This window comes from Platichthys flesus, chromosome 17, assembly GCF_949316205.1.
Source record: "Platichthys flesus chromosome 17, fPlaFle2.1, whole genome shotgun sequence".
NCBI classification, from domain to species: domain Eukaryota; kingdom Metazoa; phylum Chordata; class Actinopteri; order Pleuronectiformes; family Pleuronectidae; genus Platichthys; species Platichthys flesus.
Genome location: NC_084961.1, coordinates 7,894,887 through 8,173,504, shown reverse-complemented (window position 1 = coordinate 8,173,504; position 278,618 = coordinate 7,894,887). Strand labels below are relative to the sequence as shown.

Genomic DNA, 278,618 nt, shown 5'->3' with positions numbered 1-278,618 from the left:
AGCTTGAAACCATTACTGATGTACACTGATGAAGTCCCATTTGTTTGAAGTGCAAGCACTCTGTCTAAGCTCTCATGCATGTTTGAGTGTGTGTGTGTGTGTGTATGTGTATGTGTATGTGTGTGTTTGTGTGTGTGTGTGTGTGTGTGTGTGTGTGTGTGTGTGAGCGTACATCTGTCCATCCTTGTGTGCGAGATCTCCCTCTCCTTCCCTTTCTCCCTCAGCCAAGCCCACGCTACTAAAAGACTCATTGCACAGAGGAACTGGAAATAAACTTGTGAGGAAACCCGATCGCTTTGAAGTGTCAGGCTCATAGTTCAAACCGTTTCCGGTCATCAAATATGTGTCATCGACCCCCAATTTGCGTATAGAACGTTTCCCTTTGGCAGCGGACACGTTTTCGCCATTGTTGCGCGGCCCCTGTGCTTTGACAAGATAACATAACAGCTTTTTCCTGTCCCTGACACTATTTTAGCCACAGAACGTCAATCTGGGTCGGCCGGGGGGGGGGGGGTAGCGCAGTGCAGGAGATACACGTGCATGTAGGCTTTTAAACAAATGATTATAATCTGGAGTATATTGTCCGAGCATTGATGTGATCCACTTCAAACAAAGAAACAGACTCTGGTCTTTTTCATTTCGGCTTTGAGGACATCTGGGTTCTCTCTGGTGATTTAAAACATTTGCCCCTGAACTGAAAACATCCTGGACGAGTGACAATAAAAAACATAAAAATAAATAACAAGAACAGGGTCCAAACACTCGGAGCATTTAGACTACAACGAAAGGAAAACATCTGCCGTTAAACTCAATGCTTTATTGCACTACCTCATTATGTATATTTAAAGTTATAATCATTCCAGTTTACACGAGTTGCAGTTTTTTTTTTATCAGCAATAGCCATTAAATGTGCTTAAATTCTGTGATTATTTCTCTCTGGTAAAGCTTTCATACTTGGTTTAGTGGCGGAGTCCTCACCAACTGTGAAATGGATTCAATTTAATTATCTGTGCACTGGGGATTCAGAGCCAATGATCCATGCAATATAATCCTGTGTTTTTTTTGTAATATTATTTTATGAATATCAGCCTCTCTCTCCCCCTTTTAAGGGAATGGATTGCCTCTAGTCTGCCGCTCTGTGCAAAAAGTACGAACCCAGTAGGGAAGGACATTGTTATTCCAGCTCCGGTTGTCACAGACCCAGATTCATCTATAGTATGTAAACTGCAGGACAGATGCTGATGTGTCACACGTCTTTAATCCCAAAGCCTGCACGCTATCGACAGTAACACACGGGGGCCGGCTTTGTTTGGCTCAGTGTAAACAAGTGAAGGCGGCGTAATGAGGGGGCCGCCTCAATGCAGAAGAGCAGGACCTTATTTTCAAAGTGGTTACTGTTCAACTCCAACTTTAAACAGTGTGTACGGAACATATAAGTGTCAACACGGACACGTCAACTGGACCTCCGTCTTCCATTATGTAGACGGGTTATCCTTTGAGGGTCGGGTGGGCCGGGGAGAAAGCGGGACACGCCCCTCGACAGGTTGCCAGGTTTGACACACAGAGACACACAACCATTGCCCTCTCGTTTACACCGACGCTCGATTTACCTAACCCCAGTCTGCACGTCCTTGGACTGTGGGAGCCAGAGTGGCCAAAGTGGTCGACCCACAGGAAGGCCCCGACCAGCAGGGGAATCGAACCAGAAGCCTTTTTGCTGTGAGGCACCAGCGCACCGCCCGTCATCGTTATTTGATCAATAAACATGCAATTAAGGTTGTGAGACAAGGGTTAGGGTTAGTCACAGTCTGCATAGGTTTAGAAATGATAGAACACTCTCCAAAAGATGGTCTTATGGTTTATTGCTTTAATTGATTATTTCCTAACCCTAACCATAACCCTTACTCTTCCCTCTGTGCTGCCATTTGCTTCCACTAAGGGGAAACTGGCTTGACTGTGAAGAAATGTTCACCTGAGTTCTTCTCAGTTATGTTGTCATTGGGTGGTTAAGCATGTTGTGCATCCTGTCTGCTCCAATAATGCACCGGGTTACAGAGATAAAGAACAACTCTTATACTGCAGGAATAAGCTAAAATCTCCATGTTTGCTTTTTGCTTGTATTCTAAGTGTGATTCTCTGATATTGTCATTGAAGTATTGAATAATTTTACTGCTTTTCACGAATCTTTAGGGCCGGGCCAAGTCATGTTTCGAGTCAGTGATAATGTAAATCATATGTGACGCCTGGTGAGGTAGATCAAGTAAAAGCACTCAAATCAACGCCTGGGCCTCGTGTTCAAAGCCCCAGTTGGTTTCCAAAGAGACCATTGTTTAATTCTACCATCCCAGGTTAATTATTTTAATACAATCTAATATTAAGCGAGCGGAGTGTAGAGAGAGAGAGAGAGAGAGAGAGAGAGAGAGAGAGAGAGAGAAAAGACCCCTGAATAAGGCTTGTGATAATTTTCTCATTGTTGTCCTGCCATCTCTTAACAAAGCCGGAGTGGGAGAGAGCGCAGGCGAGGCAGAGCAAAGGGTTATTTAAAGGAGACCTAAGGATGTCCTCGCTAATGGATGATGCACTTTACTCACCAGTGCACAATACTGTACACGTCTATTTAAATTCAAATTATGCCTTTTGAGGAGCAGAGTGTGTGGGAGAGAGAGAGAGGGAGGGAGGGAGGGAGGGATGGAGGGAGGGAGGGAGGCCATGGTGAGTCTCTCTTTTAGTGTTTATTGTCGACGATGAGCTTGAACCCTCTAAAAACGCAAGACAAAGGCAGAGAGGTGCTAAAGGGCAGGAAAAAGCTCTTCCATGTCCTTTAGCGCGCACAGACACACATCACACACACACAAACACACACAATGTGCTGCTTCCATGCATATAGATACAATGCTCTGATTGTAATCAACACGCGGCTCTGTCTATGATACTGTAGATGAAACGACGACAACTAATTAACTGCTTTTCATTCAATCTTATTTGTTTCTTCCTTAAAAAGTGAAGTGTATTTTAACATTTAAAATACATGTTAGGATTAGTATTGTAATATTTTTAATGGCGGGAAGGTTAACACCCCCCCACACACTGAGGCACATGTCGAAGGAAGAGAGATCAAGTGGAGAGCAGCACATACCTGATTCACTTCTCTCTGTTCGAAAGTATGAATTATTTAACACAACTTTCTTTGAACTTCTTTTAAACAACTGAATGACATACGATGAAACAAATGTAAATCAACAATTCATGTGAGCGTTGTATCATTCTTAATTGACTCATAAACAAATTTGCTTGTCAAACCTGTAAAAGAAGTACGCTTTGAAAATATAGATAATGAGCGAATATTGGGGGAAAATCACCAGTTTTTGCTGTTGGAGGATAAATATGGGAAAAAATGAAAAGATGTGAAAATAGAAAATTCTATAAACATCACAAAGATTATTAAAAAAAACTCCAGCAGAGAAACCACCGATGATTTAGTGACCTTTTCTTCTCCTGTGTAAAAACAGACTCTAATGTAAACCTCTGTGGCGATGGAGCACACTCGCTCTGAGCGGCTCTTCTCCCGCTGCTGGTGTATTATCAGTGTGTAGTGGCGGTGAGCCTGGTGAGTTCCTAATGATAGCTTTGTCCTTTGCCACAGACTAAATCAAGGCTCGCCGGGTAAACCAACACGGCGCGACCACTTAACCCTCATCCCCCCCCCCCCCCACCCGCCACCGACACAACATTTTCTCTGTATTTTTATGCTAATGTGAGGGGACCACCTGACCTCCATGTAGTCAGCCCCTCTTTACTTCAGCCATGGAAGTAAAAATAACACTCAGACAGTCTGTTTCCTGTACCAACAAAACCTCAGTCTTACATTAATACATCAAACTAAAAGATTTGTGTTTTTCACTGCCGCTCATCATTCTCACTCCACTGTTTTTTTGTCATCCCCCTCTCTGTGCTTCTTCTCTTTTTTTCTGCCCACTTCTATTTGTACGCTCCACATCACTTTCGGGATTTTCCGTTGTACTGAGAAAATCATTTGGATGTTTTGGTATCAATGTCATCATTCGTCATTGTGGCGTTCTGCGAGCAAAGAGAGATTCCTCCGAAGATGTCTGAGGCTCCATCTAGATTCTCCTCGGCCGTGTTTTGAAACATCCGTCTAAGACGTCTGGAGACGCACCAAACTCGGGGCCTCAATTTGTCTCCATAATGTGCAACTGTCAACACTTCACAACCCTGTAAAAGAGACACCAAAGAGACCGGCCCTTTAACTCCAGGCCTTTAAGAGAGGCTTTAGAGCTGGCTTGGGAATAGGGATTGTGTGTGTGTGTGTGTGTGTGTGAGTGTGTGTGTGTGTGTGCGTGTGTACATGACGTGCCGCAGGGCTCCAGGTGTGTTCACCTGTCTGCCATTCAAATCCCCTCAAGGAAAACAAAACCGAGGCCAGGCACTCAAGATGTCCGGAGATCACGTTACACACTCTCTCCCTCTGTTTCTCATCATTCATGCAAATACACGTACACACGCACAACAGTGCATGCAAGTATGCAGGAGGTCCATGATCCATGAAATGGGGAGTAAGGGCTTTGGGCCAATGTGAAAGCTGTGGAGAGGAAGGGAGCGGCATGATTGATGGCAGGCATCAGGAAGTGGTGCAGGTAGTGTTACAGGTAGCCAGCGGGATGTGGGCGGAGATACAGGCAACAATCTGGATTAAAGAATGAAAACAGGTAATTAAATATAGGAAGAGTAAAATATCGCACGTTAATGGCGATTGTGGAAAGACTTTGGTGAGAACTGAAGTGTAGAGTGAATCACAGGCTTCACACCCAAATATCCAAATACATACGTGTGCTGGTGTAAACAGGAAGCAGATTATCTAGACATGAAGTCCAGAAAAATGTCCACAAAATCAGTTTGTCCAGAGTTTGCCTTGCACATAAAAAGAAGGCACCAGGAGATTCTCCCTGTCAGATGTGTTCACAACAACAGCTACATCTCCAGAGTGATTTGCATTCAGTGCCAGGTGAGTGGTGACTGATAACAACCAATCAGGAAGTGAATGCAATGGTTCAACCCAGGCCTTCAGCGCTTCTTGTTTCAGGAGTTTCGGGATCCCAGATGTAAAATATCGATCTGTTTTAAAAACAAAAAAATGAATTTGTGTGGAAGTAGCCAGAGAAACAGTCCAAGCTCGTGACTGGCTGAGCGCCAACACTGGCCATGGGAGCTGGAGCCTCTCGTGGAAATATAAAACCTGAGAGGATGAAAAACCATGATGGCAAAGCGGAGCAACAGGTTTGAATCATGCTCCGCTGACGGATGATACGTTTGCATGAAAGGTTGAGCCTCTCGCACCTCAGCGAAGCGTCATGTCTGAAGTCTAAGGTTTCCGTTTGCGAGTTTTTAATTTGTTTAGAAGCAGAGCTAGAGGGGATTACTTGATTTCCTGTGCAAAGCCACTGCCGTAGTTAGATGCATCTGCTGCAATCAGAGTTATCTCCTCTCATCGCCTTTTAAATCTGGATTCCAACGACTTTTGTAGGGTCGTTAAATAAAAAATATTTCAAAATCACCTTAAATGCATATGAAAAAAGAGAAAATGAGAAGATCAAGAACAAGAAGATGAAGAAATATAACAAAAGGAGGCTCTGGGTGGAGGTGGGGTGGGGTGGGGGGTGGGGGGGAGGGGGGGTCTCTAGTATAGATGTGACCCAAGTATAAACATTACATTTTCCAAGACCGCAATTTCCTGTTTTCCCAGGCGATTAGAGCGAAGTGTAAGCCTGGAGGAGTCACTGCACGGTCATGTTTCCTCCTGCGCTTTAAAGGAGAGAGAGAGAGAGAGAGAGAGAGAGAGAGAGCGAGAGAGAGCAAGAGAAGGAGAGAGAGAGAGAGAGAGAGAGAGGGGGAGAAGAGAAGGGACGGACTGCACTGAGCCAAGCTGACCTGAGTCAGAAATCTACATGTGAGTAGCTGCCGAGCACATTGTTTCATTTAACTCCCCCCATGCGTTGCTGAGTGCGTGTGTGTTACGTCGTTGATTAGGCCTCGGTGTGTAGCGGCACCGAGGCCGTTCGACAAAGTGTGAGGCAAAAAGAAGTCACGTTAGGACCCGTGTGCTCGTAACTTGACGATTCTCTGTTTGTCTTTCGGTGCCTGGACGAACACCGGCCTTTACGAGCGGAGCCACGCTGTCCTGCACGGCTGGTTCTCATGGGTCTGTGTTCAGGGGAAATCTGCACCTCCTCTCCAACTCCTCCTCCTCCTCCTCCTCCTCAAGTTGTCATGGTGATGCAACCTTTACCTGACTCCACCAAGGAAGTCAGATCGTTATCGAAACGGATTCATTTGTTATTCAAATGAATCCATGATTTTTTTTTTCTTCCTCTACTGTGTCAGACTCTGTGTTACACCAGCTGATGGTCGTCCAGACATTACATTGAGGACCTCATCTCTTTCATTGACAGCGACTCAGTCATCGTGTTGTTCCCACGGTTTGTTGTTCCTGTTTCGCAGCCGTCTGTTTTTGCCGATTTTTGCAAAAAACATGTTAAAGATTGCGTAAATTAGAATTTCCACTTGACAAAGGGGCACCGGCTGGGTTGTGTGTTTCTAGAACTGAAGTCTGGGCAATTTCCTGAAATGTGTTAGGAGGGGTCAGTGGCTCTGGACTTTTTTTTAGAGTTTTTCCCGCCAGCCCCCTCGTAAAAAGGGTCTGAATGGGGAATGTGAAAATGTGGTGAAAGTTCAGGGTCCGTCTTCATGACATGTGATGGACACGAAACTGGAAGAAGTAGAACAATTGGTCGAAGATTTCATGTGAGCTTTCTTGCAATCTCCATTTCCTTAAATCTATTCTTTAAATTCACAAATATATAATGGAAAATATACAAAAGTACAATAAAGCATCTGAAAACTACACACATTAAAATGATCTCAAAGATGTGACACACTTTACAAAAAAGATTCACTGGTGCATAGACGGACCATTCAAATATTCCTGGGTCATCGTGCACCAAATCAACCATTACTCATCTATTACACCATAAACTAACAATAGAGCCAACAGATTGGGCTCTGAATCATTCATAATCTCCTGTGATATAACACATTTCCCCCTGATGCTCTCTAACAACAGATCTAAACGTGACTCTCACATTCGTAGGCGACATCTGGCATCCAACAGAGAAAACACCTGATACAGTGGGATAACCCGCCTGGCAGAGCAGCCCACAGGGTGAGTCAGCACGCCCTGACTAAAGTTTGTGGTTTTCAACCAGCTAATGTGTCAGGCCCTCTTTCCTCCGGAGCTACAACACGATGAGACGTGGGAAGAGGAAGCTTTAGTCAGGTCACGTGTTGCAGACGAGGCCCGGCGAGTGTTTCCCTGATCCGATTCACAGTAATAACTCAGTACTTGGTAAAGGCAGTAAATGACGGAGTGCTATCTTCCTCTGGTTTTTAATATCAGTATTTTCTTGCCGAGATAAAGGGACATTTGGAAGTCCTCAGAGACGCCGTTATCTGATCCGGGCCTTTATTGGAGTTTCTCTGCTGCCTCCCTGTCTTTTTTTGCCCTCTTTATCTCTCTCATTTCATCTGTCCCCCCCCCCCCGTCCCCCGTCCCCCCTCTATCTCTTGTCTTTTCTACCGCAGCGTTCCTGTCTCTGAGAAACTGCCTCTTTCATTCGTCCTCTCACTTTATTTCCTCCTCCGATCCGGTCGGTTGTGGATTTTGTCTTGAGCTGCGTTCAGTGATTCACTCAACTCTGGACATGTTCCTGAAATGGAGTTGGAGGAGTGATGGGTGAGAAAGCAAATGAACATTTTCCGGAACTTGGCCTGCCAGCCCCTGAGTAAAGAGGAAAATCAATGGTTCACAGTTGGGCGTTGAATGAAAGCTGGGCCAAATGTGGAATCATTTACAACAGCAAATTGTGGCCTTAGAATCTTTAACCAGCCCTATTTAAGAAATGACCAATTTACTGTGTAAATGGGAACTGTCAAGAAAAGGTATTAGTGTATTACTGAAGGGCCAAAGGCTAAACTATGTGTGGTGCAAACAAATGTAAAAAGTTAGTCTGGTTCGAGATACGTGTTGATAATAAACAATAATTTGGTATTGTCCTCGAAGGATATTATATAAATTAAAGTGGACCTTCATGGAGAAAGGTTCCCCACCCTTATCTTAGGTGTAAGGAGGGTCATAGGTTTCCAAGTAAGACAGGATCACTGACTCGTTTATTCATAGCTGCTTTTCTGTACAGGCTGCATGTGAGTAATTTGATCCACACATCTTCTGGAACTTTTCCTGCTAGCCACCGATTAAAAAAATTGGTATATGAGAATCCAACAGGAGGAGTCTTCAGAATCCAGGAGTGGACGTGTTGATGGTGCTTCTAACACGATGGATGCAACATTTAAAAAACCATGAGGATCAGAGTATCTCAGGTCGTCAACAAAAATGTGAACTTAGAAAGACAACAAGATTGGAGAGCTTTTGGCGAGGAGGCCCAAAGGAGCTGACGATCTACGACTAACGTAGCTGAATTTCTACGTCATGTCCTGCCTGCTGCACGCTCCGCCCAGGCTCCACCCCCTCGCCCAAATGATCCTGTAAATCTGCTCCTGGCTTCTTCAGATATCCAGACTCTTATTTCTGGGGTTTATTTCGGACTTAATCAGAGTTTTAGATTCTTCCACTCTAGGTTTTTATGTTTCCCACTGTTTGATTCAACTTCTCTAAAAATAAGGGGAAGTGAGGAAGCAACGAAAGAGAGAAAGCGAGAAAGTGAGGAAAGTGAAAGCAGAGCTGCCGTCTCAAAGAGAGTGTGCCATGTTGCCCCCTTCACCTCCTTCTTCCCCCCTTCTGTCTCTCTCCACAGCCCGTGTCCCTCCTCCCCATCTTGCCTCCCCGGTGTTTATTGCCACTGGTCTTGTGTGTATATGTGTGTGTGTGTGTGTGTGTGTGTGTGTGTGTGCATATGCATGAGTGTGTGTGTGTTTGTCCGTCCGTGCACAGGGGATGGAAACCCCGAAAGTTGGCCCCATGACAAGTGACCCCCTTCTTCTCCCCGACTCGCTGTAGCAGAAACCATCGCGGAAAGCAGACACACACAAAGAGAAAAAGGGGGAAAAAAAGAAAGGGAGACAAAAAACAGAGGGGGAGAAAGACGGAGAGAGAGAGAGAGAGAGAGAGAGAGAGTGAGGGGACGGAGGGCAAGCCCAGCTGTAAGCAGCACAATGCGAACGAGAGCTTGGCTGAGGCTCAAAGCTGCTCTGAACGAGTGCCTCTAACTAGACCCCCCCCCGGCTCCTCCATCCCTCCCTGACAAATTAAAAGCTTTTGGTGCTGTAAAGCACAGGCGAGAGAGGGAGGGAAGAAAGAGGAGGAGAAAGGAGAGAAGGAGGGAACAAGGGACAGGATGGGGTATAGGGAGAGGGGACACGGGAGGGATTAGGAATTAATGCGTTTCTGCACCGGCTTAATCCGAATGATTACACCAAAATAAATACAACTCGCTCGCATTTTGCTTGAGTTTCTCATTTGATCTTGGAAACAGATGCCAGGTCGGAAGGTTGTAAGTTCAGGTCTCCAATCCAGAGGAAACTCCTGTTTGTTTGTTTGATTGTTTGTTGTTGTTTACTCTTCCTAACACGTGTTAAAAAGTGTTACTAATCATTTAATTGCATATCTTATCTCTAACTTTATCTAAAAGTAATCATGCAGAGTTAAAAGAGCACGATGAAAGGAGAGAGGCGTGTGTTTGTGCGTGTGTGTGTGTGTGTGTGTGTTGTTGTGTATGTGTGTGTACTGTGATGTGAACCTTTTCCAGTTTATACACAGATCTTGGACCAGTGGACCTAACTGGGACCAAAGCCTGGTCCTAATGAGACAAAACTAAATGTTGGAGGTCCTGCTTATAGTTAGGGGTAAGATGTGAGGTGTGGTTAGGTTAAGGTTAAGGTGTGACATGAACCGGTCAGGTTATGGTTAGGTTAGCATTAGGGGTTAGGGTTAGGGAGTGTTAAGGTTTCTTCATGACTCCCCCCCTAACCCTAACCCCCCCGGATCAAGAACATGGAGCCATCTACGTTGAGCAGCCTGGTTATAGGACAATCGGCTGGTCAAGGCATTGACCAACAATGAATGGGAGTCAATGCAAAGTCCTAATAAGGACAGTGTGTGTGTGTGTGTGTGTGTGTGTGTGTGTGTGTGTGTGTGTGTGCGTTACGCAGGGTACAAAGAGAGAGTGGGCATATCGAGATACAGAGGCTCAACAGATAACAGTGAATCACGGTTGGAACACTTCACACACCCACAGCCAAACACACACACACACACGCACACACACACACACACACACACACACCTACGAGAGTCACGCCGAGCCGCTGGCGCAGGAGGAAGCCTCAAATGGAGTGAACCACAGATGAACCCGCGCCACAGCCTGGCACTCAACCTGACATCGCCACTTCCATCTTCAAACCCGTAACCGTAAAACATGGAAACATGCCATATTCACAGAGGAAGGCATTGATCTTGTTAATGGCATTCCACATTGGGAGCCGATCCCGAGCTGTTGACGCTTACACATCCTTCACAGAACACATGTGGGCACACATCTGCGGGACATCTTCTGTGAAAACCCCGAGCTGCACTTTCACTGTGCCGTAGCAGCTGAGGCCGAGTGTGTTTCAGTGATTCTGAAGCAACGACCGAGGAATCGGAGCTGGTGTCTTCCAGAGAGCACACACAGTAGCTCTTCATTCTCTCTCCCTAGCAAACCCGTCACCAGTGTGGGAGCAGCAGTCTGTCTGCAATGGTTTTAAAATATTTAGATGTTATTCCAGGGTTGCCCCATATTATATAAATGCAAAAATAATGTAGGTGCCTGCCTGTTTCAAACTTACTCTTTTAAGTTCGCTTTGCTGTGGATGAATTGCACGAATGTTGCTTTTAATACACTTGACCACATTGTGTGAAGTCTGTATTTGACTGATCTGATTGTAAATGATTAATCAGGTTTGACTTAACTTGATTAGACTTGAATAAACCCCAAAGGTTCTAATTTACCAAATCTGCGGTCACAGATTTAAGTGAATGTGTAGTGGGGGCTCAGATTGCATTAGTCAGGAGTTCAGCAGCGTATCCTTGAGCGGGCGCAGCTCGTCTGCAGCGAGTTTCTAGGAAGTGAAAATAGGCCACTGGAACACGACGTCCACCCCCCCCACTGTCTGAGCGAAGAGGCCCAGCTCCACCCAGCCCTTCCCTCTCCTACTGCCCGTTGCTTTTTCTCTCAAGCCCGAGTGTGAAAGGGAATACCCTGCCCCAGCGAGACGGACCCACATTCCTCCATTACAGATGACAAGTTCTACCACCCCCCCCCCTCCACCCCACCTCGGCGAGCACCGAGACCCTAAAACCTCCAGGCCTGCCGACTCGGCAGCCCGCTGTTTCAAATGAATCAGGTTTCACCCGGGGAAAATCCTGCTTTGGCGAGGCGTCAGATTCGTTGCCCACCGGGCCGCACATTCTGCACACGCACACACTAAACACGCACACCTGACTGCCCGAGCTGCGCCCACACGTCTCGCTCGTCCCTCGTTGAAATCCTGCCAAGAACCCTGTCCGACGCGTGGTGATTGATGGCGGAGAGTGTCCATTTCCAATAGCTCCAATTAGGCCGGGCGCTCCCCTGAGGCGCAGCAGCTCCACCAATAGTCCAGGCCGGCTTTTTGTTTATATATTTATTTCTGTCTTTCTGCTCAGATCAGGTGGTGACGGTGTTGTTTTTGCAATCGCCCTGTATTTTGCATCATGGTCCATTGTGTCAACACGTTGGGGTCGGGCAGACGAAGCGCTGGCAGGGAGCTGAGGATCCATCGTCCAATCAATCGACATCGTTCTGTTTGGTCTGAGCTTGTCTTCCACTTCCACTGCGACTATCTGCTACTGTTCTGGAGAGGGACACACACACTCACATCAGCAGAGACTCCTGGAGACGTTATTCTTGTGAAGATTAAAGCCTGACATTACAGACAGAGAAAAAAAAAAGAGAAGTTGTCTTGTGTGTCCAGATTTAATACCCCCGTGCACGAAAGGAATTATTTACACATGTGCAGCACGACTGCAGCCGTAAATAACTGTGGATCTAATGGGGCATTTAATATTTGTTTCGTCTGCACACTCACAATAACAAATCAGCAAAATTGATGTAGCTTGAGGCTGCGGAGTCACTTTTTAAACAAAGAGTGCAGACGATTAATAGAAGAACAGGAGAGAACGAATCGGCTCGTGTGGGTTTATCGGTTTTTCCTGTGACTCTTTTATGATGACATGTAAGAACCATTAGTACAAAGCTCACAAGAAAAAAACATCAAGACAGAGCGTCTAGTGGGACGTCTGTGTGAAGTAACACAATAAATGCTGTGCACACAGTATCGTGACAGTCATGGCTGGGGTAATCCACTTGAGCCGCTTTTAGCCGTGCCCTGACCTCTGGACAGTCTCCTGAAATTATCTGGAGGGGCTGATCGCTCAGGCAGACCCGGTGCTGCAGACATTCTCCAGAGTTTGTTCTGCTGCCCCCCCCCCCCCCCCCCCCCAGTGAAATGTCCCGGAGAATTGACTGCGAGCGAGTGGAAGACATTTCGAGAACTGGACAGATGCAAAACAGAAGAAAACAAATATCATACAAATATTTCATGAGAAATTATACCTTAAGAAGACGCCTACGAACTTGAGAAGACGAGGAGACCTGAGAGCTTTTGGCAACAAGGTCAGACAAAGGTGCCAACCTTATCGGCGAGGCTGTATTAAGATGTCTTGTCCTATTTCTTGCGAGTTCTACCCTATAGGCCCTCGTTTTAGTGCTCTGGAGATTCTCCTGTCGTTGTGAACACGTCTGACCCGTAGCATCTCCTGCTGCACTGTTCTTATGTGAAAGGCAAAGTCAAGAAACTGTCCAGAGTTCATGTCAGATGATGGCTTTAGTCTCAGCAGGTTGAATCCTCGACCGTCTGTGATCATTGTCTCAGTGAAACTGAACACACGTTTCCAGACAACTTGTTCTGCTTTGTTGTCAGACGGCAGCAGGAGTTTAGAATGTCACCACACCTGAGAGCATGTGGAGGTTGAACGCGTTGCTTTTTCCAACAACAGAAAATTTCAAAAGATTAGATAATGTTCACTGAAGCGTTCAAGATCCCTTCCCCTATCAGGTCGGGGCCTGCTGATGAGAGACGACAGTTATTTCCCCTTCAGTCCATTGGATTCAGACCAGAAACACGACCTTGACCACATGTCATCCTCCTTATCTCCCATCATCCTCCTCTGTGTACAATGCAATAAGTAAAGAACCCCCCCAAAACAAACAATGTCATAAAATTCCTCATCCATCTCTCAGGGTGGGAGGACTGGGACTCGCAGGTTGCCCGAGGACACATCCATTCATTAGGCCCCTCGGCCCCCGGAGGAGGAATTGGACCACGGGCTCCCGAGTGCGTCGCCCATGTCACCTTGAACAAATCCAGATGATTAAGTGACAGGCACTCCCACGTGAGGATGCGTTATTTCCCAGGAAACCTCGGCGCTTACCCGCCATCCAATTTCCAAGATGCACGTCTTTAAATGTTTTTTGCTGAGGCTGAAGAAAACACATGCCTCTCCCCCCCCCCCCCCCCCCCCGCACCTCCCCCCTGCCATGTAAGCAGTACTAATTGCCTTTCATAATTAGCCCGGTGACAATAATTGTTGAAGTGATAGTGTGCTTGAGCGTGTGTGTGTCTCTGTGTGTGTGTGTGTGTGTGTGTGTGTGTGTGTGTGTGTGTGTTCTCCACATTCGTTCTCATGCCTCCTGATAAAGTGGGTCATCAATGCGATGCCCCATATTTAGATCACACAGGGACGATTCCTCTGCACATCTTCCTGGCCAGTTTTCACATCGCATTGTTTCTCCTTTTCCTTTTTTTTTTATGTCTGCATGAGAGCGAGGAAAGGAAAGGAAAGGAAAGGAAAGGAAAGGAGGAGAGGGGGCGGGGGGGGGCTCACTTCATGAGATGCATCCCAGCAATGGAGCCTCTCCGCAACCTCACCGGCAGAAGCTGGCATGTAAATTTGAGGGAGAGCAAGACGGGGAAGAGTTTTAATTAGCCTGGTTAAGTAGGCGCGCACGGAGCCGCCGGGGCTCACCGAGGGGATTACGACAGATTTATTTAGCCGAGGCTGCAGGAGACGCAGCGATATGATATATTCCAACAACAACAACAATAGCTGTGTAATCACGCTCCAACCCCGCAACCCCGGCTAATCTATTCCTGTGTCTCGGCAAAAAAAAAAAAAAAACGCGCTCTCGTTTTATTCCCTCTCATCCAGAAGTCAAGAGTTGTGTTGTTTTTTCTGTGCTTTCTTTCTGCGCTCCCTCCCGTACCTACTCGCTCTCCTGCGCTCGAACCCTTGTGGGCAATTTAGCGAGGCACTCAGACATGCTAACACAATCAACAATCAGGTCGTTTGCTCTCTCTAATAGGCACTCTGGTTTTCAGTAAAAGAAGCCGCATTGTTTATTTGATTGTGTTCACCGAGGGAGAGTCCGCCGGGGGAAGGATTTGTTTCACGTGGAAGGCGGAGGTGGGCTTGCACCGGCACTAGCATTGCTGGCTTTGTTTTGGAGAGACTACTACAGGAAGTGTGCGTATGGAAACACACAATGCCAGGCCATAAAAAAAGTTACACTCGACACTGAGCGCTGCGTTCAGGGCCCGGTGTCATTTTGGGATGCTTGTGGTTCCACTTGTTGAGCGAGTGTCGTCACAGTTCAGCTGCCTGGCCTGACGTTGGTTACCTCATTGTGTGATCTCACAACCAGCTGCCAGCTGAAACAAGTTATTAAAGGATTTAGTTGATGCATTTTGTGTATTGTACTGCACTGTAAAAAGAGGATTAAGGCATTAAGGCTGTGAGTTCATAGCTTCTTTTCATGTTCTTACAATCCAGAGATGCACGACATAATCAAACACACACACCCACACACTTGAAATGATAACCAACAACAATGTGTAACAAAACAAACAACTTTGACTGAGGGATAAATTCGCTCTTTCCAAAAACAGCCGACGAGGGAATCATCAGGCCTGATGTTCCCTTTAAAGTTTTTTGGCATGTTGTTACTCGTCCAAATACCCATCAAAACCATATTGGACCCCACACACACACCCACACACAAAGACACACACACAGTCATGAGAGGAAGCGTTGTACACAGTAATTATTGACAACAGTCAACACCTGTTAGTCCTCAGAAAACCCCTGATAAGATATGTTGTTTATCCTGCAAGGACCCACAACTAATAACCACCTGTACATCCTGTTGTGTGTGAATGTTACATTGATTTATAGTTCTGCTCTGTTCTGAAGAAATAACAGACAGGGAAATTATACAGCAACCCAGCAAGAATAAACAGTAAGAATAAGCAGCAACATTCTACATGAATGTTGCTTGACAGGCTTGTGTGACGCGTTGTGTCGTATAATGGCATTTCACACACACACACACACACACACACACACACACACACAGTGCTGCCAGCACCTGGCTGGAGATTCTTCAAAATCTATAAATCTATCTTCTCCCTTAAAGTTTGAATGATTTGATCCGACAGATATTTAGAAAAAGATGTTAAAGAGCTGTGTGTCTGTCACGAGCAGCTGGTCAGGAAAAAGACACAAATCTGTGCGTGTTTTGTAACCGAAAAAAAAAGCAAATCTTTTTATTGGGTGTATGAAGCGTGAGCCGGCTTTCACTGGGATGATTGGCCACCATGCCTGTGTTTGTCCTCTGTTGTTGAACACAACAGAAATATACACGAGGATTAAATGACACATCGACTGCGTGCTCTCCAAAGTTGACAGAAAACAGAGCACGGCAGAGTTAACACACTCCAAAGGGGCGGAGGAATAAAATCATTTGAGGTGATGTTTATCACCTCCATTAAAAGCCACCATATTGTACCAGGACATGTACATGGATGACAGGCCACATCACACGCCTGCTCCTGGGGGTACAGTGCGGCTCCGCTGGGAGACCTCCCCCCCTTCAAACAAGCCACAGAGGAAAACATGAGCTTAAAGTAAACAGGAGGCAGACAGCGGGGGGAGGGGGGGGGGGCGGGGGGGGGTGCACGACGACCACAATTTAACTACGCTATAACACTCATTATGTCTGTGTGTGTGTGTGTGTGTGTGTGTGTGTGAGAGTGTGTGTGTGTACCTGCCTCCATGTGAGCATGAGTGACTCAGCTCACCACAACCCCACTCACACACACGCACACACAAGCCTCCCACATCGCTGATGATGGAACTCCTTTAGCGGAGGACTTAGGTCTGTGTGTGTGTGTGTGTGTGTGTGTGTGTGTTCTGATCCGAGTACTCAAGTGAATGAAATGCAGAGTCCGGCTGCTGAGTAACGTGGTTACCTCTCTGTGGCCCTGATGATGTCACCCTCCTATCCCTCCAACGCACACACACAAACACACACACACACACACTATGCATCATCTACTCACAGGGTTCATTTCATCACAGCTGCCCCCCCCCCCCCCCCCCCGCCCCCCAAAAAAAACTTCTTTCTCATTTCTTTTCTGGGCACTTTTTCCTTTTTCTTTTTCCAGATTCCACCATGTAAACATTTTGAGCGATCACCTGACAGCCGGACATGGCTCCACCATACGAAGCTCTTTCTCCATCTAAGCAGGTTGTCTCCTCGGTTGCACTTGCCCACGCTGCAGTTTTCGGGGCTTGAAAGCGATGCACTGTGGTGATTTATCAAAAGCCCCTCTCCAGAGGTGCAGTGCTATTTGTTGAAGCACTGGAGCGCACCCATGTCGTGCACGTTGTGAATCTGCAGGTTGTGTAACCACTGATGGCACAGTGGTAAGTTTAGGCAACTATTAGTGAATTAAATCAAATGAGAGACTGAGTTAGTTTGACAGCACATCTCTGTTGTTATCTTAACACGCCTGGTGTCACTACTCCAGAGTTTGGAGACCTTTGGAAAAGGTGAGACAGAAACCCACCACTGCCTCCTGACTGGGTCTTATCTGTCATGACTCAACTACTCAACAACGGTGAATGCCGAGCTTTGCCGATATTTTCGGTACCAGTATTACATTTCGATTAAGTGCGAGAAAAGAAATCCTCGGGATCTTCTGCAATGCCTTTGCAACCAACTGCTTCCTAATCCCAGTGGCTGCTGATACTGCCAGATACATGAATGTGATATTGTGAATGTGATAAGACCATTTTACAAACCTCCATTCTGAGGATAGGATGGCGAGCAGGTCTAGATCAAGCTCAGCCGACAGGATAGGCCATGAAAATGTAGATATTAACCACTATACCTCTATTATGCATTGATCACAGGCTGGCTTATAGTTTAGAATGGTGCTCAGTAGAGTGCACAGTTCTACGAAGGCCCAAAAGCCCTTTAAGAAAAATCCAATTCAATGAAGCCGCACTGAAATGTACAGACTCGTAGATACCAGTCCTCTAAACATTGATTTGTTTATATTAAGATCTCAGCGTGATGTCTTGAGAAATCCATCAAAATGTTCAAAATGTCCTTATCTCACAACATTGAAGAAAAAAAATCCTGGATCCGACTCTTTATCAAATTGTCTCCAAAAGTTCTCTCATGGAAAGAAGGAAGAGGAAACTGTCAGATGAAGAAAAAGATGATGTTTCGCTGACTTTTCATCTTCAGCAGTTAGTTAGAAATCATGATGTCATCCACTGTTCCCCATCAGCCAGCAGCAGATTAAACATCTTTGTTCAGGAGGCGCTTTCCCTTCATTCCATCAAACCTGAGTCTGAAGAGACGGAAGAGAAATACAACTGCATTGTCAGTCATTATTCTCCATGTTGCTTTCTACTGTTTACAAACCCGGTTTTCTGGCAAATATGAGAAAAAAACACAGGAAGGCCAATCTCATCTTTCGGCAACGATAATAAAAGTCATTGCCTCTTTACCCAGTTTAAAAAAAAACTTCATAAACGAGTTAATGTTGGTGCAAAAAGAGTAAAAGCGAGGAAGCTTGAGAAAAGAGAAATCCAGGAGGTTTCAATTTTTGCATCTTATCCGAATTTCCCATGTATTCACAACAGATCAGAGCTCTCTTTGGGCTATTTGTGAAAATCGAGAAAGGCAGGGGGAAAAAAAGTGACATGACATAAAACAGGAGCGACTGAATGTTCTCAGAGGGAAAGTTACAAATTAGCCTCCACTGAGGATTCTGACGTGCCTCCACCCCCCCCCGAAATATGAAAGGCCGCGACAATTAGCATGAACCTCCCGTCCCGGCTCAGCCGTCTGCCAAGCCAAGCTGAACTTGAAGAGGGGAAGCAGCCGTTTTTTTTTTCCTACTGTTTTAACAGTCTCCCTTTTCTATTTAATTAACACCTCAGTTACTCGGGGTGTTTGGGTTTTTTCCTCGGAGGAAACGCGCAGGAGCTTGTTTTACTTATTTATTTATTTTCCTGAAAGATCTACACACCTGTTCAGTCAGCAGGTGTTCCCGTGCATCTCCGCCGAGCGGGAAAAAAACGCAGGGAGGAATTCCAGAAATAGTAAGCGTGTAAATCTGAGACTGGAGAAATCTGATCAGAAATGACAGGAGTGCATTAAATGTAAATACACTGTACAAATCTGGTTTTCATTTGCTGATTATTCCTCCGTACATTCATTCTCTTCCCAGCCGCAGTTTCCAGATTCTTTTTTCTTCTCTGTGTCTAAAGCAAGCGACAAAACAAGTCAACACCATTGTCAGGTGCATTAGCTATTCAGTTATTCCCTTTTTTCTCCCTTTTCGTAGAATGCTTGAGCGTCTGCATTTGAATATGGACCAGGACTGTCACACAGCTTTCAGGTGAGCGCACAAGCAGAAATATACAAGCCAATAACGGCTCCTTGGCAGCTGCTGTATATATTTTTTCCTTTGTTTTCCAAAGTAGATATGAACACATCTTTTTTCCGGCATTAACTCTCGCGCCGCATCGCTTCACGTCAAAGGGCTCGTATTGCGTTCATTAATCTGCGTCTCCTGACAGTTATTTGGCCCAAATCGGATTTGCGGCTGTTGGTTTTGATCACGGGAGTATCGGGAATGATTTGAAAGCATTACAGCCTCTCTTGAATACATAATGAATTTATCGCACCTTTACGGAATATTGCGGGTGACAGGGTTGGTTTTCTTCAATGTTCTGTCTGGAGACATATCCTAAAGGAAGGAGAGGGGTCTTTCTTTCTTTCATCTATCTATCCATCCATCTCTCCTTTTCTCTTTTATTTCTTGGAAGTCTCTCCCCCTCCGTCTCCTTCATCCTGTAAAATGTCTCACTGCCGGGGAGCGTCCTCCTCCCTCGCCCCAATTAGACGTATGAAATCACCCTCGCCGTATCAATCGGTGACTTTTACACCCATTAATTTGCCATAATTATTTCATTTCAGATTGATCTGACTGCGCGATTGCAGATGGTGTGCGCGGCGGAGCCTCTCCCCGTGCCGATCAAAGGGAGTCATTTTAATTGGAGCCTTTTCAACACTAATTGTTCTCTCTGTTGCGAATCAGTGTCTGTTGGTCTCCCCGGGTCTTTGTTAGCAAATTGTCTTGGCAGTTTCCTTGTTTCATCTTGGATTGAGTTTTTCGTGCGTTGCGTAGCCGTGTGATCGACTGTGATGATTGCGATGTGCAATCAGAGAAGTTTTGGATTAGCTCCCACTGCTTCAGTCATTTAAGATCCATTTTAACAACACGTAGTGATATTTATAGCCATGTTGATCACTCGCCACATGTCACCTCTCCAGACTAAACCTAAAATAAAATATGTAACTTCGGCCACTAGGGGTCTCTCAATCGAATCAATGGCTAATTCAGTGGCAGCCGGTCTACGCAGACAAGACGTCTGTTCTTCCTATTGCATCACCAGCTTGTCCCGCTCTTACAGCCATCACCTAAGTTCGAAGCTACGGACTAAAACGTTCATTGGTTGATCAAAATCGCTGAAAAGACGGCAATAAAGTAAGGACAAAAGAGGTAACAACAAAAACCTGGAGGGATAGAAAAACAGGAAAAACGGCTAACTTACTAACAAGCTAATTGGCTAGTTTGTTTTTTGGATCGAAGCAGATATGACCTAAAGAAAAAAAAGGCGGCAAAAATGAAACGTCACATTCCCTGGAACTAAATTTGTGAATTCTCCGGCTTTGAACATAGTTGGAAACATCTTGGATAAATGTAAGTACAAAACAGTCATTTTTACACTTTCTCTCTAAATGCTTGATCTCCTCCTCATTGCACCGTTCTTTGCGAGCGCTGCAGCTTTAAGTCTGGAAGCGGCCCTTTGGCTTTGTGTCCGAAGCCCCAGCCAACAAAAACAACACCTGCTTTTCAGTGTCCATCAGTGGCCCATTAACTCATGTCTGCTGGAGCCGACTCTTTAAACTGGCCAGAATGTGGCCGACTGAAAGCCTCTCTTCTACCAGCCCTGTTGACGTATGGAGATAAATGGACTGGGGTGGGCATTGTCCCGCTGACACGCCCCCATTCAGTTTCATTGGTCTTTGTGACAGCCCGATGGGGGAGAGATGCAAATGGGACAGAGCATTCAGAGGAGGTGGAACCCTAAATATTTTACATTTTTATAATTCATCAAGCACACTCTACTGACATCAAGTTCAATTTGTCTCTTCTGCTAAAATTAACGCGTCCAAAAAGGAAAGAAACTTCCTCTGGCCTGGAGGACGTGGTGGTTAAGGGGAAACGAACTGTTCATGTTTGTGTCTTGCATGAGTGATTTCTGGCCTGTGACCTTCCCTGAAGGGAGCGGCTGAGGCTTTTGGGGTTTCGGGATTAGGTTGGTGGTTGGATGACCACTGCGCTGAAGCCAGGAAGTGTAAGCTGATACACAGCAGACCCTCATTTAGATCTGAAGCGACGGCTTTTCATGCATGACTGCAATGAGAGCTCTGCACTTCATATACACTTGGTAAGGCCACGGTGCACAGATCATTAAAGCAGAAATAATCCTTCACACTGAGTTTTGAGCCTGTAAAACACGAGCAGGAATCCGTCACTTGGGTCCAGCTGTTCAGCCGTAACACGCCGCACACATGCATGTATGGGTATGAACAAGAGAAGGTGCAATGGGCATGTGTCTGGGAATGTAAAAAGACTTCTCGGGCTCTAACGTGTTAGCAGGAGAGAGAGTTCTTTGGAAATCCCAGTCGGCCCATTGGTATTTCTGTTACTGCGAGAGATCAGATCAGTGAAATCTAATAGGCTCTCTCTCCCACAGGAATACTGAGCAGGACTCAACAGATTAAGACCCGGTGACTGATGGCAGCTTAAATCACAGTGCCACTACACTTCCAACTTCTTTGTGTAATTGTTCCAAAATGATCGGAGAGAGAGAGGGGGGGGGAGCAGAAGTTGGGTTGTTCTCTTAACTTGACAGGAAGACAAGGCGGCAACGAGTCGACAACTAGAAAGTCAGACTCCTGAGCTTCAGACTTCTCTTGCTGGAAGATGAAAGCTTGTGTCTCTGTCTCAACCTACACTGTTTACAGGAGGTAAATGTTTCTCCACACAGAACTCAAACAGTGACACTTTGCGTAGGTGTTTTAGGTCCAGACGACATTTTTGACTCATTTCTATAATCTCAGTGTGAAAGCAGATGTATTAAAAAGATGAACAATGAACAATGAACCTTTCTAGATATAACCTGGCAGAGCTGTTTGAACATTAATGTCTAAATCATATGAAACAGACAATAAAGGTACTTATCAAGCCGGCTCCTTTGTACAAAGTCAGACTAAGTTGCTTTAAACTTTATGCTTAAAATAATATGTCCTCCAGACCAGCCTGAAAGATGTTCAAATATTTATTCCCCTGTCCCATTGTCCTGTCCCATGTTCTCCAATCCCATTATCAAAATGAGACATGTATTGTTTAGGTTTTATTTAGGCCAATAAATATTAGGAAATCTTTTGGGATATTTTTCAGCAGAATTTGCTTTGCTTTTTTTCAGGGGGAAACGGAAATTCTTGTCCTGGTCACTTACTTTGTGTGTTCATGCTTCACAGACTCACAGAGAGTAGAGAGAAGCCTCGGAGCGGAGCAGCAGCAGATTCCTGTCCGGCCCCCTGCTGTGGCCGGACGTTCCCCCCAGGGCTCGGAGCTCGACGTGGCCGCAGCTCTCTCCCACTTTACCCAGCATGCATCAATCCAGGCCTGCTCATGTTGCTATAGAATGTGTAAGCACTTGGATATCGACTGTCTGAAATGTAGAAGCACCGTGTCCTGCCGGTAGAGTGACAGAGAAGATGAAGTAGATGTGAATGTGTGTGTTTGTGTGTGTGTGTGTGTGTGTGTGTGTGCGTATCGGCAGGCACTTGTGTGTAAATAGGCCAGATCTACCCCAGCCCACAGCCATTATCCTGCCACTGTGCAGACTGTGTTTTTACCAATCTGTTCATTCTGCATGTTTTATGAGAATCTTTGAGACATGAACTCTGGAATTTGTCCACAAACATTAAACGAAATCGTCCGAGTCAGATGCAATTAACAAAAAAAATCGTCTTCGGCCCTTGAACCTTGTTATCTCTTCGTCTTGTCATCTTCATCAACGTCTCCTTACTGTATGATGCCTGTTTTCATAGATATTCTGTTTTTCCAGTGTAAAGTCAATTCAATATAAGAAAGGTCTTTAACACACCAACTCACCTGCTGTACATTTATCTAAACATCTTCCTGCTGTACTCCCACATGGGGTCAATAATCACAGCATACATGGAAACCATTTGTCTGTACCTCCTTGACTCTACATCTAAGGCCACATGGGCCCTTGTAAATTATTCCACATCTGCCCAGGCATTCCTTTTAACACCCGTATGTAAAGCCATTGATTTCAAACAGTCGGTGGTGGATTAAAAAGAAGATGGGGTAGGTTTTTATTTGTATTTACCGGTCATGAAGTCTCTCACTCTGTTTGACTCTTAAGAAGAATAAGTTGTGAAAGCAGGGTGTGTATTGAGGAAAGAAAATGACACAGCATTTAAAAAAAATACTATACATGAAGCTCAATTTTATTGGAGATAGACGGGTGAAGGGATAAGAGCGATACAGACGATTCGAGGGTTCAGTAGGAAAAGTGTAAGGACAGGACAGATCCTCTTTTTTTTTTTGTGGATGAAAGCTCTGAATAAATCTCTCCTTAAATGGATTGGAGCAGAAACACCATCCTGAAGGAGCCGGCTTCTGTGTTTTGGCTTCATCGAGTGGCAGCGGGCGCCAAGACGTATGGATGAGAGGCCTTGCACAGGTGCCATACCAATGCCCTAAATGGTTAAGTGCCCCAAGTGCCAATCTGCCTGGCACTCAGACAACTGGCACGGCGAGGTGGTCCCCTGAATCCCATTAGTGTCAGCGAGGGAGAGTACAGGCGCGTGACACACGGAGCGTTTCCATTCAAGTGAATGAGTTCATTTTGACGGAGTGGACGGGAGAGCTTGTGTTTGAATGGTCTCTATGGATCTGGCTTTTGGGCTGTTTGGCCAAAACTAGGGCTGTTGAGAAATTTATAAAAAAGGGAGACAACAGTGTTAATAACTGACAATAATAAGTGATGAGTGTGAACAGGCGGCCAACAATAGGAGTTACAATGTCAAGAGCTGCAGTTCATTCTGGAAAGGGGTTTCAGTTGACGATGATGGTGATGGTGAAAATCAGGTGTTTAAAATGTGATTTTTTTTTGCAGTGTGTTTGAGTGTTATTCCATTCAACCCTACTATTGTATTTATAATGACTTGCATTGCATTTAGTAGAGTCAAGGCCCAACAGTCCCCTTAAAAATGTTTTGCCCATGTAGTAGTTTTTGCATAAACCTGCTAACAGGCAAACAAATACAGAAGGAAACATAGGGAACTTAGCTGCTGTAACAGAGACACAGTGTAAAGTCCAATGTGATTGTATCAGAGAGACTTAAATTGAAATAAGGTGGAAGACCAGTTGCTCTCCTCCATCTCTTCCCTATCACACAGGGCAGAGGATCACAGATGGCCCGTCGTGAATCATTAGGCCCGGACTACTATCCTAGCTGAACCTAGCGGTGCACTACAGCCCACAGCTGGACCCTGGAGAGCGTGTGTGTGTGTACGTGTGTGTGTGTGTGTGTGCGTGTGTGTGTGTGTGTGTGCGTGTGTGTGTGTGCGTGTGCGTGTGTGTGTGTGCGTGTGCGTGATCCACAGGTGCACACAGGCCGGCTCTGGACAGAAAAGAGAGCATTAGCCCAGGGCCATGGAGGCAGGGTGAGAGGCAGAAAAAAGGGGGCAGGGCAAAGCCGTTTCAAATGCAAATGAGCGGCCCCCGCTCCTCACAAAAAGAAAAAGTTTCTCCAGTGGCCCAGCTTGTAAAATACAGCACCCTATGGCTTCATTCAAAAGATACACCCACAAACCGGCGGCTGCAGAACCACGTGGCCTCCTGAAATCACTCAAGCGCATCATGAGGAAGATTGAGCTCTTTTTCAATAGTGCTAGTCCATGAATACACCGAGGAGCATTAGATCAGCAGTTAAGGTTTACTTCATGTTTTAGCCTTTGGGCAGCAGGTTTTATTTAAGGCATTATTAGTGCATTATGATTATATTCGTCTTTAGTTCAAAGGAAATGCACTGGTATGATCATGATGAATTGGGTATTCTGTGTCTGAGTGGTAAAAATATTTCTAAAACACGTCTTATATATTTGTAGAACATTACTCTTCTGTTGTTCTTTGACATAACTAAGTAAATGTGTAAAAAAATATTACGCTGACAACAACTTAATAGCTGGAATTAACATTATTAAAAAAAATAACAGCCTACAGTATCACAAACGAGCAGGAGTGAAAGTAGATGGACTTTCTCACCTTGTTTAGAAAAGTGGGGGACAAAATCATGGATTCTCTCGTTCATCCCGATCTACTCCAAAATTGAAATATCTTAAATATATTATTACACTGATTAAAATAAAAGAATAAAGAGTTCAACATAAGCAGACGACAAAATATCACAGAATAAATACTAATTCAGGAGGATATATAAAGTCACACAGCTGCTGTGACCTCTTCATTCGCTCACAAGTTATTATTCACTATGTGGATAAAGACATTCTGTTCAAATCTGTTTGTGTTGATTCGATTTAAATCAGAAATATATTTATATTACACTCCTCTAAGAAAAAATACCCTTTTCCCCATGATCCTCTCATCTATAACCCATCATTTTCAAACCACACTATGTTAAGTCTGTGTCATTACTCACACTAGTGAGACGTCGCAGCGTTTAACCCGCAGTAGGAAGTCAGGAGTGTTTACACATCTGCTGTGGTTCTGACAGCAGCCCGGCGGCCAACAGGCTTTTAGAAAACTGCCACTCATCGACACATAAACTGAAGGGAAATGAAATGCAAGGCACGACTACCTGCACCGCACACACACACACACACACACACATTTAGCTTGATGCGTCCTGACTGTTTCATGACATTATATGATGCCATTAAATATTATTGTTCTTAGGAATTAAGTTTGACGGGTTTGAATTCCTATGACTCACCGACATAAATATATGCGTGTGAGTGGACTATGAATTATAGCCCAGGCTCACAAATACACACACCTCATACAAAGTCACTCTCACTCACACACAGACACACATACTGGAGCGTTTGACAGCAGCATTATGACTTCAATGAAACAGAGAATCCTGAAAGTTGGTGGGTTTTTCTCAGTGTGAACTTAGGACAGAAACAAACCTATCAATCTGGTTGTTATCTCCTTTTGCCGGAGTATTGACCTGCAGGTCAAACCTCTGGATCACAACTCATCATGACGGCTGTAGAAACACTCAGAGGTGACGGACAGGTCAGAAAGTTCCTTTACCAGCAGACATGAATGAGTAATTCTAGAAGACATTTAAGGTTATTTTAATCTGCTATATAAAGGGAATTGACACCTTTCCCAGTGTGAGTAGTGAAGTCTGCCTTTCAGTTTTACACACCAGTCAAGTTCATGTGCATCAGAAACAAACCTCCTGGAAACCAACCCATCAGAAACCAACTCCATCTTGTCAGCATTGCATAAAGAGAAAATAGCTGTTACATGTTCCAAAATGTCAAATAACAACAACCAGACAAATGTTCATCGATATGTTTACGTGCAAACACGGAAGTTCAACATGCATCATAATATTGTGACAGAATAAGGTGCAGAGGGAGTCCAGACCGCCAGAGTAACGAAGAGGAAATTAGCACTTTCATCCCAGTCACACATTTCACTGATCACTGTCGATCAGAGCTGGAGCTGTTTACAGAAGAGTCATTGGATCCATTCCCATCGCAAACTTCAATTTAACAGGTGTTAAAAAGCTTGAGGATGGTGGAAGCGACTGGGACCATCTGTTCCTGTGGGAGACCTCTGCAATGCTACGTCTCTGCGTTGGCTATTGATGAACATCACAGAACTTCATACTTGACATTAGAAGCATTTATCATCAAGGCAGGAGCTTCGACACGGCCCGGAGGATAATTATGTGCAAAGCATACTGAGTGCTTTTGTTGCAGGAGTGGAGGGAACTTAAGAGCATGGGGCGGGGGGGGGATGTATGCAGCAGGAGTCGGAAGGCTGGAGGTCGGTGACCGTGATTTATAGACTGAGGAGATGGCATTTTTAGAGTCGGGCAGAGGAAGAGGAGTCTGACTGCAGAGCGGAGGGGCATCGCTGTGTTAAGAGAGGTTTTAATATTGCATGCAGATAGGTCGCAACACGCCTCGAGTTCAGAGAGCTACGGGTTGTTCTTGAAGTGTGTGTCTGCATTTGATATGAAGGCACTGCTCATTTTCTACCTGATTGCATTTGTGGACTTAAGAAGCTTTACTAAAATCTACCCTTTTGCAACTGGTTCACACTGAATATTGCACATAGAATGTGCATTTTTGTAAATACCTAAACTGTGTGAGGAAGAAAACACATTTTTTTAATTGAAATATCAATCCACAGCAAATACACCATATATTTGTCTTACCATCTAAATGACCAGTGACCTTTCCACTGCGCCTGTCTTCAACGAGCCTCTAGTTAAAGGTCCCATTAGGATTAGAGAGCTTGTAATTAAATACAAAGGTTCCGGTCTCTGTCGGAGCCGTAAAGACACTGAGAGCTCATCACGGGAGGCAAAATGTCAGCTTGTAATAACAGATTAAAAGATGTGTCAGTGTCTTTGAGCAATTGACATTTTGACTTGTAATAGAAAGAGATCAGATGTGACTAATTCCAGAAGTGCTCAGTAAGCCATGACAGGGGAGACTGCGGCCGCATTGCACAACAACAGGAAACCAAATGTGAAGCTGCATGTTAGAACGCAGGAGTCCGAGTCAGCTGCTTCGGGACATTTTTCCAGATCTTTTCCTGACCGTCCTCAACTTAAATGTCCCAATTAAGTGAGATAACAAATGTAGAGAAAAATCCACAACAAGCAAGTGGGCGTGCTGATGACATCTCTGGATTTAAAACTCTAGAAAAACTGAACGAAGAGAAGACGACTCAGATGTGACGTCTTATACGTCATGTCCTTCCTCTATTATTCACACCTGAGCTTTTTCTTCTGTCGAGTCGAAGACACCTCGAAGTCTTAAACATAGGCTGAAATTATAATTTAGAGCAATAACAGTGTAAGTATTGGGCCTTATGATCAAGATTTAGGACTTTAATATTAATTTCGGTCTAAGTAAGTTATGATTTATTCATTTAAAAAAGGTTTGACTGGCAGTAAGACCTCTAAATTCAAACTGAGATTAGGATATAGGGAGACAGGTCCATGTTTAAGTCTCAACTCTGTCTTATTTAATAAAGGCCTTAGAGTTAAAAAATACATTTATTTAAAAAAAATCTAGCATAGGACGATTCATTTGTAAAATATAAATTAATAAAGTGTCATTTGGTGTCTTGATGGGAGCCTTGTGTTGCCAGGCTGTTCTGTCTGGACTGGAAACACCCTGAGAAAACGTGAACATCATTAGAGGTGTAAACATTATGCATCTGTTTACGTATTTGAAAAGGGAAAACCGAGGGGGGGGGGGTGCAGACAGAATCTGACTGTGCACTCGGAGGGGTCTGTGTGTGTGTGTGTGTGTGTGTGTGTGTGTGTGTGTGTGTGTGTGTGTCTGTGTGTGTCTCCGCCAGCGTGTTTCCTTAAGCCTGAATGCCTGCACACATCTCCGTATCTCATATTGACGTTCCTCCGGCTCGAGCGCTGACCTCTGCGCGGTTAAGCCACGATATCCTTCCACCGCAAAACATCGGGTCAATCATTGACATTTATTTTTCTTTCTCCTTATGCACGACTAGAAAGGAAAAGAAAAAAAAAAGAAAAGATCTGCACAGTAAAAGTCCTCCTGAAGCCAAACCAATCGAAAACAGAATAAGTTTTGTTCTCCCCCCGATCATTAGCAGATAAAGCCTCTCTTTCTTGCCCTTTAATCAAACAGGCGATGGCTTGACATGGCTGGTTAGCTCCTCGATAGAGTGCTCATTGTGTCTGCATTGAAAAGAGCTATAGAGGGCTTGTCTGTGAGCAAATCATGGGATCACTGGATGTGCATTCCTCCCTCCCTCCCCCATCCCTGCCTCTCTCACTCTCTCCTCATCTCTCAACCCCTTTTTTTTTAGAAAGATCATCACATTGAACAGTTGCATGTTTATTACTGATTCGGGGGTCAGGCCCGTGAGAGGGAGAGCAAACGATGGTGGGAGACGAGGCGCTGTGGACGTTGCACCTTCTCACGGGTCAAACATGTCTGATTTCCTTCCTTTTAAGGTAATGTGCTCCCTTAAATCAGTTTGTCTTTCAGCTTCTGCCTAAGGTGCGCACACACACACACACACACACACACACACACACACACACACACACACACACGCTTCCCCCCCCAAACAGGCCAGAGAACAGTAGGTTTCCAGGCATAGGCCCGTCTGTGCTTTCTGTCTAGTGTGTGATGAACCCTCAGGGGCCACGACCCTCGAGTATTGTACCGTGTCTTTTTTTTTTTCTTCTTATTCTCTCCTGTTTTTTTTTTAAGGTTTCTCCGGAGGCAGATGTGCTCAGCTCATTTCAGACGCAGCTGCGGATGAAGAGGAAGAAGATGGGATGACAAAGCCCGGTGAGATGCAAGGAGAGCGGGGGGGGACCTGAGGGGGAAAGAGAAGTCGGCCCCTGCGAGGGAAACGAGAGAGAAACGGTGAGCGGGCGAGAGGCAGAGATGTGAAGGCGCCGGGCGCGAGGAGTCCGCGAAGGTGAGAGAACAAAAAGAGGTGGAACGTGTGAGAAGGAAACAGACAAACAGAGAGGGAACGAGGGAGGGAGGGAGGCAGACGGAGGGAGATAAAGAGCGATGTATTGAAGGGCACATTTCTTTCCACGGTGCATGTGAGAGAAGAAGAGACGGTTGAGAAACAAGACAGTGTGGTTTCCCTGATCTAAATATAAGTTTGTGGTCGGACCCACTAACTGCTCTCTGTGTGTGTGTTTTTTTTTTCTCTCTCTCTGTGCCTGACGCTCACAAGAAGCCAAACATAAAAACTATGAATACGTATGGGGGGGGTGGGGGGGGGGGACACCTTTTTAAACCTGCAGCTATCTCTTCTCAAATTCATTGCACATTAAGCTCGGCTGAGGCAAATGTTAAGATAACGACTTGTTGTCACAGGGCAAATGATCACAATCTAAATATAACAGTGCAACAAATTAGATTTCTTAATTAAGAGAAAAGAAAGGATTCCTCTGAGAGGAGAAAACATTTACATATTCTCCTCCTCGGGACTTCCTCTGTTTCCTATAATTATCGTATGTTTTATTAAGTGAATGATCGCTCTTCACTCTTCTCTATTAACAACGCAGTTATAATGTAGTAAAGCAAAACAATGTTTTATTTATTTTTGACTAATGTTCTGTGATTGGGTAAAATGTCCCTGAAGTCATGGGCAATGTTTCTTGTGAAATTGTGTTAATTTTCCCGTAAACATGACAATACGAAGCACATTGTGACACAAACTTAATGAGTGAGCATGTGGGCCTGTGTGTGTGTGTCTGTCAATCCAGAAATAGAACTTCCTCACTGGCTTTTTACCAATTTGTAGTGGGCCTATCATTTAAACAGTAAAACCAGTGTTTTTGCCCACATCTGCTGACCCAGTCTTCCGCTCTATTTCCAGTTTGGTTTTCATGGGCGTCTTTTTTTTTGTGACTGATAACACCAGGGCTGATGCCCGGGCAGACAACGCGGCTGAACCTTTTCAGAATAAACATCTCAACCGTCTCATACCAACCCTCTCCTGCGTCTTTTGAAGTTGTGAGTGAACAGTTTCAGATCTCTATCGCTCTCTCAGGCATGTTGAAAACAAACAAGAAGACGTTTTGAAGTCAGAGAAGGCTTGATGACTGTAACAGTCACGACCCACATGCTCGGCCCGATCGTTTCAGAGTATGTGCTGGTTTTTATCACACTGGCATAAACATAGACTTTACCGTCATATCTCTAAACCTTCATCTTTCTGCACGGCCCCTGCTCTCTCTTCTGAACCTTCTACAGCTGTTTTCAGACGTGAACTCTGGAAAATTGAGTCTGGATATGTTTGTCTTTCACATCTGAGGCAGGCAGCAGGTGATTGTGCGGATCAGATTCGTTTCCTTTCAGTTTTTGTATCTTAAACAAGCCCACTTGCTTGCTGTGAATTTTCCAGATACACGACAGGGGGCTGGTAGGAAAAGTTCCAGAAAATGTCTGGAGCAACTGACTCGGACGTTTCTGTTCTCACACACAGCTCCTTCGGAAAGTTTCTGGAAAATGTTCGGGCTTGAGTGCATGTGTGTTAGCAGCTTTTGGGCCAAATAAAGGAAACAGTTCAATGCAGTGAGTGTGTGTGTGTGTGTCTGTCCGTGTGTGTGTGTGTGTGTGTGTGTGTGTGTGTGTGTGTAACAGGTGACGGGGTAATTGCTGCCTTATCAAAATGCCATTGCGGTGCATTCGTTGATATCAACATCTCCAGGCGGCTCCGCTCTGGTCCTAGATAGACAGATTTGATCGGCACCACCATTTGTCCCGAGACTCTGTTTTAAGCGAGTCATCATCCAACGTTCCTCACATGTTCTTTTAATAGAACGTAAAGCTGAGGCAGGGACGGAGTGGAAGTGGCAAACCCGAGCTTATTTTAGGTTAACCCGGCTAAACAGAAAACATCTGCCTCTGTTTCTGCGAGTGCAGCTTTTAGTCATCGAGTTCAAGAGGAACTACACCGTCTCCAACAGCAGGACGATTTCCTGTCGAGGGACAATCCAAAGACTTCCTCCTCCATGATTTATTTTTGTATTGGGGAAGCTTATTTCTTGTTTTTTCCAGTTATTTGTCAGTAGATTTGTTCAAGTATGTAAGCAAAACCAAATTCTGTATATGAATACATGTCACGGTTTAACCCTCATTCTACAGCCTCTGGTGCACTCCTCTCAGTCGAGCTGATCGACAGCTTCTACTATTCCAACTTCACTCCCGTTACTTTATTTTTTAAATGGAAACAAAATGGCAAAGTTCATCCCATAAAAATGTAGGAGATTTATGAATATGCGAGTCCATGTGATGTGTACAGAACAGCTGCTGCCGTCAAGCCGCGTTGATTATTTAATTGTTATGTACACTGCGGCAAAGATAACGCGCAGACAAGGTAATTGAAATGTTATCCCAATCTTATCTGAGATGATTACTTAAACACTACATTTCTAATGCATGTTGAATTAGGCAATTACATGCGTTTAACGAGAGCCGGTGAGGGAGAGAGAGAGAGAGCGATGGGGGGAGCGGAATTAACAGACAATGGAACGGGAATATTAAGTGTTTCAGCCAGTAAGAGTGGGGTCAGAGATCACCGAGTGCTTATGGGCATATTAGCCACTTGGTTATGATAAATTATGACTGGGTTGCCATGGTGACCAGTCCAGTCGTAGCCAGCATCCAGCAGAAAAAAAAAAAAAAAAGAAAAAGAATCAATGAGACCGAGGCGGTGGTACAGTGTCTCGAAGAGTTTATTTTTTTGAACAGCTTACACATCATGTCTCAGTTATTGAGAAGCCTCTTAGAAGTGTGAAGACAGTTTTCTTCACTGTGATTCAATCGGTAAAAAAAAAGGAATGAGCTGTAGTCGTAACTCGCACCACATGTAAATTGTTATTTTTTTATAAAAATTGATGGCAAATAAGCAGCATCTGATGTGGAAACGTGTGAATAAATTTAAAACAATCAAGGAAATAAGGTTTATTTTTTGCTTTCTTCTTATAACGTGTAAGCGTGTGTTTGTGTGTGTGTGTGTGTGTGTGTGTGTGTGTGTGTCTGTGTGTGTGTGTGTACCTGTAAAGTCCCGGGTTCCCCACTGTCTGCCACATTACAATGATTTGCCACTTACTTGACAATTAGACGCGAGCAGCTGGAAGCTGATTTCTCGGGCAGCAGTGGCCGCCTGTCGCCATAGTCACGTCACGTCCCCTGTGAGCTCATTAAGGATGTGTGGAGCGCCCGGCTGACTGGCTTCAAGTACTGGAGATGGACGGCCAGGCCCGCGCTGAGGAGGAGAGGAAGGGGGGGGGGGGGAGAGGTAGAAGAAGTGGAGGGAAGAAAAAGATGAGCGGACAGATACACAGTGACGGCGGCGGGCGAGAGGAGCGTGAGAGCGGACGTGACTTTGAGCCTCCTCCTCTGCTCCCGATGGAATCTCTTTTAGCCGCCACCATGTTGCCCTTTTTTAATGTTTACATACATGCAGGCGTGTGCCGTGTGCACGTCCGAGCACACATGTGAACACCAACGTGTCTGCGCATGTAATGTTTGCCAATATCCACACATCTGTCTGCATCCATGCAAACACACACACACACACACATATGTCACATGCTGCATAATTAGCTGATGGAGCTCTAACTTCATTACCATGGGGGGAGTCTTCTGCACACTAATCAATTTCCACCATCTAGTAATGGCTTAGCACGCCGCGCTGGCTGTCAATGGCGGAATTAGCCACAATGCTGTGGGGAGGGAGCACGTGGCCGGCCGGCTGGAGAGGGGAGGGGGTGCAGAGCCGGCCCATTTGCATGCCCTCCACGTCCTCAGTGTGTGTGTCGGCACATGAGTGCGTGCCGCTTTGCATGTGTGTACCTGGCTGTTCTCCTTTAACAGCCACACGTCGTCCTTTTTAGACGACCCCCCCCCCCCCCCCCTGTCTTGCTCCTGTCCCGTTTGGAGACAGCTTTTCTTTTAGTGCATTTTCAAAGCCACTGCAGCGGTCTGGCTTTGGGAGGGTCAGGTCCAACACGTAGCTTCAGACTGAAATGACTCACAGACTACTTGATACAGGCGTTCATGGTCCCCAGAGGATGACGGCTCTTTGGCAGCACCTTCAGATTGATAAAGACTTTGACACAACCTCTCATTCAACTTCAAAGTTTTTACTTTTACTGTGAGTTACAAGATCTCCCTGCCCAGAATTTGATCCAGACATTCGTGGTCCCCAGATGCTGCATCTTACTGACTTTGTTGAGCCCCAAATACACATATTTCAAAATAAAAGACATTTCCTTACGCAACAGCTAATTTTGTGATAACTGATAAATAGTATTAACCCTAACCAATAATTTAAACATATTTTGCATCATCATCCTATTACTATCACATGTCAGGACATTTTCACCCTTATGAAAAGATATTTCCAGTTTAAAAGGGAAATGAGTCACATAAGGGCAAATGTAAAAATTTGAATTTAGATAAGGAAGTTTACTTCACTGGAATATGTGGGAGCAGCAGCCATAAAGAAAAGTTGTAACAGCTTTATCCGCCTCTAGTGGAAGATCCTCCTGTGACATCATCTCACCAGACACTGGTCTCCAGGACTCAGGTTGTCTAACCCTGGGAGATAACGCCCCAGGAGATCTGGTGAGTTGATGGTCAGCCTTGTAGCCCTGAGGCTATCACGTTACACATGCACATTCACACACGTGCACGCTCCCACACGAGCACGCACACCAGGGAATCTGTCCAAGGACTGCAGATGGTGGATGGAACAGACGTGGAGCAACCATTCTGCATCCATTTAATTCGGGAATTAGGATCAGTCGATAAGAAGGTCTTTTTCTGTGTGTAACACGGTCAATGTAGAGAGGAGGGTACCCCTGAGGGAAAAAGAGAGAGGGATGAGTTGGAAGACGGGTAGAAGGTAGAGCATGAGGGGGCGAGGGAAACGCGGGGGGGGGGGGGGGGGGGGGGTTTGCCGACAGATGTTGTGATTTCTGGGCCTCAAAATGAAACGTGTATGTTTGCGTTGATTGCACGTGTGAAGGTGGTGTGAGCAGGGAAGCCCCCCCCCCCCCCCCACCTCCTCCACCATCCAGCTAGTGGGCCCCAGCACCACCTCCATCCTCGTTCCCCCCCTCAGCGAGGAGCCCCTCTGCCACTGGACAAAAGCTGCTGCAAGTCAAGCATGAAAGCAGGGGTGGGGGAGCCGAGGAGAAATTAGGGGTGTGTTGGGGAGGAAATGGCAGGGGGCATGAACCGCCAGCTGTTGTGCCCTGCGCTGCCCTTCTCCCGAAGAATCAAGAATGCCCCAAAAAAAAAATCCATCTTGGACGGGATCACATGCCAAAACATTTACCTCAGGTGCCGTCAACGTCGATGCATCATTTACGAACCACTTGCCGGGTTCTCATTTGCGCTTGTCAGTCAAAATCCACCCCCCCCCCCCCCCCCCAAAAAAAAATTAACAACATGTTTTCATTTAGGCTTCTGTATTAATGAGCTTCCCTCGATTGACGCCGTGAAGAGGATTTTCTTTTCTCCTTTCAGCTCTCGCTCAGGAAGACGAGAGCACGGAGCAGTGACCCTGGAGCCGGCTGCGAGTGATTGTCATTTCTCAAAGACGTGTCAGCGGGGTGGATGCATTTTTTGTTGCCGTTATTTTCCGAGCTGGGCCTTGAGAGAAAGTAAAGTGTTCTTGAGGAACAGCCCCGACCGAAAAATAATCAGCCGTTTCGGTTTTGTTTTGGCACAAGTGTTGTGTTTACTTGACGGGCGAAGCTTTGTTAAGTCAACACAAAGTCCTTGGCGTCGTAAAGATGTTGCTGTGCAGTGTAGCGTCAAGCAGGGGCAGGTCCCTAAAAGCTCATCTGCCCTGTTGTTTGGGCCTGTCCTCCTTTTTTCACTTTCACTCCCCCGACTTTTTTGATTCATGCACTTGGCCTCCCCCCCTCCACACTCACACACACACATGAAAATTACCCCCAATGTGCAAAGCTATCTGTCAATTTGGTCTCTCTCAACATCGTCGTCTAAAAACAGTTTGAGCGTTTTATTGGCTCATTAGGAGGCTTTTTGGAATCCAGCTTCTCTCAACCTCCTTCCTCTCAAAACTTCTCACTCTACTTATTGTGTTTGTGTATAATTATGAATCATTTGGGGGGAGCTATTTTTTTTTTGTTCTCCTCCACAACGACAGCACGTCTGATTAGCACACGAGCAGGAGTGAAAAAGCAACAACTCAAATCAGCCCCCTGACGTGATGTGTATCGGCTGGGGAGATGCATTCTTCCAGCGCGCTCTCTTGTGCTGTAATCAAAGGCTCCGACTGTGACTTCCATCACCAGAGGCTAATGGCCAATCAAACACGAGCGGTCTCCAGAGCGGCTTGCAGACATGCACGGATGCGGAGATCCGTGTTTTCTCCGGAGAACCTGCATGTGCAAACACGAAGGTCTGAGTGAGACGCTCCGCAGGTTCTGCAGACTTTCTCCGTCTGGCCTCCGAGTGTAATTTCCAGAGAAATCCAAGGTTGTGCTTGCGTCCGTGCAGAGAACCCCCCCCCCCCTGTGTTTTGCATGTGTGTAAATCAGATTCTGTGTAAACTCCGTTGCCAATTCCTCCGGATCTTATCCACAGGTCATGTCTGAAAACGGCTTCTCAATCTCTTCTTTATTTTTTCACGAGAACTAACGATCAACATGCAGACTATTTACCTCATAGAATATGTTTTTATCATTTCAATTAGTAGTTTAATCCCCTCAAAGCCTGAGCGTCAAAATCATAACATTGCATCTGATGCTGCAGCACTTTCAACTTCTCGGCGCTCTACCTTCCTCAGCTCTTATTTCCTCGCGCACCAAATGTCGGATTTCTTGTTGTTGCAGCAGGATCCTGCTGTGCAAGCGCAGGAGGTGAAACTCCCCCCCCCCCTTTGTCCCCCCCGGGCCTTTGTGAAGAGCCACAGTGCCAGGGGTCAGAGTTCAAAGGCTCTCTGACCCGCGGGATCTTTTGAAACGCCACCTCTCATCAGTGCTCTGGAGCATTCGGAGGAGGATTTGTATGATTAATCAAAGAGGCTTTTCCCCTCTCGCCGCGGTGTCCCCGGAGCGAGGCCCCGTCTCACCGCGAGTCAACCCGACGCGACAAATTAACTTCATGCCTCCACAACACTTGTGGGCTATTAAATAATGTAAGGTACTGACACGGAGGAAAGCAAGTGGGAAACCTCATAAACCTTCACATAGACAGCACCACCTACATGTGCTGGTGCTGTTAAGGGCCTGTGGTGCTTCGGAAACAATCCCATTATTCTTCGGCGACACAGTTGGTGGGGATTTCGGTGTCGTAAACCAAAAATAATACAATAAAAGCAGAGCAGGGTTTTCTGGAATTACTGCTGCTGATAAAGAAAACAGCATCATAATGACTTATACCGCCATTAAAGGCATATCCTGCGCGTTAGAATCGAAATATAACGGATTCTCCGACCTGAACTAATCATATTAACCAAACTCCTGCAAGAAATGTTTAAATCTCTCAAGATACCTCGTTCAATATATGTGCCTCTCGGATGGCATTCGTCAAAAATCCAACCCAAGTGTTCCCAGTCTGGATAATCTCAGAATAACCAGCGGGAGTCATAGGTTAACAATTAGGGAGAGATCCGCCGCTGGAGCGCAGGTTTGTGGGCCAGTAGCAAGGCAGACTGGATTTCAAGATAAATTGGCTCTTTTACTGTCAGGTTGTTTGTGTTTAATGCCTTCCACCCAACAGATGCTTCTGTGGCAATATATTTTAATGGTCTAGCCTCGCTCCGGGCCAGGGAGGTGGGATGGAGGTGGAGGGAGACCAGGGTATCCATTTCTCGAGGGGAAACAGTTATTATTTAGTGATAGAAAGGAATTGTTTTATCTTTGACAGAACTAAAGAAGGGTTAATGGAGTGCCACTATATCAAATTTAACACCAATAAAGAACACTGGTCCATATAATGTGACACTTGTTTTTTTATTCTCTCAGATTGAGGTTTGGTTCTTTGGCACCATGTTTTTTTTCTTTGGCATGATTGGGATGTTTGACAGAATAGCAGTCTATCTCTGTCCTACACACACACACAAACACACACACACACACACACACACACACACACACTCATCGGCCCAGGCATGGCATGTGGGGGCACAGTAATGTGGTGAACAAGTTTCAGGACACTCCCCGCTGGTCTCAGTCTGCGGTGCCGACCGCCTGTCGGCCAAAACTCTGGCCACCATCTGCATCCCATTAGAGCCACGAGAGGGCCGTGCTGCAGAACGCATGAAGAGGAGAAGCAAAAAAAAAAAATCCACTGTGCTCCCCTCAAACTCATCCTGCATTATTTAATTACAGAGCACACTCCATAAACTTTGTGTTATTAACACAGCGGGGGCATATAAAGATATATTGGATAAAGCAACTCTGAAGCTCAATCAGTCATTGGCCGGTGCAAACGGGGGAATTCAGGCCGACTCTGGTCAGTCGGGTTTGTTTGGGTAATTAGTGCATCTCCAAAATAAATCAATTATTAATGTGCGACCCTTTGTGATGGAGACTGATCTCAGGACAGAAGAGGAATCCACAGGACCATAAGTCCGCTCACTTTGAGTCTTGCGAGGACGAAACGCTCTCTGCCACAGCTTCTTATTTCAAAGTGCTTTCGCTAAATGATCACGTGACAAAGGAATACATCATTCCATTTCACAAAGGAAATTCAATATTCCCGTGCAGTTTCTCCTTTTGGAGATCTTTCCTTTGGCGTGGGACAGCGAAAGCATAAATGCCACGGTACATCTTTATCCAATAAAGAATACAAAAAATAAAAAATAAATGTAATTCTCCCAGATTTCACTCGTGAGCTTCTCGGTTGTTTGCGTTGTCAGAAAGTCTTTTCGTCTGTGCACGGAAACTCCATGCCAGCAGCCAGATGACCGCGGAGGGGATTAGGGGTCACAGGTTTGGAGGCCGCGCGGTTTGACCTCAATCAGCGCTAAAGGGGACGTACCCGAAAAGCTAAAACTATCCAGATGATGACCTTCGAACTCGGCTCTGCACCCGGCAACCCGCGAGTGAAGTGGACGCTGCCTCCGGCTCTGGGGGAACCAAACGCCCCCATTATGGTCTGAGATTGGAGGGGGATTAGACTCAGGGACCGACCGTGCGCACACACACGCACACACACACACACACACACACACACACATGAACGGCGTCTACGCTCAGCTCCCACTTTCCTCCTTGTTTTCTCTCGCTCCCTCCCTCCGCCCGCCCTCCGCACCCCTCCCTCTCATTCTCTCTTTCTCTCTTTTTCCTCCCTCACAAACAATAAAGCTTTTGTGCTTCACTGACTCCTGCAGGCTGCTCAATTGGGGAAGTTGTCCGTCTCCGACACCTAATGCTGTTTAGATTTGCAGAAAAATAAAACATAACCTGCCACCTGCCTGCTCGTACTCGGAGAAGTGGGCCGAACACAACAATTAGCCAGCGCACAACTGCTAGACAATGCCATTATGATGTGTTGATGCACGTGTGTGTGAGTGCGTTGAGGGAGAAGCGTCAACAATAAAAACACACCACACACTTGAGATATATAAGCGCGTATCCACTCTAAATGAATTCATAACATGTGGGAAAACACCAGGCCTGACCTGAATAGAGATTGGACGGGCTGTGTACCCGTCCCAAAATGTAAATCAGCCGATTGATTCCAGGAGAGCCCTGTGCATATATTCTGAGAGGGGCTTTTTATCACTGCCACTGAAAGTCACATAAGGAAATCTAATGTCTCTGTAATGTAGATATAATGCCACTAATCCGCCGGTGCCAGGCAGCTTGAAATCTCCTCGAGCAGACGTGCGGAGGCTCCTAAATATGCAATACCGTTAAATTAAATTAGAATACCACTGTCCGACCAGAACGGGAGCCGGCATGCACCTCGGCCCGGGAGGATAATTCCACGACCCCAGTCAGTGAGAGGGGAGCCCATTCATTTGCACCTACAAAATGATCCAGTAGATTGTCTCTGTGAGCATTTCCATTTTTTTTCCCTGTGAATTATTCTCGGCAGCAGAGCGGCGCAGGGTGTATCTTTCCTCTTCTGTCAAACCGAACACATTTCTGTCATTTCCTCTGGCAGCCGAGGCCTCGCGCGTGACATTTCCTCCTCGGTGCCAAACCCCTGCAGCCGGCGGTGCAGCGGCGTCCCAGCAGCGGGGGCAGGCCACGGCGGCTGTGTGGTTCTGAGTGGCACAGTTGCCGCGGACGGGTTTGATACCCAGAATGAGCGTGAACGTGTTTCTGTGATTGTGTCACAAAAGGATTTACACACGGATGCTCGTTGTGTTCTTAAGTCTTTTTTTATATGTGCACAGGCTTCCGTAGATGAGCATATATACAGACATGTTACGGTCAATGTGGCAATATGCTCAAAAGTCGGTGGACAAAGACATAAGAAATGAAGGAAAGTAGGCTGACTATGAACTATAGACAAGAACGTTGTTAACAAATCCTCAGATGAAGTTCTTTCTCTACCGTGCCAGCGTTTTCAAAATTCGTACTATCTACATTATCTGTACACAGCCACTACAGTGTGGTTCAGGCTAGTGGAGGATTGTGGTTAAAGAAAATGAACAAAAGTCTGGTTTACGGTTAATCAACTAAAAGTCACAGTTGAAGATGGGGAAAGATAACTGCTGTGGTTCAAAGTCAGCTCTTCAGTGCAATTCTGTGCTGGCCTATCCAGAGCGATTTGTAGGTCAGTGTGCTGATGAAATTACGATAAACAACAAAACAAACAAAGCGAATATGAAGAAACAATAGTTTATTTTTGGACGAATCTGTAGTTGGTTTGTTGGTGAAAAGAACAGACAGGTTTTTATATGAAAAGGAAACAAAAATGGACAGATGTTCTCTGACACTCTGACAGACCTCCCCTGGGGCTTCAAACGCTCCGGCTCTGTGTGTCGACTGAATCCAGAACATAGCTGCAGATGTAAAAGCTGATTTTAGGTCTAATCTTGGAAATAAGAAAATAACGGATTTATTAAAGCTGCTCCGAGCTGCTTAAAGACGATTTCCACTCCACGGGGAACATGTGTCATGTTTGGTCTATTCTCACTTAGTCACTTTTTAGGAAGAAGTTGTTTTTCAGTGTGTCAATCTGTGTATCAGTTGTCAAATCCTTCTTGCTCTCTCATCTACGGGTTCTTCTTTTGACGAACGCATCACCCTCCCCGCCCACACACACTCCCCCATGCACACACATACACACACACAGACACACACAACTCAAGTTCACACATATCCTACTCATACACACTAATACTTTGTCATGGCTGCCTGTCTTATGCATACTTTGGGTGAGGAACAGATGGAAGTTAACGGCGCTGCCGAGTTGAATAAAGAGAAATTTGTCGTATGATAATATCGATTCAGAGCAGCGTTCAGAAACCAGCGACGTGCAGCTGTGACGAGTGCTGCTCTCACACTGAGCAGATGTGAGTTAAGAAACAGCATTTTGAATTATCTATCTATCTATCTATCTATCTATCTATCTATCTATCTATCTATCTATCTATCTATCTATCTATCTGTATATCTATCTATCTATATATCTATCTATCTATCTATCTATCTATCTATCTATCTATCTATCTATCTATCTATCTATCTGTCTATCTATCTATCTATCTATCTATCCGTCTGTCTGTCTGTCTGTCTGTCTGTCTGTCTGTCTGTCTGTCTGTCTGTCTGTCTGTCTGTCTGTCTGTCTGTCTGTCTGTCTGTCTGTCTATCTATCTATCTATCTATCTATCTATCTATTTGAATGTAGATAGATAGATATATAGCTATCTATCTATCTATCTATCTATCTATCTATCCATCTGTCTGTCTGTCTGTCTGTCTGTCTGTCTGTCTGTCTGTCTATCTATCTATCTATCTATCTATCTATCTATCTATCTATCTATCTATCTATCTATCTGTCTGTCTGTCTGTCTGTCTGTCTGTCTGTCTGTCTATCTATCTATCTATCTATCTATCTATCTATCTATCTATCTATCTATCTATCTATCTATCTGTCTATCTGTCTGTATGTCTGTCTGTCTGTCTCTTTGTCTGTCTGTCTGTCTGTCTGTCTGTCTGTCTATCTATCTATCTATCTATCTATCTATTTGAATGTCTATCTATCTATCTATCTGTCTATCTGTCTGTATGTCTACATACAGACAGATGTTACACCCTAGACAGATCACCGGCGTATCACAGGGCCAACATAGAGAGGCAGAAATTCAACCACTCACTCACATTTACACCTAAAGTCAATGTAGAGCCTCCACTTACCCAAACCCTAGTCTGTATGTGTCTGGACTGCAGAGACGGGGGGGGGGGGGGGCATGCAAACTCCACACAGACATGGAGTTGTTCCCAGAATCTGGAGTTTTTAGATGCTCGTAGCACACATGCAGAATGGGTTCAAAGCCAGATGCATTTACTATTGTTTGAGATTCTATGGTCCACATCTGGCGACTCTTTTATCTGTGCTGGGTGGTCACACTCTCACACACACACACACACACACACACATACACACACACACTCACACACACAGTCACACACACATACACACACACACACTCACACACACACACGCGCTCACACACACACTCACACACACACAGCCGGCAGTCAGCTGAGATGTCACCACACTGTCCTCATGTGCTCTCCAAGATAAAAATACAGTACGAGAGAGTCTCAGAGAGGAACTTGTACTTGCCAGAGATCCTGCGAATACTTCTTCATCAATTCCTATAAATATTTCCCTAATTCTATTTTTAATATTTGTACCAAACTGAAGTTTCTGACTTGATCAGATGCATGAACAGCCTTCGACTGGACAACAGATCTTTCTCCGAATTTGTGTGACCAATCTGAATCTCACAGTTTTGAACTTTTCACACAACTGACATCAAAATTCCTTCCCTCAGTCTCTTGGCTGGAGGCAGGATCCAGCTTCTCTCCCATTTTTACATCACAAGCACTGGAGTGTTTCCAGGGGGTGGGCATGGTGAGGCCTAGGCGGGTTACTCCGGGGGGCGGACTCGGTCATTTCTTGTTTTTCAAAGTGTTAAACCGCAGGAATTCTCAGGCAGATTCTCGGCAGCAGCAATCAGCTGTGTGTGTGTATGAGTGTGTGTGTGTGTGTGTGTGTGTGTGTGTGTGTACAAATTCTCAGAAAATTGGGGGAAATGAAAGTTTAGGGCGATGTCCTAAAACCTCATATTTTTTGCTGACTTTTTTTTACTTTAAATTATATAAAATTGAGAGACATAACTCACCCTGACTTGTTGAGAAGCCAAAACAGTGAATGTCATAACTTGATTTACATCTTGATAACTTGACAAGCTAAAACATAAAATGGATTATTCAAATATTATCCAAATAGTTTGAGGTCTGATTTAAAAAATTGTCTGTTTTTAATTCTCTTTTTATCTAATGCTGCAGGTTAATCCTATCCACAAATCCACTGCACAGTCCATACTTTGATTCCTCCACATCCCATCAGTCATTCAACATAACATATATTAATCGCTCCTGCGAGTAAAGATATATAGTGCAGGAAATATTATCGGCAGTTAGTCCACATACACATCTGCTTCATACCAGCTCTGACTTTCACTTCCTGATGAAATCCTTGTAACGGGTTATTAATAATGATTCCAGTCGACATCAACACTCATAATTACATGCCAACGTGGTTTTACAGGCTCCCACCTGTGTCAATAGAACGTCAGTGTATTTAGCCGCCGCTCTGGGCGAAGGGTTAGTTGTTTCCACGTTTGCAACAAAGCCGCGCGCCTCCAGGGTCCAAGTTGAAGAAAGATTACATGTGTCACTGTACTAAGAAGTGGACGCGTTATTACAGGGTGACATACATTTTACATGAGTTGCACGGAGCGGCTACTGCTCCAAGGTTGTTCGCTTCATTTAAAGCACGGACAGAATTAATTAGGTAAATGTCTCAGAGGTTAATCATCCCCCCCCCCCCCCCCCCCCTCGCCCTTTCCATGAAAGTGTGGGTTTTCTGTGCTCGCAGGCTTTTCATGTATGTGCAGTTTTCTTTTTCTCCTCGAAATTCTTGTCTCGCCAAAGTCTCTTAAATTGCAAATTACATCTGTTTGTATTTAAAAGGTAAAGTGGTGACTGATTTCTTTAAATACTCCACACTCTCTCTCTTTCTCTCTCTCTCTCTCCCTCTCTCTCTCTCCCCCTCCCTCTCTCTCTCTCTCTCTCCCTCTCTCTCTGTCTCTCTCTCTCTCCCCCCCCCTCCCTTTACACACTGATTAGGGGTGGCCTGTAAAGCCTGAGGTTAAGTTGATTAATCAACATTGATATAGATTAATTAGCTGTAGCGACACTTTGATCTAAGTCACCCCCACATGCGTCGCACACTTTGTCTTCAGCACTGAGGTAGTGTGTTGACGTAGGGAGGAGACGACAAGTCGGGTGTGGGCTCCTCAAACTCTTCTGACTCAGCAGGAAACAAAGGAAGTCGAGATAAACAAATAAACGTTTGTCTGCCGATGATAGAAATGAGCAGAAGGTGTTTTACAGACGCTGATGTGACATCACATCGATGTAATGTCATTTATATGAGTATTTATTAAGTTTAAAGTGACATGCAGCACTGCCTCTGTCAGCCATCACTCAGCCACTGCCTGCGCTGCTGTCAGGGACCATCTGGGGCTCGGTGTCTTGCTCAAGGACACTTCAGCACACATGAGGGAGACCGGGATCGAACCGCTGAACTTCTGGATCTCCTGATCCACCGCCGCCCACCTGAGCCTTGTGTGTATGATATTCTTTGTGGAAGTTGTGTGTTGTCGATCCATGAACATCCCAACCTCCTCCTCCTAAAATGGCCTTTGTCGCTGTTTACACAACCCCAAAAAGAAGTCATGAATCATTTCTCTGGTTGTTGAGCAGCGACCCGGCTCCAGCATCCTCACTCCACCTCCTTCCCTCATCCCATCGCAGCAGAACAGGGTCTTCCCACTGGCTGGCATCATTAAAAATCAATATGGCTGCTTATTTAGAGTTTGAACTGTGTGTGTGTGTGCGTCGGTGTGTGTGTGTGGGTGTGTGTGAGTGTGTGTGCATTGAAGATGGGGGCGGGGGTGGAGGGGTCTCTGACAATTCCCCAGTGCTAAGCCCTCCAAGTCACATGCGGTTTGTCAAGCTTTGTCAGAGGACAAAAAGGGAGAGGGAGGCAGGGGAGACGGAGAAAGGGAGCGAAGGTGTGTACGTGTGTGTGTTTGCATGTGTGTGTGTGTGTGTGTGTGTGTGCATGTGTGCGTGCTAAGGGTGAAAGTGTCGAGGATGAGTGGGGAGGCATAGCTGCTGGGGTCTCCATGGCAATGATGCTAGTTAGCTAGCTGGCGCTCGGGGGCCCTGGAGAAAAGTGACAATACAAGGGACTTAGCAGCAGCCGCAGCTCAGCAGCCGCACTGCATTAATGAGATTTTTCACACTTATTATACACACACTCCCTGCTAGTGCCATGGCAGGAGCGGTCGAGTGGTGTGTGTGCACGTGTGTGTGTATGTGTGTGTGCTCATTGTGCGCACATGCAACCTCCCTTTTTTTTACGCGAGCATGTGTGACAACGGAATTAAGGAGCGGCCCCGTGATTGTTTACGAGCGGGCGAAACGAATAAACACGCAAAACAAACACATGAACAATATTTTCCCTCTAAATCAATTTATCTTCCCAAATCTGCCACCCCTCGACACACACATAAACTAGGATGTGGAAACAAATAGACAAACAAACAAAGACTAAATTAGCCAGTGTAATAGCATCCAGACTCCAGGCTGCTATTACAAACCATTATGCTCCCTGTATTATATCGCCTGTGTAAAACACTCCTGTCGCCCGCCTCCTACTCCTGCTCATAATTTTTCTTTTTATTGCCAGAAATGTCGACGTGTATTAACCGTGCTACAGCTGCTGTTATCACTTCTCATGTGGTCTAATACTGAGCATTGTTTTATAAATATGTATCAGAGACGGACATATTCTAAGTGTAAAGGCAGAAGAAGATAATAGAAACAAGATTATTTGTCTTTGGTTATTAATTCATCTTGGAATACTTTTAATCCCTATAATACCAATACCAAGTTATATGTCAAAATTTAGCAAAACCTTAAAATAATGGTCAAATAATGTACTGTTTGAAAGGGTACTTTTAACTTTTCTTTTGAATTCAATTTCATCTCTTTGTCTTCTGTGCATCAACTTTAAAATATTCTTTCTTATCCATTCGATTTTCTTTGAAAAGTGCAAAGTAAAGTTACAGAAGGAGTTGTTGTTAGAATAGAAAGTTAGATTCTTAGAATTTAAAAATCAAATTTGCTTAATATTCAATATTGCATAAATTGTTAATTAAAATGTCCACATTTTTCTAGCTATGTTTGTTTATGTACATCCTCCTGAATGTTTCCACAATGTTCAAACCAATCACTGATTTTATTCAATTGCCATTTCATGTGTCATATCCGCTTCACTCGTGGCTTAGCCCGTGTCTGCCCTGTCACTGGTCACTCGTAATGGATCACCATCATTATGTCCATTTACTGCGTGTTCTGTCCCCAAAGCTCTCCCAGTAATGTGCAGACACAGAAACACGGGGGAATAATTGACTCGAGGTGATTATGGGGCAAGAAACAGTGGAGATCAACTCCCAGTATCCCACACCTGATTCACAACGTCACCAAACTGGGCCTTTTTGTTCATTGCATTGATTGAGCTGCCAATGTTACATAATTTAAATGATCCCAGGAATCGGCCTTGTGTTGTCATTCATTTGTGAGCAGTTTGCTGAGGACAAATCTCACTCAATACTTTTTATTATTTTATTATATTTAATTATTTAAAAAAAGGTATTTTAATGTTATTATCCTGTGACACCTCAATCTGGTTGAACTGCACGTTACAGTCATTTTTCCAGTTTGAGTGTATCACACCATTTAACAGAGGGAGAGACGTTCTGCAGTATGTGGGCCGGACAAAAGAATATACATTATAATATTCCAGAACGACTCTGATTGATCAGCTTGGTCCTGCGATGTGCGCTGACAGGATCCTCGTCGACAAACGAGGAGGGAACAATATCCCTGCATTAAAGAAAGTGTCAATTATACCTTTCCTGTGATTTATGCTCACGTTACCTTCAGTGTGTGTGCTGTGAGTGGAGCAGCGGAGTGGATGTGACGCGTGGTTCTGCCTGACGGAGGGAAAACAATCGTGTGCAGAGGAAATAAGAATCTCATTTTACAAAGGAAGTGCTCCTGCGCTGCCTGGCTGCCGGCTCACAGATTAAAGCAGCTGTCAATTGATCAAATATTTGCATTCTCCTTCCCTTTCTTATTGTGTGCATGTGCGAAACACACACACACACATGCGCACACACACACACACACACACACACACACACACATACACACACACACACACACACACACACTTATTGAATAAAATGTGTATATGGTGTGCACACACAATCAAAAATGAATGCAGAAAAGAGCACACATACACTTTCTCTTTCTCTCTCTCTCTCTCTCTCTCTCCGTCTCTCTCTCTTACTCTCTCTCTCACTCACTCACACAAACACACACAATCTCTCTCAACACCATCCATTTTCATCAGGGGCTCTCTCTCGACACCGTGAGCGAGGGGTCCTTTTGCACATGCCCCCCCCCAAGGCAGCAGAGGGCAGGGGCCAGAGTGCAAAGGGCATGGCCTTATCGCCGTAGTAACATCGCTCTCGGGGGGGATTCCCACCAGCGTGAGGTTACTAAATCCAACTAGTGATGCAAACATTCATGTTTCTTCTCTTGACTTATCTTTAAGTGATGAAAGAAAATGTCCTAATTTCAAGAAATTGACATATACAGTTTAACTCCAAGTTGAAGGTTCTGAGCTCGAATGAGATGAGAACTTTCAGAACTTGATATATTCTTTGAAGTCAAAGCAAACTTCACAGATCCTCCGGCTTTCAGTCGAGTTCATTTCAAATATTTAGTCAAATCACTTGATGGTCGGTTACTGTTGCATCTCTCACGTTGGCCTCATGTTTGATGATTTAAACTAAATTTAAGATGTTTGATTTTGCCAGTGGCTTCCAACACATGTTTCCTCTGGTGTGAGAAGATGCTGCAGAAGTATTTCATCCTCGTTAATTATTAACTCACCGTCCAAGTCATGTTTAACTTGTGTGTAAATAAAAAAGATGCTGATGTTAAAATGAAGTTTCACACAGTCCGCGCTCCATGAACTGAAATTAGATTTTTCACCCCTTTACGCTTCTTTATTGGTTTGTTATGTTTGTATTTGTAAGCAAGCCAACACAAAAACAACCAATCAGATTTCCACGAAACTTGGGGTGAGGGATGTGATATGGGTAAAGTAAGAACTTATTAAATTTGTTATTATTCATAATAACAAGTAACTATTGTAGATGTTTTTACTGTAGCCTCCCGTGTGTGTGTGTGTGTGTGTGTGTGTGTGCACATGCCAGCAGAGCAGACATGTTTACAGCCCATGTAAGTATTTGTGTGCTTGTGTATGCATGTCTCACCTCCTCCTCACCCTGCTCCACTGAGAGATGAACAGATGGACACAGTGGGGAGGTGGTGGTGGTGGTGGTGGAGGTGGTGGGGTGGAGGACCGAGTCTAGCGAGGCGCTGGGAGACAAAAGGAAGACGACAGAAGAAGGACTTCTCTCTATCTCGCCGCCTTCCTCTCCGGCGGTAACACGAGACGCCAAGCTGTGCCGCAGACGTGTCAGACTAACAGGTGACACAAAGGTGTCTCCGAGGGACAGGGGGACAATGGCGGATAGCGGCCCGGGTGACAAAGGTGACATTGTGCTGGGGAAATGACACTGAGAAGGTTTACAGGTGGCACGAATGAGATTTGCATGTCGCTCGCCGGTGACACGACAAGGAGGGAAACAAACACGTATAAATTAGGACAGGGCTGTTTATCAGAAACCAGATTCTCCTTGTTGTGTGTGCCCCCTGGTGTCGTTCGGCTTTTTGCGGAATGTGATATTGACTTTCAAGAAAAGATTGACTGATTGAAGACTGTAAATTAGGATGGTGAAAAAGAAAAGTCCTTAAACACCAGGTCATGCAAAAGGACTCATATCATAGACGTGAAAGGTCGGCACAGCAATGATAAGCCCTGCAACCTTTTACTTGGACATTTTAGGAAACACATTAAATCTCGACTGAGTGAAAATGTCACTGTTTTGTTTGAAGTGAGACCTTTTTATATTTGATCATGTGTCTTTTTTGCATTTGCTTCTATTTACCATGATCCTAGTTGGAATTAAAATGATTAAAAGTGTCATATTAGGCTTTGATGCCGTAGCTGGTCCCGATGAGAAATGAAGCCCAGGGTTTCATGAAAGGCTCCCGATCGCAGGGTTGGATAAAAGATGACCAGGCACCCGGAGTCGAGGCGGTGCCAGGGTGGAGGAGGGTCACCACCCAGTGATCCTGATGAAAACTGAAAGGGATCGAGAGAAAGAGAGGACAAGAGAAGGTTTCTAACGTTTGACAGCTGTCAAGTGATGAGAAAGAAACTGGGCTCGTCCCTTAGAGGGAAGGCAACAGAAGACGGCCTTTACTGACTTTCACTAAACTTCACTTCGATATATATGTTGAAAGGATCCAGTATCTCCATAAACCATAAGAGATGAGAGAAAAGGTGAAAACAGATTGTGTGTCAGAATTTCGTTTTTCCACCAAATTACAGGGAAATCAGTTTTATAGTTTTTGAGTAATCCAGCAGGAGGTCTTACAAATGCAGATGAATGAATGAAGTGTTTCTCTCTTTTGGATGTAATGGATCAACGGGCTATTGCAAAAACCTCATGAAAATATCCACCAAGGTCTTTCTCAGTAGAAGAGATTGAATCTTTTATGCATTTTGCTGCATTAAGTTGATGTTATTTATTAACGTGTATTATGTTGCAGAGTCAGGTCCCCCTCTCGCTCTCTCTCTCTCTCTCTCTCTCTCTCTCTCTCTCTCTTTGAACAGCAGAGGAGTCGAGCAGTGTCAGTTTCACACTTCAGTTCCTCTGTGCATCACAGATCTGCCGACCAAGCAGATTGAATAACATCCCGAAGCCTGTGCTTTCAGGTGAGGTGATATCTTCATGTAATTGAGGAACTGTAAGAAACGATGCTGTTGTACGTGTCTGTGTTTTGATCGCGTTCACGTCCGCCTCCCTCCGTCCGCCTGGAAGTGGACGTGATGGGCCTCTTCCTGTGACTGTGTGTCAGCTCCACTTTGCTCTGACAGTCTCCTCAATTTAAGCAGGAATTAGATTTACTTCCCGCTGCCAGCGTCGGCCTTTCATCAACAAATGCAGGGCGGCGAGATCACGTTTGACAAGTGGAGCGTCGGTGATACACTGCCGTATCCATCACTTCAAACTTTTTTTCATGTCGGCCTGAGGAGACCAGTGCATGTTGGGAGAACGTCAGTGAACTGGTGAATGTCTGTGGGACACTGACGGATGAGAAGCAGCGACAGGAAACTGTTCCTCCCTCAGCCTCCTCACTTTAATGAGTTAGTTTAAATAAAGTTAGTTCATCTTTTAAGAATGTGCAGTTATAAATTATATGATTTATAAGTCAATCTTAGGGGGCAGAATATAATGTTTTCTTTTACCGGTAAAGTAAAAGAGCAAGTTGTTGGTGCAACTTCTTCATAAATATATGCAATAATGTGAATTTACATTTATTAAATGATTTTATTTTGGTTATTTATATAAAAGTTTCTACATAATAAAAGTAATCAGTATAGCTAAAGTATATTGAAAAGGAGCCGCCATCTTGTGCTTATCATGACGTTAAATTCAAACTTATCGGATATGAACACTTGAACATACATCAGTGTGATAAGAATTAGCTAAAATAACAGTAAACATTTTCGAGGAATATACATTTAATGTGTTTACTTTAACTTTTTAATTTGGTGTCCCATCCACTAACATGGAGTAGGCCCGTTGTATGATCTATAGTGCAGCCGGCCACTAGGGGGTGACTGTTATGATTGAACGTCACTTTTGAGAAGCTGTCATGTGCCTCTTCATACAGTTAATGGATTTAGCGCTTCAGACTCTATTATCTCAAAACAGTTTATTTTAGATTAGATTAGAATTTGCAGATGTGTTCAACCGTTATTGAAACAAGCTCAAGGCACTTGATTTAGGTCTTTCATAGGAACAAAGATTTGAGAGTGATACAATTTGTCATATCTACAGCAACCCGAGCTGAAAACAAACATTATTTCTGTTATTGTTTAAATATTTTATGTCAGATAAACAGCTCAGAGCAAAACGGGTGTCATGTGGAGGTGAGGACGATGTCATGAGTCGTAAACTGCTCCTCGGGGACTTTGCAGCTGACCCACAATTCTTTCTCTGCTTGAAACTCACGACAGGTTAGGAATCGAGTTCCCCCCCCCGACACCATCCTCATGTCTCCATGCATCCCCTCCGGTGTCCTCTTACCAGATTACATCACACACAATCCGCACCGCTCGCTGCAGCAGCCTCCACGAGGCCTCGCTCTCATGTCGGTGTCCTCTCTCCACGGGGGACGTGCGAGTGCTGGATTGTCGAGCTCGTCCTCTGCAGATAGCGATCGGGTCCGACGCTGTTCGCTCGCAGCGCCGCGCCGGAGAAGATGGATGCATTAGCGGCCCCTTTTCATTTGTGAGCGAAAATAAAGCGTTATGCTTGACGGTCTGTGCCAAAATGGATTCCTCTCGCTACCTGCAGGTATGTCTGAGGTGCGCTCGTCATCCATCTAGTGCCGTTCACGCATGGGACAGCGTGGCAGGTTGGCCTCTGGGGCTCAATTCCCTCTGTGCTGGTATAAATGTGTGGGTATAGTCTGTGTGCATGTTAACATCTGTATGAAAAGTGGGGGCAATGAAAACGAGATCCTCAGATTAGCAACATCTGTCCTGGGTTCATTCAAAACCTTTCAGAGCATCAGCAAACTGTCTTTCTTTGTTTCAGAGCGGATTGGATTTGCATGAGATATCGGTTAACTCCGAATAAGATCAAGAACTACAATATCTCATGTGCTGTCTGAGGCAAATGAAATCGAAATTAATATACGGTGGGAGGTGATAACAGCATAATCGTGTGGAAGCGGTGGGAGTGACGGGATTGATTAGACAGCGTGATCTTTCCGGCAGCAGAAACTAAATGTGTCGGAAATCGACTAATTCAGGTTAAACTGAAAAAGAAAAAAGAAAGAAATAAAACGCCCGAGCTGATTTACAGACTGTGATTATGGTGCGAGATGGTCAAATAATCAGACTGTTTTTCCCACACACACTTTCACACTCTCCCCCGTGTGTGTGTGTGTGTGTGTGTGCGCTCGAGAATATGTGCAGAAATATTTGCACAAAGATGGAGATGTTAATATATATATCCCGCAGGCAATCATCAATTGATCACAGTTTGTTTCCCGCTGTTCAGTCTAGTGTGCCATATGAACTGCACACACACAGACACACAAACATAACTACACACAGATATACATAAAGCCTTGTAGGTGCATGCAAAATCACCAGAGACGTAAACAAACACAACCTCCAGCATCTACACACACCAGCAATGGAAAATGAGTTGACACTGATCATCATTTAGTGCCGCACATTCTTTTTGTGCAGGACATTGTTCTCATTTGTTCGGCTTGTGAGATCCACACACCGGAGAAACCACTCAGTGTCTTTGGCACAAGCCCGTGTCTTTATAGCTGCTTAATTTCCGCTTGGCATTTGAAAGTCGTGTTTGTGTCTTGTTCCACACCGAGGCCTCGTCGTGCTGCTGCTGGCGGCAGAGCTCGTTTTGCATGCTGCTTACACGGCTGCACGATCGATGTGTGTCTGTGTGTGTGTGAGTGTGTGTGCGTCTGTGCACGAGCGTGTGTTCTTGTGCATCTGCAAAGAAGCATATGTGTTGAAGGTGTGGGTGAGACACTGCAGTGGTTTGACATATATTCGTCTGCATGATCAAACGCACACACGCACACACACACACACACACACACACACACAGGATGTAAGGTGCAGCCTGTGTGAGATAAAGGTGTTTACATGCATTTTACAAGTTGACTTTAAGACACATCTTAAAGTAGAGAAGGTTAATAAACCAGTATATGAAGCAGCATGGGTTCTTATTAGCCAGAAAAAAAGAAGAAAAGAATATCCTGCCCTAAAGCAGTGGATTAAGTCACCGCCTTATCTGATTTATAGTTTGGGTGTGTAGTCAGGACACCAAACAGGTTCATCAGAGAGAGGCTGGCAGTTTTTCCAGTACATTGCACAACAATGCATCATGTTTTTTAACAGTAAACAATAGATGAATCTAGGATAAGAGGGACAAGGCGTCTCCGCTGCCTTCGACCTGTCCGCTAGAGAACGAGGCCAAAATATCCAGGAAGCAAACATCGCATTCTTGTGCCGATAACGTCTTTTACAGCTCAGAATCTGCACAGCATGGGGATGGAGCCGCGGTGGTGGGATCCTGTTAATGCACGTGATCAGTCTCAGGCGTCCATCACAGCGTCTCATCCGGATTTCAATGCATCAAATATCTAAAACAAACTAATCCGAAAAATGTACATACATCGGTGTGATAAGAACTACCTTAAAAGACAGAAACCATCCAAGAGAAAAACTTATTCACTGTGATCTTTGACCTTTTTTAATTCGGTCCATGTCCCATCCACTAACTTGGAGGAGGCATACTGCCGCCATCCACCAGGGAGCGATAAAGATGCTCCGGCTTCACCTTTTGGGGAGCTGTCATGGCGTTCATCTTGATACACAGTCCATGCAGTGTATGTCCGATGTGGGGTTTGTGTAAATCTTGAGTGAAAAATAGGAAATGGAAAATCACTGTGATTGGTGACTCATTTCATCATTACAGTACTTTAAAATTGGGTTAAATACATATATTGAGTAAGTGTAAGTAGCTACATGTACAACTACACACAATCAGTTTTAGGTTACATGAACTCAAGAGCCAACAACTGAGTGTTTCATCTTGTTCCCCTTCACACTCCTCTTTAAAAAATCAAGATGTCGCTTTAACAAATAACGTTTCATAAATTGGTGACTCAGGTTCACCAGCACTTTGTCGGATCGGGTTAGAACCCATGACTCTCCATTAGCGTGGCCTCCCCTCCAAGCCGCGCCGTCGCCGCTCAATTTCACCACGTTTAGCCCCGGCCACCTAAGCCCCCCCGATATCATATAGATTTACTGAGGCTAGCCCATAAACCCCTATATGACTTTTCAAACTGTTATCATACACCCGTTGAAATAGAAGTCGTTTAATGGGACGTATTAAACGGCTAATTGAAGTGTAATGTGCTCAGGTTTTATTTCCATTGTAAGCGATGGTGACACGTGAGAGCATAAAGCCCACAGACCATTAAATGAGCTCCATGAATTAATTTTATGCAAGTGCATGACTGTATGTGTGTGTGAGTGTGTATGAGTGTGTGTGGCGTCTAAGTGGTTAAATCTTTGGAGGACATACACTTGTCTGCGCATATTTAAATGGTGTGAGAGAGAGTGTGTGTGTGTGTGTGTGTCTGTGTGTGTGTGTGTGTGTGTGTGAGTGTGTGTGCAGTGGGTAGAGGTTCTTGTGTGCCGTTCGTCTCCCAGCTTTTGTTCACTTGTGTGCCCGTGTTTGAAAGCAGCGCCGTCCCAGAGCCAGTCACCGCCGCCCCCTCATCAACCCGCTAATCACTGTGATTAGTGACTCATTTCATCATTACAGGTTTCACACCACACACTGCTTACCTCCGTACACAGCCGTTCCTGGAGAGAACTTCCTAACACACACACACACACACACACACACACACACACACACACAAACACACACAAGGAGAGGCCTGGCTGTTGATCACACACTCCTCCACCTTCACCCCTGCAGTCTGCCATCCATCACTGTGCCACTGGGGAGAGAGATGGAGAAAGAAGAAAAAAGATTTGGAAGTGGAGAGAGAGAAAGAACAGAGGAGAGAGACAAAGGAGGGAGTGACCGCGTCTGTCTTTTTACCTTGAGCTGGGCCTCTCTTAATCTCTGCCATGCACGCACACGCGCACGCACACACACACACACACACACAGAGACACACACACTGAAAAAGATATTTGAAACCAGAAAGCCTTAAACCACTTCCTCAAGGGGCACCTCGAGTGTATGTGTGTGCGCCTGTGACGAGGTGCACCAGAAGCTGTATGGAGTGCGGTCGGCTACGCGAGTGAAGGCGCAGCTGACAGACTCACGCAAACATGCAACACAAACAGAAAAAACAATGCACAAATCACACATAGAAACAGTTGTTACAAGTTCCTAAATCATAGTTTGGCGACTCGTTTCATTTCTCTATAAAAAAATTGTTTAGAATATTTAAGTTGTACCTTTAAGAGTACATTAGTAAATGACGATTTATAAATGGCCCTATATTGTATAATTTACATTTTCCTGTATTGTATATTTAAGAAACAAAAAGTTCTGTATTACAACTTTCTCCATATAACTGGCCAATTTTATGTGAAGAGTGAACTTAGTATTTGTGCATTATCAGCATTTACTAAAGCTTAACTTTTAATCATATAAACAGAGCTTCATACAGTTCACATTTAAAGGAGCAGTAGAAAACTATCTGGTAGAAAACTATCTGGAAATTGTTTTTATATAACTTAGCACATTGGGAAAATCCACTTGTCTGTATTTGTGCGTGTGTGTGCGTGTGTTGTAAAAACTGCCTGAATAGTTTGCCACTGTGTGAAAGCATAACTTGGAAAAAACACCATCATGGACACAAAGCAGATCCTTGACCAGTGGATTACTCCAACAATTTGATCCTTTTACACTGATTTGTAAAGTGTGCAGGGAAATGTCTCTGCAGAACTAATTACATTCTGAACTGAAGTTTAGGTCGTGTGTGGGTCAAAAAGTGTTATTTACACATCCAGCAGTGGAAATAAGCAGCTCATTCATCCATTCATTTGGAATCGTGCTCCAACATTCACTCTCCTTTAGCTTTGTGTTGGTCTCTAACACCTCCTGACAGAGTTGCCTCGCTCTTTAGCTGCCACTCGCTCCGTTTGTGCTCAACATGCGAGTTGCAACTTTTGTCCGTCTACCATTTGATGCTGAGCAGGAGGCGAGCAGTGTTTGGGTGTTTTGTGCTTTTACACTAAAAACAGATGTCTGCTGCATGCGAGATCAGGACTATGGAAGTGGTTAGAGTGAAATGAGAAAACTGAAAACTCATTATGAAGCTGAGAGGAGTGATTTCATTACTATTATCAAACATGTTCATGTTGTTCTTACATTGTCCTCTCAAAAAGAAAAGTTACTTTTTTCTTTAAGTATACCTACATAGTTTTTTTGATATCCAAATTAGCAAAAACAATGCATGTATTGTTTTCGTTTTATAATCACTGGTTTTTACACCATGCTGCACTGAACTGTATCACCACTAATGCAAACTTCTATAAGTGTCTGGTGCACAGACACCATAAAGCCACAATGTCCTCTGACCTGCCAGAGAACTTCTTCCAGGAAACACCATAAAGAAAGTAGAGTAAGAGGCAGACGGAAGAAAAACTGTCTGTGTCTCGTTCCGTACGTGTGCGTGTGCAGAACCCTCCGATTTGCCTCGGAACATATTTCCTTTGTTTCATTTCCATCGCTCCACCGCTCACGTGCTCTGTCACAAGCTGAGCCAATCCACCTAGTTAGCTTTCTTTGATAGCTTCATCGCACATCTGCGGTTCGATGGCACGTCGTCCAAACCGGCTGGGAGTGATCCAGCCGGGCGGGACGCACTCCGAGCTGAAAACCTCCCCTGTGCCGAGAGACTGTGGATATAATAATCCCACCCCGGGTCAGAGTACATTAACAGTCTCTTTTATGAGGTAGCGTACCCCCAGAGTCCTTAAGGAGCCTTCAGAACAATAGAGGTTGTTTCCTGGAGGCTCTGAAGCAAATAAATTCAGCCTGCAGGGACCGAGCTGCTGTAACTTCTCAGCAGCAGATAAGTGTTAAACTCCAATGCTCCGGATCCCTGCTGTGTATCCGCAGCCGCAAAATATCCACACATGAAATCAAGACTGGGGCTTCAAAGGAAATGTAATAGCCAAGTGTTGAGAAAGCTACCGTACAAATCAGCGCTGGAACAGGTGTGGAACAAAGATAGTGAGACAAGGAGGCCGAGTCCAGACTGCTGGGACAGGGTGGCAGGGTAGTGGGGAACTAATCCTAACCAGACCTCCCTCGTCTGTCTTCAACCAGCAACACCTCATAACACTGAAGAGAGAGTGTGTGTGGGTGTGTGTGTGTGTGTGCGTGTGTGTGTGTGTGTGTAGGAGGAGGTGGGGACTGGTCTGCATCATGTTCCATTTTAAAAAAAATAGAAGGCATTTTCTGTTCTGCCGCAGCTGCAGCCTCTCTCGTTGCATGAGTGTGTGTGTGTGTGACAGTGTGAGTGAGTGAGTGAGTGTGCGTGTGTGCATGCGTGTGTGTGTGTGTGTGTTGCAAAAACCTCCCACCATATGGGCTGTTTTACCAGGTAACCCAGCGGACTGCATTACTGTGTGACAGAGAGGCAGCATGAAGTCTCATACATCTCCACATCTGCGGTGAAGGTGTGTGTGTCTGTGTGTGTGTGAGTGTGTGTGTGTGTGTGTAGGGGGGGGTCACAGGAGACGGATAAGATGCAAATTTGTGAGGAGCTCTCGCATGCAGCCTTGTTTCTCTCCTCTGAGAAGAAGATAAGCTTGTGACTTCAAAACGGCTTTTTTTCCCCACATGTGGCACTTTGCTGAACAGATGTGGACGAGGTTTTAGAATAAAATCACGATTTGATGTCATTGTAATTAGCATTGTGTTTTTTTTTTATTTTGCTTGTGTTGTAGAAGTGGTACAACTCATTTTTTTTTCTATTTCTAGGTGTGAGCATTAATTGCACTTCAGGGAAGAAAACAACACACACACACACACATAGACACACACACACACACACACACACATCTCCCCGACAGCAGTTCTCCTTCCTCCTCGCTTGTCTCTCCCACGCTCACTTCTCTCTCCCACACAGCCTCTACTCCTCACCATGTCGTGAACATACAGTAAACATGTCAGCTATATTTAAAAGAATAGGACTTGGTAGTCACAGTGATTCCAGTCAACCTAACTTGAGTAAGTGCTGAAAATGTTCTTAAATAAATCAAATAATGCAAGTTACGGCTTTAAAGGTTTAATCTCCGCTCCTTTGTTTGGAGCCTGAAAATGACTGAGAGCTGGATTCACACCTCGGCTCCTATCAAATGACTTTAAGTTGTCAGGTTCATACAAATTGATCTGGCCCTTTTTGCTACAGCAGCATCAAAGTGTGCCCCGAGTCGACGCCGAACAAAAAGTCCAGAGAGCAGCCCGACGGCAAACAGACAGAAGAGAGGAGGAGGAGGAGGAGGAGGAGGAGGAGTGCTATGGGAGCTGGATGGGGGTGAAGGGAACAGGGGCATGTTTACCTCTGTTCTCTAGGGGGCTCTGCTTTAGGGCTGGGGGAGGAGGGGGTCTTCACCAGGGTTAAGGGGGAAAGGGGAGGACTTTGAGGTGGGGGGATAAAATTAGATATTTAGGGGGGAAGTGGAGGCTGTGTTGTCCTGTTTCTTTAAGCAAGGCCCCTTTTTGGATTTGTCAGAAGGTTCAATGAAACCGTGACGGTAACAACAAGCCATCCTGTAATGTGGTATCACACTTACATAGCGCCAGCGTATTTAGTGCAGTATACCGGCCCCGAATAAACTGTTTCTGGAGATGTGCGATATGAAAGCTCCAGAGAAGAGAATCCAAAGCGTCTCACTCACCACCTGGTGGCCGCCTGCAGTAGAGGTACACCAAAGGTTTTCTCCCTCATGTTAGTGGATGGGACATGGGCCAAGTTTTAAAAAGTCAAAACATACTTAAAATCAAAAAATATTCTGGTGAATTGTTTCTGTTATTTCATTTTGTGTCTAGTTTTGTGTAGTTTGGTTTTATAGTTTCCGTATCTGGGATATCTAGCTTCATTTCTGGATCGTGGGAGGAAGGGGAGACGTGTGGTCCATGTGATGGAGGAAGAACAAGTTCAACCTCATATGCATCCTTTCTTCCCCTCCTCTGCTTCTCTCCTAAAAATGGGAGATAACGAATGTCCAGAGTGCTGCATTAATCTATTTGGAGAAATAGCACTTGTAACAGTAAAACAAATCCAGTGTGAGGTGGCACTCTGATTGGTTAATCGCCTATTAGACAAAAGTACAACTCCACTTAACCATGTTCCGGGCATAGCAGCATTTTTCTCTGCTGTTACAAAAGAAAAAATGGATTTGGACACGTTCTAAATATACACCATGAGTTTAGATCATTAAAGTAGAATCCTACTGCTCAATTACTCTCTAAAATAAGTGGCAAAGCAAGTAAACTACAAACAAACACCCAAGAGTAAATGAGCCGATCGCTCAGGGAGGGAGTTGTTCAGTTTACTCTGTTCAGATCATGCATGTAAACATCAGAGTAGTTATAAAGCTCCCAAATCGAGATGAACTCCAGCCCACACCTACACCTCTGATCACACCCCCACCCCTCACTCACACACACACACACACACACACACACACACACACACGCACACACAGAGAGCGAGAGAGGGTTTGGGACCCACCGACTTTGAATACAAGAATTACTCAAGCGTGCTTATTCCTTCTTTTCCCTTTCTTTGCCTCTCTCACTCCTCTGCTGCCCCCTCTCTTTGTTGGCAGGTGTGTGTGTGTGTGCGTGTGTGCGTGAGAGAGAAAGAAAGAGAGAGAGAGGGAGAGAACTGGCACACTCTAACCTTGACACTTGAGCATCATGGGGGTGATGAATGGAAGTGGCCACAATGCATTCTGTTGGGGGGGGGGGGGCATTGGAGGAGATGATGATAGGCGCAATCGAGAATTTGAATTGTGGGTACACACAACACTGTGGACTAAAACACACACGGGGCATTGATCTATAGCTATTCCTGGATAATAAACATATACTTATATCATACAGATGATAGGCTTCAAACAACATGAGTGTGTGTTTGTGTACAGAACCTTGTGATTCACTGTGTGTGTCCAGTTCGCAGGGAGGGGGGGGGGGGGATCTCTGGTCTAAAGCCTGCCGGTTATTTCAAGGCCTTCGGGGGGGGGGGGGGGGGGTTGATGTTGTTTTCTTTCAATCAGGCAGCCGTGTGGGACGCGCTCGCACTGCAGACTCCTCACATTAACCCTCTTTAGTGCAGAGGAGGAGGAGGACGGAGACAGACACTGTGTCTCCGTCTCCCTGTTTGGATCCTCTCCCCAAGTCACAGGAACCTTCGTGCAGTAAACACCTCCTCCCGGTGTATTAAGAAGCTGACGTGGTACAGACAGGTTTTCAATTAAGATGCATCTATGCATGGCAGATTTCATTTTCTCTCACATTTACTGAATACATTTACATTTCTGATATCTCGTTTTGTTTTATACTCGATTCTTCTCTCATTCTTACGACTGCTTTGCTGACAGCCTGCACTGTTGATTTGTGATTCTTTTCTCCGATAGGCAGTTTGCAATGTGAACTTTCCAAAACTGCTCCACCTGTTGTTTCTCTCATCAGTTATTTCTTTGACTTATATTTGCTTTATTCGCTAAAATAGACACAGGACATCCAGTTAAGTAAAAATGTCTTTGTTCAAACAAAATACCCAAAGTTTATAATTCTTTGTTAGTTTGGGACTTTGAGGTTAAATCATCCCAAAATTTTGTAGCTCAGTTATTAAGTTTTAAAAGAGAGATTTAGTTTCTACGGCCCAGAGCCAAATAGAAGAGAATGGAGCAGATCTGTCTGCCTCAGTGTAACGTTTCAAGTCGCTCAAGGTTCCCTCAATACATGCAAAAAAAAAACTAAGCTACACTTCACAGGAGCCTTTTCTGTCTTTGGTACAGCAGATATTCACATCCCAGCATCAGCCCAGCATACTGGTGACGTTCAGCTCCCCCTTGAGTCTGCAAAGCACTAAGGGATTCTGTTGATGCTGCAACAATGTCGTCCCTGCTTGAAATCTAAAGGGGACAAGAAAGTGAGTTTAGACGAGGCTGCAAGAGAAAAACACGATTTCAACTCTTGCATAAAAACTGTCCAGACCAAGCACCGGAATTTGATCGAGTGCCCTTAAATCTTTAAATATAAATAAACCCTTGAACATAAAAAGTTTTTGGGTATTCATCTATCCAGATTTATATTTTGTGACTTCCGTAACTCACAGCAAACGTAGGGATGAGCCAAACTTAACAACCACAAGTCAAAATCGACATATTTACATTCATTTATCAATTTAAACTGAACTATACATTTTTCTTTAATAGGTTAATAAAGATGACAAAAGCTTTAAGTTAAATAAATACTTTTAAGATCAAAAGCATTATTCCAAATATGCATATAAGCAGAAATTTATATTTTGAAGTGGGACGGTTCATTCTATTCTGTGCAGATTCATTTAAATGCGTGAATCTGTGTGATATTGCTGCAAAACACTTGTAATACTTGTACATTAGCTTCAACTACTATATTCTACTACTTCTATTGAAGTAACCTGTTGCCCCAGTGTATAGATGCAGTAGAATGAGCCGTGCAGTATCAATGTGCTGAATTTCTAGTTGTTCTGTGCAGTATTTGATTCTTCCTATTTGATTTTCTATAACACACACAGATGTGGCCAGAGATGAGCACGAGGACCCCCCCCCCCTCGTCGCCTCCCAATCGTTTCCCATGAGGCCGTCTGTCCTCACACCAGACGTATCACTATTTGCACTAACACCTGTAATGTATGTAGGGACCCTCTGCTGTACATATATTATGATTAAGCTGCTCTGCGGTCGGGGACGGAGTCGGAAACATCACACCCAAAGGTTACTGGTAGAGAGGGTTTGCATCTCCATGGCAACTACACACACATAGACACACAAACACACACACACACACACACACACACACACACACACACACACAGGAATAGTCTCGACAGAGCGTAAGAGGAAGTAGAAGCATAACTCCGTTTGCTCGTGAGCTCACTGTGCATGAAGCCGCCGCCGACTTTCACTTTCGGGGCCCTTCGTGATTTCCGACCAATTAGGCCGCCGTGGTGCAGAGGCCAAAGGAGACCAGTTACTACACCATCTCCCAGTTTGTCCTCCTGCAGACCTGCCTGTTCTCCTCTCTGGCAGCAGAGAGATGCGGGGGAAATGAACACAGTCATGGTGGAAAATAACTGGAACAAATGATGGGAGACATTGGATGAAGAGGGCTGGTGAACACGTAGACACCCACACACACACACACACACACACACACACACACACACAAACACACACCTCATACCTCCTAGCAGTAGCCTCTGTGCCTTTTCCCTCCCTCATCGACCAGAGCTATTGATGAACTGAACGTTAGAAGGCTGAGTCAATAAACAAGAGGAAAAGCTTTTTGAGGAGCGAGCGAAAGGAAGGAGTGTATCTACAAGCACTCCATCTCTTTTTGTGTATCGTACACATGTGTGTGTCTGTTAGTGTGCTGGGTGCATGCATACATTTACACCCTGCCTCGCTCTCCTCCTCCCTCCGAAGTGACTCTGTCCGTGCGCTGTCTCTTCCCGTCTCCTCACGTCGTCTCTCGTCCCCGCTGCAGACTCACAGAGCTGGCTCGTTAATGTTTAATGCTCACTCAGGAAGCAGACACACACACACACACACACACAGGGACACACATACACATACACAGACACACACAGGGACACACACAAACACCCCTCCTACATCCCCCTAGCGACGCCATCCTCATTACCAGCCTGAGATTTAACCTTTCACCCCTGGACCAGATGGCTGATGTTTTCATACTGGAGGGAGAAGAAATGAAGCACATTGCACAGCATCACAGGAGGAGGAGGAGGAGGAGGAGGAGGAGGAGGAGGAGGAGGAGGAGGAGGGCGAGTGTGTTGAGGGATGATGGAGGTGTTTGTCTATCAACAGGGGATCAGATGGAGCTATTGCTGAATCAGGCCCGGCTGCTGTGCATTTGTATTCCGCGTCAAGACATGAGGTTCCCAGGAAAGCCATGGGACATAACATTACCTGAAAATATGGATTCCTGCTAATGAGAGAAACTGCTGCTTGATGAAGGTCTGGTCGATTCTCTGAGCACCTTCTCTGATTCTCGCGTCAGAAGTGAAGTCAATTAAACAAAAAGTGCGTAGCTGGGTTTGAACTTTGTTTCAAGTGTGAACGTGACCTCACACACTTGTTTTCTTGGTGTCAGACTTTGCTGACCTCAGAGGACTGTGACAGAATCCAGATCCAGCTGCAGGTCGGCGCCACTCAGCAAATCAGAAGACTCCTGAAATCACAGTGTGGACGAGAGGAGACGTCCAAACAGGACTGAGACTAAGCAGGAGGCGACGTGTGAGAGGTGGCATGCTGTGTGTCTGTGTGTGTGTCTGTGTGTGTGTCTGTGTGAGAAAGATTGAGAGAGAGAGAGAGAGAGAGAGAGAGAGAGAGAGAGAGAGAGAGAGAGAGAGAGAGAGAGTGTAAAAGTATAGGGCAGTCCACACCACGGTGTAAGTGCCTGAGCACGTGTTCATGAGGAGCTACTGGAATGACAATGGCACACTCAGGTGGTTTAGTCTGTGATGAGGGAATGTGCATTCTGGTGGTCTGTGTGTTTTTAAATATATGATGGTGTGTGTGTGTGTGTGTGTGTGTGTGTGTGTGTGTGTGTGTGTGTGTGTGTGTGTGTGTGTGTTTATCTGGTTAATCTGTGTGGGGTTTTGTTATTTAAATGTCTTCATTCTAACAGAGGGAGAACTGTAAGAGACAGAAAGAGATTCTTGCTGACCTAATTCTCACTCTCCTGGAGAATTAAAAAAACACTCAGGTCCACTTGTACCAGAATGTAGCCGTCAGATTTGTCTTTTTCTTTTTAATGCAATGGCAGCAGATGTGTGGCCGGCAGTACTTATCAAGTCGCCCCCGTACCAGAGGTGACAGCCCTCCAGACAGCTTCTGCCAACAACGCTCCATGTGTGCATTTCCCTGCCTCTCACTCTCTCTCCCTCCCTCTCTCTCTCTCTCTCTCTCTCTCTGCCTCCTTCACACACTCACACCATCCTCTTTTTCCTCCTCCACCTCTTCTCCACCCTCCGACACACAGGCATATACACGTTGAGTGCTGCACAGCGGGAGAGAACAGCAGAGTGATGGAAACACTGGGGGGAAAAAAAAGAAGAAGATTACTTTTCCATTTTGCCACTTGCCCCGTGCCTGCGTTTCATTGTGTGCAGCCTGTCGCGGAGTGAGAGGGCAGAGGGAGAGTCTGATGGTGTGTGTCATGACTCAGTGTGGTCCCCAGCTCTGCTTACGTTATGAAGACACAACCGCAATATCTGTTCAGTATGACTTTGGATGAGGGGCTCGCCCGGGAGATGCATGTGGAGGCAGTGTGTGTTTGTGTGTGTGTTTTTTGTGTGTGTGCCCTCCTTTCTCTTTAATCACAGAGCGAGTGGAGCGGAACCGGGCGGAGGGTTGAATCCGGGGCCTTTCTGCAGCTCTGGCTGACTCCAGGCTGGCACTGCTGCCCGTAACCAGCTCCTGATGTTCCTCAACGCAGACGATGGATCACTGTGAGTATCTCTTCATCTCGCTGTAATCGTCTCCTCTCACATTACCACTAGGGGCCCACCTGAATTCAGACATATGGAGCTGGATTAAAACCACACAGGGCTGCGAATATAAAGTGACTTGTCTGCCGGGCTCCTCATGCACACAATGAATGCAGTGACTCACTCAGCCTCATTTTCTTTAAAACCTTCTTTCCCATCCTTATTCTCCTCTTTCTTCATTTATCCTTCCTGCCACTTGTTTATTTTTCTCTCACACTCCTGATTCCATTGTTTGCATTAACCCGGTCCTCCCTCTGTTCTTTCCCCTCTTTTTCCTCCTCCTCAGCTATTTGGTTTGTCTTCACCGTCTGTCTTTCATTACAGCGTTAATGATCTCAGGTCATCTGGTTCACATATCCACTGATATAGGATCAGGACCTATACAAAACAGGTATATAGAGAGGGAAGTACATATGAAATCGTTTATATAGGAAAAACCACTCTCCTACACAGTTTTATTAGAAGCTTCACTTTTGAAGAAAATACCTTCTATTGGTCCAGATTCTCATTAATTTCTTCTTTGGTTTGACTCTACCATCTTTTCTTTCTCTCCAACAGCAAGGAGCATTTTCTCCGATTGAACTTTAATTCACTGTTCCTTTTTTTTTCATTGTGAATCAATCTCACACGAGCTGAGTTGGAAAGTGAAGAATCACTCTTTGAAATAGTTGCGTCATCGCCCTCTGAACCTGACAAAGCCCTTTTTTATCAGAAGGAAGAATAACAGGCCTGTAATCTTAAATGGGTGTGTGCTGACCTCTGCTGGTCACACGTGGGACTGCTCCATCAGGGGAAAAAGTGAGAACTAGAGATTCATCCTATAAAAATGAATCAGGGACAAATTAACTGCATCTCACATAGTTCCATACTCTCTGATACATATATTAGTAAATAGATTTAGACTTTGTTATGTGTCACAGCAGCTTCAGACAGAATTAATCTTGATTCCTATGACAGACGCCTGTTTGTGATGTGCTGAGCTCACTGCAAAGGGAACCCTGAAGCAACTTCAGCATTTTGTGTCATGTTTTAAAACAACTATAAGACATTTACAGTCATACTTCGAATTAGGCCCCGCCCCCGGCTACTTCCTGATCTAATTTACGACTAATCCTGTGCAGAGTTTCCTACTCACAGTTTTAATGTGATTTAGTCATGGACGTTGTATTTTATCTGATGGTATGACTGAAACTGTCCTTAAGAGGAAGGTTGTTTGAACTGAAACTAAAGCTGATACTTCTGAGACTCAAATTATTTTTTCCCCACTGATATCTGTCATCAGTTTTTGGTAAACTAGTAAAGTTATTGATGTTTACAATATATATATATATTTTCACTTTTTTTATATTTTCACTATATATATATATATATACATATATATATATATATATATATATCAAGTACAGTGGTTTAAACTAGCAGCTACAGCTTCTGAATTTTTTATGAAATATTTTTGCACTAACAATGGTATTTGTGCACAGAATGTGTCAATATATCATACAAATTTACTAAATCAGGCTTTCCACCTTTCACGTTTTGCAATAATGTTCATTGTTGATAGAAATTGTTGATGGAAAACATTGCAAAAAAAGAATGAACATAACAAAATGTAATTTTATACCCAGTTAATTTTGCAGCACATAAAATTGTGCAGGCTTATTGATACCACAGTTATAGTGGAACCTGTAGTAGATATTTGCAGTTGGGAATATAAGCCTGAGGTAGGCGCTATAAGCTTGCGTACCCAATTTCAAAACAATATAAAAGTTACATACATTGAATTAGCATTAATAGATATATTTCACACAATTAACTACACTAGTATCTTTATGCATCAATTGTTATCTGCTCGAGGATTACACCAATTAGTGTCTGTTTAGAGCGGCTGATTTGATAAATTAAAGAAAAATAACTTTAACAGATGAACACAAAACTTATTAAAAGTCACAATAATCATGCTGCGGTGGCTGAGGAGGCTCGGAAACCTATTCTCCAAATATCACAGCTTTCAGAATCATTTCATCATGCCTGAGTTTCACATTATTTCTAGACTGTACAAGATTTGAATTAAAACACAACAATATGACCTTCAGTCTTCGTAATAATGATAATAATAATATGAAGAAATATCATTTTCCTGACATTACTGGATCAAAAACACGGGCAAGAAACCATAACCACTAATACATCAAATCACACAGGCCACACTCGTCCAGCCACAATGACTGATCTGTAGGTTTGTAACTGGTCAACACATTCCTGTAGTGAGTAAACAAGCGGTAGCGGACGCATGTAGGGGGGGGGGGGGGGGGGCACCGAAACCTGCAGCTGTCGTACAGGCAGCTCCAGGGAGCCTGGAATGTAGTTAAGCAGGACAGCAAGTCTGAGACATGCATCACCCTGGTTCACAGAAGTTCTTACGCTGTTGGAGTGGGTGACTGGTTTGGAGGAGAAATATCAGGAGGCCTAAATGGGAATCATGCTGCAACGTCCACATTCAAAATGTTATGACAACTGGACAGCTGCAACGAGGACCACCCACAGGAAAAGGACGTTTAAAAATAAGATCTCTGCATCCTCTTGACTTATTCTCCAGGACATAAACTGAGTTCAATTTAAGATCAATGTGAGATTTAGACTATTTTCTCATAATTCTTAAATTTAGCTGCTGAGAAATAGCCTCTTGCCTGGAGTCTTAACAATACTCCTATTTCTGTCCCCTTCAAATAGTCTATATTTGTCTCAAGTAATAAGATTGCTGAGGTAAAATTAAGATCCACAAGAAAAGACAAGATTTGATTTGATCTAGTCTGTTGCTCCTCATTTCTCTAAAAAGAGGTTTAGGAAAAATCTGATCAGAATTGTTTAATCTTCCCATTAACAGATGATTATTATTTATCTCTCGTGAGACAAAGAAAAGACATGTGTCCTGTTCTATTTCATCAATAGGGGAAAACTATCTCCATTAATTTAACTGTAAATAAATAAATAAGCAACATAATAGGTTTTCCATTCTGATTATAGATCCAGTAATTCAAATTTAGGTAAAAGGGATCTATTGGCAGAAATTAAATATAAAAAAATCCTATTTATGTTTTCACTAGTGTGTTTCATCTGAATTGTACGAACAGTTGTTTTCTTTACCCTTGAATGGACCCTTTATATTTAAATACTTTATATTTATATTTTAGAGAGGCGCTGGTCCTCTCTAGGGAGGCCGCCATGTTTTTTACAGTAGCCCAGACTGTACAAACGTTTTTATGACAACTGAAGGCTTCCACAGGTTCTCCATCATGTTTGGCGGAGGGGGTGTGAGGTGAGGTGTACTCACCTGCAACATTCAACTTCACCACTAGATGTCACTACATTCTGAACACTGAACACTTTAAGCATTTTGCTCTTTCAACAAGAGGCTAATAAAATACACTGAACAGCCCAAACAGGAAAGAGCACCTACCACATATTCTATAGGTGACGGGTGTTCATCTTCTGTGGACATGGCCTTGGTGAGCCTGAGGTGTTCACTGACTCCTCACCTTTATTCCAAACCGCCCCCTCCCCACACAGGAGGACCAGTTCAGGAGCCCATGACCTCTGACCCAGATCCTTTTGACCCTGGTCTTGTCACAGTCTCTCAGTTCATCATTTTCCACACATGCTCGTGCAGGACTGAGCGAGCTTCCTGGTGTAGAAGCAGCAGATCACAGGCGTCATGAGAACGACTCATGTTATTCACCTCAACAGTCAGGGGTTTGTGGCTGGTCTGTGTAACTGGGAGATGGGATGAGAAGTGCGACCTCTGGCGCACCGGAGTACCAGTGAGGTGGTGCTGCCTTCAAGTACTGTCGGGAAAATGGTACAACTCTTTACAGAGTATCATAAACGAGCAAAATGTAAAGTATAGATCTTAGTGGGGAAATGTAGGTTTTATTAATTAATATCTTTGCATTTTAAAACGAATCTGAGCCCTTTTATATCTTCATATGAAAGCAGAGACTGTATATAACGATGGACGACATGACAGCGACACAGAAGTGAAGCCAAAGTATCTCCTAAAGGACGAAGTATAGGTCATAAACCCAGCCCCCTCCATGTTAATTTATGGGACACAGGCCAAAAGATTAGACAAAAACAACTGAATGAATATCCATGAACTAGGTGGAGTGATGCATCAGAGTAGAATTTCTCTAGCTTTGTTGCTGATGCTGTAGAAATTGGATGAGATGTCATAAGAGTCAAGTGTCAACTGGATGTTGTTACCGCTTCTCCGTCTCCTGATCACCACTGCGGAGATTGTGTCATTAATAAACGTGTTAATGTACTCACTTTACTTAAGAAAAAGTGCAAAAATGTACTTGAGTAAAAATATGATATGAACTTTTGTACTTGAACAAAAGTAAGTACATACTCGCTTTTAGATTGAATTAAAGTATTAAAAGTAAAAGTACATTAAGTGATTCCCCTGTGTTTATTGATTACTTTTAAAGATATGACTGTAATATGAATTTTAAACATAAAAAGAATAGAAAAAAAAATCTAACAGTGGAGTAGAAAGTACAGATATTTGCTGATATATGTAGTGGAGTAAGAATGAAACTAAAAGTTGATAAATCTACATAGAAAAAATAAAGATACGTGGAAATATAAACACTGAGTACCACCACTGACCTATACTATGAGGTGCAACGCTGACAGAGTGAGTATTTACGTGAGGCACGTGAAGGCACCGTGAGCTCTCATATTTTAGGAGGGCTGATGTCACTTGAAAACTTCTCCCTCACTCCAGAGTCTCTGCGGCGGCTTCCCTCCTCTCCTCCTCCCGGTCGATCCCCCGTGTCTGTGTCGGAGCCCGGTACCGAACTCCCGGAGCCGAATCCCCGAACCAAACGCCAGCAACAACTTCTCCTCCAGAGGCCGGAGCAGGAGGACATTTTCCCCGCAGAAAGCCCGGGACCAGAGCCGCTCTGACTGAGGGCTCCGGCGGCTGAATCCTTTTTACTTTTTCAAAAACTACAACCAGAATCAAAAGACTCAAAATGAACCGGAGCTTTAACAAGTCGCAGCCGCTGCGGAGCGCGGACTGCAACGCGGTGGAAGTGAAGAGCAAGGTGAGTGTGGAGCGAGGACGTGTGTAAACCTGACCATACAGAAAGAGTTCACATGGTCCCGTTAGTGAGCAGGAGCTGCGGGAACCAGTCCGCAGCCACGCTCACGTTTTAGTGGGAAAAACGGCCCTTTTTAGAACCGTATGAACCGGAACCTGAACGCACCACGATGTGGATCATTAGCACAGATTGTTTCCTTCAGACTCCCGAAGAAAAGATTCCACTGATTTGTCCTGGTGAGCCAAACTGGTTGGACATAGATCATGAATAAACCAGTTTGATCCACTATATGTTGCTAAAGGAAGGTTTTTATCTACCATTTGTTATAATAATAAGGTATTTACCTAGTATATGTTACTATAAGAAGGTTATCTACTATATGTTACTATAAGAAGGTTTTATCTACTAGATGTCACTATAAGAAGGTTTTATCTACTCTGTTACTATAGGAATGTTTTTCTACTCAATGTTACTATAAGATATAAGAAGTTTGTATCTACTATATGTTGCTATAATTAGATGTATCCATATGTTCGATTAAGAAGGTTCAATCTAAGTTCAATGAGACGCTTTTATCTCAATTGTGTGTTTGTATCAATAGCTCACACACTCTGGTGTTTCAGTGCCACATAGTTTCAGCCCTACACGTTGTTGTGTGTTATTTGTGACACACTGTGTAACAGCTGTACAAATCCACTTAACCAGCCACTAACTCACTGCTTATTTACCAATTTCCGCCTGGTGCAACGCAGACCACAAACATACAAGATGTACGGAATGTGACACATCACATGATTATTATCAGACCTGATTGAAATATAACACACGTTAGAATCCCAGTAAGGTTCTTAAGGTGTTTAGTCTGCAGGCTAAGACCAGGGATTTTGAATAGTTTGTTGTGTTGTTGGTGTATGTGGGTACAGGGGAAATACACACATCACACCGTCAACTCCTGACCCAGAAGTTTTTATACCAACTTTTATTACTCTACAGTGTTCAAATTATATTTTCATAGTTAGTACTATTGCTTTATCATCCAGCCTGAATATCTTTCATACGTGTGTCTGCACATACGTGAATGTATGATCCCATGAGTCACAGGTTAAATGCCAAATTGAGTGTTGCAAGATGGTGATTCATTCCGTCCACAGGTATTTTTCCCTTTGAGTTTGGGCTGCCTGGTTTCAGTGGAGTGGTGGGTCAGTGACCTGGAGGATACACAGATATACACACTGGTGTTTGGTGAGAGGGCATCTGCTCCAGGATGACCGTAAATCCACAGAATCATCTGTTTTAGTTCTTTGGGTGTTTTGAGGCAGGGTCGGTTTCATTTTGTGTTGCACAGAAACAGGAGTGGTCACTTTTACAGCTACCAGAGGTTGTTTGTGGGTGGGTCCCTCACACCGGGAGTTGCGTGGTGACAACGGGCAGGTTTAACAGCATCATCACCGCTGCTGAGCTGACTCACTTGTCCTAGAACGTCACAAGTTTCCCTTTTTTGGATCAGATACTGTATAACTTATCACCCATAATAACATTTTGTTCTGTTTTTTTCTGGTTCTGCTTGTTTGTGTTGTGAACTAGAGCCAGTTTCATCCTTGCTTCCTTCACAGGGAGAAATCTGGTTAGAGAAATCAAGTTGAGAAGAATTGAAAAGCAGCGAAAAACCATTTAGTTATATGGGCGCTCAAGAATATTAGAATAAAATCTTATCTAGAAAGTAGCTCTACCAGTGTTGCGTCTCTGTAAAACAACATTTTATCAGTTTTTTGACTCAGCTTGTTGTACTGATAAAAACAACTGTTTCAAATCTCTTGTATTATGATAGTTCAACCATCTCCATGAACTTCAGTTGTCTCAGATGATGTGATGATGGTCGATTTAAAGTAGTAACTTCGATTAATCCCTTGAGTCATTTTAAAGCAAAAAATATCTGGTTACAGCTTTTGAAGTGTAAATATTTGTCATCTATGATTCTTGATTGAACTTTGGGACTAGGATTGAGATATTAAAAGACATATTGTTGACTCTAGACCACATCATTTATAAATTAAGAAAATAATAGGTTAGATGATAGGGAAATTAAACATTTGTTGCAGTTGTAGTGAGAGTTTAGTCCTCAGTGCATAGCTGTCAAAATGTATCTTTCATGGTCTATCAAGACTCCAGCTATCAACCTCAGTTATTAGCATTTGTTGATTCAGATTATTTTCCGACCTGTTTGTCTGGAGCATGCTACGTGTCTGGTTCTCACCGGTTCACGTTTGGTTTTCTCAGGGGAAACCGCTCCAGTGATAAGCTTATCAGGGTTCACACTGGAGGTGTGTGGCTGTCTGTCCCGGAGCCTCGGCCAGGAGCTGGTTTCACTCACTCAAAGCTCTTATCAGAGACAGGGCGAGGGTGCAGGGATGCTGAGGGGGTTGGGATTTCTTTTTCCTTCACTCCCTTTTTCCTGATTTTTTTTTTTTTTTTTTTTTTTTGCCAGATTTTCAAATACTTCACTTCTCAGATCTTGTGTTTTTCTTACATTTTCATCATCAAAAAGCCCAGGAATGAGTTAGTGATGTCTTTCAGCCGCGTTGTCCCTGATATGCAAGGACAAAGCCAATACTGAAGTCAGTTATCTTCCATTTTTCTCCAGTGTGTCAGAGTGTAGCGTGTCCCGGCATGTTTCAACCTGTTGACATCACTAGGCTCTGATTGGCCAGGACGCCCGGTCACGTTTTGTGATGATGTGGTTTTAGGTTTGGGTTGAGTTTTGGAGCCCATGATTTATCCATCCCCTGTTCAGACTTGCTTGTACCCCGGGGCCATGTTCTGCCCATGAAGACAGATTGTACCGACTGATCACCGCGTACAGTGGCAAGAAAAGAGAACGTTCAGATTCACAGCAACAGCCAAGTGTAGTGATAAAGCTGATTTTTAATTGGTTAATCAGTTCTAAACCTGATCAAATGTACCGTAAACTGTTAACGGTGGTTGAGTCATGCCAATTTTTCACTTTCTGAAACGTTAAGTACACTTGTCAAACAAATACAAACCAGTTTGTCTGCCTCTTCCTGTGCTGTCTTCGAATGTAGAGTTTTATGAGGTGGAATCTAGGTTGGTGCCACCCTTGCATACATAAGCCTCCATTGGCCACAGTAACTCTGCCTGGCTTCCCCCTGGTCTCCCGACATGCCCCCCCCCCCTCTTAAAATGATGTGTCATCTTCTAATTACGGAGCTGCCGAATGTATCCCCTGCTCATATTCTCACCACAGAGGAAGGACTTTGGCATTGACGTTCACACTGCTGCATTATTGTTTGAGGACAAGTCATTGCTCCTATGGATACGCCTGGCTTCCACACCGCCATGGAGTTTTAGACCCAGAGAGATGTTTAGAGATGTTTAGAAAAGATGACGTAGACACTCACGAGCACTTGCTGATTGGGTCTTTTCGCTGCGGCTCCGATCACATGACCCACTTCCAGAAGAAAACTACCGGCCTTACCCTTGGCGACCAGTGTAGAACACAACATGGATGTATAACATTAAATTACATTTCATTTAGCTGACGCTTTTATCCAAAGTGACTTACCATAAGTGCATTCAACCCCAAGGGTACAGGCCCAGGACGACAAGAATCAATGTATCAGTTACAAGCATTGCTGACCCTGATGTCTTTGAGAAATGCTGAATTTAACTTGCACAACAACTGTAAGCAAAGGTACGACTGCATAGATGTAGGAGACGAGCTATTACTTGAGCAATCTACGACAATTCCTGTGTCCAGCGGGACGCGCTTGCCTTCCTGTTTACACTGGCATGCGCATGCCCAGGGTACATGAGAGGTCAGGTGCTTTTCAGGCCTGTTGGCTTGTGTTGACAGATTGTTTGAAATGAAAACAAATATGGATACATCCTAGGTCTGGCTTCCCCCTGGTCTCCTAACACGCCTCCCTCTTAAATTTTTGTGCCATCTTCTAATTACCGAGCCGCTGAATGTATCCCCCGCTCTTCTTCTCGCCAACACAGGAAGTAAACTCTCCCTTCTGCTACTCTGTCAGCGTTTTTCACTCCCTCTCTTTTCCCCTCCCTCACATCCTCTCTTCTCCTCTGACGTCAGCGTCCCCCCCCTGCTCTGAGCCCATGATTACAGTAACAAGCAGCACCTCAGTCTACAAATTACCACTGTGATTCTGACTCCGGTGCCACAGCAATTGTGTGTTTGTGCGGTTTCATCGAGCTGCACTTTTTGTGCCTCGGCCGTATATCTCTCTCTCTCTCCTTCCCTCCCTCTCTGTCACGTCCACGCTTGTCTATGACTCACACCATGACCCCGCCGTGACCCTCAGCCGCGCTCTCATTGGTGGTTCTGTGACCTAGCCGGGAAAAGCTGTGGCTCAATTGTTAAGTCTGGGCTCTTGTGTGCGTAAATGACGGGTGGGAGGAAGAGCTGCCCAGCCACTGTCATTTGTATGTGCTGAGACAGCTTACTCATCTACCTGTATTGTTCCATTGTACAGCAACATAATTGTCCCGCTGCTCCAAGTGACGTGCGGCTGTAATTTGTTTTCGCACTAATATGATCTTGATGTGCAGTCAGTGTAAGACACAGCTCGGGGGTTGGATCCACCCAGATCCTGATGCAGCTCGTCTCCTGATCAGTTTGTGGATGATGGGCAGACATATTGGGAAATACTATTTTGTGATTGACCCAGTGGTAGATGAACCTGTGATGGGACAGATATAAAATCATTGAAACTACTGCATTGGTATACAAAGTAGTGCATTGCTATTTTTACACTGACTCATTCACTGAGTGCTGTTCAGCAACATTGTTAAGAATTTGTAATGTCGTGCAATCTCATAAGCGATAATATCTCAGCAACAATCCAAAAAACAAAGACCAAATTTTTCTGGCGGTCAATTTTTTCAACTTAAACTGTTATAGTCACTAATATAATGCTGTTATTTTTTAACATGACCAAATCAGCATTGAAAATTAGATCTGTGATGGTGCGGCCCAAAAGTGTGATGATTTTTTCATGGAAAACCACACTTATCCACTTTCTTGGATAAGATTGATACAACTCATGTCTGTAAACTAAATACGCAAACAAATGCTGCATCCATTCACACAATGTTTGCAGAATGAGTGGAAGAAGAAGAAGAAAACACCCCTTATTCTGACTTGGGAGTGTTCACATATTGTTTGAAGGTGGTTAGCCCCATGCTAACCTTGTATTCGCCCCAGATAAACAACCTAAAATAGCTGCTTTTGTTGTGTTGCATATTTTTAGCAGTTTGTTGCGAGTGAAACCAGATACAAACAGTGTGTAATGTAGCTCTTTCTGACCCTGACATCTTTAAGCTATGTCTAGGCGTGTAATGCATCTTGCTTTGTTGCTCACCAACTACTTCCCCTCTGCCATTTTCTACATAAGGTCACAGCCACAATAGTGACAGAGCTCAGAGGATTTCCACCCTATTCTTTTTATGTATGCCAGTCAGATGGTTCAGATAAATGCATGCTGGACATCCTCGCTTCCTTTTCCTGTTTGGCTGTCGCACTGACTGTCCCTTTTTTTTTTCATGTGCTTTGTCTTTTGATCTTTTTTCCCCACTCAGTACGGGGCAGAGTTCCGGCGCTTCGCGGTGGACCGGGTCAAGCCCGGCAAGTTTGAGGAGTTCTACAAACTCATTCTGCACATTCACCGCATCGCCAACATGGAGGTGATGATCGGCTACGCGGACATCCACGGAGACCTGCTGCCGATCAACAACGACGACAACTTCTGCAAGGCGGTGTCCACGGCTCACCCGCTGCTCAGGATCTTTATACAGAGACAAGGTAGGTCGTTTGAAAATGGCTTCCTTTGGCTTTTTTCATTGCCTAGCATAAATCAAGCTTACTGAGTAAAAGATATGCTTTTCCTCCACCATCAGAATTCTCTTAAAACTCATTGTGAACTTAAATAAACACTGGAGGGATTCTTGTTTTCAAATATCCTGCGACTGGTAAACCTTTGATACAATCCTCTAGTGAATTTACTGCGTCTTGGGCTGCAGTTATTATGCTGACTCGAATTAAGTTTCCCTGCAGAATATTTCCTCATCCAATTATGTCTGCCTTCCCGCTATGGGAATTTGAGGCCTTTTTGTTTACTTCATGCATGTGTGTGTGTATCTGTGTGTTGTGTGTTTTGTGTTTCCTGCCCTCTTATTGGCTGAATCCGTCTCAGTCTGTGTCTGCCTGGCCTAAGTCCTCTGTCTTATCCAGAGGAAGGGCTCGCTGCAGGCAAATGAACACACACCCCCTCACACACACACACCCACACAAAAATATACACACGCAAGCGCACACACAAGTCGGTGCCACGGCAGACCAATAGAAATCAGGTCATTGAGCAAAGCCTGTATCCCGGCATACCAGACATTACAGCGAGACAAAAGATCTGTATGAAAGGAGAGACTCCTCACTGAGCTCCCTCCGTTTGTGTGTGTTTGTGTGTGTGTATTTGTTCAGAGACGACACCGCGGTACGCTGAATGGCAATCGAGTCCCCAGACCCTCTCTGTCTCTCCGTCTCTCCCGCATTGATCCCAGCTCTGGAGTGGGCCTTGACTGCCTGCCAGCGAGCATGCAAATTAATCTATCGCCATTCACTTCTATTCATACCCTCAATCCTTCGTGGAATGTCCTTGCTCGGTCCTGTAATGAACATGTACACTCAAGGGTATTGTTTAAATTGTCGTGCGGCAGGTTCGGACACAAAAGCGAACCACCGAGGGTTGAATTATCTTGTCGCAGATTTCTTTCAAGCGATAAGATTTGAATATTCAAGAACGAATATTCAGACGCCTAATGTGCGATTTGTTGTCCTCAGAGAGTTCTTATGGCTGGTGATGAAGTAACTCATTGTTTGTTGCTGATAAGGTTTGATTAATTAACACGATTTTTCAGATAGTGTAGCTGTTTTTACACAAATGAACGTAAATGGTCTATAAGTGCAAAACAGGCCTGTCCGATGTTCTGTGCATTAAAGACTACTTGTTTACTGCTTTTCAAGATCTTTACCCCCTAGTCTTAGCTATTTTTAAGCAGGGTAGCTTTGACATTTTAGTCTTTACTTACGGTTCTTTGCATAGCATCCCCTCGTAAAATGTTGAGCATGGGACTAAGCCTCCAACAACAACTCTTGTTATGATCTTACTTTGCAGACGACGCCGCACTAATGGAATTGCCGCTTGAAATAGAATTTCTATTATACCTCCCCAGTTGTACAACTGTCACTAATGTTTTTAACTAGCATGACTTGTAGATAATGTCCTAGCAGCTCCAACAACCCATTACGTCACCCGTCTCTTTTCTGTCTAGTCATGTTAGACATCATTAACATCCACATAGGGAATCTCTGTTTGACATGTGGTGTATAGCAAGCGTATGTTTGTCATGTTCTCTTAAATCCCATTCTCGCTTTCTGCCTTGCTTCAAAATCCCATTAAACACTGGAGAGGGATGGAGTGATCCTTGTTGGAGGACAGATTAGGTTGGACTAAGGGACTTATTTTGTGCTGTTGTGGTCTAAACACAGCGCTGACATGGTGATGTGGTTCAGGGGAATGTGCACTGTTGTGACTGATGCTGCAGCAGTATGAGCATCTTAAGCCTCACTGCTGTCTATTGTTAACAGCTAGACAAAGAGATGTGTGTGTGTGTGTGTGTGTCTGCGTGTGTGGATGACAGTGGGAGTACCTCACGTCTCAGAAGAGCTCTCCCTGCACCGCGTGGTACATGTAGGAGAAAGTGCTTGTGTGTGTGATAATGTCTGTATCAGTCAGTACCAGCCTGTTAGCACAGGTCATCAGTGAGCGAGCAGACCACCCCGGATAAAAAGAAAAGGCTTCACACACACATTTAAAGACACTGTGACTCACCCCTCACTCATAGCAGGGACTCTGTGGAGCTCAAACTGGACTGGACTGGCCTTTCATATGGATATGTGTGCAAGAAGGGGGAAAAAAATCACATTTAATTGAACGGCTCCCATTACAACTCTGCCAACAAAGTTTATGCGTCTCCTATCTGTGGTTGGAGGCAAGGAAATCAAAAGATCTTGAATGGACAAAGAAGTTTCAGTATCCACTACATTTTGTGCCACTACATGGAACAAAATGTTCAAAACTCCCAAGTTTCTGGATACATTGTTGAAGATAGATCTTTTTAAAGGCCCTCGGTAGAGTGAAAGATCAAAAACAAAGAGAGGGTAAAGGAGGGGTCTCAAGGTCGAACAGGAGTGGGACAAAGTTCAAAAGGGCGGCAGAAAAAGTAATGAGGCCTAAAAGGTGCGCTCCCTTATCTCTACTGGGTCCGCTGACTTATACCTTTTTAAGTTTTTGCAGTTCATTTCTCAGTAAGATAGCATCTCCTCTCTATCCCAACAAGTGTCTGGCTTTGTGTGTCTGTGTATGTGTGTGCTCAAAGAGTATCATGACATGTGTGTCTCTTTTATCTACCCGACACCCACCTTCCGGGTTTTTGTGTCCATTGTTGGTTAGATCCCTTGCGCACGTGCAGCATTTGTGTGGTGACACAATGATGACACCTGATGTCACCCCCTGAGGGCAAAGATGGCAGGTTGTTAAATGGTGACCTTCACCTGCAGAACAGAGGTTTTAAACGCTGTGGTTTATTCCCATACACAACAGCCTCACAGCACTTATGATCACACACACGACTCTTTGGTCAGAGCAAAGGGAAGTTGAAGTAGAGCAGCTGTGTTGTTTTTTATGTTGAACCAGGAAGTTCACTCACATTTTTGAAACTGTTGCTTTTGATCTTACCGCAACAATGTCTGTGTCCTTTTGGAATATGTTGCTCCTTGTCTTTTTGTTATTCCTGGTTGTGTCACAATCATATTCGGGGGTAATTTTACTACTTGATAACGAATAGTTTGCTATCATTAAACTTATAACATTAAATTTAAGAATGCATTTTGCACACAGACATGAAAGAAGCTAGATCTAGATAACTGTATTAGAGGCAGTGGTTTAATTGACAGGATAAATCTCCTTTTAAAGTTGATAATTTAATAGAGCTGGGGTATTTAACTCCATTAGTGGTACTCTCCATTAGATTGGAAACTGTCGGTTAGATGTGCCAACAGCTGAAGGAATCCTTTCTCGCTTAAATAAATTACATAACTTGAGCTATAAACATTTGTGTCTCTAAACAGAGAGAAAACATATTTCACTGAGTCACTGAGCTGTGCAGGAATCAACATGTACAAAGTGTGACAATAACAGTGTTGTTTAACAAGAGCCTGATGCCTGAATAACATTATGGAACGACACGTGCAGCATGTGTCTTTTGTATGCATGTCAGTACTTGTCTGTACTTTTTATATTACAGGGCAGGTTAAGAAGCTGAAAGTCGGATTTTTGTTGCATTACTTCCACTGTTTCAAACCCTTCCACCTCTCGGTCTGGAGCGGCAATCCCAAAACTGAGAAATTGATCATCACTGCCGGTGAACTGTGGATTGCTCTCTTCACTGTCCCAATGGAGGAACTTTAAGTAACTCAGGGCCTTGCTGGTGGAGCGGGAGATGGGCATGTGTGTTGGTGCAGCATTAAGCAGTTGTTGATTTCCCAGTCAATCTACCTATCAACCCTGGTCATGAACTTTGGGTACTGACCAAAACAATGAGATTGCCAAGAGGCCGAAATGAGGTTGGTTGGACCAGGCCTTGGGGATAGGATGAGGGGTTCGCACAGCCAGAGGGAGCTCAGAGTAGAACCGCTGCTCCTTCAAGTCGAATGGGGCCACTTATCAAGATGCCAGCTGGGCACCTTACATAAGAGCTTTACTGGGCTCACCCAAGTGGGAGAAGGCACAGGGGTACTCCCAGAACTCACAGGAGGGACTACATGTCCCGTCCGGGCCTGGGAACACTGTGGGATCCAGGAAGAGCTTGAAAGCTTGGCCGGGGAAATGGATGTCATGGAACACCGTGCTCAGACGGCTGCATCTGCAACCCAATTTTTGATAAGCCGAAGCTGGTGGGATGGTTGGACCATAGCTAGTGGGTTAGGGTTTTGCATGAATGAAAATAACAGAGAAAGACTATCTAGATCTTTACAATACCTCTTCGAGGCATTCTGTATTCATATGTCAAAAACTGGTTACATCGTTAAGGGGGAGGGTAGTCACTGAACAGAGGGACGTTTGGTCCTGGGACACTTCAACATTTCTCACACAATCAGGTGGGGGAGGGGTGAGCAAGAACTGTGGCGCATCAAAAGATTTGTGGTGAAAGAGGAGTTGGTGGAGCAGCTCTATGTGCGGAGGTGGACTCCTGGTCTGCTCGAATGTGGGATTGTAGATTGTTTACTCATGTATGGTCGGCTGACGATAGATGGTAATATCTTTACCTCCATTGAGACGTCAGTTGGCGATAAGAGCTGCTGTGACCGACTGAAAATACTACACTGAAATTGTGTCAAAGGTTTATGGTGCGATTATCTAGGAAAGCTACTGTGAGAACAGAGGCTCTTGTGCAAACTGATGCAAATTCCTTTCTAATGGCCCCTGATAGCAGTAAAAACATTAGAATTTATCTTATCTGCTTCCTTGAATCTATTGTTTTGGACGAACATGGCCTGTGAATGAAGGCTGTTAAAATGCTGGAAGGTTTCTGCAGCTGGCAAACTCTGCATATCCAAGCATGTCTTCTAAAATCCCACACTACAGCAACGATGTTGATGATAATGTTTAATGATCGTCTGTGTACACTTAAAGACAATCGGGGGGTTCAAATAAGGACATGTCTGTTTGAATTTCATTAAAACTTTACCTGTAATTACATAAATGGTCGAGACGAACAGGTCTTCATCCAAGTGAAACACTGGCCTGTTTTCGCAACGCATTTTTTTGAGGGAAAAGTTGAGTTATTTTTGTAGACAGTGCCAGTGGCCTGCTCGCAGACTAAACTTTCAACAAAAAGAAGAGACCCCTGTTTGGCAAAGGGCTAAAAGTTTAAATAAATAGTGGAGGGCTAAGGTCGAGTCTTCATATCTAGCTTGCTGAGTGCTGGGTTTTTTTTGCAGCTCAGGCACAACCAGACTGCCCTCCACACCTGTGAAAACTCCACGACCAGATATCAGCAGCAGCCAAACTAAAGAGAGATGTGGCACAGCAGAGAAAATACAAAATTAAAAAAAACTGCATGTTACAGCAGCAACACCAGTGAAAACTTAAAAGTGCAGACGTCCAGACCAGCGCTGTTTCTCAACAGCTTGGATCACACAGTTGCTTGGAGATCAAAGAAATGTTATTATTCTATTTCCATGGCTGCCTTCACTGTCTGCACTGAGCTACTTTCCACACTTGGCTCTCCGGCTTTTTTTCTTCTTGCCTCAGTTAAATTGTAAGTGTGTTGTTAACAGAGCGAAGCTTTTCGGACTGTGAACAGAGACTGGTTATTTATCCTGAAAACTATTTAGGGAGTACAGCAGTAAAATAAATGCTGCGTGGTGGAATCATTTGCGCGAAAAAGCTCATTAATGGTTTTAGGAAATTTTTACACCTGAACGTTTTCATGCCAAGGTTCAAGTCTTTGTTTCTCTGTTTACATTTGATCCTGAGAGTTTAGACCAAAATTGACTTACACTCTAGAAGAGCCTTCTATCTTTGTAGAAGAAGCTGTGGTGTGGATAGAGATGTCGGGGAACATGGTTTGACCTTACCCAGACCTGACCTGACCTGACATCTATGGAGTCACTACGGCTAGAAGAAGCAGCTCTGGTCCACCATCAGCCCCCCACTCAACCTACTTACAAGTTTTCTCTGGAGTTCTGCATGGAATGTGGTTCTTAATGATTCCGTCTGTTGTTTAATGTTAAAATTAGAAACAGCCAGACAGTTGTAAAAGAGATAAAATAGGGCGGAGGGGAGAAATGGTTTGCCATCTGTGAAGCAGAAATCTCCTGCCACGGCCAAATGCCTGAAATGTTACAGTCCAAATTGTAACTTAGGAAAGTTAGTGAGCTTTGTTAGTCTGGTTTTATGGTTTTGCCGAACTTCATTCACCTTAATATTCATAAAATCGTATTTTCCTCTCTTAAAAGAATAAAATTAAAAGCAGACCTCTGATTCTTTTAGCTGCTCTCTGCTCTTGATTATAAACGTTTGTTTTTCTTCTTAATCCATATTAACTCTGGAACATTGAGTTTACTTTTATTTTTACATTTCTTATCATATCCAGAATCGAGAGGGGACAAATTGTTGTTATTGTGTCACAACTACAAAGACGGAAAGTGTTTCCATATAGAAGCATAAAGCAGCCATTGTGCATTTTAGACCCGCAGGTCTCTGATGTGTTCTTCTCTCTGGATGAATCCTGTCAGCACATCTGGCCACTCTCACACCACAGGGCTTCTGAGAACACGTGGAGGTGTGTGTGTGTGTGTGTGTGTGTCCACATGCCTCGTTCACTGGATGGGAGGATGGTGCAGCAGATGTGTCAACATGCCAGTGCTCAGTCATGTTAGCTGTAGGTGAAAGCTGTGACCCCAGTTATCCATGTAGAAATTTAAAAGTGCCACTTAATTAGCATTGGCTCTTTATCCCAACCAAATTAATGACTTAGCCATTAGATTTGTGAGTCGGGTGAAAAGATGTCACACCAACATTTAACATTACAAGGTTGATTACATCCAGTCAAACATTATTCTGTTAATAACAGTGTTTGAGATGGGACGTCAGAGGAATGGAGTCGCCATGTTCAAATGGTGAATCTTGGCCAGAAACTAAGCTTTTCCTCACAGCAGATCCTATTGCTTTGCTGTAGTGTGCTTGCGTAAGTCTCTTCACAGACCATCAGTTATTTAGACTGCGTTTGAGTGTAGCCTGTTATTCCGAGGCCTCCTTTATCTACCTTTTGTGCTTGGTTGCAAAGAGCCGCCTGAGGCCGTGCAACGATGGAGCTGGTTTAGTGAAATGACTCGCTGTGATACAACTGGGCTGACACGCTACCTGCTGCTCCTCGAAGGAGACGGCAGCTGTTTTTTAAAAACCCCATCTCCTTCCCCCCACTTTTCTTTTTTGTGGTGTGGTTTTGTTGTCTTTATTTCATCTCAACCCGTCTCCGCTCTCCCTTTCCCTGTAAACTGTGTTGAAAGTGCACAATTCCCTACAACCTCTACATCCGATCAGGTCGGTCTGCATTCAGGAATGCTGTTTTAGGTAGCTGCTCACTCTTTTGGCTTCAGACCTCATGCATTGCTCAGTCATCAGGGGGCGAGGAAGAGAAAACCACGGCAGACAGTGGGGAGTCAGCCTGACGGTAAGGAAGACAGACAGGCACTGAGAAGGACGAAAAGAAAGGAGGGGGGGGGTGTGAGTGGGCAGGTTGAGTCCACCTCATCCAGTGGTCTTGCGGTTATCCTCCTGTTGCAATCTGAGCCCACGGCAATCAGGAAGCAAGAGGGGAAGCCTGTGCAAGCAGAGGTGCCACAAGCCAAATGTCATGTACAGTGAGAGACAAAAAGCCCTTTACTGGAGCTTCCACGACGCATCTGGGTTACATTCAGGGGGCAGCACCATGGGAAAATGCGCCGCCTTTGAAAATGCCTCATCTCAGGCCAGTGAGGTGTTTAAGGGCCAGTGAGCGTAGGAAATCTGTCCCTGTTTCTATCAGGAAAGGTTTCTGTGCCATAAAACCCTTTTTTTTTTTTTTTTTTTAAAGGTGCTGTGTGTGGGCTTCTCAATAAAACCTGCGTGTGGCCCCTTTAGTCTGCTTGTCTTCAGACAATGCCAGCCTTAGTTAAAGTGTGATGAGATGCCAGGAGCAGGACAGAGCAGCAGCAGCCCTGTCCGGCAGGGAGCCGCCTCTGCCTGCGAAGACACACTGCAGACCAACTTGGTTGATGCCATTTATCATGTCAGCCGGCACAAAAAGGGGCGAAACTTGTGCATGAGTGCTCACGAGTCTACACCCAAGCAGCCAGATACAAGCGCACGCACTCTTTTCCCTTGCATCCACTTTGTACTTGTGTGTTTGTGCACTGCAGTCTTCTGCTTTAACCGTAACAAAGCGCATCAATGCAGAGGATGCACATACAACACACATTTTCAGTCCTCTGTGTTCTTGAGGCCTAGGAGAGGAGGTCCTGTGTTTTAATTAAACCTTTGAGGGCTGTTGTGTTTGGCAAAACTACATTGGTGTTTGTGTTTCCTAAGTCCCTGCCTTCATTTTGGTTTACGACCCCACTTTGAACTGAGCAGCCGCTCCCCCACAAAGAAGTTTCCAGACATGGCGGGACAGGAGTGTCTGTGTCGCGGGACTCCTCCGCTCTGTTTGTCACTGTTGTAGAGCATTTTATAGATATCTATTTTTGTATTTTTAAAATCCTACTTCAACAATGTCTCCTTGGTGGGTTTAGATGATCACATATTGTCAAAAAAAAGTGTTCGGTTCGTGGAAAATACATCTCTCTAACAAAACTGCCAAAAAGATTTCTCCGGTGTTTGATGTGCACATTTCCTGAGGGTAGATTTTCAGGTCTCCATATTGGTAAAAAAACAACAACAAACAAATCTGCTCTCAATTCAGAAATGCCTCAGAATCTTGACATAACTTGTTGTTATGACAACTCAAAAAAAGCTTGGTGGCTGAAACTGACCTCACGCTGCATCTAAATGGGCCCGGGCTGTGGAAATTGTATGCTGATTGTGATGAATATAGCAAGTCCTTAAGGGACAAACAAACAACTTCCTCAGCCTCCAGCAGCAGCTCTGCAGCCACTCCTCAGCAGCGTGAACCTTCAAAGACAGAACAACTAGTTTGAAATACTTTAGGGTCTTTATTTCTTTCTGCTGCTTTATGGCTGGAAATTGGAACGAGATCCTGTGACATGTGCGACCCAGACTTTCCAACTGTGAGTGTAGGTTTTGGTCCTTGTGTGTTTGTTTGGACGCTGTCACAAAAATAAGTAGCAGGGCTCGTTGGACTCCTGTTTTAACTTCGAAGGACAGCTGTTTATCAACACACTAGAATTGCATCTTATTACAAACCTTTCTGTTGCATTTCACATTTAATCTCTATAGGAAATGAACATTGACATTACATTTAGAATTATTATTAAAAAAAAATATTTAAAAAATTGAATTATTTGTCTTATCTCGCTGGGATATAGATACAAATTGATACCTCACTTATAATACATGGCTATAGCATGAAAAACTAGCTTCTCTTGTTTTTTGTGCACAATGAAATGAGAGCCGTAGCGAGGCTGTTAGGTGGATTTCTGTGTTCCTCTTGTTTCCAATCTTGATGCTAAGCTAAAGTTAAGCCTTGTCTACTAGCTTCTCATTTGGCCCAAAGGTGACTTTCCCAAACTTTGAGTTATTCCTTTCAAAAGTAATCATAGAGCAACGGCATGAGTTTTGATTCTCCATTTTCTTGCGCTAGAAATATCTAATATCACCGGTTTATGGTTAATTACATTTGAGGGATGGTTTTCCTTTAGCCAAGACTATAGTCCAGACAATGCTGAGACTGGTCGAATAAGGGAATGCAGTGGAAAATTCCCAGGCCAAGTTTAGAACCGAGCCATGAGCCCAGTGAGGGGAAGAGGGTGTAGATTTGGGGTTAGAGGGAGCGCAGAGAATGGACGCTGGGTGGGTGTTAGTGGGTTTCTGAGGGAGGAGTCGCTGGTTTGTGCAGAGAAGGAATCGCCGTGAGACCGCTCTCTGCAGTTCCTATTTAATTACAGCTGTACTTGAAGGACAAGGCCAGGCATGCTCTGCCCAAGCATCTGAAAACACACTAATTCATATATGCTAATGTGGTGAACAAGTTTGAGCAAGGGATTTGTGTCCACTGACGAAATCCAAGTTTTCCGCACTTCCACATAGCATACAGGTTTTTGAGAATGAGAGTAACATCAGATAAAAATACCGGATGTTGTTTCAATCTGGTTTTAAAAATGTTTGGTGTTTATTGTCCAACTCAACCAGAGATGAGCTACAGTTTAATGTTTGTTTTTATTGATTTTAAGATCTCTTTCTCTCCTAATTACATTTTAAAACTTTGGAAAGCTCCAGTTGAATTGTTATCTGCCAAACAACTGGCACCACTTCTGCCTCCTGCTTCTCTGACCTCAGAAACAACATGTAGCTTTCTGGCGTAAGCAAGTCGAACCATGAGAGCGAGCTAGCACACCATCAACCTCTGCACAGGGTTATTTTTGGAGTCCATAATTACAAAGGAGGGACTGACTTTGCTTCTCTGCAGCTCATCTGCAGCAAACACACTCCTCACTGGCACGGTTGGCTCTAGAGCCACCCAGCTCACTTTGTGTTAGCTGTGTGTCGGCTACAAAAACAAGCTCATGCAAACAGTTGTTGGCTCACCTGAAGATAAGTTAGTGCATTTTTAAATTTATCATCCCTGCTTATTTTGTTGGATTACTAAATTAAAGTAAAGCACTGAATTTCCCAGGGTTCCTTGGAAATGAGTCGGATGTGCATTGTTCTGCTGCTGCTGCACTTGGCTCATATGCTATAAATCTGTACATAGCACACAAACACGCCCTGTGTCCCCTGAAACCAATCAGATGTGTTCGACCCCATGTGAAGTCATTTATTTCCCCCCATTTGAAGTTCACTCTCCCTGAGGCAGGAACCATCCAGAACTAAATCCACTTAACATAAAAGCCTGTGCAAACATGGCTGATGTCGGCTGTGTACAAGTTCACTATTAACTCTTGACTGTCTCCTTCGGTCTGTATGAATTGTCAATACGAGTCCATTAACCATATTTAATTGTGTGTTTCTTGGATTTTGGTCATTGGAGCCTCCGGATCCCTACACTGATGAAGTAAACTTGTTTACCAAAATTGGTAAACACAAATAAATAAAATTTGTTCAAGTTACTTCCTTTAGTTTACTACGAAACTTGGCGGAAGGATGTGATATAGATCGGCAAATAACACATTCAATTGGGCTTGGGTAGTCTTCTTTTTTTTCAGTGCAAGATGGGGACGGAACGTACATGTGTGCATTTGCTGAGAGGGAGTTGGCCGTTCCTTTAGGGTTGTTTACTCTTCTAATATCTCCCTGGTGCCACACTGACAAGATCTGGGGCCATTCTGTTTGTTTGTAAGGGAGAAAAGGGACTGCATTTTAGAGTTATCACATTTTCTGATGGCGATATCCAGAGAAAATGACAAATTCGAGCTATTAATCTCCAGACGATGGGGGTGAAGTGGATTATGCAACAATATCCCGTGTGTGTGTGAGCGCGAGGAATTAAAAGAACAATTGCAGCCAGCTAGAAGTACGGCCATATATAGGTCACGAGGCTAAAACAATGAGACAAGCTGTCAGGCCCTGCACCAGTCTGGCAGTTCTTCAGCCTCAACGTGCCCTTCACTGCTTTGATTGGCTAGAAGGAAGCCAGAGGTTTTCATGATTGGACGTGACAAATCACCAGACCTGGCAATGAGCATGACCATAACCACGGGAAAATTAGTTTAACATCAAAGTGAATCACACAGAGGATCTATAGCACGTGTCTAAATCCGGGGTTTGTCCACGTTGTGTTATTGATTGCTGCTGGAAGGAGTTCTCATTTGGCCTTTGTTTATTTGGTTTTGATCATTTACTCTGGTTTCCTGTGGAGCCAGATTATCTTTATTGAGCAGTTTAGTGATTTAGAACAGCACTTTGTCCTCGGCTGCATTTTGTTAATGACCTTTGATTAATAGATTAATAGGTCTAGGATTCAGCATCAGCTCACTATTGATGCTTAAAGAAATTGGGCAAAATAGTTATAGTGTGTATTGTAGTATGTCTCTTTTTTTTGTATAAAGAGGACTCAGAGTGAGTCACTAGACTTTTATTATAAAAACACCCCCTACTGCATACCTTTTAGTCATGGTCACATAAAGGTGGACTTGTCTGGATTACTGTCTGCCACTGAGCCTCACTTTTAATGAATGCCGCTCTGGTATATTCATCTTACCCTTAATAAAAGTTCACAAATGAATTTTTTTTGTTTTTTTTTACCCAAAGCCCCCTTACGAGCAGTCTTGCGAGTTCTTGAAGTGACTCACAAATGTCTGGCAGGGATAGACAAGACATCGTGAGAAGACGCTGCCCCTTCTCCCACACAGCCCTCCCCTTGTACCACCCTCCCCCGAGTTGGTGCTCGAATCAGGCCAGCTCAGCAGTTCAGGACGGGAGGAGAGGAAGGAAAGAGAATGGAGGAGGGGAGGAATGAGCCCCAACTCTTGTGTGCTGATATGAACTGTGTCCCATAGACCCAACGTAACAATGGACACTGACAGCTCATGTGGAAAGTCTCTGATAGACAGTTTTGACTATCTGTGTGTGTGTGTGTGAGAGAGAGTGAGTGAGTGTGGGTGCGTGTGTGTACTGGTTTTTGGAACCTCTTTAGGGCCATTTCCAGTTGAAACAAAAAAACCTGTAAACCTCATGGGGGCCGAAGCATGTTCGTCATCAGGCAAATCTAAATTTTTTGAGGATAGGGTCAGGGCTAACATGTTGACTGTGGCAAGGTTAGGGTCAGGAAAGCGAGGACGTTATTTGTTTTTGATTTAAGGCATGAATTGGTTAGTGTTAAGGTTAGGGATAAGGTTTTTGGTTTGTCTGTCCACAATGAAAGGAAGTCGATGCAAAATCATAAGGATTGCTGCATAAAACCCTTGTGTGTGTACTTGAACAGATATCTTTGTTAGGACCAGTTTTAGCCTAAAACTTTAGTTGTGATTGTTAAGGGGTTTAGGGGTTTAGGGAAAGCATCATGCCAATCAGTGTCTTTACCAAGATAGTAGTACAATATTGTGTGTGTGCGGTGGGTGGGGGGGGGGGGGCACAGACATGATAAGGACACAGAGACTTGATGGAGCAAACCACAAATGGAGTCAGTGGAGCAACGCAGGAGCAGGAAGAACTAAGGATATGTGTCACCATGCACAGGAAGTGTTCTGTTATGCTGTGTGGTTGTGCAAGAGCGGCTGTTGGTGTTTTCAGGTGCAGGGGAGGATGGGAACGGGGCCTGTCCAGGCTCGCAAAAGGACTTACCCGATTGCATCTCCGGGGAACGGGGGGCCCTCACCTGGAGGCCAGAAAGGGGGCTTTTCACTGACCCTTGTTCGTGCCGGAAAAGAGGTCAATGAGGGAGCTTGCACTGATGGCAGTGTTCAACACATAGCCAGGCAAAACTCATGCTGCATCCCTTTCAGAGGATTAAGAATAGTCATGTCAATGTGGATCAACTACAAAAGTGGGCAAGAGGCTGAAATTCAGCCAAGACTGTCCTGGTTAGTCCTGGGGTTAGACATTGGGTTGTGATGGTTAACGTTAGGGTAAGGCCCAAGGGAATAAGAGGCATGTGTGTGTTTGTGACTGTATCTGTCTGCTTGGGTATGGATAAAAACAAAAAGTGATCTCATTTGCCTTCGGAGATAACATTTTCTCTGGCCTCTCATAAGTCGAGTTGCAACGGGATGGATTATTATTCTTGCCCGTGGTGTGAATGAGCTGAGTGTCTCCAGAGGCAGCTTAATAACAAAGGATCACTTTTCCTGTGGGTTGATGTAAGACCCTCTCAGCAAGACACCTTCTGTGAAGACAGACACGGTCTCGCCCTTTCCCTGTCTTTCTCTTTCTGTTTCAATGAAAGCCAGCACTTCAGTATAAATAAGAATGAAACTGGCTTGGCGGCATCTTGATGAGTTGTTTGGTATAATATTGTCATATAACTATGGTATTTAGATGTGTCAGTTCATATATTTGACTTCCAGATGTAGTTTAGACTGTTTGACAGCTAAATGCAGCAGATGATACAGTGGTTTAGTTCAAATCAGTTGGATTATACAGTATTGTAACGTTTGAGTTCACCCACCCCTCCACAGAGGCCACTGCGTCCTACTTACATGTGGGTTTTATTATTTTTAGCTCTTTCAGTTTACCCTGTTTTTAGATGCAATGCTATTTAAATAACACAAATAATTTCTACACTCTTAGCTAAAACGATGGATTGGTTCTATTAATTTTCTCAACACTTAAACTGTCTCAAAATGAGCAGTGTGGGCAAACGTACATGAATAATATCCACACAGGACTCGTTAGACATTGTTCTCTTCATTAACCAACGTGAAGAAAATCCAATGGAGGGCAAATCCGTTCAGTCTGGGGCTCATTAAACATTATTTGATGAAGGCTGCTAAGCTTCTGTTGAGGTTTGTGACTGTTGGAGAGGAACTGAGACTTTACACAGGGATTGTGAATTTTATGTTGTTTCATATTGGCTGTGAATGAGAATATAGGAATATTGAAGAAAGAGGCTGTGAGGAAACGTGTCATTTTTAGGGGCATTACGACCTGACATTGCATCTTGAGTGATCCGATCAGAAGTTGTCTGCGCTAAGAACAGAGACATCCCATCACTCAGACCAAACCTGAAGGTCGTCGGCTGCATATGTAGCCGCATTGTTTTCACTGCTTGAATGTAAATCATTCCTGGGCCACATAAGAAGGATCGACTACTCAGTTGAACTCCTGATATCCACAATATCACCACAGACCTTCACTGAATGACTGATGCTTTTCCTAAATTAGTCAAATCTTTCTTCCTAGCTGTACACATTGATTCATTTAGCCCCTCTTGACTCTCTCACTCGCACTGACACACACACAGACACACAAACATGGTCATCGATCACATCGTAACTCAGAATGGGAACACAAATGTTGAGCAGGGAAGTGAGATCCGATCACAAATGGTCACAGGAGACCCCTTCAGGACACTTTTTAATTTCATGTGTAAACACCACTTGTGATTGGACCTCTCAGGATGGATGTTAATACTATAGGTCTGAACGGGGCCTAAGAGCAATTCTGTATGTGTTATCTTTACGTCTTTGCTCTCTCACACACACACACACACACTTTACAAGCAGACGGCCAGACAGGTGGCAGTGACTCCCATCCAAGTCGGCTGCTGTGAGCTGTGTCCCCACAACCCTGCCAGATTCTATTTTCTCTCATCCCTTCTTTGCCAAAAATGCATGTAAATTATATTTTTACTCATATGGCTGCAAGAAAGTATTTTGAGGTTTACTCTTGAGTCAATCTGAGTCCTCATTGTTCAGTTTGAAAATGTACCCCCTGTGTTATGGCTGTTTTTTAAGTAAAGAGTCCAAGATTTCCATTAACGCTGTGTTCCACCGGGATGTTTATTTATATCTTTGCATGGGTACTAAGCAGAGCAGGCCGCCCTGGTACCTGTGGGCCAGATGGAGCTGAAACTTAGTGGAACTTAAATCAACAGCATGTGTTTTCCTGGTTGGAAACATGCATATGTGCAGGGGGCAGAGAGGCGGTTGCATTAGAACCAGGAGCAGTAGTTGAAGGAGGAGGAAGCAGGAAGGGTTTGAGAACCCCCACCAGCACAGTTTTTTCTTGAAGGGTGGTGGTGTGGGGGGGGGGGGGGGGGGGGGGGGTGCTTGATGGTGTGTGGATTGTTCATTTTGAGGAATGCAAGAGCCGTCGACTCCATCGCTCTCCTCGTCCTCCCTCTTTGATGTTCTCCCCTCTTCTGTCATATGTCAGCACACACACACAAACACAGGTTAATCTCCTTACGTACGCACACGCACTCTCCTTCTCCCTTCTTTAAATACTCCTCTGTCCGTCTTAACCTCTGTCTCTCTCTTCTCCCCCCCCCCCCCCCCCTGTGATTTGACCCCACAGATGTGTGTGTGTGCTGGTTTTGTGTGGGGCCTTGTCTCTGTGTGTGTGTGTGTGTGTGTGTTAGTGTTAGGATTAGGCAGGTACTGGATATGGTCCGAGAGCTAGGTTGAGTGTACAGGCAATGAATGGAAGACTATGCAATGTCACGATAGCGCCTTATTACAGTCTTGTGTGTGGAGGATGGTGATACCTGTAGCGAATCTTAAACCTGTGACTCTCTCCTCACCCCACCACACACACACACACACACACACACACACACACACACACACACACACACACCAGAGCCAAGCAGACGAGGCAGCTCCCTTTAACTGGTCCCAGATGTGCAGCCCGGCTCCGGTGTGCCGCGCTGACTGTTACTGAAATGATTGAAGGAGTGCGCAAAGAGTTTTATCTCATTCTCTTCTTGCCGATACTTTCACTGGACTCCCATTTTTATTACCAGCGTTGTTGGTGTGGTTTTCACCTTGTGAGTCTGTTTCATCACGGCAGACATGTCGCAGGAACGACCACAGAGGGAGTTTTGAGGAGCGGGAGGCCTGCCTGTGGACAGATTTTGTTATTGTGTTAACATCACAACTGTGCAAGATGGATTTCACAGGTGTGTGATTGAGATCAAACTGAAAGGTGCTCATGGTCATAACAATGTGGTAATGACTAAATAAAAATGAAATTGTGGCTGATGTGATCCCATTGAGATGTTCTCTAGTTTATTCATACATGTATAATGTGATTGATATTCAGACTAAATGACTATGAATGATTTGAGAATGATGATCGAGGCTCTAATATGATTTTCTTCTTCTACCATTTCTCTCTGGAAATAACAGATTCCCAGTTCACATAAATGCGGTTCTTGTGTATATGTGTCAACTCCGGAGGAACAAGTATTCAGATTATTTACAGAACTATAAGTATAAAAACTTGCATTCAGAATATATTTAAGTAAATCTATATAATTATTATAGGCAAACTATGCTAGAAGTATCAAAAGTAAAAGTCCTAATAATGAAGAAAGGCTCGTTTCTTTTAGATGAGTATTGATGCATCTCATTTTATAAACTGATATGTTTTCTATGTTAAATCTTGAGAAAATATTTACCAACTAAAGTCATCAGTGGTAAACTAAAATGTTCAGTTTGTCCTTTGTTCAATATGGGGAAATACCAATATATAGTCATATAAGATGTAAAGTCTCAATTACAAGAACACATATACCTATTAATTGTTCTCAAGTGCATCATTTGAAAAGCATTTACTTTTCCGATAAAGGACAAGAGCAGAAGCTTCCAGTAAATTCCTCGACCTTCAGGAGGAGGAGTCGACAATTGCAGCCACGTACGTTTATCAAGCTTCTCCAAATTTCCAGCCGGGCCCTGCCTCCACCACCCCTCCAGGAATGTGAAATATGTTTGCATGTTTAAAAAAAAAAGTTCATCTTTATTCTGTCTGGATTCTTTTTCCATGTTAGTACTAGCCGAGCGTCTTGGCAGGAGACCGCCCCTAAACACACAGATTGACTTCCCAGCCGTCTTCCAATGCGGAAGAGACGAGACATCCATGAATACTGATTGTTTTGATTCGTCCGACACATACATTTTTTTTTTTTTAACAAAGGAGAAAATCTGACCTGGCAGCTTAGAGGAAGTGTGTTAGAGTAGAAAAGCCTTTTTTAAAGTATTCACTGCAGCTCCATTACATGGGAAGGAGCATAGAAATTTGCAGTTCAGCTCATTTTTTCCCTTTTTGTTTGGATCTGTTGTGTAAAACCACTGGAGAGACACCAAAACCAGCTATTTCTGACCCCAAGCTACGAGAAGAAAGCAGCACAGAGCGTCCTGCATTTCATTAAACTGTCTTTTCTAATGCAAACAGGGGGGAAATGCAAATGTAGGTAAAGGAGAAGAATGTTTCGGTGGATACGCACAGCGACTGTGCAGCGGTGTTGTTAATGGCCTGCCTCTCCTGCACGGCTCTGCTCTGTCATCTGCTGTTTCATCCCGCTCTACTTTTGTGCCATATTCTTGGTGGTTTTGAAAGTGTGGAGCTGCCAGCTGTGTGTGTGTGTGTGTGTGTGTGTGTGCATGTCTGTGGGGCTCAGGAATGAAGCCCACTGCCACAGCATCCAGTGACCTAATGCAAAAGGCAGCAGGGTCGAGCACTATTCACTCTTCTCTCTCTCTCTCCAGCGATTGTGGTCTCTCCTGTCACTAAGCACTTTGTCACGCACGGCCGGAGACGGTGATGGGGGCTGGGGGGGGGGGGGGGGGGGGGGGGTAGTTGGGGTGCAGGAATGTCACTGGCATAGATGGACTGTAGCTGAATATGCTGCAGACATAGCAACAAGCTGGAGGCTGGAGGCTGTAGTTTGAGAATACTGCAGTGAACTGATGAATTTAACATCACTCTCCTGTGAAAGCAAAAATACCAACATGTTAACTTTTCGTGCCCCAAGAAAGAAAATAAACCTTTCAACAGCTTGGTTAATGCGCACTTTTCACATATTTTTTAGCCTGTTAGAGAAGATGGCAATGGAAGTTTAATACTTGAAGGAATTTACTTTTTTGCCTAAGCTCTTTTCAAACTGGCAGGAAAAGTTCCAGAAATTGTCCAGATCTAGATCTCTGACATTTGCCTTTTTACATACAGCCCCTCCAGAAAATTTCAGGACATTATCCGGACCTAAGTGCTTACCTCAGAGCAGCTTAAGTTGGAGTAAAGATGTTAATAGACAGTAAAGTCTCCATTAACTTTATTTGGAAAATAGTTTTCTCTGCTTCCTATCTCTGGATGATTGTATCGTCGGCTTCTTCTGAATGCTCTGTTGTCCCCACAGAAGTTATTGCCTCTGTGAAGGCGTCTGACTGTAAAGTTCCTGAGCTGCTGGTGTCTGGGACGTATCACTGGGTAAAAATATCATTACCAGCGGGGTCACTGGTCACACCCCAGAGTGCCGTTGATGCAGAGTGTTGATGTTGTCGCCTTCACCCCGAGTCTCACATGCTCATAGTATCGAGGCTTTTCACTGACAGCGTTTAAGATTCAGTGATAAACATCAGACTTCTGATCTTCTAACAATGTTACAACAGATTACGAGGATCACATTGATGAGCAAAAAGTCTGAGATTTCAAGAGTTTAGTCGTAATATTTCAAGAAGAAGAAGGTTGTAATTTATTGAGAAACAAAATCATACTATCCCGAACAGATATAATGTCTTGCATAGTCTTTTCCAAAGTCCTGATACACATGATAACGTGGAGCTGATGAGCCAAGAGATGAATGATTGTGTTATTTGTGGATCCTGTACTAAAGTATAACTTAACAAAATGCCCCACATTCCTTTAGTTAACACAGGTGACAGGTTGAACTTCTGATATCCCCCCTCTAACATGACTCGTAGCTTTAAGACTTATTCTCATAATATCATGACCTTATTCTCAAATTCTTTCCCTTTAAGTGGCTCTAATACCCCATCGTACAATATAGCATTTGAATGGTAATAGAATAAATTGCTATACTACTTTAGCAGTATGCTTCTTTGTTTTAAGCCACTTTGGAGCTTTTCAAAAAAAGACTGATACATTATGTTTCCACTAAGCACAAAGATTTCCTTTCTTAAACATGTGAAGTGGCACACAGGCACGTTCTAGATCTACCGTGACAACACAGTCAAATCACCAGTAGATTCAGATAATGACGGTCTTTAGCTGTGGTCGCTCGTGTTTCTCCCTCTGCCAACACAGGTATACAAAAAAAAAACACTTAACATGGGGAGTGCCAACTTTCACAGAGTCCTGTGTGAAATATCACACATGAAGTCGGCTCCAAACACCTCTTCAAATATCATTAGTGTGAAGGTCGGTGTTGTTATTACCAGACATGGCTGCAATGTTTGTGTTGATCTTTGTGTGTGTTTTAGTTACATTGCATCTCCAGTAAAACGAAGCATAACAAGGACGTGAAATACCGTGTCCAAATGTCAAAGTGTGTGTTTTTGTGTCGGTCCATTGCTGTCATCGCTCGAGTTCGTGTTTACAGTTGTGTGTCGAGTCAGCGGTGGATGTAAGAAGAGCTGCCAGGAACAAGTGTGTGGAGGCCCCTAATGGCTGATCATAAAACCCTTTAGATTCCTGCCTTTTTATGGGAGATGGAAAGCAGTAGGACTTTCTTTTCACAGCTTTGCTTAACTAGAGGTGGGCCGCGGCAGAACAAAGACTATTTTTCACTTTTGCTCTGTGAGCTCGAAAACGGCATGGGGCGTTCGCCAGCCACCAGGGATCACAGAGAAACCAGTTTCATCCTCCTGAAGGCCCTGGTATCATACCAGCAGGCTGCATGTTACGTTTTCAAACTAATTTGAATATGATCGTCTGATAGAGTTTCATAGAAGTTGATGCAAAGTGTGGCTGTGAAGAAGAGCACCAACATGCCAGTGATGGAGCCCGTTACTTTTAACAGTATCCTGGCAAGTTTAATGGCCGTGTTCTGAATGTCTTCAACTTGTATGGACACTTCTCCAACTACATTTACCCCCACATTCCTCGACCTTCGTGCACACACACACACACACACACACTCACAGACACACACTCCGACAGAGAGTAGAATGTACAAGTCACCCAGAAGCCGCCTTTTCACCTCTGATCTCTTCCCCCTGACCTTCAGTGGGCTCCACTCTGGAGCCTGGTGTTTTCTCGTATAGGCTTGAGTGATCCTAAATAAATCACCTTGCTTTGGGATTTACACTCACGAGGCTGGAAAACAGGGCAATGCTGAAAATCCCTGTGTCGATTTCTCTCTTTATCCGCGGTCTCGCATTACCCTTCGCTGATACACTCTACCACAGACGTTTAATGTGATTTAAGTGAACGAATGTTTTTCCGTCTCTGTCAGCATTTTGCATCCCTGTGAGCTGGAGGTTTAGTGGAATTCCCCAAGAACAAACTGAAGTTTAGGATAAACGCAAACAGCTGCTGTGCACAGCAACAGGGCATCATCTAATGCATTTTATATTCTATAGACTGATCAGTAAATCACATCTGAGATTAAATAACCATGTGGAAACACTGAGTAGCACCTAATTGAACCGAGTTTTTCTAATAGGCTTCGGTTGCGAGGTGCTGTTGAGCCTGCAGATGCCTGGCAGTGACCCAGTGGGCTTTGATCAGCGGGTTCACATCGGCTTACCCATCATGCTCCAGTGTAGCCGGGATTAGGGTTGTCAGGAGTTGTTACGATAACCTTTGTGTGATCGGCCGGAACATGCCCACTTCGTCTAGCTCTGCTGTGTGTGTGTGACTGTGTCGGACTGTGTGTGTGTGTGTGCGTGTGCGTGTTTAGAAAGCATGGACACCTGAGCGTTCATTCTTACTTAACTTCTCTGAAGTAATATTCACCTTTTACGAGGTTGGATTGTTTCATCTGCAGTTTAAAGATCAGTCATTTCCTTAGACTGCAGGGAAGTATAATTAAAGCCCTACAGAAGGCCTCACATGCAAGTTTGCACAAAACATGAACACAGTTTTATCGAGTATCTGCATCAGTCACAGGGAACATATCATATTGTCCGCTTGATGAATGCATTGAATATAACACCCCATAGACACAGATGGAGTTTGGCCCAGTTTGCTTCCATGACTCAACATTTTAATTTGTATGGCACCTCCAGATGCTTTAATCCCACAATGCTCCAGTGGTTTTACTTACCAGGGGAATATGAGGAGTCTCAAGGTTGTTTTCTTGATTTGACAGATGCCAATCACAATTTCCCAGAGCCAAGGGTGAACTCTCCAGGTTTCTTAAATAATAGTACAAAACCCAAAGATGCAAATAAAAGCAAACGATTCTGAAATCTTGAGGCAGGGCCAGCATCGTTGATTGAAAGAAGAAGAAGACCTAAACGCAGAGCTATCGCTCTCTCGCTTTCGTTTTTCTAACTTTATTATTTTTTAATTCTTGTGACTGATTCACCCAAAGTGTCTCGAGGACAGTTGTCACAGGTTGTTCCTTCCTGCTGTTGTCAGAGTCTCCACATGCGAATATATCCACACTCCACTGAGGTTTTTAACTGATTTAACTACACAATAATACTTTTTGTGTTTCTATTCAATCTCTACCTATTTATAACTTCTTACCTTTGCGTGCGTCTACGTTCACTATTCCCTTCCCCCACACGTCAGATTTCCCCGAAGTCGAGTTAATAACAGGTTGTTGTTATCTTATCTTAGCTTTTGGAAAACACAAAATGACCTCAGTGCTTCGTGAATGTGAACCTGTTCCACCTGCTGCTGTTTCCATCGTTCAAATTCCTTCTTCATTCTTTACCTGGAACTCACGTTCGAACTATGTGATTATATAAATAGTTACAGGAAGAATGGAAATCACCTTTTTGGTGAGGTGACAGATGTCCCTACATGGTGACGTCTGATGAGTATCGGTCGGTTTACTCGGCTCATTTGCTTTCCAACTCCTTTTACTTTAAATTCGGCTTTTAGAAAGATTAACACAGAGTTAGATATGTATTTTCTTTTGGTGTAGTTTTAATTGAACACCACTGAGGGAGATATTATACATAGACCTATTTTAAATGCCGTTTTCCAAGTTGATTGTATATCAAACCCACCCCATGCCTTTTGTGTTCATAGCTTTATTTAAACAAATTACACTGACACAACCTTCTTATGGGATTTAGCAATGAGCAGCTGTGAGACATAACACACACAAAGCATAATTATAGTTGTGCACACAGGATTTATGGCTGAAAGATCATCCGTCCTACTGAAACACGCTGGTGATGTGGTGCGGCTGTGTGGCGTGCCGTCGGTTTCGGACTGAGGTGAGGGTGTGGAAGGAGGGAGGGCGTTGCACCCTAGACCTGTAATGAGACTTTGCTGCAACTCCCCTCCAATGTGGTTCCCATCAGGGTAACTTGCACTTGTGGCTGAAATTCCAGTGCTGTTGCAAATGCCTCGTCTGGATTCAATCAAATCAACTACTGCCGCAACATGTGTAGAAAACTAAGAATACCATGAGCTCGATGATGCCAAGATACCTTTAGCAAGAGGCATTTTCCAGACTCTTTTCCTGATCAGGTGTGGCGTGCTTTAGCCTCAGCAGTTTGGCTCGAGTCTGTGAGCGGTTGACAACATCAAGTGGCATTAAGACATTTTCCAGAACTTTTCCCGCCACCTTCCTTGTAAAATATCTGGAAAAATGTCTTGAAAATACACGTTGTTTTGATGTGCTGTAAAGAAAAACACGTGATTTTAGCGACATTTCCCTGTTGTTGTAAACGCGTCTCACCCGGACAATCTCCTGCTGGCTTCTTCACATCATCGATCATCCTTATTTAGTCATCGCCAGTTCCCCTGTGCCCTGTGTCTGGTGTCACTGTTGTCCTCCACAAGCTGCTCCTCTTCACCTGAGGACTTGCACTGGGACATTTTACACAGTCCCAAACTCCCACCACATCCCCCCGAATCTCAACACTCCCTCTACTTCTTCTCCAAAGCTATAATTAAACCGGCTCCTGCTTAGTCGGCTTTCTGCAGGACCTGTAAGAGGAGGTGGTGGAGGAAGACGACGTATATTGATGAGTCAGCGCTGCGTCGGGGGCTGCATGGCAGACGTGCACGCTCCTCTGAGGCCGGAGGGCCAAGTGGCCGAGTGGCCGAGTGGCCGAGTGGCCAGCTGGCTCTGCTCCGAGTCTCCGTATTCGTTTCGATGTTCTTTCCCTCCACAGTGAACTTTGACTGGATCAAATATTACAGTAGACACAAACACACTATAATTTATTATAAAGCAGGTGTCCCACACAGTTGGGCAAAGATGAGTCATCATTGTGCCATGGAAGTTGAGCAGCTGATGCTCCCGCCTGGGGACCCTCACTTCCTGTCACATCGGGCTTCGCTGTGTCCAGATTTCCTGTCTGCCGGAGAGGGGGAGATTAGAGAGCTATGAAGTTATTTTTTAATCAAGGATCGCACACACATGCATTTCTCTGTCAGAACCACAACAGAATACATTTACTCAGTCTTTTCTGCCTTTGCTACATCCTCATCTCTGCTGTGGATTCACCTGGGGTCCACAGTACTTGTAGTTTCAGAGCCTCTAAAAACAGAGAAGTTTGAAGACTCCGAGGCTGCCTTTCAGTCTGGAGGGGCAGTTTGGAAACGATGACGTGGACTCTGGTGGGTTTGGGTCTTTACGGTGAGGACTTAGCCTTCGCTAGTTTGACAGGCTCCTATCACATGACCCCCTCTTCCAGGAGAAAACAACCGGGATCAGCCTTGGAGAACGTGTGTGTGTATAAGCGTTGCCGACCCTGTTTTCCAGTTAAATTCTGCATTTTACAACCATGTAGGAGACGGGCTGTCACTGAGTCCCATGTCCAGCGGGATATGCATTTCTTCCTGTTTACTCTTACACACACGCCCAACCATAACAAAGTAGCATGGCTGCTTTCCTCTAGTTTTACACCTTAAGGGAATCAATCCACCTTCGTTTATTTTGGCCACGCAACTCCATCTCAGCTGATATGTTCAGAAGTGAGTCTCACAGTGTGAGGATGAGCTCGTCCTCCATGAAGGGTTTCATTGTTTCATTGATTGCTGTAAATCTTTGGTTGGCAACATCACACTTGAACTGTGTTTAACCCACTGATCTTGCCTCACAGCTCATTCTTTGCACCGTGTTTTATCTTGTCTTACTTCGAGTTAACTGGTTCAGCTGGTTCAGTTCCTGTTGTATAACTTTAGAGTGAAATCCGCAATTTTGTCTGTTTTTAAGTTTTGTGTTCGTACATGTGTGTGCCTGTTTGTGTGCCTGTGTGAGTGAGTGCATAAAGGCCCACTGAGGATCCCTACGTCTACTGCCTGGTAGCAAAAGGGTGGGTCACCTCTGTCAGCACAGGCAGGAATGTTCTGCACGCTCAGCATTTTACCCCAACACACACGCACTGCATCTCAGTAGTAGCAGTGTGTGAATATAGTTGCCACGCGCGCATGTCATTTTTGATGCATAGTCTGGACCCCTCATTCCAAAGGGGACCCGGTTCAGGACTAAAGCAGCGAGCACCGGGGCCTTGTTTACGGCTTCAGTAATAAAAAACTGTGCTAATGTCACATGTGGAGTGAAATCTGTATAAATGATTGGCAGGTTTTTCGCAGGAAAATTCTTTTCAAGTCCATCTGTGCTTGGTTTGAGCAAAGGTTGCTGAGTTTGTGGTGCAGGTGGTTTGATTTAAAGACGTAGGCAAACACTGGAGCGCTCGTGTGCACAGGTTTTCTAGTTCAAGTATGGAAACCTTTATGTTGTCAGCTTGTTGTGACTCTCAGACTTTTTTTCAGTTCGGATATTTTCCTTCTCTCTTTGTTGCATTTGAAAAACGAGTAACACGTGAAAGACTGTTTTTCTACCCTGAATGCTTAACGCTAACCTTTCCCTGTCTCTTTTTGTGTCTTTGCAGAAGAGGTCGACTACGCAAACTTTGGCACCAACACGATCACACGCAGGAAGAAGGCTGTGGTCGCCCTGCGCAACAACGACATCAACCGCAAACGGCCACACATCCGCATCGGCATGCCCCAGGACTTCCGGCCCGTCTCCTCCATTATCGACGTGGACATCCTCCCCGAATCTCACCGTCGCGTCCGACTGTATCGCCACGGATCAGACAAACCCTTGGGTTTCTACATCCGGGATGGAACCAGCGTGCGGGTGACACCGCACGGGCTGGAGAAAGTCCCCGGCATCTTCATATCCCGACTGGTGCCCGGGGGCCTGGCGGAGAGCACCGGGCTGCTGGCGGTCAACGACGAGGTGCTGGAGGTGAACGGCATCGAAGTGACTGGGAAGTCCCTGGATCAGGTAACGGACATGATGATCGCCAACAGCCACAACCTGATTGTGACGGTCAAGCCCGTGAACCAGCGCAACAACGTGGTCCGCAGCAGCAGGATATCGGGCAGCTCTGGCCAGTCGTCCGACAGCAGCGGATCGACCGGTTACCCCAGTTTGTCGGTGGCCTCCATCGGAGCGACGTCCTCCGGGGCACACGGATACCAAGACGACCTGGAGAGTGACGAGGAGACCGATATTGTCATTGAGAGCAGCATGAAGCGGCCGTCTCAGAGGTCCAACGCCTCCCTGGCGTCAAGCGCGTCTCGCACACACCAGCAGACGCCAACCACGCTTCCCGGGCTCGCTGCGCCTCCCAGCCCCCCCACACGGCCCTCATCGGTAGTCTCCACCGCCTCCTTCCGCTCCCAGACGAGCCTCAACGGAGTGTCCCACCACCACCACCACCACCAGCAGCAGCAGCAGCAGCACCAGCAGCACCAGCAGCACCACCATCAGCAGCAGCACAGCAGCCTCAGCTACCAGCTTCACAGAGACCTCAACCTGCAGCACAGCCTGCACCAACAGTCCCAGCACAGTCACCACCACGCACAGCCGCCGCACCACAGCAGCAACCCGGCGCTCCGCCACAGCAACGGCAGCCTGCACAAAATCCTCAGCTCCCTGAAAACGGACCCACGGCACAGTCTGGCGCTGCCCAGGGGGGGGGTGGAGGAGGATGGCACCGTCATTACCCTATAATGCTTACCACCACACGCGCTCAGAGACATAAACATCCCAAACTGCTCAGAGACTCAAACTGGAAAGCGGATAAACATGAGCACAAGTGTGTTTTTTTTTTGTCCGATTTTAAGTCGAGTAACTTCTGTTTGTTTTTACAAGATAATAATAATAGGAAGTTGCGAGCCATGACACAAGGAAACTGTGTATATTTCTTATATTTTTAAGGTTGTTTTTGTCTTAAAATGAAAAAAACTTGTACGTATGTATGTAATAAGCATCGGATCAAATAATTGTTTCTAGGCGAGTCCACTGTATCGGATAGTTCTGAACGACGTCTCCTGCTAGTGACCACTTTTATAAAGACCTTTTCATTCTTATTACTGGGACCAACTTGGGGTTGCTTATGGATGTTTTTAAAGAGTAAATCTATATTTCTTAAATTCTGATAAATGCCGTGTAGAGTATGATTTTTCTTTTTTTTTAATAGTTCTTTTGTGCATTGATGATTGTGATCAAATCCTTGTATCTGTTCCAATAAATTATTCTGTCTCACAATTTGGCTATTGTTTACTGTATTGTGTAATTACCAAGCAAATATTCTTGTTACAATTATTACGAGAGCCTCTTTATAGCCAAAATTGTTCAATTTAAATAGAATTTTGAATTAGGTTAGATATTTTGCTTAATTATGGTGATAAGACAAATTGATAGGTACATGAGTTCTATTACTTTTAACCACTCAATAGCCAATTCAAGGTTTTTTAATCAGAAAATATTCACTTTCATATTGTGACTTTAGAAAAATTATTAAGTTAAAGTAAATACAAATTAAAAGGTCAAAATACACAATCTTTTCTCAACGATGGTTTCTGTCATTTATGTTGAAGTGTTACACCTCGCTGCAAAATGGCTGCATTTGTATCTGGGATATTTTGACTTCATTTCTGGAAAGGGGCAGAGCTTGTTCACAGTTGTTTGTGTATAAATGTAACGTAATGGAATTTGTTTCACCAGACTTTAGTAGCAAAGAAACATTATGCAGTGGCTTCAGCTTCAGCTTTACTTAAATGAATAACACATGAATAAAATGTACAGTTAAGAGGGAAAATTGCAGCAAACGAGCATTTTAAGTTTCAACCGCTCAGAACAACAATTTCTTCTAGCTCTTCACTACAATCATAGTCAGACTCTGAGTTCCCACTTCTTCACCAGCAGAAGCATCTGGACGATGGGAATTCCAAACCATAAAACATGTCATAAGCTCTGCGACATCTTTTATGATAATGCATTCCCCTCAAGGGTGTGACTTTCTGGAAAAATACTGAGCTGTTGCCATTGTGCAGTTCAAGCAAACCAACAGATTGCTTACAGTGAATTATTCAAAGATGGTGAACGGTTGAGGGCAAACGAAAGCGCTATCGGAGTTTCTCTGCAGCTTCATGCCACAAGCCCGTGCCTCTCTCAGGTTGAGTGGAGGGTCAAGGGTCCACACAGGATGATTTTGCTGTAGACACCAGAAAGTGAAGATGGAGAATTTGAAGGTTTTCCTCTCCTCTTCTGACTGTTGGCTGCAGCCGGTGTATCTGACCTGGACGTGCAGGAGGAATGCAGCTCTGCCTGTCAGAGGCCCGTCAGCAGCATCCAACTCCTTCCACCTCTCCGCTAATGAATGTTTGTCTGCTGGGTTAACTCAGCATGTGACGCTGCTCCAACAGAAAACACATCATCCACATCCAGCTGCTCTGCCTCGGCGGGGATCTGCACCGCCGAGCAGCAGATTGCGGGTTCAGTGGGAGACCTGCAACCCTGTCAGTCACATAATTAGTCTTTGCTATCCGTGTCTGTCAATCATGTGGCGGCCTGCACGTGAAGGAAAAGCTCGGTTTGCTAAGTGATGCTTATCTGGCAAATGAAATGAAAATAAACTGAAGTTTAAAGTGGAAAAATACTTCCAAGTTTTTCTGCTACCATGTCTGAATACATATTTGAGAGGATTTCACCCCTGCATTTTCTCTCTAAATAAACTGAAATCATATTCATAGACTTCTGTGCACTGAAATCAAAGGCATGCCATTTTAATCTGTGCACACAGGTCAGCTCCACTGCAGTGATTCTGGCTGCCACCTGCTGGCCGAGATTCTGCAATACAGTCAATGAACCTCAGGGTCACGTCAAATCACGTTTGCAATTCTTTCATTGTTGATAATTTAATTGTCACAATAGGTCAATAATATCTTTTCAGTTGATAGAGATACAGCTACATGATTCTTACATGACAAACTTACTGTGAACTTTCACTCACATCATCAGTTTGTGTCTCTTCTGTTTCAAAATTGTGTTTGTTTGCTTGTTTGCATGTTTAGGGCCCGAGCACTGACAGGCACTGACAGACAGTGAGGCCCTATTGAAATTGTAAGGTTTATTATTATAATTTTTCAGGCAAAGGAATGGGCTTCTTGAGGGCTTTAACATGCTCAAATTCCTACCAACATTTGCAGAAAGGAGATGATGTTTTCATAACTCCACTGTGCATTGTCCTATCACTACCAAACTTCTGTCTCATGATCAGAGTCCAAGCCTGAACAGCTCTATGTGTCACTATTTCCTCAGGGTCATAGCGCCACCTACTGATCAGTGTGAAAATGAAGTTGTTGTAATTATTTATTTATTTTTTCAGGCAAAAGGCAAAACGCATGCAACGCTTCAAAATGCATGTGCTCGGGCTCGATATATAGATATCACCTATATGACTTCATATAGGTGATATCTTAGAGCTACAACAGTAGTCAATAATTTGGTTTACAGAACATTTCTGATTGGAGAACTGATCGAACAACTCTGGAAAAAGTGCCAAAAAACGTAAAGGTACCCGTTTCAAAAATGTTAAACTATGAACTGAACTAACTGAATATATCTGGGTTGTGGATGGTTGATCAAATAAAACGAGACATTTGAGGGAGAAATGGTTTGATCATCACTGACAACAAAGTAGTTCACATGTGGGGAGACAGATGCACCAATTACTACACTAACGATTCTTTAATGTGATCATGGACCATATGACGTTGGATGCGAATCAGAGATCGTGGATCCATTTTTCTAGTTTTATTATTGTAATATGTGGTCATGCTTCAATTTCTGTCATCTTTAAGATCAACGTCCCCTCAGCAGGCGGACTTTTAAACCAGCGGCAGCCCTGGTGTACGGCCAACACATTTTAATATTTGTATGTATTGTTATGATGTGTATGGGTTGTGTGTGACTAATGTTTGCAAACCAAATGGCCCCTCAAATTCTTAATTCTAAAAAATTAGAAAGTGTTGAAAATGTACTTTTCATTTAATTTGTGTTAACATTAAGGATTGGATTACCTGCTCATTCCCATGAGAAACTAAGCACAGGAAGAAGATGGACACATTCTTTTGTATATTTGAATATGCACACATTACTAATAAATTCAAATATAAACACATAGATCCTCCTCAGTTTCCATCATACACAAAAAAAAACAATTGATTGTGTACAGAAATAAACGGTTACATTATCACCATTATTAGTATAACAGTGTTTACTTTTATACCATTAGTTCTGTCTATTTATTGAACTTTTTAATGTTGTGTCGTTATTATAGCTGTTATTTTAATGCCAGTATTTGTATTAGTTTTTCTATGCGGTAGAAATCAAAGTCCGGGTTTAGAAACACGTTTTAATCACACATGTTATAAACATTATTCAATCTACAGAGAACTGACACTGACAGTTTTTCTCAGCGCTTGGTTGTGCCGTCCCCTGTTTTGACCCTCGTGATACACCGTCGTCTTCCCAGCAACACGTGACCCGGTCAGCTGACATCGCGGTGGTGAAAACACGGCAGTAGATCGGGGGAGAGGAGCCATGGAGCATCGTCCGCTGGACCGGGTGGGCCTGCTGTCCCCGCTGGAGGAGTCCAGTGCGGAGATCAGCCGGGACAGCGGCATCGTGTCGCAGAGCGCCAGCAGCCTGTCCATGGTCAGCGAGATCCTGAGCAGCGGCTCCGTGTCGCAGAGCCCCAGCTTCGGCGCCGCGGCCAACGTCGTCCCGGAGAGCCCGAGCCTCCACGAAGCTACGGAGCCCGGGGCGACCCGCCGGCACGACCCGGAGCAGGACGACGAGGAGCTGGGACACACCGCCCTCAGCTACTCCTCCTACATCAGGGCCTCCGCTGGAGAGGAGGTCGGTGCTGCTCACAGACACAGACACAAACACAAACACAAACACGCACACACACACAACACATAGCATGTTCTGTGAGGGAAAACATGTCAACACGAGCCAAGTGTGGTGCCACTTTGTCTCTGATGCACCTTTTTAATTTGACAGACTGTGATCAATGATTTGATCCTCTATTGATCAGTTATAACAATGATTGAGAACAGTTTGTTGCGGTTGCCAGATTATGTAAGATCCCTCTTGAGCATGGTTTAGGGTTAGGGCACTTCTACTGTCTCCACTCAACCATCTTCCCTCTGCAGGACGTTTGGACCAAAATCAATGAAAGTGTAATTTAACTGAACATTTAAGCTGTCATAAGTCATAAGCATTTTCCCTCTGGTAGCGGGCTAGTGGATTTAATTGAAAAGGACTAGGTGTCATTAAAGATGTGGACTTAAATCAACATGGCAACTGTCAGAGGTGAACAATGGCTGGAGGAAGGTTGGAGACAACTGTAGAGATGTGACTTAAATCAGTGATGGCCACAACTATGATTCCTTAGTTGCAAAAATAGTTAGAATTAGAGATGTTTCTCTAGCTTGTAATCAATGTATTTATGACTTATTTATTGTCAGTTATAAGCCATAATTGAGAACCAGGTTGGGAAATGACATGACTCCAACAGTCTCCCTTCCCTGTGGAAAAGGGCTGCAGGACATTTGGACCACAATCCATTGAAATAATAAAGAAAACAGGATTGCTTTGGGGGAGTGAAGGTACTGACTGTGTTTCCTTAAGCGTTACTCATGATGACCGGCTCTCTGTCACTCATGAGCTGACATTAAGTGGATATGCATGACACCACACACTGTGTGAGCTGGCTCTGGAACAACACAAAGCCCCCTGTGTGTTTGGCCTTGTGGCCCTCTCTGAAGCAATTTCACTGAGTTCCAAGGTTGACTCCTTTGATTCAGAGTGGGGGAAGTAGCTTTAGTTTGCATGAATGTGTTTGTTATTTTACACCATTCTCTTTTCTTCCAATGATTTCTCCTCCAGATCCTGTGTTTGGAGAAGAGTTTGGAAGAAATGCTGACGAGAGTAGATGAGTTTGTTGGAATGCTGGATATGGTGAGTTGGCTCAGGCTATGAAACAGTAAAAGACTATGTGTTGTTAATATTAAGATTGTTATGGATGCACTGAAACATAATCACGAGTATATTTGTCCCCTGTAACTCTTCTGTGTTTTGTCTCCAGATCCGTAACGATACCTCCCAGATAGTGAATGAAAACCTACCTCAAATCCAGCAGAAGTCGGATGAAATGAGACAAATATACAGAAGAATTGATAAGTTAGAGGTAAGTGATCACTGTTGAAGCTGGTAACACTGCTTTTGTAAAACACACTTTATCCAGTGAATAGCCTCCTGTGAAGGAAACTACACCATCAAGAATTGGGAATTAATGAAACATGTGATGTAATATGATATATCAGATATCCTCATCACAAGAGGAGAGAGTGGTACAGATATTGTGAACTAGAACCACTTTTTATTAGCCAACCACTTCCTGTTTTCTCCTGTCAGTGCTGGAAATAAACACTGGTCTTGGAAAGTTCTTTTTTTGAAATCTATTGTTTCACACACACTGGGAAACTAACTGTGACAGAGGCCGCTGAGCCAAAACAAGATAAGATAATCCTGTATTAGTCCCACAATAGGGAAATTGGCCAAAAGCAAAAATACATACAGTGTGAGAATGTCTTTTCTCTCTTTCTGCAATTTAAAAAAATATACCGAATAAATTTAAGGTTTTTCTCATCTGGCTTGCCGTGTTATTCTGTTGTGTCGACAGGCCTTCGTAAAGATGGTGGGAGCCAACGTCAACGCCATGGAGGAGCAGGTCACGCAGGCAGAGGGAGAAGTAGGAACACTACCGGGCGCTTTCAAGAAGATCTTTCGCACAATGAGTGTCCCAGGCTTCCTAAACGTAAGAGCCTGTGAATCTGCAGCTTTACACAGTTTGCTTTGTGTGTATCGATGAATTTAGTGTAGTTTCGTTTGAACAGTGGGATATATAGTGGACTGTGGTGCGAAACTGTCTTTTCTCCTACATCCATGCTAATACGTTTATATCAAATACCACCACCAATCCTTGTGCCTGAGAGTTGAGACCCTTTCCTTGGTAAACAAGACCAGTTTTCCCAGCAGTGGCCCCTGAATCCACTCTAATGTGTGTGGTACTGGACAGTGGAGATTCATTTCTGTTCCCTTCGTTGACAGAAACCGGCCAGCCCGAGAAGACCAGCACCAAATCAGCGTCAAGAAATCCCCAGCGTGTTCCGGACAGATGATTATTTCACGTCACAGCCAGAACAGTGACACGTCGGCACGTTCAACGCATAACTTGGTTCTAACCTCAAGAGGCCTGTTTTGGGTGGAAAAACTGTAGAGACAACTTTCACTGCCATCCATCGCAAGTGGATCTGTCAGTGCGGCGGCCTCACCCCAGCAATAGCAGCATTTCTGAACAAGTCACTGGAAGTCAAGTGTGTGGAGACACTGCAGATATTGAGTGTCGTTCTCTCGGCGGCAACAAACACTAAACTGTAGCAAACTGGTTTTTATAAAGTGCCTATAAGGGTCTTATTTCTGTCCAGTCCTGTTTTCAGTAATTGTGAAGAAAATGTCCATTGTTAAATGTGACAAGTCAGGAGGTCAGAGTCGTCCCACTATAAACAGAGGTACTAAAGGAGGCGCTGTAAAGATCTTAGGACGTATTACACAAAGGATTATCCCAGCTCTTTTATATTTTACATTCCTCTTACTAGCATTTGTAAAAGCCTGCACGCTGTTATGAATTAATCTGTTTTTCCAGAATCTTATTGCTCTCCCCGAGCAATATCGATCTCAACCAGTTAAGCATTTAATGTCTTCCATTTCAGAAGATTTCACTTTATTGTTAGCCAGACGTCGTTGGCCTTGGATGATCCCGTCAATTGCGGGGCTACATTTTTGATGGCACCTTTTCAAAAAAGAAGAACAAAAAAAAAAGCACAATACTGATGAGCTGTGTCGGCTTCACAAGTCGGATTATCTTGAGATGAAGTTGAGGGTGAGTTTCATACCGATAGGTGGAGGAATTTAGAGAGTCTCGCCTTAGAGGTGTGACGTGGCCCTTTCCCTTTTCAACAAATCAGCGATGATTCGTTATTGGATTCATGATTTGCCAAAGTAGATAATAATAAAGATGTTATTGTTTAACTGTTGCTTTTGGTTCACGTTTTTAAAATAATCATTAAAGATTTATAAATAAAAAGTTTATCTTGTGTTTGTTATTGTTATATCTACTTTTTTGGTGTATTATTCTTATTTTGGGTCAGTCTTAGAGCGTTTTTGTTTTAGCTTCAATTTATCTGACTCTCATGCTGAGTTATGTCTCACAGCCAGCCAAACCCCTGAGTCTGTATAAATACTCTACTAATACAGAGAGACCTCAATCTCGACTATCGCTCATGGTGGCTGAGGGGAGCTCAACAAATGTAAATACAAAACAACTTCATTAATTTGATGACACGTGCGCTGCAAAGGTCACAACACAAGCAAGAGCGATTGCGAAAACCGACAAATGGAAATGTTTCCAGGGGACCCTAAAAAGTAAGGAACCTTGCTGTAGTTCTAAGCCTTGTGAATGTTTTTTGGTTTAAACAGAAGTATACATGGGATTTTAAACAATAACAAACAGGAACATACAAGCCAGAGGTGTTGCACAATATACATATAAATAGGGTATATAGCATTTAAAGATATTCAAAGTTTAAACATCCTTGTTGTTGGATGTTTTTGTGCAACGTGTTCCAAAAAAAAAGATAATACATGGTCTTTTATTCCTATATTTGTGTTAATGGATAATAGATTGGAAACATTTCTGTTATTGTTTTCCTAATTTGCACGTGTTGTTTTTAAACTTGCATGTATTTTATTAATTTGAACTGCGTGGTTCTCTCTCGACCACAGTTATCTTTAACCGGGTATTGATCCTGTTGGTGGAAGTATCAGACAATTTTCTAAAACACTGCGGATTCCCGACAGGCAGAACACGGGGCAACCCTACTCTTGGACATCATGGGCCTTATTGGTTTGTTTGTAGGCGACGTCATGAGTGCGTCATAATTAAGAGGAAGCGGGAATCTCGTCGCCCTCGGTTTGTCTGGATCTGTCTCCACGCTGACGAACCGGCGCTCTGTCCCAAAGTAAGCACACACAACAGCCCTCTCCGTGCGAATACAGCTCTGTTCACGACCGATGACTTTACAACTCACCTCCGGCGCGACACGGTTTAACCGAGGGGGCGCTAACGGGGACATTTGACACATTTCCGGGTGGAATGCTAACATGCGTGCTAACAGCAAAGTTAGTTAGCCGCAAGTTGCGTCGCTTGCTAAGTCATCGCGGTACTTTGTGCAGCGGCGAGACACTTTGAGCCCAGAACCAGCGCGACACCAGGTTCCGATGAACCTGGATCGATTTAACCGATCTCAACCGAGCTCGCGTTCACACTGGTTTACCTCCATGAGGCCAAATCGTGGAAAACAATCCGTCGACTCGTTGCTATTCCAGCTTCGTAACGGTATTTAGCTCGATCTCCACCTACAGGAGCGAAGCTGGAGCTGCAACTCAACATTACATTCACTCCCTATTAATCCGTCGATTATATTCTCAATTGATCAGGTTTTCGACAGCTATATTTTCCTAATTCAGACATGGTGTGTTCAGATTGCATGTACGGTTCGTCTGTGATATTCCCCACATGATCAGAAATGACACTTACCATTATGAAAACAATGCATTGGAGCAGCTCTAACCAGCAGAAAGGTTGAGTTGTTGGCTGGAAAATGATTTTTGAAACGATCCAATTATGGATTTGAGTCATATATTTTCCCATTTGTTTATTTACACACATGATAACAGCTAATTTTGTTTTTATTTGGACAATGTGATTTGTGGGTGGTCTGTTTAAATTATGAATACGAAAAAATCTCTTATTTTATTAATATCCTTTTTAATGCAATCATGAATGAATTTGCGAATATTCATTTAGCAACTTGTAAGAATAACCGACTTGTGTGTACTTTATAATTTGGTTTTCGATGCGGTGCTATTCTCATTGGCTGTTGGTGTTGTCTACCAAACAAGGATGGAATGAGTTCTATCCACGTACTGACAATGTCTTGTATATCTATCGAGGAAAACTTATTAAGCGATAATTATCTTTATCGATTTATCGCCCAGCCCTACATTCATGGATATCAGTCTCTTTAAGATGCATGATTTTTTTCCATCAAGATTCTCTGACATACTCTGAACTGCAGATCCTTGGGAAAAATTACAGAGGAGATGCATGTGTGAACACAAATGACTTAGTGAGAATCTCTGCATTATATATGTACTCTCTCCGCCTGGCCTCCTAGAAGGGGATCCTTCTGGATTCACCAAGGGCGAGTGAATAAGGGGGTTGATGGCGCTAATAACAGACCCAAAAATTAAAAAAACATAAAGAAAACCAATGTCCTTTGGTGAAAAAACAGGAGACATTGACAAAGATGCCAAGAGAGTTTGTGGTGATATGAGCCAACGTTCAAGTGTTGTAAAGAAAGTGATGAGACCTTCGCAGTGGAGTTAATAAGTTACTTTCTGCCTCTGCTGCTGCACCAACTCTAACCTGAATAATACAGAGGATTTGTGGCTGTTTATTGGACCATGAACGCCTCTGTTCAGTGAACCTCCCGCTGCGTTGTACATGTATGAAACTGGGTAAACTCCCAGTTCTCCGGACTTCACCCACAGGTCATGTCTGAAAATAGCTAGAGAAATCAACATGCTTCTGCGTTTTGAGGGACAAGCAAGCGCAAGAGCCCAATTTTTCTAACTCTACGACAAAGCTACGCAGGCCTCACGCAGCCCGCAAGGCTGTGATTGGTCTGCTAACTTCATCCTTTCCAGAGTCAGATTTCCGGTTTCATGCCCCACAATACCAGCAGAAACCACGGAAGATTTAGAAAAAACAAATATGGACCAAATAGAAGAGCGTTTGGCAGAAGAGATCCGAAAGTATGACCACGTTACTCTACCTAGTGTTCTGGCGTTGAATTGCTTTTCAACACGCTCAACCCTTGGAGAACCATAAATTAAAACGAGTGTCGACACAACTGCGTGAAAAGCCACAGATGCAGTAGCAGAACCATGCGTCGACCTTAAGGGGTGGTCAAAAAACTAGAGAATGATTTCATCATGATGAGTTTATTGAACAGTTTACTTTTCATCACAACTTTTGACTGCCAGCTGGTAACAAGACTCTGCTTCTTCTTTCAGATCTTAAGCGTCACACATGGCTAGTGAGACAGAATTATGGCAAAGGATCGGAGAAGGCTTTGTCCAATTATATTACACCCAGTTTGACACTACCAACAGGATGCTCCTGGGTGACCTTTATGTAAGTTACCTCGCTGTCCATTCATGTATTGTCTGTGTTGTTGCACTAAACGTCTGCTATGTCACTGACATTTGCTGCAAACCAAATAGTAAACAAAAATCTTTCTGATGTGAACAAACTTTTCTCTTACTAGTCTACTACTGCTTGTCTGACGTGGGAAGGAACAACCTTCTTCGGAAGGGAAGCCATCGCAAACAAACTAATAGTAAGTATCGTTTTTAATTTTGCCTTTAATTGGCCTCAATGTTTTAACAGATTCAATTTAAATTGAGTATTTTTACTCACTACTTTGTTTCCACTTCACAGAACTTGCCTTTCAAGAACATAAAGCACATTATCACAGGACAAGACTTTCAACCCACAGTAGATAGTTGCATCCTCATAATGGTGTTTGGACAGTTACAGGTAAGCTGGTAGATTTGATTCTTAGCCTCTGTTTTCACTGATGGAAAACCTACATTGTATTTGTGCTTGAATGCAGTTTGATGTTTTATTTGCAGACTATTTATTAAGTGACCTGCACACATGTATATCTTCAGGGTTCCTTGCAGATCCCTAAAACGTTTCCAAAGGCATTGAATTTGTTTGACTAAAAACAAGACCTCAATTTGGTTTTAAAATGCCTCAAGTCAAGTTGTAAGTCTTAAATGCTGAGGAAGTAACGTTTCATGAGACATTTGTTTTTCTTTGACTTTGCAATGGAAAATCTCAAACAAGCAGACAGTCAGTCGGGATGCTCGGAGCCAAAGCCACAGTATATGTGTAAACAAATTCTCCCAGTTTATTCAAACCACAGCTCCATGCTGTTCTGAATTGATCTTACATTTCATTTCGAGTGGCTTCTCAAAGTCTTGCATCTGCTTCGACTTGAGCTGCAGGAACCCTGTGACTTCATCGTGAATATAGCAGGATTTCTGCTTTAATGAACGTTTACAGCTTGTTTTCTCACCATTGTGTTCACATTTTCTGCAACAGATAGATGATCATCCCCCAATGGCCTTCCATCAAGTGTTCATGCTGAAGAACCAGAACGACAATTGGGCTTGCACAAACGACGTGTTCCGGTTGGGGATACACAACATACCGGTGTAGCTCCAACACATACTGACATGTGACCCTGAATCCACACTGGGGTCAAGTTAAATTGAATATTTCAAAATGAAAGGAACTTGCATTGAAAGTTCCTCCACGTTTACAATAAATCTATGAACACTCTGTTTGTATTGGAGATGTGTCGAACTACATCCCTGTCCAATAAAAGCATTTATTAGTCGCCCTGTCTTTACTTTCGCTGACAAATACCTGCATTTTCTTCCATAGCCGTTTTCAGACATGAACTCCAGAGGACATTCTCAGCTCAGTTCACAACCACTAAGATATCTCTGTAAAGTGCAGTCAGAGGCTAGAGGTTCTTTATAATGTTTTCCTTGGAGATAAGCACATTGACACTAGCATTTGCCCGTATCACCAACTTTTGACATCTTAGTGTCTTCTATGTTTATTGCATTGGTTTTTCCTCCTGAGATATATGTATTCCTCCTATTCGTCATCAACATGCCCATTCCCTCGCTGTGAATCCTGCTGAGGATCTCCTGTTGATTTCTTACATCAGCTCTTTTGGACATTCTATGGACTTTATTAATTAATGGGGAGCTGGCTGGAGAAAGTCCAGAGGTTCTCGCTGGGACAACTGTGTTCTCAGCCCCTCTGGAGAACACCAGGACGACCAGTGGAGCTCAGTACGTGTCTGAAAAGCAGCTCATCCCTCAGTTTCACCACAACAAACACTGCAGTGCGATGACTTGAGGCTGTCTTGTCACAAATGAGTGTAGTCGGGTGTTTTTTGGAGATGTATTTGTGCAGAGTTTGTGATTGTGTAGTGCAGCATGGCGTGTGGCCGTTAGGGGCGCGCTCCCCGGCACAGTGGGCTCGTCTCTTTAAAACGGTTCGACCGACACAGCTGCAGCTGCATGAGGAACCGACATCAGCTCCAATGACACCGACGGTGAACAAGTCTCAGGAAAAGGCTCTGATGAATAGAACCCTCCAGCCTGACGAGCTCCAGCTCAAGGTAAGCCGCCTCAGCACAGACAGACAGCGTGCGTGGTTCAGACAGAGGGACGTAGACTGAGGGTGACGGTCATATCTAACCGGACTATGCGGTTCTATAACGGAGAATCTGGTATTTAATGAAAATCAACGCGTGTCCTGAACAGCGAAGATTTATGGACTAACGTCATTGTGAAGCTAGCTCCTTGTTAGCTAGCTCTTAAGTCTTCTAAGTATGGCGATGACACAACAGCCGCTGAAATGGACACACAACGTTTAAAAGTGTCAATGGAGGGTGAGAGGATGGTTTGTTGTGGTGTTGGAACTTTTTAAAAAGCTAAATATATGTGATGTAGATGTTTAACAGCCTTTGTTGTGGGTGTTATGAGACTGTAACGCGCAGGCGCAGTAGCATCTTTGGTAATTAAAGGTACAGTCCACAAAAACGTGTCTAAGCGTAAAACTAAGCCTCAATTTAAAGAAAATATGTATAATTATCTTCTATCTACATATCATTACTATAGTAGTGGCTGAGGGGTAGAGTGGTCGTCCTCCAACCTGAAGGTCGGCGGTTCGATCCCCAGTCTGACCCATCTGCATGTCGAAGTGACCTTGGGCAAGATGCTGAACCCTGAATGCCCCCCCATAGAATAACAAAGTGCTGTGATTAGATGCACTGTATGAATGTGTGTGTGAATGGGTGACTGTAAAACTGTACTGTAAAGTGCTTTGAGTGGTCATCAAGACTAGAAAAAGCTTTATATAAATACAAAACCATTTACCATTACTACTGCTACAACTGAGGTATTGCAAGTTACTTATTACTTACTGATGCCTTTTTTGACTCTTGCTGCTGTAATATTGCAAATTTCCCCATAATAAAGGATGATCTCATCTTAACACGGGTATTTTTGCTATGGCTCTCTGCAGAATGGCATCAAAGATAAAAGTCCAGAATGCCAAAGAGGTTCCGAGACAGAGGAGGAACCTTTGCTCCAGGAGAACTCAAGACGGTTTGTCATCTTCCCCATCCAGTACCCCGAAATCTGGAAGATGTACAAGCAGGCACAAGCCTCTTTCTGGACGGTGGAAGAGGTGGGTAGTGCAATATTAGTGTTTCTCTGACCTGCCATTAGTGGAAAATACACAGATAACAACAATGATAAACTTTTCAATTACAATGTCTGATATATTACCACACAAAGTGGAATATGGCAACCTCCCATAATTTTTCCATTTACAAATCCAAAGCTTTCTCCCAGTTGATTCTCCACCACAGCTTGTTATCTATGTAAAAAAACTTCATCAGTGTATGACACCGGTTTACTCTTCATGTTGTGTCTCTCAGGTCGATCTCTCCAAAGACTTGCCGCACTGGGACCGGTTGAAACCAGAAGAGAAACACTTCATTTCTCACATCCTCGCCTTCTTTGCGGCCAGTGATGGCATCGTCAATGAGAACCTGGTGAGAGAGGTGTTAGTGGGATCTAAAGAGAGCACAAGATCTTCCTAGAAGTACTTGTTAAATGTATAATGAATTGATATAGCAGTAAAATAATCCAGGTCAGTTATCTTCCACAGTCACTTGTAAAACTATCTTTCCCCTGCCAAAATGTACTACTTTTTAATTATAAGAGTTGTTTTTTTATAGCATTAATAGTATACTTTGCAACATGACTGAAACTTTGTTTATGTCATAACTGTAACACCACCATAAATGTCAGATTTACTTAAAATGTTGTATTTAACTGATTCAATTTTGCATTCAGGGATGCGCCAGAGTATCATTTTTGCTTGATGCGTTTGTGTTTTATGGAACAGGTGCAGAGGTTCAGTCAGGAGGTGCAGGTCCCTGAAGCTCGCTCCTTCTACAGCTTCCAGATCCTCATAGAGACTGTTCACTCGGAGATGTACAGCATGCTCATCAACACTTACATTAGGGACCTGAAGGAAAGGTCAGTGGCTCATTGGTCCAATACTTTCTGGTGGTACGTTCAGTGGTTCTGCCTAACATTATGAAAAGGGTGAACTGAAGGCATTGTTAAATAAATTATGGGTTAATGTAGAATATTTCAATAAAAAAAGTTAAATAAGGTCTAATGAGAACATATTTACTCTCCACTAAGTCAGTATGAGTAATTTCTTCTTCCTGTCAAGGCTAGATGGAAAAGATTATATGTCTCACCCTTGTTCGATGAGGTGAAGGTGCATAACCACAAACAGACAATTTATCTTGTTTATCTAATTCTCTGAAGATTCAAAACAAACTATAAGAGACCTGCACCTGTTGATCACAGGATAAGTTAACAACACTGTGGTTAATTTCTGTTGAATTCCCAGCTGTATCAGATGTATCAATACACCCAGACAACAGTCTCAGGTTGCCTATAAGAAGCAAAATGATTTAATATTTTAATGTTCTACAATAAAAATATTTTACATTCATTTTGTGTCGTAGGGACCACTTGTTAAATGCCATTCAGACCATGCCGTGTGTGAAACGAAAAGCAGACTGGGCCATACAGTGGATAAATGACAGCAACTCCACATTCGGTAAGGAAGGCATGATATTAAAATCAGTGTATCAAATAAGGAACATAATGGACAACACTGGCCTTGTGACTCTTCTTATTTATTGGGGCTTGATAATATACATGACAGTTTGACTTTTATGCCCCCAGGTGAGCGAATTGTGGCTTTTGCTGCCGTGGAGGGAATCTTCTTCTCCGGTTCGTTCGCTGCCATCTTTTGGCTGAAGAAGAGAGGCTTAATGCCCGGGCTTACCTTCTCCAATGAGCTGATTAGCCGGGATGAGGTGAGAGGAATTCACAAACCAAAAGACACGTTTTCCTACACTCAAATTCCAAGGCTGTTACGAAAAAATATGAAAGTGATCTCAGGCCACTCAATACATATTACTTAGTGCAGTCATGGAGTTTACGTAATTCTTTATATACTTTCAAAATTAATCTTAAAGTTACATGTGACATCCTGCAACACGTAGATTAAAACATGGATTTTATTTGCATAATTCCGAGAAGGACCGTTATAGTGGATGATTTCTCAGACACCTGCATTTAGCTTTGGCTTTGCCAGTTTTTCCCTCATCCTTTCATGTCCCTCAGCTGTTGTTAGAGGTAAATGTGGTGTATTACTGGCTGTCTTCACCACTCGTGTGATGTTAATCATGTTTGCTTCAGCTGTTAAAACCACATTTTGCTGTTTAAACATTGTCTTAGTTGCAGCGGGGCCACTGGTTCAGATTAGGTAGTAAAAGCCGTCACAGTTTGTTTATAAAAAAAAGGTTAAAGGATGCTCTTGTTTGTTTTAACATAAGCCATCCTGAAGTGTGTATCGATGTGTCTCCTAGGGCCTGCACTGCAGCTTCGCCTGCCTTCTGTACAGCTACCTGCACAAAAAGCCATCAGCGGACAGAGTGAAGGACATCATCACCAAGGCTGTTAGCATTGAGCAGGTAGTTTTGGATGAATAATTCTCATGGATTATAGTGTACAGCACAACACAAATAGTATCTGTGAATAAACCATCACATCCTGTCTTGTGTCGCAGGAGTTCTTGACAGAGGCCTTGCCAGTGGATCTCATTGGAATCAACGGTTGTCTGATGAAAAAGTACATTGAATTTGTGGCTGACCGGCTGCTCGCAGACCTCGGACTTGATAAGGTAATTTCCACCTAAGTTTTTATGCAATGGTAGAAAAATGGTCCTTTCTCATTTCTATTCTTCATACTAGGGCAGTTATGCTGATGAAAGCAGAAGTACCCCTGAAGCCTCACTGTGGAAGCCTTGTTCCTTTCATACATTATAATGCCCGTGCTCATTTTTGATTAACTGAGTGCAGTACTGTTCAGTAACGTTTACTTCCTCTTCTTTTTCAAGGTTTACCAAGCGGAAAATCCATTTGACTTCATGGAGTCCATTTCGCTGGAGGGGAAAACCAACTTCTTTGAGAAACGAGTGGCTGAGTACCAGAGATTTGGAGTCATGTCGAGCATGGCGGACTGTGAATTCACACTGGATGCAGACTTCTGAAACTGAGTTGTTTGATACATATTACCTTTGACCTGTTTATTTATTTGTTTTATGCAGTAAAGAAATTAAAGAAACCCCAATAAGCGAACATTTTTAAAGGAATTGAGAATTACACTTAGCAATCAATACAGTCAACAAAGCGGAATATGGTGATGCTCTGCTCCGGAGTTTTTTTTTACCTTTGCAGAGTTCAGGTTAGGTCACATATAAATGAGTTTGATTCATTTAATATCTCACTAGATGCTGGAAGATGGTAAATATATAATTATATGTAATGGAGTTGAAAGATCGGGGGGGTTGGTTTCTATGGGGAAATGTCTTATCGTTTTTTTAATGATCAATAAAATGTTTTTGTAAAATGAAAACAGTGTATTTGTTTTAATCATGAATCATTTGTTCATTCACCATCCTTGTTTTCATATTTTGGTGTCTAGTTATTATTTCAAATGGCCACAATACATCAGTCACTATATGTATTGATGCAAAGCTAATGGTAGCATTACTGATATTTCACGTTATAACCAGGTTGGATTAGCCACTCCTCCGTTAGCATACGGATGCAGGCTATGGTAGCTAACAGTTAGCTAGCATTTTCGTAATTTGGAAAGATGGCAGGGGACCTGCGAGGCTTGGCGCTGGAGAAAGCCGAAATGCTCTCCGGCCGTTTGAAAGAGCTCCTGTCGTCGGGACAAGGCTACGTCCAGGCTCAGTTCGGGGTCAACCTGGGTCTGAAGCCCGAGCTGTACCCGACGTGGGTCGTCCTGTCCACGGCCGCGGCGGGGCTGCTGCTGCTGCTAGCGCTGTCCTGGGCCGCCGTCTGCGGCCGTGCGCTCTCGGGGAAGAAGCGAGGAGCCCCAGTGACCCAGGCCGAGCCCGTCAAGGCCGACGTGGCTGTAGCTGCGAAGCCAGAAGAACCGAAGAAGAGGAACAAGAAGAAACCGGCGGAAAAGGCTCCGCAGGCGGCGGTAACGAGCTGTCGAGTCACGGTGAGACTGAAACGAAACAAGTGCGATGGCTAGAAACAATGGAGGCTGGAGGAAGGTGCTCAGTCAGTTCGCTCAATTCAAACATCTCCTCCTCTGACATGTCAACACAAAGGGACCCCAGGTTCAACGTTTAATAGCCTGTTAGCTATTTTACACACTATTACCTGTCATTAGGGTTTCCACTCGCTTAGTTTACTCAGTAAACACTAAGCTGCACAGAGCCAGTCATGTGATGTACGTACTCATGACTTAAATAAAGACAAGATTATCCTCAATTAGTCCCACTACGGAAAATTACAGACTCGAGATCCGGCGAAGCACTGGGTTGATATTGGAAAAGAATGCTAACGCTAACTAGCTTCAGAAAGAGGACAAATAAAAACAAAACATCTCAAACAAGAATTAAATACAATGTCTCTTTAAAAAAATCACTGGCAGCCAGAGTTGTGATGCAAAATCTAAAATCAAAGACAGCAGATATAATAATGCAAATAGTTAATACACGATGGAATAATGTCTGATAATAATAAACTGATCTTTGAACAAGGTAATGATTTTCAAAAAGCTGTCTTTAAGCAGTTTTAGTAAAGACACATTTCTATTTATCTCAAGTTTAAAGAGCTTTTGATGCTTTGCTGCTTAGTGAAGCTTGTTGTTTTAATCTTGTTCTTTATGAGTAGAAAGAAACACTTGATAAACCACAATGTATTTTACAATTGTGAGGTGCAACCATAGACTGTGTGTGTGGTGTACCTCTTCAGCATGCTTGCCGAATGAATAAGAAAGATATCGAAATGATCTGGACGTTCGTTATATTGCTATTGATGAAAATGATATTGAGTTAGTTATTGTTTTATCGCCCAGCCCTTGTTAATGTTTCCTTTTGTTTATGGGGCAGTTTCAAGGTGCATTTGCGAAGGATGCTGCAGACAGACATAGTGTTAGGATCCATCTTTAAAAGTAAAACCTGTGAACAAGTTGTTAATGCAATTTCTTGTCTTTCTCCCACAGAAGACTCAGTCTAATGGGAAGCCAGTGACTGTCGCTCAGGAGGAAGTCAAAGTGACTGAGGTGGTTCCCAAGCAGGCCCCGAAGATCAAAACGGGGAAGGTGTGTTTGACCTTCAGCTGCCATAACTTAGGGCAGCCAAAATAATTGTTTTCCCTTTTCCAGTCTTCCAGAGCTGTCCTAATATTTTATGAAACAATTTGGTCATTGTTGTTATATTGCTAAAGCCCCTCTGCCGGTGCCCAACCAATTTACTAATTGTCTTTGTCCCCAGGTCGTTGAGGTGCAGGCCCCTGTGCAGGTGAAAAAGAACAAGAAGAAACTGAAGACGGAGGTGAAACCAGTTCAGCATGTGACTAAAAATTATTCAAAGGAGCCTGAGGATGGTAAGACTTAACGGTTGTAGGGGAAATTTCACAACTTCTCATTTTGAAACTGACTGCTCAGCTATATCCTGTTTACGCCCATTAATGTTCTCACTATTTCCAGCAAACTTGAACTCTCCAGTTTTGTTTTACTCACAACAAGAATCATCCACGTTAGTTGTTGTTGCTAGGCTTGTGCATCAACTCTACTTGTTTTTGTATTTTTCTGTCCCTTGCACGAACCAAGACGTCTAACTATTTGTTGTTGTTGTTTTGTCTGTCACCCAGGTGCATGGGAGACCAAAGTCAGTAACCGTGAGAAGAAGCAGCAGCGCAGGAAGGACAAAGGCCCTGAGGACTCTGGGAGCTCAGGAGGTGTCGAGGTCCCCAAATCCCATGTGACAACAACTGCAGCCACGGCCCCCACCAATGCCAAGAAGCACAGAGGAAACCATGGTATTCATCTAACAAACAATGACTGTGTGTGTAGATGGTAGATATGGGGGGTTTGTGTTGTATACAAGGGTAGAGAAGTAATCGAGTGTTTCAGTGTATATCAAATGTAGTTTAAATTAAATTGCCCCAAAAAATATTTAAGGATTTTTTGTGTGTAGATATTATCACTCATAATAAATAAACAATATCTGGCTTTGTTGAATTAATTTTTTGCTCGGCTTTGTTTCAGAGTCGCTGCCTCCAAGAACCAGTGGAAAGGTGGATACAGCAAGTGGAGCTGGTAAAGGTATTCTCCTTTTACCTGACTTTTTATTTTCCTGAGTTAAGTTTTGTTAATGTTTTTAAATAATTGTAAGATTGTTGCTACTTGACCAAACTGCCCCAGTCTGACTCTGTGTCTTCCTGCCATCTCAGTGTCCTCCAGCTGGCGAGAGGAGCCTTCTGTTAACGGCGTAGGATGGACCGACAGTTCTCTGAAGATTCAGAGTCAGATGGGTGCCATGGATGGAGCCAAGTGGAGGAACGTGCCCTCTGCTCCGCATTACAGGGGCCCGGCTGAGCCCCAGCGCTGGACACCGGAAGCACAAGGTAGCACATGGGCCGAACTTACCTGCATCTCAAAGTCAAAGCAGTGTCAAACAAGCATAAGAGCATTGAGTTTTATTTTCAACTGTTCTGGCTTTTCTCAGAATGCTGGCTTTAAAATGTAAGTGTGGCTGTAAAGATGAACGAGTCAACATGCTACAGCTAAACAATAAAATGCTCCCACTTCTACTGCTAAAATAAAAAATGGGGAGAAGAAACTGAGGTCAGAATATCCTGCCTCACCGAGCCGTTTGCTGGTACTGGTATTACCAAAAAAAAGAGCAGCTGAGTAGAGGTTATATTGATAAGTTAATCGTTCTTGTCCAAACATTTAAAAAAACAAAATATCATATAAAACAAATAGATCTTGACTGTATTCCACATATGTTTTATTCTGTGTTTCTGTGCCAGCAGCATGGAGTGGCATTGATGGTCGGATAAAGACTGAACTCAACCCCGTGTCCTTCTCCATGGGCAGACTCAACACCTCAGGTTTGTTTTGTGATTAACTGCCAGCTCCATCATCTGATCAGTGTTTATTTTGCTTTTCTATTTTCAGTCTTAGCTGCTTTAAGGTTTTTACCTCCCCTTTGTCCTTTGTAGATCCAATTTCCAATTCAATTGAGATGCAGTGGGCGAGCACCCCAACGGTTGATGATGAATGGTCTGGCTACAGTAAGTGTTTCAAAAGCCCATCCTATACTGTTTACCAAACCCTCTTCAACAATTACCTTGATTTGAATTCCATCTTGTTAATTGCTGTAATGTTTGTTTTTTTAGATGGACAGGCAGCAGCTGACTCCGCCTCTGACTGGAGTGCCCCAGCAGAGCACTGGGGCAACTATGAAGAGCCTCCTGTGTTGGTGACAGCAGCCGCTCCCCTGAAGGAACAGCCGGCCCCCAACAAGGTCTTGCTCTATGTTCAGGGCCTCCACGTCCCTTTTATTCAAACTTTAACTAATCGTGGCCTGAAGCTCTTGAAGACATGTGACATGCTTTGGGAATAGCATTTTTAGTGTTAATCCCTAATGCACCTCTTTCTTGATTGATCTGCTCTGGCTATTTTTCTCTGACTAGAACTTACAGATATTGTTTTTCAATTTAAAATATTTGAATGTGTTTTTATCTGGGTAGGTATCCGAGGATGAGAAGGATGCCGAGGATTCCTCTGGTGGAGCAGCAAAGTCCAAGAAGAAGAGGAAAAAGAAGAAGAAGGCAGAAGAGGAGGCTGCATCCGAGGCTCAGGCAAGAGAACAAAACCTCTAGCTCTCAGATTAATATGTGGGAGTAAAGTATAAAGCCGCAGCACTGTAGATATTTGCCCTTTTTTAATGGGAATGTAATTTCATCTGTTTGGTTTTAGGTGGTGAGCACAGCACCCCTGGTCAACGCAGCGCCCAAACCCCAGGAGCTTCCTGTGATGGCCTCCAAAAAGCAGAATCCCAGCATATCTTCCACTCAGAGTAGGTTTCAACAGTTCTGAGTCTGAATCTGTTTTTTCTCACTTTGCAGAAAAACATCACAAAGGGAAGAAATGTTCCAACCATTTATTTGGAGCTGGATCTAAATATAACTTGAATTTTTACTTTGACTTTTCAGAGATGTCTGAGCAGATCGCGGAGCCTCCGAAACCTTCGCAGAAGAAAAAAGTCAGACGAGAAACATGAATTCACATCACAGGTTCCAACTAAACATATGCAAACGATTTTTATTAAATATATCACATGCAATAATTTCAAGGTACAGAGTTTGTTTCAGAGCTACATTAACAGTTTACCAGTGACCTAAACAAAACAGAAAATAAACAGTAGATATCACCTGCTTGGGTAAATGTAGTGATGAAATCTGGTCCTGTGGACTGAAATCTTAACTAATTTGCACTATTTGCTACACTGCAGCCAGAGTGGAGTTTCAGGACAGCTAGACCCGCAGTGTAGGTACATGTTTATGTAGTTGTTTTTTTAATGGCATCTAAAGGGTTTGGTTATCATTGCAAATCCCAAAAAACCGACATGTTTTTCTTTTAATTATTATTTTAAAGAGAACCATCCATTTTAATTCCCCATGAGTTGCACTTTGTTTTTGTTAGTCATGAATCTGCCCGTATGTCAAATTACTGAAATGTGTTCATCAGATAGAGTCTCAGTTCCGTCTAAAAGGGTTGGTTTGGAGTTTTCTAAGGCTTATTGAAATACAAAGTTTACATGATTGTACATATATTGACAGTTATCGGTCGCTGTAATTATGCCTCCTACTCATTCTTGCCAGGATGCTACACCATCACAGAGAAACTATGAGACAAACTCGTCTTTACTGTACAAAAATGCATTTTTCCATTTACCCAAAGCTAATATTAGGTTTCAGCTAAGTTACCATGAGACAAATTCATGTGTTTTCCTTGCTGAGCTTTGGCAGAGGGATTCTTCCTGGTTGTTGCATGTTGGTTTGTTGTCAGGACAACATACATGTAAAAAGAAATGTGATCATATGGTTGTTCATACACTGCTGGAGGCCTCCTGTCAGATTTGGCTGAACTTTATAGCACTTAAGACTATTTACTTGTTCGCTCTCAAAAGTATGGCTACACGACTTGTATGAAGAATTAATTGTTACAGCTATCCATAACACTTTCTATGTAAACCCAATGACGATTGAAATACATCCAAACTTGACCTTAAAATTTATTTTCATTGATATCTATTAACTTAAATCATCGACTGTTTGCTGTTTAGTTTGTAAAAGCTCCTACATGAAGAATGGCAGCTGTGGACCTGTTGGATTCAGGGTCAGTCACAGTGGTTGGAGGGAAAAAAAAACATCTGGCCATAGAAAAATTGACACAATCACTCTTAAAGGGTAATAATTTGATCCAAAAATAATTTTGCCAAACTGGTAAAATAAACTTCTGCCTCTTTTGGGAGAGGAATAGCAAAGACACTGGCTGCATATTTAACCATATTATGTTGAAACTGTGATTTAAGAAAATTCTGAAAAAGTACAAATTCATCAGATAATTTAGCTTAATTTGTAGAACTGATTCTGATTTGGCACTTGGACTCTTCAGGCAAGAGCACAGTAACCGATGTAAACCACTAGGAGGCAGTGTAACGTTTAGTAGTGTGATGATCCCAGGAAAGCAGTAGCACTATTGAAAATTGTCCCTTTACTTTTACCACTCTGAGCTTGTCCGTCCTCATCTGACGAGACTGATTTTTCTAGAGATGAACCCCGGTTCCTGCACTCTCTCGCTCTCTCGTTCGCTCGCTCTCTCTTTCTCTCTCTCTTCTGTTTTTTTAGAGATACTATCTTCCGGTTTTTTGTGCTAGAAAAAGCCATGCCATATGTACAGATTGTAAGGGCTTTTTCCAGGTCTGTGATTTGCATTGTGCAAAAGGCTGCATTGATTTCCTTTTGATGTCAATGGATTGTTTGGTTGTTGTTTTTTTAACTACCTTTTTCTGTGGAATGTGAAACTTGTAACTTTTGTTTCTTGATGTAAATTGAGAATGAAAACATACACGGAGATATGGTATGGAGCAGCTTTAATTCCACATGGCAGTTGGACTTAGGAAACACACACTCAAACAAAAACACACACAATTACACACATACAAAAGGAATTTCCAGTAATTCCATTGCCTTAATCTGTAGATGTTTAACATTTGCGTCCTTTTTTTAAATAGTTTCCATCTAATTGCAAGTTTTGATGTCAGGAGTAATTTCATCGTGCATGACTTTGATAATAGTACTTCTCTACATGAAAATAAATGAATGATCTCTTGCTTTAACTATTGATACTTGGTCGTGGAATAGTTTACCACTCAATGTATATACTGTAATAGCTTTCTCAAAGGAGAGAAATTGCAGCTTTTCTGTTGGAGTCTGTTGTTGGTAGGGAGAGCGCCTCAGCTGGCCGTGGTACATCATTGTTTGTAGACCAGATAGAGCAAAATTTTTTTTTGGTGTGGCTTCAGGCATATTTTTTTGGATTGATTTTTACAGATTATTAAAATGATCCAATCAATGTATTTATATACTTGTCTTTTTTTGTGAATGATTTTGTTTAATGAGGAGAAACAAATGATATTTCTATGTTTGTTTGGTCAAAATTTAAAATAAATCAGAAATGCTTGATATCACTTTGTCATAAGTTTGTACTTCTTGTTTATCAGGGACCGAAGCATGAATCTGACGAATAGATAATGGATTGATTACTTAAAATGTACAAAACAGCAAGTTATCTTTGTTGTGGGGATTTTTTTTTTCTCAGGCTTCTCAGAGCATTTTAATTGAATTACTCCATTCCAAAATTTTGGGATTTTTGTATGCCTTTACTTTGACAACAGCCTGTAGCCAGAGGCATGTTGTTTTCGGGTTCTCCATCTGTTGGTATATATGTTGATGCAATTTAAATGAACATGATATCCGAACTACATTGTGAGGGAATATCTTCAACTTTGGTGCTAGCTCTGAGTTGCACTCAGGTAAGGACCGATTAGATTGTGGTCGTCAAAGATCAAGGTCCCTGTGACCTTGCAAAACATGTTTGTGCTCTTATGAATGCAAGATCTTAACAATACCTCAAAGGAATTTCTATAAATTTGGCGCAAACATCAAATTTGACTCAAAGATGAACTGATTGGAGTTTGGTGGTAAAAGACATGCTGACCTCACAAACCCTTTTTTGCCTCATGAACCCTGGCAATGTTGGCGCCCTAGGCGAGAATTCAAATTGGCGCCCCCCTAAATACACACCAAACTGTCATGCATCCCAGAGAACTTTTGGGCTGAATACAGATGCACACACAGGCAGACAAAATTGTAACCTTTAAAAAACAATACAAATATAATCAGCTGTACTGATAGCATATCATTTCGACAAATCGGGTTGAATCTTACCTCTATATTGCTCTTTCTTCTCCTCCTCTACTTTGTGGAATTATGCACGTGATAATTTAATCTTTTTTGATTAATCTCTGACTCTAACCGCAGTCTATCACCGCAGCGTGTACATCAGGGACACACCTGAGGCGGAAGCACAAATTCTGTGCGAGAAAAAATTTGAATTTAAATAAAATTTAATAGCAGGATGTGCGCAGTGGGCTTCTGCGCATGTGCACCCAGTTTTTTTTTTGTTTTCCATTATTTCTTTTTTCCATTATTTTTTCCATTTAAAATTCCTCCAGAATAAATACATTTTCACCACTTTCTACTTTTCTGCAAATTTTTGTAAGAATTTGAGCATGTTAAAGCCCTCAAAAAGCCAATTAATTTCCCTGCAAAATAATAATAATAATCATTACAATTTCAATAGGGCCTCACTGTCTGTAAGTGCTCGGGCCCTAATAAATCAAATAGTGTGATATTTGTATCCCTCTCAGTCCATTACTTTGATTCAGATTAAAATATTTCTGGTGAAGGATATCTCATGAATGCTGCAGAGCATTAGAGTGAAGTGTAATTTCTCTATTTGGTAAAGTGGAAAGAGTTTGAATAGTAGTAAACTAACAGAGGGAGAGAGTGTATATCCCAAAAGACAAAGCTGATGATTTGAGATTAAAGACTTGTCACCTATGTATTTGCATGTAATACCCGTTTGGATGTCAATCTATAGATCTATCAAACAATCATATAGGCTTTACAGGACATATGCATATATTCCCTTTTTAAGGATAGGTGGAATTAGGATCAGTTTAATAACTGTAAACTGAACTACTTTATAAGAATGCTATCATTTGAAAACATGCACCGTTATCCCCAGGATGACGAGACATAGTGTTGCATTCAGTTGTTCTATTAGCAGAATTCACCACAGCCTATATGAAGCTGTGTTGTCTACCTGTCCACTGACAAACTGATCCTGAATCTGTGATTAATACCATGAGGAAACACTATAGCCTATGGTGAGAGGCAAATCTGTGTCAGCAGCCAGGCCCGAGTTTGGCCCCGGTCGCAGTGACCCATCCCGAGGCCAAACCACTGCCCCAGTCAATATGGCGGGGCAGACGCATGGCAAGCTCAACAGCGCCTGACCTCCTTCGCCTCCTCTCTCTCTCTCCATCCCTTATCTCTCAGTTCATTTCGGATTTACCAGCTTTTAATCTCTCACAATCTCTGGCTCCCTCTCCTTTCAGCCTTACTTCAGAGGGATATCAGTTTTTTGTTTCATTGCTCATGGATTGACTCGCTCGTTGTTTGTTTCTCTCATGAGTGCATGAAAGGCAGATGTAATAATGATGAAGGTCACTCTGTAATGGAAGGCCCTGTGGTCACTCAAAGCCTTGCTATGAAAAAAACCCACATAATCCCTGACAGTCACGTCCTTAAACAAGTCATTGAAGCGCGGTGACGTTACACAGGCCAACTGACATATCTCTGCAGCCAAACGCCGGGTGTGGGATTTATGTTTCTCCAGCAGGTCTGGGAAAAAAGGATTATGGGGATTTGAACTTCCGGTCATTATGTCAGATCCCTCCGAAATATTTACACAAATATTTCTTTCTGATCATTTTAATGTTCTGTGTACCTGCTGTATGGGAAATCATAAAGGCCGGAAGGAAGCACCATAGGTTTGAGGTCTGCTCTTCGAATTGCATTTAAAAAGGCGGCAGGCTGGTCACTGCTAAGTCATGGCAGAGGAGGAAAATCCCCTAATGTGACGATGATGCTGTCCACAGACCAGAACTTAGACCTTTGGTCACTGGCCCATCTGTCAGGCCGGGGGCGGGTTGTGTATGCTGACAGAAAGATGGCTTCTGGTTCTAACGCTGCGGTGAAACACACATCAATCTTCGATCGTGTCAACGTGTAAACACCGGATCTGCGGAAATAATGAAGGTCGCACGTTCCCACAGATCCAGACAAAGTTACAGTAAATCCAATTTGACTGAGTGGTGACCCAGTACATGGGGGACAGATAAAACTGCTGCCATTGGCAAGTTTCCTCACATGGTAAGTGCTGCGTGCTGAATCCATAGTGACATGTGACTTTCACATCTACTCTTTTTCTCATGACCGGAAACAATCCCAAAACGCTGCATCTACAAAGGTTCATAAGCGATTTTCATTGGAGCACAAGTGTTGTGTGGACAGTGGAGATGTTTTAAGGCCCCTTTGAGGGAGCTGACATCTGATAACGAGTTGTGAAACAATCCAACATGTGTCCTTGGCTCAGGAGGTCGAACAGGGCGTCCACAAACCAGCAAGTTGGTGGTTTGATCTCCGTCTCCCACAAACTGCATGCCTTACATTCAAACATCTTTAATATTTAGAATAATAGGCTCAGACAGAAACCAGTAGCCACTGATAGTGAGCTGAAGGGGAAGCAACAACAACCTGATTATGCGTACTTCTCTATATTTGTGTTTCTTCTGAGTGAGACTGTTCAGAAAGTGGCAGTGGTTGCACCTTCAAGTGCTCACTGAATAAGAAGAGTCTTCTCTGGAAAGCCACGGTGAAATTGTTTCCTACAAGCAGCAAATGTGTGGTTTTAGCCAAATTCTCAATGTTGTTAAATCTGTCATTTTGTGTGGTCTCCCACGTTCTCATCATAAATTGAATTAACCTCCCGAAGGAAATAATTAACCCCCCCCCCCCCCCCCCCCCCATTGGGAGGTTCATCTCCAGTTCCCCCAACATGATGGAGGAAACAAAATACTTCTTCATCAACAGTAAAAAAAAAAAAGTGTGTCTGAGAGAGGCACCGACATGTCGTCAATTCCTCCGCTGGTCACATGACCCGCGGATGAGCCAGATTAGCGGCAGTGTGTTCTCCGGGAGTCCGCTCGCAGAGACGTGGGGAACATACTGGATGTGCCCGCTCCTCCTCCTCCTCCTCCTCCTCCTCCGCCACCTCCTCCTCCTCCATCGCACCAAGGACGCAGACATTCCCTTCTCTCTCTCGTCGCAGGGGCTCGAATCTCTGAATCTCCCGCAGCCTTCATGAAATAGCCTGAAAAGTCGGATAGCAGGATAAAAACAAAACAACCGACAAAACCACACAAAGCCGAGAAGATGATTTCTCCGTGGGACCGCTGGTACTCGACGAGCTGCTGCCTGTGCTGCCACGTCCGGACGGGCACCATCATCCTGGGAATATGGTACATGGTGAGTCGCGTTTCTCGCCATTTATCACCCGCGTATCAGGCTCGTACACCTTCCGTTGTGGCCGCAGTATGTGACACGAGCGCTGGGATGCGATAGAACGAGCTGTCGTTGAGTTTGAAGCGCGGAGAAGCTAAGTTGGCTAGCTGCTGCTGCTTTTCTGTTTCTGTTCTCATTTGCCATTTTGAGCGATGTTCTCTGTTGTTCGTCCAAACAACACGTTTGAGCTGCAGCCTCGGCTCATTGGTCTTAAACCGTAATGATACACGCAGCTTCACGGTTCTTCTCAAGTATTTATTATTTGATATCATATCTTATAATTCTCAATTTGCTCCCATGCTTTTTTTTCTTTCCCTTTTGGCTGATTTGTTGTCGTTGTTGTTGTTGTTGTTGTGATGGAATGTAAAAACCTCAGCGGTGAATCCCTGTTTGAATCGTCCTACACTTGAACAGGTTAAATATAGAGTCACTTTTCTGTTGGGATCACCTGAAGTTTTAAACATAGGTCAGTAAGCCTGGTAAATCCCTGACCTTCAGTGAGCGGCAGTCCACTGACTCTCTGACCCGATGTGAGCAGAGGTCTGATTGAAACACACGGGGGAATACCTCCACAGATACAATGTTGAGATATAGTAGATATCTAAATATAAGTAGAAGACTCATGAGAACTTGTTCTCATCATAATTGTTGTGATAAATGCTGCAACACAACTGCATCTGAACATCACAGCAATGTCTCCATCTATTGGATGTTAAGTTAACAAACCAGGTTAATTGAATGTCAAGTTGGATTTTGTTCATATTATTTTTCACTATTTTCTAGAGCCTGATATGGATTTTTTTTGGAGGGATTGATTGTTGATACCGAAAAGGTGGTGATGGTGAAAGTCCCTTGTACACAACAATGAATCCTAAGATGAGGTTAACTAACCCTAATGATAAAGTAATGTAGACTTGATATATTACAGGTTATTCATAAACTTTATCATAAGTAAATATGAAAAAAAGAAAAGCGAAACACAATTGAACTGTTTCGATCCTTGTGTCTCAGATTATGATTTACTATGAACTTCTACATTGATGAGGTTTGTCTTTTATCTGATTTAACAAATGCCATGTGCACAAAAATTAATTTCTAAAAGTATAATAAACTTAGTGCCTGGAAATCAACATAAGATTTTAAAGACGGGTAACTTCACAGTGAAATATAATGAATATTGTTTTTTTCCCCCCAATGTTTTCCCACAGCTCATCAATGCAGTGGTGCTACTCATCTTGTTGTCGGCTCTCAACGACCCAGTTCAGTACCGCTACCACCTTACCAGCTCTGAACTGGGAACTGACATCGATGTCATGGACGATGCAAGTGAGTGCAGCTAATCCCCTCGTTGTTGTCTGTCCAGCTCGGTATAAATGATCTCCTGGGATGACAGATTATGTTAAATGTCCTCAATGAAGCAGTTTGTTATCTTTAATGAATGAAACCATTTGTCAGCACAAAATTAATCTGCAGCCATTCTGATAATTGAGTGTTAAAACATTTGCTTGTTCTAGCTTCTTTACTGTGAGGATGTGTCTGGTTTTTATAACCGTTAAGTTGATTATCTCTGGGTTTTAGATCAGTGAGACACAAGTTAAAGACATTAGCGTTTGGGTTTGGGAAACTGTGATGGGCAAGAAGTTACTGACAAAAGAAAGTTACTGACTAAATAATTAAAATAATTTTTAGTTGCAGACTTCAAGGAAGCATTATCAGTTTTTATCCATTATTCAACCCACCCATTTAAGATGTATAAGGGTTACCAGGTTTGCTATGTTCTTTAGCTTAAGTTTTTACCCAGATGGCATTTAATTACAATTTTAATTTTGTAGTTCTTTTAAAACCCATATTGCCTACTCCCAATAATCCACTTATGCAAACTCTTATTTTGCTTCTTCTCTTCGAGCTCTTGATGATGCACTGTTTAAACAAATGTCAATTAATTAAATAAAGTCGTGTATGATTACTCAAACATTCCAGTGGAGTTTAACATAAAAAAATACATATTAAAAGACAAATTGATTCTGTTTGTTTGATACATAAATCCAGAGGTTAGTCTGTGTAAAGTCCCACAGTAGTGTTTGCTGTAGTGGCGCCATTTATTCCAGCACAGATTCATCTCACTTATTTAAGGGAAGCACCAGGCAGCAGTGCAGAAGCAAATACCACAATCATTTAATGTCAGTGTATTGTTCAGCCCTAATCTCAATGCATGGTTCAGTAACAGTATTATTTTGGTTGTGTATTTCCAGAGAGGTCATTAAAACCAGCAGCGTGTCCCTGTAGCCCCGCGTGTTTCAGCGTCTTTAAAACCACCTCTCTTTTCTGCCCACCACGTCTTTTCCCAGAATGCTGCTGTCAGCACAGACACAGCTGAGTAGGCTCAGCACCGTGAAGAACAAATCAAACCTCATGTGTATTTCCAGTGCTTCCCCTCCGGCAGCTATCATCATCACAGTCGCCTCTGGAACGCCACAGACCCTGTCACTGGCTGCTCTGATTAAAAACGACTGCTCTAATTCTCCATCGGATTAAAACGGCCATCTTGACTTGCTGGCCCTCGGACCGCTCTGTCGCTTGTGCAGCGTCAGTCAGACAAAGTGACACACAGGGGAGTGATGGAAACGAGCTGTCGTCAAAATATCACTATAATTAAATGCACAGAAATCCTGAAATTAAACTAGAATTTGTGGATGACGTGTGTGGGGGGTGAAATGCATGGTGGTGCAATTAGATCGAAGAGAACCCCCATTTCCTGGGTCTTAACACAGTATCTGCTTTAATAATCACTGATTGTAACAGAAAACCTCAATGTCGTGATGAGATACCCAAGTTAAATTCCCCCTTTTTGTGTTTCGCAAAAGTCCTTTGGTTAAAGTGTTTTTTTCTGGTTAACAAAACCTAAAAGAGATACGACTGTTCCACAGCAAGCACTGACTTTGATGAGTAGTGATGTGGGATCATTTTCTCCAACCTGGACACGTATAAATACCTTGTCTCCAGAGCCACAGGGGCCTCATCAGTCTTTTTTGCAGCTGTAATGTGAATCTGAGGAGGGTGTTGCATTTTTCGTCAGATTAACACCTTGCATAACAATTATCCACGTGTGTCGAACATGTTTTGTCCGAGTCATATTGGATGCTAAAAATAGTGAGGTTACCAGGGTGCTTTGTTTTGTATAATTCCTCACAGAGACTTTGTGATTACATCAGGTGGATTCAGGTTCCGGTGAAATGACGTTACTTTCCTGCTGTTTCTTTCTTTCACTGGTAAACCCGATGATCTGCTCTCACCTTGTTGTGGTTGTCTCTCTGCAGATATCTGCATCGCTACTGCAATATCCCTACTCATGATTCTTATATGTGGCATGGCAACGTACGGTGCTTACAAGGTAAATAAACAAGAGACTTTCAATCTCTGGTCTGACAAACAATCAGTCACAGATCTATTCCCTCTATGCTTAATGAGTTTCTCAATATTTGTCTTATTTATCTTTCCTTTTTATAGCAACATGCTGCTTGGATCATTCCATTCTTCTGCTACCAAGTCTTCGACTTTGCCCTTAACACACTGGTAGCCATCAGCGTGGTGGTTTATCCCAACACAGTGCAGGACTACCTCCAGCAGCTGGTGAGGAGACTTTCACATGTTCACAAATAAAAACACCTACAGAAAAAACTTTGTACTTGTCGGCCCAAAACATTTGAGTTCAACAAAGAGTTTGCTGCTTTTTAATTGAATGTTTAATAGATTCAGGATATTGTGCTGGGTCAGGGAAAGAAAGCCCCAGGCATTAACAGAGGTCTTATTTATGCAGCTCTATATTGACTCTTTAGTTGTTTAAGATTTAAAGGTTTTGTCTGATTTAACAGGCCACATTGTTACTTCCTGTCTGTTTATTTATTTTAATCTATTCCTGTTTCAGCCGGGGACATTCCCTTACAAAGAGGACATCATGTCCACCAACAACATGTGCCTAGTCTTTGCAGTCCTCGTCTTCATTGGCTGCATCCTCTCCTTCAAGGTAAGCCTCTCCAGGTTCTCCCAGTCGTCCTAGTGCAGCCTTTTTTACAGCTTTTGTTTCTGTGCATCCATCCCATTCTTGTGAGCATAATATATAATAATAATGCACCAAAATCCTTTCATTAAAGGAGTTTTTAACTATTCACTACATTATATAAGTCTGGACAGTCAGGAATATAAATTGCAAATTGAATGACGAGATGAACTGCAAGGCAATATTCTAAATGTCACACAGCCATGTGACTGATGTCTAACACTGTAGAGATGCATAGAAAAATGTAAAGTTGTAAAATATAATGATGTATGCATCACACTGTCACAGATTACACACACACTCAGTCGGTTCCCTCTACAACTGCCTCTTTTAATAGATCTGCTCATCATGTTGCAATGTGATTAAAGCAATTACGCTTCACACTGTGCACATCTCGTAGCAGTACGAGCCATATGGCGTGTATAATGACTGTGCCAGTGCGAACATTTCCATTATCAATGTTCTTCACGAGATTATCACACAGCCAGAGAGCCGTGGGTCGGGGACGACAGGAAACCAAACTCCGGTCAAGCTAATTCCCCTTTAATGCATGGATGGTTCTCCCGGCGCAGTTCCGCTCTGGGGCTCTGGGACGAGATGGGATATGAAGTTGCAGTCATCTGCACAATCAAATCAAGTTGTTTCTCCTCTGAGCTCAGATTGGAAATGTTCTCGGCAGACATCCAGAGCCGGGCTTTATGATGGGAAGCAGCCACTGGGAGACAAACTGCTGGACTCCCAGAGAGAGAAGAGTTATAACTGCCCTGACTCAGACAGAGAGCTTTGATGCACAGTGTGTGTACGTGCGATCATTGAACTGCACATTGCTCCGAAATTCAATACCACAGATCAAATGTAGACGTGGTCTTGCTCAGAGCGTAATCTTGACATTTGCCAAGGGAAATCAATAGAAGCCCATATTGATCGATGCACTGCATGTACAATGTATCGGCTCCTGTCCTGTTCCTTTCCATGATGATAGTTGACTCAGTCGCCTGGAAAAGTACCAGATCTGAAATCTGCTAAAGGACGCATTGAGCTCTCGGCATAGAGGCAGCACCTGCTGAAGTTCCTGCTGGAGCCAACATCCGCCATTCAACTGCATGTGACATGAATGACGGAGGAAGACAGTCAAGGAGACCCGGAAAGAGAGGAGAGGCTAGAAACAGAGAGCAGATACAAAGATTTAGATGCAGTCGATAGAAGCTTGGATAAATTAAAAGATAAACAGTTTGACGTAAGCTGCTTTCAGACATTTTCCTGAAGCTTTCTGGTGAGGTTGTGTGTAATAAGGAAAATTTATAATGAACAAAAACACCAGATTTGCTCAGCAGGATTTAAACATCATGTCCTGCCTCCTGCATGCTCTATCCGAGCGCCACCCCTCGTCTGAATGTTACGGACAATATCCTGCTGTGTTCTTCATATGTGAAAGACAAACAGTATTTCATACATTATTTCATGTCTGAAAACAGCTCTGACAAAAAAATACTACTGGACCTTTCAAACAAAACTTATGTCACTGAAAAAACACAAAAAATTGGCCTTAAAATTATATTTCATATGATCAAAATTACAAGTTGAACACCGTTAAAAGTTTTATCAGCTTCGAAGGTGCAATAGGGCGTACGTTACTGCCGTGGATACGTTAACCTCTGTTTACAGTTGGCGTCACGGTGAAGAGGTCGGCTCAGCAGATGGTAAAGTGATTCGTTAGCAGTCCACTGGGCGTCCTGGTCCTACAGCTGCTCTTACGGTTGGCAGAGGTACCGACGCAGCAGGCTGCTCACACATATGCACAATGAACCTCCTGTTCCTCTGCCAAGTCAGACAAACCTAAACCTCAGTGCAGCCACAGCCTTAGTGAGGCAAGAAACGCCTGATAAGTAGCTTTTGGGCAAGTGTCGGATGGTTGGACCACTCATTAAAATGCCTGTATACTTTTACAAGTGAATTGAATTGCCATGAGTCCTCACCTGCCTAGGATGCAGCTGACATATCACAGGCTTTATGAAGTGTTGGTATGATGCATGTCTGCTGTCATCATCAGTATCATCTTTAACCTTGATGAATGGATGAGATCATAATGAAAAGTGGAGACCGTGTTTCTAAAGGTCGTTGTGTGTCCTCTCTGTTTTTTCAGGCCTACCTGATTGGCTGTGTGTGGAACTGCTACAGATATGTGAGCGGCAGGGGCAGCACGGAGGTCCTGGTTTACGTCACCACGAACGACACCACGGTGAGTCCGCACTTCCACCCGCCCGCTCCCTTACCTCAAGGACACACTGAAAATCCCATCCTCGGTTTTTAATATAAGTGTATTTGCACAGCATTGATTTTTTTTGTAATGGTTTTGACTTACAAGCTCAGTAGAGGTTTAAGTGTAGCACTTTTACTTTATCACGCTGTAGCAAGTGCTAGGCCCGAAGTAAAATAATAAAATGATAAAATACTAAAAAATAGACCATATTAACTTTTATATGTTATTGCAGTTGAATGAGTTGATACCTCTAAATCTACAAGGTATGTATAACATTTTATTTAGCTGTAATTGTGCTTAGACCAGCAATTTAGATTTGAAAAATAGACAGAATTTTAAATTTAAAGGTTCAGTGTGTAGAATTTAGTGACATCTAGTGGTGAAGTTGCATGTTGCAGCTGAACAACCCTCACCTCACCCTCCCGTTCCAAACATGAGAGAGAACCTTCGGTAGACTTCAGTTGTCATTGAAACTCTTAGATTAGTTCTTCCAGTTTGGGCTACAGTAAAAGAACATGGCCGCCTCTGTAGAGAGGACCGGCCCCCGATGTAAATGTAAAAGTATTTCAATATAAAGGGACCATTTTAGGGTAAAGAAAATAACAAGTCGTACAATTGAGATGATTACGCACTAGCGAAAAAACACCATTAGGATTATTTTATATTAAATTTCTGCCAATAGATCCCTTTCACCTAAATCTTACACACTGATCCTTTAATTTTGAATATTGGTAACGCCATCTCCCTCAAAAAAATCCAAACTGACCAGGATCTACTGTTTTATCCCATGTCTCAGTCATTTCAAATGTATATTTATTCTTGCTACAGTAGAAATTTAAATGATTTTACATGATTCACTCAATATTAAAAGTGATTAAATGTTTAAAATCCATCTTTATTGTGTGTCAGGGGGTTAAAGTAGCATCGACTCTGCAGTGTTTGCATTCTGTTGTTGAGCAGTGTGCGTCAGGCCGTGACGTTGGTGTTGTTGGTACAGTACAGTGCTGTAGGTCTTCCTGAGGTGTGATTGGCCGGCTGCTGAGAGCCCGGGTGTCCGTCCCTCAGCGTTAACTCTGGCCTTCTGAGAGGCTTTAGCACAGTTTCCATTTGTCTGTCCGTCTGTAATCCTCAACACAGATACATAAGACATTAATCTGTCTCACACCCTCTGTCGTCGCAGCACTTCATCGCTCTGTCACTTCGTCCTTGTGCTGCCGCGGCCCAGCTTCACTGATGACGTATTTTTCGCCTTACAAAACAGACTCAGCGGGCAGGAGCTAATCCAGCAGGGTCTGATATCACGTTGTGTATCATATGGCCTTTGAGAAAATACTGGGTATGTGCCAGTGGGTTTTGTCCACTGCATGGAAGAAGTTGTGTTTTCCTCTGCCGGAATTTATAATGATCTATCTAACCCTGATAATATTTATATTTAAATTGGATGTGGATTAGCAGTTGAGCACAGAGCCACAAAATTGATAATGTTATAAAATACAAATCAGATTTTTAGATTTTTAAATCCACCAATAAGCAGCACAAGCTACATGGAATTTTAATGAGAGAAACAAACAGCATCCAACTGTTTAAACATCATCATTGCATTCCCTTCCTCCACACACACACACACAGTCACTCACACACACATGGTGGTGAATGAATAGAACTCTCAATCTATTTTTACTATTAGAAATCCGTCAGTGAGTCTAAATGGCTTCCTACAGCATCACACATCAAGTACCCAGCTGCTTCTCTGTCCCGCTTTTATATAAAAGCCATTAAAATGCACAAGGGTCGTCTCTCTCTCTCTTTCTCGCTCTCACTTTCCCCCCTGAATATATCTCCGTCCGTTGCCTCTCTCTCTCTCTCTCTCTCTCTCTCTCTCTCTCTCTCTCTTCTGGACATGTTACATAATAGTCTGCTTGTCCACTTCATTTCAAATCCAGCTTGTGATGTGTTCGCTGGGCCTCTCTGGCTGTTTCACAACTCCATCCCCTCCGAGAATATTCTCTCCCTCACTTTCTTTCTCTCCCTCCCTCCCTCTCTCTCTCTCTCTCTCTCTCTCTCTCTCTCTCTCTCTCTCTCTCTCTCTCTCACTGAATTAGCAGCAGGGATGGTTTTATAACACCATTTACAGAGAGAGACTTTGGCTTAGGGTGAACTTAGCCTGGCCTCTGTGTGTGTGTGTGTGTTGCCTTTAGTAATTTATTCTATACGGATGCAGTGTAAAGAGCTTGAATGAATCAGGGGGAAACATGCAGCAGTGGCTAGAGGCTAATTTATGCTGCCTTTACGTATGAACAGAGACACGTCACTGCTCACATACTTCCATGTGTCCTTTAAGTTGGTGTGGTTGCTACCCGATACATCCAGCGCGGAGTCGACAACAACAAACATGTCGACATTGGAAAAGGTTGTGATGCCGTCTTATAAAATCCTCTAGTTTCTAACAAACTCAATTTAAAATCTCTCCTCAAAAAGTTCCACCATGTAAGTCTATCGTTCCTGTCTGTAAGCTTTCAGAAGACGTGCACATATACGAACACAATGAATCCAGAATACCTACAGAAGTCACTGTCCGTTTCCGTATCTACATATCCAGTGTTATCTTTAGGCCTGAGTTTGAAATCACTTCCTGTTACTGTTTCGTGAATTGTATTTACTTCCCAAAATATTTCCGCAGTATCCCTGAGAAATTCCCACAATAGGATACAATCAATTAAATGTTTTCAACTATTCACTGGTCTGGACTGAGCCTCCTTTTTGTTCTGTTGAATTTCAGGTTCTGCTGCCACCGTACGAGGAGGCCATCGCCCTCCCGCCCAAGGAGCCTCCTCCCCAGTATATGGAGGCGTGAGTGGAGTCCTCGCCGCTGGACCCCTCACCCCCACAGCCCCTCCGTACCCCCATCACACCTCTCTCCGACAGTAGGACCCTGGAACATGTTGAAAAACCAAGGAGAAACAATGTCTTAGATGCTGGTTTCAGCTTGGATTCCTGCCAATTGTAGATTAGTGACGCTGAGCCAGTATCGCCATCGACTCTGCCCCGCCCTCCTCCCCCATCCTCCACCCTGCTTGTTGTGACGTTTTGTCCTCCCCTCTTTTCTCTTCTGTCCTCTCCAGAGGACATCGACTTCAAGACCAACAGCTCCCTTGACCATCACCCTCCCTCCCTCCCTCCCTCCCTCCCTCCCTCCCCTCACTCCCCTCCCTCCCCTCCCTCCCTCTTGGCAGCTGCTGAGTCCTGGCAGCATCGGAACTCTTGCACGCCCCTGAACACTCTGTCCCAACCTAATTTGCACTTTTCTTTGAGTGAAACGTGCACCCACCGGTCTTGGCCACCAACTGTTAACCCCATCGATACTGTGAATCTCCCTCGTGGTCTTTGTATAGAAACAAACTACCTGAAGAGAGATAGTGCAGAGAGAGAGAGAGAGCGAGAGAAAGAGAGACAGAGAGAAGGAAAGCGACATACATGATCAGTTATGCAAGAGCACTTTTTTCAGAAATTGACAAATTTCCTTCATTGAATGTAATGTTGGGGTATTTTTGTATGACTTTTTTTGTATAACAGTGAAAACGGAGAGAAAAAGAAGCGAGTAGTGAAAGGCTGTCTGTCCTGGTGTGGTTAAAATATCATCCGTGTGCTGATGTAGCTTGTCCTGTGGGACTTCGTATCGGAAAAAGGTTCCTCGACCAATAACGACGTCTTCCTCTCGTACCCATGTAACAAGCTTTTCTGTAAAAACCTGTCGCCCATCGACTGCCAGTGTAAACCTCGTTCACCTGAATTCAGTCACGATGTATTCCAGTTTGCCTTCCTGCCCGTTTTCGTGTACTTCTCCGAGATCTCAAGAGACTTAATGTAAACACTCACACAGACATAAACACACAACAGATTCACATCCCAAAAAGAGGCAACACACACGAAACAGAAGTGTGTGCGAACGTTGACGTGTGAACATGTGTCCTTGTTGAGTTGCAGCTGCAGAAGCATTGACTGTGTCTTTATCGGTTTGATTATTGATTTAATTGTGGTCTGTGATGGGATCGTTTGAGTTGACTTAGCTGGACTGAGGGCATTTTCCTATAAAGACGGCATGACGTGCTGCTGTACATGCACAGACCGTATGCGTGTGTATGTTCAAATGTGTGTGTGTGTGTGTGTGTGCGCTTGCCTGCGAGCAGTATGATGTAACTTCCTTTATATGTAGTGACATGTTTGTTTTTTTGCACATGCAGTGATATCATGTTGAGTTATTTCCTGTGCTGGTGACGATGGATGGGGATCTAAAGCATTGATTTAGCATTGCATAGTAGCACAAAATCTATACACACTATACGGAGCTAGTCAACAGTGCAAAATGCTTGGAGCAAGTTAGGCAACCAGTCAAGTATTATTAGAACTAGTAATGGAACCAATGACAACCATGTTCTTTCCGATAATTCCTGAGTAGTTTGTTACAGAAGAAAACAAGTTACCATGAAGTAGTTTTTCCATTTGATACTAATACTGTGGGTAGTGATGTAGCCCCTGTTGGCCCCTTCATGATCCCTGTGTGAATTATGACTTCTGCAAATCCAACAAAGCTGAAAAATAAAATTGCACTTTAAAGTCAGCGCCACTGCAAAACCCACATGTTTGTGTTTTCCCAGCAAAGTGGTTCTAATAGGAAATCAGCCGCCCCCCCGTCAGGAGGAGACAAGCTTCCAAAACTTTTATTTACACTGTCTGATGTGGCTGAGAAGCTTCAGAGCGTTGACACAGCTGATTGGAGTTGTGTCAAGTTTAGAGGAAAAAGGGAAAAAAGCTTGTATGTGGACGAGTGGACGGTTGATGCCTCATTTTTTATTAGAATCGCTCAAAGACTGTTGTCAGTCTGTTTTCCACTCACACACGTGTCCTCTTGTTGGATCTGGATGAGCTCATGTCTTCAACTCTGAATAATAAAAAATCTAAATCAACCTGTTTCTGCTGCTGGATTTATTTATTGAGTTATTTATGTTTGAAAAGAACAAATTAAGTTGAAACGTTTAAATTAGCAGATTCTCAGGGTCCTTTCAGTGCACAATGTGTTATTGTTTTTTAACATAGAGCATAAAACTGTTGTGCATAAAATCTTTTATATTATGTAATCTTTCATTTTTGTTAGTCTTCAGATTTTGTACCCGTACTACCAGTGCATGTCAGATTAATAAAAGCTGTAATCCCATGTGAGAGGGTGCAAAGGTTTGCAGTGACACCGAAATAATACAAGACAAAGCATTCATAATCCATGAAGAAATTGGTAAACATTTACTCAGGAGAATAAACAATACGTTTCCATGATAATAATATTAATTTAAAACAAATAAGTGATACTTCAACGTTGACATACAAATAAAACTTTATCACATTGTTAATGATGAACCTTACTCACTGAGTTGTCTCTAAATGAAAATGGAAACTAAAATAAAGAAAACATAGAATATGTTTACTTATGTAATTATTAATTATTTGTATTTTACTTTATTTACTCTGTGGATTCATTCAATGCCAAGAAATTCATCCCAGCTCATTATAGAACCAGTGAATTGATGTCTTATACCAGTTAATTCAGACATTGTCTCTGTTAGTGGTAAACCAGTGCACACAAAGCTCTTAACCTTATTAAAAGGTGAAATGTTTTAATGGTTGAATTCAACCATTCATTCAGGAACACAATATTTTAGAGACAGTAAAGTTTCAGGACATGATTTTTTGGGTTCATGTGCGTGCGTCAATCTGCCCTCACAGAGATTCTGCCTCCCCCCTCACTCACTCCCATGCAGATGGACAAGCTGGCAGATCAGCGAGGATTTACCCAAAATGGAGGCTGGCATTACCTTGGGTCTGTCAGTAGGCAGTAGGCAACCAGACAGACACGCTCACCTACTTTTCTGCCTGTGGGACAGGGCTGAGAGGGGGGGATACTAACAAACCCAAAACAAGTGGGTCATATCTAACCTATTTTTTTTCTTGCAGGATTAAATAATGCAGGCAGAGACAGGGTTTCACCATGAGATCAGATTTTTAATAAGAGGGGGATGATTGTGAAAGAGGAGTTGGAAGCAAAATCTGATCAGATTCTGCTCTGATTTTACCAAACACACATTTTAACTTGACAAAAGCAACTACTTACAACCACTTTCAGTAATCAAGTATTCAATAATAAAGCATATAGAATCAACACTTAACTTGCCTTATTAGTAGAGGTTAATGATAATTCTGCTTGAGAACATTGAGTACACAACATCTTATGTCCACTAAGATATATTTATTTTGTAGTGAGAAATGTTTTAAACTAAATTGACTGAAGAGACGTTTATTGCTTCGTGTTTGGGATTTTCTACTTTGTTTTACACAGATCAAATAACTTAGTTCAGGACAAACTATTTCAATTGGACTTAAATTAACTACTCATAAAATAAGTCCAAACCAATTTGCCTGTTTATGAGTGTCTGAGGGGATTGTTCATATTTGCATATTCATATAAAAAAAATTCTCAACACATACTTCAGATATAGTACTTTTGCAGCATGTGATCCAGATGACCTGGGATGATTTCATTCGATTTAATTGGGAATCAAGAAAAAGGATTAGAGGAACCAGTGAGTGGAAAAACTGGGCCAAACCACTCGATGGATGATGGGCAGCTACTACAGTCGTGTCTGGGTTGATGCACCTACCTGTTGGAAATGAGTGTTATACATGGAACACCAGTGGTATATACATGAGCAGGCAAGAATTTGCTCCAAGGTTTCTCACATAAATCTATATCTCCACACGTCAGAGGACATCAGAGGCGGCTGTCACTCTTCAAAGCCTTTAATACCTCTGACAGGAGAAGTGTCCTTACTCGATTACAGTCAACAGGCTGCTGACGATACAGTTGAGGGTCATCCCCACGGTTTATGCAAGTGAGAAAGAAAAACACTCAAAAATCTGTGTTGTGTAACTGACAACGTGACGAGCAGCGAGTGGAGCGGATCATGATGGTCGACATATGAACCGATAATCCCGCTCCTTCAGAAGTCTTTGAAGAAAGCTCTGCGGTTTAAAATTCAGTTCCCATCACTGCCTGTGTTTCTGTCAACGGGCTCACAATGTAAACCACTGCAGGAGAGGAAATCCCTCACACAGACCTCTAATGCTAAGAAGGCGAGTGAGAGCACACTGCCTCTCTCTGGCGGACAACGGCAAGACAGACGTGGAACTCATGCATTGATCAGAAATAATGTGACACCAGTGTGATCTGTTTAACTCCGACTTTATTTATGACAACGGGGCTGGGGAACGTTTCTACTGAGGTGGCTGCTGCTGGTCTGGCATGCTCCTGATGATGTCAGAATCGCCTGAAGAGGAAAAGATGAACAAAGAGTGAGCACTTTGTGAGCAGGGCCAACAGGTGCAAAAATTCACAGAGGAAACCAAGTATCCTGACCAGGCTTTTAACCAGGTTTTATATAATGATAATATTTAAGTCTCATTTGCTGGTGTGAAAACAGGTGTTATAAGTCTAGTTGATCTCCGGTGGTAATGATGCACAGATTTCATCTATTGTGGTTTACATAACTGCTTTCAATGCCAGCAGCTAATCGGGGCATGTGCTGTGTGTGTTTATATGTATAAACACATACTAATTTACTAGTATACAGTAAACTTAAAGTTGATTCTGCTTATTTGATAGACATGCAGACTCTTGCATGGATCACTGAAACATTGTTGTGTGATTTAAAAACTGGTTAATCAGATATTGCTGTTCATTTGTGTCAATGAGTTTGACTGGGACTCATAGCGCTAAGCTAATGTTCTTGGACACGCCTTATAAGAAACATCCGATTACTCCCTTTAAATAGTCTAGCACTGGGTTGGGAAATCAGCAGGAGAAGAGGCTCAAATCTTATGGTGTTGAACAGCAGGTACTCACCAGGATCAATGATGGCCAGTGTGCACACCCTGAAGTATTTACCACAGGCTGTACCAAGCTCAATGTTGTTTCCACTGTAGTGGTGGACACCGGTCTTGGCCAGCATGGCGTAGTACTCCACCTCAGATTTCCTGAACGCAGCAGAGACGAAGGGAATGTGAGTCACAGCAGCAAATACACATCAGAAAAAAACCACTAAATTAATACAGACAGGAAATACAGAAGAAATGCATCAAATGTGCAGAAGTTATTCTATCCATTGGTTATCTTAGAACCTCTGATGACAGAAAACAGTAACACCCTTGTTACTAACTTGTGTTGATATAAAAATTCCAAGTAGGTAAGATTTTATACAGCAATGACATCAATAATTATCAGGTCACATAATGTATAATTTCCTACACTGGTCTTTGTGAGACATGTCAATTATACATTGACCGAAGTCCAGGCATCTCACAGAACCAACAACATTTGACTCTTTAACAGAGTCCATTGGTTTTACTTGTCATCACTGAGGAAACAGGTTCATAAGCAAGACTCTTCTTTAAATGACCCATGTTGTTAATAAAAAACAAGGCAATTCGGGACCTGGAACCAACATGATTCTATGGACAGCGTTTAACTTCTTGCACTGGAAATCGGCAAATGGAAACGCAGATCGATCTCCTTACATAAAGTTTTTAATTTGAGATCAACTAACAGGTCATTAAAAGCCCAAATTCGATAATAAGTACAGACATGATGAGATGATGACCTGTTAATGGCGGTAAGGTTGGACTACAGCGTATGGACATCTCCTTCCCTTCATTTAGAGAATCTGAGACTTGACACAGCTGCTTTCAACACTGATGTTACTAATATAACAAATGTCTACAGCATTTCCTAAAAAAGTGACTTCCCATGCATCAGATGCAAACTGCAGTGAGTCTCTCCACTGACCTGAGGGCCGGGCAGTTGTTGGCCAGGATGACCAGCTTGGCTTTGCCCTGTCGGATCATCTTCTGGGACTGCTTGTAGCCCAGCACGTACTTCCCACTCTTCATCACCAGCTGGAGACGAGAGTTGATGGACTCCATGGACTTTTTCTACATAAAACGGTAAAGAGATGCACAGTCGAGTCAACACCTGAGCTACACGGCTAACGTTAGCCTCTTCGACACCGGTGAACTCAAAAGGGACAAAACAAGGGACATGTTGACGTTACATGTCACATTTAACTGAGTGGACATGAGGGTGGGGTGTCAAGCTAGTTGTTAAACAGCATTTATCGGACTCGTTGCTACTTTGCTAGCATTTTGCTAACGTCTGGATTTAGCTAGTTAGCCTAGATCAGGGAGAACATGCGGATAAACAATACAGGGAGAGAAATAACAGCGACGTGTTCCTTTGAATCTTTACAGACGCAGTTATGTAACTTTAAGTATTGTCGGTTTAGAGTAGTTTAAGAGGAGTGTTGCGGTGCTAGCTGGCTAACAGGCCCCTGACAGATAACTCTCGTCCACGTGAAGCAACAGCAGCGTGCGGCCCCGGCCCGAGCTCCCCCGACACTCACCGTCTTCTTTGTGGCCACCATGTTTGCGGTTTAGTCCGGACAGGCCAACCTGCGGGCGACAGGGGGGGGAGAGGAGAGTTTGGTTAACGTGTGGATGAAAACACAGAGTGAGAGGAAGCAGGGAAATCGGTGTTTTATTGAGAAAACGCAGAGCTCGTCTTACGGTAAGAACTCGACAATATGGCCACGGAGAGAAAGGAAGGACCAGGGTGCATTGCGGCGCTATCTGGTCGGAGGAGCTGCGCAGAGGTTTACTGCGCAGGACGCTCACTGCACATGTGTGTGAATGTTGAACAAACCGGTTAATGTCACAAAACCACACAAACACTGTAATGTGAGGAAATAAACACAACGATGGATGAATAATAAATACAGCTATAAAACAACAGGGTGGAAATAAAATAAGTTACTTCTAAATTATGTTTTATCTCAGGTCCCCTGCATTCAAAACTTTATACAAATGAAAGAGCAGATACGGCTGCAGTCAGATTAGTTATTTTACTGTGGGTACTGTTAATGAGGTCATGTGTGATCACGTACATGCATGCAAAATATGAATCTAGATCTTAAAAGTGAGAACAGTTCTAAGTATGTTGTACCTAACTTGAGTTTTACCATTTAGATAGATAGATTACTTTATTCATCATTCATTAATAGAACTTGGTGATGCCACTCAACAAAACATGAATAATGTTTTTATTATTGTGTATTTTAGTATTGACCATTATTCCTGTTCTCTTTATTCCACAACAAAACTTGCCAGATCTTTTTCATTATTATTCTTAATCAATCTAACTCTTTACCTACCAGGGGTCAAGTTTTAGTTTTTCCTGCTAAATCCTTTGTATTCCAGTGAAATTATTAATGCAGGAATGTTCCTTATGAGTGAAAATTTCTGTTTTGATTGTGAGATAGTTCCCTCCCCTATTAACTCTGGATTCAGATGTTTAATCAAGGGAACAATTGGCCATGTTTTTAGACCTGCTGCTTTGGTTTGGTGAGGAAAATACCAGCTTCACTTTCTCCGCCCCAAGAGGTGGCCGCTGCACACACTAACTGAATAATGTATTTTTCTCCCTGCGCCAGCCTCTTGGAAACAGCCTCAGTTACAGAACACAACAAAAAAGCCCTGTTTGGAAACGTGCGTCCGCGACACGAGGACGATCCACGGTGCGCAATTACGCGCGGGAGGATAGAGGAATTTGACGGCACGACCAGCTAAGGCTTTCAGGTTTCTCCTCCAGGGGATTCACCGGCCACAGCTTGGGACTCCTCTCAATTTCCAGGGAGAGAGAGAGAGAGATATCTAATGCACCACGTCATCAGAGCAGCTCCAGCCTCACCCCCTCACTCTGAACTTCTCCATCCAGTCCTCTGTGCGCACAGGACAGGATGGGATGCTCCACCAGCTCCCAAACTTCAGCTGTGGACACGACTCGACCCAGTGTGAAGCCCGAGGAGAGCAACGGAACCAGCACCACAGGTGACGTAAGATTTAAATTCACATACAAAAAAGAAAACATCATATAATTGTTATGGGATATTTGGACAATTGCATCTATGCACACCGGTACCATTCATTGCAAACATATTATAAGTGGCCAAACAAGTATTTTAGGGACTATTAACTGAACACAATGGTGTGAAAGTCATATTGTGCCGTCATATATATGTGGAAGCACCAATTGCCTATATCCAAAAATATGTCAAAAATAATATAGTTTTTGTATGGTGAATTATCTGTATTTTTTCCTGGTTTCACTAAATATATTTATCATAATAGCAACATTTATGTTAATGCATATAAAAGTTTGATGCAATTTATTATGATTATGTCATATTGTATTTATATATTTATAATTATTAGTTCATTACATGCTTAGATGTCTGGGTTCTGGACGTTCAATTCTACCTCCTCTTAGAGTTACATCATCCATTCTGTTACACTGTAGTGAACACTGCTCTGGCACAGTCTGCATGCAAATGAACATCAGTGTAATCCTCTGGGTACAGTATCTGATGTCTATATTTTTACTGAGTCACGGCTCCACAGGGACAGGATGGGAAAGTCTATTGCCATTGTTTAACACTGGTCTCTGGCCCCGTCCTCCGCTGAGAGAGACAGTGGCATGGAGGCAGATTTGATGACAGTCTACAGTTTCAACAGGAAATGGAGAAGCCACTTTAGGCACCCCTTTGTTGTCGTGGCTCAGAGACAGGCCTGGCTGTAGTGATGAGGAGGAACTGATAAATACAGTGTGGGAAAATGTCATGCATTGTTTGAGTCAGAAATAAATTAGACTTCAAGTTCTTTAATAATAAGCAGAATAAGTGTCTGACGTCCAGAAAGGTGAAACACTAAAGGAGAGATTCAGTAACGATAAGGTATCATGTTGTTGTTGTTGTTGTTGGCTGAGGATGTCGGGGCCTCAGATTTCACTTGCACATCGCTATATTTGGGTTTATTGCCCAATTCACAGACATCTTTATTATCCCCTTTGGGCAATTTGAAGTACAGACAGAAGTATCCACACAAACGTCTCACTGAACACAAGAGATGGACAAAATATACAATATAAAACACTTAGAGATAACATGAAAACAAAAACCGTTGACTCTCAATGAATTTGAATCATAATAAATTGGCCAATTGCAACTGGGAAAAATAATGTTTATATCTAACTGAGCTTCATGTTGGCAACTGTGTCTGAGGTCAGATGGAAACAGCTTAAACCCAGTGACACTGTTGCTATTGTCTCAGAGGTCAAATGGAAATGTATCAGGATGTGTCCTTCTATTTGCATGAGGCTGATTTCCTTGTCTTGACGCTGCTTGTTTATTCCAAGAAAGCAAATAGGATGACATTTATTAACCAAAGGTTTATACATTTTGAGGAACTAGAAAGTTTAACACTTGAAGAGAGGAGGCCTTCAGTCAGCTACCCCCCATCTGGCACACTTATTCTAACAAACATAACTGAAAAGGTTTTAATCGGAGTACTGTTAAATTATTGAGGGGCTTAAGAACATTGTTTACTGAGGCACATTTGCGTCAGAAATTGGTGGCAAATTTGTAGGAATCTACTGCAGATTTCCAGATTGCCAAAAGTCACTATATATGTTTTTGTGTCTCAGGTCTTTCATGGCATAATTTCTATTTAAAAGAACTCTCTAAGTGCCTTATGCAACTTTAAAGATGTCAATGGTCAAGACTTCAGAGATCAGTTAAAATATTTCCAATGCAAATCCTTATGAAAAAAGGAAATGATAAAACAATATATATAACCCACAGCAACGTGTCTACAGAGCCAGTGGTAAGAGAATAGCGTACAACCATTGGGGGCTGATAGGAGTCATTTATCAGGCACCGGATGCGGTTATTTTCAACTTTAAAAAACTGACATTCATCCATCAGACCTGATTGTGTTAAACAAGCATTCTGAAGATTTCACTGCAGTCTTAGATCTACGATGAATCTGATTGAGTTTCAAACTCTCTTGTTTGGCTCATGTGCTGTGTTCACACTGTGTTCAATCCGACAGGGGCGGCCAACAAGAATGGCAATGTAGCCGAGGACTGTGAAACTCTCCCGGACCAAACGCCTGCTGCTGGTGGCGATGTTACACCCGCAGATGAACCTACTGCCGCTGCAGCATCCGCAGAGAACACCAATGCAGCTCCACCAGCAGAAGAGGATGCTCAGCCTGCAGAGGCACCAGCAGAACCAGCAGCACCAGAAGAACCAGCAGCATCAGCAGAACCAGCCCCAGCAGCACCAGAGGAACCAGCAGCACCAGCAGAACCAGCAGAACCAGCAGCAGGCAGCACCACTGAGACCCCAGTGAGCTCCTCAGAACCTCCAGGTGCAGCTCCAGAGCAAGGTACTGAACAGCCTTGTTAAAGATCAGTGAGATCTGTCTAAACCACCTGAGATTTGATTATTTTTCCTCTTGAGATCATGATCTGCATCTGCAACTAAAGCTATGAAACAATAACGTGTCCCCCTGAGGGAAGAGGAAGTTATTAGGGAGGAAATGTCTCCATTGACCAGCAGTAACCTGAGCAGCGCACAGGGAACCTGCTGCACGCTGACCCAGTGAACAGAGGCTTCCGCCGCCTCCAGGTGCAGCTCGTCCCCTCGTCCCGCCCCGGTATCACCGCGATGCCGGTAACCAGGCGGTATCCAACAACACACACACACACCGAGATTTTGTCCTTTAATGAACACACCAGTGGCCAAAGGAATGTGTTTATAAGTCACACATGCAATGATTTGTTTAGTCTTAAAGGAGCGGCCTCAACACATCGCACTTGTCAACAGGTCACAGTGAATTAATGAAACGTTTTGTCTTTACTTTATGAATTGGGTTATTTTATTTTGTTGTCAGTGCGGTTCGATTGAGTGAGGATTTTCTGAAAACCGTTATTTATTTTTTAATATCAAGTGTCACTTTCATTAAGGGCAGCAGAGAAAAATGTCTGCTCAGTGACAAGGTTGTTTATGGTATCCTGTGATTTCTTTAATTTAATTTGCATGATTGCTCCTTGTTTGTGTGCGACACTTTGTTTAACCAGGAGAGATCTGTTGCCAAGGGACCGACTCTTGTTTAGGGTGAAACTTGGACTCTCCTTGACCTTTGTCTTCACCTGCTCTCGCCCCCCCACGGTGTCCACACCTGACTCACCCTTGACCACAGCCGTGTTTGAGTGGCCACTGCCAAGAGTGCAAGTTTGTGTGTGTGTGTGTGTTGCGAAGACTTTGTTGTCACTGGTGTGTGTCAATAAGTTGCAATTGGAGTCCACAGAGAAACTGGAGCGTGCCAACACACACACACACAGGGCTGCCGCTGGCGACGAGCGATGTCAGGTCCCGCTGAGCCTCCATTTCACAGCCAATGGAGAGGGAGGATCAGGTGTCACAGTCACAGACCTGGACATGGCACTGCATCCACCTCTGGATGTGTCAGCAGTCAGGGATGGGATTCATTTCTTTTGTTTATATTTTTTTGAAGATAATATGTAATCACAAACCTTTGAGGGAAAACTGGGAATGAAGCATGTGATTGAACGGGAGATGCTGGGATTTCACAACTTTGGATTTCAATGTGGCAAAATAATTTGTTTTTCAAGGAGACCAGGATCCAAATCAGAAATAGGTGGTCTCAAAATCTTTTGATATTTGTGACTCAAGTTTTTTGGGGTGGAGGATTTTAAGCCTGTATTGATAGTGGACAGTAGAGAGATGACAGGAAACCTCCACAGGTATAAATGTGACCATGTTTGTTGTTGTTGTTTCTTCCTTAACAGAAAAAGCAGCAGAGGCCACGGAGACTGATTCAGAACCGAAACCTGAGGAGGCACCAGGTGAGTACATGTGCAGTTTACACACACACACACACACACACACACACACACACACACACACACACACACACACACACACACACACACACACACACACACACACACACACACACACACACACACACACTTTGCAGTCTGACCATGTGTCCCTCTCTATTGTTTCCAGCTCCCAGTGAGTGAAGTGCAATGTGGATGCCAGCACAGATTAATCGCCTGGAGGGTTCTTCACCTGTTCGTATGTGTGAGTGAAAGTATGAGTACGTGTGTGTGTGTGAAACAGACATCAACCTGTTGCCAAGATGCAGACCCTGTGGTGACCACTTTCAGTCAGGGTTCCTCAGTCATCACTGTGCCTTCTTCCCCCTCCTGCATCTCTGCTCGTGACCTGAACAGATCTGCAGCACTTAAGTGTGTTTAATCAAATTATTCATTAAAATGTCTACATTCATATTAGCAGACATCTGTAATCTAACTTTAACCTGAAGAGTTTATTCTGTTGTTTTCTACAAAATTATATAATTCTACTCAAACCAAAGCCAAAACTATATTTGATTTATGAAATAATGTTCAATTTGAGGTGCTGGCTTTGATTGTACAACCCTGTTTGTAATGAATATGAAGAGCTGGCACGCTGCAGGTTTAATGAGCACTGACTTTACACGTTTCTGATGAGTTTGTTTTGTTTTGTTTCTGATGTGTCATGATTTCTCTCTGGAAAGTCAACCTGAAATCTGTCATAAGCTATGAACTTGATTAATTAAAAAGAGCCACATTAAATTGATATCATAAGTACTTTATTTTGATTGTGCTAAAGAAAATATGAATATTGTGAGAATAACATATTCATGGTCATTTAACTATTCATTTCAAATGTTTCAATGGAACAAAACCAGGAGAAAGTGAGTTTATTAAACCAAAAACAGCATCACAGGTTTATTTGACATCTAGTCTGTCCACTGAGGCCGGGGGAATGTTAATGATTATTTTGGTTTCAGGCACAGTTTGAAATTACCTTAAACACCAATCTAAAGTCTGGTAAGATGTTAAGTTCTCTGTTACTGTAAGAATTTGAATGTGAAGATCAAAAGTTTTCCATTGATATGATATTCAAAAGACTAAATCGCTGCAGAAAACCAGCCACAGAGGCAACAACAGAAAAGAACTTCAACTTCAATGCGTCGTGTGGAAATACAACAAGGCCTCTGCAGCACAACTCTGAGGCCGCTTGGCGGTTGGACTAGAGCTTGTTTGTGATGGGGCCGGTTAGTCAGGAGTCTAAGAGAGGACCGACCACAGCCACCGCCTCGATTTCCACCAGTCCACCCTGAAGACGGAGACAGAGAAACACTGAGAACATGGTGGTTGACTGAGCGTGTCAAGATTGTGATCTGCTGTTAACATCCATCCAGAGCGATCCGAACACGAGTGGTCAGCGTTCAGTTCATGTGATCACACCTGGCGTCAAGAAAGTGTTTCCTGTGACCACCTGTGATTGGATCTCACTCTCCTGCTCTACATGCAAATAATCACTACCATCATTTCTGTTGTTTCCACCTTGTTTGAGGTGATTGCTGGTAATCAGTGCTGATGTTGTGGCCAAAAGCAAATTGACTAATTCATCTGAGAATAGTAAAAAAAATACTCAAAGGTCATCAGCTGATTAGTTCGTCATACACATGTGGTCCAGGAAACATCTTTGCATTTACACAGTGAATAAAATGTGGTCACATGCGCACCAGGCCACCGACCAATGTTGTCAGAGCGATCAGACCTCAGGACGCATTCAGGCGAAGGCAGATATGCGCGGACCACCTGTGATCGCTCCACTCAGGACGGACGTTATAGCAGATCTACATGGAGTCACCGGATGCTGCAGTTCTGAAGTGAGAACACAGGTTCTGTCTGTACTCACTCTGGGGAGAGCAGCGACTTGGTAAGCAGCTCTGGCTGGAAAGTTACTGCTGAAAACTGGAGAGGAAACAACACAAATCAACAACTGAATTTATATCTTACTAAGTATTCAATTCAAACTTGTTGGAAAGTTACTGCTGAAAACTGGAGAGGAAACAACACAAATCAACAACTGAATTTATATCTTACTAAGTATTCAATTCAAACTTGTTAGAAAGGAGATTAACTGTTAAGCACTAGATTGAGGTTTAATAAATTCATCGATTAAGTGTAGTTGTAAGAGGACATGAGTAAGTTGTTGAGTTCAGACAGTTTTATAAGAGAAATAATATCTCCAAATAAGGTTTTTTTTGTGTTAAGTCATCAGACAAAACTTTGTCTGCAGGCTAAAATGTATTTAAAGTGACTCTTAACTTTCAGCCTGAAAACTCTAAATCAACACGACTGTATCACTGTGGACACGTGTGCTCTCCTCCTCGTATCAGGGTCAGGGAAAGTTCCCTGCCTGTGGTTTAGGCTTGAGTAGAGTCTGGAGGAGGGACGGGGCTCGGGCCCTGTAGCAGAGGCAATGGTCCGTTCAGCGGAGCTCGCCAGGAGGGGTCGGGTTTCCCCTGTGGGCCTGCACGCCGCGGGTCCCTTTACGACTCACTGGGCACCGCAGCTTCCATTACACCTGTCTGCTGGGATGCAGGAGGAAACAAGCGGGCCGAGGGTGAGGAGGACACTGCTCTCGTCCAGCAGAGGAGGAGCAGAGTGAGTCCGTCCATCAGCACTGCCAAACCTGTCAGCAGCCATTTTCTGAGCGATGTCAGTGGAATCTGAGCCAGTGTATCAGATCATCAGCTCACAGGTAGGATTGGTGGAGCGTGCCGGTGGAATTATCACAGGCTCTTACATGGTTTACTTAGAATATATCAGAAAATCATATTTGTGGGTTTCTTTTAACATTATACATCTTAAAACCAAAGACAAATGCCAGTGATTTTCAATTAAAATGTATCTAAAAGTAGGAGGATTTTTCAACAACTATTTTTTGCTCTACCATTTTAAAATGAAAAACATAAATCATCATTTGAACCTAAACATACTATTAACGCAGATAACAGTACGTCTGTGAATAGACAGCTTCTCATTGGCCAACTGATAAATTGCTTTGGCTCCAGGCTCAACTTCAAGTGACGTCCTGGGAGAGAAACGTGTGTTTTCTCTTCTCAAAGCTCAGGGTCAAATACCAGTTAACATTACTGGAGCACTGGACACTGAGTGCCTTGCTCAAGGTCACCTCAGCAGCTGACGTTCTCCCTGACATGGAGGCTTGGAATCCACCTCCTCCTATTAGAGAGCAGCCTCACCTTCATAGAGTCTCATCTAAAGTGACTAAAGCTGTTTTTAAAGTTGTCGTGATGGACCAATGACATGACAGCAGTCCCGTCTTGGTTAAATGCTGCCCCCATGTGTTTGCTTTTTTTACATTAAGAAGATCGTGATTATGAAGAAAACACGTCAGTTCCATTAGAAAACCTAAATCTATTAATCTCTGCTCTGTTGCGTTGCCTTACAGGCAGCGTGTGTGTTTACACGTGTACTCACATGTCTTGTAGACCTCATTGACGCTGTTGAAGTCATTAATGTCAGCGAGAAGCACAGTCGTCTTCACAACTGAGACAAAAGAGTTCATGTTGTTTAGTTTGTTGAAAACAGTGAAACACATAAAACCGTCTGGTGGTGTTTAGATCTCACCGTTGGTGTAGCCACAACCAGCAGCTTTAAGGATCTCCCCCATATTGATAAGAGCCTGAGGGGTGAGAGAGGGGAGGGGGGGGGGGGGGCAGTCAATACTCAATCTCACCTTTTACATCTCGTGTTGTTTATTTTTGACGATTAGACCTTTAAATCTGTTTGATTTAATTGTGTCTATGATATGATTAATCCTTTCCTATCCATCCCGAGAACTTGTTTCACTTCTACTATTTCACTCTGTCAATAAATATCAAACACCACTAAATCCATAAATCAAACATGTATGTAGAAGTATAATATGATGTTTATTAAGTCTGTCTCTCCTTTGCAGTTCAGAGGCCTTGAAGGGTTTTAGAATGAAACATCTCTCTCAGACATAATAACAAATGCTCATGTGACCTATAGTCACCTTGAGACATACTAGTGCTGAGAGGAATATATTGTACTTAAGGCCTTTTGGTTCCACTTGCATCATCATCATCATCATCATCATCATCATCATCATCATCATCATCATCCCCTGAGCTTCACCTGCTTGGCCTGAGCCTGGACTCCTCCATCCACCAGCTGACCTGAGGCCACGTCCATCCCCAGCTGACCGGAGATGTACACGGTTCTGTCCGCAACCACCGCCTGACTGAGGACACACACACACACACACACACACACACGATAAAATATGTAGCACTATCTTACAACTAGAATTACTACTACAAGTACTGTTCAAACTATCTTCGTAGGTCCATACAAGTATAAAAACATAAATATATAAATACTGATCTTTGCCAAATATGTTGAGCAGATGAAGACTTTGTTTCTGTCTCTGTTGTATCCACATCTCAAACCATAATTAATATATTAACTGCATTTCCCATCTAATACCGTGACCCCATTCACACACGTGGTCGTTGTGTAAGACTTTATGACATGAAAATTAAAATAAAACATCAGACACGTGACAGGTAAGTTAGTTAACAATTTATATATAAAGAGAATGAGGGTGGATTTGTTCCCCTGTTGAAAACAACCGATGATCAGCAGTCAGCACACGGAATTCAGTCTGATCTGTCTCCTCCCCCTGACTTCTGATTGGTCACAGCAGAAACACCCCTTCATTTCAACTCCGAGTGAATCAAAGAACAAGACATGAACTTGACTTGACATGGAAATAGACATGGATTTAAGATTTCAGACAAATGGAAACATATATGGATTTAAAAAATACATATACATTTTCCCAGGTTTTATTACAAACCAAAACGGTACGTTGTTTAAATATGATACCAGATTAGAATTATTCTTTCAGAGCACGTGAACTCTTACCTGTATATTCCCTGTCTAATTGGAGCTGTAGCTGTGTAAGGGATCTCTCTACGGAGGGAGGCCATAGTTTCTACTCTGTGACTTCTACAGGTGTCTCTACTCTGCAGCTCTTCTCCTGCTCTGCTGCTGCGAGTTAACCTTTGACACTCGGGTCAGTTTATTGATCGCAGAGATCCGCCCCTGCTCTGATCACACATCGGACCCATTCAAAACGTTTCCTACTCACCACGTGTCAACGCATTTAAACGCACATGTTAACAATCAGGTCCTACCTGTAGGGGCCGATGGCTGCCGGAGCCGATGCGGTGTTTATTAGCTTTCTAACGAGCGCAGACATGGTTCCTGGTCCGGTGGTTTCTTCCTGCTCCACAGTGAAAAGCAGCGAATGACGTGTTGTGTAACAACTAGCGGAACAACCAGGGAATGAAAAGGAGCAGCTGACAATAACTTTACCGTAATGTCCGCTGGGAGGAGCAAGCGGCATATTTTGGAGGAGATTCCTGCAGGGAACAATGTTGAAATGAAAAACACATGGACGCCTGTGCTCAAAGAGTTACGGTGCAACAGGTGTTTTGTCCTATGGACTCTGAGGTTTTTATGACCAAAGGAGGTTATTTTTATACACAGTTATGTAAGATATGTTACATGTTTAAGAACAAGACAATCGTGTGTAGAATTGTTAAGTCTTGTAAGAGGTATACGCTCTATTGAATCAAGCTCAGAGGTTCAGGTCTCCACGTATGAATTCCAAGATAAAAAAGCAGTTCAGGTTAACTATAAGTAACTTTTATTATTTCTTGCACTTTTCCGAAACATTATAAAGTCTTACAAACAAAATAAATTAAGTGGTTCAAACATAAATGCTTACATTCCACCCTACACCTCAATTCATAAATGAAGATAAAGTCATGTTGCTATATAGTTTTAAAAAAGGAAGTGATTTCAGATAGAGAACATTGCCGATTCTGAACAATGTCATGTTTCAAACGGGGCTTTTTGTTTTTTACAAAGCAAATCGTTTTTATTCAATAATTGTTAAAAGCTGTGAAAACAATCTTCCATATAAACAATACTCTTACCTGTTCAGTTAAAAAAAAGCATTCCACTACAGAGCAAAGAAAATTATGATCATGCATAGTCTAACACACAATATATCTGACAGAAGATCAAAATATTAAACAGCCAAATCATCTTATATATTTAAACCAGTGTCACGGAAATAAAGAGGTTGAAATGTTAAATAAATAGAGTGAATGCTTGTGTTGCCAATGTGCTGCAGACTAGATTCATGAAAACAATGGCAAGAATAGTAATGATTATTGTGAAAGAGGTTCAAGTTAAAGCAGAAAAACTATAAAGTACAAACATGATCATTAATAGATAGTGGTGATCAAAATTTGGATTCACAAGTTTTACATTTCCGCCCATTGTCCATCATATAAGACGCAGTAGGACAGTGTAACAGGTCTATTTATAACAGTATCGTATTATCAACATTCAAATGTAACAGCAACCTGCAGACGACCACATTAATTAGCATTAGTGTGACAAATCAAAACCAGACGTCCACACGAAAACATGTTTCCTTCACGAGGAGAACAAATGTATCAAAGGCTGGTATCATAGCAATTTCACATCAGTCGGTCAACACGCTGAATATTTGTCTGTAAATGAAAATTGTAGCGAAATATCTTCATTACTTTAATTACACCACAAACTCGATACGTCCGAAAATCTAATTCATAACTGCTGAAACTCACATACAGATAAGCTGCAGGGAAATTTGCTGAAATTATCTAAAACTCAGACAGGAGATACAAGGCTGGTGGAGCTGCTCTTTTTTTTAATTAAGTAAACAGCATCAGTCACTTCAATCTGTTTTAACTCCTGAAGTGAACCACAGCCAATTAAACAATTACAAGTCACGCTACTGGTTGCTTTCTTCGCTGTTACAGGTCAATATCATTTATTCATATCGTCATAAGTTTTTTAGGAATGCTTAAGCTTGGAAAGAGAATTATAATCCTTCTGACTTTCTGTGACGATTTGCATTACAAGGAAAAATACATCTGTTAACTAAGATTTAAAATTCATGCAGAGTGGGTGAATGTGTGCTGGAGGGAAGCCGGTGTGAGATATGAGGCACTAAGATCCATGGTATCTGTCAGTATAGACTGAAAGCACATTGGCTGGGATTAAGAAGCCCAGATCATCAAATTGGAAAACAACAAAATTAAATTAATGATAATAAGACTATACTGAAATAAGTTTAGAATTTTCTGGTCCACAAAACGACTGAAAACACACAATCTAGTGTTCACCAAACGATTTGTCATCTCTGTCCATTCTGACAAACATTGGCAGAGTCCAACTCGTCTCCAAGAGAGGACGTATTCAATCACCCGACGACTTGGTTGTGTTTCACTACATTGCTTATTTTGAAAACCAGGTTTCAAATATGTTTTTAAGGCATTCTCAACTGAAGCGTCGCCTTGATTGTCTTTGGTCATGGATGAACCTCCACAGCTTTTTGTTGCAGGTATTTCCAAAGAAGGATCTATGTTTTATTTACAGTTACAAAGTATGAGGGACAAAAAGACCACTTGTTGACTGTTGTCCAAACCTGAACCTGAGGCTTGGTGTAGTGCTGGCCTGGTTGTCATGGTAGATGTCTGTCCGTATGTTTTTGATGGTGATTCCACAAGACAGTTTTCTATGTGACGTGAACGGGAAATTTGTTTGGAGGGAATTCAATAATTTTCTCATCCGGATGTGTGATCTCCGGACTTGGTTTTCTCTTTGGCCGCAGACCTGAGCCTCAATTGGGGAGACGCAACTTTACAGATCTGCAGAAACTAAATTAAGATTTAAAGCATCTGGACACAGTGTAGAAACAAGGCTTGTTAGTGTGGATTCCAGGAGCCAGACTGAAAGAAGAAGATCATCTCTCTTCAGTCACCGGCCACTGTGTCAGAACAGCAGTCAACTTCAAATAAAGACAGTGGGGTCATCTTGGTTCCTTCAAGTCATTAGGACGTACATTTTGTGTTTTTTTTGTGGCTTTGAGAGTCCCAGACCAGGGGGTGAAGGTGACAGGGAGGATCAATCAGAAGTTCTGTTGCCGTCTCTTCTTTGCATCCATGGCGTCGAGGATGGGCTGCCTCTTGGCCGTGTAGCGCTGCCTGAGCTCCTCAATCTCCCGCTCCATCATGGGGTCCAAGGCACCCAGACGCATCTGGAGCTCCTCGAAGTCCAGGTTCTTTAACTGGTTGACAGGAAAGAGATGTGTGTCGTATTTAGCGTCTTGTTGTGTTAAATACTGCAAGAAATGCTTCTGCTATTTTTATCCACTGCTCTACACTGACTTCCACTATGAGTAACCCCCCCTTCCGTACAATAATACCACCGCAGGCTCGTGGAAGACATTACTCACAAAGTCAAAGTCTCCGTCCTGAGGCACCTTCCAGTTGTCAGGGAAGACGTTTTTGGACTGAATGTGGTAGCCAGGCTGCTCCTGCGGCTGATTGTGGTTGTAGTTCTCCTGCTGCTGGGCTGCCTTGTTGGAGTCCTGCTTGTCAAAGTAGTCCATGAAGGAGGGACGCATCGGCTGCTGGGAGGTGGCGTGCCCTGTGATAGAAAGAGGATCAAGTTGAAACCTGGCACAAACGTATTAAACTGTTTTGCAGGAATAGAACAATATCCACAGTATTTTAAACTTAATTTCCATCCTGATAATGTGAACTTCCTCTTTCCTGCTCACCTACAAACATTTATTTTTACTTTGCCCCTGGATCACAGGTTTGTCTCAGAACGTCTTGTTCCTCTCCTACCAACTTTTTAAAGGGACTATTGTATATCTTCTCCCATTTATGTATTTCTTGATAATTAAGTTAACATTTGCGTGCGCTCACTCCTCATGGATCCCTGGTCTTCCTCGTCATCTTCATCATCGCTGTTGATGACCATAGTGCCGAGGTCTGACTCCAGCATGGTGCTGCTGTGTTCGATCATGGTCTGTGCTCCGTCACTCATGGTGCTGGTGGCCCGCATGGTCCCTGCACCTTCTGTGCCCGACTTCACCATAGTGTGAGAGTCCACCTCAGTCTCCTCCTCCTGGATGACACAAGACAATTAGACAAGCAGCCTTCACATACACAAGGGAGGTATCCCATGGCTACTCTGAGTGGAACAGCGTCTGGTTATACATACAGAGTTGTCATCTTCCTCCTCCAGCTCTCTCTGCTGCTCCTGCTGCCTTTTGGCTTTCATCTCCATGGATTCAGTTATCAGTTCTCTCAAAATTGAAACTGGCTTGGCCTGGTTGATGAACTGGTGCTGGACGTTGAAAGAAAAAAAAGAAAAGATTTGTTTTATAAATATGTTTCTATAGAATCATGTCTTTAGACGTGTATACCCAAAGCTCTCATAAGTTTATGTCTCTGCAGGTCCGCGTCCTCTAACCTGTAGGAGCTGGGTTGCAGTCGCTCTCTGCTCTGGATTCTTGACCAGACATTTCTTGACAAAGTCTGTGAATTCATCTGACCAAAGCTCAGGCTTTCTGAATGTTGGAGGAGGGTTGGTGGGGATCATGAAGATTGCCTGACGAAAAACCGAGAGGATACAAGACAGTCAGGTGGAGTATAGTAAAGAATAAGTGAGATTTAGGACCCACTTCTTGGATAAATTATGTTTTCACTCACTCTCATGGGATGGATGTCAGCATAAGGAGGTTTTCCTTCTGCCATCTCTATAGAAGTGATACCCAAGGACCATATGTCAGCCACACAGTTGTAGCCAATTTCCTGGATCACCTCTGGTGCCATCCAGAACGGAGTACCAATCACAGTGTTTCTCTTTGCCATGGTGTCCTTCAGAGAGAAAATATATACTGGTGTTATTAATACACCCTAAATTATCAATCACCCTCATACGGGTTCACAAAATCAGTGAATGATCAACGTGAACTTTAACGTTACCGTTAGCTGTCCAGCTACTCCAAAATCTGCCAGTTTGGCATGTCCCTCCGTGTTAAGAAGGATGTTTCCTGCCTTGATGTCCCGGTGGATCTTTCTCATGAAGTGGAGATATTCAAGACCCTTCAGAGTGGACTTCAAGATGGTGGCAATCTCCTCCTCCGTCAGCTGAGGATAAGAATGTGGTTAATGTCAGTGTTGTGTCATCATGTGTTCGATGTAACATTCAAACAGAACTTCAACGGTATCTTAATATAGAATATTCTGTATAATATAAATCACACACACGCTGACCACAGAGGCCGTTAGAACCTGTAACTTTGTGAGCACACACCGTCTTGTTGCGCAGTCTGATGATGTCAGAGACAGAGCCAGCGCCGCAGTACTCCATGACAATCCACAGGTCTGTGTTCTTGAAGTAGCTTCCATAGTATTTAACCACATAGGGACTAGAAGGAAAGGCAAAACACTGGTGTTATCAAGAGTGAATACAAAGTTTCGTTTCAGACAAAAGAGCAGAAGTGAGACAACAGATGACTGTAAATACGGCAGGAGCTAAAAGTACCATGGTTTAATACAATTTAGACCTAAAATATATGAAATATATGAAATATTGAACATCAATGAAATATGATACTTTGAGTGCAATAATGAATTATTGTGTACTTATATGTATTAAATGCAGGGATTCTGTTTCTGCTTCATCATCCAACCTGTCACACTGCTGCATGATGGAAATCTCCTTGATGATCTCCTGCAGATCCGACTCAACAGGAACCTGCTTAATGGCCACGACCTGGCCAGACTCCTTATGAATGGCTTTGAACACACTGCCATAGGAACTAAACAAAAACATCACAGATTGTTAAATTTGGACATATTAACAACGTGTAATACACAACAAAAGAGGTACATTGAACTGTTTTAGTCAAAACATGCACGAGTTAAAATGGAAGTGAGTCATGACAGCATCGTCTTACCCTTCTCCAAGTTTCTCTAGAACATCAAACACTTCCTCCGGTTGTTTGGTCAGGCTGTCTTCACTCAGCTTTTTCAGCTTGCTGTAAAAATGTAACAAATCACTTGTAAACTCTGTATAATAGTTTAACAGAAAACAAGTAGTGAAACTGTTCGTTGGACTATCAGTTAGATGCCAAAAGATTCTGTGTGTAACAAAATAAGAGAAGTGTGGCAAATTCTTAACTTTGATCATCTGAAACAGAAATTGAATTAGCTTGATACATTTCTTATGCGATTGTTAAGTACTGGTAATAAATTGTTGGTGTTTTCTATTCATCAATTGGATGATTTATTGGTTCATCCCTTAATTTCCTTTAGCATTTATCAAGAACGAAGGTTGAGACAGATCTACTTACTATTTATTTAAAATATTTAATCAACAATTGTAGACCCAACCTTACACCTTAGAACTGAACGTAAAGCAGCCTCTCAGATAAGAAAAACATTTAACTCATCATGTTCAATATACAACCTCACCCAGCTCTCAGTTCCTCTTAAGTGAGAACTTAGACAACCAGTGTTCATATGAGGGCAAAAACTAAACCAACACCACCAGGTCCCACAGGGAGGTTTATCCCTGGACTACAGTGATGTCTCTTGCCTGTGACACTTCACGATCACTCCCTTCATGTCTGATTCAAAAGAACAAGCTCCCTAAAAGTAACAGAAATCACGACACATGCCTGAAACCCAGACGAAGTTTCAACGCAGCTATTTGAGATTTTGGTGAAATGGGAGCGTTGAACCCGTTTAGTCATTTTAACGGAAAGTTTGAGAGAAAACCGGTAAAGCCGAAGTTAGCATCAGCCAGCTAGCTTGCTAAGGGACGGCCGCTACGTTAGCCCTTTTAGCTGGTTATCAGATTAAACCCGCCTTTTAAAGCAGCAGAATAAACACAGACCTTTTGGGCGCCGCTGTCTCCATGTTGTACAGCTTCAGGTGATATAAAGGCAGAGGACCGGTGGTGAGTTATAACAGTCTGGGGGCCACTAGTCGCAATGTGATCATTGTCGACTGAGTCGTTGTTGTGAAAAAAGTGGTGAAGGGCCAGCTGAGCGTCCGTCAGATGATGGGCAGTCTGTGGATACTCTTTCACCACAGCGCCCCCTGTCCTGTCGGAGGGCAAAACCAACATAAAGCAGTTTCCATGTCGACAAAGTTAGAATCCGTTAATAATGTACGATTATTAAACCAAATACAAACCACTGTTATACAAGTTGATCGGCTATATATCCACAATGTCGGCATTGTTTGGTATAGAAGCAGAATATGTCATATACGAGAGAGGGGCTTTCTGACCAATCACAGTCCTCTTTGTTGGGAGGTCGACTGGACGCGTGTACGCATGCGCACAAAGGCAGCGGTGTGTGAGCAAAATAGGTAAACAGCTTCTGTTGATGTGTTAAAACGATGAGAAGTGGTTTTTTTTGTGAATTCCTTCCACGAGTTTCACATTTTATCTAAACACCCAAGACATTTTGTGATTTCCTAACGGCCTTTGGGTCTCAGTGGGACTTCCGGTTGTGATTGTTTAAGCTAACCATGCCGTTTATGTGTTAGCATGCTGTGATGATGCTAACGCGTACGTTTTTGTCTTAAAGGACAAAAAATGGAGGCACCGAAAGATGTGCAACCACCCAAGCAGCAGCCCATGATCTACATATGTGGAGGTACATATTCTACCAGTACATGCTAACGTTACAGCTACATAATACTCTTAATAACTTGTACTACTCTTGTAGTAGAACTGAGCCATCGGTATAACTGTACTAATGTACCGAATGATAATATTTACAATAATTATGAATTCATCAGTACTTTCAAGTCCATATAGTATTTTTATTTACTATAAATTTAAATGTTATTGTTAGCTCAGCCCACACTGCATGAACCGACAAGTTAAGGTTAAGGCAAAGCAGATTTATTTATCCAGCACCATTCAGATGTGAAGCAATTTGAAATGTTTGAGTCTACAATGTTTTTCTATGTCTAATATTATTCTGTTCTAAATTGCAGAGTGTCACACTGAAAATGAAATTAAGGCCCGTGATCCAATCCGATGCAGAGAGTGCGGTTACAGGATCATGTATAAGAAGAGGACAAAGAGATGTATCCTTTAAGTGTGTGTGTGTGTGTGTGTGAGAGAAACAGAGTGAATCTATGCAGTGAACTTATCATGGAGTTACAGGTTTTCCTGTATCGACTGATGATATTAAAAGGGTAACAGATGTATAAAGGTTTGAAGAAATGCTCACATTTGGAAGCCAAAAATATGTATGAACCGAGAATGTGTCCATTTCCTTATCTACTGATTTCAGTGGTTGTTTTCGATGCCAGATGAAGAAGAGGAGATCAGCTGTTTTGTTATTGCTGTGTGTAATTTTTGTAGTTTGTTTGGATGTAAATAAACAGACATTCAGACATTTCTGAATGATGTTGAAAATATTTTACGTTCCACCCATTATTTTTTTACTCTGACGTTATAGATGAAAGATTTGGTTTATTAAAAACACGATTTTCATAGAACAAAACTGTTTTTACTGTTTTTTATGTAATATTTTTTCGCATTTAACTGGTATCAAAAAGATGAATGCAGAAACAGGAAAATGCAAGTTGAGATGCTTAGTTTTTTTAATGCAATTTTGGCAGTTTTACATTTTCTCTATTCATTCCTGCCATGCTGCACCAACATGTTTCTACGGGAGCTCCGAATCGACAAACCTTACTCTGGCATTTTATCTTTGCCTGAAGATGTGAAGGTTTTCTATACACATGGAGAGAGAAGCTGAGGCATAGGAGTATTTAGGAGGGGTTTTGCCAATAGTCTGAATGAGGTCACATTAAATAAGTTTGTTAAAGTTTGCATTAAAACAAAGTTTTTATTTGGATGAAGATTTGTTATAATTTGTAATATATTTAATTTCAATCAAGTTTTTTCAACTTTCTAGTTTGAACTTTGTGTAGATTAAAGAGCCACCAGAGGAAGAAGAGTCCAACAATTATTCGGTGGCAGTTTATAATGCAGTCAGTAGTGCAATAAATATAACATTTCACTACATATATAACCGTTATATATTACGTTTGTGTTGAAACTAGTGAGATATTGATCATCTTCATGGTCATTATGGAAGTAGAGCTTTGTTGTGCTGTTGAATGAAGGCACAGTTTTTGTTATTTTTTTAATTTATTAGCATCACGGTATATTAAATTATACACACCCCTGACTTCATGGGTCCGTATAGCAGGCACTTCTTTAACCCGAAGAGTTAACATGAAGTTGAATCTGTGGCCTTTTGGAACAGGTGCTCAAACACTGGTCAGCAGATTGGGAGCCACACTCACGGATTTACAGTGAATAATTAGTTAAGCCTTAATCTTTATCTAAGTAACCTACAAGTTAAAAAATGTTAGTCTATAAGAATTTTTGACAGACTTATTACAAGTTGGAGTTTGACCTCATTTATCTGATTTATCTGATGAGTTAGAGTGATTATAATGACACCATGGCTTTGGTGTGTGTAGCTTTGAATTGAATAAATGAATGAATGATGTTTGTGATGCCAATACATTAATTATGAATCTATCAATATGGTGTCTGTATTTATGGTACAATGGCGGGGTCAAAAGGGAACGTGGAATCAAATTGGGCAGAGGGTTGTGATGTGAATGTGCTTGTGTTACTAGGGACAACATGTAACACGTAAAATAGGGACAACATTTTATTCATTTTTATTTTAAAATAAAATCTTCTCCACAGGGCTGTTTTTTTTGTTGCAAACAAATGCGCAATAAAGTCCCAGGTGCACAAAATGTGAGGGGGGAGCATTGATTTCGCTACACCTTGTATTTCGATCACCACATACGTCACCAACACAAGCTTCGATACGCGCTTCACAAAAATATTCTTGGTATACTAGACAAACGCTTCGAAGCCTCGCCACGTAAGGACACATCACTTATTTCCTCATCAATATTTGGTTATTTCTAATATAGTTAAACTTTAATATGTATTGTGTTATGTATTCGAATTTGGCCATTCCACCAGCCCTTTTTCTCCTGTTTCTGTCTGTTTGCCTGTGGGTCTCTCCAGCCATCGTGGTGATTTGCAGTGAAATCTGATCTGAGGTTGTCCCATCAGTCCCATTAGAGCTTTCATTTTGGAATAATAACAAACCTCTAATGCTATAGATATAGTTACCAAGTGTTGACAATGGGAATTTTGGTTGTCAGATGTTCAGATAACAAAATATAGAACATTCCTTGTCTAAGTATCCCCCCGACTGATGATACTAAAAGGTTAACAGAAGCCATCAGGCCTGTCCCATCAAATCGGTCCCATCAGTCCCATCATATCTGTCCAATCAGTCCCATCAGATCTTTCCCATCCATAGGTCTCATCGGTCCCATCAGTCCCATATAAACAGTCTATGGTCCCATCAGTCTGTCCTGCTGCAGCACTGCATCACCGAGGCACTTCCCCCACTGCTGTGACGTCTCACGTGACGTGTTGTCCAGGGGGCGGTCGCAGCAGAAATCCCCTGCACAGGCTCAGATGAAGCCGCAGCTCTGAGGCAGAAGCAGGAAGAGTTTGATCTCACTGCGGAGGGGAAGCAGCCATGGGGAACGCGCAGGAGAAACCCTCCGGTAGCGGAGCAGCGCGATCGGACCAGGCCTCAGCGGGAAGCGGGGCGAGGAGCCGGGGCGGAGGCGGCGCCGACAACCCCCACGGCCAGAGACCCTCGCAGAAGGGGGTGGCCAATGGCACCCGGACCGGGATCAACCCTGCCGGGGGAAGACAGGAGGAGCGGGACAGACCTGCGGAGGACACGAGTTACCTGGACGCTCCTGCCGGGGCCCTTCCTCCTCACCTGGCCCGGTTCAAGAACGAGGGGAACCACCTCTTCAAAAATGGACAGTTCGGAGACGCCCTGGAAAAGTACACACAGGCTATTTGTGGTTGTGCTGAAGCAGGTGGGGACGATATGAGCAGTTTGTTGTCCTCAGAGAGACGGATACTTGTGGTCATAACACGGTTGTACCTCCGGGCATGTGTGGTATAGGACATTCTTAGAGTCTGACGTAAACAATGAGCGGCTAAAAGAAGCGCTAAGAGCCTGTTGACATTGTCTGTATCAATAACACTTGAATGCTAACAACTAGCTATTATTTTCTTAAAGGTTCAGTGTGTAGAATGTAGTGACATCTAGTGGTGGAGTAGCAGGTTGCAGCTGAACACCCCTCACCTCACCCTCCCCTTACACACATGGAGGAGAACCTGTGGTGGCATTCAGTTGACGTAAAAACTCAAAAGGTGATTTGGGCTAAAAAACATGGCGGTGTTAATATAATGGTATTCGAATATAAATGACCCATTCTTGGGTAAAGAAAACAACAATTCGTACATTTTAGAAGAAACACACTTGTGAAAACATCACTAAGATTATTTTATATTCTGCCAATAGATCCTTTTCAACTAAATCTTACACACTGGACCTGGAAATAAATGAATAATAATTCAGGTTTGTGACATGTCACAACATAGTGGTTATATGAGGATTTATTTGATTCTTTAAATCCAAATTTGACGTTTTCAAAGTAGTTGTACCAAAGGCCCAACAAAATATTACATCCCAAATTTGAATCGATATAATTCTCCAATACTTAAGTCTGCTCGGTTTCATAAGCAACATCTGATGGACAATAAGTCATAATTTAAAAACAACAACAGATGAGTTGCACAGTGTCAGAGAACGAAGCATCATCTAGCATCTGTGTATTACTGGGAAGGGAACAATAGGACAAGGTTGAATTAGTGTCATTGGTCTCCATGGTCCACAGTGTCCCATGTCCTATGAATGCATCAATGCCTGCCATGCTGCACAATATCAGTTATGTGCCCAATTTCTATCTCTATGTAATAACTGAAGCATAGTATGTGCAGGTCACTTCTCAGTTATGTCACTGGTCTGTTTGGAGAACTGGGAGTCTTTCCATTTTATCCGAACATTTCCCAACATTATCTAAAACACGAGGAGTCATTTGTGAATGAAGTGTAATGTTGGCACAAGACGGATCCACTGACCAGTAGAGAGAAGTCATGTGTTGGTGCAAGGAGCTTTTAGGTGAGATTGAATGTCATGCTTCAGAGCGAGCAGCCAACTTCTCACAACTGGCAAGAGTCATGGCTTTTTCTGCAGCACCAGAGACCAACAATAAGACTCGACCTATTATGACACAAGAGAACGTGGGTCAGGTGAGATGGACTTTGTGCTTTTTAGTAGAAACATCACAAATCAAGAGCAGTATGAGCACGGCTGACGTTAGTTTCAGGACTGAAGCATTGCGTAGTGAATGATGTGCTAAGTGTTGAGAAACTGCAATGGAGGCTCCGTAAAGAAAGGACAGAGAAGAAAATGACTCTGCCAGAAGGACCAATCCATTCATCTGTCTGCCGTTCCCCCTCTCACCATCTCTGGACAGTCTAATGATTTTAAATAGAACTGCCTGTGTTGACTTGATTTCACTGGAGCCCGGAGCTCCCGGTCCAAACCGCTGAGGATACCATCTTTATTTTCACAAGGGAAGCTGTTCTACAGTGTTTCTACACTGAGCTCACTGCCGACTGTGTTCCTTTTGTATCTGGTCTCCCAGTTGAGTGGTTGTGGTTGTTCCCCTGCAGGCATTGATAGTCCGGAAGACGTGTGTATCCTCTACTCCAACAGAGCTGCCTGTTACCTGAAGGACGGAAACAGCAAAGACTGCATACAGGACTGCACCAAGTACGTGATCAGTGTCCGGCCTGTGTTTGTGTGTGTGTCTGTGTGTTGTTTGTGCATACATTGCTTTTCTATGTAGTTCTTTTATTAGGTAAACAATATACAATTTTCTGATTACATTCAGAAGTGATGGAGAACTGTGTTTTGAAAGGTGTAATGAGTTTAGGATTGCATTGACTTCCTTACATGTTAATCAAATAGTCTAAGAAATTATTTAAAGAAGAATTTACCTCAAATGGATTTTCAGTTACCTTTTGTAGACAGACATTATTATTTCATACAAACACATTAAGAGATTACTTGCAGTGTATCATCCTTCTGCAGGATATTGATTATGCTGCCATAGATCCTCATCATTTTGACCCTGCTGTTTATTTACACTCATCATCCACACCCCTTTATCCTCACAAGAGTACAAACAGTCAACTTGATGTAAATTCAAATGTACTTTTCCACACATTGCATAATAGCAGACTGGAGGTCTTTATTGCGTGTTAAGAAAAGGGACATTTGCTTTGTGATTAGTTTATAATACCATCTGCGTGGCTGTCCCAGACCGGAGCTTAGCACAGAGCCACAAGCTCAAACACAAGGTTGTTCAGCATATCCACAAAACCTTTGATAGTTGTAAATGTTTCATGGAATAGTTTGGGATCCGCAGGGTTTGTTTGGTCGCTGTTGGTTCCGGAGGCTTCAGGAATCTCTCAGTCTCAAACACTCCCTCACATGTTTATGAATGGAAAGCTTCAGATCATCCCAGCCACACCTGTGCAGGCGTGGAGGGTTTGATCCTCTGTCTCTGCGTCTTTCTGATCCTCTTAGGGCTTTGGAGCTGCAGCCCTACTCCTTGAAGCCCCTGTTGCGCAGGGCCATGGCCTATGAGTCAGTGGAGCGCTACAAAATGGCCTATGTGGATTATAAGACCGTCCTGCAGATGGACACCGGGGTGCAGTCGGCTCATGACAGCGTCCACAGGTCAGCTCAACTCAGCTTAACAGTGAACCACCCTCTAGTGGCTTATGTAACCTTATGAAAGAAGAAGAGCTATTTACACGTTGCAGTTTCCGAGCTCATTCAAAAGGGGAAGTTGTGTTTTTTACCCAACACATTATAATGTCACATTTGTTTTAGCTTGCACTGCATTTTCATGTTATATAATATGTATCAAACTCAAGACATAATTTTTTGACTCCACTCGGCCAAACAAACATGCTTGTGTTGAATGCATTCTTTTTTACACCATAATTGATAATCCTTTATAATCTTATTACCCTGTCTGGTTGTGTGGATGTAGCAGTTCTTATCAGAATTTCCTCCTGAAATCAGCTGCTGTAGCGTTAATGATAATGGGAAGTAGTCAGGAACCTTTGGTCTCTACTACAGAGTAGATGAAAACATATATGTATTCTAATTCTGGCCCTGGAGGGATGCACCCGAGGAGGGCACAAGGGCTAAACCTCCCAACCTCACTGTGACCACAAATAATGCTGCATTTAAAAGTCTTTGAAATGGGTCAGTCTGTTATTTTATAGTAAGTATAGAAACATCACGTAACTTAGTAGTGGCCGCAGCATTAATACAATACAAATACAACACAAACATTCACCCACACTTGAGCCATTCCAGGGCTCATCCTTTGCTCTGCTTGTCTTTCCTGACAGAATCACTAAGATGCTGATCGAGTTGGAAGGGCCCGAGTGGAGAGAGAACCTTCCAGCGATCCCCGCTGTCCCTCTGTCTGTCCAGCTGCAGCACAGAGACAAACCAGTCAGCATTGAGCTGGCCCAGGCTCGGGCCGCCAGGGCTGTACAGGACGAAGGTGAGTGACATCACAGCCAGTGAACTACATACGCGTGCACTTTAAATGGGAACATCTGTTAAGGGGGTGGTAACCTCCTAGTTTTCCCTTCAATCATTTACAAGCACACACATGTATGTTACACAGCATACATTACGCAATAATAGACTTATATAGCCACTATATATAATTGTGAATTACTGGTTTTAAAAGAGGTAAAAACATTCTCTGGTTTTGGATATAAATTGCATGTGTTTATTATTATGTGGATTTATTGCTATTTTCAAATCTTATCTAATGAATTGAGGTAGTTTGAAATTATAGCATTGAACTATGGAATCATAAGCCATCAGCAGCATAAGTCGTACATGGGCTCAGTGAAGGCACCCCTGCTGAGTGACAGTGGGTGTGTGTCTGTGTGTGTGTGTGAGTGGAGGATTATCAATCAATAATGCAGAGGGGGAAGGCGATCTCCACAGAGTGTAATGCTGCTGTAATGGAACAATCCAGGTCAGGTTTCCTGTCGGCTGCTCACACAGACCAGAACACATGTCTCATACATTATATAATATATATTTAATATATTTAAAAACAGGCAGTGTATAATACAGCTAGAAAAACACAAACACACCAGCAAATACATCTTATTTGTGTTCACCACGCAAAAATGTCAAAGACAAGATTTAACCCTTAACACTGATAAAGGACAGGAGAGACACACAGACACATGTACACACACACTTCAGGACTATAGCACCTTCAAGTACTGTGTTAATCTCAGAATAGCACACTGCTGTTGCTGGGGAGACAGAAACTTGTTGTCAGTGTTAAAAACGTCATATAAGCTGGTGAATTCATATTTTCACTGCAAATATGCACCATTTTACTATCTGTACCTTATCTTCCATATATATAACAAGCAGTTTATGTCAGGCAGACTATTATTTGAATATTATTTTCTAAAATTTGTCCAGAGGACGAATTATAAGACTTAACTATCAATCTATTAGATAATACTGCTTTGTGTTTGACAACAGTTGGATTCAAAACACATAACATTGTAACAGTTTAAAACAAACAGATAGACGTTAAACTAGTATCTTCTGTTTATGTAGTAAACACTCCCTGGAGGAAAATAGTTTATTTGTTCTAGTTATATATTGAAACTGAAGAACATCTTTTTTCTGACCCAGTGACTAATCAGGTTTTGTGCATTTACTACATAACACCACATTTAAGCTTGTGCTCACAAGGCCAACATTAATTGAATTTATCCATAAAACATGGAAATTACAGTGATAACATCCTAATTAACTAATGTGGATGACCAAAACATGGGAAGTAATAATACACAAAATGAAATCATAGATAACCAGAATGAGGGCATACCTCAGTCCCCTTGAATTCAGTTTCCTAAACATACCTGATATTATACATCAAGATTCATGAAGAAGTCCCTGTACAATTCCATTCGCCACATGCCAAAATTCAACTTTTTTTTCTTAGCCCTAACCCTTCAACAATTAACTATATTCCATATAAACACTAAAAAAGAATCATACATCAACAATATCTTTGAAGATTAAAGATGAAATAAAAAGTCCCACAAAATAACAGTGAAACTCCTGATGGCTGTAGAACTACACCAGGGAAGGACCTGAGTTAATTTGCTCGGCTGCTTTCTTGTAAAAAGCTGATGCAGGAGAGCGTTGTGCTTTAAACAGACGGAGACACAGACACACCGCTGAGGTCTAGCTGATGGTTTATTAAAATTATATTGCTCTCCTGATGCCTGCTTGTGTTTATCCTTCCCTTTGCCAGAGCAAGAGGCTTATTGTGTCACCGCTTATTTCACATCCCACAAGTGTGTGGTTTTTTTATTTTATTGTTCATAAACAGGCACACTAAGGAAAGACTGACTATCATGGAACAGTTGGCGTGTTGAACTGTGACTCAGGGGTTTTATTTGCTCAGTTATAAAGGGATATTTGAATAGAAAGACGTGTTGTTATTGTCACAGTGTGTGTACGACCAACATGAGCCAGCATTCGACACCTTGTTGAGTCAGCTGTCTGGTCCGACTGGATAAATAATTTAGACTTTCTATCAATAACTGGGTCGATTGATAGAGGCCAGGCCTGGATTATCTGTGTGTAGTGTTCACACACAGATCCATAAATGAGTGCCTGTGTGTGCGTGCGTGGGTTTCCTCCCCCCCCCGAACTCATTGGACATTGTGGCTTCCTCAGCACAGTGGAGCGCTCAGTAAGCAGGAGTTGATGCCTGTGGTTCATTTAGACGGCCGCTGATTGTCTGATGGCTTTATCGACAAAACTTTGAAAAACTTTGTGTGCTGAACTTTCTTTAAAGACAAACGCATCCAATACGATTTTCTTCTGATGTGTGTAATCCATCCATGATCTCTAACGAGGTCCAGTTCTGTCATTTCTCCATCTGTGTTCGATCAATCAGAGGAATATTGACTGTTCTACAGACAGATATTATATCACTGCAGTTTCCCTCAGCGGCATCCGTGTTGAACACATTTTTCTTTCAACAGTCAGGAAAAAGGAATCCCAGTTTACTTTACTGAAACAGAAGGGCAACGATCTGGTGAAGAACGGCAACTTCCAGGAGGCTCTGGAGAAGTACAGTGAATGTGTCGCCTTGAAACCAGACGAGTGTTCCCTCTACACGAACAGGTAGGAATGAAACAGCCCTGGTGTGTAAAAGCTGAAGCCTTTTCAATTTGATCACACATTTTAGAATTGGTTGATTCCTGGTCTAGAGTTCATTAAAAGTTCAATGTGATCGGTGTTTTGAGAAGAGGTTGTAGTTTTAATTATAGACTCCTGCAAATAAGAAAGAAGCTGATGACTCTGCAGATTGAAGCATTAATAATAGAGATGGATATATCAGCGTGTGACAGGTAGAACATTACAGGATAACAGAGGCCTTCATAAATCGGGCTTACACTGGGCCAAATAGTATCATAAAATGTAATAATATCCGTGTGTGATTGCTCATTTGAAGATAGCTTGGTCCAACATATTATTAATTTCTAACTTTGATTCCAGAGCCATTTGCTTCTTGAAACTGAATCGCTTTCAAGAGGCCAAGGAGGACTGTGACTCTGCTCTGCAGCTGGAGCCGGGGAACAAGAAAGCCTTCTACAGACGAGCACTGGCTCATAAAGGTTTACAGGTGACAGCCACTTCTCCTCTTTTTTTTTAAAGATATTGGAGCAACGGCATTTGAAGATCTAATTATTAATCCTAATTTATTGTGTGTGTGTGTGTGTGTCACAAACCCAGGACTATCTGTCAGCCAGCACTGACCTCCAGGAAGTCCTCGCAATGGATCCAAACGTCCGGGAGGCCGAGCAGGAGCTGGAGGCGGTGACAGGTTTACTGAGACAGAGTTTGATCGACAACACTGAACACACACCAAGGGTGAGAGAGCCATTAACACACACACACACACACACACACACACACACACACCCACACACTTCTATAGCTGTGATTTGCATTTCTTTCATGCTGGATGGATTTTACGTTGGTAGCTCTAACATTTATCTCAACGCAACCCACACCCGACAAGGTCGTATTTCAAGTAGGTTACACATGATCTCACAACAGACAACAAGCTGGAAGGGTGCTCGGAGGGTGTACCCCCCCCCCCCCCCCCCCCCCCACACCCCCCCCCGAGGACGACGCCTCATCTCTCCATGTTATAGAGGATAAAATAAAAATATCTGCAGCCATTGAAAAATTTAACGGGTTCCTCCCTGGGTCATGCCACACGCCTCGAAATTGGTTTGGTTATTGTTGAGTAATCCTGTTGATAGTCAGACAAACAAATAAATGGCAATGAAAACATAACCTCCTCGGCGAGGGTAATGAAACCTCCCGGAAGGCTAACGTCTGCTGATGTCCTCTGTAGGTTTGATGTTTGTGGATCAAGAGGCAAAGGAACGAAGCAGATGTGGACTCTCACTGCACTGTAGCAGCTCTGGAAGAAAAACACTTTTAAAGCCATCAACCCCGAGTAAGTCTCTGCTGGGACGGGGGCTCCTTCGGAACGACCACCGTCTGAGCTCCGCACCATCTGCAACGTGTGTTCAAAACCACACCATACCTTCCGAGCGCACAACCTCACGTAATGAGGGCAGCTTTGTTTTAAAAAAAAAAAGAAAAGAAAGGCTATCGTCATACAACTTGACCTGCTTGCACTATAAAACCATTCTCGTTATGATGTAATATACTGTACATACAGATTCATGTACCAGGCTGCCGAGCACTGTTCTTCATTCAGTCAAATGAGGAAAGAGAGAGAGTGTGTAATAACGAGTGCCTTATTGAGATTTCTACCGGGTTGGGATGAAATACGCCAAGAAAGTTCTGCTCTGAATTGTTTTTAAAGACGTTGTGTTTGGTTTCAGAGTGATTCACTGAGCTCATGACAAAATAAATGATTTTTCATTGTCAGGATGACGAAGGCAGAGAAAGATGCAAAAAGGTCAATAGGTCGTTATCTGGTACGTTCTCCACGTAACCAGGGTTCAAACTCTTCCAGCTGCGATGCAAGACATGTCACCGTTTACAATTATTATTACATCTGCTGCTAATTCAAGAAGACAAGCCAACCACTCTCTATAAACTGCTGACTTCACTGGAATTATAAGATGGGAAAATAGTCATTTAAGTTAGAATATCCAACCGTTTAGGAGCTCAGTGCATTCGCTCGGTGTTAAAGTCAATCAAGAGGTTGTTGCTTTACTGGTTTTAGATAAACATGCTCCTGTGTACTGTACGACTTAACGTGGGTCTCAGGTTCAGTCGTGAATGTTGACAAATCTCCTGCTTCACCTGTTATAACTAATGTCTCCACAACCTCCCAACTCCAACGAGGACAAAAGCAACATGTTCGGGTTGAGAACCCGGCACACAATCCCATAAGACCAACATCCAAACACACTCAGACACATTCATATCACAGGACTAAACAGTGAGTATATACGTCTCCACAGAAACAAAGAATTGATTCCACTCCACGCAAAAGTGTTAAACTCCTGGGGTGGTGAGGGAGAGCTGATTTGATATCATCCATCTTTATATACAGTCTACGATCTGACTGCATTTTAAAAGCCTCCACACAGACATGGTTCTGTTTCTGGTAACGCTCACTGTACCTGATCCGCTCTGGAGTTAACAAAGCTCCGCCCAGTGATTAACTACGATTAAAATCTCCTGTGTGAGGGAGTGGGGTTTTTCAACAGTGGGAATGTTCATACAGCACAATGTGCCACAGCTTTTATTTCACGTCTGCTTCCAAATATGTCCAACCCACACTTCCTGGTTTTAGCTCCTTTTCTGGTTTTTGATGTCCAAATAAAAGCATACAAATAACAAATATAAGCGGAAACACTTGACATGAGGCTCCAGCGTTCCAGACATTGTTGGTCTTGCTTCTTGGAATGTTAAAGCATGTACTGTATGTAAATAGATTGAATGCAGATGTAAATAAAAGTGCAATGTGTACGCTTTAATGTGCCTGTGTTATTTAAAGTTCACTTAGTTCTGAAGATGTAACCAAATGCTTAGGTAAAAGAAAACGAGTCAAAATTAAATGTAGTTACGTTTGTGCTTTTCTCTCCTCCGATATGGAAGATTATCGTTTCCTTAAACCACACCTGCTCGAGCTGCAACAATTATTTGTCTCCAAAAAAACAAACAGACAACAAAGCTTGATTGAGGATTTTATTGTTTAAGTATATGCATTAACATGCACATTATAAAGCAAATAATTAGGAAATATATACTTTTCGAAATAGCATACGCTGATTTTGACCAAGTTAAAAAATAGACCTGGTAATCGTCTTCAAATAATAATATAAAGCTCACTGGAATTTCAATTTTTTTTCATTCACATAAATGAGGTGGGAATTTCCTGCAGCTGCTGAACACAGAAGTAGTTTAGTTCACCTCATTCAGATGTTTATGCTGCAACTTGGTTTGGGTTTATTGCCTCTACCGACTCTGAGACTTTGGCTACTTAAGAGAAACGTTCTCCACACTTTTTGGTGGTAAGATTTAAAGTAATGCCCCAAACTAGATTTCACTCCACTGATGCATTGTCGGCTCAGCTGGTGTCTTTTTTTTTTTTTTTTTACTTAATGGACTGAAGTCATACTGTATTAAAGTGGATTTAATGGAAAACCTTTTCATATTTGTCATTTTCTTATGATTTTTATGTTTATCATTTGAAGACACAAAGAACGAGGAAATGAAAGTAAAAAATAAAAACAGAATACAAAGGATTCCTCCCCTTGAAAAGGCACTGTGGGTCCAACAGATATCAAATACAAAATTATTTGCATCAATCATTAAGAAAAGACCGGCGGTCTGATTAAAAAAAATTATATTTTGATTCCGATGTTAATAAGGGAGAATCAAAGTTATAACATTACTGTACATTCATTAGTGAATATTAAACCACTGACAGATGTATGTGCTCTAACACTAAAGAAGAGTTTCTCGTGGAACAAGAAACAGTTTTTTGGAAATAAGTCTAGATGTGGTTCTTTGATCGGACACATCTTGAAAGCTTTATTTTCTTATTGCAAATACATGTCGCTTGGACAGAGTTCCAGTTTAAGGTATGTTCAAGAAATGCTACACTACTATAAAGACGGGTTTGTGTTTTGCATTTCTCAGTTTAAAAGGAATAATGTAACTGGTATTTTTTTTAATACGCCTCTCAAATTAATTGAAATACTTAAAATGTCTGTGAAAAATAAATGTAGTGAAATATTGGTTACATTTGCAACCACAAATATTTTTTACCTCTTCAGAGTCTAAGAACTAACTTCAAATAAGTCTTTCAACTTAATTCCCGCCCGATTTTACTCAAAACCACTTTTACTGGACCCAACAAAGGGCTTTAACATTAAAAACCAACTTTCCCAAAATGGAAAATAAAGCAAAAACATAGACCAAGAACATATGAGTCACATTTTAAAACAAAAGCAATAATAATAATCACTTCTTTATAGATGATTATGGAAAAAATACAATATGCTACTGTACGGACTGGTCCCGCTCAGGTTGAGGTTTAGAGCCTCGAGTTGACAGAGGGTCGAACGATCCTTTAACCTGTGGTGTTTCTCACCATTAAGAAGTCACAGAATGAAGCGGTGGCACAGCGGTGGACCACAGTGATGGCGTCTCCCTCCCTGATTCAAGCAAAATACCCTGGAGGGAATCAGACTTTTGCAGGTGTGACGAAGGAGAAAAGCCGGTGATGTTTTATTTATAATAGCAGCTCAGTTTACTTTTGAAAGGAATATCAGATGTTTGACTTGCTCTGCAGCTTTTCTTCCAGGTATGAGAAAGGGGTAATAAGCTGGATTCAGACAATAATTCAGGGAATAGCTGGGTAGATTAACCGCCTCCTGTAGTATCTCACCACCCTGATAACCTGCTTCTCACCTGTCCACATACATTCAGCCCTACCTCCTATAGGCCGTGCTGCCCCAGCTTCACACACCGTGCCTCTAAATGGCACTAAACCACCTGCTTTGACTTGACTGTGCTCCTGCTCACTTGGTTATTCACAAATCTCTCTCCACCTCAAAAGTCTCACATTCACGTCATATTCCAAAATATCGTATTACATTAAACTCGCCCACCAGCTTCCAAAGAAGAATCGGCTGCTTCGGTTTTTAAGAGTGAAATTAGGTGATAAGGCTGATAACTGAGCGAGCAGCGGTGACCCGGCCTCAGATATCTGTTTGTACACAGTGATTCCTCGTCGGGCTCTCAGGCTCTGCTGCAGTGTTGTTGCTGCCCTCGGTCGCGCTCTCTTCCACCTCCGGGTCCGCGGTGGCACCAACGTTCTCCTCGCTGATGTACAGAAACGTCCCGCTGCTTCCCTCTTTTGGCGAAGCGGGTGGAGAAGCGGACAGCAGGCGGTGGGTGAAGGCCACGTGGTTGCTCTGAGAGGGACAGTGCTCCAGGCGGTCGTTCTCCACCTCAGGCATGGGCGGGAGGGCGACGTCGATGAAGGCGGCGGCAGCGGCGAGATGAGCGTGGGGGTCCATGGGGGCGGAGCAGAGGGGATGGGCTGGTCTTGAGGTTTCGAGGTCTGAGCAGCTGAGCTCGGACGAGAAGTGGCTGCAGTGCGAGTCGGCCACCGAGGGCAGGCTGCCGCTCAGGGATGGGGAATCGAACTCAGAGGAATTGATGCTGCGCCGCTCCAGGAGCTGAGCATCCATATCTCCTTGCATTTCATTCATTCTTCTTTCTGCTTTGCTGCCGCTGGCTCTTTTCCAGAGCTTCCCTTTGCTCTTTTTGCCCCCCGACATGGAGGGCTCCTTCATCCAGGGAGGTGAGGGGCAGCTGTGGTTGTCTTGCTGAGCGCAGCAGCAGGTGGAGGGACATGAACACGGGCCACCGCCAGCTCCTTTGAGACCAGCCGCGCTACTGCTACAGCTAGTGTCATCCAGGCTGCTGCTGGCGCTGGAGTGTCTCAGCTTCTCCTGCTTGGACTCCACGTCGGCCTGAACCTCCAGACTATTGTCTCTGCAAAATAAAACCACTCACATTTAACCAACAGTATTATAATGTTATTTTTGTGACACTGTGATAACTTCCTGCTTGTAGGAGGAATGTTTTTTCTGTTCCGACTACCGACCTTTCCAGAGGCATGTAGGCACTGAGGATGGATCCTGCCATGGCCTTGGTGCTGGCGTTGTCACTGATCGTCCCGAGGCTGACGGTGGCCGACTCGCCGCTCAGACTGCAGCGCTCCTTCTGCACGTCAGCCTGCACCTCCATCCTGGAGAGGGAACAAAGCAAGTCATAGCACGAGACACCAACATGAACTCAAGTGAAATATGATAGAACGACAATGTATGAGTTACTTATGTTTCCTTTACCCCTTTCTTTCTTTTCAACATTTAAATGATGTATTGTTCTATTTGTCTATGACTTGTATTATTGTTCTTGTTGTCTTTGCTGTTTTGTTTCCTTGTATTTAATATGCTGTCCCTCTGAAGCACTTGTAACGGCTATTTTTTTTAAGTTTAAAAAAAATCCTAAATCCACCTGCATGAAATAAGTCATGATAACATTTGTTTGGATCAAAATCAAGCAAATTTGTATTATTCACTGAATTTCCGTGGCTGTAATTTAAACCATAAGAAGTTATAACAAAGACCTTGAAGTTGAGTCCCTCACCTGTTGTAGCAGCTGCCCGACAGGCTGCCAGTGATGCTGGTCCCGGCGAGCGCTGTGGTGCTGGCGTTGTCGCTCATGTTGTCCCGCTGGGCCGAGCTCATGCCGCAGCGCTCCATGTGGCTCCCGCTGACGCTGAGGCTCAGGCCCGTCAGGCCGCCGACGCTCGCACCATCGCCGAGGCTCGGGTTGTTGAGCCGCGTCTCTGCCACCGAGGTCGTGTCTGTGGAGGAAAGAAGGGAGAAGGGATTTAGTAATTTCATTGAATTTACAGACGAGTTTATCTGATAAAACTTCAAATATGATCCCTGATCAAAGCATGACACCACATGACAAAACAATGAATTGCTGTAGAAATCTAAAGTATCTTTGTATTCAGTGAAGCAGAAGATAAATTGAGTTTATTATTTTAATTTTACTTTCACAGGCTTTACATAGAATCCTGAAACAACAGATTGATCAATTCTAAGGTGTGAATAAGTGCCGCTCTGTCTCACACCTCCCTGCTGTCATGTGGATTTTTAATTATCATTCAGGAAAGCTGTGAGAAACATGGTCCCTTTCCTCCAGCACCTACGGGGTGAGAAAGGAGGGCTCGACCTCACACAGCCGTCAGGTTGATGCTGACAAACAAACACACACTTGACAGGAGAAACCACTGACACTGCACCGGTCGTTTCACACATCACACAACTCCCAACACTTATCGGCTTCTCACATCAACAGTGCCGGCATTTTGTGGGCTATGAATAATCTGCATGAGCAGACAAAGGGCGTTGACACAAGTGTGCTTCTTCCTGCCAAAACAAAACGCATACCAAACCTCCTGGTCACTAAAAACTCTTGGTGTTTTCCAGATACTCCGGTTCTATTTTAGACCTTAAGAAAAAGGTCACATGCACCAGGCTACAGGAACTACACGTTTATGAATGAAAGAGAACAACTACATATAGAAACAGATCATTATTAACCTTCCTGTGTTTGTAATTTTATTTCCACCTAAGATGTTTTGTTGGCATATATTTGGCAGCCTCACTAGATCACTTCCATCTCGTCGGTTTACCAGCAGACGTACCTGTGGCTGCAGCTCCACTGCCGATGTTGTCATTTTCGTCATCGAACTCGATTCGCACCCCTTTGCCGCTGCCAGCGGACACTCCACAGCCGCCGCTCCGACACAGTGAGATGGGAACCACTCCGTAGACATAAGCCAGCATGATGGGAACCCCGATGCCTACACATCACAACATTAACACTCAAGTTAACAGCAGAAGTTTCCTTGTGAGTCAGTGACATGTTCCTCAACAAACACTAAAAACATTTCACATTTTTAGAAAGATGACTTGTGACAATTCAATTCAAAAGCCCCAGGTGAAGCTTTTCCACAGTGTTCACTTTCTACTACTGAGCCACCGAGAAAACAAAACCCTGTAAATAATTCATGTGTAGCTGAGAAACAGATGGTGGAGAAAAACCAGAGGGAGAAGAGAGAGAGAGAACAAAAACACTTCTTTCTTACCGACAGTGACGGCAGCGACCACAGGCGACACGATCACAGACAGCGTCACACCGCCTGCGATCACCAGGTTCCTCTTGTGCTTGGAGATGTCCTTGCCCTCATAGCGGTTATGGATCTGAGGGGAGGAAACGTGTTTATTGCCTTAAAGGGTTCAATCACAAAATGAGACGATGCGACTGCGAAACAACAAAAGATCACATTGTCCATGTCGTTAAAAAGCAATTTGTTCCTCACGTCTTAAAACTGATATATGGCTTCATAACAACCTGGATTAGATTATATACATTTTATTCAATGATGAATCTCTCCAGAATCACATCTGCCATGTTGAACAGGTTCACATGTTTCTTTCTTTCATCAAATTGCAATGAAAGCAATCTCACAATGTGATTCACACCTGTTGATGTTGTTTTAGTTAAGATTTAAAAAAAATATATTGTTATGGTTATCGATCTTGGTGTGGATTGGCCTTTAGTCAACCGATCTGTTTCAGTGATTTCACATCTCTTTGTTTTCAGCATTTAGTTTATTTTCTACCCTGCCTGCCTCTCCTTTACACATTATCAGAAAAAAAGTAATCTCTTTCTTTCCTCCATCTATCTTTAGGTTTAAGTCAAACAAGCATCAAGTACATAAAACAGACAAACGTGTCCACAATCAACTCTACAAGTACAATTGTACCTTCTGTTCATCTATTATATGTTATCCCTACGCTGTCTGGAGGTAGCTCTCACCTTCCTGCCCACATAGACTGGGATGCCAATGATCATTGCGGGGATGGCGATGCCGGCAATAAGGGCGATACCCACAGGAGCTCCGACCAGTGTGCCGAGCTGCCACAGAATCTTCTTCTTTCTGCTCCAGGGCTTCTTTCCCCAGAAGGTGCAGCCTGACGGACTGAGAGGATGGAGAGAGAGAAAGAGAGATTATTTATCGGGGGAAACTGAGACCAAAATCCAGGCACGTGTTAGAGAGTATATTATACACTAAAACGATAATAACTTAAACTAATGTAAAATAAGTATAATGTCAGCTGAAACACAGAAAGGAAGCAAAGCAGTTAAAGAGCAGTTTTCATCGACTTTATGTTTGTGTCACCTTAAATAGTGCAGGTCAGAGATCTCCTTCATGCAGAGCCAGCAAAACTCACAACCGCATACAGCACAGGTCATGTGATTACAGCTCCCATCATTCATCTTGATGATGTAGGCGGCGCACCGAGGACATGGCTTGATGTCATCACCTGGAGGAGGGTGATAGAGGTGAAACCTTAAATCTAGGACTATGAGAATAAAAGAAATTGTGATGGGTGAGCTGAAGGTGCAGATGCGCGTGACCATTTTTTTTGTGTGTAAATTCCTAAGAGCTGTCCGTGTTAGTCCATGTGCAAATTTGCATTAAGGCCTTTATTTCTAAACTACCTGCGGCTCCGCTCTCCTGGCTGTAGCTGAGGGACGAGGACCGGAAACTCCTCAGCCGGAGGTGCTGGGCCCGCTGCTGCCGTGCCGAGTCACACGTCTGGTTGGGATGCCACAGCTGTTTGCAGTGGTAGCAGAACTCTGTCCCGCAGCCCTCACGTCCACAGGTGATCTTTGGGCAGCTGGCACAGCCAAACGCAATGACTGCATAACTGAGAGAGGAACAGCACAGACAATGTGGTTTTTTAGATAGTTGCCAGTAGGAGCGCAATGGGTGTAGTAGTGCAGCACAACACTAGGGGTCAGCAGGAACAGTGCAGGAGAATTAAACTGGGTGGGTAAAATGTCTTAAGTGCATAAATACAAGATTTCACAGTTGGTGACATGAACATCGTCAGGAATGTGTTGGCTACGTAAACACAGGAAATTAGCTGCTACATACTTTCCATGATGATATCACCTATAAGCTCTGTTACAGTAAATCAATTAGGGCACAATCACTCCTGCATGAGCGCAAGTCACCATGGTGTCTTTCATCAATCATTGCAGCAACACCCAATTGAAAAGCTGTTATTGAAAACTGTACAGCAGGACGGAGCTGAGGGAATTTCCAATAACTGGTTTATTATTGTGAGCATACAACTCTAACGCAGCTTGACAAACAGGTACCACAAATTGCAGCTGTCATTCATGACATCACACTGTTATTGCTTCAAATAAATGGCCTTATTATTTTTTGAATAGTTAGTAAAATGATAGGCAGGACTGTGACCCGTAAAGCGACTTGCTTGAATGGTTTCGATAAATGAGACATTAAGAGGTATGTTGTTAAAACCACAGATACTGTGGGAAGGACTGAGGAGCACCTGGTCTATTAATATAATATGTTTGTATATATATGACAACCTCAGCTAAACCCTGTGACTGTTGTGGCCATTCGGGCTCCCACAGCGGAGGCATCATGGGAGAATTAGAACCAGGCAATAAGGAAAAACAAACACTTGTGGACGGATAATGTGGACAATTTGTTACGGTTCTATAGTGAGACAGTGGCCCAGTGTGTGAGTGTGTATGAAACTGCTTATTCAAGTCAACACAAACGCCCTGGTCAAGATTTACGACAACTAGAAATGATGGTATCAGCTGACACTCACACACTCACACACCACGTCTGTTGGTTCATCTACACACTTACATGTACCTACAGCTTCTAACTGGGAAAGATCTTAGTTCAAATGAGATAAGCATTTAATCAGATAGACATGCTCAGGTGATACTAGACAAGCAACAGTGAGTTACTGAAACAGAACCGGTCAGTGTGTGTCAGCAGTGACTCAGAATCAATATTAGAAAAAACATGACCCATCGTGACCTCCCTTCTGTCAATAACAGGTTTGGCTCATGCATTTTGTCAAATTTCCTATAAAAGCATACAAGCTGGATTATACTTTTCTGAAGGAGTGAAAACTCGAGCACTCGAGACAAAGTGTCTTCCTTCCTCTGTAACAAATGAATTAAACAAAAGTAAGCTTGGAGTACATAAAATGCTCTGATAGCTATTAATTAAAAGTAATATAATAGTTATTCATCATATATTTTTTGGTTTTCTTGGTTTCTGGTATCAGCACTGATCAGGTTACTCAACATAACCTCTTCTTATCTTGTCTTATTTATTTATTTTTTGTTAATAATAAATTGTAATTTCAAGGTGCCCACCCTGCTATATTACAGTCAACAGTCCAGTTGAGGGGATGTTGTGTGTGCAGAAGCTAAACAACATTGCGTACAGACAGTTTGCAGACAGTCTGCAGTCACACCTCGGTGAAGCAAACTGTTGCCAAATGGTGTTTGACAGTTGTAACTGGCTGGGAGAGATTCCAAGTCGACCTTTTGCTGTTAAAACCATCTCACATATATTTCAGTGTAACAACACATTTCTGTTAATCGCCACAGCAAAGTCAGGACTTCCCTGTGCATGGATAGGATTTCTTTCCTCATGCAGAGGATTCTTGGGAGTTAATATCCGCAGAGCTGAACAACAAAGGCCAAAAACTTGCGAGTGCAATTACACGATAATCATCAGCGAGAGCGTTCGGCTGTGGAGAGTGTGGCGGGGAGCCAGAGCTGAACCGGGTGGAGGAATAGAGCAAGAAGTGCTGGAACAGGCTTATGAAAGAGCCATTCTTCGAACAGACAGGGTCAGCAGTGTTGATGAGACAAAGCCATGAGAGGGAGTGAAGGGTAAAACCATTTCTGAATTCAGCCATCATTAAGACAGGGAAAGGGCGCGACTGAACCACAACGCTGATGATTACATATGAAGTGTTAATCAAACCAGTCCAACAAGCGCCTGCGGTAAAAACCACAGACGGGTGCGAGTGTGGATGAGCAGCACAAGTACACGGGGCAATGAGCGACATGAAGCAGAGTGACCTACTGAGCAGGGACAGTGTTATATCAAGCCTCAGCTGGGAACGCTCTGAGCAAACTTCTGCTTCTCTACCAAACACACATGACCCCGAGGTGACCCTCAGCTCCACCGTCACCTGCATGTGACAGGGTCTAAGTTCCAAATAAATCATCTCTAACTGAAAGTAACAAGCGAGTCAATTGTGTATTTTTTATAAAGTGTCTAAGAGAATCTTTGCAGAAATTCATTTATCCATCCGTCCATCGACAACCATTCACACACACACATTCACTCCTTCAGACTATATCGAGTCTCTGATTAACCGAACCCCAATCTGTCTTCGGAACCTAATTTGGTAAATATACTTATTTATGTCGTGTTTGATTGTTCTACAATTTTAAAATGTATTCATATTATTCAAACTGCGTCTGAGTCCCTATTCACTGGTAAATATACTTTTGTATTTAAAATCCCTCAACATTCTATTAGTAGCACTAAAATGACATAGTGTGACGACATCGCTTTATCAGTCGCTCGCTGATCTTTTTCGGGATGACTCATTCGGCTGACAGAATACACGGCTCTCTCACTTCTACGAGTTATTTTTAACTTGCGCATCAATGCAGAAGCCTGGGTGAGCTTCAAAAGGACAGATTACAGCCTTTGAGTTTCCTTGATGCTGCTGCTTACTGTTATTTTGGGACCCGTGTGTTGGTTATATCAGATCATCAAGCATGAGGTAACCGCAAAAAGAGATTCTGAAATGTGACGATTTTGTGGAAATAATCTCAGAGACCTGAAACCTTCATGGCAGATGGGATCAAATAGATTCAATAATTGTTGTACGTTTTGTTGCTTTGCGTTGTTCAATTAAATATGTGCTTTTGTAAGTAGATATCAGGTTGTTCAAATATGTTCGTCACTGAGTGGACTTTGCAATCCCATTTGCTTACCCACAGTCCGGGGCAGGACACCAGCGGCAGTCAGGCTCACCCACGAGCCACCGCCGCAGCATGAACTCCTCATACTTCTCCATGAGGGCTCTGTCTCCCAGGATCATGCGGATGTCATGAGGATTGAAGCGCTCTGCACACTCGGGGCAGCTGATGTTGACGCGAGACTCTGAGATCTCAATGCGCAGGTACTGTCGCAGGCAGTCCGCACAGGAGCGATGGGGACAGGTCATGATGTCGGGGAAGCGGTCGCGTACATGGCGCAGCAGGCACAGGGGGCACTCCAGGTGCTCCGATATTGACACTGATGAAGTCGACGCTACGCCCGGTAAAGAGTGTTCTGAGGTTTTGTCTTGGAAGGTCTCTGACTGCACAACTTCAGTGCTGACAACGGGGTCCACTCCAGATCCAGTCTGCAGAGGCCTGGGTTTGAACTTGGGGTCGCTGGTTGGACGCCGCCGCCGACCAAACAGCGCGTGTAGGGACAGACGGCGCTTCTTGGGGGTCTTTCTAATCGAAGGGAGGCTGACAGAGGAGGTGGCCGATTGAAGATCTCGCTCGGAGCCTGTGCTGCCATGATGTTGCTGGTGCAGGCTGCTCATCGTGCAAGAAGGGGCTGTGTTGGTGTTAGCACCGGAAATTACCACATCAGGAGAGGAGATGAGGCAGAGCGGAGGGGGGAGAGGGATTGGGTTTGAAGGAACAGGGTGATTGGGGAAGGGAGCGGGGCAGCTGTTAGCTAGGACATTGCGGCTTGAGGCTAGTATAGGAGGTTTTGAGGATCGTGGTGCTGTCTGTCCCAGGTCTAAACCACAGTGATACAGGGGCGAGGATGTAGATTTTCAGATATGGGACATCAACCTGAGAGAAACAGAAGAACAACAGGAAATAAGGTACCGAACCACAGCTGAATGCATTCACTTTTAATGTGCTGCTGCAAAAACAGAAACATTTGCAAGCAAAATGCAAAACCTGTTCTTCAGGAAGCAAAGCCACTTTCTCCTGGGGAAACGACAGTTAAGATATAAAGCAAGAACATCCCTTGAATTAGGTTTTGCAGAGTGAAGACAATTTAATCAGGCATGCCTCACATGTACGCATAATAGCCTGCTTGCATACACAACTGCAGGCTTTCCCCAGAGTGTGCATTGGTCAAGTGTTGGACAAAACAAGTCCAAATCTTCCACGATAGAACTCAGATGTGGCCACAGCTGTTGGGCCGCACCTCGACAGTCAAGTGCTCCCACATGTTCGTATTTTACGATGTGAACAACTTCAGGATAACTCATCACTTGCGAGGGCAGAGTTTCTGTAGTGCAGACATACATCCACATACGAGGGAGGGACCTTCAAGTATTGACGTACAAGTTCCCGGCATTTCAGAAAGGGACACAACCTCGGATTTCAACAGTGACACTGTGTGCTGCCGCCATAATGTACAAAGGGCAGTATATGTGCGTTTAATCAGGTTAACCTGTCAACAGGATAAATAGATTTTAGTCTCAGTAGCCAATAAGACAACTGAACAGAGGAAAGTGTGTTTTCAAGGTTTTGAAAACACACTTTCAAAACCTTGAAAACAAGGTTTTGAAAGTGTGACCAGACAGATGTTGAAAAGAAATTGCATCACCGTTTTTACAACGCAAAGATTCCAGTTGTAAAAAAAACAAATGCTTGACACATGTAACCTATGACAGACTTTACTTTAAATACCGGTTTGTTTTTTGAGGCCAGTTCGAAACATTCAATGTATGTTTAGTATGTCCACTTTGTCCGACTTCTCTCTCTGCTTGTGTGTGCACCAAGGAAACCAAGACGTGACAAATTAACAAGACGACAGTAAATCTCCACAGGGGCAGCGATCTCGCAAAGGCTCAGTCTAACAGCTAAGAACCTGTCTGACTGGCTGCGGTTCTTCTTTCCTCGTGATGACCAGCAGGCAGCGGTTTTATTGCAGCTACTTCTGTGTTAAGAGGGTTTTTTTTTCCATTAAAGAATTTCTCAGCCAGTTTTGTGTCTGGCCTGGACATTTCATAAAGCTGAATGTCCTTCCTCTTCGATGTCATCCAAATAAGTTGGATAGGTTATCCTTGATTGATCCTAAACGAGGAGATTGTAGTTATAGTAGCTCAAGGGCAGAATAGATACATGTAAAAAAAATAGAAGAAAAGAATAGAATAACAGAGCTAGTTGTTTATTTGTTTTTTTCTGTCAAGCAGTGATCAGTTACCCCAGGATCTTATATCAAGTGGTCACTTCATGTGCACTCGAGTGTCCATCTGATGCTGGTTGTAAAATGCAATCCATCTAAACTGGCTCTTGACACATTTGAGAAGCTCTAAATATGTTCTCCAGCATAAAAAGGATGATATCTTTACTGATACTGTAACATCTTTTGATTTTACGCCCAAACTTCTTCCGTGAACAACGAAAACGAAAGCAATAGCCTCGTCGTTCCAAAAGCCTTGGAGGAATGTGCATAGTTAACTGTGTTCTAAAGATAAACATGAATTAAAAGCCTGTCAACCATAATTGCATCTCATCGAGCCATTAGCGCTGAAGCCAAGTGGTAAAGAATAGTTTTTTAAATGGCTCGGAAAGTCATCTTCATACAATACTTGGGTGTGGTCGGCCATCTTTTGTCCTGGAAAGATCACAGTGAGTATGTCAACATAGTGTCTGAAGTCATTTAAAGTGAGTGGACAAATCCTTTTGTTTAGTTTTTTACTTTTTTCATAAAGTACTGTAGTACTGCGTGGCACAAGTACTTTGAAGTCGAAACTGCTCCGCGAAAAAAAACAAAAAGCTGGACAAAGACTTTTTGGAAAACCCCTTGAAACACTATGACTCAGGACTCCACAGTCACATTTGTTGGCTGGTGAATAATCGTTAAACAATGTTAGACTGAAGCACATTTTGTTCACCAGTTGATCCTAAAAGTACCTAGAAGGCCACTTTGGAGAATGTGTTCCTCCGCCAAGGCTAATGCTCTATCATGCCATACTAAACAAAGTGAAGTAAATGACTGGAGCCACTTCGGCTCTGGCTTTTGAGGATGTTATGTGATGCTACATGTATGTATCCTTAGTTTGTCTCAAGCTGTAAATGGAGCTGCTTCTGTGATACCAGACAAACTTTACATGTGTCAGACAATAAAGTATTATCAATCACTTAATCATTTAACTCGAGTTGTATCAGGGCCCTGAGCCAAGCTCCCTGGGGCAAACAAAAAGTCCCAATACCGGAGTTTCCCTTAGGAGAAGGAATATTGATGAAAATCTCAGTTCATCTATCAGAGTTTATACCATAGACACCGAGGGCTAAATCAAGTTCCTGGGGGATTCGACTCCTAAAAGAAAAACATCCCTGCTCGGGAAGCTGTACTTTCTTAAGTCTCATGAACTTCCTGATTTGGCTTCTAGCACTGAATGTCAACTGCCTGTTTTCTCTCTGCGCTGTTACATGTCTGCAAACACTTAGTTTTGCTTTTAGTTTATGCCCAGCAATAATCAAAATGAATCAGCCTGAGTTTTTAGACCCGATGAACCAGAAGTTCAGGCTTTGTTGTTCTTTTCTGCATTGCACAAAAATGATTGTGCTTGTAATACGTCAGCCAACTAAGTTGTTCTAATATCCACACGACTTCAGCCCCGCTGTGGAAACACAAATCAACATGTGCTGGAGGAACTTTCACCCGAGGGAAATGAAGAGGTCATTGTTTCTCAGGACATTAAATGTTCCTGGATCTTTTGGGGGGAAACCACCTTCCATGTCATTTAGCTGACGCTTTTGTCCAAAGCGACTTACATTTTTAGTACACTCAACATTTATGAGGGGTCATTTAGGGGTTCAGTATCTTGCTAAGGACACTTAGGGATGATGATGGGAAAGAGTGGGATTCGAACCAGCAACCTTCTTGTTGCAGAGCACCCGCTCTATCCCCTAGGCCACGCTCTCCGCACATTGTGCCTCATGGTGGAGACAAGACGCCTGTAAACCTGTATGAGATGGGATCTTCAGATTATCAGGTAACATCTTTAATCTTTAAACACCTTCAGTCAAGTAGAATGATCTCAACAATCTACACTTGAGTGCCCCGGCTCTGAGCTGTATCATGACCACGGAAACCCAGAGGATGCTTGGGTTGGTGAGGCATGAAGATAACTTTGCAGTATGATGGCCTCACACTATAATTCCACATCATATCAAAGCTCATCATAAAAGTCCAAACCCCCAAATCACGTGCATGAGAGGAAACTTTAACAAGACTGAGGAGCAATTTCAAGCAACCCACAAGTCGATGTGAAATTACACTCCCCAGGAGTAATTAAACTGGAAAAGCCTCAGCTCTGTACTGACTGAGAATGAGTGAGTGGGACTTTCCATGTGACTGAGGTCAGTGTGTGATTGTGTTTTTGTGTGTGTATGCACATGCATGTAATCAAGTTCTAAGGCTTAGGGGCAATCACTTGCAACCACAGCTCACACACTGGGATGTTGTCCCGGTTCCTGAGACAACCACAGAGCACGAAGCCTACCACGGCAGACAGGTTTCAACCTTCCGTCAGCTCTACAAAGAGTTTACATCAGCTGATGCTATTATCATGATTACCGTTGTAATATGATTCAAACCGGTGTTTGGCTTCTGGAGAAACGGGTCAATGCAAGGTCACCAAGTTAAGGTTTTTAGGAAGTCACACTATAATCTGTATGTCAAGAGGGATGAGGGAAAAATAGCAACAAAATGTGTCACCTGAGTCTAGAGTGGTAATGGTTTTAACAAGTTTAGCCCTGCAGACCACAGAGCAATAACATGTTGGCTCCGGCACGGCAATAAACAAAATTAATCCAGGTTACCATCGCCTTTAATTTCACAAAGTGACAATAAGGTGTATAACCACATTGCAATGGAACAATTTGTGAAGCAGGTATATGACTGCACACCGCTGCCTTGTTTCACGAGCACCATTTGTAATTTTTTGGGACTATTAATAAGCCATAAACAGAACATGCCTGTCTCCAAAAGAAACATCCTTTCCTGAATATTCACACTAACAATGTTGCTCGGAAAGGCTTATCATTTCCAAAGTAAACAGGAGAGCTGAAGCCTAAATAAAACAAGCTCACAGTGAAGACATAGCATCTGCATGTAATTTATTTCCGGTAAAAAATATATATATATATAACCTTCAGCTGACCTGAAACCGTCTCCTTGACGTTTAACACACAACAGTTAGATTTGTCATCTCTCAGTGTCATAGTAAATTAACAATAACAAGATGATATGGTTAAAATCAAGTAAAATGTTAAATTTCACAGTAAAATGAAAGTCATAGTGACACTTCAGTTGTTCATGTCGTAGTATAAAGGCCAGACTGTAAGCTTGGGGTACTTGTCTAACCTGGGTCCCTTGCGTTGGATGTAGAATGGAATTAAAATTACTACCTGTCCAAGACTAGTTCTTAATCCATGATATTTGAGAGTTAATAGAATCTGAAATATGCCTAAACTTTTGTTAATAAATAACTGTGACAAATACTATGCAGGAAATTTGATAGTTGATAGATAAACGTATCAGTGCTATCTGGTGGGAAGTCGATAAAGAAAAAAGCTGCTCTCCTGTTACTCAATGCTTCAGGCTAAATTTAGGTGACGGTGGGATTTATAATAAAAACTCGTAGTTTCAAAGAAATCGCTCGTGCAATGAGCGGCTTCCACGACTTCAAACCAGTCAAAGTATTCTTCTGCAAAGGGTTCATCACGTACACTAATTTCCGCTGACATTCCAGCTGGAGGACAGACTTCCTGATCATGACAATGCATCCAGTTATTACGACTATGTACAGAGGAAGAGCCAAGTGTCAACAAACAATTCCACTTTTTTTTTTACCTCATTTTGTTTATCTAGCTGTTATACTTCAGTCATTTTAAACTGTTACAATATTACAATGAACAAGTTCATACAGAATTACAAAGTTACTGTTAGACTGGCCTGCACTCATCAGGCCAACTTTCTGTCCGCGGGACATCGACACAACCAAGTAGCTTAATGAATCTCTGTTTAGTCTTTCATCTGTCAGCCACAGTATAATAATAAGGTGAGGTTGGACATGGTGGGGACAGGAGACAGTGGAGTGAATAACTCTGAGGCTGCTTTTAGCACTGTTTACTAAACAGTCCGATTTAGAGCCAACGGAGGAGGGTACTTTTCCACTGTATCTGGTACATTAGGATGAGGCAACAGTTTTATTCAAATGTCACTGACAATAATGGTGAGGATACAACTGATGATGCAAATGAATTGCTTGTGACAAAATGGTACTTCATATAAAAAAGCTAATTGAACATGAGGCTTTATTATTTTTCCAGATAAAAAAATAGACTGAGGTTTGTATGAGGAGATGCCAATTGCATTATATATATATATATTTATATGGCCAACTAATTGCAACAATTCTAAAATAAAAAATGTCTGCTCAGAGCAGCCGAGTCGCTCTGAACATATTGAGCTGACACGTCTTCTCTTTTAAAATGTTTGGCGGCTTCCGCAACACCGATGTTGTCTCAAGTTTATCACCCAGTGGAAAATGTTCCATCCAGTGGCATCCCTGTGGTCCACACTCAATGCAGACTTAGGTTGACTGTCCTCATCTTAACCAGAACCGTCAAGCCATTTAGAATAATGACTGCTTGCAGAAAACCACCGAACCAAATGGTAGATTAAATAAATTTTCAAGCAAGACAGAATGAGTAGTGGTGGGTGAATACACTCCATCCAGGGCTGTGCAAAAATAACGAAGCATTTATTACATCACGACCTGACCTCACTCGTTCACCCCACTCAGACCAGGACAGGCCATGACGCTCTCTTCTGCAACAGGCTTTCACCCCAAACAGCAGGGGAGTAGGAGGAAGATGGGGGGGGGGGGGGGGGGGTGTGATGGCGGTGACATCCCTGCCCTAGTCTGTGCTACATGGAGTGAAGAGACTCCAACAGCTATTCACAATTCACCAGCAGCGCTCGTCTCACGGCTTAATCAAGGCCACTGATTTTACAGTGTCTGGATTAAGTCAACTAGAAATTTTTAAGAGTTGTGTGGGAAACTGAAAAGAGCTTTTTGATCTTATTAGTCAGCTCGTGTCATGTTGAAATCGTCAAATCTTCAGTTGCCTTCGAGGCTGAGCAGCTGTTCATGTTCACTGATAGGTTTGCAAAAATGTCAAGATAACCACAAACTGTGAGAACACTTCTTCTTATTGGTCACACATAACAAAACCACACATATTTTACAGAACAATCGTAACTAAAGAATTCAAAAACAAAGTTTAAATGTCCGCTATGTGCTCCTGGGGCACAAATGTTTTCTAGCTCAATCAGTCAAAGTCTGACCGGCCCGAGCTTGTTGACTATTGCAAAAAAGCAAATGTTCGCTTCGAAAAACAGGTCATTGGTCTTGTATGTCGATGTCAGACGAATGACAGAGGAGCGTTTGATTGGCTATAATGGCAAAAACCATAATGGTGAACATCAGAGACATATGATTTTATATATATATATATATTTACTAATTGATTCTTAGACGTGAACATGTAGATGGAAAAAAAGATGTTTCATTATGAACTCGATGGCCCCTGCATAACTGGTCACCAAATTTAGTTCAGTAAACCATAAACTAGTTCAGGCTGAGAATGGGTAGCGGGTGATGGCTTAACTAACCAGTTCCTGGTAAAAATGATTAAACAGGAATTTAAATACAAAGTATTATAATCCTTGGCTGATATTGTAGTATATAAAGCAATATAAGTAATTATGCAATCTTTGAAAATGTCCTTTCTGCAGCAAAAACAAAAACACGGAATTAAGCAATGTGGTAAGAAATGAAGACACAGCAGTTACACTCGAATCCTAAAGTTGCACCAAACTTCTAAGCAGGAAGTTTCGTTTCAGTTCCATTGGCTGAGTGCGCGGCTGAGATTGGTCCAGTTAAACAGTAACAGGTTGTCAGCAGGAAACAAAGCACCGTGACTCATTGACAGAAAGCTTGGGTGAGGACGCCGTAGACAAATTAAGCAACAAAGCTGTAAAAGTCCCACAGTAAATACAGAGGGACTGTGCCCAGCGGTAGATACGATATCTACTCAGCAAAAACAATGTTGACTGTGCCATAAAAGTGACAACAGAGAGACACTGTCGGTCATTGTTCCCATTTGTCGAGGGATACCTGCGTTTAGCACCAGCACGAGTCAAACTCATTTAATGAAATATTAATGTTAGATGAAGCTCTTCCCCATTAAAAATGTAAATCAGCAATAACTGAATATATATCTGAGTGTAATTAACATTAAACATTTGTAACGTGCAATATTTGTAAACCATTACATGATTGTACTTTAACCACATATAATTATTGACAAATGCGTTAAAAGCTGCTAAGCAAATAAAAAAAAAAGGTAAGAATAAGAGAGTTGAGTTTCCCAGAGATTTATAAGAACAGATTAAAAAGGTTTGACTGTTTAACGTGTAACGAAGCTGATCCTTAAACTGGGTGTGCAAACAAACTGAAAACATGACGATATCGAGGATAAACTGCGTCTCAGGAAAAATAAAAAACCATCGACAGTTCAATGAGCTCCACCACACATACTGGTTTACGAGTAGTGACAGTAAAACAAACACTGAAGGAGAAGGCTGTTAAAAACAGAGAGACGTCATCTGATGCTGGGCACAGTCCCTCTCGCATTTTGTTTACACTTTCCACCTGGCTACACAGCTAGCCTGCTAAGCTAACCAGATTTGGCTAGCAGGGAGCTAAGTGAGCAACTTTAACTGCCCGGAGAGTTTCTCCTCTGACGAGCTGTGGCTTTTCGCCCCCTCGCTCGTCAGATGATTAAATCGACTGTCAAACACGACCCGAGTCTAAATTAACGGACACCTCACGTGAAGGGTAAACGCTGAGGGATTCCTGCCGCCCCCTGTAGTTCCAACGATGGGACTTTACAAGCTAACGATGCTAAAAGGCTGCTAGCCTCTCGTCAAGCCCCGCACAGGAGGAAGTTATCGTTTGTTGCCATCTCTTCACCAAACCAGGTTGACTTCTGGCTTCTAATGTCTTTTTCTGCACAGACACTCACCGTTCAGCTTCCAGCCGCTCGCACCGTGCGTCCCTACAGAGGAAGCTCCGCTGCCTCCATGCCTCCAGGAGCCCAGAGGAGAATGTGTCACAGGAAACTTCGCAGGACGAACTGACTACATTCCCCGACTGCTGCTGTGAAGGCGGAGAACTGTGGTGGCACGCGTGAGGGTTCCGGCTGGATTTTCACTGTAAAACACAAAGATACAGTGGAAAAACATGGATTTACTTTGCAATAAAACAAATGATTGCCATTATTATCCAATTTAAATTAATAGCTCCTACCAGTAAAATACACTTTTGTTTTGGCTTGTTCACAGTTTGGGATCAATGGTAGAAAAATAAATAAAAACATTGTAAACATCTTGTTGATGGGACCTCAGAGCCATAGTACAAAATAGACAAACAATCAAAATTACAAACAGTAAATTGGTACTTTGTTATCCTATCATTAATTTTACAGAAATTCACTTAAAGGATAGTATATAATAATTCATTCTTATGCTTTAAAGTGGCCATTTTCTGAAAATGTGGGCTCAATCAGAGTTCCATCAAAAATGTGCTTTAATTTGTTAAACTCAATCGGAACCTTTCCTCCTGAGAGAAACTGCTGACTTGACCAAGGTTTATCGCCTGCTTGATATACTGCCACCTTGTGTTCATTGCATGGTACTTCCTCATCCATAAAGGGACATGCACAACAGATTTCTTAATATTAAGAAGAACTTTAAAATGTGCAAAGGCTCATTAACGTTTTGGAAGAATTACTTTTACCAAAGTGCTGAATGAGCATCAATGTTTAAAATCTTCTGGATGTCCTCTGTAAAATGAATGGATTCAATCATATTTAAATATCAGTTTTGTATTTTAATAATCCAATTACCTGGGGTTTATCAAGGATTTGTTCATGATCATCTTTTAGAGAACTGATTTTCAATTGGTCTCAAAATCATTGTTGAAAATGCAGAACTCGCCTTCAAATTATGATACAATAGAAGGTGGAAAGTGGATAGATTGTTAGTTTAAGAATAACTTTGTGTAAGAGCAATAATAATAATAATAATAATAATAAAGAACAAAGGTGAAATCTGTCTCCTTTGCAAGTGTCGAAGTTTAAGACATCCAAGATTGCGAAAGTGAAATCTATCAACTTGGCAACTGTCTACTACATCGACATCAGAGATTCCTGGGATCTTTGACCACTGATGCTGTCACTCGCTCCCTTGAAGAAGGCTCCCAGCTTTCCGCTTGTTATTCACCATTTAGGAGCGGACCGTTCGGCGAAAGTCATAGAAAGTGTTGTTTGTTTCGTTTCGTATGGAGCCGTACTAATCATTAGCATCAAAACAAACACATCAGAACACAAACCGATCCATTCACACCGAGGAACTCTATGATTTCTCCTCACGCGGTCTGTGACGCATCGCGTCGCTGGTTGAACATCTTTGTTTCGCTCTCTGACAGCCGCCGACGGGGACCTGGCTCGGCGCATGCGCACACGTGGCCTGCTCGGTCGCCTCTTCGGTCGCTAGCAGAGGGAAGCGTCGCCTCTTCGACCCGAAAAAGCTCCGGAGCGCTGCGGGAAAGTAATGAGGTAGAAAGCCGGACAGATAACTACACCAGCCCCGCGTGGAAAACACCGACAGCCCCGCCGCGAACATGGACCAGCAGTTCGAGGACATAGACTCCGAGGGCCGGTGGCAGAAACTCTACTTAGTAAGTCTGTTAGCATAGCTAGCACGAAAGCTAACAGTCGGTATCTGGAGCGCGCAGTTAATATAGCGAGCTCACACTTTGGCTAGCTCCGATATCTCCCAGTTAGTGTGTCAAATAGCGATGTTTGTACTTAAGTTAGTGTTTCATGTCTGTTTGGGATGTTTCTTACTGGCTGCTACACGTGACAACGTAACCGCGACCGTGTTGTTAATGTTGAGCCTTTGGTTGGTTGGGTGTTTCTGATCAGCTGCTTTATTTAGCTTTTCACTTATCTGGCTGTTCCAATACGTTAATTATCTTCAGCGGGATCTGCACATTAAACGGTCACGATGTTCAGATGTGATGCTGAACTGTGTCTGTTGTTATCAAACTATCATCTTTCACGTCGGAACGTCAGTGTGACTGTGCAGTTCAGTCCCCTGACAAGAAGATTCAATGATGATTTCCACGCTTTCTAAAAACCCTCGGTTTCCTTTCTGCAGGAAATCAGGAATCAGTCCCACGAGTGCGCCTACAAGGTGGCGAAGCATCCAGAGAATCGCAACCGGAACAGATACAGAGATGTCAGTCCATGTGGGTAAACATCTGTGTTGACAGGTCCAACAGTTTACGCACGTCAATTTCCATCTGTTCCTCAAATAAAATGTCCCCTCTCTCTCCGCCGCCTGCAGTCGATCACAGTCGGGTGAAGCTGGAGAACACAGAGAATGACTACATCAACGCAAGCCTGGTGCTGATGGAGGAGGCCCAGCGAAGTTACATATTGACCCAGGCAAGACTTTTTATTAAGGAATAACCAGAATAGCACCAAGTAGAGCACATACCTCCTACCAGGGCTGAGCAGTCCTACACAGGGTTGTCTGCTTCTTATAGTAGAGATTTAAAACCTGATTAGAGAAGTGGTCTGATAATCGAAATTATTTATTTGACATGAAAACCATATATATCATACTCATATCTACATGTATCTGCTCAGATCTGAACAAATAATGAAAATGGCGAAAATGGCACATGTTAATGAAAGTGATCCGGGATCCAACTTTTAACTAATCCACATCCACGGTAAGATTCCCCCACCAAGTTGGGTGGAAATCTGTTTAGAAGCTTTTGAGTAACCCTTCTTACGAAGAAACAGACATGGGTGGAAACCAACCTCCTTGGCAGAGGGATCAATCATCCATGCAGATCTATAATGTGGTGACTAAGAAATTAATTTATTAACAAAAATGTTGCAGATTAATTTTCTGTCAGCTGTCTATTAGCTGTATAAAGATGGAGAGGTTGCTTAGTTTTGGCAACTTATGTATGTGGTCATATAGAGCTGGTGGATATGTGATTCTTTTGATGCTGTTTCCTTGAATCCCTCAAACCGTACTTGTTACTTCCTCTGCTCTTTTTCATTTTTATGATTATTTACTACTTTAAACTTCATACAGTCTCATACACTAAAAGTAAAGGAGTTGCAAAGTTTGAGCCATTGGAGTTTAAAAAGTAGAATATCAAATGTGTATTTTTGACGCATGCATAACCCGAGTAATCCCAAACATTTCCTTGTATAACTTTCAGGAAGTTTTGTTTGTATTTTTCAGTCTGCAGTGCTGTATTTAGCAGATATTTTATACTGTCACCATTTTATGCTGTTTAGGCCTCTAGGTTTGGTCTTATCATGGCTGACCATCGTCATGTGACTGATCAAATTGTGTGCGTGTCGTCCACAGGGCCCACTCAGAAACACTTGTGGCCATTTTTGGCTCATGATCTGGGAGCAGAAGTCGAAGGCGATCATCATGCTCAACAGGGTCATAGAGAAAGGCTCAGTAAGTTCCAAATGAAACACACAGTTTATTGTCTGCTTTGACATCTGGCATTTGTCATGTGTGCACACACCCACACACAGAGGCTGCAGAAATTCTAATTAGACACAAGCAATCATCTCACACCTATCATTCATGCTAATACAGTCATAGCTCTTTGTCAGAGTTTGCTGCCTGATGACTGTTGGTCGAAATTCCTGTCATCTGACCCCAGCTTTACTCAAATGATCGTGCGGTGTAATGACCCTGTTCAGGCCTGCGTTAACGTCCATCTCGTGGGTAATCCGATCACATGTGGATGACGCTGAGTTCGTCAGTTCACACCTGGCTTCAGAGCGCGTCTCTACATGTGACTAGAATGGCCGCTTGACATCTGATCCCACTTCCCCGCACCGTATGCAAATAAACAAGTACGACAGCGCTGCGTGCAAAGACCAAATGTGATGTTGTTTTTAGCCAGTCTGACTGTGGCCGACAGGTCTGCTCTCAACGTGTGTGAGCGAGAGAGAGACCGACGGAGAGAGACCACGGTAAAGAGGATTGGGTGAATCAATCCGCTGCTGTGCGAAATGACCAGAGCAGCTGAAAACTCTTAGTAAAGCAGCTGGAGTGGATCTTGCTGCGTAATCAGATTCTCCGACTGTGTTTTCTTGGAAATAAGAAAGATAGAGCACCTACTCCACTGATGTCATTAACCTCACAAGGATCTTTTATGTAGGCCAGCTCTCCAATCCTGTAGAGAGGGGAGCTTGCATAATAGACTTACCATCATCAACTAACCCTCTGTTCATGGTCTGTTTACTTGGAAAACACTGAATGGTTTGGTGTTGGTTGCTGGAATAAATAAAGTATCTGTCACAGTATTTGTTTTTAGGACAATATTCACAGATTACTTTCTGCAACCTGAACATTTTAAATTAGATTAATGTACTTTTGTTGTACTACAGAATGAGGAATTCTTTTGGAATTAACTTTGGCTTTGTGAATCTTAACTTTGTCAAGCTCGACTTGATTGTTACTTTTTCTTCTACTATTAATGATAATAACAATAACTAATACAGTTTATTTATATATTGTCTTTCTTTAAAAAAATCCAGCTAAAGTGCCTCTTTATGTAGCAAAAAGAGAAGAATAACAATAATTTGCAAAAAAAAAAAAAAAATCATTAATATTTGTTTCTGCATCGGTTATTCTGTCAAATATAAGCTTGCATATATGCAAATACTGATCTGTCTGTGAAAAGCACGTATCGGGTGATTTTTTTATTGTCTTTTTTTCTGTTTTCTTCTCCTGTCACAGGAAAAGTGTGCTCAGTACTGGCCCACTTCTGAGGAGAGGGAGATGGCCTTCAGAGACACACGCTTCGTGGTCACGCTGTTGTCAGAGGACACCAAGTCTTACTACACCACCAGAGTGTTGGAGCTGCAGAATATTAATGTAGGCCAGAGGATTGTTTAGCATGAGGGGAACTTCCAGTAAATGGTGGCAAAGGAGAACTGAAATGCTTCAGGAGTGTCGCACTAAGACGCTTCCCACAAACCGGTTTTCTGAGGCTTCTTAGACCTGAAATCATCCTTGTTTGCGCTGACTTTCAGATAGATGTAACAAATACTTACCCGAGTTTCACCATCTCGCACGCTGAAGTTGTGGAGGTGGTTAGAAAATGCAAATGAGATGCAGATAATGCGGCAGAACAGATTTCACAATATGAACAGCATTCTGCAAAATGCTTCTTTTTTTTTAATTCTGGTTAAGAAATAATTTATGATTACTTTAATCATACAAAATATAAAACCTAACTTAAAATAACGCCTGAATGATCACAAGAAAATCAAGAATGAAGTTCACTTGTCCCAATTTACTATTTTGATGTGTCAAGTTTTTAGAGCCTGTTTAATTGCATGAATTGAAAGTGAAACTGTCGTAAACGTTTATTCAACTGTCAATTGACCTCAGCCAGTATTTGTAAAACCAGTCTTGAGAGTCTCACTGCAAATACACACGTGTTTTTTAGTTTTCTACCTACTAATATAGCCTCTGTTTTTTTGCATTTCACAGACGGGGGAGAAGAGAGAGATCTTCCACTTTCATTACACCACATGGCCTGATTTCGGTGTCCCAGAATCCCCGGCGTCCTTCCTAAACTTCCTGTTCAAGGTGCGGGAGTCAAGAGCGCTGGGTGCCGACCACGGGCCGGCTGTGGTGCACTGCAGCGCCGGAATCGGACGGTCAGGGACGTTTTCATTAGTGGACACATCTCTGGTGCTGGTAAGCCTTGTCTCCGGAGTTTCCCTTTGATCACAACAGACAAATGAGTCACCAGATATTTCGACATTAAGAATTTATCTTGTTTGGCCGATTTTAACCGCTGTCCTCTGCAGATGGACAAGAGGAAAGACTCGTCATCAGTGGACATCAAAAGCATCCTGTTGGACATGAGGAAGTACCGCATGGGCCTGATCCAGACCCCTGACCAGCTACGCTTCTCCTACATGGCTGTGATTGAGGGAGCCAAGTGCATAATGGGAGACTCCTCCGTACAGGTACCCACATCACACATGCCAACACAGAATATAACCATCATACAAGTACTTTGTCATGCCAAGCACCTGAACAAACTACAGATACAAGACCTTGTTTACGGGAGACATAGAGCTTAAGGGCAGTGCGTGACAAGGACAGCTTTTCAATGTCCAAACAGCAGAATGCCCCTATGACAAAGAAGATTGTATCACATGGAGTTTCTGTTTAACAGGTATGCCTGAGGTTGATTTGCAGAAGAAAGATTATGCTGCATGGTATTTAAATAAGATAATAATATTGATTCACTTATAGGATGCAGAGGACACATTAATACTGGAAGTGTTAGAAATTAAGGGACCTCAATATACCCTCATATTTCTTAAAATTTACATAGGTCTTAATTTTCATACACTACAGTCTTCTAACGTTTTTAAAAGTTCTTAAATTTTAACTTGAAAACCTCCTGCATCAAAGGCAAAGAACCAACTATTGCCCTGGGCTTCAAGTCCCAGAAAGATGTCTTGTGTTCTATTGAATAGAAAAATACCATCTGTCCACAGCCTCATGTTTATATCTTTGCCTTATGTCACTGCCCTCAACTATTTCCTGTAAGATGAAGACAGGAAGAGAAAGACACGTTTAACACGTGCTTCCAGGAAATTTGATGCTACTGTCATGTTTTTAACCCTGTTGGCTCCATTTTGTTTCACCCACTAGTCTTTATAAAGTATAGTAGTTTTCTTTCATTTATATTACAAGGTCTTTATCCTGATCTAAACACACACTGACAATGTGACAATGGGATTCACTCATACCCCTAGTTCTCTGCAAGTGCCTACCTTCCTTTTAAGCCTCTCTTCATAGGATAATTACTTTTCTTGGCTGATTGACTTTAGTCAATAATGTTAGAAGTCAATAAGGAAGTATCACATCACAGTGTTTTGTACGATACCATGTCCTGAATTGACTTAGCAGTGATTTCTGTTTCTCAAGCTCCAGTGTTGTGAGCATGTGACCTTTTTGTTCTTGCAGAATAAGGCAAATAAACGTTATCACACAGGAAATTTCCCAAATGTTATTATAGCCAATATGTCCCGTTGTAGAACCGATGGCGTGAGTTGTCCAGAGAAGACCAGGAGCCGTCGCCAGAGTCTCGTCTCTCCGCTCAGCCTCCAGCAAAATGTCCGACGGAGCGAGTCAACGGCAGCCAACGAGGGGGTCAGCTGGAGGACGGAGGAGACTACAGGCAGGACGCCAAAGTACCTGCACAGTCCCCCTGCAAGGAACAGGAGCTGGACGGCAGCACAACACAGTCAGTACACTCAGCACAGTCTGTGGATGATGAATGTAATCAGCCCAAGCCATTTGCTTTCAGGACATTATTTAGTTTTTATATATATTTGCTTTGAATTTGTCCGGTGATCATAATCAGATCCAGAATGCAGTTCTGTTTAACCAATATTTCCGTCTTTCAATATATAACGCCTGTGTTCTCTCTACCTACAGGTGCCTGGAGGGCATCGTATTTCCTGTTGATGTCTTAATTTAGCTGGACAGAGCTGTTTCACCCATTTCCCTTGTATTGTTTTGCAGCAAGCGACGCAGAGAAGACAGCATCTCTAAATCAGAAACGGCAAAGACACCCACAAGCAAGCCCAGGACAAATGAGTCGGAGAAGAAGAGAAAAAGGTGATTACATCCACTGGATCCAAGCCACCTCTTATTGTTTTTCGGGAACCAGGTATCAGGTTGTTGTTGCATTCCAGGAGGATTTGTCATTCACCATTTCACTGCTTCTTTTGTTGTCAGACAAGTGTCTTCCACAACTCTCAATGTCAATGAATGAAAGACATGAGGCTGGAAATTGACTCGAAGAGGGAATCTAGACTTTCCAAAGTATGACTCATCATGCTAGTAGCTAAACTGAGCCTCATTTTATTTTTCTAATTCTCTCTTTCAGTAAGTGTGAAGCCACTAGTTTAGCATTCTGCCTGCTTGCACTAAGGTTCTCATGAAGGCAGGAGAAAGTTAGACCTGAGGAAGCATATCTTTCGCTGACTGCACCTCAAAAAAAAAAAAAAGCTGCTCACTAAGTCACTTCTCAGAAACCTTCCCTTTGTTGTGTGACATGTCAGTGTTGTTCCAGTAATACAGCCTGCACCGTTTCTAACGAGGTCTCACTCTGCTGTTGTGGTTCTTCTCGGACAGTTTGGGCTGCATTTGCTGCACATGACAAGAGCAGGCCTGTCCAGTGGGGGGCAGCGTATCTTTACCCCCTTCTGAGACAGCAACAACAACCACGAGGAGCACATTTAGAGGAGGAAGTTTGCCCACAGCTTTTAAAAAGAACTCCCACTCTTGTACGTTGAGGTGTGTGTCTGTGCGCCTGTGTGTACTGTCTGTTGTGTTTTTCTCTTGGGGTTTTGTTCTTCTCTTTGTGATCGCTTGGCTCCTGCGGTTTGGAGGTGTGTTGATTTTGGCTGCACCCAAGCATGGTGTGTGTGTGTGTGTTTGTGTATGATTGGCGTGTGTATGTATGTACACTCGTGGTTTTAATGGTTGTTGAAGCTCTAAAATATCTGGTTCACCTGGAATAATATAAGATGCTAATTTCCACTTTGTATCAAACAGCAAAGTCGGATTTTATTGAGCGAGCGAGCACAAAACACATTTACAATCAACAGCCACTGCTTTGAACATGAAACTACCACTATTTTGTGGGCAAGTAAGGTGGATAAGACACAAGTGTAGAATTACTGATGATCCTTTGACAACCTCATTTAAGTTAAGTCCTTAAAGGAGACATATTATGCTCATGTTCAGAGTCATCAATGGATCTGGGTCCTTGAAAGGTTTTACTTGCTCTAAAGTTCAGAAAACGCATCACTTTCCTTTTAATATCCATTGCTGCAGCTCCCCATTCAGCCTCTGACGAAAACACTTGTTTTTAGCTCCGGTCTCTCTTAGTCTGATTGGCCTGCTGGCCCACTCTGTCTCGATTTTTCAACTGTTTCCAGCTTGTATAAGAAATGTCTGCCTCCTCTCTCGCTTCTCTTTGCTTTGTTATCAGATCGGCCGGATAACTGATGAGGCCTTTCACAATCTGTGTTTTCCACAGACTTTAACTTTTCAGACCTTTTACATGCTCAAAAAATTATTGTAAAACACTAGTAGAAAGAAAAGCTGAACGAGCATCATGCGACTCCTTAAAAAACATTTAAGACTAAATCCTTGTTCTGGTTGACGCTGTCAGTCTATCGTATCAAATGAACTGGAGCTGATGAAGGTTTGTTGCATGTTCCTGTTTTTGTTTTTTCTGGTACCTCTAACTTTCACAGTTGTGTTGTGAGGTCATTGCGTTTCTTTAGATCCTTTGCATGGTAGTGTGGAAGTTTGAATTTAGATTTTTGTGTTTGATTGTCACCAGGGGATTTATAGTCAGGTCTATGATGGGCTTTGTTGATGTTAAAAATGCTGAATGACCCGTTGAAAGATTTGAAACTTCATGTTGTTGCTTGTTGTAAAGGATCATGTTAGATATTCAGGGCTACAACTTTTACAACCTTTTATTATCTGCTCATTTAAAGACGGCAGTACAGGAGGCCACAGGGATCATCTTAAGTTCCCAGAACTCTTACACAGATCAATACACGCAAGATACTCTATTTACAAAGATATGAAACAGAAGAGAAGGGAACATTTGCTTCATATTTGACTTGAACTAGTCTCAAAGTTCTTGACAGGGTAGTTTTTATGTTGTAGCTCTACCAACCCTTCCACACCACCCTTAGACAAGTCCTAGTTTAGCTTAAAGATAATAAAAACCTAATTATTTGCACAATTATAGAGAGAAATATTTTTAATTTACAGCTGAAAACGTCTGAGCAGTGTGACATGTTGCTTTTTGAACACAACGGCTGCTTTTGCTTCGCTGATGATTTGGACAAAGTGATCTAAGATGCTGGATTGTGGCACAAGTTGCTTTGATCACTCTTGTGCTTTACTCACACTTTTGGTAGAAAAGAGTCTCTAGTTCAACCTCTTGAAATATTTTGTGTCTTGTGACAGGGCGAAGACCAGTGACTGCTAACCACCTCCACCTGGGGCCACGCGACTACAGCTCTGGCAGCAAAGCCACCATCGGCAGGGAACTCCAGCTCCCTCCTCTGAAGGAGCTCTGTCCTCCCCTTCCTCGGCTCCAAACCACTCTTCCTCATCTCCACCTCAACAGCCAGCTCTCCTCTCTGTTTTTTCCATCGCTTCCTTTCGTGTGTCAGCCCAACAGCATTATTCCACATCCTCCTCACAGCTTTCCCATAACTACTACTCCTCCTCCTCCTCTCTGAACTGTTTACAGCAGACACTTTAACATTCTTTGAAGAGCGCTCATTTAAAAAAGACACCAGCTATGCCCCCCCCCCCCCCCGCAGCCCACAACTCGACCGCCATCCATGCGCCAGGAGTCAGGAAATCGTTACTTTTGCTTTAATATTTTTATTTACAGCTTTGTCTCTTGCTATCTTAAGCTTATTTGCAATGACAACATTAGGACAGACAATAGCAGTAGCTATGCATTGCTAGTTCGTAATGGTGTTCATATGAGTATTTTTTAGTAAAACCTTTTTCAGAGACAAAAATGATAAATGTTCTATTTTTTATAAGAGATTACTTGAAGTTTTTCACAGTGATGGGGGGGGGGGGGGGGGACAAACAACAAGCTCTGCCGCCTCCGCCCACATGACAATTCAGTGGCATGTTATGTTTTCACGATGTACATAGTGTTCTTTTTAAAAGATGTGTAAAAAAAGACTTATTTTGTTGCACACGATGTCACAGATTTGAATACAGTAGAAAGATGATTTGATGACTCGTTCTCCTTTTTAAATGAATTTGTCTTAAGCTTTTCTCTCTCTTAGAGTAATCTAAAAAAAATAAAACTGGTATCATCTAGTTTACGTAAAACTGTGTTTCACTTTTTCTTTAACACAAATCTGCATCTTATGTAAAGGGAGGATGTAAAAGCAGTCATTCCAGATTTGGGGAAATAGACTTAATTTTATAGTTGGTTGACGAAATAGAATTGTATTATCTAAATGTGCTATATTTATACACTTATTTCACCATTCTTTGAGGCAGAGTAGGTTTCCCATATTGAGTCATTTAGTTAAGTAATGTCAATGAGCTCCAAAGGGGATTTTTAATTTAATACAGACGAGTGAGGGTTAGTTATCTAAGTAAATGAAAGTATTAAAGCTACAGATGAATTTAGGACAAGATGACGGAGTTCGCCTTTTCTGAGCAAAACTTGAATTTGATGGTTCCTCATTGAAGCTGACATGACATTCCTCTCACACGGCAGGAAAACCACACACTGGGCAAAGCAGCAGCACAGGGCCAAAGTATGACTCGCTTCTGATATTCTGTCACCACGATGTAAGATGTTAAAACATGTCGTCGAGAGGAATCAAATTACAGAGAGGCGGGACTGCTCGGAATAAAGCGTGGCATCTGGCCAGCCACTTTCGGTTAAGTAGGTGGAGGCGAGGTCCAGTGACCGTAATACAAACAAAGTCTTTATCTTTGTGAAAGCATTCAAACTGGATTCATGTAAAAAATCTTTTATTAGGGGAAATAAACATTCAAATACTGCATTTCTACAGTATTCCACAAGTGCACATCTGGGTCAAACCCTGTACATAATGTAATATTTGTACATCGAAGGAGTATGATTCAAATAAAGGAAACTGATAAGTGTGTTATTTAATATGGGGTCATTTGTTCACACTGGGGACCTAAAAACAATTCATTATTTTTTAAGCATACAGTATTATCAGACACAAAAACCTTTCAATAAGCAAATTTCTAAAATGTGAATGTGTTGCTGTAGGATCATTATAAGCAAGGTAAACAAGTGTGTATTAGAACATTGCAGGAGGGATGCCACTCCCAAACAGAAGACTCCAGGACGGTGGGATCTTCCATTTGTTGGGCTCCTGGCTCTGAAACAGGATTGAGACAAACCGATTTAGTCTTAAAGTTATTAAATTTAGTCGATAGACATTTTTGCTTGGACATAACTCTGATATAATACTTTACTTTAGTTTTCCTACTAACTGAGGACCATTGGAACAATGAACAACACTGCAGTATGAAAAGTCTCGTTTGCTCCAATGCGTCACTTACAGGGTTGTCCAGCAGGTGGAGCCAGTCATTCAGGTGGTTGGCGAGGGTGAAGGCGTCTGGAATATTGTCACCCTCCGAGCAGAAGAGCAGAATCACAGCCAGTGGAAGATCCTCCGCACAACTAAACACAACATGAAACACACACAAGATAAATATAGATAAATATTGTGTGACATGGCGTTAAAGAAAAATGATCAGCTTCCTGACGCATTGGATTGTTTGATTCCTGGAATTATGGCTCCAGTTTTTATAAATATGAGTTTATGTATTACGTCAGAATACTACATAACCAGCTTAACACACATGTTCAGTTGCTGTTAATGGTTAATTATATAGAACCATGCTTCATGTTGAATAGACAAACATCAGTTACAGCTGCATTTTTGACGTAGGCGTAGAAACATTACAATTCGACTAGAACCATTTTGTTTATGTACAACCATGATTTGAGGTCTGTTTGAATTTAACCAGCCGGCTGATGCAGCTCTTTAACTCCACCTGTCTGTGAAGAGTCCTTTGGTGATGCCTCCTCCAGGGATGCTGAGGCGCGACTCTGTATTGGCCTCCGTCAGTCCAGGGAACGCCGGCAGCTGCTCCATTTCCCTCCAGCCCAACTCCTTCAAGGCGTCTGCACTCACCTTCAGCAGCGACGGAGTGACCAGGTACCTCAAAGGAGTGCTGCAAGGCACGCAAATACAATTTCTATCAGACTTGTGATGTAAAGGGAAAGAAATGCAGGGATGACGTGAAGAATGTTATTATTACCCTTTCATCTGTTGGTCGTCCCTTTGGTAGGCGTGGCTGCTGGACAGAATCACAGTCCGGGAGAAGCCGCTGGTTTTGATCCAAGACACGATCAGCTGACGGAACTTTTTGGATTTTTTCTGCAATTAAGATTAAGGTTAGAGCCACATATATAATAATATATAATTCATTCTGGCTTCATGTAAACACAAACTCCATAATTCATAGAAATTAAAACACACCTTAAAAAAATTGCTTATACGATTAAAAAGGTGTCAAACGCAAAAAGAAGAAATAGCAGATATTCTTCATGTCACCTTCGTCCACAATAAAATGCTTTGGATTATAAACTGTGTTTGGAAACGGGTTGAGAGAATCAGCTGATGCAACAGACTGTGGTTTCACCTGAATGATTGGTGCTCTGATCTGAAGAACGGCCAACTTCAATTCTGGCGCCGTGTAAACTGTGGAAGAGAGAAAGTTGACAGGTTAATTCTTTGGACGTGTCAGTGGCTACAAATAAAACTGCTGTTGACCTGATTCACAGTTTATTCAGAGTTTCACCGTTTCATCTACGTGTGAAAGAAACTTCATTCAGTCTTTTATTCTAGTCCTTGTCAACAATTTGATGAGAATGAAAAGCAATCGTCACTTGTCAACCAACGAAACATCGTAATCCAAATCAAGTGAAAAGATGGAAGAGCTACTCCGCTCTGAAAACGTACAGATCAGTGTTTTTTTGTTGTTTATGCAGATAGCTGACCATATGTTCACAAAACAATCCAGCCTTTGTTATTAATTATATATGAAGGATTTCAATAAGTGATCACATGTTCAATTTGCACATGAAGGCTTAGAGACGCCACCTTCTGCGGGGGTGTGCAGCTCCTCAGCGTCCTCTCTGCAGGTGCTGTACGGGTTGTTCCCGGCCATCGGGATCAGACAGTCTGTGTGAATGTAGCCCACTAGCTTCATGTTGAGAGTGGACACCAGGAGGTCCACTGCCAGCTGAGCCACGTTACCGACTGCCACCGCCGGCTGGAAGGAGAACAAACAACAGCAGCAGCTTTAAAAAATATGTGAGGATGTGGATGCTTTTATTGTCTTAAATTGCAGGAAAGGGAAAGAAAATGTTAGTCTGAACTCCAGGTAAGTGTAATGGCTGTTTTTCAATATTTACTGTTTATTTATACAAACTAAACAACTAAATCATGCACAGAGAAAATAAATAGCAGATGAATTAATGATCAATAAACATCAATTGCAAACCTACCAAGGGTGGTTAGAATTATTAGGGATCCTTTTAAAAGATGGCTCCTCCTTAAAACTTAATGTATTCATGTTCGTTTTCACCTTCAATCACCTTAAATTCATTTAACCATCATCATAAATACAAAATAATCATTCATTGACACAGCATTTTAACCCTTAACTGTGATTTCTATTCCTCGGTATTAACTTACGTTGTGAAAAACCAAACAATTAATATATTAACTGATGAAATAAACAACAGAAGAATCAATTGTGTTCAATTATTTGTACTTTTCAAAACTTAAATGAGGCTAATGTGTGTTTCTTCGTGACATAAATAAAAAGTTATATGACTTGCACAAATGAGACAAACTGTGGGACAATAGAAACATGTTCATATGTAGCACAAAGGCACAGATACGACACATTACAGGACATTTCCCCAGTGAAATACCGAGTTTGTTCTCAGGCTGTTAAAAACGCAGATTTTTATAAATGTTGTGTGTTTTCTTCCGGATGTGGGACTCACCATGACGAGGGTGAAATCTTTGAGGGAGGGAGGAGCGTTTTCTGAGGAGATAAACATGGCGCCTTTCAGGGAAACTAACTGAGCCAAGGAGATTTATAAATTAAACTGAAACTAGAAGTTCTTCAGACTGGATTCACTTATTTTCCAGCCCGGTGTTGAGGTCCTTCTAGAGTCACAATCTCCGTCCACTGTTGATGATTCGCCCGATTTGGTAGCCTCTGTAGATGCCTGATGTATATATTAATACTTTTTAAAAAACAGGTAGAAATAAATACGATAAATAGTAAAACAACCGTTCACAATCTATGTTTATCTGTAAACACGTTTTTTGTGGTAAATATATTCGACGTAGATTTAGTTTTTTATTTAATTTTAATCTGAGATATACACGGTTACAGCCTCGCAAAGATTTACTCACGTGTTCTCCGGAAAGAAGCACAATCTTAATGAATATGAAAATAACAATAACAGTAATAATAATAACAATTCGTTAATGGTAACATGTCATTTATTTGATCACCGAATGTAAACTAGAAGGTTTTGCATGAATTTTCAGAATTATATTAAATTAAATGTGTCCCACACTGTGATTCTTATGAGACGTCAGAAGCCAAGGTTGGAAACTACTACGATTGGTTTTTAAAGAATGTTAAAACATCCAGTATCTAAAATTCCAAAATATAAAAGTAACTTTTAAGCAAGGCTGTCAAATATATGTAGTAAACAGTGTTGTGCAAGTTCACACCTCTCATGAACTAGTTCAAAGTTCAGTTCATACAAGTAAACATGAATAGTTCATGTTCATAGTTCACCATTTAAATTCTGAACTAGTTCATAGTTCAGTTCATTTCATAGTTTTAAGGTGGAAAGTGAGAATGAAAGACTTATCTTGTTAAAGAAAACCTTATCCATCACTACCCCTCGCCTTTACTGTCAGAATCTTTATCAGACAGTGTGTACAAATCCCTCTCTGCTTTCTTTTGCCATTTGTATTGAGACCGAGAGCTGTTGTGTTGCAGGTAAGGCCTGCCCCTTTAAGGAAAGTTTGTAGTGTGTGACGTAGTGCACCTGGGCCTTGTGGGAAAAGACGCCAAAAGTGTGTGTATAACGAGAAGTGACGGAGCACCTAGAGGCGATGCTAGTCCTGCTCCTGCTGTATATCCGAGAAATAAAGTAGCCGCACTCCAAGTAAAGAAACATCTCCTCCTCCTTCTTCACGAAGCGGTCCGTACGGCTGGTTGCCGGCCAGACAGCGAGCCAAGATAACCAGTGACAGGGGCGGTCCCTGGTACAGGCGACATAGGAGACTGATTTATCATGACGTGACACATGCAATGTAAAACAATTCATTAACGTCACACTATCATCCTCTAACCCCGGGGACGCACCGGAGGTAGAAACAATGTGAAAAGCGGTCCGCCTCCTCTCCTGGCCCATGTTAAATACTTGGGCTGTTCGCACCGGCAGCGTAATGCCGGGAAGAACCGGGAAGCGCCGCGACCACACACACAGGCATTTTATCTCCTGTGGGGGGGTGGCGACTACAGGCTTGCGTAGGTCAGTCCCCTGTGAAAACCAGCATCATTTACCCCTGAACCACCTCAGAGAAATAATGATGAAATGTATTATAAAAAATTAAATATAAAGTTAAATATAATTTTTTTAAATCAAATTACATATATATTTTTTTTAATTAAATCAAATGGGGGAAAAAAAAAAAAAAAAACTGCACATCCTGCAGAACTCCACTGCACACCTTCTGCGCAGAAGCCCATTGCGCACCTCCTGATCAGGAATTGTGCACGCAGTTTTTTTTTTTTTTTTTTTTTTTTTATTACAAAATTATCGTGTGAGTGTCTGTGTCTTTTTATGTTGCTCTTGATACACACTTCAGAGAATATATTTTCTACTTTACTACATATATATCAGCCTTACTTAAAAATTACTTTTTAATTATTGGATTTTAATACTGGATGATTTAACATGCTTTAAAAAACTATTTTTAGAGAATAACCCAGTTCGGGCCTTACAAGAATCAGAGTCTGCTGTGATGTCCTGAGGCTGCCCCCTGCTGGCTGCTGGGTTCCTCTGCTACTCTTGCTTGGTTTGTGCAGCTTGTGATTAACTAAAGTTGTCCATGAAAGAAAATCTTTAATATTCTTCAAGGTTAATTTGATGTACAACCAGCAATCAGTGCACGACAAAAAGAAACCACTTTATACAATGTAAATAAAACACAATATAAAAACCCTATTGACTAAGTAGCAGGGGGAAATTAGCTTTTAATAAATTAATTTATAGGTCGACCAACAGAAATAATAAAAACCTCCTCATTTTGGCAGCATAGTAGGGACATTTGCTGATGTCACCAACCGTGGCTCCGTGGACAGGCAAGCCAGCATCTACAACATCCTCCTGGATGGCTCCCTGTGTGAACAGTCAGGCGGCGGCTCGCACAGAATTTGCGCTTCCGCCTCATGTGTGTTATTAATCATGTGATAGACTGGGGTTAGAGTCAAAGATGAATCAAAAAAAGATTAAATTATCAGGTGCACAATTCAGAAAGCACTGCAGAGTAGAGGAGGAGAAGAAAGAACAATATGAAGTAAGAATCACCCCGATTGTGGACATCATTCATTTATGTACAGGACTCTTTTGATATTTTTTGTAAAAATTTGTATTGTTTTTTATAGCTTACAAATTCGTCTGCCTGTGGTGCATCTGTTTACAGTCCATAAGTTATTGGGGATGCATGACAGTTTGCGTGTTTATGTTGGGGGGCGCCAATTTGAAATCTCGCCTAGGGCGTCAACATTGCCAGGGCCGGCCCTGCCCAGTGAGCTGAGCTCCCAATTAGGGTTCGGAGCCGAGACACTGGCCAGAGAAGGAAAACACTTGGAATACGTTGCTTGTTTAGTTTGCATATGTGTGCCATGAGTGATGGGTAACGTAGTGCGAAGTCGAGTTAGTTGGTTTAGGTGAGGCTACATCACAGACATTTTACAGGCACTGAGCAACGACATGGTGAAAGCATTCGATTTAGACAGCGTCTCTCCTGAGGAGAAAGTATTCCTGTCGTCTATACGCAAAGACGCTACAATATTAACCTGTTCACCGTTCAAATTCATTATTTGTCATTGAGTTGCGTTCAGTTCATCGTTCTCATAAAAGTGAATGTGTTCAAATGGTGTCTCTGAAATGTGTATCAAAAGCAGCATAGAATGACACACACACACACACACACAAACACAATAATTTGTCCATCTTCTTCCTGTGCTTATTTTCCCATTGGAATGAGCAGGTAATCCAATCCTTAATGTTAATGTGAGGGCGGTTTGGCTTGAGCAGTCCGCCTTTTTTTAAATCATTTTTATTTATGTATTTAAATTGACATAGTGTAAGATATTGTGCAATGATTAGGTAGTTGAAGTCCTGCCAATTTTAGGTGTTTGTAACAACACCTATGTTAATTCATCTATCATATCACCATGTGAATATGTCGATTATCTGCAAAAGAATATAAATAACTTTAAATACAGTATTTTATCTGCTGCATAAAAATGTGCACTGATTTTGATTTGAATTTAGAAAATCACGCTGAAGAGGAAATGCATACAAACGTAAATGTTCTGAAAGCTTTGTATTAACAGTGAATATCGGTGAGGATCTGATACGACAGATTGTGTTATTCTTGTAAAGAAAGACACAAGTATCAAGGAAGTAAGTCTAAATGTGCCTCGTCAAGATTTCAGGCAGCTTTAATATTTTTTGTGTTACAGTTAACACATAAACTTTACATATGAATGAAGCTATCTACGACATAAAACATTAACATCTTCATGTCAGTTCATGTGGCTAAAGGACTCCCAACAGCCCTTAAAGATAATGGACAGGTGTTAGTTTATATCCAACAATAAGAAAAAATACATCAATTATTTGAATGGCCGTGGTCATCACAGTGATTGTGGCAAATCATTAAAAAATAATACTTAAAACTTGACAGTTTTAAGTGGAACAAAATTAAGTAGTAGTCATTTAAAATTACGTCTTTTATGCTTTTAACATAACACATGTAGCAAATGTCTTGTTTATCATCTAATTATTGTCTTTCATTGCTTTTATTTGACCTCCTTAATCTTCATCTTGACGTCCTTCACCAACCTCTGTTTGTTGACCTGTTCTTTTTGACACGTCTCATATTGGATGTTGTTGAATTGCTCTCCTTGGGATCAATAAAGTTGTCTGAATCTAAAATAACTTTTCATGACTTTTCCTTGGTCGAGACACTAATACCAACAATTCAGTGCTTCATCACTCAGACAAGTGATGTACTTTCATTTCGGCCGGACTTCATTGGGGACGGGTTGTCCTTTCACTGCAGCCAAAGCGCTTTCTACCATCTTCTGCACCATCCGTCTGGTTGTGGCGTAAGTGTTGGTGCCGGCGTGTGGCGTGATCAGCACGTTAGGAAGAGTGAGTAGAGGATGATCCCTGCACCAGAGAAAGAAGAGGAGGAGTTCATTTCCAAACCATCAGTTCTGTATGTTTAATGTGAGTGTGTGGGGTCTTCGAGACAGACGAGACCTTGGTAGAGGTTCAGGATGAGTCACGTCTAACGCGGCAGCTCTGATTGTCCCACACTGCAGAGCTTTCACCAAAGCGTCCTGGTCCACAACCAGACCTGTGTGAGACACCAAAACCAACGTTAGACATAATGAAACAACCTTAACATGGGTTTGTCTTCGGTCTCTTTACATCGTCCTCACCTCTGCTGATGTTGACCAGCGTCGCTGTGGGTTTCATGAGGGACAGCTCTCTGTGGCTGATCAGCCCGGTGGTCTCAGGGGTCAGGTTGACCGCCAGCGTCACAAAGTCCGACTCCTTCAGCAGGTCGTCCATGTTCTGACAGTAACTCGCTCCCACGGCTCGCTCCTCCTCAACGCTCCTGGACAAACAAGAATAAACACACATTTAAACTTAACATTGTCATCCGCAATATTATGCCTCCCTGTTAAGTGCATTATTGGATTTTGACAATTTATCATAAACCTTTATTGTCTAGCTACGCAACCAATAACATTTTAAGACATGTTGTGCTTGATTTAAAATAATATTCAACTTTAACACAATTGAGAAAGGTTTATCTTGGGAATTATTTTTCGAAATTTGCAAATTAATTTAGAAATATTACATTTATTCTTGAGTGAGTTTAGTCTTTAGAGACAATTTAAACTAGTGTACATTAAGCTGCTGTGAACATCTTATCTTTATTTCCCCTTATGTCCATTTTTCATGTCTTTAAATGAACAGATTTGTCTTGAAACCTTCACCTTCTGTTCCTGTTGTGATACAAGATCTTCATGTCAAATCCTTTGCTCCTCCGAGCTATTTTGTGTCCGATGTCTCCCATTCCAATGATCCCAAGAGTGGCCCCTGTGACTTCAAATCCCATCAGGGTTAATGGTAAATGGGTCGTCTTGGGGTCAACGGCTGCTTGGTGACCTAAGAAGAGAAGGACGGAAACCCTTAAAATCAGCTCTTCTTCTGAGGTTGTGTTTTGATGGTCGTTTTTCCGTCTGTTGGCAGGATCACTCCAAAGCAAGAGCAATATTATGCATTTATTAACTCATTAATTAAATACATCTTCAAATGTTTCCACAGACAAACTAACGTCTTTTTCCCAAATGGATTACTTTTTTGAAGTGAAAGGGACTTTAATTAAACCATTTGACCAGGTCACTGTATTCTTTTTCACCTTCAATGCATTGTTAAATTGATTTTTTAATTTTTGTTTCTTTGTAACTCTTTTATTCAAGTCTTTTTGAATCTCTTATTTTATCTGAAAGTTATTTTTGAACAATTCATTCTGTATGAAATTGATTTTATTTTGTTCCTGTACAGCTACTTCTTCTGTGTATAAAAGACTTGCTCTAAAAACGATCTGGCTTCACCATCCGGTCGACCTATGACCTCACCTTCAACAACCCTCCGTGCCGAGGCCAGCAGCAGAGCCATGGCCATGTCAGCGGTGGCATCGCTCACGACGCCGGGCGTGTTGGTCACCTTCACCCCGAGGCTGGAGATGTACGGCACGTCCAGGTGGTCGATGCCCACTCCTCCGTTGGCGACCACCTTCAGCGAGGGCAGAGAGGTGAGCAGCGAAGGCTCGGCTGCAGGTTGAGCGTTCCACACGAACATGGCCTGGATTTTATCACTGTACAGCTGAGTGTTCTGTGAAAAGTCTTTGTGGCAGACGATGTGGAAATGCTGTTTCATTATATCAGTGACTTCTTCCAGGTAACCCTGCTCGCCCACCTCTGAGAACAGAGCCCACGGTTTCTCCTCGGCCATGACCTGTGACAAGAGGAGAGAGAAACAACCAGAATCCACTGCATTCCTGAATATTTTCATGCATCTGTACTTTACTTAAGTAGATTTTTATATTGCATTTCCTGTTGCTGTTTTTCCACATTTAATGATATTTCCAGTTTATTAGAAATGATAAATTATCAATAAGGAAAGAGGAATGGTTCCAGTGGTCCAATTATAGCAGGCAGGTATGATTCAGCAGAATCACTGATGAAAGGAAGTCGCCACAATGGTTTAGTCCACAGTACTTTTAATTATACTACTTTAAATATATTTAAAAGCAAGCTCTTACCTTTACCCAAATAAAAGGTCAAATTTTTGTCTTTTTATTTTTACTTTGACTGAAGATTATAGTCAGAATAAAAAGAAATAACCAATCAAAAACCCCAGATACACTGGTTTTGTACTTTACTTTAAAAGTTTTTCTCCTGCTAGGTAAATCATTCAGTATCTTATTCTCTTCTATGTATCATCTACTCCTCGTGAGGTCCTGTCACTGAGTGACAGCCACAACCGAACCCGTTGAACCAGTTCTATGAAACACTGATCGATTAACCGTACTGATGAAAACCGGTGACGCACTTTGACATTAGACGTGAATACAGAGAAATCAGCAGGTTTGTAAAGACGCACAGAGTTTATGAATGAACCGCAACACACTCACTCGAGCGCTGGTGTTTTGATATCGCTCTGTATTTGACCCAGGAAGTAGAACTCAGGGGAAGGATTTCAAAATAAAAGCTTTCTAACAGCGGGAACAGCGACATGGAAATAAAAACACACGTAACGACTCTACTTATACAACAATGATGATAATAATATTAATAAGGTTGGGACAGACAAAGTAAATACAGTATGAGTACCAGTATTAGTACATTTATGGAATCTAATGGCAAAACTGGTCAGTGCAATTTGAACTTTACCTTGGTATGTTGCAGTCGAGTTACAGATCTGTGCAGGTTTGTCCCTGTGAGAGTCTGGGATGCTTGAGTTGAGCCCAACAGTTTCCTCACACACCGGATAAAGCAGAGACTTCTCATTCTGAAAGATAACATATCAATGTTTTACCATTTATTTTGAAATGTTACACAACAAGCATACATCTCTGTACATTCCTGCAAAGAGTCCACAGGCCAAACTGCGATGAAGGAAAGACCTACCCTTTGCTTTAGATGAAGATTTAAGGAGAGGAGGTTAGACCTGCATTAGACACAAGTGAACTGGGTTCAGCCGGAGCTGCGGGACAATGATTGGTGCACAAAGCGAAGCCCTGAGACTCAGCTCAAGGGTCAGTTACCACTCCACTGTCTATAAAGAGACAGTACATGACACTGACTACATATGGTTCACCAACCTTCCCAGTCTTGTTCATTTAATCATGCTTCCTTGTTCACCAGCAACCACACCTTAATCCTCAGCAACAGGTCATCCATTATTTTAGTTTTTTGTTAATATATCCTGGAGGTTGATGCTGATGGAGTGGTCAGTCTGTGGTTACATTAAAAGACAGTGAGTCATCCTGATTCTACAGAAGAACTGCAGCTTTCCAGGTTTTCCAGGACACTTGGAACAATGGAACATATGATTCGCGACAAATAACTTAAAAAAAGCAGTGTGCAATTACATTTAACATGTAGTGCCTATACGTTTGCATCGTTTACAACTGAGGTCACTCATATACAGATGAAAAGCATTTGAGTAATGGATATTGACCCAGATTTCCTTTGAACAGTCCACACAGCGTAAAATTGAGTTTTCTTATAGTTACCAGTTCCTGGGGGTTGAAGCTGAGGGGAGTGTCTGGCTGTGAATTTGTGGGAAGTTGCTATAAACCAACCGTGGAAACACTGCATGTCTGGATATGTCACCTACACAGTGCGTCTGAGGGCTGATGCGATGAGAGTTTTCATGACAGACCGGCTCTCTGGTCAACACAGAGTGTGTGTGTGTGCGACTGTAGCATTTTGTTTGTGCAAACTGACTCGCTTGCAGATTTGAAGTTGTGTGAGGTGTGATGTTTCCCACTGTTTCAAGACATGGATCTGAGGTATTCGAACTCATATGAGAAATGCCAGTTGAATAATTTAACCACTAGATGTCGCTAACGCATTGATCCGTGTCTTTGCAGCATGAAATCTCCTCATGTGTTTTGAATCTGAAAGTCTCCACAGCATCCACTGAGTGTCACGGCCCTCATGGTCATTATATTCGCAGCAGCTCATCACAAAAGAATGAGTGAACTCCATCCAATAGCTATAATGTTCTTGACAATGACTTCTCATACTGTTTACAGAGCCTTGCAACAGGGAAGTTAAACCAAAAACACTTGGTGAGAACCTTTAAATTCTAAAATGGCAAAAAGGTCAGTGGTTCGATCCCCAGCGCCTCGACTCTGTGTTCCAAAGTGTTATGATTTTTTAATACTGGACCCAAAATTGCCCCTGATAGCTGTACTGGCAGTGGATTAATGGTGTGTGATAGAAGAAAGGCCTCGCACATGGAAGCACTGTATGGATGTGTGTGTGAAGGCCACTTAAACTGTTAAAGTGGTGGATATAAGATTGGGAAATTATAACATGAATACTGTCTATTTATCGTATTGATTTTTTGCTGAGCTGTAAAGCTTTTAATATCATTGTTAACTTATAGTTCTTTTGTAGACTTTTAGAGTATTATTTAAACTCTTGGAATAATTTAGCAAAGACCATTTTTCATGCAGCTGCAGCAGTTCAAAATGGAAACCTGGTGTAGCCACCTGTCTGCCACTGTAGCTTATAACTCTCTTATATATTTAATGCAAGTGTGTGTTAGTGTGCGTTTGTGTGTGTGTGTGTGTGTGTGTGTGTGTGTGTGTGTGTGTGTTTGTGTGTGTGTGTGTTTGTTTCCCTGCAACAAGTCAAGGCATCAGGAACGACCATATGTGCTACTGATCAGCAGCTTACCTGGTTTCCACTGTTGCATAACTTCGCCACCTTAACATAGGTTATCTGCTCCTCCTCCTCCTCCTCCTCCTCCCTCAGTTATTGGACTGTTCCTCGACACCTGCGTCCGCCCATCCTCACTTCCTCCTTTCCCCTCTCCCACCTGGACACTGCTGGCGCCTCTCCTGTCCTCCCCTTCTCCCTCCTCTCTCTGGATCTCCACCAGCTCTACTCCACCCAGATATTCCTCCTTCTGCTATCTACTGTATACATGAGGCTGTAACCTTCCCTCTCTGTGCTGGGCCAGGAGTCATTTAGGCCTCCATTAAGCCAGCTCCCATCTCCAGCCAAGCTCCAGTTCCATCTGCTGCTGTGTCCGACAGCAGGTGGCCTTTAAGCAAGAGTGCTGACTCACGTGGTAGACTCTGCAATTATATCTCTGCTTCATTACACAGCAATTTGGATCTTGTCATCAGTGCTCTTCCCTGATCAATAAATGAACACGGAAGTGCAACCAAAGTCACATCAGGAGGTCAAGAGGGATTTTTTTTTTATTTCAAAGGCGAGTTTCGTCCTTGTTTCCACTCAGTATTGTGTCGCGTTGCATGTCACACTGTCATGTTTGCACACAGGTGATCGAAAAGGCCCAAAGTAAACTCTGGCTCGGACTCTCATAGATTACTGATCACGTAAATCAACAAACTCATCCTGACTCAGCTCATTGACACCACACAGCTTCAGAGAAGAACAGGTATACCCACTCCTCTGAGGGGATCAAAAATAAAGCTCCAAAAACAATGGAGAGGCCTGTGCTGGTTTGTAAGTGGTGTTTGTGCTGCGGTGTCACTAATTTCTTGTAATTTGTGACAGCATCAAAATGCGGTAATGTTTCAAGACTCAAACAACAGGTTGCAACCGTTAAGATTCTGTTGAAGGATCCTGAATGGCACATTCCTCAGTATTAAGATCATATCGATATGACACATCGATATGCTTGTGCTCGTAACCGTATAAATACACAAAAAACATGTGAAATACAGTTCTTGAGAAAAAATGAACTTTTCTGTTTGCTTTAAATTTTCTTTTAAATTCAAACATTAAAACTTAGTTCTACATTTGTGTTGAAATCCTGTTTATATATTGTTGTATTTGGGTCCATCAGGATGTTTGATTTGTGTGTTTGACATGAATAATTGTGCACCCATCCTTGTTCACACTCATTCCGCTTGAATCACATTTCGGCTGAACTTGTCTGAGTTCATCTGCAGGACGTTGATCTGACTGATAACACGTCAGATTATGTGATAAGAACAACAGGTCCTCACTGACTCAGGCTTTTGTTTTTCTCGTGTACTGGTCCGGGACAAGTTCAGATGCTTTCCCCTCCTGCAGGTGCTGTCGTGTTGCAGAAACACAGAAACAAAAGAGACCACGCATACACAGTGTTGACACCTGTGGCTCTCTCATGGTTCTGCAGAGGCTCAACACGCAACTCTCAGCATGTTCTGCTTGAGAATAAAGTCACCTGCTGGGTAATCCAGTCAGCCTGAGCATTAGTCGGCTGCTCATGACGCACAGGCCTGTGCTGGTAAGTCACAGGTCGAGTGTGGAGCTGGACTCGTTCTCTCGAGAGCGTGAAGATCACTTGCACCTCTCTGGTGTCCCCTGACCTCTGCTTTGTCTCATTACCCACAGCAAACATGGAAACGTCCATAACCACCCGCTTAGAGGACCAACATGTCACATATTGATAGATGGCTTGAGCCAAACGGTTGTTGTTCAGGGATTAAAACCTCATTGAGCATTCCCTCACAACACAGGTAACATGCACCCCTCAGTGTGTGACTCTCACTGGCTTTTTTCTCGATAATATCCTCGACCAGTGACTGGCTGCCAGAGAGCTTAGCTCTCCTCCAAACTTTTGGCCTCCCTCCTGGGCAGGTTCAGAGCGGCACAAGGTTAGCTCTGTCAGGTTAGGTAACAGATAATCAGTAAGAAGAGGATGCTGGTCCTCTGCTGTGTGGGCTCTGCGGCGTCTTTCCCCCCCCCCCCCTCCAGGCACCAGCTACTTAGCCCCTTCTCTAAAGCCGCTGTTATCTAATGACAGAGCCCGTGTAGAGCCATGGGCCGGCTGATTTAGTAGGTGGCTCCCTCAGTTCAAAGCCTCTTGGCAATTGAGCTGTGGCAAACCAGGCCTTGCTGATGTGTGTGTGTGTGTGTGTGTGTGTGTGTGTGTGTGTGTGTGTGTGTGTGTGTGTGTGTGTGTGTGTGTGTGTGTGTGTGTTTGTGTGTGTGTGTGTGTGTGTGTGTGTGTGTGAAGAGGGAGTCAGAGACTGCTCTTCACTGTGCAGCCATTCCGATCAATGTTATGCAAACCTATTAGTCAGAGGTTGCAGAGCTTGCTCCTCTTGGTACTCTTGGTACTCTCCCTCAGGGTCAAACTCCCTGATGAGCTCTCTTTTCTGTTGAGGGTAACAATGTTTGTCTGCTGGTTAAAGGCCAATAACAGAGAAGAAGAGCTTTACAACGCCACCATGACACTGGGAAACTCACCCTGACACTGCACTGGTGCTGTCGGGTTCCATCAGCCTCGCAGGCATCAGTGTATCCTGTTGTTACGTTCAGTTTGCACCACCAGACTCATGATCATTGATAATCAATTAATTGATGTTCCATTGCAGTTTTCTGGTTTTGTACATTTGCATTGTTGTAAAGCCTGAATGTTTTCACGTTGTTAATTTAAGGTTTTATGCATTTTTTTATTATGATCAAAGGTTGCATGTTTTTTTTTTGCTTTTTGTGGACTTTTTGGGGACCTTAGAATTTACATTTTATTTTATTTAATATAAGATACATACAAAACATGGCATGCTCAACAAAAATGTGTCCAAACCGACAACCCAATTTTATGTTATTTTATCAATGCATGCATCATCTTTGCTGTATTCAAACAAACTTGCATCATGCAAACTTTCATTTTAACCAATGTCACTATACAGCAGTGTCCACATTTGTAATCTAATTAACCATCCAAAGCACTCCCGCTGAAATACAGCCTCTGTACATTTTTTCATTATGAGCCATCAATTTGGCATCTTTTAAAAATTGCAAGGAAAAGTGCAATGTAAATTTGATGTCAGAGTGCAAGATGATTTAGCAAGCCTGTGTCATTAATGCTTATCAAACATTTAAAATCAATCTTTTATATTTGCTTCTTGAGTGCAATGAATCACTGAGCTATCTATCTGTCAGTGTGGCTGGGATTTTGCTGAGTCAACCAGAGGACCGGCTCCTCTGTGTACTTTATAAGGCCATTAAGAAAAAGCTCCAAGGCACACTGGCTGTATTAGCCCCTGTGGCTTTGACTTCCACTAATCATCTTAGGCAAAGCATGGCTTTCAATGTGCCTGCATGAGAACACCTGTACTGGGCCACAGCAAATACTTGGTGGTTGTCATCATCATCATAATCTTTCTCATCTTCAACAACTCAGAAGTAAAGCAAGCTTGCCACTCGAGCAGAACATATCAAATGGAGGGCATGAGTGCAAAGCAGGTCCACTGATTATGTGAAAGTAAAGTCTTTAAAAAAGGATTTAATATGAGTCACTAAAAAGGAAAGACTGCAAATACACCTCATTAAAACAGGCAAAACGGTGGTTTGAAAATGAATTTGCATGACAATAGATTTGCATTATAGCATTATCAGACGTGGATGTGGATGTGGGTAGGTAAACCCAGGACAGATGAAGGCTGGGCAAACAGCCGAGAAATATCTTCTCTCCTCTCCTACTGAAATATTTGAGATGCTTTTATTTGTTTAGTTTTTTAGTTTTTTAATCAGCATCATATCTTAAAACCGTGATAAATTCTTATTACCAAAAATAGGCTGCAGGAACAGTCTCCATCCTCTGAGGAGATGCTGCTGAATGCGAGGTCAAACAAAGCTCAATGCTAAATCTTTTGTCAAATAATGAAATGTTGTACAAGCAGAACTTCATTGACATCCCAAGGGCACAACATTATAGAACAGAGAAGAGGTAATACATAATTTAAATGTTCACCATTCAAGCTGCTGGGAGATAAGAAATAAATATACAACAAAAGCTACATTTTAAGTTTAATATTTTATTGCATATTTGGCTAGTGATTCAAAATGATACTTTTTATAAATGTCGGGGGGGGGGGGGAAGGAGCTATAAAGTGTAAATAGAGGAGAGAAATAGTACTACAAGAAATGGAAAAGCTGTATTGTGTCATTATTATGACACATTATAAAAACAAAGATGCGATAAAAAAATCATCATGAAAAATAACATGTTCGACAGTCACTGGGTTTCTGAATCATGGATTTCTTTTCTTTTCTTTCACTTGATGATGCTGTGAATATTGAAAAGAAAGGATAACAGAGAAAAGAAAAGATGAAATAAGAGAGAGAGGGGGAGAGAGAGAGAGAGAGAGAGAGAAAGAGAGAGAGAGACAGAGAGAGAGAGAGAGAGAGAGAGACAGACTGCACCTCCAGCCATCCCTCTGTCAAACTCCTGAAGTTTGCTGACGACATAACCCTTATTGGATTCATTTCCAATGGGGACGAGGCCGCCTACAGAGAGGAAGTTAACAGCCTGGCTTTCTGGTGCAGCCAGAACCACCTGGAGCTGAACGCTTTAAAAACTGTAGAGATGGTAGCAGATTTCAGGAGGAGCCCAGCCCAAACCGCCCCCCTCACCATCTGCGACTCCACAGTTAAAACAGTTGTGTCTTTCAGATTCCTGGGGACGATCATTGCACAGGACCTGTGATGAGCGGAGAACATCACCTCCATCATCAAGAAGGCCCAGGATGTTCTTCCTGCGGCAACTGAGGAAATTCAACATGCCGCGGAAAGTGATGGTTGAGTTCTACACAGCCATCATTGAGTCCATCCTCGCCTCATCCATCACCGTCTGGTTTGCTGCCTCCACTGCCAAGGACAAGGGCATACTGCAGCGGATCATCCGGTCAGCTGAGGAGGTCATCGGCTGTGACCTGCCGGCTCTCATGGACCTGTTCCACTCCAGGACCAGTAAGAGAGCAGGCAAGATCATTGCTGATCCTTCCCATCACGGTCACCACCTGTTCCAGAGACTCCCGTCCGGAAAAAGGTTCCGGGCCATCAGGACTAAAACCTTGCGTCACCTGAACAGTTTTTTCCCTATGGCAGTGGGGCTCACAAACAATCCCCCTGCATCACAATGACTCTGCATCACACTGACACTGCTGACCCCCCCCCCCCACCCTCGCATATCATTTATAACTATATTATTGGCACTATCACCAATCTCTGCACCTTAGAACCGCACGTAACTCTCTTACTGTATATATTGTTGGTCGATATTGTTGTTTTTATATTGTTGTTTGTACAGTGCACCAACCACACCAAGGCAATTTCCTGTATGTGCAAATATACATGGCAATAAAAAGGATTCTGATTCTGATTCTGAGAATTCTGATATTAGGGGACATCGTTTTTGTGGCAAATTTAGCTGTTTGAAAACAAGTATGTCATTTAAAAATGAAACAAAATAGTGACTCATAGAATTTTACATGCATGACCTTCAATTCATTATTCTTTTTACTCTCTCACTGAAATAGTGTGCTGAATGTATTGTTAATACAATTATCATATCTAAATATGGCCACGCCAATAGAGCTCCTTTAAAGCACTACAGACGTAGCCCACTACCACATAGTTGCTAGTGCTAATATACAAATAATAATGAAAAAGCACTAAATAATAAATTATATAAAAACTCGTTGTGTTGAGACTCCACTCGTCAGAAAACAAACTTCTTGTGTGTTTTTTTTCTTTCACACCAACTCGCCATTGAGACACCGAGTTCTTGTTGCCAGGACAACGCGGCTCCCCATTGGCCACCTGCCGCACCACGTGGCTCCGGGCTCTGACGTCACGGCTGCGGGGCTAAGCGGAGTGAGCGCCGCCGCTGGAGGAAACATCCTCCCGGAGTTCGAACTGCGAGCAGCCGCCGGCGAACCCCCCAAGCTCCGCGTGTGGCTCCTGCGACCTGTCGCCTCCCCTCCCTCCGTCCGTGAGACACGTCCCCCCCCCACACACACGGTAACCAGGAGGTAATGGACCATTAGAGCTTCTCCTCGCCGGCTCCGTCACCGCAACTTCACCGCGAGGTAAGTTGTCGCTGAGCGGTTCCCTCCCTCGCGCTTTCTCCGCTTCCTACTTTTGTCTAGTTGTTTTGTTGTTATGTTGTTCTTCCCCTCGCGTGGAGCTCAGGTGAGTTTCACACAGACTCAATGTTTACAAACCACCAAACAAACCGAGTCTACTGGAGTGGTACTAAACAGTTACTCCAGTCTCAAAGCGTGTCCTCCTCCGTAACTTCTACAATACAAAGTAGCAGCACCACCATGATGCTGCTGCTGCTGCTGCTGCTAGCGGGCGGATGAAGCCTCAGCCCCGCTCCTCATGGGAACATGAAGCTGCTTCTGCTGGTTCTGCGTTGAGCCGCAGAGGAGAGGAGCTGGTTCGCGTTTTTATACTTTCTCCATGTTGGAGCGAGGAACAGGAAATGAAAGAGGAGTCCTGAGAGAGGGCATCTCATTACAACACACACACACACAAAGACACACACACGCACACACACAAATACACGCACACACACACACACGTCCCCTCCGTCACTCAGGGGATTTAAAGCAGGAGGTGGATAGACTTCACTGAGCTGCTGCTGCGTTACTCTGATAAGTGAGTGGAACTGTTTGTCCTCCTGTCAATGAATATCTCGTGTGTGTACATTAACAGCACACTGTAATACTACAGTGTAATAATACATTGTAACAGCAAAGTGTAATAATACAGTTTTAGGTGTCATTATCATGGGCTTCAGTGCATTTACATTTCTCTCTATGTAAATTTATCTAGGGCTGGATTATTTGGCCAAAATCTAGTTAACCATCGACAATAATATCGAATTTTATTTCGATAAGTAATAATTACGTGTTAAGTTTACAGTATTATTTTCAAGTTTAAAGAAGCTCATTTGTGAAGGTTGAGTTTTTTTCCCCTTCATGAGCAGAGACTGTGACTAACACACATAAAGCCGCACATTTTTACAAATTGAAAGTGGAACATTTGCACAAGCAATATATCAATATATATTGGACTTTTGTTCTGTTGCCATTGACATGCAATAAATAGGTATGGTTTTATTGCCCGGACCTACGTGGGGGAGGGAAGTAACAGCAGGAGTCAGGATTCTAGATCAGTTATGGAAGACTTCAACAATTTCTCCTTTCAGTAAATTGTCAGAAAATAGTGTGACACAATTAGGACTGAGGTATTTCATTTATCAAGCAAGAATTTGTCAAACATTTGCCAATTTCAGCTTCTTAGTTGAGAGGATTTGCTGCTACACTTGTTTTTTGTGTTGAATATTTAACTTTCCTAGAATTATGTCAAAACCACAGATACAGCATATTTTTTGTGAGACATTTGACATTGGGGCAGAGCGATATATCAATCTTGTTAATCATTGCAAAATGATTTTCATCTACAGCAATATAACAAAAGTTTAATACCCATGATATTTATCATGATATTTAACGATATAGACTGATTCAAGTTTTGGGCTTATTGTCCACTCCTTTTATTGTGCTATGTAGAGTAGATCAATTAGATCAATCAGTAAGGACAATGGTCAGTTTTGCCGTAACAGTGAACCCTGCTGGTTTCAGGTTTCCATCAGTCGAGCAGCTAAAGTAGAACTGAGGATTATAGAGACTCAGGACAAGATTGCTGCTTCTCAAAGTGGCCTGTAGAATTAAGAGACCTGGCTTGTCCTTGTGCAAATTTACTCCTTTTGGCCTGGTGGCTTGTGGTGGTTGAATGCCGTTGGCGTTGTTTGTTGTGGGACGTAAACAGGAACCTGTCATGGTTGGATTTCATCTGTTGGTCCCGGTGAACTGTTCAAGAGGAGATGGGGGCGTAAAAAAGACGTGAGTGGACACAGATGGAGAGAAATAAATAAAACAAATTCAGATGAAGGAGATTAGAGGAAAGAGGTTTTGCTCACACAGACTGTTTAGGTTTTCCTGTCTTTGAATCTCTGAGGCTCGATTAGTTTTTAGGAAATGTCTGAAATGAAACATACTATACAGCTCCTCCCCTCTCCCTGACAAGAACGTTTAAAGACCTGTGAAGGTGCTGTCACAAGGGTGGAGTCAAGATAATAGCCCCCTTGGTGTCAGAACCATCCCTTCAAACATTTCAAGATGCTGAACGCTTACAAATGTTCGCTAAATTTAAACAGATGATCTATTTTCGAAGGCGTGGGTGTGTTGTGGGTTCATTCTGGGCCAGACTGGCCACACTGGCAGCATCCTCTGTAGTTAGGCTCGTCTGAGAAGCAGCCGATGCTCTTTCTGAATTGAATTAGACTTCTGTCGGGGGAAGGTGATTTGTAGAAACCAAAAGACGTTGACAGAGCAAGAGCAAGAGCAAGAGCTTCTGAGACTGAGATACAAAGAGCGAAATGCACGGATAATGTCATCGGAGAGAAAACCACATGTCTTGCGTGCTGTGCAGCAGATACCACTGGTGGAGTGGGTGGGAGATGTTTAGTCATGGGACAGATTGACATTTACATCTCTGCAGCATTTGTCTTTTCAACAGGCCGTTTGAGAGAAAGGCACATTTAGATACTCGGTGTAAAGCCAACAGCGCTCTGCCTGTGTGTGCAATCAGTGACAATTAACTGCCAGTGTCTGTGTGTGTTTGTCCAGCACTACATCTGTTCCGCAGCTCCGCCTGCCTTCCTGCAGTTAATGTCGGGGACACTAATAATCTTGTTCATTTTGCTGCCTCATAATGTCCTCTCTGTGATGGTTGTGGTTTTGTGCAATGCGTTGACACACAACACTCCTCGGCTGACAATGGCAGCTCATGTGTGCTTGTTATGATGAGGTTGCTGCCTCAGGTCCCTCAATGACTCGTCGGTTGGGATTTCTAGTAAAGTTTAAAGAAGATGAAGAAGTGGTTTAAGACTGCATCAAAGAAAGAATACTTGAGAAAAGTATCTTTAAATATACATGAACTGTGGTTTACGAACATCCGCTGGACAGGAAACACCAAACAACTGGATTAGGGCTGCAGCTGATTGTTACTTTATTAGTTTAACCTTCTGATTTATTTCTTGATTAATCATTTAGTCTACATAAATAATCTCAGTTTACCCAGGTCACCTAAATCATATATGACAGAGGAAGCAGTAAATCCTTGCGTTGGAGATACGTGCACCAGAGAAAGTTTGGCATAGTTGTTCTAAAGATCCATTAGGTGTCAAAAATACACAATAAAGGTTGGTTACTACCAGTTGTCACTGAGCGTGTTAACAAACTTGTTTTGGTAGCTGAAAGCCAAGGACAGGAAGGTTTGTTGACAGTTTTAGATACCAGTATTATGTGAACAGTTCTGTTAACTGGCAGAGTGAGGGAGTGTTGGTGAGGCTGCTGTCAGCGTGGAGAGAGGTTTGCTGATGATCCACAATTTTTGATTCAAAATAGATAAGGCCAAAATCCTTTCATCAAATCTGATCCCTTCTCTTTTGTCGAGTAAGGAGAAGATCTTCATCAAAGGATGAAGTTGAATCCATTATTATTTCCAAAGAATGAGCTTGTGTGAATCAATTAAAATCTTTTATCGAGCAAGCGTTTTAAACTTTTTAATCGGCGCCAGTTTTCGCAGGTTTGTGTTTTGCATACTGTTGGTTAGGTGTGTTTTGTGTTATTTATTTGTCTCGTCCACGGTGTGTGAAACCATGAAGTGGTAAATCATGTGGCCTTTTAAAAAATGGCTTTAACACTTGACTGACAATCCAAATAGTTGCCATTTGCTTCAACTAATCAATTAGTCGGTGAGATATTTCACCTCTTAACTCCTCAATAATGTTTCTGCTGTCGGCATCAAACAAACCCCCAGTCTTGGTGTTCACACACAAACACAGAATTACAAGTGTATTTGATGTGGCCCTTGTTTGATGAAGTAGAACAAGTCTTAAGAAATTCATTGTCGCTTTCGCTGCTTTTTCATTTGTTGTAACATTAGTTCATTTTATTTACAACTCAGCTAGGTTACTTCTGCTTTTACTTGTTTCACAATGTTATTTTAAGTCTTAATTTAGCTTTGAGAAGCCTTTTTACCGAGATGTCTTGACTTAGTTGTTGTTGTAAGTTGTCATAACATTTTACTGACTGCCCAGTGCCCGGTGATGTTGTATGTTCCGACAGCAACTGAACCAAACCTTTAGCAGAGAACCCTCAGACTACGGATAAAGTCCGGACCAGTTCTGACCTTGCACTAAATAAAACAGGAGATAGAATTGCAGCCAAATATTCAAGGAGCCGCCAAAGTACGCCACAGTGAACAGCGCTGATCATGATACTTGTAACGTGAGCACGGCTGCTCCCGGAGCAATGCCATGCTGCAGCAGCTTCTGATAGCCATCACATGTTTGCAGATCAGGCATGTGATCACAAACGGGGCTGTAGCCAGAACACGACCAGGAGTAGGGAACAGGAGTACATGGTGTGACTATATGATGACAAGAGCTGCAGGTCATCAGTTCTAGAAATAGTCAAATCCGAGCCAAAATGGCACAGATGAGAAAACCAGAATGAGTCAGTTTGCAGTTCATATTGGCCACATTGCTAAAACCTCAGATTATTTACTGCTTGTGATCTCTCATTTTTATGTGTCTGTTGCACATTTATACGACAGTTTGAGGTAAAAAGAGTTGTCACGAGTCGAGTCTTCGATATCCTGTAGTATCTCACTCGTGTTTGTAGAAAGTTTGTCACCCCATCAGTATCTTACATCTTGCACGGTTCTTCAATGTGCATGAATGACACCGATGGTTATCTTTTGAATGAAAGGTTGAAGGTCACACTCTTAGGCCGACGAGGCTGCGCTGCTGGGGTTTCATGGGGCATTTTCATGCACCAAATGACAACACAGTTTGTCATCTGCAGTAAAACAAATTGTAGAAATTGTAGCAATGGCAAAATACTTGAAATGAGTTTATAGAGGCATTGCATCACTTTCAGCTACTTGAATGTTCTTCTGTGGTTTCCCCCCCCCTTTTTTGGAGTATGAGCTGCTTCAACCCTCTGACGTTGACACAATGTGGTTGAAGCTTAAAATAGGTCTTTTTAAATAAACCATTCATTACTCGCATGTTTTTCTGCAGAAAGTCGTAATTCTCACATTCTTGTAGAGAGGGAATTAAAAAAATATATTTCAAATACAGCAAGCCCAGAGTCACACATATGGCTGTCGTATGTATTTGTTACATGTGCATTTCATTTAAATGACCACAAACCTATTAAGATATCCTTGCTAAAGTAAAGTAAGAGTTAGACTCTTAAAGCCAACTTTATTGGCACTGACAGGTTGAGTAGCTTGAGTGACATTGATCAAGAATGAAGAATTCTGCATCGATACATTACAGCTGTAAGTGTAAAGATGTAAAATAAATGGTAAGTGTGCAGTAAACAAAAAAGTTATGGTTTAATGTTGATTATAATAATAACTTTATTTGCATGGCACTTATCTAAACGAGGTTACAAAGTGCTTATGTATTGGAGAAGACCCAAGAACAACATTTAAAATAGGTTTAACCAATAATAAAGCTGCAGATGTTGTGACCCCTGACTGTGGTTATAAAACAAACACCTCTGAGGTCTTGCAAACTAAGATTAGGCAAAGCAAAATTTCTGATAAATCACTCGGATAATCAGACGAAATAGCGATCCTCAGCATCATGTGTCTCTGAACTCAGCACTTTTTCTTTGGTCTGAACCAGTCATATCTGAAAAGTTTTTAATACCGCAGCTGAAAAAAAATTATTTGACTGTGCCCTACAGGTGAATATAACAGATTACAAAACCTTTAGGTCTATGAACTGTCTGCCTGTTAGGTTGATAAGGCCCCCCCCTCCCCCCTGGTGACAGTTGGATCATATTGCATTATGAATGTTTCATTCATGTGCTCACTGTCTGTGGTCGAGGCTCTTTGCAGCCATTGTGGTCCCCTGTGGGGACTCCAGCCTCTCTTTGGCTCTCCCTGTTCCTGGATTATCTGTGGGACTTGTGTTAAGATTTACCTGCAGGATATAAATGGAGACAACTGGGTGTTATGTAAGCGGGCAACAAGATGTTCTGGAATGAACGCTGTGTGGAGGGCTTTTGATTCAAGTAGCAAGAAGGGGTCGAGTGCTGCAGTGCAGAGGTTTGTACTGAAATACTAACGAATAAAAATATTGTCGTCACAGTGTGGGATTATATCTACTTCACCTTTTAACTTAACGTCCCTGAGGTTTCATGGAAATAATCAATCAACAGCATAACTGGTAATGAAAATAATTGGCTGCAGGCTTATATATTCTCCTAAATGAAAAAAATCTTCATATTCACTCAATCCGCAGTATTGAGAAAATATTCTTTGATATTGACACCAAAACCAGTTCATGAGTATTGATATATCGGTATGGATATATTTAATATTTATTTAACTTAATAAAGGTATTGGCCTCCAATAATCCATAACTGTAGTTTCTTTGTTCATGTGTTGTTGTCAGTAGTGGTTGGATAAGAAAATGGTTCCCCCTCTGAGCTTCTCTCTCTCTGTGGTTTCAGGAGTTAAGCCTGTCTCAGCGCTCAGCAGGTGGAATACTCAAATGGTTATGTTTGTACCGTCGGTGTCATTAGAAACAGAAAGTGACAGCCTGTTCTCTGCTTGTTAATACCTGACCACCCAGAGGTCACCGCCTTTTACTCAGGCTTGTTCTACTCTCAGACACGACCCAGGAGGTTAAACCAGCGTCCACTCACTTGTCCTGACCTTAGGTCCTTAGGACGTGGTCAAGGTAGAAACTTGTCTCAGCCACGTGACGTGTTTGCTTGTCAAAGCCTCAGTTATGTAATGGTGCCATCACAGGTCTGCCAGCAGCAGCAGGTAATAGTCTTAGTGGTTAAATGTAGACGGTGATCTCAAGAGAGCCAGAAATAGCTGAGTTCTTAGGGTGACTGGTCAAAGGGATGTTCAGTGGAGGTCTGAGCCCTCTTCCCATCATTTCTTATTTAATACACTCATACCTTCTGCCAGAAAGGAGAATAATTATGTGTGGGGATAGAATTAATTAAATTCTTTTAATTTGATGGGCACTAATTTTGGCCAAATTGATTTTATTTTTACCCTTACGGAGTGTGGAGCTGGCGATCGAACGGTCAGCCCTATAATGAATACACAGCCTGCTCCTCAAGTGAGCTTAATATTTGGTTCAATTAAATTACAACCTTTTCCAAGATATCTCTGCAAATAATAGGGCTCAAGAAACAATCGGAAGATTATATTTCCCACCATTTCCCATCATATGATATCATATAGTAATAAGTGAGGTCAGGAAGAATTCCATAAGTCAGAACATAATGCAAGGTTTAAAGAAATCATATTTCGAGGTAGTTTTGCCTCCTTTCTGACTAAAGATACCAGCTAAAACTTTAATGGATAAAAAAAAAAAATGTATGATCAAAGAGTACACCGGATGATATTGTCAATTGTTGTCTGAGTGTACATCAAAATTCCATTTATACTAACCCATAAACTATAACTTATTTTTTTTAGCAAAATCCTGCTTCTAAATGCTAAATATGGAGACTTAAAATAAAGCGTTGGTTATATATCAACAAAAATGCTAAACATTATTTTATTCACACTAATTGGATTTGCTGCTTTTCTTTGTTGGAGGAAACTAGGAAATTAGTCATATTGTTTTTATAACTGAACAGCAAAGAAAAGGCAATTTTGTCTTCTTGTTCTTTTGGGCATTTTTCTCTATTTCCTGAGATTTTATAGACAAATCAATTGGAAATAGATCATCCTCAGATCAATATAGATTAATATTTCTATGTAACAAAAGTCAATCGTCCGACTAGATACATCCTGCAATGCATGTTGTTGTTGAGACCAACACTAATTAACCTCATCTCCCTTGTTTAGAATAATGGAGGAACATTTTACTTGGCTCTGTTTGTCCACACTAAACAGTCTTGCCTTGAATCTGTGTGATTAAAACTGAAGCTAAAAGCAAACAAACAATAACTCAAGCCAACTTAAAGGGGATTTGTGAAATAATCATTTTTTTTGTCAAAAACAAAGCGTCTCTATAGTCAGTTGTCATGACAATGCAGCCTCAATAATCATGGAAATGCTCCAAAATCCATTAAGCACTTAAGAAGCAGTTTGCAGAGGATGTGACTGACCAGACAAAGCACGAATCTATGAATGAAATAATCAATCGCTTCAGCTGGTTGCTGTGGGGTTGTGTTGTTTTATACACACTTGGTATCCTTGGTGAAAACAAGGAACGGAAACAAAAACCTCCTACTCGTTGGAGAGTAGCCACAGACGTGTGTTTTACTGCAGAACGACAACTTCTTGTTTAATTTAAGAGACAAAGTTGTTTTAAATGATCTTTAAAACTGCAGAAAATTTTGAAAAGTCTTAAAGATGCTTTAGAAGAGACACAACAAGGTCGGCTAATTACATATTCACATTGTGTCTGTTCAATTTTGTGTTTGATTGGGATGTGGTTTGTGGGATGAATGTGCAATGTGCAAAAAAGAAGAACAAACTAGACCGAAAGAGCCAGACCAAGTAGATAATATTCAAACTAACCAAACTTTGAAGATAATTTACAAATGCATTGTGCTTACTCTCAATTCATATGCTTGTAACAGCCTTTTAAACAGATTACTCTAGGATTCCACTTTTTTAACCTTCGTCTATCAAAGCATCAGGTCCAGACTGTTTTCATCGTTCTGATATAAAGACAAACACACACACACACACACACACACACACACACACACTCTTATGGTCTGTTCACACTGGACGCTCGTTGCAGCTGCTAATGTGTTTAGCTCCAGTAGCGATGTGTGTAAACCTGTAAACATGTGTTAATCTCCTTTTCTCGTTGCTCGAGTATTCACACATTAAAGTCAACTATAGGCAACAGCATTAGAGGCAGCTGCCGCATTGCTAGAGCCCATTGTTAGCTCTGAGTTAATTAAAGGATTATAGCTGGCTGTTTATGGAACTTGTGCGTATGTGAGCAAAAAAAAAGGCACACGACGAGGCAGCAAAACAAATGACAACACAGGCAACTTCAAACCACTGGATTCACTTCCTTACAAGTCTCTGTCACAGTTTCACTTAAAATGCCAAAGTTCCCTGATGACATGGATGATAATAATAATGTTAAAGTTTCCATTACCCTCTGCCTTTGTATTGATTGCATGGTTTTTGACAGTTCTGCCAAAGTGTTTCCTCAGGAATTTGCCATCGTAGCAGAACCTTTTTTAATTAAAGTTGAATTAGTTTTGAATCTACAAAAAGAGCACGTTTCCAATGAAGCATTCACTGTGTTGGCTAGTAAACATGACGGCTCTTTCCTCAGTTAGCCTTGATCAGTCAATGGATCAGCTAAATTAATGAGTGATTGATAACTGTCAACGGTTGTTATTTAAAAAGAAAAATGCTGGTCCGTACCTGTAGGACTTTGGTAAGGGTTAAAATGAGTTCATCCAGGAATGCTTTGCTCTAGGATTTAGGCTAAACAGTACAGAGTGCATAGTCCTTATAAGACAATAACTGATTTGTTTGTCTAGATTATAGGCCCCATCTGTTCTCTTTCACATTTTCTTTGCACAAAGTAAAACAAACTCAAGACACAGAAGTGACGGATGTCTACGTCCCTTCCTGGAACAAACACTGGTGTGATTTGCTTTGGCCTGACCTAACATTGCTGATTTTTATCTGTCGTTATCCTCGGCTCAACTTAGAACGGTTTCCCTTGTCTCTCTCTCGGAGAGCCGAGCAGCAGCTAGCGGTCCGACGGGGGGAGAGTGCTAAGCACATCAGCTGCAGGGTTAGAGGATGAACTGTTGAGTGTTAAGTTCAACTTTTGTTACAGAGGAATGTGATTCAGACACACACTGCTAGATCAGCTCGAACAAACAAGGCTGAGAATTGACAATGTTATAGACTCAAATGTGGTCAGTTAACCACCTTGAGTATTTATACAGAAGATGTAGATGTGTGTGCATCAGTGTTCCTGCCGGAAATAGAATCTGCAGCTGCAGAGATGCACGCACAGATGATGTCGCATGCATCAGGGTTATCAGCAATGTGTGTGCTGCACTGTAGTGTAGGTGTGGTTGTGTGTCTTAGTTTTGCCAAATGAAAGCATTTGGTGGTCTCATGCTGCAGCTGTTTGAGAGACTGAGCTTCTCTCTGCTTTTGCAGAACGCTCAGTTTATATCAAACTGCTTCAACTTTATCTGGCGTATTGTCATTCTTTTTATGATAACATTTAGTTGAATTTGTCATGAAACGTGAACAAACAAGATAAGAGAAGATAAGCCCATATATTTGATTTGTCAACTAACGTATAGCCTAGAATACAAGAGGGTACAAAGCAATTAAATTACATATTTCAAATAATTAAATATGTATGAAACAGGACTTTTTGTGTCGTAAAGTTTTCACAAATAACAGTAACATCATCCTTAGAAAAAGAAAGCAACACAGAAGATATTGGTGTCCTTTATGAGGCATGTTAAATGTGTGTGTACTTTTTTCCCACTGTGACATCACCGTCCTTCCCCCATATCGAAATAACTCCGGCCGTTTCAGATGATTTCTAACAACCCTTTTCATTTTCCTCCTCAGCAGTCAAAAGCCCTGCCGCTGTCGCACCTCAGTCACAGCCTCAACACCAACAGCGACCATGGGCAAACAGAACAGCAAGCTCCGTCCTGACGTCATGCAGGACCTGATGGACAACACGGACTTCACCGAGCACGAGATCACCGAGTGGTACAAGGGCTTCCTGAGGGACTGCCCCAGCGGCGCGCTGTCCATGGAGGAGTTCAAGAAGATCTACGCCAACTTCTTCCCTTACGGCGACGCCTCCAAGTTCGCCGAACATGTCTTCCGCACGTTTGACGCCAACGGAGACGGGACCATAGACTTCAGGGAGTTCATCATTGCCCTGAGTGTGACCTCGCGTGGGCGACTGGACCAGAAGCTGAAGTGGGCCTTCAGCATGTACGACCTGGATGGGAACGGATACATTAGCAAGGCAGAGATGCTGGAGATAGTATCGGTGGGTGTGCTGTAGTGGTCTCTCTTGTTCTTGCTTTCTGGCTTTATTCTCTCCATCCTCTGTTCTCTCATCTGTTCAGACTTTCTGCTCCTCTAGCTTCATGTAGCCCTCGGGCTCCCATCAGCCACCGCATGCCATTGTAGTAACACCATGCTCCCTGGTCTTTAAACTGCTCCTGCAGCAAAGCAACAATTTGCTCAGCCATCCACACCAGCTGCTCTGTCATGTATCCATATGCCTCTGTGTTCTACACCATGTGACTGCCCGCAGCAGGGGAAACAGATGCCATCTAATTTTAGAAACCAGCAGTAAAGACCTCCCGGGTCCAGAGACGTCCCTAAATAAGACTCAGCGTGTGGTGTATTTCCATCAGGGAGCGTCCCTCCTCTGATCCTCACAGTGACTCAGCGGTACAACCAGATAACGTGTGGTTATTGTTATAGGTCCCTGCATAGTTTCCTCAGCAGCCACGGAATAACTGATGTTCTCACACAGGCCCCAGGCCCTTTTAGGTTGATTAATAGATTGTAATTCTACATAAAATGTACCCATAAATCCAACATGCGTTCTCAAATTCACAGATTTTGTCCAAATCTAAACAACGCTCAGATTTAATTGATTTAAAACAAAGACCAGCAGCAAGTCCTCACATTTGAGAAGCTGTAATCAGATATTTGCTAGATAAATCCCTGAAATGAGCAAGTTAATCAACTTATGTTTCCAGATTTTGACATCTACCTGACGAATTGATTAATTAATTGACAGAAACGTTAATATTATAATTCATTTGCTGGTCTGTGCTACACAGTAGTTAAGCGGTGTTCATCATTATATTTAATTAAATGATTACGATTCCCTGTCAGCGGATCAGACTTTTATTTCGCAGATTAAGTGATTGATCAACTACTTAAAAAATCAATACAGTAGCTAATTAGCTGATAATGAATGTAGTTAATGTCTGCAGCTCGTAATGACTGCTGGTGGTGGTGTTTGTGTGGTGGATGCAGATTAGCACAGTTGTTCTGGTGCGTGTGTTGAAATAGAAAAACTTTTCTGAGTGATCAGGGGAAATTCTGTTCTGAGGTTGGAAACTCTGTCAGACAGATGCAGGAGATCAGTGGACGAGGAGTGAGAGCAGGGAGGAGCGATAGTACAGGAGTGACGGGGCTGAAAAGGAAAAACAAGTTTTCCGTTGGTGCGGCTCGAATTATATTTCACAGCAGCAGATGTTTACTGTAGTTATTGAATTGTAAAGCTTTTGAGTATTTATTGAATTGGGTTTGAAAAATATTTGTTTAACAGCTCACAGACAATATTAAAAAGTTCCATCTGCTGCGGATGCTTTTAGACATTCTTACTTCCTGTTGGTTTCTGTGCAGTGAAACGGTCCCTTCCTCTCAGAAGAGTCAGTAGATTAGATTAATGGATATATTATACAGGATATATGCATATTTAGGATGTTTGTTTTGCACTTTGCCAGCTAATGGAACCTTGCATTTGTGCTTAAAATAACTGATGTAAAACATGGTCAGAGGAAAGAAAAACAACTCTTTCATAAATGGATGAATAATATTACAGTTTCCATTAAGAGTCTGTTTGTCTCTGATTCCTCTGCCTCTGTTCCCTCTGTCTTCAGGCCATTTACAAGATGGTCTCCGCTGTGATGAAGATGCCTGAGGACGAGTCCACACCTGAGAAACGCACAGATAAGATCTTCAGGCAGATGGACACAAATCGAGATGGTAGGACTTCTTATCTGAATTTACCAAAAGTATTTGTTACAAAGTCTAGAACTTCTGGATCCATCAGATATGCTCTGCTGCAAAATCTTGGCTCTGCAGTATTTAATCTCTATAGGTGATTTGGCAGGAAGACGATGCCAGACTTAAATGAATCGCTGTAAAAATAATTTAGAAGAACTTTGTTGTTAAAGTGGCACTTTGCTTTTAGGACCATATCTGCTCTTCAGCATATTCTTGATCACCTTAGATCATGCTTCTCTCTCTCTCTCCTCTCAGGTAAACTGTCTCTTGAGGAGTTTGTGGAGGGAGCGAAGAGCGACCCCTCCATCGTGCGACTGCTCCAGTGTGACCCGAGCAGTGCTGGGCAGTAGAGAACTGGACATTTACCATCGCATTTTTATTATTATTTTAACAAACGTTCAAAATCTCTCCCAGTTGACCAACCTGAGATTATTGACATAGGAGCTATAGAGGCACATGCACACACAAAAAATGCACACAGACTCACAAACACGCCGCATTACATAAAACAAACACCACTTACTCACATGAACATGTGGTACATGCGCCTCTATGCCTGGTCAAAAGCTGCAGACATCATGGTTCTCATATATAAGGTACAAATCTAACTCAAGGGACTGAAATCCCATCAAGGACTTGTTCAACACTGAATCAGAGCTGTGCTGTCTCTGTCTGAGAGGACGGCCAGTGAGGAGGATCCACCAGATTGATGAGGTACATTGAGCCGTTTGCTGTTTCTTTTTTTTATTTCTTTTATTTGATGTTTTTTTGAAAGCATTTGTCCTGAATTTAAAAGGGATTGGAAATGTTCCTTTTTCTCTCTTGTATCTGACTCGGTTGTTTTGCGTGACAACTTTAAATAGTATTCCAATCTAACTCCACGTGGACACTGGACGAAATGAAGAGCGTGAGTCAGGGACTACGAGTGTCCACAGCTTGCATTATGGCCGCGTGTGGCTGGTCTTTAATCAGAGGGATTTCAAAAGGGATGAACGATTTCTTTTTATTGTATATTCAGGAGGAACGTTACATAAAACCAAAACTCAGATTTCAAAATGAAGGGGGATATTCTGACCACAGATTCACGCCATCTGTTCTTCGAAAGTGACTTTTTATGCCAAGTTTTGTGTCCACAAAAAAAACACACATACACACACACATTTTACACAACAAAGACATTCACACATTCACTTCACTGATCAATACATGAACTTGACGTACGTACCGAGCTGTGATTCTCTTTCTTCAATGATGGTTAAAACAAGTGTATGAGCAAAAACTAAAAAGAGGATAGATGTTATATGAATATATAGTATGTGCTTATATATTCTTTTACTCTGTGATAACACTGTGGCGTTTTGCTGCAGTGGAAGAGATTCACTTTAAAAAAAAGATGATTTTGACGTATAAATTATTGCAATGTCATGATTAACATTTTCCCTTTCTTTTACGTGACGATATGAAAGAAGTATTGTACTGTATATTCACTCATATTTATGCTAGGGAAGTTTTAAAAAGAAATGAGAGGACCACACATATTGCTGTGCATTCAACTTCAAGCATCATCAGCTACATTTAGTTTAAGTAGCATCTTTTTACTGTTAACAGAGAAAAAATAGCGTCTGATTTCAAACATTTTCCTTCCTGAACCCCCCCCCCCCGAAAAAAAAGCTGACTTCATGTTTCCCTGGAAGCCAGTAAAAGGTTTGCAGTCGTTAAGTTTAAAAAAAAAGATATCCTGTGTGATAAGTGTGAAAACAAAACAATCAACGGTAATGTCTGAAAATCTCACGCTTTAGCGCAAATGTGACATCTCATCTTTATCTGCCATCTGTGGAGCAATTGGACAAATTGTGTAGTTTTGTGCTGCAGCGACGACAAAGACGCCAGAAATCATTGACGACATCCACACACAGGAACCGACACTTAACTGACAGAACTAAAAACACTGCAAGTAACAAACCAAAAGCCACTGTGTCAGTTTCCAGGATTTCCTGATAACTCTTTACTGCTTCCATCCTGTTTATTTAACACCTGCTGCTCTGAAAGCAACATCCGATCCAGGCAGTTTTCACAGGTAATGGAGTAACGACTTAGGGGGAAGAAGACGTTTTGATGAATTCTGTGGGTATCTGCACATTTCAAGTAGGTGATCAGGGGCGCCAGTCCCACCGTTCACTTCAATAGCATCTTGTGGTCAAGTGCCAAATATAGAGGAGTAAATAAAAGAATAAAAAACACAGTATTGTATCCATTTACACTGTACAGTTGTTACCTGTCGAACAAAACAAAACTTTGTCACTGTATCATTTTGTAGATTTTGTATTGTTAACTTGCTGTGTAGGATGTCCGTTTTGTCATTTAAAATAAAGGCAAAATGGGAAAAGTGGCTGATGGTGTTTTATTTTTATTATTTAAGCACAACGTGGATATAATTCACCACATTAACAGCGTAACCGGAGTAATGACATTGTTGGTTTGTCGGTTGGTTGATGCCATGAAAGTTATGAGTCATGAACCGTAGAGGATGAAATCTCACTATTCATGTTCTCCACAGTTTGACTCGCGATAATTGAGCTGATGCTCAAAACCCTCGGCCCTGACTTTTATGACCCCAACATTTCTCTCTCTCTTGGGTAAGACTCTGCGATAAAGGCACACAAAATGAATCCATGATTTGTTTTTAAAAGACGGAAAATATCAAAATACAGAAATGTGGAATTTTAATGAAAAAAAGTTAGGAGCTTGTAAATTCATTTTGATAACCAACAGAACAGCTGCTACATTTCTATCCATCTATAATATGATTAACTACTTTCTACCAGTTTCACAGTTTGTTGCTAACTTTTATGACAGTACTCACAATCTTGTTTTACCCAACAAATAACACCTATTATATCTTTATTCATTTTTTATCACAGGCCGAGCACATGAGACATAAGCAGGTGCCATTTGTCACCCCTCAGAATTTGTTTTTGACTCATTACAATGTCGTTTAAAGCTCTACAAAATAAAAACTTTGGCTATTTGCTAACATGTAAATATTACAACATGGCTGAGAAATACAGAGAAACTTTAAAAAACACAATGAGGACTCTTCTTTTTTTTTTTTAAAAGAGGGTGACTCGGAAAAAAGTCACTGAAATGAAAAGTACTTGAAATTCTTGGAAATGAATTGTTAAGGAAATGCAAAAAATGTCCATTAAAATCATTAATAAATAATAAAACATCGAGTGAAAGCAAAAAAAAGGCCGGCATGCAAAAGAAGCTGCTAAATTACTGAGGACCAACTATTTCAAGATGTGGCTACATTTCAGGCATTCTTATGCGGCTGCTCCTGATGGGGTGTTTGGCAAAAACACAACGTTAACACACTGTACAGAATGAGAATAGACAAACAAATTATATTATACAATAAAAATATTTCAGAGAAAAGGTCGAGGACAGTGATCTGTACTCGATTATTTCACCTTAAAGCACAGAAGAGGAGAATAACGAGGAGGCGAGTATAACCAGTTCATGTGAAATGTCCTTTTTTATGCATTTATGGATTGTCCGTAGAAAATGCGACTTGCTTCATTGTGTAACAGTGTGGGAGGGTTTAGTGGGGGGGGCAGATGGGCCTCGGAGCTCCACAAACAGGCTGTCTCCATGTGTCAGTCAGCTTATCAGCCGGTCCATCCAGCAGTCTCTGTGCGTGTCGCCCTTCGGGGGGCGCCGACGAGCCGTCAGATCTCCGTCAGCGTGACCTTGTAGGCGTCCGTGTGGCTCTCGATGTTCAGGATGAAGGTGTCTTCGTTGGAGTAATGCTCGATGATGTTGTCGTCCATGTTCACGAGGATCCTGACAAGAAAAAGCCACTTTTAGTTTCACCTTCCGATCTAATCGGATTGGATGAAATAGGGAAACTGGAAGACGTCCTTCTGTCACTCACCCTTTTTTACTCTTCTTGTACACTTTGGTCGCTCTGTCCGTGGGCACGCTGTACTTCTCGGATATCTGCGGGAGACAAATTCAAACGGTGTTTAAACGGCTGCTCTCCTCTTCCTGACGTCGCTCTCACGTGCAAACGGGAAGGCGTCCACTCACGGCGTCCGTCAGGCCTCTGAGCGTGGGAGACTTCAGCATCAGAGCGTCGAACACCTCGTCGGCCTCCTTCCTCACGTACAACAGCACTGCGGAGAAAAGAGGAGGACGTTTACATTATTCCTGGAGCTGATTTTGGAGCATGATATATATGCTGTATGTTTATGATATATTGTGAAATGACTCACAAAGCATCAGCCTTCTTTCTGGGCTTTTATCACATTCATGCTCTGAGGAATGGGGCTTTGATTGTTACTTATAAATATCTATTTTCATTATGATGTCATGTTTTGATATTTGTTTCTTTTAATTGATTAGTCTTAAAACCTTCATAGAGGCAGAAGTAATAACAAAAGCCACAACAAGCTAGTTACATTGCGTTTTATGACTATTGATCTTAAAAACTATTAAACTTTGGGTTGTTAAAAGCTGCAATTGATCCTTTTACTGATGAATCTTAGAAAAAATTCCAGACTCTTCAACAAAAGGGGCAAACTCTGCCAACTACCACATTATTTTAATGTTGCACATGTACATTGACATTGTATCTTATACAGTATCTCTATTATCGATTCTGTTTCTTGTCTTGTTTCAGTCTAACTCACAAATTGAAATGTTTCTTGCAGCAGCAGTTCATGGAGTTGAGGCACGTGACGTGATCAGAGCAGTTCAGTTAAAGTTGACCGCCTGATCGCTCCATTTGATTTCTAATTACATTTCCCCTCGAGCTCCGGTGTCGAAATGGGATTTCTTACAACTCGCTTCCTTTCACAACCCGTAGGAATGTTCTGTTGTTGAAGAAACGTATTTTTTAATAAAGAAAATAACACTTCAAGCCCCAATGTATAAAGAAAATCTAGTAATCGTCCTTTGTTACACGTGATTATTATAAACGACCATTTCACTATAAACAAATCGGTAGAATAGAATAGAATAGTTGCTGTGGTATTCTTATTTCCTGACAGTGGTCCGGCTCCTCGTGTGCTCTTCGATTTCTTAGAAGATAAAAAAGGGGAAGAGGGCGCAGAGAGAAGAAGAGGAAGCTGCCGTCCCGTACCTCTCTTGTGCGTCTCCTCTTTGATCTGCTTGAGAGGCGACGAACACAGGTCTTCGTCTGACGGCCTGAACATCCTCTTCACCAGCACGCCCCTGAAAACACACACACAAACAAACATGTCGTGTGCGTTCCCTTTGCATGTGCGGTCACGCGTGCTTCCTCCGCACGAGCTTGGCATCTGTACCTGCGTTCATTTGCATGCTTTTTTATTTGTGTGACCCGATGTAAATGGGAATGCACATTTCCTCCCGAGGCGCACACTCACCCGTCTCTCTCAATTTCCTCCGTGTTGAAGGTAAACACCTGGAAATGAATCCAAACAAACGCGTTAAGTGTCACATTCACGTTGAGAAGACAAACGGTTCTGGTCACTTCAGGAAGGAAGAAAGAATCGGCTCTCGAGGAAGTTTAAAACCAGAAAAACTCGTTGAAATGAAGCTATCGGGTCATTCTGATACCGACTCCAGTTTCACCTCAGAGCGCCTGAACTCAGCTGACAGAAAACTGGTTCTGTGTGTGGTGTGGTGTGGGTGTGTTTGTGTGTGTGTGTGTGTGTGTGTGTGTGTGTGTGTGCGTGTGTGTGGAGGTGACGCACCTGTCCGGCCCTCTGCAGGTTGCCGAAGTGGACGTCAGGGATGAAGAGGACGGGCTGAGACTCCAGGTCGGTCATGGTCTTGAAATACGTGGCGTCGGACTTCTTGGGGGCAGATATCACACCCACACCTCCGTCCTTCCCTGGAGGTGGAGGAAGAGAGAACATTTAGAAAAGAACAGATACGTTTCCACAGCCAAGAAGAGGAAAAGGTGATCATGTTGCCTGTTTGTTTGTTGATTTGTTGTTTCTAAGCAAGATTACGCAAAATCGATTAAACAGGTTTCCAGGAAGCTTGGTGAAAGGATTCACTAAGGGTCAGGAAAAATTTAAAAACATCTAACATGTGATTAACTTTAACAAAAACTGAATGCCTTCGTAGGTACAATTATTTACAGGAAGAAAACATTTATATTTAACATGATTTCATATTAAGAACTTTTTAGCCTTCGATACAAGATAAAGACTTCTCATGCAGCTCAAACCTTTGGACTTCTTACGGAAAAGTTTTCTCTCCTCGTCCCTTATTTTCCTCTCGGCTCCCTACAAAATAAATAAAAATAAAAATGCCAACTTTAAAAACAAGTCACCAAAACATGTGGGTAAAAGCAACCAGTATTTACACAGTAAATACAGTGAACACTGTGTATATTGCATTATGTTCAGCAGAGGCTCAATGTGCATGTGAGACCACTAGAGGGAGCACTGAGGTCATTATTGAACTGCCTTACGCCGCCTCCCTGCACTCACTCTCTTACATCTGTCACACCTTTATGATTCAAAGCTGTTTACATGTGAAGATCTATGAAGGTGAAAAACAAATAAAGTGATTCTCACACATATCGCAAATAATTACGCAGTTTGTAATTAAAAGTTTAACTCAGGACAAAACTGCACGCTGATAAAACTCAGCATTACACTGTGTGTGAGGCGGAAGTTCCATGCGCGAATTGTGACCCTGTTCTTTACACCTGAATCTGATTGGAACTTTTGATGAATAAGATTTGGACTTTGTACTTGTATACGAAGAACAAATACATAAATATATACAAAAAGAGCCCAGTGTGACGTAAATCTCTGAAGTTTATACCTTCACGAACAAAAACCCTTCTTAGGACAATGTTCTAGTGTAAACTCGTCATAAATTGAATTTTAGCAGTAATAAATTGTATTAACAGTCTTACTTTTTCTCATTTTATGAATGAAACAATACATATATTGACAAAATAATCAGGATATTAATTAAGTTCAGCTCTAGTCACAACTGAGTGTTAGTCCTCCTTTAAGATGACGGATTTCAATCTGCTTTAAAAACTATTGTTTCATAAAGACAACGGAGAGCAGTAACTCTCACCACCGGAAACTCTGAGTACATTTATTAATTAGCTCATTATTTACTGATAGAAAGACCAAATCTTTATATGTGATTGCTCACCTTGTCACAGAAGACCTTGATCTGGGAGAAGGCCCGGTGCAGCGGCTTGTTGCTGCGGTTGTTGTAGCTGTACGTGTCGATCTGGATCATCAGGGGAAGACCCTTCACGCCTTTCTGAGAGGAGAAGTCCGTACTCAGACAGTTGACTGTGATGAAGATCTGACAGAGACACACGGAGAGGGGAAGAGGGTTATAAAATAAGTTCTGTTGGGTAGGAAATATAGTTGCTGAAGAAGAAAGTTTTCATTGTGCAGCTCATCGTTGAATCTGTCAAAACATACGCAGCACCTCAAAATATGGACGAGTACAAACAACTGCTGCTCAGTGAAGGACACCAAATCTCTTTGGATGCTTTTCAGTAGTTGAAGAGTCGTTGTTTCCTTTTGAGAAACATCATGCTTGCTAGGCCAGTGTTTCCTTTACAATCTGTACGTGTAGGACTCAATACTTCATGAATACTTCCACATAGATTAAAGTCCAAAGTGAAAAATGTCCATTGACGTATCTCAAGAGATTAGAACCTTGCGTCTGCTGGAATTTGGAACATTTTCTTCTCGATGCTTGGAGCTGCACAAACAAAATTCCTTTCGCCTCCGTTGCGTTCGGCTGAAGTCAAATGTTGAGATATCTGAAAGTCCTGGTAGATACGAATCAATCCGGCGTGTGAGTGCACGGTTGCATAGCTCTGTCCAAAAGAGGACATGTTTTCTTTCGATCTGTTTGAAAGATTCTTGAGACGAAACAGTGTGTGCGTTTCTTCTTCTTCTTCACATCATAACACGAGTCACCAACCGCGTTTAAATGCCCTCCTAAATGAAAGACCGGCAGGTTGGTCATTAACTTGAGCCATAAAAACTCTATTAGCCGCAGCAGTCGGGAGGAAAGCCTCATTAAAGTGTCTCTCAGACTGTGTGTGGGTGGGGGGGGAGACAGCTAAAAGTACAATGTAAGAATTTAACAACGAGATCAGTGGTTAAACACGATTTTTGGCCTTTTACCACTTTTATCGTTTTGCTTTGCTTTGTTTCGATGCATCAAAGCGTAATCCTGCAGATTGTAGATGAGATCAAATGGACAAACTTCTCTTTATTATGAATCTGTCCTTTTATTAATAATTTGTATGAATGGCTATGATTTAGATTTCCTTTGTGTCTGCATTGTTTTTACAACGTGTTGTGTTCTTCGGGTTGTCCTGTTCTAGAGAACTACAAATGCTCTATCCAATTAAGTTGCCCAATAAGCTTGGGTGTGGTCCACTTGGTGACACTGGGAGCTGTAGGATTACCTCCATACACAGATGAGCTTGAGATTGAAAAGCTCGACTTGATCATTTATTTAACTGTGGCCTTTTCTCTCTATATGTGATTCTTTTGGACTTCTTGGAACTTGAGTTCCAACTGCCAGGACACTTCCTTTCCACCGGTCCTTCTGTTTCCCAGATGTAACTGTCTATGACGGAAAAAAAGGTGCTTCCTCAAAACACACCTACAAACACAGAAGTTACAAACACAATAGATCGTAGAGCTATAGGCGATGTGGCCAAAAATAACATCAAGGTAAAAATATCATAATATCATATCGTTAGATAATGAGAATCATCACGATAAATGTCACTAGATTGTTTCTTTCTAAGTTTAAAAGTTGATTTTGGCTCCTAATCGAAGGTTGTGCCTGGTTTTTATCAGAATGGGAATTATTTGCAAAACTACTGGTGCACTCACTGGGAATTTAGTGTTATTCTCAATGTCCCAACTATTCTATTCTTAATATCAAGTTACAAATAGAGCAAAAACTAAACGATTGACGATATAAACTAGTGTTAAACCCAAAGAAATACAATCTAGTTTCTATTGGTGTTTGTTTTCTTTTTTTAGTCTAAATTACTTCACATGGTTTTTTAAGTTGCACTTTCCCTCATATATGACACCGACACGCACGGGCTTGTAGAGAACATGATGTTTCCCATCATATCTCTTTCAGGTGTCCTGTTCATTCTGACACTTTGCCAACATCTACTTTTCATTTGTAGTAATTCAAGGAGATTAAAATATCTCTTTCACCTCGTCTTTTTTTAAACCTGCCCCCCCACCACCAGCAGCAGCAGCAGCAGACCGACTCCCTGGTTGTTACACCTGCTCCCGCGCTGCCACAGGTATATTCAAGCTTCACAGTGACACAAAAGAGCAGAAAGAGAGGGATAGAAAAAGAAAGAGAGAGAGGGGAAGATGTATAGAGAGAAAAAGAGAGGAAGAGTCAATATTGGCCCAGAGGAGAGCGCTTGGATTTCCTCCAGCAACGTCTTTGTCCCCAGGCTGCTCGTAGAATGAAAGAGCCACACAGCACACACACACACACACACACACACACACAGGGCGCAGACTGACTCACGCACACAGTCGCCCGCATTCACACAGAAATGAGGGCAAAACAAACAACACAGGGTGGGTCCCGGGATCGCTGTGCGTTGGCCCTTGGGGGCCTCTGGAGTTCAAACAGCGACCGGGCTCCATTTAAAGGAGCGGTCACAAAAGGAGCGGGCCACACAAAGACGAGGAGGACAAACAGAGGGAGCAAGTACACAACGCTCGCCCCGTATGTCGGACGCCCCACGACGCGACGTTCCGATTCCGCTGTTATGAAAACACATCCGTACGATTTCATTAACGGCCGAGCTCTGCAGTGTTTGTGATGTCGACAGGCCGCGGCGCTTGCATCACACTCGAGAGCCGCTTCATTTGTCGAGTGAGTGCGTTTGTTTGCCAACACCTGAATCATCACAATGAGAAAAGAAAGAACCCGTCCTGCTGCTTTTTTCCACCCGTACACGACACACCTCCCGGAGTAAACCTGTCCCATGGGGAAAAAGACAAACGTAACATTTGTGCAGCGTACCTTGGCCTCTTCATTCACGTCCCAGGTGAAGGAGATGGCGTTGTAGGCGATTTCTTCGATGTTCCCGATGGTGTTGAAGCTCTCCTTGTAATCGGCTGTGAAGACAAACGGGAACATGATTTACTCACGTGATCACGACCACCTACAGGAAGATTCTCATACATTCACGGAATCCTCTTTAGCGAGTTGGGCTGATAGGGCTTTAAAACCCCCCTGTGATTACAGCACGGATTGGTCAATAAATGACACAAGCAGGAAGCTATTGTTGGTTGAGATAAGCAATCAAATGGCACGCTTCAATTTTTATAAGATAAAAGCTTATCTGCCTGAGCAAACAAACTCTCAGGCTTCAAAGACCCGGGAGGAAACACAGGAGGCTGTTCTGGCTCCGAGGACTGAGGGAGGCCGAGGAGCACGAGCACTGTTGACCTGTGTGGCTGCAGAGGTCGGGGGCTGGGGAAGAGCCTCGATATAGTGTGAATGGTGGTGTCTATCTAACTTATTGGATGACCCTTGTCCATGTGATTGTAAGCAAGATTGCATAGAAACACCTGAAGGGATTCTCATAAAACTGGTGGAAGGATACAGTACTCTTCAGGAAGGGGCTCATTTTGGGGCAGATCCGGATCAGTGGGCGGATCCTGGAATTTATTTTTCCAACTTTTTTTAAATTTGTGAGAATGAGTGTTCTATCTTCCCCGTTTTCTCCGGGAATAATGCATGGATGAACAATCACCCGCAATAAAGGAGCTGATATCTCTGAACTTGTGAAATTTGGTGCAGCTTGATTGAATTTAAGGTGGACTGTAATATATTTAAGATAAAATAAGGACTGTCCCAATTCTTGAATAAGTGTAATTAAGAAGATATACGGTTTTCCCTTATACTCTAAACTTGTACTGCTATTTTAAATGTAGTACTTGCTATTCTAGGAAACTACTAAGACTTTATAAAAAACGTTAACCACATACATATTCAGTAGAGATGCTACAGACACCAGTGGGAAGTCTTTCCTGGGATTTGCAGACAGTGAGAGAATTAAAGCTTTAAACCATCTGACTACTTCCACTGATGACTCCAAAGAAGTTAAATTCGTGAAATGCCGTCCTCTACTTCTCCCTCTGGATTTAAACTATCTCAGATGAGACACAGACACGAACTGGACCGATTGTCTTTGCAGGAGGAACATTTCTGCTTGTGAGCGACGTCCACTAACGTCTGACCTCCTCCGTCTTCCTAACCGACGCTTCCTGGTTCTCCGGCAGGTTCACGAAGCAGCAGGACGGGCAGCAGCATGCCGGTCTGCCAGTACCCCCCCCCCCCCACCCCTTGCTAGATAACCCCCTTTTCAAATGATCTATTCACCAGTCCCTTCCCCCACCCTGATAAACCCTCCGCCGCTATTCAAATCAGCTCTGTGGACAGCTTCAGGTTACAGGTTGCATCCAGCTTCAGGCCCACCTGACTCTGAGGAGACGGGTGGAGGGTCATTTGACTTAAAGACATGTTTAAGTGGACAACCCCCCCCCCCCCCACACACACACACACACTCATAAACTTGTCCAGTATTTGACATGCAGACAGTGAGTGTATATATAGGTATCAGTGTGTAAATGTGAATGATGGGAACATTACAAATCCTCTGGGTCAAGCTCTAGACACACTCTGTCCATTTACTGCATGGTGCACACATACACACAATCACACTCCTGCAAACACACACTCATCACAATGGGAAATGCCAAACAGGATGCCAAAACAAACCACGCTGGAGCAGGTGACCCTCTCTCTCTTATATTATATCTTGTCAGTGTTATGATAAGATATAATATAAGACACACCTAAGCTGACAGATTGTCCAATGTTTGTTTATGCATATTAATGATATGATAATACATGATGATACCTTTTCTACCTCCTGAGGCCCAGCTATGATCCCAGCCTGTGACCTTGACCTTCGACTGATGTGAAAAAAAACAATAGGGCAGTTCCTGATCTTACGCTCAACCAACGTTCCCAGTTTAATCCAAGTTCTATTGACAGCTCTCACGTTATCGCTGTGACAAACAGACGGAACTTTGATTTCTCCGATTTCCAAACACAGTGTCCATCTCACAGTCTTAACTGTCGACAACCGGGTCGGTACCAGCTGTTCTGTCGGAATGAAGACGTGTTGTCAACTGACAGGGTTTTTTCTCAGTTCATGCAAATATAGAAATTAAAAACCCAGAGCTAAATTGGGCAAGAATCCGTTTTAACAGACCAAGACCAGCTGAGGAAACAGTGTGGCTAGCATTCCTCTCCCTGCCCCAACAAGCCGTGTATAAGTGTGTGTGTGTGTGTGTGTGTGTGTGTGTGTGTGTGTGTGTATGTGTTTGTGTGTGTGTTTGTGTCTATGTGTGTGTGTGTATGTCCCATCCGCCCCTCGTCTCTCTCACATACCTCTGACTCTCTGCCTCTGTTGACAGGCCCCGGCTTGTCAAACGCAAACTGCCTACAAGCTTCTCACACACACTTGTTCCACGAGGCGTAGACAATATTTTGGTTCACATTCAAATCCATCAACCGAAAAAAGAAAAATAGCGGAAGACAAAAGGTCAGAAGAGCTCGGATCACTTTCGTGAGGCTGCAGATCGGCACACGTACACGCTCGCCCGTGGGAAACGCCTCGGGAGAAAAAATCTGTCTGATTTTCCTGTTTTTTCTTTTTCCACAAATCACTGTTTTGCTCAATCGTCCAGGCAATGTAGGGGAGATTACAGGATTTGTGTTGAGTGTCTCAGCAACACCTACAGGTGTGTGGGTTACTGTGTGTGTGGGTGGGTGTGTGTGTGTGTGTGTCTGATGGTAGAAGGTGGTGGACACTTGAACAGCCCCTCAGGCAGACAGTTGGGTGGGGGCTTGTTTGCTCTCCCTTCGGTCATTCCTTGTTTATCAGCTGAGCGCATTCCAGCGTTTGCAATGACATAAATCTGTCACCGCCCTTTTCTTTCATCTGCTCTCATTCATTAATTCAACTGCTCCGTTCCGATTTTGCCGACGCTAACACGGGAACACGGAGGAAGGAGCCGGGGCGCGATAGAAATCTTACCGATGTCGAGGACCCTCTGCTTGGCCGTGTGCTGCCGGGAGTGCCAGTACTTCCAGTACTTGAGCTGCTCGTCCCGGTTCTTGTCCTCACTGAACACGACCATGACCACACTCTGAAAACAGGGACGAGACAGGAAGCAAGTTCAGATGATTGCAGGAGAAGATCCAGTGCTTGAATTTGTGTTAGTGTAAAACCCCAAATTCCATCAGAGGCTAAATGCATTCTAATAAGTTTCTGTTCTACAACAAATCTCCGTCCAGGTGGTGATTTAAGAAATAATTTCCATCCGACCAAGAAACCTGACCCTTCACGTACATGGCCTGGGAGCAGATTGGTTGTGTAGGTACAGAAAACACAATAAACAAGATGCAACAATGGTGAGAAATACGAGCCGGGATTTATTTCCATGGACAGAATTTCATAACTAGTTGTTATCGCTGGTGGTCAGGGAAAGCGAGTGATACGACCCTATCAGGAAGCAGATTTATTTGTCATCCATTTCCTAATGTCTCAGTTTCTGCCCGTCTGCACTACAACCCCAGAGTTTTCAAACTAAAACGGCAACAGCTGCATTTCTAAACTTCTCCGAAAACACCAGAGGAGTGTGGACGACAGGTGTGAACATAGCAACAGTGATGCCTTTTGAAAACGTGGTGGCTTGGATGATCTCTTCTTCCGAGTCTCTTCATCCAGTTCCAACTTGAGTCTTATCTACGCACTAACAACCACTACTCATGTCAGTAACAATTACTCATCCAGCTAATTGCTGGGATCCGAGATATTGTGTAATAGGAGTCTGACAATCGCACAGGTGTTAAACCAAACCCAACCATAGTCAGAAAACCATGTTGAATCCAGGCTGTGGTGCATTTTAAAAGTAAATCAATCAGCTTAAAGAAGCTAAACTGCTTGTAAGAGATGATAGGAAACTGCAGAATTATCATCATTGGATGAAAAACACTTCATTCCCGTGCATGTTCTCATCTGATCCGTTGTTAATATGAAAACAAAGAACAAAAGCTATAAAAATAATAACTCTTATTCCTGATGAGGTGAAGGAGCGGAGGTGGGACTGAAATGCTCACCCGCACTTTGCTGATTGGTTGACGGAGGCGGTTGTTGGCGCTGAGCTCGTTGAGCGTCACGGCGTAGAACTGGCCTTTGTTCAGGTAGGTCATCGGCCCCTCGCCCTGCTTCTGACGCAGCGAGCGAGTGGCGTCCAGCGTGTACCGGAAGCTGTCACTGTGCAAATATACACACAGGCATAAGGAATGAGACAGGACAGGGGGGTTTGCTTTCCTTCCTAGATCACTCCCCCTCGTATTATCATTTTTATTGAGATGGTGTTTTTGACTTTTCAGGGACTTACACTCTCTCCTGATGGAACATGAAGTCGTCTGGAGCCATGGAGGAAGGTGTGTGGTACTTCTGTTAAAAAGAAACACGAGTAAACCATTTGGACACACTGAAACGGGAATTTTCTCAGAGAGGAACTGGTTAAACAGGAAACGTTTAACTGCTCAGTGGTGGCATTGTGATGATCCACTCAGATCAGGACGACGATGGCGTTCTCAAGAAAAAACATCAACATCCACTTGTATGTTCTTGTTCAGGTAACAGACCTTTGGACTCAGTGATTCATAGTTCAACGTCTCTCTGTCTGAACGTAGCATGAAAAAACGACAACTCCACCCAACACTCGCTGACTGTTACACTTCCCTACATTTCCCACGGTGCCTGTGGTTTGTAGAAAGCCAATGCTGACATAGTCTCTTGAAGTAAAACCTGCCTTGTGAATATATTTGAATTTGAATTTGAGGTCTTTATGAGGTATTTCTTCACTTTTTATTGCTAAATATAAAAAATAAATCTATTTATTTGACTTATTATAATGTATCTATTTGGAAAGTTATCAGCAACAATAGTGTCAAATACAAAACTGATGAAACTGACCTAGAAATGTATGGAACAAAGGTTATTTTTGAACAATACTGCTGTTTGTCTGGTTTCCCCCTGGAAACAAAGCCGTGTCTTTGTGTGACCTCAGTTTTAATATGTCTGAGTCGTTAAACCAGTGGAAATGTGATGTCTCCTTCTTGAATTCATTTATTGAATAACTTTAATAGAGATCTCCCTCCGTCAGTGTGTATTGTTCCTGTACAGTGACAACACAGTGTGTGTCTCTTTCCTCACCCCGTCCCTCTCGTCCTCATACGGGCTGTCGGGCGGACTCTGCTGGTCCTCCTTCACGTACGAGCTGTGGCTGACAGTGGTCACCTCGTACGGACTCTGTTCGTATATCACCCTCGCCGGCTCCTCTGCCTCCACCCGGTAGTGAAGCCCCGGCGCCGTCGTGAAGACGGACGTGTACACCTCGGCCTTCACCACGGCCCCCGACGTCACGGCCCCACCGCCGCCCGTCGAGCTGCTGAAGTGCTCCCGTTTGTTCTCCTGGTGCTCCGTGTTCAGCGACAGGTTGACGGGCACGGACTTGAGGACCTGAACGCGATTGTCCAAGGTCTCCATCTCGCTTTGGCTGCTCGGCAGCGTCGACCTGAACAAACAGGTGGATTAGAAATTATGTATTTTGGCAATTTATGCTTTGATTTCCTTCTCTACACACACTTATTGTCACATAAACCCAGTCAATCCCACAGAAACATAAATACTGACTCGTGAATCAAATATGTATTAATCCGCAGCTGCAAATAGTCCCCAAAGAATGATTCAATGAATGAATAATTTTTGCTATGAACTACCTTTAATTATTTTTGCTATGAACTACCTTTAATTGAACTGCCTTTATGAACTACCTTTAAAAACACAATTTAATTGTGTTTTTAAAGTCCTATTAACAATAGTGAGCCTATTCCTGAGCCTATAGCATCTGCTAATAAGAAAGAGAAAATGTTGGTGATGTTGTTTCATATAAACTGCAAAATGGTGCAGACCAGTTTCACATACTACACATTAGTTCCATGTTTTAAGAGGGAGATTCATATCATGAAATCTTCTGTCACTCATCAAGATGATTTTTTTTCTGGCCTCAGTGCAGCCTGAGCGGAAACAAAAGCCCACATACACACAAAGTGCTTGTCTTGTTATCTTCAGCTCATAGTTCTGCGTCAAGATGAGGATTCTCTTTTTATTTCTTAGCCTTTTGTATTAGATTGTTATATAGGTCAAATACCTGTGTTATTGAACTTAGTGATTTAATTCCACAAACACACACACACACACACACACACACACACACACACACACACATGGCCCTGTCTGTGCATGTGTACCCTTGACTGACCTCTTCTCCTGTTCCTCTGTAATTTCAACAACTCTGGAAACTGGCAGGAGCCTCTTTTCCTTCGGCACCTGAAAGGAGAAAAAGACGCCGTCATTCAAAACTAAAACAGGAAGTACAACATCTCTGTATTTGGTTTGAATAAGTCGGAGCATATTCGATCAGTGATTTATGTACAATACGAGTTTATTTTTGTGGTCAATTAATTTGCAGTAAATAATATAATAATGAAAGCAGATTACTTGTGTTAACAGTGTTTTAGATGTGGATTTCTCATCAGAAATGCATTGCACCCCAAATATTTGGAGCATCTGAGTCCATCTCTGAACCTGCTCCATAAAAATGATGCTTCTTTATACTTTTTAAACCCCTGAAAACCACATATGCTCTTGTTGTATGTTCTATGGTTTCCGGACCTTGTAGTAGTCGTAGAGCAGGCCCAGGGCGTTGGCGCTGTCCTCGTCTCCGTTGATGCTCATCATGGCCTTGGTGGCGGCGGTCAGCGGGTTCTCCAGGTACGTCCGCCATGCCTCGTCCTCGCTGGTGTAGGTCCGACGCACTGCAGGGAAGGAGCTCTCGTTGGGGACCACCACCACCAGACGCTTACTAGCAAACACATATAAAGACACTTGAATTCAAGGGTGACTGTGCTTAGATGTTATCACTCTATCATCTGGGTTTCCTTAAAAGCTAATTTCCTAGTTTGCAAAATAAGTTATTTGTTGGACGGCTGATTGACAAGGAAGAAATATAAAGTCAAAACTCAAAGATCTGTTCATTCGTCATTATTTGGGTTACTTTCTATATGCAATCAAAAGTACTGCTGCCTCATTATTCCTGCCTGACAGGTGCGGATCCTTCTCTTTACACTGGAGGCCCACTTAAGACGAGATCACAGACCAGTTAAACACACAGTGTTGTCACAACATTTATTTGAACACAGGCGGCTCAGAATGTGTCAACTGTCACTTCGTAAATGAGTGACGCAGGTATAATGTCACACCTTTAAGAAAACAATACAATACATTATATTCATTACTATACTCATGCAGCTTCCAATTCCCCCGTGGTTTATTTGTTTGAGTTTACAACAACTCAACAAGAAGAGTTAATATGGAGTAATTTCTTTCTATGAACGTACTAGACATTTTAAATATAGATTTCGATATAAACTAATTCGTATTGCATGTGTGGTTTCTTTGATTGACACAAACTGCTGCCTGTCAGGTTCCCGTGCCAAATAGGACACACATGTCCTGCCCCCATGTCTGTGATGTCACACTGAGAAACCGTGGAATAAAAGAGGTCGGAACAGAAAACAACAACCAGGAAGCATCGGCTCCACCGTGTCTGACCTACGGATCATCACAGCTTTTTTTAAATGCTCATCAGGTCATATATTTAAATCTCTTTCAACAGCAGCTAATCGAGCTGTTGCCATATTTCATTGATCGTGAATTTATCACAACATTTGATCAACTTCTCTCCATGGCACCTGCTTTTTTAAATAAGACCACAGGCAGAAAAGACATGGAGGTGATGATGTTTATAATGTGATCAACTCTACTCTAGTGGATCGGACTAAATGTTACCACACTGTCGAAACAACAGCAGACACCTGTTGTCCCAGCAGAGCTGATGCGGGAAACATGAAGCAGCAATGCACTGCAGAGTCTCTGAGAAACCAGCTACACACATCCACACACTAACAGAATTACATTTTCTAATAATTTTTCAAAGCACAACCCCCTCCCCCATACACAAGTATGGTTGCATTGACATAAAAGTAAATATGACTGTGTGAAGGCCACATCATCTACTGCTGCTAATACTAATGTTACTACAAATAAGAAGAAGATGAAAAATTAGAAGTAGGCAATCATAAAATGAGAAACCTCTAATCTACATTGTAATTGAAATATCTACTCATAATTATATAAAGCTACTTAAAATGAATTTATAATACTTTTTAAATAAAAAATGAAATCACCAAAAATAATAATAGAATAGAATAAAAATGTACATACATTTTAAAACGTTCTACATTATTTGTTGGATTCAAATATAGCATATGCTCCTTGACATTTTGAGATGGTTTCATCCGATTCAAACCGTGTTATTTGTAATATTTAATCAGATTACACATTAAAAAAAATTAAGCAGATTGGAAGTGTTGTTCCTAGATATTAAATAAATGAAATGATCGATTGTTAGTTTCTATAGGTACAAAGCCTATAAATGGGAGTTCTAGTGTAACACACAACATCGCAGTTCAGACCAACAAGCTGCACAAACAAACACATGCATCGCACTTCAAAAGGCCTGAAACACGAACGAAAGCTTAAACTGTTTTAAATCAAAAGAAATTGGAACGTTTAGAAAAAAATCTAGTCCTGTGCACTTTGCAGGATGCCCCCCCCCCCCCCCCCCCCATCCGTCAAAAATGGCGAATTCCGCTCGAACGAAATCCACGGAGCCAGGAGAAGTTGTCAAGAAAAAAATGACAACTTCTCCTCCAGAGCCTCAGATTTTAAATGACGTCTCCTTCACTATGACTTATTAACGAAAGTAATAAAACATGACAAATAAAGATTTCCATCCCTGAAATAACAAGATTCTGACAACAAAAGCAGCTTTCCCCCTCTTATAGATAAAAGACTCTCTGATGAGAAGGCATCTTGTCCTCTCGTGGTAGAACTGATGGGAGATCCTCTCCTGCGGCTCGATCACTTACTTGTCTGACTCCTGTGACATATTTCGATCCTTCCTGGAGAAACTGGACTTTCAGGTCGGAGCAGGTAACAGAGTGAGCGAGTTTCCAGAAGTTGAGCTACAGGTAAGGCGACTTTTCCTCCGCCTTCCCCCCTCGGAGCGGCGGCCTCTCCCCCGCGACACCTGGCAGGTAGATCCGCCTCAGACCTCCTCCTCCTCCTCCTTTCTCCTCCCGCTCCTCCTGCTCCTCCTACGTCTCCTCTGGAGCAAGATGGCGACAAATATCAACACATCGGGCCGATATTATCAGGTTTAATTGCGTTGGCTCGCTTTAATGGCCGCGCGGCAACTTTACGAGGAATTCCTGCGCTGTGCCTTCCAGGGCGAGGGAGAGTCTGGGGTCACTGCTGATTGGCCGCTGCGGAGCCGAGCTGAGCGACGATTGGCCTAGGCCGGAGCGAGGCAGGTAGAGGTCCCGCCTCACCTGCGAGCGTAAAGACCGGGATGAGAGAGAGAAGCAGGAAAACACAGCTGAGGTTCACACAAACACTTCTATTGGATTTCACTTATTTACTTTTATCATTATTATAGAAATGAAGAAAAAAAATCAATTAAATCAATTAGGAAACCAAGGTTTCTAGTGATGGAGCTCTGAGATGACCTCTGACCTCAGGTTTTCTTTACATATATCACTGACCTGTGTGTGTGAGTGTGTGAGTGTGTGTGTTCCAGGTAATCTCAGAGTGAACAGACAGAAGGCAGCCAGGGAGGAGCCCTGTCATTAGCGGACGGGGCCATTGTCTCCTTAATGAAGCCATTGTATGAGAATGAGATACCAGTGTTTGGAACTGCAGTGCCAAAGCAAACAGACAACAGTGTGTGTGTGTGTCTGTGGGTGTATGTGTGTTTTTGTGTGTGTGTGTGTGTGTGTGTGTGTGTGTGAGAGTATACTTCTATACAGATATCTTTCCGTTCAATGTAGAATTTTAAATGCAGGAATGAGCATCAAGGTTCTGCTGCATTTCAGAGGCAAACACGCTAAATGTACAAAATATGGTTTCCAAACTGGTTTGATGTCTTCTCCAAGAATTTGCATGACAAAATAAAGACATTTTGCTTAAGGATGCCTTCAGGCGGCCTCGTATGGAAATGTAAAAATTGTGTTTCAGATTCAGTTTAACCGTCACTGGTGTTTTGTCTGTGTGTGTGTGTGTGAGTGTGTGTGTGTGTGTGTTTGCGTGCACTGTGGATGATGCTATCCTCCCTTGTCTAATTTGTTTTTCAGAACACCTGGGCCTCCGCAGAGCTCTCTCTCTCTTTCTGTGTGTGAGTGTGTTTAAATGGAACTAGATAAATACAGGTGGGGTCATTTTCTTCTCATAGATACACACAGATAGAGAGATGAACGAGAGAGACGAAAAACAGGGAGGAAGAAGATTTAAAGTCTCTCAAAGGAAGAAAGTAGAAAAGATGATTTGCTGATCAAGTTCTATTATAACTTTATTATCACTTTTCCTAATGAACTTGGCTGTATTACGCAAAGGGTTTACCTGTGTCCAAAGCCCTGAATATACAGGACACACAAAACTACCACAGAGAGATAAACTACCGCAAAGATGCTCACGACTATAACAACAAGACTCACAACTGCCACAAACAGATATAAACTAACACAAAAGAAACAAAACAACCATAAACATGAGGGAGCTCCCAAATATAGTTGCAAAAACGACGACAAAGATGCTTATAACTATCACATTGAGACACAAATAGATGCAAAACCACAACAAAGCTTGTTTGCTCACACACAAAAAAGAGACACAATACTATCACTAATCACTAACACACAGACAGAAAACAAAAACAAACTAAAACACAACATCTAAAATGAGAAGTAAAACTAACACAGAGACATACAGAAACAAGTTTGTGTGTCTGACAGTGTTGTGTGTCATACCCACATTGTGTGTATGCAGAGGGGAGGGGCTTTGTGATGCACAGGATGTGCCAATGGCCCTGTTGTCTCATATAATGACTGAATAATTTATCATTCACTCAAAACAAAGTGGGAAGTATGTTGTTCTTGCCTCCATCACAATAATGGTTATGTATAAATCTTTCTCTTATCTGTATATTTTCCCTCATGACCTGTGTCTGATGGAATGTCTGCCATGCGGCGCTCTGACAGCTGAAAGAGTGCGAGGGCCACTGTACAAGCTGCCACAAGCACACTGCAGAGTCAGGGGCCGAGAGCCACAGAATACCTGCCTGCCTCTGTGTGTGTGTGTGTGTTTGTGTGTGTGTGTGTGTGTGTGTGTGTTTCCCAGTCTGTGAGAGAGGTGAAAGGTGTATCCAACATACCAGGAGTTTTTGTGTGAGGAGAAGCAGCTTGTCAGGACTTGGCCAGGATTAGGTGTCTGAGTCGGAGCTGTTTGAGCGCAGGTTCCTCTTATTTGTCATCCAGCTGCATTAAAAACAACTGATGCAGTCGAATGCGTTTTAAAAATGTTAGTCACAAACTGGGATGCAGGACCCCCCCCCCCCCCCCCCCACGAAGGAAAATATATGAGGAAGAATTTCTGGGATATAAAATACATTTATTTGATGACTATTCTTATTTACCTTAATTTTAGATTTTTTTGTGTGTGCATCGCTATCTATAAATTGCAGAGTAATATATCTTGTTTTCTGGTTATATATAAACATAATTTTCGGTGTACAGGGTTTACATTTAGCATTGTATATTTGATAGTATAATTAATATGTTTTAGTGGTAATACTGAGTATTAACTTGACTGGGTTTAAGGTCATACTAGACCTCGGCTGTAATGGCCCTCGTCAGTGGGTCGAGTTGCCACAGAGATAACCAAGTTACCAAACTACTGTCATTACAGGTAGTATTTTACTAATAAGTCATCTTATTACTATTTTTAACTTCATACCATTTGCTGTGGCTCACGAGGTGGAGCTGGTCGTACACTAACAAGAGGGTTGGTGGTGAGATCCCAGTCTCCCTAAAATCTAGTGAGCAGACATTACAGCAGCAAAAACATTCATAATGATAAGTTCAATAACAGTTGCTTTTTTTTTAAAACTGACTTTCGAGCCAGTGTTATTGATTCTCTGAAGTTGGCCCGCGTATCAGAGAGCTGCTGTTAGTGAGGTGAGTGAGCACAGTCACCACCTTCACAATCAGCCTCTGTCTGCCCGACCCCAGACCTCACCTCTCTCCTTCAGCAAGTGTGTGTGTGTGTGTGTGTGTGTGTGCGTGTGTGTAGGTAAGAAATTAACCTTTTCTTCCCCTGAAGGCATCGTTTGCCCTCTTGATGGGATTTCTATGAGTTTCTCGGGGTCAGTTTGAAAGAAACAATGAACAAGAGCATTTGCAAAGAAAAAAAAAAAACACTCTGAATCATTGAGTTGACTTCTAACTTCTTTTCCCTCCGAGCATCTCAAATTAGCAAGTCTGCAAGTCATAGTGGACAAACACACGCTCTCTGATTGGTCTATTTTCCAGGCAAAAGGTCAAGTGCAGAGATGTGTGGGATATTAGTGGATTAATTATTTGGGTTATTTCATGTATTGTTCCCTAAATACACACAACCGGTACCTGCGTGTGTGTGGGTTGTGTACATGTCAAACAAGTCACGTGTCCTCTGGCGGCAGCAGTGAAAGTTACCACCAGCATGCGGATGTGTTGTGACGGCTTGTGTACAGCCCGACTGGTCCGGCAACATTGTGGCTTGTCACGGTGGAGAAGCAGCATCAGCAGAGGACTGTGGCAGAACCTGTTGGTTTGTAAAACAAAAAAAAAAAAAGGGTAAGTGTCGGGAGGGGTAGCCGACAGAGGAAGTGACTGATGGGGAAGATGAAAATCCAACTTCCTCTTCCCTCAACAGCCTCCAGAGAAACCAGGAGGTCACACTAAACCCCTGAGAGCTGATGTTTCATCCCGCTCTGCGTGCAGGTTAGTTGCCCGACGGGTTTTCATCAGCCAAACCAAGTCTTCACCCTGAAATGCTTGATCGGAAGTCCACCTTGACCCCTGGTTTAACATGTGGAAGAGTCTCTAATTTGTGGTTCGAGAACAAAGAGATCATCATAAACAACATCAGAGTGAACCTTGAAAGCCCTTATGGCGGGAGAAAAGGACCCAAATGGCAGTGGAGGGGGTTTAAATCTCAGGCTGTCTGTGGCAAACCCCTGCTCATTCACACGCACAATGGACAACCAGATAATATTCTCCTCTCCTATTGAATCGCTGACACCTGGAAGATTTGCTTTCACGCAGGCCCTCGGGCAGGTCAACCCCACCCCAAACTTAAGCTAGCAAGTCCCTGCACAACATCCTCCAGGGTGGGGGGGGGGGAACTTGAGCATTGCATGGCTTTTGTCAACCACCGCCACCCCCTCCTCCTCCTGTCTTTCTTTCTTTTACTTTTTGCCCTTTTCTGAAGGCATAATCACATCCTTCTCTCTTGAGAAATATTTCCCCCCCTTTTCACAAAAGACAGGAGGGATTGTCTCTCTTTTCTTGTGATGAGAGGGACTGAAAAAAGCAGAGGGGGGGGGGGGACAGACACACAATAGCTTGTCGGAGACTTTTCTCACAATGATAAGATTTCTCTGAAGGAAGTCGTGACGCCCGAAGGAATGAGTGCTGCAGTGTCTGTTAGTGAATATAAATAGACATATATAGACGCCATCCTTGTTAGGACTTTGCATTGACTTCCATTCATCGTGGACAGCCTAACCTGATAGCTAATCTTAACCATGACCTCACACACAAACACAGACAACTCTGTAGAATTCTGTTTACTTTGAGTTATTCTTTCTAATAAAGACAAATAAATTAAGGCAACTGTGATATCATGATTTTTTTTGGGCGGCGCGGCGATACAGTGGTTAGCAATGTTTCCTTTTGGTCCTCGGGTTCGAATCTCACTTTGGCCATGGGCCTTTCTGTGTAGAGTTTGTATGTTTTACCCATGCCTGTGTGGGTTTTACTCCGGCTTCCTCCCACAGTCCAAAGACATACAGACTATAGGGTTATGTTAATTATAAACTCTTAACTAACAGGCGGTATGAATGATTGTTTGTCTCTGCATGTCAGCACCGTGATGGACGGGCAACCTGTCCAGGCAGTGACCTGCCTCTCATCCAATGTGACCTGTGATTGGCTCCATCCTCCCTCACGACCCTCAAAGAAAGGGTAACCATTACAGAAGATGGACGGAGTATTTTCTCTAGAGACTGATTATTGCTGTGGATCCATTTCTGTGTTTCTATCCCGATGGAGCTGGAGTTGCTTTTAATTTACATATTAGCTGAATTTAGTCAAATACCGAGCAGAGGAGAACAGCTCCACTGTTCCCACCCCTGAACCACAGTCACAGATGGGAAAGATAAGTGTCTGCTGCAGGCCAGAGAATCACAATATGGTCTAAACAGGTCACACCACTGCAGTGTTTGTAGAGCTGAGGTTAAAAATAAATGTTTAACAGTGCAAATGTTGTGTTTCTGGGTCAGTGGCACATTGGTAAGTCTTTGAATTGAGGTTATTATGATTTAAAAAAAATCATATTTGAACCATTATCAGTATTATAGTGTATTGCAGTATCAGCTTGTGCGTGTGTGTTGAATGTGTCATCGTCACACTGTGTATCTTGACAGTGGACATATTGTGGATGCTTGTGGAGGCACTGAAACACCAACAGCAGGATTTAACACTCAGAGCACACCGGGCCTGCCACCTAGTGTTAGCTCTGAGCAAGCATTTTCTTTTCTATCAATTGGTGAGATGCTGTGGATGCATTATATACAGACAGCTGGAAAATGGCCGGTGCAACGCGAGAATTTGTGGTGCAAAGGTTGCAAAAGGTTAAAACAATAGAAATAAAGAGCACAACTAAAATATTTAATTAGCTAACTGGATCAGGAATGCAAATATTTTCTAGAAATTGCATTGATCACAATATAAAAAATGCATGAACCGGTTAAGCCTGGCAGATAATTGAAAATGCTCCTTAATGCTCTTTTTAAAGACACATAACCATGGTCAAAAATATATATAAATAATTTGTGGACACTAATGCATTGCTCCACAGATAAAACAAATGTGTTTATACTGACATGATTTGATCTCCAAAGCAATAATGAAACACCATCAGCAGTGTGTCCGTATAGTAGCAATAAACGGAATCAATTCAAATCAAATTTAGTTGATCATTATAATAAATAAAATTAAATATATTGTAATTTGTACCAATGTATCATCCACATTGTAGTAACATGTAATAACACAACTCCGCCGGCTGGGGGCAACGCTGTCACCGTCGTGTATACGCAAGCATAGCGACTGAAACTGGTGCATTCACTGACTCCTCCTATAATCGTAAAACCTATTATCAGTTATGGTAATAGGTGATTTGTGCTATGTTCTTATCCACTCAAATCAGAGGTCGGCACACCCCCGCTTAAAATATAACCTCTATCAACTGTTTGGTTGGTTGAGCTCGATAACCTATTGAATTGTTTGTTTCGTTTACAGGAAACCGTGTATTTATAATGAAGCAGAGTTGTAACGACTGGGCATAAACGCAGCATTAGCATTAGCTAGCCTGTGAAAACAGCAGCTGTCACACTCGTGTGGGTACCAGGTGGACGCGCAGCTCACGACACGCACTTCCGTCTGAAGAGGTGAGACTTGCGCTGATTTTATACGTATTGAAATTAGATATAAACGCTCCCGGGCTTCGTTATCGTCAGCCGCAGCCCCTAAGGTCGTGTTCATCAGGTTAGCCGACGAGCTAGCCACAGGGAGCTGGGGCTAGCAAGTGAGCTAACCATGTTTGAGCTCGTGGACGCTGGTGGTTTAGCTCCGGCCAACAGCTGGATTAATTTGGGACCAAAGACTCACATCTCTGTAATGATTCATAACATTGAATGCTTCGGGCACCAGCACTGCTAGAACAGGTGTTTGAACCAGCTGTGTGACATATTGGGCCGATACAAGCTAACCAGTGCTAACAGCTAGCTATTTATAGACGCTGCTGGTGAGGAAGGCTGGATCCCCATCAGGGCAAGATGGGGAACTGCCCCAAAGTGCGTGGACCTGCAGGGGCCCAGGCTGCCTCAGGTTTAATCAGAGTGTGGCATCTTCATTAACTTAACAGATGTCAGATTCAACATTAAATTAAATAAGGACATTAATGTGGATGCTGTACTTTTATCTAATACTCAAGTTCAAGGGGCCCAAAGCTACAGTTCCAGTGACTTTTTTGTAGTTTCCCATTGTAATTGAAGTTTTTACCTTTAATCCAAATCTTCATTTTGATCCATTTAACCCTTAATCATGACTGGATCTTATTTTAAATTCCATCTGTGCTGTAGATGGGAGAATATAGTATTTCTGTAAAAAAAAATTGTTGTCAGTCAGACAACTTGTGTCTAGGTTTCCCGAATGAAAAAAACCATTAGGTGGAATTCCATCAACATCCGAGGTCCAGATAACTCTGTGAGAAGGTCCAAGTTCAGCCACTACACTAAAGTTTTCTAATTTTTTTTTTTGTCCCTTCATCCTCAACGCCTTTCATGAATTGCACAATCCCCACCCTCTTGCATGACGAGGGTTTATGAGCTTGCTTGTGTTTCACCTGCAACACGTGCATTTAAATACAGGTTGGACTGGAGTTGTATCTTGTTTGCTCTGACTGACCCTGGCTCACTGGGAGTTCTTGGCTGTTTGTTTGCATTCAGGAGTCTTTGTTTCTATGTAACTACAAAAACCAACTAGAGGAAACTAGCTTAAAATGTCCTACTTTTCCTCCTCCTCTAGGTTTTGCAGCCATGGCACGTGGGCATCAGAAAGTTCAGTCTCAGCAGAAAAATGCCAAGAAACAGGCAGAGATGAAGAAGGGCAAGGGTCATGATCAGAAGACGTCGGCCATGGCGGCACTCGTGTTCACCTGCTCTGTGTGCAAGGTGGGTAGGATGCCAGGATTAATTAATCAATTCTGCTGCCATTTGCTCAGTTTTTAGAATTGTTTTATAGAAAAGCCTCCTGTCACTAAGAAGTCATATTCTCAACCTCATGCAAGACTTTTGTCGGTTGTATCCTTCTCCTCCGCAGTCCCAGATGCCCGACCCGAAGACCTTCAAGCAGCACTTCGAGAGCAAGCACCCAAAATCTCCTCTACCCCCTGAGTTAGAGGGAGTGCAGGCATAACTGCTCACCCTTGATACCGAACTAAATTTTTCCACGCCCCTGCAGCAACTCTACACTTATCTCAGTCTGACAGCGATGGATGATCCGATGTAAACAACATGAAGCACCGCTCCTCATTTTTGCTTTAACAGGCTGGATTGCCCCCCCCCCCCCCCCTTCAAGTCCTCATTTTTGCTTGTGTTTGAACACATCAGGGCCTAAACACAAATGCTGGTTTTGATTTCAGGGTTCCTGACAACTTTCTAATCCAAGTGGTGAATGAAAGCGTCGCTTCGGCCCCATAGTTTCTCAGAACAAACTCCTTACTGCCCACGATGCGCTGTGGACATAGGAATATTTCTCGTCGCTAGCTCTTGTACCTCTTCAACTGAAGCTTTAATAGATCGAGTGTGTGATTAAACCTTTATAGCCAGCATGCCACATGAGGTAAACAGGGTGCTTACAAAGCACATGTCTGAAATGGATGAAAAATAATATAATTTTCCGTTTGTCGCAGATGTGACCTAATCTTTTTTTATTGCTAATCGAGTGTTGAATAAAATAGAGGCAATGAGATGTTCTTTTCTGATACCAGTCCGCCCACTCTGCTGTTTGCCTGTCGTACTGCATTCTTTCATCTACGTAATCACAACTTTGTCGGGTCATAAAAATATGAAATTTTCATTTCCAAGCTGCTTCATGAAATACAACTTAATAAAGATTCACAGGAGCTTGTCAACATTTGTACACTTGGAAAATGGAATCATCCTCCAATGATGTATTATAGCATTTGATTAAATTTTACTTTGTTGTATACCTGCTCCTTTCTTGAAAGTGTTTCTTTTAATGTTTTCTGTGATATTTTGTTGGATGTGCATATGGTGAGGAGAAAATTTTCCTATGTCAAAGTATCTGTGTGAAAAATCATATTTCTATGCACAGTATTGTATTTTGCCCCTCGGGAGCCTGATTAACTGGTTGAAAGGGAGAAATTAGGACACCAGGAAGCTGAGTTAACGATCCGTGACAGTTTTGTGTGAATAAATGATTCGTTGCTAGCAGCTGATGTGACACCGCACTGATCACACCAAACCAATAAGTTTCCACACTTACTGTGCTTGGACATTCACACATCTGTTGTCAGTTGCTCATTTGAGAAATATTCAAAACATCCTACTGATACAGTGACGGAGTTCTGAATTGTAAATGTAATTTGCCTTCCATGTTTTATACAATTCTAGTTACTGCTGCCAACCTTGTCTAGTTCAGCTGCTGCTGTCTGGAAACAGCATCACAGCCTCAAGGCCTGAACCTATAGGCTGCATATCGTTTTTTTTTCAAACAGACAGGCCTAAGAATTCAATAGACAATAAGGGCCTGTCATATGTCTGTCTATGATCGTGCATGCACACGCTCGTGTAGCTGTAAAGACGACATGATGGACTCAACATAAGCTCTTACACACCCTCTAATTATTTATTGCTGCAATGTTAAGCAGCCTAACCCTGGGATTTTACTCTTTTAAACCAGTATGATAAAATCAGACTAAAGAAATAAATATCTACGGTAAGCTGTTAAGGGAAAATGTGTCCCACAGAAAATAGGACTTGAAATAAACTACAATAAATTAAACGGACCTGAGCTAAAGCAAGGTCATATAATACTGGTCATCTTCCTAATGCATTAAAAATAATTTCAAGAGGAATAAGGTTCAGTTTCTGCGGCTCAGCTGTATGAGTCACAACTCGCATTGTTCTGCTGCATCCTCACACATTATCCACCTCCTTCCTCCCCCCTTCCTTCCCATCTGTAACCTTGTGAATGAGAATGACCCAAGACATGTTCATTCATACAAACATACACACACACACACATACATCTGCTAGGTCCTCTTCGTGTTACAGAATCTCTATTTGCACCCAGGCCTTACATCACCATCATAGGTCAAGCGTTTTTTGAGAGGCCGCCCACTCAATGACCCCAGAAACGTACCCGCACTCTTCACTCACAAAGTTCATATTGAACCTGTTTTTCCTTTTATATAACAAATCAAGGGGTGTAATTCCATACATTTTATATAAACCCGTAGAACTAGATATACATGAGTTTACGGGTTTTTAAGGTGATGCATACCTGCCAAGCCAGTCGGTTTGCTAATGGTCCTTTGGCATAAGCAGAAACCTACAGATTAACTGTAAAGCCCAGTGAAGCAGACAAGAGACAGATTTAAGGTTAGGGTCAAAATGTGATGTCACGTCTCAATGGGATCAGGAGTATCAGGTGGGCTATAACCTGTCACCCACTGTAGGGCTTAGTGATGAGTCAAAACCTCCTGTGACAGCACTTTCACTGGATTACTCTTCAAACTTTTGGAACTTTTCATGATAAATTTTGCATTAAATCATGCACATTTAATAATGCAGTGTTTGTGGGAGAAAAATGGGTCATGATATATTGTTCTCTTCAGTGCACTAGTGTTTACGCCCACAGTCTGCAGATTTCAAATACATCTGCATTAAGACCTAAGTTAAACATAACTGTATTCTTTGTATTATTTTTTATTGACATATTCATTTGTTTTGCTCATTTAAATGTTATCGTATACACAATAGCCATGCAACTTCCCGTAGATAGATAGATAGATAGAAAAATAGATTTTAAGTAGGAGGTGATCGAAAGACAAAAGGAACCGTGGCAGATTATTGAAGACAAATATAAATTCAGATTTAAAGATAAATGAAATGTGAATCCAAAAAAGCATAGAATCTCACAGACACACATACACAAAATAATGTGTCCATCTACTTCCTGGGCTTAGTTTCTCATGGGAATGAGCAGGTAATCCAATCCTTAATGTTAACATTAAGGCGCTGTGGGCTGGGATGTAGAGGGATATTTTGGCCTAGGGGGTAGAGTGTTCGTTCTCCAACAAGATGGTTGCCGGTTCGATCCCCATCTGCATGTCAAGTGTCATTGGCAAGATACTAAACCACAGAATTTCAAGTAAATTTTCACCACTTAATAATTTTCTCAAATTTTGGTAAGAATTTGAGCATGTTCAAGCCCTCAATAAGCCAATTAATTTCCCTTAAAAATAATAATAATAATCCCTACAATTTCAATAGGGCCTCACTGTCTGTCAGTGCCTGTCAGTGCTCAGGCCCTAATAACTGAAGCTACACAAAGTCGTGCATTAGACTAACCTAGCCTGCAGCAGATGTAAGTGTGCAAGAGTCAAACTTAAAATACAAGACTAGAAGTATAAAACAATCAAATAAATCTATTGACGTCAAGGATCCTAAAATTAAATCAGTGGCACATCAAAGGCTGGTCCAAACAAAGTGTTGACTCCAAGTGACATTTCTACTAACAACAAGGCAAATAGGCATTATTCAGAAACTTTATTCAGAAATTACTTCATCCAAATAAAAATTTGTGTTTCATCAGACATATTTCGTTAATCTGAACCTGGATCGGTTTGACTTGGCCTTTATATATTGTTCTTGCCCTAACCTCGGTCGTCCTGGCAACAAGGCTTTGACGTCATCGGCCCCGGCGCGGCCGTGCTGCTGCGTCTTTGATTGGAGGGAAACCCCGTGGATGAAGCGGGAGCGAGCATCAGCTGTGCGGCAGGGAACCAGGAGCGTCACCGTGTGAAGGAGCGACCCAACGCAGGTTAGTTCCCCGTAATAATAACGCTCGCGGTCGGCTGTAGGCTCGACGCAGAACCGCTATAAATCATCTATGTGATCCTGGGGTCGCCTCTTTTGTTTAAAAGCCGAGGTTAATGCCCGCGAGTGGGAGCCAGCATCGCTCCGCTGATCGGTCATTGTTCGGCGGCGGCTGGATGGGAAGCGCCGCTGCACTTTAACCCATCTTTTGTTATTCGTTCGCCGTGTTTAGGAGACGCGTCGTCGGTTAAATCAGTGAAGGAAAGCGGCCTCTTGTCTACCGAACGTGTCGACCCGTGTAAACCGCAGCCACGGCTCGTTTTCCGGGAAGAGGAAAAAAAAAGAGAAAAAAAAAGGGCGTTCACTGTGGAGGGCGCTACGCGGGGCTGCGCTGGTTACAGCAGGAACCGATCCGGGGACACTGGTACCGGGTCGTGTCGGCCCGTCTGCGGCGTTTTCAGACATTTCCCCGCATGGAGCCGTACGAATAATTAAAGCGAAATACCAATGGCCGTCTGACAACCCCGTCTACCGTGGGAGCTCGGTCGGTGGTGCAGGTGTGTGTGTGAGGCGTGAAACTGGGTGGCCGACATTCCTCAGAAGGGCGCAGGTGTCTGCATCGCTCGCAAATCTGAGTCACTGGGAGATTTCTCTGGGTCGGTCCGGAGGCAGCGAGCGAGGAGCTGCTCCTCTTTTGTTTGCTAGTGTTGTTGCATCGCTGCAGCAGCAACAGTCCTGCAGGCATCCGGAGATCTAGAGACGATAAAACAGACAGGAGCCTACCTCTGGATGAAAGGCAGTGAGGGGGGGGTGGTCAGTAGTGGCTTGAGCAGAACAAGGGGGAAAAAGGCCATATTTGTAGTCTTTTATAAAAGGCATCATCATGACTGGTTAAAGCCACAGCCAACAATACAATTACACAGAACTAAAAAATTTAACGATTTCTGGATTAAAAACGGCGAGGTCGGGTCAGCAGGGTATTTTGTGTAGCACATTTCAACAATTTGTCGTGCTTTACATAAAATATAAAAAAGCATCATGATGGAATGTAAAAGCAACATCAGACAGCGCAAAAAGAGAAATTAAAGGAAATAAATGCAATTCCTTGTAAAAAGCAGCTAATTGGGAGCGAGCGGGCGTTTGATTGGAGCACTGAAAGGCAAGTTTATTATTTAAGCACAATTCAAAGTGCTTTACATCCAATATTAAATTCTTAAAGCGACATTAGACAAAACATAAAAATAAACATTTAAATGAACATTTAACGTTTTATAGAATACAACAATATCAAATAAGAGTGAAAGTAACAATTCTGTGTAAGAATTGAGTAACTATTTGATTTCATAATAGGCCGTGGCAAACAGGAAAGTCTACAGCATTGATTTCAAAGAACTAAGAGCTGGAGCAGGCCTGAAGGTCTCTGGGAACTTGTTCCATGAGGGGAGCATAAAAACTGGACGCTGCTATGCAGTACTTAGTTTTGACTCTGGAGGCCGAGAGCAAACTGGTCCCAGGTGACCTGAGGGGTCTGAATGGTTATAATCTATCAGTACATCAGAAATGTATAACTAGACCAAGTTAACCACATGATCTGCTTCGCCTCATCTGTATTTCTCTTAAGGTTCTCTTTTAAATACATCTAAGCTGGCGCACGTCCACTCATTTGATTTTTATGATGAAGTGTAATAAGGTCATTCATTGACAGAAACATAATCAAACGACGGACTGGTCACTCATGCAAAAAAAATCCTTCGTTTTCAGCTTTGAAAATTTGCTGATTTTTGTCACATGATAATTAAATCTAATGTATCTGCAAGTGCTTTATTTTTGAGATTCAGATGTTCAATACGATGATTTCCTGCTTTTCCGTGTCAAATGCTATCGGAGTACGTTGGGGATATTTGGAATTTCGGTCAAACAGATACCTGTCTTATTTTGAAGATAAATAAATCTAGTCTGTATTCCTTCTGCGTTCAAGTAAAATTATCAAATCCCTCCCCCTTCCCCTTCATGTTGCTCCTTCCATTCTCTCCCTGTTCCTGCCCTCCCCCAACACTGTCTCTCTTCTGTCTTCTTAATCCACCTCCTGTCCTCTTTGTTTTGTCCTTCCCATCTCCATCTCCTCCGTCCTTCCTTCCTCACCCCAGACAGGAACCATGGAAGACAAGGAACAGCTGGTACGGAAAGCAAGGTTGGCTGAGCAGACTGAGCGATATGAAGACATGGCGGCAGCCATGAAGAAGGTTGCCGAGATGAGTGAGGAGCTGGAGAGTGAGGATCGCAACCTGCTCTCTGTTGCCTACAAGAACGTGGTCGGGGCTAAGAGGTCCTCCTGGAGGGTGATATCAAGCATTGAGCAGAAAACTGAAGAAGGGAAAAACCCTGATGTCACAAAGTACAAGGGGGAAATTGAGGAGGAGCTGAATACTATCTGCCAGGAAGTCCTGGTAAGAAACAGACCGTGTGTGTGGGGGGGGGGCATTTAAAATGTCAAACATTTTGATTAGGAAATCCACATAGAAAACTACATTCCCAGGGCCGGTTGCATGGAGCAGCTTTACAATAGATCAAAGAAGTGATGCTTGACAGTTCGAAATTAATTCCAAATATCTTTAAACCCCAATTTCAGAAGGACGCTGAATCCTGGGTTCAGTCCCTGGCAGAAACTTGGATATATTACTTTACTTAAACTAAATGGCATTTTTTGCATTCATCTGTCTCCATAAGACCGAGATCTTCTTTTGATACAGCGAGTAACAGCAACAATCCTAAGCAGGCTAGTTCGCCCATTAGCTGCTCAGTTTCTTTACTCTCCCTGGGTCCCTGTGGTGTAGAACGGGCTTTTTCACCTTTTTGATGATAAAAAAAGGGTTAAATGTTCAAATGTGAAAAAAGAAAAGTATTTGTTACTACAAAAAGGTGATGGCCACAGTTGATTTCATTTGGATTTGAAGAGTGTTGGACGTGTTGTGACAAGTCGACTGTGCTGCCAGTTTGAGCCAATGTGACTATTGTTGGCTCGACCAAGGAAGTTATGGTTTCACCCATGACTTTGACAGCGGGTTTATGCTAAACTCTCTGAATTGATTTTCACCAAACATGGTTCAGTGTTTAGAAGAACTTTACGAGTTTGTACCGTTTAATGCAGATCCAGTTAGTGATCTAAGTCTAGTGGAAGCAAGTGTGTGGACTCATGTTCCAGCTTCAAGCGTGCTCGTGTGACAGAGGCGGAGTGGTTAATTATGAGCTGCATCGTGACAACCGTGAACAAACTTATTAATTTGAGTTGAAAAGCTCTGATCTTTTGGTCGAGCTGGTAACGATATACAAAGCTGATGTTAAACAACGTTACACTTAAATGATGATAAAGCTACTAGATTAGGTTATGGCTATTTGTATTATAGTTTATTGTATGATGATGAACAAATTATTAGATACATTTGGTGTTTTTACTGTGATTTAAACACATGAAATGAACACACACAGTCTGGAACAGAACAACAATTCAAAGACGTGTATATGCGAAGTTTCTGTAAATGGATGACTGTGGTTTTCCAGTGATCATCAGTTTGGTCCTTCACAGGTTTTTAGCCGTTACACCTTACCTAATCTTAGCGTCGTAGGACTCCAGAACCGAAGTAAAATCAAGCAAATTATGCAGCTATCCAGCAAACATAGTTATCCAGAAAATCCGGCTTCTTCGTACAGGCCCCTGGTGTCCATTAGTTTCTACCCTAATGCTGCACAATTGTCACCTGCAGGATCTGCTCGACAATCATCTGATCCCAAAAGCTGTGGAGGCTGACAGCAAAGTTTTCTTCCTGAAGATGAAGGGAGACTACTACCGCTACCTGGCTGAGGTGGCATCCGATAAGACGGGTGAGTGAAGCAGACTTGCCGGTGTCCTGAACCGGCTGCAGTCATCACACGCTGCAAGTAGCCTCTCAACCTGGCTTTGGTGCAATCACTCAAGGAAGTCTGACAGCAGCACCAATGGGATTGTTTCCTCTGGTGTCCTGAGCAGTGTGCAAGACACTTCACACACAAACAAAATCAACTGTGCCATCTCTTGCGCTGCTGTGTGATTGGGCCCTTTGTTTCTATGGTAATGATCTGTTACTCATCTGTTGAATGCTGATTACAGCCTCTTTTTTAAGATGAGGAGAGGCCTGCTTCAGGTGTTGTTTGTGGCCAGAGCATTGACAACCTCCCCGTCCTTGACCTGAGGCTGCGGCTGGGTTGCCATGGCAACAAGGGAAACCTTAGTGCAGGCTATTAGTTTTTGTTTGTTTTGTTTCCTTTTTCAAGTGGCTCTGCCTGGGTGATGACCTTTTTCCCCCTGTAATTTCAAGTTATTGTTTTTCAGCACCACTAAAAATGTGATGTAGAGCATTTTTCTCAATAGGAAATGCACAATAATCCCTTTGGGTTGTTTGTCACCTTTGATTCTTCAGTATTGCATCCATACAAGTCAAAGTATCGGCCCAAGTCAAACCTGGACCACAAATAACTGGTTTGCAGCACAGACTATATAGAAAATGGATGACATGATGGTCATCCATTTGGCACCCCCCAAAGTGAAGCCATTGGTCTTGATTGACTCCTGGTGGCTGCTTGTAGAATAGGTTTTAAAGCTTGCCTGTTAAAAAATAGGAAATAGACCAAACTAAAAAGTCATAATACACCTCAAATGTTTTTCTAAACCACTGATATTTGTCCAATTGCAAAACATTTTATTTGGTTATTTGATGATACACCAACTGGTTCATTACCTCCACTAGACATTTTCAGCAGTTTGAATGTCACCTTTTAAGGAGATGAAGAAGCAGCAAGATCCTTTTTGCCTGGCTGATATATTTTGTGTTTTCCATTTCAAATGTTTGCTTCATGTCTTCTACTTCTAGCCATTATCGAAAACTCAAAAAATGCCTACCATGAGGCTTTGACAATGAGCTATGAAAAAATGCTACCAACAAATCCCATTCGCCTGGGCCTTGCTCTCAACTTCTCCGTCTTCTACTACGAGATTGCCAAATGTCCAGAGGAAGCCTGCAGGCTGGCAAAGGACGTAAGAACTTGTTTAATTTCCCACTTTCTTTTTGTCTGTTGGTTTTTAAGCTCCACATTGTGTCCTGTGAAGAATTTTTTGGAAACTGGTTGAAAATATGTTTTTAGAAGTACATTAATCACAAAATTGACGTATTGGCTGAAATGTGCTTGTGAGATCTGAACACAAAGTTTGTGAGTTACAAAGTTGTAATATTTGACAATTCAAGCTACGATTTAGAGTTGATTTATGTAATATTTGGTTAATTGGTTTATAAGATAATCTTTTATATTCATTTGTTTTCTCCTCTAGGCCTTTGACGAGGCTGTTAACCAGCTGGACACAGTCAAAAATGAAACCTACAAAGACAGCACCTTGATCATGCAGCTGCTCCGTGACAATCTGACAGTACGTGCCTGTTTTATTTTCCTACTTGTCAGCTGTGTCTTACACTCTCACTTTCTACTATCCCCTCATTTCTAAACTGATGTGGATTGAATACCACATTAAACCACACCAGGAGATATCCCTCGTTCTACCTGAGAACCTACTTTTCTTCCTGTTCCAATTTGGAAAAGAAGTGTGTGCTAATCCTAATATCCTTCGCTTGATTGCAGCTGTGGATGTCGGATGCCCAGGGAGAAGGAGAAGGCGAATGCGAAGGAGAGGCTGAGGTTGAGCAGGGGGAGAAGACGGAGCAGTCCACTGAGAACTGAACTACAGAGAATAAATAAAACAAACAAAAACACATTTTTTACCTCTCACCAGCCTAAGTTGTGTGTGTGGTTGTCTGCACATACATGCACAGATATGTATGGTTACACTCCACTCATGATGTGTAAAGTACAGTATGTGTGTGCATACATTAAAGTGTGTGTTAATTGTATGAGCACCTCCACAGAGAAAAGATTGGAATAGATCTGGTAGTTTTTTTTTTTTTCGTTTCTTTTGGGACATTACTCAATGTGAGTCAGTGGATGTTTATTTTGTTGGTCCGTGGTTCAGTCCAAATTAAAACCCCCCCCTTAAGATTTAAAATCCGCGCCGCTCTCTTTAACCTTATTTACTGTAGCAGCTGCTGCTGTTGCAGGAAAACACAATCAAAAAAAAAAAAACCTAACTAAGTTTGATAATGTGTGTTTTTACTTGAACTGAACATTTTCAATATTTGTGACACTTGGGCGTAGAAAATGTACCGACTGTAAAAGTGTTCATAGCAGTCTGAAATCACCACCAATGAGTTATCATTCTCTGGCGGGATTCATCTTGGTAAAGATCCACCATCATATTGCTTGTATTCAGCCGGATCTGTCTGTGTCCAGTGTAGCAGGTAGTGATTGTTATGGATGGTACATGTTCTGGCTCAGTGGGTTCTATGTGCATTTGGGCGTTGGGACCATTTTTTTTTTCATGAATGAATGGCTACATTTGGAAAACTGTAGTTGGCATATTTATTGAGAGGATTTAGATTCCAACGTTACGGACATCATGTCACTCTCAGTGAAATGGACAGACTATAATTTTCCTGCATTTCTTTTTTTTTTTCCATACATCATGACAAGGTATAGAAAGCCTAAGACAAAGTGAACAACTTGATAAAATGGCTCAATACTGTAACTTTTGATATTTTATCTTTCAGCAGTGCATAAGATACTTTGGCCATGTGCTTATATGTGGCTTTCTACTCTTTTCTATTCAGGTGTTTTTGTATTTTCCTTTTATTTTGTGTATTTTATTCCCTTGATTTGACTCCTGGAATGTATGTGGTTCTCAGTAGTATGGTGTGAGGGTTAGGTGTGCTTTGAAACTGGCAGGTTTTGCTTAGGATTTAGCTTAAACCAGGTGGTTATACAGTAACATTTTCCTTCCTTGAAATAACATTGTGAAATGACCAACTTAAACAATTCTAAATCTAAATTGATTATTAAATGAACCTTTATAGAAAGCTATGATGTGACCATAAGTTACCAAGTAGTGCCAGTTTCTTCTAATTAAAGATCTTGGTTTTAAAAATAAAGATGGGATGCCAGATTCAGAATTTGCAACTTACACTCAAGAGTACTTTATTTGGCTTTCATGTGAGTGGAATTAAAACATTAAAATCAAGTGTGCTATTTGGGTCTTTTCTTCTTACTGTACATGTGGAATCATGCCTTTACAATATAAATGCATATGAGAAGCCGAGTTAGGCCTGTCAATATTTATAATGCAAGCAGAAGAAATCCTCAGTGACCACATAATGTACACAGGTTAACTGTCAGTGTCTGCCTATGTCTTCATTTATACAATCAGAAATGTCTTTGTTTCAAAGACAAATCAGAAACCCCTGAAAGGTTTTTATTTAGTTTTTCTCATTAGTGTACAAACCCCACCACGTCACACCTAGACAATACAAAACCCTAACACACTACATATGACAAAAGTAAAATTGCAGACAATGAAATAAAGAAATGACAATAAAATGTATATGAAGCTTCTTAAATAATTAAATGAAAAAACAAAAATATGACGTGTACAGTAGTCTTCCTGGCAATACTGCTATCTGTATAATTTTCTTTGCTGCTCCCTTCATCTCCTATACATTTCCATCTGCATAAATACTTTAAACACTACTCCTCTCCATTCATGTTATACTTGATCATTTCTCACGAATTTTGTTTATATTGTTATTTTGTTGACGTGCTGTGACACATTTTTCGTCTGCTTTTTTTTCTTTTTCTGACAAGTTGAGTCAAGGGTAGAATCTGTCGCAACTTTAATATAGATACGTACTCTAATATTGGGTGAATAGAGAGGCAATACAAATTGATAAAGAAAGTTTGCTGTGTTTGATTGGAAAGGTTCATTTAATTCCTAATGAGTAAGTTATCTTTCCCAGATGTGTACAGCTGCTCACTCCTGAGATCCAAAATCCAACCCTGAGAGATCTGACTTCTGTTTCCTTGCAATACATGTACTTGTAACAGTCTGGACTTCCGTAATCTTGATTGAATAACTTTGTAAGGCTCAAGACCTGTATTTCCAAATTTCTACTAATGTGTTGGACACAGGCTCTAAATTATGGTTGAAGAAAAAACTGTGCTGAACCAAAAGGTCAACGTTGGAACACAATCTAAGCAGATTTTCAAGTTCTAGTGGGTTTAAATAATATCTTATTAAATCTGAATGATGTGACGTGTCAGAAAGGAGGTATCTCAGTAGAGGATGCAGAGCTTTTCAGGAAGGAACTGCATCTTTCACTGACACTACCCTCTGCAGATAGTGATGGCTTTTTGTTGTGGTGCATGTACTCCAGATACTTAACATATGTTCATTTCAAGGTGGACAGGCCTGATTATTTTGATTTAAATCTCCACACAAACACAGAAATGTTTTGTAGAACCCACATAACTAAAAATGCAAGTGTAATATACAGGTGAGGTGGAAACGCAGCAAGTTTTCATTTAATGTTTGCGTTAATGTCAAATTCAAAAATCTATTCCTCTTTTAACAGCCTCTCGCTGTTGTTAACCACATATTCATGAGCAATTGTGAGTCTGTCACTTTACAAGGCCCAGTCTTCCATCAGCAGGTTTCATTACAGTGGCATCTGTGAGATATATAGATTTGATCAACAGCCTTTAAAGGCTAAAACAAATCTGGTAACTAACGAGGCTCTGTCTCACTCTGATTGATGCTGATAAGGTTCCTCAAGGCTGGATACCACATTTCTGAAAGGAGATAGAGTGTGTGTCTGTCTATGATTTCCCTGAATTAACTTACATGCGTATCAAATGAGGAATGTCACGTGTGGTGCTGCAGTAAAATGTCCTAACTAAGGCATGACCAGCCCCTGATAGCCCCAGGACTGTGGACCATTTGGACGTGTTTGTGTGTGTCTGTGTCAGATTGGAGACACAAAGCAAGTCCACAAAATCAAATAATCAATCCCTTCAAATTTGGATAGGGTTAGATTAAGGTAAGGTTAAGCGTAAGGTTGAATTTA

The 278,618-nt window shown here is 42.7% G+C and overlaps 20 protein-coding genes and 1 long non-coding RNA gene across 30 annotated transcripts; 14 read left to right on the top strand and 7 right to left on the bottom strand.

Moving 5' to 3' along the window:
• Window positions 1-69,073: 69,073 nt before the first annotated feature.
• Window positions 69,074-102,339, top strand: pard6gb (par-6 family cell polarity regulator gamma b). Its single transcript, XM_062410321.1, has 3 exons — window positions 69,074-69,435; window positions 75,046-75,268; window positions 100,670-102,339. Exons 1-3 carry the CDS (start codon window positions 69,364-69,366, stop codon window positions 101,800-101,802), a joined length of 1,428 nt encoding a protein of 475 aa, XP_062266305.1. The 5' UTR covers window positions 69,074-69,363; the 3' UTR covers window positions 101,803-102,339.
• A 3,261-nt stretch (window positions 102,340-105,600) lies between these two features.
• bloc1s4 (biogenesis of lysosomal organelles complex-1, subunit 4, cappuccino) lies at window positions 105,601-109,294 on the top strand. Its single transcript, XM_062410648.1, has 5 exons — window positions 105,601-105,996; window positions 107,032-107,103; window positions 107,231-107,332; window positions 107,828-107,962; window positions 108,256-109,294. The coding sequence occupies exons 1-5, from the start codon at window positions 105,679-105,681 to the stop codon at window positions 108,352-108,354; spliced, it is 726 nt and encodes a 241-aa protein (XP_062266632.1). The 5' UTR covers window positions 105,601-105,678; the 3' UTR covers window positions 108,355-109,294.
• Window positions 109,295-110,088: 794 nt separating this feature from the next.
• LOC133972994 (nuclear transport factor 2-like) lies at window positions 110,089-113,738 on the top strand. Its single transcript, XM_062410649.1, has 5 exons — window positions 110,089-110,225; window positions 112,345-112,465; window positions 112,599-112,670; window positions 112,772-112,870; window positions 113,441-113,738. The coding sequence occupies exons 2-5, from the start codon at window positions 112,361-112,363 to the stop codon at window positions 113,555-113,557; spliced, it is 393 nt and encodes a 130-aa protein (XP_062266633.1). The 5' UTR covers window positions 110,089-110,225; window positions 112,345-112,360; the 3' UTR covers window positions 113,558-113,738.
• Window positions 113,739-114,376: 638 nt separating this feature from the next.
• rrm2b (ribonucleotide reductase M2 b) lies at window positions 114,377-118,932 on the top strand. 2 transcript variants are annotated; one of them, XM_062410646.1, is made up of 9 exons: window positions 114,377-114,536; window positions 115,445-115,609; window positions 115,863-115,979; window positions 116,336-116,469; window positions 116,973-117,067; window positions 117,196-117,329; window positions 117,885-117,989; window positions 118,085-118,198; window positions 118,415-118,932. In XM_062410646.1, exons 1-9 carry the CDS (start codon window positions 114,459-114,461, stop codon window positions 118,565-118,567), a joined length of 1,095 nt encoding a protein of 364 aa, XP_062266630.1. In that variant the 5' UTR covers window positions 114,377-114,458; the 3' UTR covers window positions 118,568-118,932. The 2 variants fall into 2 exon arrangements, with proteins under 2 accessions (XP_062266630.1, XP_062266631.1); XM_062410647.1 differs by lacking the exon at window positions 114,377-114,536 and adding an exon at window positions 114,585-114,809.
• A 178-nt stretch (window positions 118,933-119,110) lies between these two features.
• On the top strand, window positions 119,111-126,103 carry mtdha (metadherin a). Of its 2 annotated transcripts, none has more exons than XM_062410644.1 (12): window positions 119,111-119,553; window positions 120,565-120,663; window positions 120,836-120,947; window positions 121,215-121,382; window positions 121,612-121,668; window positions 121,797-121,970; window positions 122,379-122,459; window positions 122,571-122,642; window positions 122,748-122,875; window positions 123,102-123,212; window positions 123,331-123,430; window positions 123,567-126,103. In XM_062410644.1, exons 1-12 carry the CDS (start codon window positions 119,176-119,178, stop codon window positions 123,632-123,634), a joined length of 1,548 nt encoding a protein of 515 aa, XP_062266628.1. In that variant the 5' UTR covers window positions 119,111-119,175; the 3' UTR covers window positions 123,635-126,103. The 2 variants fall into 2 exon arrangements, with proteins under 2 accessions (XP_062266628.1, XP_062266629.1); XM_062410645.1 differs by having other exon boundaries at window positions 119,115-119,553; window positions 122,382-122,459.
• Window positions 126,104-129,744: 3,641 nt separating this feature from the next.
• laptm4b (lysosomal protein transmembrane 4 beta) lies at window positions 129,745-141,390 on the top strand. Of its 2 annotated transcripts, XM_062410510.1 has the most exons (8): window positions 129,745-130,073; window positions 131,318-131,435; window positions 133,427-133,500; window positions 133,617-133,739; window positions 134,035-134,133; window positions 136,310-136,405; window positions 136,659-136,689; window positions 139,206-141,390. In XM_062410510.1, exons 1-8 carry the CDS (start codon window positions 129,981-129,983, stop codon window positions 139,352-139,354), a joined length of 783 nt encoding a protein of 260 aa, XP_062266494.1. In that variant the 5' UTR covers window positions 129,745-129,980; the 3' UTR covers window positions 139,355-141,390. The 2 variants fall into 2 exon arrangements, with proteins under 2 accessions (XP_062266494.1, XP_062266496.1); XM_062410512.1 differs by lacking the exon at window positions 136,659-136,689 and having other exon boundaries at window positions 129,753-130,073; window positions 139,206-139,427.
• Window positions 141,391-143,698: 2,308 nt separating this feature from the next.
• rpl30 (ribosomal protein L30) lies at window positions 143,699-146,200 on the bottom strand. The gene is made up of 5 exons (XM_062409510.1): window positions 146,090-146,200; window positions 145,927-145,975; window positions 145,314-145,459; window positions 144,375-144,505; window positions 143,699-143,799 (listed from the first exon to the last, which is right to left on the bottom strand). Exons 2-5 carry the CDS (start codon window positions 145,945-145,947, stop codon window positions 143,747-143,749), a joined length of 351 nt encoding a protein of 116 aa, XP_062265494.1. The 5' UTR covers window positions 145,948-145,975; window positions 146,090-146,200; the 3' UTR covers window positions 143,699-143,746.
• An 821-nt stretch (window positions 146,201-147,021) lies between these two features.
• Window positions 147,022-152,070, top strand: si:dkey-284p5.3 (uncharacterized protein LOC557830 homolog). The gene is made up of 4 exons (XM_062409507.1): window positions 147,022-147,409; window positions 149,468-149,806; window positions 151,233-151,289; window positions 151,456-152,070. Exons 1-4 carry the CDS (start codon window positions 147,319-147,321, stop codon window positions 151,467-151,469), a joined length of 501 nt encoding a protein of 166 aa, XP_062265491.1. The 5' UTR covers window positions 147,022-147,318; the 3' UTR covers window positions 151,470-152,070.
• Window positions 152,071-152,178: 108 nt separating this feature from the next.
• On the bottom strand, window positions 152,179-156,695 carry rida (reactive intermediate imine deaminase A homolog). 2 transcript variants are annotated; one of them, XM_062409508.1, is made up of 6 exons: window positions 156,536-156,695; window positions 155,472-155,577; window positions 154,941-154,995; window positions 154,791-154,859; window positions 153,202-153,257; window positions 152,179-152,613 (listed from the first exon to the last, which is right to left on the bottom strand). In XM_062409508.1, exons 1-6 carry the CDS (start codon window positions 156,598-156,600, stop codon window positions 152,557-152,559), a joined length of 408 nt encoding a protein of 135 aa, XP_062265492.1. In that variant the 5' UTR covers window positions 156,601-156,695; the 3' UTR covers window positions 152,179-152,556. The 2 variants fall into 2 exon arrangements, with proteins under 2 accessions (XP_062265492.1, XP_062265493.1); XM_062409509.1 differs by lacking the exon at window positions 156,536-156,695 and adding an exon at window positions 156,264-156,419.
• A 332-nt stretch (window positions 156,696-157,027) lies between these two features.
• On the bottom strand, window positions 157,028-163,315 carry stk3 (serine/threonine kinase 3 (STE20 homolog, yeast)). The gene is made up of 11 exons (XM_062409762.1): window positions 163,158-163,315; window positions 162,217-162,297; window positions 161,950-162,078; window positions 161,571-161,685; window positions 161,240-161,404; window positions 160,964-161,131; window positions 160,725-160,862; window positions 160,473-160,598; window positions 160,175-160,376; window positions 159,697-159,890; window positions 157,028-159,528 (listed from the first exon to the last, which is right to left on the bottom strand). Exons 1-11 carry the CDS (start codon window positions 163,178-163,180, stop codon window positions 159,370-159,372), a joined length of 1,500 nt encoding a protein of 499 aa, XP_062265746.1. The 5' UTR covers window positions 163,181-163,315; the 3' UTR covers window positions 157,028-159,369.
• Window positions 163,316-163,547: 232 nt separating this feature from the next.
• Window positions 163,548-164,701, top strand: polr2k (RNA polymerase II, I and III subunit K). The gene is made up of 4 exons (XM_062409764.1): window positions 163,548-163,636; window positions 163,858-163,926; window positions 164,273-164,365; window positions 164,575-164,701. Exons 2-4 carry the CDS (start codon window positions 163,866-163,868, stop codon window positions 164,595-164,597), a joined length of 177 nt encoding a protein of 58 aa, XP_062265748.1. The 5' UTR covers window positions 163,548-163,636; window positions 163,858-163,865; the 3' UTR covers window positions 164,598-164,701.
• Window positions 164,702-166,805: 2,104 nt separating this feature from the next.
• spag1a (sperm associated antigen 1a) lies at window positions 166,806-176,381 on the top strand. The gene is made up of 8 exons (XM_062409763.1): window positions 166,806-167,227; window positions 168,936-169,035; window positions 169,855-170,007; window positions 170,694-170,851; window positions 173,391-173,532; window positions 173,908-174,034; window positions 174,145-174,282; window positions 174,776-176,381. Exons 1-8 carry the CDS (start codon window positions 166,873-166,875, stop codon window positions 174,779-174,781), a joined length of 1,179 nt encoding a protein of 392 aa, XP_062265747.1. The 5' UTR covers window positions 166,806-166,872; the 3' UTR covers window positions 174,782-176,381.
• Window positions 176,382-176,578: 197 nt separating this feature from the next.
• On the bottom strand, window positions 176,579-195,632 carry rnf19a (ring finger protein 19A, RBR E3 ubiquitin protein ligase). Its single transcript, XM_062409761.1, has 10 exons — window positions 195,502-195,632; window positions 186,370-187,230; window positions 183,010-183,218; window positions 182,687-182,831; window positions 182,323-182,485; window positions 181,589-181,703; window positions 181,145-181,303; window positions 180,073-180,292; window positions 179,528-179,671; window positions 176,579-179,415 (listed from the first exon to the last, which is right to left on the bottom strand). Exons 2-10 carry the CDS (start codon window positions 186,969-186,971, stop codon window positions 178,614-178,616), a joined length of 2,559 nt encoding a protein of 852 aa, XP_062265745.1. The 5' UTR covers window positions 186,972-187,230; window positions 195,502-195,632; the 3' UTR covers window positions 176,579-178,613.
• Window positions 187,187-189,544, top strand: LOC133972353 (uncharacterized). The gene is made up of 2 exons (XR_009924450.1): window positions 187,187-187,262; window positions 188,176-189,544. It is a non-coding gene; the product is annotated as an uncharacterized LOC133972353 (long non-coding RNA).
• A 1,367-nt stretch (window positions 195,633-196,999) lies between the features above and the next one.
• ptpn2b (protein tyrosine phosphatase non-receptor type 2b) lies at window positions 197,000-206,515 on the top strand. 2 transcript variants are annotated; one of them, XR_009924451.1, is made up of 11 exons: window positions 197,000-197,216; window positions 197,699-197,789; window positions 197,888-197,988; window positions 198,935-199,033; window positions 200,330-200,467; window positions 201,089-201,298; window positions 201,412-201,573; window positions 202,657-202,865; window positions 203,147-203,242; window positions 203,762-203,923; window positions 205,622-206,515. XR_009924451.1 is itself a non-coding variant. In XM_062409774.1 (10 exons), exons 1-10 carry the CDS (start codon window positions 197,160-197,162, stop codon window positions 205,641-205,643), a joined length of 1,185 nt encoding a protein of 394 aa, XP_062265758.1. In that variant the 5' UTR covers window positions 197,000-197,159; the 3' UTR covers window positions 205,644-206,515. The 2 variants fall into 2 exon arrangements, 1 of the variants encoding a protein (XP_062265758.1); XM_062409774.1 differs by lacking the exon at window positions 203,762-203,923.
• Window positions 206,516-207,155: 640 nt separating this feature from the next.
• Window positions 207,156-210,451, bottom strand: psmg2 (proteasome (prosome, macropain) assembly chaperone 2). Its single transcript, XM_062409775.1, has 7 exons — window positions 210,261-210,451; window positions 209,347-209,518; window positions 208,886-208,944; window positions 208,502-208,620; window positions 208,235-208,414; window positions 207,737-207,857; window positions 207,156-207,552 (listed from the first exon to the last, which is right to left on the bottom strand). Exons 1-7 carry the CDS (start codon window positions 210,315-210,317, stop codon window positions 207,472-207,474), a joined length of 789 nt encoding a protein of 262 aa, XP_062265759.1. The 5' UTR covers window positions 210,318-210,451; the 3' UTR covers window positions 207,156-207,471.
• A 3,530-nt stretch (window positions 210,452-213,981) lies between these two features.
• On the bottom strand, window positions 213,982-217,910 carry zgc:136493 (uncharacterized protein LOC692276 homolog). Of its 2 annotated transcripts, XM_062410376.1 has the most exons (7): window positions 217,790-217,910; window positions 217,553-217,670; window positions 216,236-216,614; window positions 215,591-215,762; window positions 215,027-215,205; window positions 214,845-214,941; window positions 213,982-214,751 (listed from the first exon to the last, which is right to left on the bottom strand). In XM_062410376.1, the coding sequence occupies exons 2-7, from the start codon at window positions 217,667-217,669 to the stop codon at window positions 214,595-214,597; spliced, it is 1,101 nt and encodes a 366-aa protein (XP_062266360.1). In that variant the 5' UTR covers window position 217,670; window positions 217,790-217,910; the 3' UTR covers window positions 213,982-214,594. The 2 variants fall into 2 exon arrangements, with proteins under 2 accessions (XP_062266360.1, XP_062266361.1); XM_062410377.1 differs by lacking the exons at window positions 217,553-217,670; window positions 217,790-217,910 and adding an exon at window positions 217,294-217,426.
• A 7,590-nt stretch (window positions 217,911-225,500) lies between these two features.
• ncaldb (neurocalcin delta b) lies at window positions 225,501-240,935 on the top strand. Of its 4 annotated transcripts, none has more exons than XM_062409824.1 (4): window positions 225,501-225,732; window positions 236,351-236,783; window positions 238,420-238,525; window positions 238,802-240,935. In XM_062409824.1, the coding sequence occupies exons 2-4, from the start codon at window positions 236,406-236,408 to the stop codon at window positions 238,894-238,896; spliced, it is 579 nt and encodes a 192-aa protein (XP_062265808.1). In that variant the 5' UTR covers window positions 225,501-225,732; window positions 236,351-236,405; the 3' UTR covers window positions 238,897-240,935. The 4 variants fall into 4 exon arrangements, with proteins under 4 accessions (XP_062265808.1, XP_062265807.1, XP_062265809.1 ...); XM_062409823.1 differs by having other exon boundaries at window positions 225,504-225,732; window positions 236,348-236,783; XM_062409825.1 differs by lacking the exon at window positions 225,501-225,732 and adding an exon at window positions 226,269-226,306 and having other exon boundaries at window positions 236,348-236,783.
• Window positions 240,936-241,254: 319 nt separating this feature from the next.
• On the bottom strand, window positions 241,255-257,984 carry grhl2b (grainyhead-like transcription factor 2b). The gene is made up of 16 exons (XM_062409821.1): window positions 257,732-257,984; window positions 255,414-255,603; window positions 255,001-255,068; window positions 253,893-254,253; window positions 253,069-253,127; window positions 252,785-252,941; window positions 251,700-251,811; window positions 248,609-248,703; window positions 245,717-245,875; window positions 244,767-244,824; window positions 244,285-244,424; window positions 243,955-243,992; window positions 243,690-243,781; window positions 242,636-242,721; window positions 242,481-242,545; window positions 241,255-242,389 (listed from the first exon to the last, which is right to left on the bottom strand). Exons 1-16 carry the CDS (start codon window positions 257,749-257,751, stop codon window positions 242,275-242,277), a joined length of 1,815 nt encoding a protein of 604 aa, XP_062265805.1. The 5' UTR covers window positions 257,752-257,984; the 3' UTR covers window positions 241,255-242,274.
• A 6,267-nt stretch (window positions 257,985-264,251) lies between these two features.
• Window positions 264,252-266,729, top strand: znf706 (zinc finger protein 706). Its single transcript, XM_062410339.1, has 3 exons — window positions 264,252-264,408; window positions 265,547-265,692; window positions 265,841-266,729. Exons 2-3 carry the CDS (start codon window positions 265,558-265,560, stop codon window positions 265,934-265,936), a joined length of 231 nt encoding a protein of 76 aa, XP_062266323.1. The 5' UTR covers window positions 264,252-264,408; window positions 265,547-265,557; the 3' UTR covers window positions 265,937-266,729.
• A 2,703-nt stretch (window positions 266,730-269,432) lies between these two features.
• Window positions 269,433-276,739, top strand: LOC133972528 (14-3-3-like protein 1). The gene is made up of 6 exons (XM_062410038.1): window positions 269,433-269,590; window positions 271,734-272,033; window positions 273,348-273,465; window positions 274,491-274,654; window positions 274,946-275,041; window positions 275,251-276,739. The coding sequence occupies exons 2-6, from the start codon at window positions 271,743-271,745 to the stop codon at window positions 275,347-275,349; spliced, it is 768 nt and encodes a 255-aa protein (XP_062266022.1). The 5' UTR covers window positions 269,433-269,590; window positions 271,734-271,742; the 3' UTR covers window positions 275,350-276,739.
• The last annotated feature ends 1,879 nt before the right edge of the window (window positions 276,740-278,618 follow it).

Coding starts and splice junctions, on each gene's coding strand:
- pard6gb (XM_062410321.1), top strand. CDS start 69,364: ATGAACCGGAGCTTTAACAAGTCGCAGCCGCTGCGGAGCGCGGACTGC. Junction 69,436..75,045: donor CGGTGGAAGTGAAGAGCAAG/GTGAGTGTGGAG, acceptor TTCCCCACTCAG/TACGGGGCAGAGTTCCGGCG. Junction 75,269..100,669: donor GATCTTTATACAGAGACAAG/GTAGGTCGTTTG, acceptor GTGTCTTTGCAG/AAGAGGTCGACTACGCAAAC.
- bloc1s4 (XM_062410648.1), top strand. CDS start 105,679: ATGGAGCATCGTCCGCTGGACCGGGTGGGCCTGCTGTCCCCGCTGGAG. Junction 107,104..107,230: donor TTGTTGGAATGCTGGATATG/GTGAGTTGGCTC, acceptor TTTTGTCTCCAG/ATCCGTAACGATACCTCCCA. Junction 107,963..108,255: donor GTGTCCCAGGCTTCCTAAAC/GTAAGAGCCTGT, acceptor CTTCGTTGACAG/AAACCGGCCAGCCCGAGAAG.
- LOC133972994 (XM_062410649.1), top strand. CDS start 112,361: ATGGCTAGTGAGACAGAATTATGGCAAAGGATCGGAGAAGGCTTTGTC. Junction 112,466..112,598: donor TGCTCCTGGGTGACCTTTAT/GTAAGTTACCTC, acceptor TTCTCTTACTAG/TCTACTACTGCTTGTCTGAC. Junction 112,671..112,771: donor CCATCGCAAACAAACTAATA/GTAAGTATCGTT, acceptor TCCACTTCACAG/AACTTGCCTTTCAAGAACAT.
- rrm2b (XM_062410646.1), top strand. CDS start 114,459: ATGACACCGACGGTGAACAAGTCTCAGGAAAAGGCTCTGATGAATAGA. Junction 117,068..117,195: donor TGACAGCAACTCCACATTCG/GTAAGGAAGGCA, acceptor TTATGCCCCCAG/GTGAGCGAATTGTGGCTTTT. Junction 117,990..118,084: donor AGGCTGTTAGCATTGAGCAG/GTAGTTTTGGAT, acceptor CTTGTGTCGCAG/GAGTTCTTGACAGAGGCCTT.
- mtdha (XM_062410644.1), top strand. CDS start 119,176: ATGGCAGGGGACCTGCGAGGCTTGGCGCTGGAGAAAGCCGAAATGCTC. Junction 121,383..121,611: donor GAAGCACAGAGGAAACCATG/GTATTCATCTAA, acceptor GCTTTGTTTCAG/AGTCGCTGCCTCCAAGAACC. Junction 123,431..123,566: donor CAGCATATCTTCCACTCAGA/GTAGGTTTCAAC, acceptor TTGACTTTTCAG/AGATGTCTGAGCAGATCGCG.
- laptm4b (XM_062410510.1), top strand. CDS start 129,981: ATGATTTCTCCGTGGGACCGCTGGTACTCGACGAGCTGCTGCCTGTGC. Junction 133,501..133,616: donor CAACGTACGGTGCTTACAAG/GTAAATAAACAA, acceptor TCCTTTTTATAG/CAACATGCTGCTTGGATCAT. Junction 133,740..134,034: donor AGGACTACCTCCAGCAGCTG/GTGAGGAGACTT, acceptor TTCCTGTTTCAG/CCGGGGACATTCCCTTACAA.
- rpl30 (XM_062409510.1), bottom strand. CDS start 145,947: ATGGTGGCCACAAAGAAGACG. Junction 144,506..145,313: donor AACAACTGCCCGGCCCTCAG/GTCAGTGGAGAG, acceptor TGCTGCGTTCAG/GAAATCTGAGGTGGAGTACT. Junction 143,800..144,374: donor ACTGGCCATCATTGATCCTG/GTGAGTACCTGC, acceptor TTTCCTCTTCAG/GCGATTCTGACATCATCAGG.
- si:dkey-284p5.3 (XM_062409507.1), top strand. CDS start 147,319: ATGGGATGCTCCACCAGCTCCCAAACTTCAGCTGTGGACACGACTCGA. Junction 147,410..149,467: donor CAACGGAACCAGCACCACAG/GTGACGTAAGAT, acceptor TCAATCCGACAG/GGGCGGCCAACAAGAATGGC. Junction 149,807..151,232: donor AGGTGCAGCTCCAGAGCAAG/GTACTGAACAGC, acceptor CTTCCTTAACAG/AAAAAGCAGCAGAGGCCACG.
- rida (XM_062409508.1), bottom strand. CDS start 156,600: ATGTCTGCGCTCGTTAGAAAGCTAATAAACACCGCATCGGCTCCGGCA. Junction 154,996..155,471: donor TCCAGGCTCAGGCCAAGCAG/GTGAAGCTCAGG, acceptor CTCACCCCTCAG/GCTCTTATCAATATGGGGGA. Junction 153,258..154,790: donor CAATGAGGTCTACAAGACAT/GTGAGTACACGT, acceptor TTTCCTCTCCAG/TTTTCAGCAGTAACTTTCCA.
- stk3 (XM_062409762.1), bottom strand. CDS start 163,180: ATGGAGACAGCGGCGCCCAAAAG. Junction 162,298..163,157: donor GAGACAGCGGCGCCCAAAAG/GTCTGTGTTTAT, acceptor ACATTTTTACAG/CAAGCTGAAAAAGCTGAGTG. Junction 161,132..161,239: donor GAGTAGCTGGACAGCTAACG/GTAACGTTAAAG, acceptor TTCTCTCTGAAG/GACACCATGGCAAAGAGAAA.
- polr2k (XM_062409764.1), top strand. CDS start 163,866: ATGGAGGCACCGAAAGATGTGCAACCACCCAAGCAGCAGCCCATGATC. Junction 163,927..164,272: donor CATGATCTACATATGTGGAG/GTACATATTCTA, acceptor TCTAAATTGCAG/AGTGTCACACTGAAAATGAA. Junction 164,366..164,574: donor TAAGAAGAGGACAAAGAGAT/GTATCCTTTAAG, acceptor TACTGATTTCAG/TGGTTGTTTTCGATGCCAGA.
- spag1a (XM_062409763.1), top strand. CDS start 166,873: ATGGGGAACGCGCAGGAGAAACCCTCCGGTAGCGGAGCAGCGCGATCG. Junction 167,228..168,935: donor TTGTGGTTGTGCTGAAGCAG/GTGGGGACGATA, acceptor GTTCCCCTGCAG/GCATTGATAGTCCGGAAGAC. Junction 169,036..169,854: donor TGCATACAGGACTGCACCAA/GTACGTGATCAG, acceptor TGATCCTCTTAG/GGCTTTGGAGCTGCAGCCCT.
- rnf19a (XM_062409761.1), bottom strand. CDS start 186,971: ATGAGCAGCCTGCACCAGCAACATCATGGCAGCACAGGCTCCGAGCGA. Junction 183,219..186,369: donor TGTCCTGCCCCGGACTGTGG/GTAAGCAAATGG, acceptor TTCCTCTCTCAG/TTATGCAGTCATTGCGTTTG. Junction 181,304..181,588: donor GGTCGCTGCCGTCACTGTCG/GTAAGAAAGAAG, acceptor TGTGATGTGTAG/GCATCGGGGTTCCCATCATG.
- ptpn2b (XM_062409774.1), top strand. CDS start 197,160: ATGGACCAGCAGTTCGAGGACATAGACTCCGAGGGCCGGTGGCAGAAA. Junction 200,468..201,088: donor TGGAGCTGCAGAATATTAAT/GTAGGCCAGAGG, acceptor TGCATTTCACAG/ACGGGGGAGAAGAGAGAGAT. Junction 201,299..201,411: donor TGGACACATCTCTGGTGCTG/GTAAGCCTTGTC, acceptor TGTCCTCTGCAG/ATGGACAAGAGGAAAGACTC.
- psmg2 (XM_062409775.1), bottom strand. CDS start 210,317: ATGTTTATCTCCTCAGAAAACGCTCCTCCCTCCCTCAAAGATTTCACC. Junction 208,945..209,346: donor GCTGCACACCCCCGCAGAAG/GTGGCGTCTCTA, acceptor TCTCTTCCACAG/TTTACACGGCGCCAGAATTG. Junction 207,858..208,234: donor AAAGGACTCTTCACAGACAG/GTGGAGTTAAAG, acceptor TGTTGTGTTTAG/TTGTGCGGAGGATCTTCCAC.
- zgc:136493 (XM_062410376.1), bottom strand. CDS start 217,669: ATGAGAAGTCTCTGCTTTATCCGGTGTGTGAGGAAACTGTTGGGCTCA. Junction 216,615..217,552: donor CTCGACTGCAACATACCAAG/GTAAAGTTCAAA, acceptor CTCTTGTCACAG/GTCATGGCCGAGGAGAAACC. Junction 215,763..216,235: donor GGCACGGAGGGTTGTTGAAG/GTGAGGTCATAG, acceptor TTCTCTTCTTAG/GTCACCAAGCAGCCGTTGAC.
- ncaldb (XM_062409822.1), top strand. CDS start 231,780: ATGAACGCTGTGTGGAGGGCTTTTGATTCAAGTAGCAAGAAGGGGTCG. Junction 231,845..236,347: donor TCGAGTGCTGCAGTGCAGAG/GTTTGTACTGAA, acceptor TTTCCTCCTCAG/CAGTCAAAAGCCCTGCCGCT. Junction 238,526..238,801: donor GATGGACACAAATCGAGATG/GTAGGACTTCTT, acceptor CTCTCCTCTCAG/GTAAACTGTCTCTTGAGGAG.
- grhl2b (XM_062409821.1), bottom strand. CDS start 257,751: ATGTCACAGGAGTCAGACAA. Junction 244,425..244,766: donor TTTCCGTAAGAAGTCCAAAG/GTTTGAGCTGCA, acceptor CTCCACCTCCAG/GGAAGGACGGAGGTGTGGGT. Junction 242,546..242,635: donor TCAGAGGCCTGACGGACGCC/GTGAGTGGACGC, acceptor TGTCTCCCGCAG/ATATCCGAGAAGTACAGCGT.
- znf706 (XM_062410339.1), top strand. CDS start 265,558: ATGGCACGTGGGCATCAGAAAGTTCAGTCTCAGCAGAAAAATGCCAAG. Junction 265,693..265,840: donor TCACCTGCTCTGTGTGCAAG/GTGGGTAGGATG, acceptor TCTCCTCCGCAG/TCCCAGATGCCCGACCCGAA.
- LOC133972528 (XM_062410038.1), top strand. CDS start 271,743: ATGGAAGACAAGGAACAGCTGGTACGGAAAGCAAGGTTGGCTGAGCAG. Junction 272,034..273,347: donor CTATCTGCCAGGAAGTCCTG/GTAAGAAACAGA, acceptor TGTCACCTGCAG/GATCTGCTCGACAATCATCT. Junction 273,466..274,490: donor GGTGGCATCCGATAAGACGG/GTGAGTGAAGCA, acceptor TTCTACTTCTAG/CCATTATCGAAAACTCAAAA.